The sequence below is a fragment of the Diceros bicornis genome, chromosome 19 (assembly GCF_020826845.1).
Source record: "Diceros bicornis minor isolate mBicDic1 chromosome 19, mDicBic1.mat.cur, whole genome shotgun sequence".
Taxonomy (NCBI): Eukaryota; Metazoa; Chordata; class Mammalia; order Perissodactyla; family Rhinocerotidae; genus Diceros; species Diceros bicornis.
Genome location: NC_080758.1, coordinates 37,922,627 through 38,164,987, shown reverse-complemented (window position 1 = coordinate 38,164,987; position 242,361 = coordinate 37,922,627). Strand labels below are relative to the sequence as shown.

The 242,361-nt window shown below is 40.2% G+C and overlaps 4 protein-coding genes across 10 annotated transcripts; 3 read left to right on the top strand and 1 right to left on the bottom strand.

Annotated features, from left to right (window-relative positions):
* Positions 1-14,866: 14,866 nt before the first annotated feature.
* On the bottom strand, positions 14,867-198,303 carry SLX4IP (SLX4 interacting protein). 4 transcript variants are annotated; one of them, XM_058563215.1, is made up of 10 exons: positions 197,748-198,303; positions 188,595-188,696; positions 178,436-178,491; positions 81,288-81,377; positions 77,095-77,215; positions 38,261-38,359; positions 38,040-38,117; positions 35,007-35,095; positions 17,751-17,851; positions 14,867-16,491 (listed from the first exon to the last, which is right to left on the bottom strand). In XM_058563215.1, the coding sequence occupies exons 3-10, from the start codon at positions 178,460-178,462 to the stop codon at positions 15,765-15,767; spliced, it is 1,332 nt and encodes a 443-aa protein (XP_058419198.1). In that variant the 5' UTR covers positions 178,463-178,491; positions 188,595-188,696; positions 197,748-198,303; the 3' UTR covers positions 14,867-15,764. The 4 variants fall into 4 exon arrangements, with proteins under 4 accessions (XP_058419198.1, XP_058419197.1, XP_058419199.1 ...); XM_058563214.1 differs by lacking the exon at positions 188,595-188,696; XM_058563216.1 differs by lacking the exons at positions 38,261-38,359; positions 188,595-188,696 and having other exon boundaries at positions 197,748-198,301.
* A 728-nt stretch (positions 198,304-199,031) lies between these two features.
* LOC131418672 (uncharacterized) lies at positions 199,032-209,704 on the top strand. 3 transcript variants are annotated; one of them, XM_058563211.1, is made up of 3 exons: positions 199,038-199,125; positions 206,692-206,755; positions 209,474-209,704. In XM_058563211.1, the coding sequence occupies exon 3, from the start codon at positions 209,495-209,497 to the stop codon at positions 209,684-209,686; it is 192 nt and encodes a 63-aa protein (XP_058419194.1). In that variant the 5' UTR covers positions 199,038-199,125; positions 206,692-206,755; positions 209,474-209,494; the 3' UTR covers positions 209,687-209,704. The 3 variants fall into 3 exon arrangements, with proteins under 3 accessions (XP_058419193.1, XP_058419194.1, XP_058419195.1); XM_058563210.1 differs by lacking the exon at positions 206,692-206,755 and having other exon boundaries at positions 199,032-199,125; XM_058563212.1 differs by lacking the exons at positions 199,038-199,125; positions 206,692-206,755 and adding an exon at positions 199,361-199,551.
* Positions 209,705-213,510: 3,806 nt separating this feature from the next.
* LOC131418674 (uncharacterized) lies at positions 213,511-213,689 on the top strand. The gene has a single exon (XM_058563213.1). It carries the CDS (start codon positions 213,511-213,513, stop codon positions 213,670-213,672), a length of 162 nt encoding a protein of 53 aa, XP_058419196.1. The 3' UTR covers positions 213,673-213,689.
* Positions 213,690-213,764: 75 nt separating this feature from the next.
* Positions 213,765-223,900, top strand: MKKS (MKKS centrosomal shuttling protein). 2 transcript variants are annotated; one of them, XM_058563209.1, is made up of 4 exons: positions 213,765-214,873; positions 217,873-218,048; positions 219,044-219,121; positions 223,152-223,900. In XM_058563209.1, the coding sequence occupies exons 1-4, from the start codon at positions 213,889-213,891 to the stop codon at positions 223,590-223,592; spliced, it is 1,680 nt and encodes a 559-aa protein (XP_058419192.1). In that variant the 5' UTR covers positions 213,765-213,888; the 3' UTR covers positions 223,593-223,900. The 2 variants fall into 2 exon arrangements, with proteins under 2 accessions (XP_058419192.1, XP_058419191.1); XM_058563208.1 differs by having other exon boundaries at positions 219,011-219,121.
* Positions 223,901-242,361: the final 18,461 nt, after the last annotated feature.

The window sequence follows — 242,361 nt, the reverse complement described above, 5'->3', positions numbered from 1 at the left end:
TTCTTATTACGTGTTGCCTATAAGCCAAAATTAAGGTGTTTGAAAATAGTTTAAGACAATAGGACGGGCTTCTGTGCCTGGAATACTGGTGGAATCTTTCTTTTGTACGACGTCAGATGTTTAAAACACCTTCTATAGCATCACTTTAAAACACGTTTTAAGGACTGACTGAGGCAGTTTGAGAATTAGTCTAGAACAGGTTTTTTTTTGTTTTTTTTTTTCTGCTTTAGACTTGAAAAGAAGAGACAGGCAGGTGATCTGCTACCCAGCAGTTTAAGGGAACAAGTTGAGCTATGACTTAACGTAGCCAAAATGTGAGTGGTTGAATATCATTAAAAATATCAAATTGTGTGAAGTTGGAAGCACACCAATCTTATTTTGTAAATTCTGATTTCTTTTCACCATTCGTATGTAATACTGAACCACCTGTAGATTTGATTTTTGTTGTTATCTACTGCATTTAGGGAGTATTCTAATAAGCTAGTTGAATACTTGAACCGTAAAATTTCCAGTAAGATCACTGTTTAGGTTTGCCATAGAGTACACTGCCTGCCTTAAGTTGAGGAAATCAAAATGCTCTCCCCAAATTTAAGACCAACAAGGCTTATGAAACAGAGTAATTTCGTTGGTTCACCGTTGAGACCGTGAAGATACTTTGTATTGTCCTATTAGTGTTATATGAACATAAAAATGCATCTTTGATGTGTTGTTCCTGGCAATAAATTTTGAAAAGTAATATTTATTAAATTTTTTGTATGAAAACATGGAACAGTGTGGCCTCTTCTGAGCTTATGTAGTTCTGCCCAGCTCTGCCCTGGGCCTTTGCCACCGGCTGAGTGTGTTCTGGCAGTCGGGGTGTGATGAATAGGCTGTGCTTGACGGGGCACTGGATGGGCGAAGAACTGAAAGCCTCTTCAGCCACAAAATTCATCTGAAGTTCTCCCACGGCGGGGCTGCTGTGGAGCTGGAGCTGTGAGAACCCTGTCTTGGGGGCCTTGATTCCCTTGTTATTCAACAGCAAGTGTGAATACTGCTTGAATAAACACCACTGGATTAATAGCCTGTAGTGTGGAGGTGAATTGTTTGTGAGCACTCACGGGAAATGCCCACCACACTAAAAGGGTTTTAAATAGCTTGGAATTGGTGCTGGGGGATGAAGAGGGAGACTGAATGCTTTTTTGTTTTTCCTCTGGCTACTTGGATTAATATTAATGTCTTGCTATTATCAGAGACCACACCCTCGGCTTCTGTGCACGCTTATGCCTCCAGGGTGGTTTCCTCAGCGCACAGGAAGTAGAGGAGCTGCTGGGGTTAGGGCCCATCTACTCAGCACCTTGTACCCAAGGAGTGAGGGTTCAGCTGGCCTCGCCTTGCGGCCTGGGGGTGCCAGGTGTCTGGGCTTCCATGAGGTTCTAGAGTCGGGCTGTCCCCACCTGTAAAGGGCAGGACAGTTGTGGTTCTCACTCGTGGCTGCTGGGGCCAGAGGCCAACATGGCCCTGCCCCCGCATCATGGGGTGGGGGTGGGAGCAGCTTTGCCTCCGGCATCTGCAGTGAGTGATGAGCCACGGTGGTGACGGGCATCTGGACAGCTTCCAGCAGCTGTGTGGAGTTGCCAGGAGTTCCCTGCTTCTGGTTGGGAAGCCAAAGCTTACCTCCCTTGGAGCTGTCCCCCAGTGCAGCAGCATTCAGGCCATCCACCCACCTGCAGTTTTCATGGTAAAACTCTAACTGGAACAACAAACTGAATGGAGGAAAAGCTGCCGGATGTTTTTCTTCTTTCATTCTTGGAAAACTTTTCTCTCTACCAGGCTAGGAATTGTGTTCTTCGATGGGCATCTTGTTTAAGAACAGATGGTGGGCTTTAAGTATCCCTGGCTTCTGCATGAGCAGAGGCCATCAAGGGAGTCAGAGGCCGTGACACAGTGTTTTGGCTCTCTGGGAAGGCAGCCCGAAAGACCTGGACAACGATGAGTCTGGATTCCCCTGACATCTCCCTGCCCTAGTGTAGCAATACTTTCTGTCGCTAATCTCTGCCGGTAGACAGCTGGTTTCTGCAAGGTGGGGTCAGAGGGAGGGAGGGAGAGGTGCTCTCCTGGTTCAGATCCAACAAGCCAGGACACAGTCTGGTTTAGAGTGCTGAATTCAAACACCATCCTGAAGCAATACTTTGCTCCAGTGGTTTGTAAACTTCGATACTGCAGGACCCCAGAATTCCTTGGGTAGTTGCCAAATGCTTTTGTGCCAAGAAAAAGACAAGTGTAATGAACCTCTGCGATTCTTTATTCCAGGAGAGACGTGATCTTGAGATTTCCATGTGCTGTGTTCAGGAGCCTTGAGTCGAGGACATGTGGGAGTGGGAGGCAGAGGTCAGTCCCATCTGGGCACGGCTCACAGCCAGGACCTTCAAGGGCGGCTGTCCCCTTTCTCCAGGTAGAAGGAACCGGGCAAGGAGCCCTGGCTGTCCTGGGGACAGGGAAGTGGAGAAAAGAGACTCAGTACCTTTCTCATTCCCAGTGAACATTCTGGGCCCTCTCTAAGGGGCCCCTGGAAGAGAAAGAATTTTCAATCCAGAAACTTGGCCAGCTAGAGCCTCAGCATTAGACTATACCATGAAACTCCAGGAAAGAATTAACTCGAGGCTGGTTGTTCTAGGATGGGAAGCTCTGTCCTGGGACTCGAGACTTACACAATAAGGAATTAGAACAGGAAAGAGGGGTATATCTTAATTGATTAAGAGCCCAGTGAGGGGGCCGGCCCACTGGCGTAGCGGTTAAGTGCACACGCTCTGCTTCAGTAGCCCGGGGTTCACAGGTTCGGATCCTGGGCGCACACCGACGCACCGCTTGTCAAGCCATGCTGTGGCGGCGTCCCATATAAAAATAGAGGAAGGTGGGCATGGATGTTAGCTCAGGGCCAATCTTCCTCAGCAAAAAGAGGAGGATTAGCATTGGATGTTAGCTCAGGGCTGCTCTTCCTCACAAAAAAAAAAAAAAAAAAAGCCCAGTAAGACCGGGTGATAATCAGAAGCGTAACTTTTAAGCAGGTTTCTCTTAAAGGCAGATTCCCAGGCCTGGCCCATGATTCACAAGCGGGGGCCTGGGACTCTGTATTTTCAATGAGCTTTCCCCTCCTCCCAGGCTTCTGTACAGTAAAACTTGAGAACTCTGCTAAAGTACTAAAGAACAAGCCCTACATTAATTACAATGTTTTCCTCCTTGTTAAACTGAATTAAGTAGCCTGCAAGCCAGTTTGTTGCTAAATTGCCACCTGACATCATTTTTAAGTAAAATAATTACACTGCCCCTTGAGCAAGTTGTGTAGACGTCTAAGCGCTGCATGTTTATTGGCTGATCTGAGGGGTCAGTGAGTCAAAGTTAACTTCTTTGGTGATATTTCTTAGGTAGCAAAGAGCCGAAGGAACCAGAGCGTGGGTTTCCCACGTTTTTAAACGGTATACACCTGTCTATCCAAAAGTAAGCAAGTACGCAGCTAAAAACCAGTTGCCTTTAAAGAAAAAACAAGTCCTACAGCCCCACAGAGTTGCAGCTTGGGCTGAGCAATGTTCCATCATTTCCGTTTCGGCCGCGGCTCTTTTTCTTGCCTCTACTGGGAATGAGAAACAGGAGTTCAGAGGTTCCTGGTCTGGGAAGACGCACAAGCACATGGGTTATGGGAAGCCTCCTCCTGCTAATGTGTATTTATACTTTGTAAGCTCTGATTCATCCAAGCATTGGAACAGAACTCTGCTTCCTGAGGTTCTGTTTTTAAATAGATAGTTTGCAAAAACAACAATTATTTTTCTTAACATTTTTTTTCCACCCCACAAGCTGCTAAACATCCCGCCTGGGGCTATGTCAGTCTACCACAATGCCAATGACAGCTTGGTTATCGGAGGTGGAAGGTGCCCCGAGGCAGTTCTGGAGGGTTCTGGCCCCAGAAGTCTTCAAAACAAAGTTTAGAAACCATTAGGGCAATCTTGATGTGTCACTTCAAATCCACGAGACATTTCTGGGTCTATTAAAAATAACGAATTTCCCTTTGTGAACAATGGCCTTCCAATGGTTGTTAAAAGAAAAGAGCGAGTGGGGGTGATGCTTGTGGGACTGCGGGTACCGCTGCCTGGCAGCAGAGGGGCCTGCACACCTGCATGGCACCCTCTGAGATGCTGTCAAAAGGGTGCGGCTCCCTCGCTCTGGACATAAATTCTACCTGTATTACTTGCTCTTGCATGCCGGGCACAACCTTCCTGGCTTAGAATGTGTTTCTTTCAAGTCCCAGGCAGCTTTTACAAGTCTTAAATTATGTATCATTATGCACGGGTCCGGTATTAACCTGTGATACGCAAGTCGGGAAAATTAACTTGGAGAGTAAAGGCTCTTAAATCCAATAAGAACCTCGAATTGAGGCCTGCCCGCTGCCTCCTCCACCCCATTTGATTCCCTCCCCCTGCAAGCATCCACACCAGGGCACCCAAAGGTTGAATTATCCAGAGAGCAAAAGCAGATGCCAGCAACATGAAAGTACCAGCTTTGTTTGAAAGAGAAGCTCTCCTGGCAGGGCCAGTGGGGCTCCTCCATGATCCCCGAGGGGAATACAAGTTTGCAGCTGGCTTCCTAAGGACCGCTCAGGCAACCAAATGCATTGCCCCCTCTCTGTTTTGCACCTGAAGAGTGGAAAGCTGCTTTATTTCATCCTTGCTGAGAAATGTGCAGTTGAAACGCATTCATCTTAGACTCACTGGATGTTAATGCGAATTGAAGACCTTACTGATCAAAAGACCCAACCCCCAGGACTCTCCCAGAAGGCGAAACTGAGGCCTAGAGAGGTTCGGGGACTTGTCCGAGGTCACAGAGAGAATTAGCAACAGCCAGGATCAGAACCTGAGGCTCCTGCTTCCCGGGCTGCCGTGTTTTCTGCCTTTTCTGGGAATTTGCTGCATGGCCCAACAGCAGATTTATGCTCGGATCCTGCCCTTGGCATGATTTTCAAAGGTGACGAGATGGGAGATCAGCAATTTTAAAAGGGGGACACAAAGCCTCAAGGGAGGTCACAGGAAGCTGCCGCAGAGACATTGTTGTAGATCTGAGCTGTGCCTCCTCTAGGTTTTGCCTAGAAAGTGATATCGTTATAAATCTGAGAGCAATAGGTGTTTTCCAAACCACAGGCAGATTAAGCCCCGTCCCTCTGTGGGTGGTTCCTTTGTTCTTGGGCAGCTTCAGATTTCCTTTTTAGTTTCTGCTTCACAGAATTATAAAATGAATTGCAGGAAAAGAGGTGCAGAAAGGAAACTGACAGCCTCACTACATTCTACTTCTCCCCGTGCATGCACACGCATGCACATATATGCACACGTGCATGCACACAGAACACACACGCACACTTGACAGTTTTCAGGACAGTGCTGCTCTCCATGTGTGAGATGCAGTTGGAAGGATCATGACCGGTGTCAGGTGATTGCAATTATAATCAGGCCTCATCCCACGTTCTCGAACCACTCCTGCTTCCCCTGGCAGGCTACTTCCAGGTTATCGCGGAAAAATCACCTGAGCGTTTCAAAATACTAAAGTGCAAGTAGCATGAATGTGATGAAGTTCACCACGTCCGGTATGCGGCTGGGCCAGCACAGACAGATCTGGGAGTTCCTGGAACAGCCTGTGGGCAGCTCTGCTTCCTCCACCCAACACCCCAAAGAGCCTACTCCCCTGCGCTCTCCGCACCCACTGCTGAGGGATTAGGAACGGATCCCACAAGTCATCTTTAACCTGTTTGTCGTGTCAGGGTAGGCCAGAATTACATACTATGCAAAAGTTTCCTATGCACTGAGGCACCCACGCTGAACCACTTGGAAAAACTCCATCCTAGAGACAGAAGTGTAAACGTTCCAAGTTCAGGACATTAACCATCAGATACTCTCAGGGGGCTTGCTCTGGCTTTGCAGGGACGGTTTTTGGAAGTGTTTTTGAAAGAATTCAAGGCATAAAACAGAAAGGAAGAGCACAAATGTGAAACAGCTACAGGTTTGCACAAAACTAAGGAAGAAGTGTCTGTGAGGGAAAGGAAAAGGAATGGGAAGGGATGGGGGTGGGGGGCAAGGCCTCACCACTACCTCTGGCTTTCTCCACATCCAGGGTCCCCTTACTTCTGTGTTTTCGGTGAGTTTTTAGTCCAACACTCAGCAGAAGAGGTCCTAAACATTTTTTCCAGGGCGCTCTGCCTGACATGGGCCCCACCAGTTGCCTGTTACTTTCACCTCCTCGGTGTGCAAAGCCAGGCCGTGGGCCCAGTGGTCCCAGGAATGCACTCCAGAGCCAGACTTCCTTGATTCCAATCACAGCTCTTCCTTCCTGATTCCTGGCATTGGTATTTTCTGTCTGTGCGGCGTTAGGCTCACACAAGTGTGGCCCAACAGCAGAGTTTCTGGGCTTTGGGGTTGAAAACACCTGGATTCTAGGCTCTGCCACTTACTAACTTGGGAAAGTTTCCAACATTTTTTACAAATCAGTGTCCTCATCTGCGAAATGGTAATAAATGTATGCCACTGTTAGTATTCATGAAAAGGGCTGCAGGAAGAAGAAAGAATGCTGCTCTCAGTATTTCTCTAAGCATCCTGTGAAACAATATAGAGTCCATTAAAAGATAAGGAATCCAACTGGATTCCAATGACGGTCTCCGTTCTTACCATTGAACTGGGCCCCCGTCAGAGAAGAGCTAAGGGCTGCTGGATCTCGTGGTAGACGGAATCCCAGGAAGGCCCCCAAAGATTCCTGGCCTCTGGTTATTTGATTAAACACTAATCCAACTATTGCTATAAAGGGATTCTGAAGGCCTAATTGAAGTCCCAAATCAGTTGGCTTTAAAATATGGAGATGATCCAATTGGGGCTGACCTAATCACAGGAGCTCTCAAAAGCAGAGCATTTTCTCTGGCTGGTCACAGAAGGAGAAGTCAGAGAGGTTCAAAAATGTGAAAGAGATTCAGCACAAGGGAGGCTTCTCCATTATTGAAATGAAGGGGCCACGTGGCAAGGACCTGAGAACAGCCTCTGGGAGTTGAGCGAACTCCCCCATCAACCACCAGCAGAACGAGAGGGCCCTTAGTTTCACAAGTGCAAGGAACTGAATTCTGCCAATGACCTGGGGGAGCTTGGAAGTGGATCTTTTGCTAGTTGATCCTCCCAGTGAGGATATAGCCCAGCTGACACTTGACTTCAGCCTTAGAGACCCAGAGCAGAGGACCCAGCTAAAAGGTGTCAGAAAGACACTGTGAGATAGTCAATTTGTGCTGTTTTAAGCTGTAAGTTGACCGTAACTTGTTATGCAGCAACAGCAAACTAATATAGGCCTCTTCTAAAGGGAGTCGTAGCAGGCTATGTCACGTGCAGGTGCTGTTATTTGGTTTCGACTGTACAAGTTGTCAGCTTCCCCCCATCAAGTCAGTGCCTGTTACCAGTGTAGCAGAAAGAAAAGCTCATTCAAGACAAGCATGAACTACAGGACCGCAAGATAACTTGATGCCCAATTAAATTCTACAACAGTGTGTGGTCTGAGAGTACAGATGGCTCTCTGAAGCCTCTAAATAATAACAACAGAACACAGTTCTTTCTTCTATATCTATTCCCCAAGTTTTATAAAATTAGGGCCAAATGAGGGAAGCTCAGATACCTGGCGTTGGAGGACTCCAGGACACACACTCTTGGGCCAGTTTTCTCCGCTTACGAAACGTGATGATGTTTGACTTCTGTTTTGTTTTTACGGCGAGAAAGATTAGCCCTGAGCTAGCATCCATTGCCAACCCTCCTCTTTTTCCTGAGGAAGATTTGCCCTGAGCTAACAGCTGTGCCCATCTCCCTCTATTTAATATGTGGGATACTGGCCTCAGCATGGCTTGATAAGCAGTGCGTAGGTGCGCACCCAGGATCCGAACCTGTGAACCCCGGGCCGCCGAAGCAGAACATGTGAACCTAACCATTATGCCACCAGGCCGGCCCCTTGACTCCTGTTTTCTTGATGAGGTTTTCAGTGGACTGGACATCTCAGAAATACTTTGTAATGTGCCTCCCGCCCCAGCCTTTCTTGACAAGGAAGCTCCCTCCTAGCTGTCCCCGCTGCACAGTGGCCGTCTCCTCTGGACTGAGAGGCGGCTAAATGGCAAGCCCCATTTTCTCTCCCACCATCTCCTCTTCCTCCGTTTGCCTCGTATGTTGGGCAGCTGGCCTAGGTGGACACACACAGCCAGTGGCAGAAACCTAAGGTTTCCCTCAAGTCCAGTGAGCTTTTCTACAATATTACCAGGACCTGGCATTAGACCTTACAAACATGTGCAACAACAGCCAAAATCATTTCTACAACCAGGACTCAGAACATGTGATTTGATAAACCTGTACCAAGAGATACTATCTTCAAAGGAAAGCAAGGCGAATTTGATGTAGAAAATTCACAGATGGACAGTCTGCTTGTCTTTGAGCCTACACAGAAATTTTAGGTGAGATCCAGAAGGTTCTTCCAGCTGGAGACTACTATCAGCATCAAAACAAGAGCCCCAGCAGCAGATCTCTTGCATCTCTAACACAGAGAGCTCTTCCTCCCAGAAGTGCTTTCAGATTGTCAGGGCACTATTCACTGGAGACCCATCTGCGGGTGCTTTTCTAGATGCCCCAGCCTCTCTGCCCACACAGTCTCCACTCTGCTCTAGGTGGTCACCGAGCTGAGCAGAAGGCACTGGGAAAAGGCTCACCAGGCAAGCAGTTTAAGGCGAATATACAAATCAAAGCAGGGCTGCTGTTTCACAAGCCCCAGTTCACTCTGGCATCATTACAGGAAGGTCCTTCCAGGCTCCTCCTACTGGGACACATCCCAAATGCCCAGCCCAGTCTGCCACATCAAGGCTGGAGGTCGCCCTAATTTACCATTCCACCTTCTCCCTCTGACAACAGGAATGGATGGGCTGGTATTAATTCTCCCAGGCACCCACAGTGGCTTTGGGAAAGAGCCGTCTGCATTCTTCTCACCAGCTGAGCATGTTAAGGAGGAACTGAAAAGGCCTTAAGAGCCACTGGGCCTAGAAAAGTTCCCAGTCAATCCATCACCTGCCTCCTCCAGAGAAGGGTCTGCCAGTCCATCCCACCTGCCAGTTCCAGGGGCAGGTGGAGAGAAGGATGTGAGGCAGTGAGTGGAAGAGCTGTGTCTATGTCCGTGAGTGTGAGTGTGTGTGTATGTCCAAGCGCGCGCGCGCGTGTGTGTGTCTAAGCGCAGCGACAGGACTAGTAATAGAAGAGCTGGTGAGAGAGCGTGGGAGACTGGGAACTTATTTATAAAAGCTCTTCTGCCCTAAAGCAAGTCAAACTCCCTGCTGAGGAGTTGCTTTTTCTTCCTCCCTTTTGAGTCTTGTGTGCTGATCTGACCTCTCCCCCGGCAGAGGTCAGCGCTCTGCTCACCCTGCGCACACTCAGCCTTCTGGGGCTTTGTCGCCTTAGAAGCTTGAAGAGGAGAGAATTCTTCAGCTCTAATTTCTGAGAGGAAAGCTGCAGTAAATCTCGTGAAGAAGCTGGTCTTTTTTTTAAAGGAAATATATACACGTTCTGATCTGTGGGGAACTGCGGAGAAAACAAAAGGCAAACACGAGAACCGTCTGTCACCAGAGTCCCCTCCCACAGCCTACTTCACCCCCTAAAATAAATCAGGCTGGGTAATGGATGAGGTCTGAAGAAATGTAACTCAACTTAAAATACAAGGTCAGCATCTCAGCCTAGGTAATCCTTTGGAGGATGAGAAATCCTCCTGCTTTTCCCACAGGGTTATTTCAGATGCGCTTCCTGAGCCAAACTATTTTAAAAGCGTTCATTCTTCCACTGCCCTGCCAAATGTGAACTTGAGATTCACACGCACTTTTTGAGAGCTGATTAATGATATTAATGATCATGGATCAAAGACAAGCCCCATACAATTATTTAGGTGCTTTAAAAACTCGCTTTCTGTCTAAGGGTAACGATGTCTCAGGGCCGGCGAAGATGAAGCTGTGCTCTGATGTCTCGGGTCTAAAGCAGCATTACTGACGGAGAGGGGCCTCCAGGAGAACACAAAACACATCTCTTTGTCTGATTAAAATGCACCCCTATTGACACCTTGTCACCAGAGCCTTTCCCATTCGTTTGAAAGGAGGTACACTCTGATTTGCAGAAAGCCCCTCTTCTAAAGGATACTCAACTCTTAGCAGACCTTGCCTCTCTTAACATCCAGTATTCAAACACACACACACATACCCCTACATTTTTAAACAACAGTTCTTAACTATGGGTTCTCGTGAGAATCATTATTTCAGAAGCTTTTAAAACTGCCAAATACCAGACCAAATCTGGATTCTGATTTAACTAGAAGCTACCCAGGTAATTCCAATGTGTGGCCAGTGTCAAGACCCTGCTTTTAAATGGATGGAGAAATTAACACATGGGAGTGGTATATTTACCCCAGGACTCTACAGAGCCAAGTGTGGCACTTAAAATATTAATTTTATTAGACAAATGAAGAAACTGAGGGCCCAGGACGTTAAGTGACTTGTCCTAAAACACACAAACCAATCAGTGGCAAAGCAGCAGCCTGGACCAGGGTTTGTGCTCAGCACCATGCCATCATGCAGTCTGCAGACCCCCAGCCCAGGCCCCAGGTCCAGGACAGGGCATTTTTCCTGTGAACTAGGCCATATGGCATTCCGCCATGACCCAAACACTAAGAAGAAATGAGCTTTGCTTCACCGATTGCAGTGGTCCTCAGCATTTCATGAACAGCTTTTCAAACATATTATTCCAACCTGATATTGAAATGCTTCTGAAAAATTATGTACAGGATCCAAGAGTAACTATACTTATAAGCAACCAGAGAGGCCTGGGATCCAGTCATAAAAGGCAGTGTAGAGAAAATGTGGGCCCAGGACTTGATTCAGTGCTGAATAAGGACTAGATACACTTAGAAAATGGAAATGAATCCATTTGGGAGATGTCAAGATTCTCTGGAAAGGAGTCAAGGTCACATACTTTAACCTCTCACAAGAGGAGTCTATCTTAGCTCACAATTGAGAGCAGAAATGGGAACACATCTGCATTGTAAAGACCACCCCAGAATCTTACAGCCCAATTTAATCACAACATCTCACACAGGGTTTTCCAAAGCTAAATCTTTAGGACCAATGGTTCAAAAGCAGAGCTCCTTTGATTACAGTCATGAGCTGCATAACGATGTTTCCGTCAACGATGGACCACATACTAAGATTAGTACCATATAGCCTAGGTGTGTAGTAGGCTGTACCATCTACATTTGTGTAAGTTCACTCTGTGATGTTTGCACAACGATGAAATGCCTAACTGCGTTTCTTAGAACGTATCCGTGTCGTTAAGCAATGCATGACCGTATTTTAACACAGTGTTTAAAACCTCACAATTGCTTCAAGGAGGAAAAAAGTCTCTAACAAATAGAATATAATTTTAAATAGTATGTTCAGAAAAGGGCATTTTGGATGTAGTCTTTGGGGTTAATTCACTTGTTCTGAAGAAAAGGGATATACACCAATTTAATTTTTTAAAACAATTTTACTTTTTATTCATAAAAGTTTCATTTCCACTACATACTAATTTCATTCCCTAGGCATGTACAACTATTTAAATAGTTTTAACAAAACAAATGAGAGGACAAAGCCAATGGGCAAAAGAGCTCTCCCAGTGATTACTGCAGTATTTGGCTTTCTAACTTGACTGAAGAAAGTTATCCTGGGGATCTGTCAAATCCACACCTTCAGTCACCTAATCAGATCCTTCGGGGTCAAATGTATGGTTTTATTGATTTTTGTTTAATTAAAGAATCAAGATTTTTGATAAGTAACTGTAATGGCAATTATAAGGTAACACATGGTAATATTATGGGGCACAATAAAACTTACTTGAATGTGATTAAATTCAAGCCCAGTACCAAATAGTTCTCGACAATTAAAGGCAATAATTTGATCCACTCGAGTCCCCTCTGTTAAGCTACACATTGACATATATTTGTTCTTTGTCTTGTTAAATAAATATGGAAACCAAATTAGAGGGAGTTCTGCAGATTTCTGAGAATTTAATTATATCATTAAATCGTAATACCAGCGATATATATGGTTAGACTTCTGTCCTGAGTAATTATCTGAATTAACTTCATTTTGTACTAAAGGAAGGCTTTAAACTACTTAACAGAAATCAGCTTAATTTAGATTTTTTACTTGCTCCAACGTGTTCCAATTCATTAGTGTTTCAATAACAAGTGATGAACTCTTTTGTCTTGACAAACCAAGAATGGCAATTTCCTCAAAAAGAAAAGAAGAAATGAAAATGATTTCCATATTCAAGTCATAGCATGATGAATGGAGAATCTGTGGCTCTTAGGAAAACCACTTGATACCTCAAAAGGAGGACCACTCACTTGAATTTTGTGGAAATATTACAGTGGGGCCTGTCAAGAAGAAATCGAAGGAAACTGGGAATGGCGACACTGTGACCCCCGGCCATTCTTTTGGGCACAGAGGTTTCCTGCCCTTATGCCTCTGTCCTCATCAAGCTCTTTCTGAAATCAAAGGCCACCGATATGCACAATAATTCATGCTAAAATCCAAACAGGACACCAAAAGCAAATTAACTGTGATCCTATTGTTCTCCCCAAGATACATCTTGAGATAGATATCTTGTGCAGACAGAAACTATATTCTCCATAAATCAAAATACAGAGGATTTTTATGATTCTTTTTATAAAACAAAATACATTTTCCTACTTTTTTAATATAAAATAAATGAACAAAAAAGCTGTAGTACTCACTCCTCTCTCCCCACACATTTGCTCCTTTGCATTTAACAATTTATTTGTGTATCTGGATGACAGTTAACCTCCAGCGGCAAAGAAAAGAAAAATATGTAAGAAAAATCACACAGATTTTTCTCAGACATTTGTTGTTTACAGACATTAAAAAAAAAAAAAAAAACACCAATCTATTAAAAAGTCATTTGAAAGCACATGGAGGTGACTTAGAAGCCATGACACTGAGAAAGTTAGGGAGTTGAAAGTTATAACATTAATCGAATTAGAGCTACATTTCTTCAAGCATCAGAGTTACATGGACTTGAGTATACATTTAATTTGGGTTATTAAGTAAGTGACTGAAGAACTTATTCTTTTTGACTAAGAATACTGACAGTGTCTCAGATTTGCGAATATTGAATTATTAAGAATATCAAAACACATACCCCTTCCAGCAGCAAAGAACTCTTCATTTCCCACCTAATGAGCAACAAAAAACGCTGGCAGCCATTTTCCCCTTTGTACTTCCAAATATCCAAAGCATCACACAACCACTCAAGTAACAAGAGATCCAGGGGTGTTTCAGACATGTGGAAGGAAAATGCTTAAAGCAAAATTCCTCAAACACATGCCATAGTGCGGAAGTGGAGAGCTATTCCCTCCGTTAATCCTGTTAAAATCCCATGTACACGCCGGCTGTGAGAAAGACCCTATCAATCTACAACGAAAGATGCTCTTTTCCCTCTTAGATCACAGTAATGGTTATTTCCACAAATATCCCAAACTTGAAAGCCAAGACTTTTCTTGAAAGAAAATCATTCAAAGTACAAGAATTGGCTTTAACCACCAAGTCCAGGTTAACTAATGAAATAAAAACTTCTCAATTAAAAACTTTCTCTGGTGTCTCCAGTTCAAACATCTCCTTCTAGTTCTGGGGCAGGCAGCAGCTATTGTTCTGGAATAGCTGTCTTTTTTATTCTAGACTCTTTCCAGAGAGTTTATTGTTTCTTGGCCTATCACCTGGGTTATTATTTGTGTCCTCTCTGTTTAAACTGTTCCAATAATTGTTTCTGTTTAAGAAGATTCAATGACACACTGTGGTCCTGTCTTCAGTGAAGAGCACATCTAGGATACTGGTCACTCTAAGAGAGGGGGCCATGATGGACCAGGGGAATTGATGTTCTATCACTCTCTCGGGAGGTTTCCATTCTGTGCAGTCTACCCCTACTGTATGAGCAGGATCTGCTCCACTGAGGTTAGTGTTCTGTTGGACTTCCTCTTCTCCTATAGAATCCTTTGATTGGAATCATCTACGGTCAGGAAAAAAGCTAGGAGGAAAGAGGAAAGGACAGCAGTGGGCAGGGCCATGTTCCTGGTGGGAGTGGTGAGGCTAGAACCACAGAAAGGGGACAGGTTTCCAGGCAGAGTTTGGAACATGAAAGGAATAGCATCTACATCCATGGCCAGGCATGGTGACCAAGACTGAACTTCATGACCCAAAATGGTACCATGAAATATGGTTGCCTCTTAATGACTCTTACCTCACAGTACCAGTGGGGAAAGGAGACATGGGGAAGGACAGAATGAGCTGGAAGAAACCACTAATTAGTCCTAAGCATGAACCTATCCTCTGTTTCCATCTTTTTTTATTTCATTGGGCTTTCTCTGGGTTATTTTTCTACTAACTCCAACACTTTTGGGAATATACTTGATTTTCCTTGTTACTAGGGAGGTGCTACTTCAATGGACCACCCAATGTTGAGCAGAAAAAAAGATATATTTGATGGGTGGCTTCTGAATATGGTTTTTTCCCTATTTTAGAATGAAACTAGGTTAAGAAAATCTTTAGTAGGTGTCCATCCAAAATAAGTCATTGCTATGATTCACTATGTGACATTTCAGCAGGCCCACTGGAGACATCAGTGGGTGATACTGTGAACGGAAAGCTCCTGTTTTCAAATTTAAACTGCCTGTGAAGCCTTCAATAGGAAACTGGAAATTTTGGCCACTGAGTTCCCCTTGGGTTCTGGTCCGTTCTGAACCTAACCAAAATCAGAGGTGGGGAAAAGGGCAGGAATATGCCTGAGCTACAAGCAAGAACAAGCCTCTTCTATGTCTTCCCCTGACGCTGGGCTGAATTATATGTAAATGTCCCGCAATTCTTAGGGTAAGTAACAGCTCTCTAAGTGCTGTGGCTGCCATACTTAAGAACCTGGGAACACAGTGACTCATACACTGAACCCAGGTGCTTTACAAGTTTGAGGGAGCATGATGGTGTGCATGTCCACACGTGGGCCCCAGCTGATGAGCTGGAGGCTGCCCATGGTAGCCAGGCTAGAGGAAATAAACACTAGGGAGTCTCTAATCAGTCTAGTGGTTCTCGAACTTGAGCATGTTTCGGGAATCACCCACAGCTTCTCGTTCAGTAGGCCTGGGGTGGGGCTCCAGATCTGCATTTCTAACACGTTTTCAGACAACGAAGCTGGTGCCAGGACCAGATGGTGAGACCCATTAGCCTATTCCTTCACTGCTGTGCTACTCAGGCTGAAGAGTAGGGGGATAAATTGTACCCCCAGAACTGAACAGCAGCACTGTGACACTGTCTCTATGAGGTCATCGCATGGTCTGTACAGTGATGTGCCAAGGAGGCATATGAATGGTTTCGTCATGTAGTTCTTGCAGGAATGCTGTCATCCCTGACAAGGCGGATGGCTGTTTATCACTAACATAATTTTCTGAAGACAGTTATAAAATATGACAAGAAAGTAGCAATGTTGTTAGGACAAGCATTTGGCTCCTGGAGGTGACTGCTTTGAAAGCTAACCCTAACGTGGATATATATTTTCTATTTAAAATGATCATCCTAATTCCTTTAAAATCACAGCATCTATACACACTGCTCATTTTTCACAAGTTTGGCCACTATCTCCTCAACTACAATTCTGCAATCCTCTTTAGTAAGTTAGAGGCCTCTTTCGTTTCTTTGTTTTCTTGGTTGGGCTGCCCTGAACTGTAGGTAACCTTCCAGTGCTTGTGGCTGAGCCGGTTTGCTGTGCCTGCTCTGGTTTATTTTTCATAAAATGTCTGGAGGAGAGATTTTCCAAAACATGCAACTCTTCGTTAGATGTGGGTTTTGCCAGATCTTGTTTCAGAAGTAACCCTGGATCTGACAGCTCTAAAGTTGGCAAGACCCTGACAGCTTTGCCTCTCTCCACTATTATTTCTCTTGAGACTAATCGATCACTTGCAAGAGCAACTCTCTTGTGGTGGTTGAAGTCTTCCGGAGAGCTGCAGTTCCTACGTTTCTGCTGTGTGCCGGCCCCTCGTGGACTCTGTCTTGGACCTGGTGATGCTGACTCACAGCTACAGGCAGGGCTCCTGCTTAGGAGGCCTGTCTCTGACCGCTCCCCAGGATGAGGTTTTTGCTGGCTGCTAGTGTCTTCTGGCTGGGTCTGATGAACACTTTCCAGCTTTTGAATAGGAAGACCCCAGTGGCTCTCAGCTGCCTTTATGTAATCCTTTGCTTGTCCCGTGGACTCCGACGGGGGACTGGAAGAAGCCCGACTGTCACCCCTCCTCCTTGCTATCTCTGCAATCACTGAGTCACTAGCCATTCCCACGAAGTCCCTGCTACTCCGTGATTTGCTCATGACGCTGCTTTTTGTTTCAGTTCTTTTCACACTAAAACAAAGAAAGATTTTTTGTTTTGGCATGGTTTCTTCCAAATTTCCCTTCCCACATTTCCTACACCTTAAAAAGGAGAATGTGTTGGGCCGGCCCCGTGGCTTGGCGGTTGGGTGCGTGCGCTCTGCTGCTGGCGGCCCGGGTTCGGATCCCGGGCGCGCACCAACACACCGCTTCTCTGGCCATGCTGAGGCCGCGGCCCACATACAGCAACTAGAAGAATGTGCAGCTATGACATACAACTATCTACCGGGGCTTTGGGAGAAAAAAAATAAATAAAATTATTGAAAAAAAAAAGAATGTGCTACCCTCCCTTCTCCCTATCTCCCTGGCAAATCTAGAAAAATCCCCAAGTGTATGTTTAAATGCAGACTGGATCAAGCAATAGCCTTCACATTTTCTAATACACTAGGATACACTTTGTTTATTGATCATTGGGTTATCGATGACAATTATGATGGAGTTTATATTTTAACTAAGGCTGATAGGTATTTCAGATGTTAAGGGTCAATATTATCTATATTTGATATATTGATTTTTTCCCAGAAGTAAATGCTCAAATACATCCAAAGCACAAGCTGTGTGTGTACAAGCATATTCTTGTACACACACACACACACACAAACCCCTTTTCTACAGCACACACAATAGACAATGCAAACTTCACTCTGTAAAATTTACTTTAAGGGGCAGGAGAGAAGCTGCATAGGGAGAATTTAGAGACTAGACTTTGACTTCAGCATATGTTTATAGGCTTGTGAATGGCAAGAAATTTCTTAAACCACCAAACTCAAAACACTGAAGCTGAAATATTTATTTTGGCTGAGCTTCAGTCTGGAAACAAATATATATATATTCATGTTCTTACTATTGCCATCAGGGGCACAAGGATTATCATAATTATATTAGGGTCAGAACAAGCATCTTAGGAAAGGAATGCCTTTTTTTAGATCGGTCTGTAGTCACTCCGGAAGTTGTACGAAACACACCAACAGGTGCTTTTCATCTTCAAAGCACTTGTAATTAATTACTCCTTGCAACATACCTGTGAAGCAAGGACTCGCTCCCCATTGTCCAGAAAACAAGAGAAAGAGAGTCCGGGAGGTGGAGGAGCAAGTATGACCTTAGCACAGGGTCAGGGCCCGAGGGGGTTTGTGATTAGGTTCCATGCACTCCTGCTGAATTCTAGACTTCATGGTATGTGACCATACAGACAGACAGTCAAAAATAAGAAGAAGGAGACACATCGGACCTACATTTCTTTCAGAGCGTTTCTCTTGAGCTTTGCGCTGGGAGGAAGTGGACTCTCCACACACTCAGCAAAATAATCAGACGCTCCGTGGAGAGCTCGTTCCGTCTACGTGAAGAGATAACAAGGGTTCAACCAGAAATCGACTAGCTGAGCATGAGAAAAACAGTTATACTCTGAATGCCCCGGCGAACAGATTCATTTCTGTGAAGACTAGATGAAACTGCTTAGTATTAGGCTATTTTAATTTTTTCAAATCTAGAACTTTTTGATAAATTGTCACTTCTTTTAGATTCCTTGCTCACACATCCCATACATTAATATGTGCCACAAACATACAAGACTGTAACGGAAAGGATGTTGGTTCCAAATCAACTGGGAACTCTTGGCCAATATTTGGTATCTCTGTGGCCCAAACTGTGATGAAGCGCAGAATCATGGTGCCAGGCAGCAGCGTGTCTGTGAGCTTTGATCTTCCAGAAGGACCTGGTGGTGCAGTGGTCTATACCCTGATTATCCTAAGCATTCTCTACATTTTCTCTATTTACAAAAATACAAAATATGGCCTTTGAATACTCAAGACTGCATCAAGAGTTAAGGCTTTTAATACATACTTTGAAAACTGAAGTTTGTGATTCTTGGCTACTAAAAAACTGGAAGTTTTTCTTAAACTAAGAGCATTACTATGGTTTTATATAATTCATAGATTATCTATCTATGTATCTATATGTTCCCATGGAAGCTTCATAAGGAAGTAATTATAAAATGTAAAAACCTCCCAACTTTCACCAACATTGACCGACTTCATACTTTTGGAATCATTTGCTTTTTGTTAGTAAGCAGATAATCCAGACAAGGTGTTAACTTCTCTCATTTCCTGGACACTAAGTACCCTTCTCTATCAAAGTCCATAGTAAAAAGTTGCTGCCACAAGGAACAGTTTGGGTAAATTATCAATAGGTCCTTGCTTTAGACTTACCCTGGAATTAACAAGGACACCCCAGAAAGCCTGGCTGACGGCAGCCACGTGGTGTCCCATGGGTCCACACTGTGAGCTTTGTCCAATTACTGCGCTGCACCACTGAGTACCAGCCTTTAGCTCTGGCTAACTCTGCCTGTGGTGTCACACCTGGACCAATGTCACTCAAAGTCATATTCAGTTATAACCCAAGTCAGTTTTAAGAGTTAGTGAACAGAATATTATAGGTTTTATTGGATTATATTGCGTTTTGGTGCCTCTCTGTTTTTTCCCCCGAAGACTTACTAGCTGATCAAAAAGAGCTACATTTTAAAGGTTAAATGAGAGAGAGAGAGATTGAGATTTATATGTGAAACACTTCTAAACATGCCCTGTAAGTACAGTAGATTTTCCCCTTACAACCACACCCTGTAAGTGCTGTATTTTCAGAGCTGAACAATTAACATAAGGAGCATGAGTCAGGCTTTGAACAACTCTGTGGGAACCAGAAAGCCTTTTGCTATTAGGAATGATGTAAATTCCCCAAGGCTGGAAGAAGTCCACAATGGAAGGCAGACAGGGTCATAAATAACAACAATGGATACTGCGGAGACCACATAAAGTATGATGCCGCACTAGTGACACCCTTCAAATCTCATGTTAGATTCAACCACTGCCTTTACTTATTTATTTTTAAAACTTAGTTTAAAGAGCACTATGCATTTCCTATGGGAACTTCAAGAACTTCTTTAAGAAACAGGACAATTGACTCTCGTCCCAAATTCCTCTGATAACAAACAATGGGGGAAAATGTCCTTGGATGAAGTAGGACAACAGAAAAAGTGATGGAGTGACAGAAGGAAACGTCCAGCTCAAAAGTGCAAAACCTGTGACTTCGTTTTCAAAAAAAAAAAAAAGAAGAGAAGAAATGAAAAAGGCAAGGCGGGGTCTCCCGCTTACAAATTAAAACCACATTTGGCAATTTGCTGAAGGAGGCATATTTACACTTGTATGAAGACTGGGTGGGCAGGGGGAAAAAAAGATTAGACTCCTTCTTCAGCCCTCAAACTGTCAGATCTCATTAGAAATCTCTCATTCTTACTTTTATAGGGTCAATTCACTCCCCTTTGTCGCTAAATCGCAGTCTCCGGTGCCCCCTGAACAAGTATTTCAGAGGAAGCAGCTATCACCTGGGACCAGGATTTCCCAAGGGAGTTGTCCTGATTACCAATGGCTTCTCACATCTGGCACCAAAACGCAATCTGCGGCTTATCCAGAGGCAAAACGCCAAGGTGCAGACAGCATGTGCTGAGAAGGTTTCAAGTGTCTCTCAGGCTGACCTGGACGACATGACACTACTCCTTTTTAGATTCTATGCTAAATAATGACCCTGACATCTTCTGCAAAGAATACAGACAGACCCAACATATTCAAAAAGGCTACCAGTTGGCCATCCAAAGTCCAGAGTGAGCACCCCATGGGGACTCAGGTATTTAAGAAACAGGCTAACCAAGAGGATTTCTTTGGGCCTCCATCTATGATGCTTCATAACCTGAAAGCTAGCTCTGGGTCTGGCCAAGGAATAAAATTCTGCAAATGTCATTCCTTGGTCACCTGCCCTGTCCCCCCTGCCCACCCCCCCATTTAGTTTTTTATTTTTGGTAATACTTTGAGTATTTTAGTTTTAAAACTTTCAACTGGTGAAGAGTGTCTATATACAGTTTCAGGACAAAAACAAACAGAAGTAGGACAAGGCCACTGGCCCCAGAAGTCTAATCTAGGGAAACCCTCCTCGGCAGCTTGAGCAGCCCAGGCAGGCTCCCAGAGCAAGGGGTCAGGCTTTGTCTCTTGCCCTGGGGATGCTCTGGAAACTAGTGGACGCATCCTGAGGTTGAGAACAGCCAAAGCACATGTGCCCGAGTACAGGTCCAAGGGGAAGGTTAAACAGGTTGAGTGTCTGAGTATGATGATGGAGGACATTACCCCAGTGCTGTCTGGTCTGACCCGGGAAACATTTTAAACTCTGGATAGCAAGGACTGCAAAAAGAGTAGCCACCAGAATGAGGTAGGCAACCATGACACATTTCCTGTCTCTAATCAGAGAATGGGCTGGAGTGAAATATAGTTAGAAGTACTGGTTGATGTTCAAGTTACAAAGGCAAGTTGAAGTTGTGGATAAATCAAGGCGTTCACCCCACAGTAACTTGCTGAATACGATTTTGAACAGAACACTGTTGCATTAAAGAAGGAAGGGGAGAGAAGCTGGCCTAAAAAAACACCTGCTCTTGAGTTTACAACCTCCTCAAGGAGTCTGTAAAACACAGCTGGGGCTCCCAAAGGCTAGTGGGAAGTCTGGCTGTATCAAAGGCACCAAGGGAGCTTTTCAAAAATATAGATTTCCAGCACCCACCCCTGGAAGTTCTGATTCACAAGATTTGGGGTGGGGCTAGGAGAGCTATTTTAGGTTCCCAGGTGATTCAAGAACTGCTGATATAAATGAAACAACACTCAACAGAACAGAGCAACAGATAAACCAGTGTAAACTATACACTGAGGCAGCGTTTGGCAAAGTGTGTCTGGTTATCCAGGCATCAAAATCTCCTGGGGAGCTTGTTCAAAAATGTTCTGGATTCTACCCCAGAATCTACTGCATTTGGATCTCTAGGGGGTGGGGTCAAGGCATATGCATTTAGGCAAGCTTCCCAGAAGAGTTAATGAACTTCTGCCCTAAAGAGGAATGGAATTGATAACTGAGCAGAGTCCAGCAGAATCATCTAATCAGGCAACACTGAACTCTGTATGTAGCATTGCTTGACACCCTTGTGGAAAAAGATGTGGACCCACAGAAAATGTCCCTGCTCTCATGGAGCCTCCATCTCATGGGGGAGAAAAGAAAGAAACAAACAAATAATGTGTCAAGTGGTAATGTTATAAAGAGAAATAAACCTCTAAAGGGTCATGGACGTGGTGTTTTAGATATGCCGGTCAGAGAACGCTGTGGTAGGCAAGAAGGTGAGCTTTACCCAGAGACCTGAGTGGAGGATGAGCTATGTGAGCACCTGAGGAGGCGCATTTCAGGCAGGGAGAAGCGTGAACACAGAGGTTTTGAGGACAGAGCATGTCCGGGGGAGGGGGAAGGAGCAGAGAACCAGACCAAGGGAAGGGAACAAGGGGCCAGGAAGCAGGGGAGGGGTAGGGTGTGTGTGTGTGTGTGTGTGTTGTGTGTGTGTGTGTGTGTGTGTGTGTGTGTAGGGGCCAGGAAGCAGGGGAGGGGTAGGGTGTGTGTGTGTGTGTGTGTGTGTGTGTGTGTGTGTAGGGGCCAGGAAGCAGGGGAGGGGTAGGGGTGTGTGTGTGTGTGTGTGTGTGTGTGTGTGTGTGTGTGTAGGGGCCAGGAAGCAGGGGAGGGGTAGGGGTGTGTGTGTGTGTGTGTGTGTGTGTAGGGGCCAGGAAGCAGGGGAGGGGTAGGGGTGTGTGGGTGGGTGTGTGTGTGTGTGTGTGTACTGGTGGTGGTGGCAGTAAGTCACATATGGCTTTTATTAGGATGGCACATTTTCTTCTAAGAAAGATGATGTGCTGTTAAAAGGTTCCAAGACGAAAAATGACTTGGCATTTTATTTATTTTTTAAATGAGCATCTTGCTTTCTTCTTTTTTTGAGGAAGACTGGCCCTGAGCTAACGTCTGTTGCCAATCTTCCTCCTTTTTTCCTTTTTTTTTTTCCCCTCCCCAAGGGCCCAGTAGATAGTTATATGTCATAGTCGTACACCCTTCTAGTTGCTCAATGTGGGACGCTGCCTCAGCATGGCTTGATGAGTGGTGTGCACCCAGGATCCAAACCAGTGAATCCTGGGCCGCCGAAGTGGAGCATCTGAACTTAACTGCTATGCCACCAGGCCGGCCCCTGTGACTTGGCATTTTAAAAGGATCACCTTGGGTGTAGTAGAGGGGACAAGGTGGAGGTGGAGAAACCAGTGATGAGGCTACTGCAATAGTCCACTCAGAGAGGATGGGTCTTGGAGGAGGCCAGTGATGGTGAGAAGTGCTGAGACTGGAAATATAATTTGAAGGGAGCCCCAACAGAACACGCCAACGGATTGGATATAGTTGGAGAGAGGAAGAGAAAAGTCAAGGATGACTCCAAGATTTGTGGTTTAAATAACCAGATGAAGGAAGTTAGCCCTTACCAGTATAGGAAATACTAGGGGAGGGGCAGGCTTGGGGAAGTGGAACCAAGAAATCAGTTTTACATGTGTAAACTTTAAGAGTCCTCTGGATATCTAAATGGAGATGTTGAGCAGGCAATTAAGAGACAGCTTCCAGGAAGACGGAGGTCTGGGCTGCAGACACAGAGCTGGGAAGTCCACAGAGATGGTATTTAAAGGCATCAGTCAGGATGAGCTCCACTGGGGAGTGAGTTTGGATGAGAAAAAAGAAGTTGAGAAGATGAGGAGGATTCAGAAAAGGAGGCTATGAAGGAATTGTCAGCGAGGAAAGACAAAAATCAAGATAACATGATGTCCCTGGAGGCAAGAGAAGAAAGTGCTTCATTGAAAGTGACAACCGTGTCAAATGCTGCTGAGTAGGTAGGAGTGAAAACTGACCAGTAGAAAGAAGGTGACTTGACAAAAGCTGTTTCTGGTGAAGTGCGGGGACCCACGCCTACCTGGGATGGGTTCAAGAGGGAAGTGGAGACATAGTAGAGACCAGAACTCTCCAGCAGAGATATAATGTGAGCTGTATGCGTGACTTTAAATTTTCTACAGACCCATCAAAAAAGTAAAACGAGGGGCCGGCCTGGTGGCGCAAGCGGTTAGGTGTGCGCACTCTAATGGGGCGGCCCGGGGTTCGCTGGTTCGGATTCTGGGCGCGCACCGACGCACTGCTTGTCAAGCCATGCTGTGGCAGCGTCCCATATAAAGTAGAAGAAGATGGGCACGGATGTCAGCTCAGGGCCAATCTTCCTCAACAAAAATAAGAGGATTGGCACTGGATGTTAGCTCAGGGCTGATCTTCCTCACACACACAAAAAAATATAAAAGGAAACTAGTGAAATTAAATTTCAATAACATATATTATTTAACCCAATATATACAATGTTATCATTTCAACACATAATCAACATAAAAATACTGTGATATTTTATATTTTTACACTAAGACTTTAAAATCTGGTATGTATTTTATACTTACAGTATGTCATTTCTACATTGTCATTTCTGACTCCCCACATTTCAAATGCCCAACAGCCAAATGTGGCCAGTGGCTTCAGTGTTGGCCAGCGCAGGTCCAGGCAACACTTTTGAAGAGTTCTGTTGTAAGGAGGAGCAGAGAAATGGGGTGGTAGCTGGACTGGGGGAGGTGGTTAATCGAGGGGAAGTCAGTCAATGACTCTGGAATAGGCATATTTGGAGGGATGTGATCAGCTACTGTGTGCCAAACTCCAAGTGGGGGTCAGGCAATGTTTCAGAAGGTTTGCACGTACTCACCATGTCACCCTTGAAACAGCGTGGTGAGGCAGGTAATATTTTTACTACCACATCCCAGGGACCTGATTCAACATGGACAAACAGCATGGATGGCACTGCCACTACTCACCTGACAAACTTAGCTTCTGTTGGGAAAATCTTGCTGCCAGCTCTCAAGCTCCTGGCCGCAGGCCCTGGGACATCAATATTAGTCCAGATTGGAATTGAGGGGGGCAGATTCTAGGGGGTGTGATATCAGGCTACTGGTCACCCCAAGAGCCCTGTGGGTGCACTACAATCACAGCACCCCTCAGCCACACTGCCAGCCCAGTGTGGTGCTCCTGGCACCTCTTACACCCATGATTGGAAGGGTGTGACAGGAACTATCCCACCAAGCTATTGTTTCCAGGATTATAGAATATCCTGCCTGATACGAAAGCAATAAAATGAGAAGGGAGGAAAAAAGATCCTCAATGCTATTAGGATTTGTCTCACAGTACTACTTAATATAGTAATGTGCTACTCTCAGTCTTTATCTTTTGAGAGTTGGATCTATTTTCTCATGGTTATGTACATTTCTTCTGTTTTATTCACCCCCAAATGAAAATGAGTAATAACCCAATCAGAATATTTTAAAAGTAGGTAATTCATAGTAAAATTTTAGAATACATAGTCTTGGGTCACATTCAAAACATTACTGAATCTGAATTCCTCACGATCACATCTGCTGAGAATGAGATACCCAGAGTTGATCAATCAGGGTAACACACTCCTGGGATGAGAGGTGGAGCACAGGTGACAAGGATGGAGGTCATGGTCTGCACTCGTTGGTTGCTTGTCCCAGAGCCAGTTTCTCAACCCTCTGATAGTTGGTTTCTCATCTACCTTTCAGGATTGTTTGGGAAATTCGAATGCAGCGAGGTGTAAGAAGCACACTTTGGAAATTGGAAACCGCTGAACACATTTTCTTGACATTACTGTAAAAGAAAACTTGATGCCTACACAATCCATATGGGGTTTGTAAGAGAGCAAAGGATGCCTTGCATTTGTAGAGAACTTATCTGATTAAAGCCCTTTTCCCTACATCGCATCAGAGCCTCAGTGAATATTTGGCAGGCAGGTATTGTCCCTATTTGACAGATGAGAAGAATGAGACGCAAGAGACTAAGTGTCTAAGGCCAAACATTTAGCTAGGGGCAGAACTGAGTGGAGACGGCCCAGCCCCCGTGCAGCGCTCTCTGCACTATGCCCAGCGGGTCACTCGCTATCATGGTCAGAGATGGAGTTGTAGAAAGAGCACAGGATGCTGAGTTGGAAGTCCCTGGGGCTAGACCCCTCTGGGTCACCACCTCGCTGTGAGATCTGGACAAGCCACTTACCTTCTCTGAACATCAGTTTCCTCATCTACAAAAAAGGGATGATAATAATATCTGTATAGTAGGGACTCATTCATTTCCTGGAAAAAAGACTCAGATTTTTCTTCTGTGGAATCATCTATCTAACATTCATGCATTTCAGGAGGCCTTGTCTCCAAGCCTGACTCCTGAAGTGGGCCTGTGATCCAGGCCAGGCTAATCAGAGTATGTAATTCACGAGCCTCAAAGAGATGAATGAGCTACAGGTGGCCTGGGAAGAGGCCTGCTCTCTTTTCCCACGGACCTAGAGCTGCCAGGACCAAGCATCACTTATAGGCTGAGAATGAAGCCAAACAGTGGAAGGCAGAGCCAAAAAGATGGTGAGAAACAGTCTTGAAGAAATTCCTTGTGCTTCTGATCAGCAAGCCATACCTAAAGTCTAGATTTTTCAGGCACATGAGCCAAAAACTTTCCTTTTTTGCTAAGCCATTTTGAGCTGGCCTTCCTGTCCCCTGAAAACTACAAAGTTCAAGACTGATACAATCTCTTCTCAGGTTTGTTGCACTCAACAAGTTATTGTATGTGACAGCCCTCTGCAAACAATGAAAGCCTTTTCCGAACAATAAAAGCAGAGTAAAATAATACATTATCAGCTTATTGGGGGGGGGGGCAAATAATATTAAAGTATAAAACTGGAACTACTTTCAATTCTTTGACTTTTTAATAAGGCAAAAACAAAAGTTATTCTTGAACTTGAGTGTGATACCTAATGATTTTCAGGAGCATCAGCATTCTGAAGTGTGACATGATATGAAAGGTTACTTACAGAAAAGCAGCCCAAGTAGAGCATGAAATACAACAACCACAATCTTAGACCATGGTGCAATGTGACCATGCAGAAGCCACACGTCTTAAAATGAGGAAGAGGTCTCTCTTTCCCAAATTTCACTTCTAATATTTTCTTAAATTATTTGATATTTAGTAAGTTAAGGAAGTAAACAGGGCAAAAGAGGTGGGATAGAGTAGTAAGGAACAATTAAAAGAAAGTATAGAAACATACACATGTATTGACACAAAGAAACTAAAATGAACAGGAAAGTGAGTGGTATCTTATGAATTCCACTGTGGACTGAAGTTGTTTTCTCTAAAGACAATAACAATGGAGGACATTTGTACTGAGGTACCATAGACAAGCACTTGGTATAGGGACTAGCACCAGGTAAATGAGTCCTCATGAGATGCCCACAAGGTGGACATGACCTTCCCCATTTCAGCGATGAGGAACTGGATGCCCTATGAGGCTAAATCGTCTGCCCAATTCCCACAGCGAAGGGCAAGTCTTTCGCTTCGCTCAGATTCTCTGGCCCCGAATCCTTCTTCGAGCACATTTCTCTGCCTTCCCATGAAAGGATGGGTCTCCAAAGGGAACTGGAGCACAGCCTTGCTGCCACTTAGGTTAACAGCAAATACTCCAGTTTTGTGGTTTTTTTAAAGTTTTCTTTTCTTCTGAATTGATGACTATGAAACTGTCTTGTGTAGATCTAGGGAAGTACCAATAAATAGTTACAAAGAATGTTAACCTGAAAATGAAATCAGTGAAAAAAATCAAGGAAGTTACTTCGCAGGAAGTACATATTTCACAGGGATTTTCCAGTTTACATTCACCTACCCTCGAGAACCTAAAAATAAATCCTGAACCACCTTAGGCCCCGCAGTCAAGCCTCTAGTGACATACAAGTGTGACACAACTTGGATGCTTTAAAGAATTTGTAGGTTTGGGACCAGTGCTTCTTAATGATGTGGGGGCTCACTGAACACTCTGAGAATTGAAGGAAAGCTATTTAATTTTGACCAGAAAAACATAAAAATACATACAACTTTTTTTTTAATTTCAGGGAATTCAGGAATCATAGATTAATAATGCCTAGTTTAAAAGCATAAGGTAAATATCTGTGAAAAATAGAGAGAAACTTAATGGGAATTACCCCAGGCAGAGCCAGCCCACCTTTGGGGGTCTCCTTATCAAAAACACCTTCCCCCACAGAGGGCTGTGGTTGGAAAATGCCAACACCTGCAGAAAGATGCCAGCCCTCTGTTCAGGGTGATGATCTTTTCCAATAATCTCCCACGGCTGAGCATGTGGGCCTAGATGGGATGGGAGAGGAGAGAGGCAGGTAAACATGCAGTCCAGCCATGCAAGTAGTAGAGCTGGCCAGAGGAGGGCCCACTGTGGCCCTGGTCACCAGTGGGACAGAGGCGGAAGAGCCAAATAGAAGACATCACAGATAACTGTCTTCTTTCAAAATTCTGCTCAGAGCTGGCCCTCTGCCCAGGGGTGCAGAAGGAATAGCTCTTTCCATTTCCCTTGAACACAGACAGCAAGACCATCTCTTTCCAAGACTCTGATCTCAGGATAGTAACAGCTTCTGTGGACGAGTCTGGGAACCTCACTGCATTTATGACACCGTTTCCTTGGGAAAATGAGAACCAAACTCTAAATCATCTGTTTACTAATGAACTTTCCAAACATAATCTACCCGCATGTCAAACTCTGTCTGTGCTATCACTGTGGGTGTTCTGATGTTCCTGTGTGCTTTTAGGAATTTGGGCCTGAGAAGTCTGCTATCTCTCAACTCTTATGTACCTTAGAGACGTGACTGGGTCCCTCCTCCAAAGCCCTATCTCATTGTGAGTTTACTGCAGCTACTGGAATGAAAGGCATTTTAGCTGGGTGTTCTCTACTCTTCTTGCTCCTCCTCTGGATGTTGGTTAACAGAGCTCCCACTGAAGGTCACAAGTTTACGCTCTTATTGTATCCCTTTTTCCATCACCGACTTCTGCCTAAACGGAGGTTTATCACTTAACTTTTGGTACTTCTGTTTTTACAGCTGCAAAAGGAAGCTGGGCTGGCAAGTGGAGACAAAAAATGAGGGTGCTGAGGTTCTTGGGAATATAACATATGCAGATGGATATTACCAGGTATTTTTCTCATTCCTAGCAACTTGGGTAAGATGTATAGCAATCTGCTAATCTGGTGTTAATGGCATATGGCATTTAAATTAACTCCTCTTTGGGGGAAGAATAGAAATGATAATAATAAATATTGCATAAGCACTTCAGAATTTACATTTTTATATTCATTATCTCACTTGATCCTTGGGAAAACTTGGGAAGGCTTGTATGGCAGGCATCACTTTTACTTCTGCCTAACCAAGTCAGGGGACTGATGCTCTGAGAAGCCAAATGACTTGTCCAAGGTCATCAAGTGAGTGAGGGGAGGGGCAGTGGTCAAACTCACATCTTTTAATTTCAAGTTTGATCTCTGTCCCACTTGTTCTATTCCCCATCGTGTTTTTCCTAATTCAATCTGTTATCTAAGTGGTCATCCGAGGGAGATTATAGGTCTCTGCACAAGGAAAGGTGCATTACAGGGGGAAAAGCACAAAGAAGTAGACGGCCCAGATACGTCCTACTCTAACTTATCCTATCTGACTATTCTAACTCAGATACATCCTATTCTAACTTATCTACCTATCCTATTCTAACTCAGCAAAGGGCAAGTTCCTTTGGAGGGCTGGAGGGCGGGGGCGGGGGGGCCATGAACCACCTCATTTACAAATACTGCTGGCTAATCATTTAGAATAAAGTTATTATTAGGAAAGGAGAACAAAACCTCAGGTTACTGTAACATATAAGCAAAGGATAGTTAATCTTTAAAAAAAATTATTTCACCTGAGAGAAGTTTTTTCTTATCTTCTCTATCATAGCCTAGAAAACCTATCCTAGACAGACCAAACCAACCAAGAACATCTTCATCCCCACCACTAGCACTTTCATTAGGATCATCCACCCGCCAGTCCACATAAGGGCGGGTGGGTGAGGGTGGCTGCTATAGTTCCCATCCCTATCCAAGGAAAACAGCCCATCCCTAGGGCCTGCTGAAGGTCTGACTCTAATCTGTTCCTTAAGTATTTGTTGACCACATTCTGACCCTGACCACTGGCCACAGCTACTGGAAAAAGGGAGGGCAGTCAGCCTAGGGAGGCAGCAGGCAAGATGGTGGACATCAGTGAAGTCCTGCTGCTTCAGGGGCAAAAGGAGAGTCTGGTCCCTAGAGAAGCCTCCTTGTTGTGTGTGCCCCAACAGTGAGACCCCATGAGTACAGGCAGACTGAGTATGTTTATCCCTTGAACCTAAAAGCCACAATTAGCCCAATACTGATCAATAAGCTGAATAAAAAGGACCTTACATCATAAACTAAAATAAATTTCATAAAAATACCAGAGGAAAAAATAAGTAAATATTTATCCAATTTTGAAAAATATAACACCCAAATCATCAAAGGCAGAAAATCATTATGGAAAATATAAAATAGAGGACATCAACACCTACCACGCAGCAACGTCATACAATTGAAAGGTAAATGATAAACTCACTAAAAGTTCCTTTCCTTACTATGTAAGAAGTTTTTATATAGTAAGGAGTTTGTGAAATACAAAAATACCAATAGAAAAATGGACACAAACATACAATTCACAAATGAATGGGGTCCTACTTAAAATAAATACACACTGACCTCAGTTATCAAGTATGAAGTATGGTGTACAGACTAGATTGTTAACAGAGGCTATCTTTGGGAGTTGTGGATAATTTTTACTTTCTTTGTATATATTTGGATTCTAAAATTTTTTGTACAATGAACATGTACAATTTTGGTAAGCAGTTATTAAGTGAAAAGTCAAGTTCAGATCACTGTGGGAAATGTGAAACATGGAAATGACCTCTTCCCACTCAAGGAACTTTTCCTAGTGCCACAGGAATCTCCCATTAATGGCTTCCATGTAATTTACCAATAGCATTGTTTAGGAAATACAATAAGATGAGAAGAATGGATTCTTAAAGTCTATGAAAAACCTGGAAAAATCATCCTGAAAAACCTGGAAAAATCATCCACTACTTATTTAATTTTTTGATACAAAAAAGAGTTCTTTTCTTGAATGATCTGATTTATACTTATGCAAAAGTTCCCTTATGAAAGTTAAATAATTCTTCCATCAGGGTATAGAAGTTAGTGCATAGTCAAATTGTTACGCAGTTTATTTCTTTTCTACAAATTTAAGGCCTAAAATATTTCCTTAAAATTTCTATGTGTATTTCCTAAGATAAAAGATTACTCTGAATTTTTTTATCACAATTTTTAAATCTACAAGTTCTCTTTTGTGCAAAATTATTTTACGGTTTTTATTTAGTTATCTTTTCATCTGCTTCCTCTGATAGGAATTCAGTGTGAGAAGGGATTTTTAAGATAATTTGATACCCTCCCCCTTGACTGAGAGGAGGGCTAAGGCCCACAGAGGTTCAATTACGTGCAGCCGAGGAATACGACAGCCAAGCTAAAAATAACCCAGGCTAGAGTAGTTTATTGCTTCTTTAGACTCATTTCTTTTCAGTTTTATACTCATAAACCAGAAGGAGAACTCTTTAACATTAAACAGTAGTTTGACTTAAGAGAAGTGCTTAAATATCGTCTTTTGTCAGGATGTCCCAGTAATTCTTCTACTAAGATGATGCTACAGCAGTGGCCTAGCGCTGTGTGGTTGGGGTATGCCTACAGAAGCCTGATGGTTATTTTGACAGCTTGGCCACAACTCAAATGAAGCCTGAGGCAGAGAACCAAAATGTCTTAATGTATATATTCACTTATAGGCAGCACTTGCACTGAACGTCATTTTTTTAATTTCCAAAAGGATCACAGACTTTTACAGGTTAGGTTTAAAAGTAAGAAAGTAATCTAGAATTTCGGACTTTCCTTCTGAATGGTGGAAAAGACCCAACTGAACCATTCAGGTGCAGAATGGATACATCTTCAAGAAAAAGGGAGGCTTTATCTGAATTACATTTTTTAGGTCACCAGGATTACCTTCAGTACCCTTGATCTGTCAGAGTATAAGGTTCTTGAGGGCAAGAGAACTTTCTCCTTTTTCTTTGTTTCCTCAATGCCTACCAGAGTTCCTGGCATAAAGCCAGCACTCAGCAAATTATGTTTCAACGTCATGTTAAGAACAGATGGGACGGGTCTCCAGAGACTGGGAGTGGCTGTCACCAATGCTCCATGAGAAAGTAGCTCTGTGCTGACCCTGAAACGCCCCAGATACCCACAGAGTTCTACGGTTATTTACACAACCAAGTTATTACCTTGTAAGGTAAAGTTAATACTTTGGTTATTCTTGGTTATTCACTTTAATAAAGAGATAAAAATAATAAATAATTTTGAATCTCCCAAAGGCCCCAGGGCTTTACATCTGAGGAAGAAAACAGTCTCTACATGGGGACTTGGGTTTGTAAATATGAAAGAAAATATTGTTGGAATTGAATATAACTGAGTGCAGCAAAAATTTACTTTATGCTCTTCAGATTTCTAAGAAAAAAAGGGGAGAGAAAAATAAAATAAATAAAACTAAAGGTAAAAACTCTCAGACTTCCCAGCTCCATTTCTAGCAATAGGTCAAAAACCGAGCCTTCAAGGGCTTCAAGATTTCTTATGAGAAACTGGAGTAAGAAAAATACAGTGACTCATCTCATAATAATGCCCTTTCTTCCCAAAGTACACATCACAGTTCCCACATTCCTGGCACATGGGCACTCGGCATGGAGCTATTGCAACACGGAGCATCTCCCTGCACCAACATCCCTCGGTGGACCAGAGACATGCAGACAGCGATGGGGGAACAGACACCCCTGGTGCTAGGGGGATTGGGGAGTGGCATGGCTGCACTCGTCCTGCCCCCCAGAGGCGGGCGATTACTCCCTTTGTACTGTTGATCTGGAACAGCAGTTCTTCTGTGCAGCCACCTTCAAGAAGCGGGGAGCTAAGTACAGCTAGCTAGCTCCCTTGTGTACAGGCTGAAAGAATCCCCTGGCAGAGCAGTTCCAAATAGGCACTCCCAGATTTCCCAACCAATTGTCATTTAGATACCGAGGACCCAAAAAGAAAAAAAAAAGTCGAAGGAAAGGGAATCTGCAACTTAAGGCTACAGCAGGAATAAGGCACCCGGGCTGTTGCTCAGGTACCAGCTCTCTCTCCCGTCACTTCTGTGGCAGTGGAAGAGTGAGTTCAGTAAACAGTTATACGAAAATAAGTGAAGGTCATTATCAAAGAAGCATCTCCAACATAGCTCCTCAGGAAGCCAATTTCCCAGGCCTTGCCCAGTCAGATGTTCCTTGAGAATAATTAACAAGAGAAAATGAGATGGATCCTGCCCTTCAGCGAACATCAGTGTAAACTGATAAAAGAACTCAAAGCCAAGTTCAGGAATACTCAGGAGAGCCAGACAGCATGGTCTGGGCATCTGAAGGATATATCAGGGAGAAGGAATGCCTTCTTACAGGCAGAAGACAATTCTGGGAGGGAAGGACTGTTACTTGATCCTTAAATAGCTGAGACAGGAGGGCTTTGCAGAGGTCAACCATCAGTAAGGATAAAGCGCCAAGGCACTTGTGGTGGAAGGACTGCGTCATTGGCTTGATGGACAATTTGCAGGAGAGAGGATATTTTACTCTTTGCTTGACCCGGATATTTTACTGTTTCTGGGGACAACAAGCTTGAGGAAGTGGTGAACTGCAGGCCTGTGAGGAGGGGAGGTGTCGAGGTGAGCTGGCCAAGCAGAAGGGGTGCACAGAGCCTGTGTCCAGGAATGGAGCTGTTCAGCGGCGTCAGGCTTGAGCTGACTGGTGTGCGCATGTGGCTGGGAAAGTGTGTATGTGAAGGGATGGTCAGAGGTGGGGTAAAAGGGCAGCATCTAAAGAGAGTCATTCAAAACAATGAAAGATCCTCATGATATAAATGGCATTTTCTTTATAAGCTAACTTGGTTAACTCTGATACTGTTATCACTAGCTGTCTGAACATTTTGAAGATAAGAAAACTGAACTGGCTCATGTAAAAAGGCTCAGACCAGTCAACTTTTCAGTATGAAAATTCTTAACATTTAGGAAGTCCTCCAGATTATAGGATTTATATGACAGCAGCTATAGAAAACTTACATCTGTATAAATACAGTGCCCCTAAGGAGGATAATATTTCATTCGTACTGGGATGTTTTAATTCACTCTTAATAATTTAAAATATTAATATTACATATCATATAAGATCTAATTTCTTCTGTATTCCATCTGAAAGCAACAATACTTTCTGGTACAGTTAATTGTTGCTTTCTTAAACCACAGATTCAATTTCTTCACGAGAATCAGTTAAGCTCTATTACATTATAGTTGTGTGCCAAGAGCATTACTACTTCAGGATTTATTAATTAACTAAGATAACTCAACATCCTGAAAATATTTCAAAGAATAAACTTTTAATACTTTCCACCAAATTTGCTTCATTTATTTCACTTAATGTGTATACTTAGATTTTATTGATAGATGAAGAAATACAGGTCATACTGGCTTTTCTGAAGGGCTATCCACTCTACATGAAGGCATCTACATTTCAATATGAGTTCTCTGCTCTTCACTTTTCCTGGGTCTCTATTCACTATTCCAATCTCTAAAACACTCTTCCTATGTATTTACTTAAGATGAGATAAGAAGCTGGTTTTTACACCATGTGGGCCAAATTTCAAATTTCATATGGATTAAAAAATAATAAACATAAGGGGTAATCTAATATTCCCATAAATTATTCTAGAAGCATAATAATCACATCATACTTCATGTCCAGGTTTAATGTCTACTAGATTTTTTTTTCCTCTTTGTTAAAAGTCTCAAGTCAGATGTCCAAAAATATGAAAAAAAATTTGTATGGACTTAAGTTCAGATAGATTAGACTGTGACTGCAGCAAGATACACACACACACACACACACACACACAACAAGGAGACTCTCTCACATGTATATGTTAAACTTAAAAGACAAAGCTGCAAGCTACAACATTATGAGTGAGTTTTCTGTATCTAACTGTCTGAACAGAGAACTCCAATGAAACAGAAACAGGACCTCTTGAAGCTCAAGACAGCCTGAGAAAAGAGAGAGAACATGAACCCTATCAGTTAAGAAATAACACACTGGGGAAAAGTACTGGTTCTCATGAAAATGTCAGTGATTCACCATGGAATAAAATTCAAAAGCCACTGACCCCAATGAAAGCTTCCAGTGGAAATATGTGTATTTTGCTCCATTTCATTTAAAGGCTTCGCTTTATTTCATTTAAATACTATCATAAGCACCATCATAGTTTTTGTGATATGTGCTTTCTCATTTTAAATTGATATGGAAAGATACTGCTAAGCAAACTAAATTTTCAAGGGGTCTTCAGAAAAAAAAAGATAATCAATAATATCATGCAAAATAGGTAGGACATTTTGGTCCCTTAAAACATGAATTGAGTGCTCAATAGCTAAATGACAACAGAAGACAATTCTTTTTTCTATTTTTTACAATAACTCATCATTTAAGCAGATTTGTTTATAGAATTTTTTCATACATACCAATTCTTCATTCTGATTTGCCAAAAGATCACAATTGTATGCAAGCTGACTTACACAGACAACAAATCTGTCAGGAAATACACGTAGTTCTGTACAAAATGAAGAAAATCACATTACTAAAGGCATCAAAAAACCATGAACACAGAAATGCTTGGTCCCAGATTTTTAAGTGAGAGCAATAAGCATGTATGCATAAGCTGTGTCTCTTCCGCCCTCCCCTCATTCTGGTGTTTGCCGTCAAGAGGGCGGGGCAAGCGCAAAGCTCTCAGGAAAGCCCAGAAGGCTGCAAACTGGTGCACCTGAGCCCCTGGGCCAGCGACTCACACGAAACCCCAGGCAGGACCCTTGTAGCTTTCCCTGTGTCAGTTTGCTGCTTTCTGTTCAGAACTCACATATGGGAAATGGTACCGATGTTTTTAATGAGTGTGCAGACTTACATTGGAGAAGGAAGAATCTGAGATAAAATCTGAAAATGTGACTTGTCACTGTTCTTACTGGTTAGTTTATTTATCATCTTTTTGGTCAATTGGTCCTAGAGAGGTCCCCTAAACTGAGTGCAAACTCCTAATCTGAATCAGGCCATGGAAACAGCAGTGTCATTAACCAGAAATTAATGATCAAAATATTAAGGAATGTTTATAATTTTATTTATTTATTTCTTTTTCCCCAAAGCCCCAGTAGATAGTTGTATGTCATAGTTGCACATCCTTCTAGTTGCTGTATGAGGGACGCGGCCTCAGCATGGCCAGAGAAGCGGTGCGTTGGTGCGCGCCCGGGATCCAAAACCGGGCCACCAGCAGTGGAGCGCACGCACTCAACCGCCAAGCCTCAACCGCCAAGCCACGGGGCCGGCCCAGGAATGTTTAAATATGCAATAGGAAAGATGATACAACTACATCACCTTCATAGTGACCTATTATTACAACTTCTTAAAGCAAAACCACTGACTTCCAGGTGGGGAAGGCTGAAAGAATCACAGAACTGGACTCCTCAACATTCAATGAAAGGAACAGAAAATGGTAAATGCCATCTGTATCTCTCCTTCTCTCATCTGTCTATCCATCCATCCATTCATTCACCCAGCCTTCACCCATTTCTGGAGTGATGTCTGGAGTGATGTTTAGCTGATGCTAACTAACACTGTATTTTCTGATATAATAGGGGCGGGTGGGGAGGGTCTTCTCCTCTCTTCTTTATACTTGGTTATATTGCTTGAATATTTTTATAATATACATGTATCATATTTATAACAGAAATAAAGCCATTTTTACAAAAGAGAAAATCTCCCTCTTAGATGGGAGAATTTTTTTTTTAAAGATGGATATTATGAATCAGTCCATTGCACATTTCCAACAATGAGTGACAAGGTGAGGGCACTGACTGAGGTAACAAGATGCACTTAGAAGCCAAGCGTGAAGGTGTCAATTACACAGACACACAACTTAAACACAGTTAACACCTTATACCACTTGGCTAGGTTAAACTATATCAAAAGGCTTAATGAATTGATGTTCCAGTAACAGCTCTCTCCTTACCTCTCACTGCTGTTTCCTTGGTGATCACTCTTTCCTATCCCAGTTCATACTACTCAGTACAAGCAGATTAACAGTTCCAAAAAGCAGCTCCACTTACCCTGCTCAAAAGCCTGTCGTGGCTCCTCAGTGCCCATCATGTGACATGCAAACATTCAAAGCCCTCTGTGACTGGGGCCTAGCCTGTGACTCTGGTCTTATTACCCCTACTAGTCCTCATGCAGAAACCCCATTTCAGAGAGCTTGGGTGTGTTTAAACTTTGACCCCTCATGGATGTTATACCTGGCTAGGTGACTAGGGATGAACTTTGAAAAGCCAGAAAAACAAAATTATCAAAGCAGTTAATATTTATTCACGAATTTTTAAAATATCTTATTGAGATAAGTGGTAAGTAGTCTGCTTCCTCCTTTACGGACAGGGAAACTGAGCCACAGAATTCATTATTTGCTACCCACCCCCCCCTAAAAAATACCATAACATTGAAATATAAATCGCTGGTGGATCAGAATTAGAATTCAAAGTTATCAGTTCCATCAAATAAGTCCTCTGCTTTGTCCTTCCATTTCTTCCTCTGAAAAATAAGAATGCTAGAATGGCAGCTTTTGAACATTTTGGTATAAGGTATTGTATAAACAGAAAGCAACTTCTGTACCCCTTTACTCTGCTTAGGCCATAAATGAGATTTCTATTGTTTAAATAAAGTAAAGATATAGGCAACAGCAATCTCTACCTCAAAGGGTAGCTAGGCTGCATTTTAATAGATGTGAGTTTAACTGGCTTATTTTACTAAGAGAATGGAATAAAGTGGAAGGTCCCATTAAGAGAGTAATATATTCGAGTGACACCCAAAGTTAAGAAAGTGCAGATAATTGTGAAGATTCCAAGAGCAAACCTCTGTACAGTTCATTTTTAAAGTCCCTGTTTCATATCTTATATATTAAAATTGTCCAAGGAAGTTGAGTTAGATTTTCTTTCCAATGCTCGATGAACTTGGAGAATGGTCATTAGCATCTGACTTTATTGTTCTTGGCTGGACATGTTTGACATCATCGCCTCGGTGGACATCTTGACGTGGGGAAATCCGGGGGGAAGCTGGCCACGTCACACACCTAGGAAAGGCTCTGACGGCTCTGGGCTGGGAAAGGATTTTCTCGTGCACACACTTGCTCTGTATCCCAGGGCCTTGGTGTGCACAGACAATGATGAAGTGATTCATAGTGTAACTGCCTGTCAAGTCACTCTGGAAGCTCAAAAAAAGTGCTGAGCAGAAGCACGAGAGTAAAGCGTGGCCCAGCTCACTGTTCTCAGGCAGACAGCAAACAGTGAAAATTGAAAAAAAAAAAAAAAAAATCACAAATGTTTGGAAATATTCTTAAATAGTACTTCAATTTCATGAAGGCAATGAAGCAAGTAGGAATATTCATTCCTTAATTTTCATTCCCTCTCTAGGGCAAGCTAATTGTGCAAAATACCTGATGAACCAAGACATCAGTTTCTTACCAGCATTCTCTGAGCCTCCGAAGCAGCGAAGGCGTATCCCTCTCTTGAGGAAATAGGCTGTGATTTGAAAGCCATACCCTGTAAAGTGAAAGAGGACATTATTAGATTATAAGCTTGTTTGCCACTGAATCTCACAGGCCCAGCCCAGTGCCTGCCATCCAGTATGCATTCAATAATTATTTAGCAAACAAAAGAGTAGAAGAATCAATAGTGGGCCTCACTTGAGAGGAAGGGGAGAACACTACAATCAGCTCTTCCAGGAGGCTGGGCCATAGCACCTGGGATGGTCTCTAGTCCCTGAAGTGGCTCAGTCCCTTCATCTGTAAAATGGAATAGAAGAGGAGATCTGACTAACAGGCCTGAAAATCAGGCCTCTCAGATGGGATGACTAATTCCAGCTGAGCTGGTGCATAGATCTTAGCCACCATCTGATACTCATTACTTATCAGCTCAAAAAAGAATCATTTAATACTTATTTGAAGATGTATTTTGCCTTTATAGAAATTATTGTAATTCAAGTACAGTAAAGCCTTTATATAGAATGAGATGAAAAGAAATTATATGAGCCGCTTCCAAAAGAAAAGAAAAGAAAAGAAATTCTCCAATTCACCAGACCAGCCCAAATGAAACAGACCAAGAGCACAGAGTGTTGGCAAGAATGCGGGCAAACTGGAATTCTCATACACTGCTGGCAGGAGTACAAATTGGTACAGCCACTGCTTGAGTATCTAAAGCTGAACTTAAGTATGAGTATATAGTGTTCATAATACCACTTTTCATAACAGTCCCAATCTGGAACCAATGCACATGTCCAGCAACCAAAATATTTTTATAAAAAAAAGGTGGGGGGGGTATAATCACACAGTGAAATACTACATTGCCCCTGAAAATGTAGATTGCCCTGGGATACAGAGCAAGTGTGTGCACGAGAAAATACAGGCCACATCAGAAATAAATTTCACAAACATAATGTTAAGTGAAAGAAGCCTGGTTCACAGGAGTACATTCCATCTACGAAAATGGAGACATTACCATTCATCTCATAGGGTGGCAACAGAATTTCAGGTGCTTCATAGAAAGTACCAGCATAGTTAGGCAGCCCTGGTGGTCTAGCGGTTAAGGTTTGGCGCTCTCACAACCCAGCCTGAGTCTAAGACAGACTAGGAAGAAGGACCTGGCCACCCACTTCTGAAAAAAGTGGTCAAGAAAACCCTATGAATAGCAGCGGAGCACTGTGTGATATAGCACTGGAAGGTGAGAGGATGGCACAAAACGACCAGGCAGGGCTCCACTCTGCTGTGCACAGGATCGCTAGGAGTTGGAATCAACTGGCCAGCACTAACAACAACAAACCAGCGTAGTTCCTTCCTTCCTTCCCTTCTAGCCTACCCCCTGGGTATAAACTACTCTCCTGGTGACTTTCCTGAAAAGATTACGTAAAAATGTTCCCGTTAACACAGTCAAGTACTTGGTCAAAGAATCAGAAGTGAAAGGCCCACCAAAGAGGGGTGAGGGACCCCAGCTTCTCAGACAACCTCAGAGACAGTATTTTATCCATGATATCGGAGGGGCCATGATTTACAAGAGGTGGTCTCCAGGACCATCAGACTCTCCAAAGTCCATGACTATGATTGTTTTGAAATAATTTGTATATAAAGAGCACAATTAAAGAAGTTTCCACTTTCACATTCAGTATCTTTCCAACACTCCTGTAGAAAGATTCAGAATATGAGTGACCCCAGATTTGATGTCCTGTCTACACAAGTTACAGCTCCGACAGCAAAACTGTTTTAGTCATGGGGATTGTGAAATAACAGTGACATCTATGATAGGATAATCTCCAGATTTACTGAGATGAAATATATCTTTTCCTAACACACTTGAAATGGACTGCATTTTGGTTATGTGGCTTTCTTCTGCTTAAAATGTCAAACAAAACATGCACACCATGGACATTATTCTGAGTGTTTTAAAACAAATACTTCATTCCTTAGGTCTCTGAGAGAGTGGAAGTGACTTCCACATCTGTTTATTTGTCCTACTGTGGGGGGAGGGGAATTTTAAGAGAGGAGTCCTGAACAACTTGGGATTCACAAACACACAGAAAAATTTAAAAGTGATTTTCAAAGTAATGATTTATAATGAGTTTTCAAAAGGACTGAACAAAAAACAATGCAATATCTAAGTCATTCTGCCTTTGTTGGTGGATCACACAGAACACATAGCTCTCAGTGATTAAGATTCAGATGGCATGTTCAAAATTTCAAAAATCTTTTCCCTGTACAGTATCTCCAGTAATAAAATATTATTATTAGGAAGGGGCTAAATCTGAAGTCGACTATGAAAGCTACAGCTCTGAGTTCAGGAAGCCTGGTATCTACAGATACCACTTGAGTGATAACTAAATCCTACTTGGTCAGCTAAACAACAAAGTCTCAGTATGACACCTTCCCCTATAGAACACTAAGACAGTATAACACAATTCTTACTAAGTGATTTATTACTGAAATTACTAGGAGAATTGAGTTTATTGAAACCTGTCCTGCTATATTCCCCACCCCCAGGATAGGATTATGCCAAAGGGAATTATTCCTAAATTGGTGTCTTGTTATGGTTTCAAGGGAAAACTCCGCCTAATGGCACTTATAGGAGAAATGGCAAGTTTAACATGTAAAAAAATATTTGTACCTGCTTAGTTCAAATTCCACTGGCCATAGAAAACTTTATTGTTTAAAAAGAAACTTAAAGAGATAGTAAACACAAAAGGTACTCCTGTCAGTTCTCATGGCAAACTAATTTTGATATACAGGCATACCCCAGAGATATTGTGGGTTCAGTTCCAGGCCACTGCAATAAAGCAAATACCGCAATAAAGTGAGTCACAAATTTTTCGGTTTCCTGGTGCATATAAAAGTTATGTTTACACTATACTGTAGTTTATTCAGTGTGCAATAGCATTAAATCTAAAAAAACAATGTATATACCTTAATTAAAAAAATACTTTACTGTTAAAAAATGCTAATCATCATCTGAGCCTTCAGCAAGTTGGAATCTTTTTGCTGATGGAGGGTCTTGCCTTGATGTAGATGGCTGCTGACTGATCAGGGTGGTGGTTGCTGAAGGTTGGGGTAGCTGTGCTAATTTCTTAAAATAAGACAACAATGAAGTCTGTTGCATCAATTGAGTCTTCCTTTCATGAACGATTTCTCTATAGCATATGATGTTGTTTGATAGCATTTTACCCACAGTAGAACTTCAAATTTGGAGTCAATCCTCTTAAACCCTGCTGCTGTTGTATCAAGTAAGTTTATGTAATATTCTAAATCCTTTGTTGTCATTTCAACAATCTTTACAGCATCTTTACCAGGAGTAGATTCCATCTCAAGAAACCACTTTCTTTGCTCATCCATAAGAAACAACTTCTCATCCGTTAAAGCTTATCATGAGATTGTAGCAATTCAGTCACATCTTCAGACTCTACTTTTAATTCTAGTTCTCTTGCTATTTCCACATCTGCAGTTACTTCCTTCACTAAAGTCTTGAACCCCTCAAAGTCATCCATAAGGGTTGGAATCAACTTCTTCCAAACTCCTGTTAATGTTGATATTTTTGACCTCTTCCCATGAATCACAAATATTCGTGTGTGTGTGTGTGTGTGTGTGTGTAAGATCAGCCCTGAGCTAACACCCATGCCAGTCCTCCTCTTTTTGCTGAGGAAGACCGGCCCTGAGTTAACATCTATTGCCAATCCTCCTCCTTTTTTCCCCCCCGAAAGCCCCAGTAGATAGTTGTATGTCGTAGCTGCACATCCTTTTTTTTTTTTTTTTAAAGATTTTATTTATTTATTTTTCCCCCAAAGCCCCAGTAGATAGTTGTCTGTCATAGCTGCACATCCTTCTAGTTGCTGTATGTGGGACGTGGCCTCAGCGTGGCTGGAGAAGCTGCGCGTCGGTGCGATCCCGGGATCCGAACCCCGGGCCGCCAGCAGCGGAGCGTGCGCACTTAACCGCTAAGCCACGGGGCCGTCTAGTTGCTGTATGTGGGACGCAGCCTCAGCTTGGCCAGACACGTGGTGTGTCGGAGCGCGCCAGGGATCCGAACCCGGGCCGCCAGTAGCGGAGCACATGTACTTAACCGCTAAGCCACGGGGCCGGCCCCCACAAATATTCTTAATGGCATCTAGGATGGCTTTTCAGAAGTTTTTCAATTGACTTTCCCCAGATCCAGCAGAGGAATCACTATCTATGGCAGCGATAGCCTTACAAAATGTATTTCTTAAATAATAAGACTTAAAAGTTGAAATTACTCCTTGATCCAAGGGCTGCGGAATGGATGTCACATTAGCAGGCATGATAACAACATTTATCTCATTGTACACATCCATCAGAGCTCTTGAGTGACCAGGTGTATTGTCAATGAGCAGGAATATTCTGAAAGGAATCTTTTTTCCTGAGCAGCAGGTCTCAACAGTGGGCTTAAAATATTCAGTAAACCATGTTGTAAACAGATGTGCTTTGTTGTTCCATTTATAGAGCACAGGCAGAGTAGATTTAGCATAATTCTTAAGGGCTCTAGAATTTTCAGAATAGTAAATGAGTATTTGCTTCAACTTAAAGTCACCAGCTGCATTAGCTCCCAACAGGAGAGTCGGCTTGTCCTTTGCGGGTTTAAAGCCAGGCACTGACTTCTCCTCTCTAGCTATGAAAGTCCTAGATGGCATCTTCTTCCAATATAAGACTGTTTTGTCTGCACTGAAAATCTGTTGTTTAGTGTAGCCACCTTCATTAGTTATCTTAGCTAGATCTTCTAGATAACTTGTTGCAGCTTCTACATTAGCACTTGCTGCTTCACTGTGCACTTATATTTATGGACATGGCTTCTTTCCTTAAACCTCATGAACCAACCTCTGCTAACTTCAAACTTTTCTTCTGCAGCTTCCTCTCCTCTCTCAGCCTTCAGAGAATTGAAAAGAGTTAGGACCTTGCTCTGGATTAGGTTTTGGCTTAAGGGAATGTTGTGGCTACTTTGATCTTCTACCCAGACCACTAAAACTTTCTCCATATCAGCAATAAGGCTGTTTCACTTTCTTATCATTCATGTGTTCACTGTAGTAGCAATTTTAATTTCCTTCCAGAACTTTTTCCGTTGCATTCACAACTTGGCTGTCTGGTGCAGAGGCCTAGCTTATGGCCTATCTCAGCTCCGGACATGCCTTCCTCTCTAAGCTCAATCATTTCTAGCTTTTGATTTAAAGTGAGAGACGTGGAACTCTTCCTTTCACTTGAACCCTTAGAGGACATTGTAGGGATATTAATTGACCTAATTTCAGTATTGTTGTGTCTCAGGGAATAGGAAGGGCCCGAGGAGAGGGAAAGAGACAGGGGAATGGCCAGTTTGTGGAGCAGTCAGAATATATACGATATTTATCAATTAAGTTCACCATCTTATATGGGCACGATTCGTGGTGCCCCAAAACAATCACAATGGTAACATCAAAGATCATTGATCACAGATCACCATAACAAATACAATAATAATGAAAAAGTCTGAAATATTGTGAGAATTACCAAAATGTGACATAAAGACACGAAGTGAGCAAATGCTGCTGGAAAAATGGCACCAATAGACTTGCTCAATGCAGGGTTGCCACAAACCTTCAATTGTAAAAAATGCAATATCTGCTAAGTGCAATAAAGCAAAGCACAATAAAATAAGGTATGCTTGTATAAACAAAGAAAATCACTGCTGCTGAAATACGCTGAACTGAAACGCTTAGGGAGATATATTTCATTTATCCATAGATAGCAGGCAGTGATAAAGACTACATTCTTATCTTTGCTCTTCAATGAAATTGACTGCACAGAGTTCAGCAGGCCACTGAGATTCTGTACTTATCCAGGGCTAAAGCAAAGCTCCACTATTCTCTAATGCTAAATAGCAACTTGGCAAAGAATCCAGGGGGCCCTTTGCTTTTCTGTTCTTGGGGCACCAGCTCCCAGCTTGCTACATTAGTGTTTTAAATGTACAACGGGGAGTCGGTAGGAGACTGGGGTTGGGGGGAACAAAATGGAAATCATAAAGCGAGAACCTTTTCATTTGAATACTACCTGACAATGGTATTCCAAGCCTCTGAGGCACTTGTAAATCACATTTAAGTATGCCTGTTGTCTTGCTAGCTATTGTGGTCCTCCTAAATCCGAAAAGACTGTCTTTAGACACAGGAAGAGACTAGGGTAGGAGGGAGGTCAGGAGGATGCTCTGTAGTGGAAGAATCTTTCCACCAGGAGTCTTCAGGTATGTGTATTTCTAGAAATAATTTACATTTCTGCATTGCTTAATGTCATGCGACGTCCAGTACCAGCAAGGGTCCATCTTCTCCCTTGGCCTCCAGGCAGCCCTCAAAATCTCAAGTCCCTATGCCTCTCACATTCTGTACTTTGTTTTGTTTTGTTTTGTTTTGGTAAGGAAGATTGGCCTTGAGCTAACATGTGTTGCCAATCTTCCCCTTTTTGCTGAGGAAGATTGGTCCTGAGCTAACATATCTGCCAATCTTCCTCTAGTTTGTATGAGGGTCACCGCCATAGCATGGCTTGATGAGTGGTGTAGCTCCACACCTGGCATCTGAACCCACGAACCCTGAGCTGCTGAAGTGGAGTGCGCAAACTTAACCACTACACCACCGGGCTGGCCCCTCACATTCTGTACTTTGTAAAGAGCTGCTGTGCTTCTCTCTACCTTTCTACAGACAACCTCCCAACCCCCACTGAAGCCCCAAATGATGACTTGTTACCACATTAACTTTTTTCTGGCTCACCTGGTTGTTCATCAAAAACATTAAGTCTCCAAGAAAAAAAAGGGGAAAGGGGACTCAGTAATATTTATGAGAGAAAGAAAGGGTGGTCCATGTTTTAAGGACAGATCAGAGTTCTACTACTTTATTTCATATTCTGTCTAAAATAAACTGCTCCAAGATGGCTTTGTTAGAAATTCAGAGACTTCATGAATAGAAAGGGAAAAACAACAACAACAAAAAGTTAAATGTGAGTTGAACAAATTCCATCTCAGCTTAGCAAGGCAGTAGATTAGTTTTAAGTAGTACCATGCTCCAATGACTAACACTTTTAAGGGAGTGGTCATTTATTTGAGTTGTTACATTTCATAGTCCCAAGATACTGAGAGCAAATATCCAACATGGAGTTCTTACTGTAAAACTATCCAGCTTCACTTGTTTTCCAGGGGACTCATAGCCAAGGCTACTTGAGCTTCCCCAAGGCTGCCAAGGAGTCTGTGGTACAGTGCATCACAGAGGAAAGCCCTCTCCCATGGCTATTATGAGACTGTTCACGGGGAGCCTGGGAAAATGCCTCAGAGTGTCTGCTGAGGCACTGAGCAGCCTGACAGGTGAGCACCACTTCATAGTAAGCTCTACCCACAACTGCATGGCTCTCCTCCAGCAAAGCCTTCTCCCAAACCACAAGGCAGGCTCAGGAAGACCTACTGTGTCCCACAACACTTCTCTCCCTGAGAGGTGACTATTTCGTTAGTATCATCACTCATAATCAGGGAAAATTCCAAACACTCAGAAAAGTAGAAAAATAGTGCCATGAACACCCAAAAACCCACCATATAAACTCAGTAATGGTTAATATTTTGTAATATTTCATATACGTATTTGCTAAACCATTTCAAAATAAATTATACATCATGACACTTTACTCCTAAATATGTGAGCATAGACTCCCAAACAATAAGAACATTCTCCTGTATCATCAAAATACTATGATCACAACTGAGCATGACGTTATTGTGCAAATAACCAGTCCATATTCAAATTTCTCAAATTGTCCCCAAAATGAACATCACCGACTTTCCTCCTAAATTAGGATCCAACCACAGATTATGCTTTGCATTTGGTTATTTATGTCTCTTACATCTCCTGTAATCTAGAATAATCTCCCTCTCTCTTTTCTTCATACCTCTGACCCTTAAAGACATCAGGCTAGTTTTCTTGATGAATGATCCCATTCAGGGTTAGAATATTCTTTGTTATATCTCAGTTGCCTCAATACAAATTTTCAACCTGCATGCTCTTTTAGAATGCCAGACATTTATTAATTTTGATGATTTCTTTAATTGCTGCAAGAAACTGCAGTTCAAACTAAAGCTATAATTATAATTCAAAGTCTGGAATGGAGATGACTTGAAGATTTAGTTCTAAAGATAATTTCAAAGAAATAAAATCTTAAATTTATAGATACTTAAATTTTTAGCAAGGGTAAGCAGGTGGGACAGTGGTCTCATATTTAAGAAAGGGCACTTGGTGGCAATTCGATGACTATGTGCTGACCTAGAAGGAGCTTCATACTGTGCCTGTTCAGACTTGTGACTGCTTCCAGTCTGAGGTCATGAGTCAGTTCTCATTCTCGATCTAAAGACTTGGGTGAGGTTTAATAAGCGGGTAGGAAGGAAGGGGCTGATATCTACTGAGTACTGACAATGTCTTGGGTGCTTGGGTGCTAGAGCAGGAACATTTAACACATTTAAAAGATGGAGAATATGTGTGTTTTAAAGCTATTTCATTTAGGAAAAACGAAGTTATAACTCATGACTTCTGAAACCGTGCCTATTCGGAAAGGTAGACCAGTCCTCATCAGATGGTCAAGGGTAGAGAAATCATAAGTTTGATACCGTCACTTCGAGCATAAAGGGAGGCTAGGTATGAGATAAAACCTTTGGAAAAGCCTTGATGGGGCCCTCTGAGACATGTTATAGGCCTAAGTGTGACCTTCACCACTGCTGGTGATGGGTGGAGTTGGAGAAAGGGATTGTTCTGTGGGAACCAAAAAACAAGAGTCCTGTCATAAGATTAAGAACACACACGTAGGATCTTAGTCTAAGACCACAATTGGGAAATAATTTGGGTGGGTAAGTGGAATATTTGGTCCTGGGCTAAAAATTTCACTTATTACCCAAGACATTTAGAGAATCCAAAAAGGTTCCCTTGAGATAACATTTTATGTCCTTAAATAAGGACAGTACTGGACTCTGAGTCACAGTAAAGCTATGTCTATTTGATGCCAAAACAAATGGGGCAAAATGGTTAGTTCCATGAAAAAAAACAAAAACTGTGAACAAAATAATTACTTGAGGCCAAATTTACTTAGAAAAAAACAAATTCTCTACCTGTCACCTCATTGACTTTGTATGTAATACCACTGGCCACATGTGCTATTAATTATATTATCTATGGGATCCATCAGAGATTGTTACCACTGAATGAGAAAGCTTCTCAGGGCAGACAAAAATTAGAATAAAACAAATTGATAAATTATCACTTCAGATTTCTTTCTCATACCACTTTCCCACTTTTTTGTTTATAAAAATATGCCCTTAACATTAAATATGAAAACCATGTTTAGATAATATGCAAGCACAGATGAAATGATATTCAAAATGATAGTTCCTATAATCATAACTCTGCCAGACCATGCATAATAATGGGAATGATATAATACTGTGTATTTATAAAACTCAAAGTTCTCTACAACACCCTTCATTCACCTTTAAATAACTATGCTTAAAGGAAACACAGATTTTTAATAAACCTTCTAAATGAGGTAGCTGGTTGTTTGAACTGTTGGCTGTTGAAGCAGGCCCCTCTGCAATAGCTTTCAAACTTCCTGCGCCTAAGAGGACAAACGCCAGATGCAGCATATCCTCTGTGGCCTCCCTGTCTTTCGGGGATACATTCCAGCTTGGAGATTCTATGACCATGTGCAATGAGAGAGAGTTCATGAACCACTGGACTATCCTAACAGGATCATGGAATCACAGGACAAGAAAGATCTCTGAGAAGTCATCTAGTTCACTTCCCACTTGTTAGCCAGGACCATATTTAAACCACATTATAAAAGCAATACTGAAATGCCAAATGAAAAGATGCCAACCTCTGCATGTGTAACTCAATTTTTCCTTTACCATGAGAATTGAGGTTGCAAACTCAAAACACTTAAAGGGCAAGACAGGTAACAGGAAAAGGGCTGGGTCCCGACTATGAAAAACCAGAGAAAGCACACGCCTGGCTTAAAGGGGACAGCGGCTACTCAACTCCTGCCATAAAGTGCCATTGGGAAAAACAGGGCCCCGGGTACCCGATTTTAGGCCTTTCCAGAGAAGCTGGAAATCCACATTTTTTTTGTGAAATCTCCCAAATTTTAAATTAGCAATGAATTCCAATTTTTAAAATATACTGTGAAGCCAAACAAAATATTTCTGAGGGCTGCTTCAGCTTTGCGCTGCCAGTTTACAATCTCTAAATTCCTCACACTTGAGCTGAAGTTCATTTTCTTGGGTTCCGTCTTTGACAGAGCTGAAGGAAAGCTGCCCACTACCAAATGCTTGAAGATAGTCATTTCAATCTAGTCATTTACTCTAAGCTAAATAAACCGAGGTCCTTAACCTCACTACGTACATGTTTATCTATTTTTAAATCATCTTTCTGACACTTGTAAGTCCTGACATTAAAGATACACATTAAGGGTTTGATTCAATGTGGAGGAAAATGGAAAGATCATATTTTAGAAAACATTAATTGTATGAATGTGTGGGACTTATATTTATTTATTTATTTTTGGTGAGGAAGACTGGCCCTGAGCTAACATCTGTGGCCAATCTTCTTCTTCTTCTTTTTTTTTTTTTTTTACAGCTTTCAATGACCTTTATTTTCCAGCAGAAATGACCTCTTGACAGACGTCCCCTCCAGAACTTTCCCACTGTTCCCATTAATTCTGGAGGAGAAACCTCACCCCCATTTTGGAGGCACATTCTTCAGCAAACAACAATCTTCCTCTTTTTGCTTGAGGAAGATTGTCCCTGAGCTAACATCTATGCCAATCTTCCCGTTTTGTATGTGGGACACCGCAACAGCATGGATTGATGAGCGGTGTGTAGGTCCGTGCCTGGGATCTGAACCCACAAACCCTGGGCTGCTGAAGCAAAGCCCGCAAACCTAAACACTATGCCACCAGGCTGGCCCTGAGACCTATATTTAAAAAAATCATAAAACTTACATTAATAAAAAAGAAAGGACTTGAAAAGATTGAGTAACACACCATGTTCTTGGTTGGAAGGGCTAACTGTTATAAAGATGTGAATTGTTCCCACATTTATTTATTTAAAAAACACGTACTGAGTGCCTATTATGCACCAGACAATTCCAATCAAAATCACAATGAAAATATTATTATTTTTTGTGTGTGTGAGGGGAGGAGGTAGTTTGGAAGTTGTCAAAAATAATTCTAAAATTAATCTAGAAGAATAAACAAGTAAGAATAGTAAAGGAAAAAAATTGAAAGTGAAAAATGGTATTTTCCTAATTAAAAGTAATATATACTTAACATATTTTTTTTAAAAAAACAACTAGACAGAAACAAAAAGATATAAAGAGAAAGTTACATCACCAACAATTCGACCACTCAGAGACAGTCACTTTGTCACCCTGACTTTTGACATCCTCCAGATCTTTTCTCAGGATATATAAACACACATATATTCTTATTTCTTTTTACAAAAACAGAATCACATAATAGATGCTGCTTTATAACTTGATTTTTCTTTAAAAAACTCAATGTTATGGACATTGACTTTGTGTATGGTATCAGTCAGGAATCTACTTTCTTTCTCAACTGAATAACCAATTGAATATTCAGTAGAATATCAGTAGAAGAAGGTCTCTACTGATCTGCAATGCCAGCTCTGTCATATATAATCCTCCGTTTCTGAGTTACTTTATACCATTGACTTATCAGTCAATACACATTGTGTTAATTACCTGAGCTTTATTTATAATAAATCTTAATATCCAGTAGGGCAAGTTCCTCTCCTGATCTTCAGCACTGTTTCATCTTCATCAGGACTACCTGGAGTTATTCTTGGTCCTTAATGCTTTCATACATAACTTTTAGTATTAGCTTGTGAAGTTACACGAAAAAACTCTGCTGGGAGTTTGAATAGAAAGGCCTTGAATTTATAGATCAATTTGGAGAAAACTAACATCATTATGATTAGGACAGTTCCTATGCATTTAATATGGTAAATCTCCCAATTATTTTTAAGGACTTTTTTAATGCCTTTCAATAAAGTTAAAAATTTTCCTACATAAAGTTCTCGCATACTTTATTAAGTTTATTATGAGGTACTTCCTATTTTTTATTGTTGCCATCATACATATTACCTCCTAAAAATTACATTTTCAAACTGTCTGCTGTTGCAATTGACTTCTGTATGTTGACTTGCAGCTGAAAAGCCTGTTAATTCCTCTTATTAATTCTAATAATTAGTCTGTATATTTTCTTTAGACTTTTCTACATATACAAATCATATCAGTTAGCCCCACAATGACACACTTTTTCTTTATTTCCAATTTTTTCACCTGTATTTTTTTCCCTGCCTTACGTTTTGAGCTGGAACCTCCGGTAAGTGTTGAATACTGTTCCTGGTAGGAATCACTGTCGTGGCCTTAATTATAAAAGGAACACTTTTAATGTTTCACCACTGAGGACAGTATTTGCTTGCATTTCATCTAAGTTTTCAAATTTATTAGCATGAAGTTGTTCTTAATAGTCTCTTATTATTCTTTTTAATTTCCACTGACATTTAATTATATCCTCTTTTTTATTACTAGTATTTCTACTTCTAATAATTCTCTTCACCTTTTTTTCCCTTGATCTTGATCACTTTTCGTCTTGATAATTTATTTCATAAAACTCGATTCTGGTTATTTAAAAAATCCTTTCTACTGTATATTTTGTATATAATTAATTTCTTTATATTCTTTTATTTCCCTCCTGTATTTTCCTTGGGTTTATTCATTTGTTCTTTATCTAGCTTTTAAGTTAGATGCTTAACTCATTCATTTTTAGCCTTCCTTATTTTCTAATATAAGCATTTTAAGGCTATAAATTACCCCATGTAGCCATGTTCTATAAGTTCTGGAAAGTAGTCTTTTAATTATCAGTTTTAAATATTTTCTGATTTCAACTAACATTTTCTTTTCGACCCATGTATTATGTACAAATATGCTTTTTAATTTCTAAAAGCACCTCTTTGTTATTAATTTCTAAGTTAATTTTATTGTGGTCAGAGCATGTGATCTGTTTGTACAATCATATTCTTTGAAATTTTCTGAAGCTTGCTTAACAGCCTCATGTGGTCTAGTTTCATAAATATTTTCTGTATGCTTGATAAAAATGGGCATTCTCTTGTTATTGAGTTCAGCATTCAAAATATATCCGTGGGTTCAAGCTTGGTAACTGTTTTGATCAAATCTTCTATATTCTTTTTATCTACTTGATCAATTAATTAATGAGAATGGTGGATTAAGATCTCCCTTTACGATAGTAGATTTATCAATTTCTCTTTAGTTCTGTCCATTTTGCATTCCTTTAGAAACTGAACTACGTGCAGATAGGTTTAGAATTATATGCTCAATGAATTAAACCTTTAATCAATATTCAGTAGTCTTCTCTGTCTTTAGTAATGTTCTTTGCCTTAAAGGTTTTTGATGTAATACTAATACCCCTGCTCCGGCTTGCTTTTCAGTAGTATTTGTGTAGTATAACTCTTTTCCTTCCTTTTCCTTTTGACTTTTTTGAGGTCTTATGAGGTCTCCTGAGGTTTTAGGAATATCTCTTATAAATAGTACATCAGCAAAATTTTTAACAATCTAGACTTATAATATTTGACTCTGATTATCAATAAATTTGGGTTAATATCTAGTATTTGTTATATGTTTCACTTTTTCTATGTTTTCTTTTTAAAAGCTCTTTTATTGCCATCTTTGGGGTTGATTTATTTGTTTTTCCTCCCTTCATTCCATTTTCCCTCTTCTACCCTGAAATTTATATCATCTCTTTCTATTCTTGCAGTGCTTACACTATAACTTTTAACATGCATATTTAACCTAACAAGTCCAAAGTCAGTTTGCATTTTTACTCGTCTCCAAAAAAGTCAAGACCTAAGAATGCTGTAACTCCAGTCACACGCTACATATCTGCCAGTGCTTTCCAGGATTTTAGTTTTACCTTGACTTTTATAAATCCTATAAAGTATCCATTTTTCTTGTTTAGCTGTAGCCACATGGTTATCATTTTCTTTGTTCACAACTGCCTGTCTCTCAGACATCTTTCCTGGGATTATGTCCTGCTTCCTGAAGAATATTCTTTGGAAGACTTTTAATGAAGTTTTGTGAGTAGCAAACTTTTTCAGGTGTTTATATGTCTGAAATGCCTTCATTTCACCTTCAAACTTGAAAAATAGAATACAGAATTCTAGAGTGACAATTATTTTTTCTCAGCACTTTGAAGAAATCATTCCAGTGTTTTGGCTTCCATTTTTGCTGTTAATTGATTGACTGATTTTTCAAAGGTGATCTGTCTTTCTTTTGACAGCCTTTAAGATCTCTTTTAAGTCTTTGGTGTTTTGGAGTTTACTACAATATGTCTAGAATCTTCTAAAAAATTTACCCTGCTGGGATCAGTTGGGCTTTCTTAAACCAGAGAATATATCCCTCACTGATTTTGGAAAGTTGTCAGTCTTTTTCACTTTGATTCCTGCCTCCAATGCCTTTTGCACTATTCTCCTGGAACTTTGATTTTTCTTACACCGAATCTGTTTTCTCCTCTCCTAATTTGCCAGGATCTTGCAAATCCTGACTGATACAATACTGCTACACTCCATTCCTGAAAAAAAAACAAACCCCTAATTCCCACCAGCAGTATAACACCATGTCCACTTCCCCATACTCACATCGACACTGGGCAATATCAATCTTTACTTACCTAACAGGCTAACAGTCACAGTTCATTGCATTTTTACTTCCATTTTTTTTGATTACCAGAAAGGTCAAATTTTATTTCAGATGTTTAAAATTCATTTGTATTTCTACATGCCCTTGGTTCATTTCTATTAGGGTACATAACTTTAAAAAATTTTTTTTCATTGCTTTGTAAGCATGATTTTATAATAAATGCATTAACCTTTCATCTGAAAACATTTTCTTCCCTTCTTATCATTTATATTTTAACTTTGTTTATAGTATTTTTTGTTTTACCAAAGTATTTTCCACTTTTAATTAGTCATATACATGTTTTGTTTTGTTTTGGTATTGATATAAAGCCTTTCCCTATGACAGAAGGAAAAAAATCACTTACACTATCATTTTCTTATAATATTTTTATCTTATGTTTAAATAAAAGATCACAAACTAGTGGCCTACGAAGGTGCACATGGTATTATAAAATTTTCTGAATTAGTTGCATACGTTTTAAGGATTGGGAAAGGTTACATGAAAATATGGATTTTCAGCTTCTCTTTAAAAAATCCCAATATGTGGCACATGGGCCTGCATTTCCACAATGGAAGACAGCGGCTGAAATTGGTAGAAGCTACTGCAAGCCGAGTGGGAGAAGGTGAGGATCATCAATAGCCACAGGACTGATGAGAAAGAGACACATTCAAGGGACACTTCAGAGATAGAATCAGAGACAGATTTGGTGGTCAACAATAAACACGTGCAGAGAGGGTGAATTCCAATGATGGTTTTTCTAGCTTTGTGACTAGGTGATGGTGGCTTGCTAAGGAACAGAAAGGGTGGGGAGAGTTGGTAAGATAATGAACCAAGCTTAAGACAGAAGGACCTATGAGATATCTGGGTAGCAAATGGAAATAAGGTGTGGAGTTTAGAAGAGAAGTGAGGTCTGGAGACACATACTGAGGTAACTCTGGCCAAAGGGCAGAAAGGTCCACGGTGGAGCGCGTCAAGTGAGAAATGAAAAGGACTAGGGCAGAACCAATGCTCGAAGGTCAGCAGAGAAAGAGGAGCCCCCAAGGAGCAGTCAGATGGGAAGAGGGATAATCAAGAGAGTGAAGTCTTAGAAGTCAAGGGAAGAGAGAGTTTAAAAATCAAATGCCAGAGTGCATTAGTAAAGGCAGAAACTGAACAAAATACTGAGAGTTGACAATTAAGAGGTGGCTGATAGCATTTTTGAGGTAGCTTCACAGTAGAAGAATGAATGAAGGTAAGAAAGAAGGCACAAAAAGGGAAACATCTGTTCCAGGAACTCCGCAAAGATGAGAAGCAGACAAAAGCATGGGAGCCTCAAGGGAAACTATTAAGTTAAAGGAAGGTTGTGTGTTCCTCTCATGCTACACTCCTGTTTTCGTTTCCCAGTTGTGTGCGGGCTTTCTCAATAGGCACCGCATCACCGATTTGTGGTGAGTACTTCATTGTGGCTCTGTCCTTCAGGACAGGCAGTCATTGCTCTCTCCTCTGACGCTTATGTAGTCTGTTTCTGTTCTATATTTTTTATTCAGCCTGTAACAAACATTCCTCTCAGTATTGTCACAGTCATTTGGGATTTGTATCCCATTTTACAAGGTGCTAAGTCTTCTGCCCATTTTCGATGCATTCACTCAAATCATGGATGAAAACACTAAATATTCCCAAAGTTTATCATCAGTCCTACTGTCTCGTCCAGTTATTAAATAAACCACTAGGAAGTTCAAGTAATTATCTACTAGTCTAGAGTCTTTCCAATTCCCGATCATGAGTCCACCGTCCATATCTAAATCACTTGGGGAATTTGAATCTCCAAGGGTGGGGACTTTTACAACTGTACGGATTCCTGTATCCTCAGCACCCGAGAACCTGATATAGACCTGGGGTGGGTGCCAGAGAACTGCATTCCTTTTAAAGGGCTCCAGGGGATTCTGATGCACAGTTCAGGTTTGGAAGTCACTGTTTTAAATCTTATTTTGTTGATTTACTGGTATGTTATAATGAAATTAGTAGCAAGAGTCTTGCTAGAGTAATGGTGGTACTTTACAGAATTCTTGGAAGACAAAAACAAAACGCAAGTTCTGTAAGTGAATATAAGAGAGAAATTACCCTAGTTCCTTAAACACAAACAAATAGGCCTTTAGCAAGAGTACTATAGCAACAGTGAAGAGGCATGGGGAGAAAGCTAATTTCTAAGGCACTCAAGGCCCAAACTACCAAGGCAATTTATGAGAAGCCAATGCATATTAGCTCAATTATTATCGCACCTCTGGAGGATTTCAAAGAACAGGTCACATGCCTTCTTTGTTTTGTTTTCTCTCTCTCTCACTCCCTTTAATTACCTGCTGATGTATCTTCTTACAGAAAAAAAAAAATCACCACATACTTTTCATTTTTTATCTTACACAAGTCCTTTGAGTTCACATAAAATGTACATTATTTTGATACGTAAAAATAAAGTGATAGGTAGGCACTAACTTATGATCTTAATTAAGATGCTAAATCAGATCTTACATAGACTCAGATTAAAAAAGGAACTAACTATGTATGCTATGACTCAGGTTACTACCTTGATATTCTTAATTGCCTAAACAAGGCAAAGTTTAGAATATGTAAAGGGGTCTTTTTAATTTTGTTTTGCTTACATAGTATTTACTGATACATAAATACCAAATGAACAAATTTAAAATACTGATTAATGAAAAAATCATAAAAAAAAGAAACTCCATTTTGGTTGTATACACATTATTAACATGAAATCAAGAGAGATACAACCAGATGTCATGTGCTGCCCAATGAGATGCAACAGGAAATGCACCGCATCCACCACAAAGTATTCTTGCGCAAGAAACAACAACAAGGGACCTGACCTCATCAAGCCTGTGGATCTAACTACCAGTTTACTGGAAATACAGGGGCTGGAAGAAGATGTTAACACCATCATGTAGATGCAGCCAGCCAAACCCAAAATGTGGGAAATTCCAGAGGACACTTGACCCAGTTTCTTCAACAAGTAAACAGCAAGATAAAAAATCAGGAGGGGCGTTCCCATAGGTTCAAAGAGATATTCATCTAAGGTAAAGAGAATCAACCAAATGCAATGAATGTGTGGACCAACCTTGTCTGGACCCTGATTTGAACAATCCAACTATAAAAAAATCAAAAAGATATTCAGAGAAATCTGAGGATAGCCTATATATCTGATGACAGCAAGATTTTTTTTTTCCTCAACGGCACTTCGATCATTAAAAAAAAAACCTTATCTTTTAGAGCTGTATACACTGAATCACTTGTGTGTAAAATAATATGATGTCCAGGATCTACTTTAAAATAATTGTGGGAGGAGGGCAGGAAAAAGCAAGTGGGGGTATAAATGAAATAACATTGGCCATATGTTAAAAATGTGACGCTAGGTGATGGATGTAAGTGGAAGTTCATTACATGATTCTATTGTCATACATATTTGAAATTTCTAGTAAGTTTAAAAATGAAAGTGAAGATTCTTTTGAAGAAGGCTTAATTTTTAAAAAGAAATTGTCATTTGATGAAAATATTCAAGATGATACATTTTTTTCTTTTAAATATTTGTGTTAATATCATTCTTCCAAAGTCTCAGAACGTAAGTCACGACTAAAGCTTGCTTTTCTAGGTAATTTGCCAACCTTGAAAATAACACTTTATGAGGAATGCAGAAATATTCTTTATTATGTTGTGAATTCTAACTATAACCTTTAGAATAATTTTTCTTAGTAGATAACAATTAAGAGGAAACCTAGGGCCGGCCCCGTGGCTCAGCGGTTAAGTGCGCGCGCTCCGCTACTAGCGCCCCGGGTTCGGATCTCGGGCACGCACCTATGCACCACTTCTCCCGCCATGCTCAGGCCGTATCCCACATACAGCAACTAGAAAGATGGGCAACTATGACATACAACTATCCACTGGGGCTTTGGGGAAAAAAGGAGGAGGATTGGCAATAGATGTTAGCTCAGAGCCGATCTTCCTCAGCAAAAAGAGGAGGATTAGCATGGATGTTAGCTCAGGGCTGATCTTCCTCACAAAAAAATAAATAAATAAATAAAAATAATAATAAAAAATAAAAGGAAACCTAAACAAAAATGATCTAACAGGTGATTGTAAAGCTCTCATCTTCCTTAAGCCTAAAGTGAGCACACTATTGTACTTATAACACGAACAGTAACTTCATCTTGAGATTCTTTAACTACTAGTGGCCCCAGTTGAAAATATAACTGATTATAGGTATAGGTATAGATACAGATACATACAGTTTGCAGACCAAAGCCACAGCATCAACCCGTTAAGTATGGAGTATGCACCATCCTTTAAAAATACAGCCTTGCAGTAAAAAGAGCACACCCTTCTAAAAACTGACTCTGGGGAATCTGGTAAACTGAGATAAAGGAGACCTACAGCTAAAAACAAAGAATCTGGGTAAAGAAAAAACATTTAAATACGTGGCTGAGCTCAAACGAAATGGAAATATCAAGGAAATACCAAGAACGGAGAAGGAAAGAGGAGGAAACCAATGGGCTGATGCTCTAACGGCTTATGGAGACGAGTCAGGTCAGACTATATAGGCAAGGACTAAAGCTGTAATCTGCCTGCATCCCAGTCCCCACCCACCCCCAGGAGTAGACCCTGCTCCACCATTCCACAAAAACCCCATTCTCTCGACTCGTGTGTTTTTCTTTTGCTGAACGCTGAGAATTCACCATCCCCCGAGCCTCCACAACAGCCTCTCTTAACGTTTCATTATCCCAAATCTCCCAGCTTCCTGGATATCCATCCCATAAAACCACTTTTCTTCACGTTCTTTCTCTACTACCACCTTCCAAATGCAAACCTTTTCAAGGTACCACTCAGCTCTCAGTCACTTAACTGAAGCTGAGGTTGTTCAGTCACAGTTCTCTCCTTTCTACATAGCAGCTTTCTATCTTCCTTTCTTTTATTAGAAGGTCCACATGGTATGAGGCCTTTCCACTTGGTGTTTGAAAATACTAGACAATTTGCAGTGCTTTGGGGTCCTAGAGATCCCCGTGGCGTCCTGGGGGAGGCTGTGAGTTTCAAAGCAACGCTGACCTAAGCAAGGGCATAAACGCATTGCATTCCCTTCTGCCTCACGCACTGCTCTGTCCTCCTCTCTTCTCTCCCTGGCGTTGTGCTTCTCGCTGGTTTACGATGTTTTTATCTTCATCTTTTCTCAGTGGCATATCTCTCCCACCAACTCTCCCACATTGAGGTTCTACAAGAAGCTAAATATCACTTCTTCTCAGGGTTTTCCTCAACACCAGGCCCGCCTACAATCCTGTCATCACCTCCTCCCGCTCAGCTTTGTCCTGTGGTCTACTCCGAGGGCCTGCTTTTCCCTATCCACCTGCACCCACACCCTTCCATTCTGCTGATTTCCATCATTAAAACCCCTTCCTACACATTGGAGCAAGTCTCACTTTTTCTCAGCACTCTTCTCAAAACACAGCTTTTCTACAAGAAAACTTTTCTGGGCTCAGGAAAAATAAAAGATTCCTTAGAAATGGCAGTAAGACTAATGTTGTTAAATAAGCTTGGCCTGCACATCTTTGTACGGGGATTATATGTCAGTCATATAACATAAATTAAATATCACATTAAATACCACACTGATGATGAGCTGTTACTGAGGGAGCAGGTTGGCAGCAAACTGCCGTATATTCATAGAAGTGAGGCCTTCTACTAAGTAGGGATTTTTCTTTTCTGACCCTGAAAATGATCTCACTAGAGCAGTTATAGGGACCAGTGTGAACAGGAAATTGTTACATTTTTTTTTCATTCTGTCAAAAGCTGGGTGTTCCTCTAACAGTAATAATCAAACCACAGTCATCCAACTCATGCTACTTGTGCACCTAGTACATACAAGTACTATGTGAAGTCTTGGGTGTGCCAAGAAAACCGCCCTGCTCCTGAGGGACTCAACTGAGGTCAGAGGGAAAGAGACAGGGGTGATAGGACGATGGTTACAATGTAAGTGTTACAGGAAAGACAGGCATCTAGAACTGTCTTGATGCCAAGAAAGGGTGTGTCTAATTAAACAAGGGAGAGTAACAAACTAAACTGGGAGGAGGGAGATCCCCATGGAAGGGAAACATCCAAGCAGAGTCTGGAAACATCAGGAGGATTCTGTTAGGAGGACTGAGAATGGGATGGCACTGCAGACATGTCTGTGTAAAACCACGGACAACCCCTATTGGCTCCTGGGAATCTGGCAGGGTAGATATGGTTCAGAGTTCAGAATGCAGAGAAGGATAGGGAGGGATGGGGGATGCGGCTGGAGGGATAAGCAAAGGAGGTTGGACTTTAACTCAAAGTCAACTTTAAAAACTATAGTAAGGGATTTTAATGGAACTTACTGAGACCCGTCAGCATCCCCAGTCATACCTTACAAACACTGATACTCACTGTGGTTTTTCCATTAATATGAAGACCTTGACTACAATGAGGATCACTTTTCTCTTCATTGATTTGGTTAAAATGGAATAATTAGAGTATAAATTTGTGAAAGGGTTTAATTTAATCTAAAATCCTAGAAAAAATCTTTGACGTACTTAACAGGATTTTATTAATTCATTAAAAATGGTGTTTATAACAATTTAAAATGATCTTTACACTGACTAGGTTAAAACAGACTTGATCCTGATTAGTAAAATGCCAGCTTTAACCCTGCTGGGAAGAAAATAAAACAGTTCTGTTAAAAGAATGGGAGGATGATTTAAAATTTACTACAAAGCTACTAGTACTGGCATAAGGACAGCCATGCAGAAATAGAATTGAGAGTCCAGAAATAAACCCTCACATTTACTGTCAATTGATTTCCGACAAGGGTCCCAAGACAATTAAATGGGGATAGAATGGTTTTTTCAACAAATGGTACTGGGACAACTGGATATCCACATGCAAAAAAAGGAATTTGGACCCCTATTATCTCACACCATATACAAAATTAACTCAAAATAGATCTAAGATTTAAATGTAAGAGCTAAAACTATAAAAGTCTTAGAAAAAAACATAGGTGTAAATCTTTGTAGCTTTGATTACATGATCGTTTCTTAGACATGACATGAAAAGCACAAACAACTAAAGAAAAAAAATATAGATAAATTGGACATCATCAAAATTAAAAACTTCTGTGTTTCAAAGGATACCATCAAGAAAGTGAAGATACAATCCATAGAAGAGAAGAAAAACTTTGCAAATCATATATCTGATATGGGACTTGTATCTAAAATATGTAAAGAACTTCTACAACTCAATAATAAAAAGACAACTCAATTAAAACATGGGCAAAGGATCTGAATAGCTATTTCTCCAGAGAAGATATACAAATGGCCAATAAGTACTTCAATAGATGGTAAATATCATTAGCCATCAGGGAAATGGAAATCAAAACCACAAGGAGATACCACTTCATGCCCAATAGGATGGCTGTCACCTAAATGACAGATAATAACAAGTGTGGGCAAGGATGTGGAGAAAATGGAACCCTCAGATACTTCTGGTGAGATTTAAAAACCACCTTGGAAAACAGTCTGCAAGTTCCTCAATATGTTAACCATAAAGGTACAAAATTACCCGGAAATTCCTTTCTTAGGTATACACTTATGAGAAATTAAAACATATATCCACCCAAAAACCTGTACAAATGTTCACAGCAGCATTATTCATAACAGCCAAATAGTGGAAACGACCCAAATGTCCATCAACCAAACAAAATGTGATATATCCATACAATGGAATATTATTTGGCAATAAAAAGAAATGAAGCACTATGATAAATGCTACAACATGGATGAACCTTGAAAACATTATGCTAAGTGAAAGAAGCCAGTTACAAAGAATAGCATATTGTATGATTCCATTTATATGAAATGTCCAGCATAGGCAAATCAATAGAGACAGAACATAAATGGGTGTTTGCCTAGGGCGAGGGGTGGGAAGGGTGTTGGGAGAAAATGGGGAGTAACTGCTAATGGGTACAGGGTTTCTTTACAGAGTGAGGAAAATGTTCTAAAATTAATTCTGGTGATGGTTGCACAACTTTGTGAATATATAAAAACCACTGAATTGTATACTTTAAATGAGTGAATTGTATGGTATGTGAATTATATCTCAATAAAGCTATTATTAAAAAAAAAAGAATGGGATGAAATATTCTTCAGCTAAATGGATGAGAACTGTCAGTGCTCCTCATTCTTAAATCCCTAAATCAAATAGGAATAATGATGCTTTCCTCTACTTAAAATGGGATATTATGATCGGTTGACCACGCTGGCAAACTCTAAGAGGCTACACAGAAACAACGTTCCCCATCATTTTACCAGAACAGCAAATGCATCTATAGGCATGTGATATGTGAATTTCATAATTTTCCAACAGTAGGCCTCCCAGTCCTACAGCTATCCTAATTAAATTTCACTGGTGTCTTTTGGCCCATTAGAAAACCAAATACTACTACAGGCCCCCAAAGTTTATTCAGCCTAATTTTTACTTTTCTAAAAGGCTAGAGAAAAAAGATTTAATAAGCTAGAAATAGGAAAAAAAATGTACGAGAAAGCCTCCTCATAAGAGGACTATTTATAAACCCCGTATACCTTTGTTATTAAAAAGTTAGTGTTTTACTAAAATAAGGATAAACTTACACAATGCAAAAAACTAACAGTCTTCCAGAAGTTCACATTACCTTGAAAGGAAACCCAGAAGCTGTTTTATTTTCAATATATCTTATACAGAAAGATTTGCTAAGTGTTTCAAAAATGTTTTCTATTTAAGAAAAACCTTTACAAGTCATTCTTGTAAATAATGAGAATTTCTTTTCCCCCAAGGGAATAATTTCTACTTCAGTGTTTCTAAGAATATATAGGGTTAAAACCATGTAAAATAGATTTTCTCACAGTTGGGGGAGAGCAAAACACCACACATAGGAAACCAGACAGCTTGGGGGTCAAAACACTACACTTCCAGGTCAGCCTTCTGGTTGCAATTAAGTAAAATTCCTGCAAATATTTGTAAGGAAATCATATTTTTGGTGTCTCCTTTCAGTCCTTGTAACTTTTTATTTTCTTTAGCAGTAACTTATATTTGTGGGTATACACATATCTATATTATTCATGAAAGACACACAGAAACACAAAACATACACATTTATGTGCACGTACATACCCATCTGTGATCTCAGAATTGCAATTTGATCGTGGACTCAAAGTTAAAACTAGCTTCTCTTCTAGGCATTCATTTTTTATTTTTGAGATTGTGGGGAATTAGTTTTGTTTGTGCTTAATATAGACATGGGTAATTTTCTCAAGACATTTCACAAAATACGTTAGGCAACTTTCCCATTAGGTTACATGGTTCACAATCAAATAGTTAAAATAAATTTGAATCCAGTTGGAGTTTAGGCTCTAAGTAATAACAGCACTGTGGTAGAACAACAAATATAAACGAGCTCCACAATTGAGTGTACCTGAGCAGTTATCAAATATGCCTCTATCAACTCCCTGGGAACAGCCCAGGGGCTCGCAGTGCTTCTCCAATACCCACCTCACTCAGAAATCTGCAGCGCATTCATTTAGAGACAATATAAATGTCTACTGTACCAAAGGGAGCAGATACTCCCAGCCCGGTTTATAGCAGTTATTACAGGGAGTATAAAATTGTTTTGATTATAATGTATTGAAATGATAAACTGAAAACAGTTAACACCAAAAAATATAATTTTAGATTCTCCATTTTTATTCTAAATAATTAGAATAATTAGGGTGACGTGTTAGGGAATTTGAAAATGAAAGCTCTCTGGTTTTTAATCATCATTTGGGTTGTACTCCCTCAAATTCCCAAGATATTTAGTTAGCAAATCTCAGTCCCAAAGCGTTAAACCACAGTGTTATCTTACACTAGGGCTTCTTCATCGTCCTGTGTACCCTTCAGAATCAAAGGGTTCTTACAGATCCTTAATCTGTTAGATAACTACTATCTATTCATTTTCTCTGTCAAGCTTCCTGATGGCTATTAATATTGTGATGTGAAACTAAATTACTATGAATTTAAAAATCTTGGCACTGTGATAGGAGGGCCTGGCCAAAGAAAAAGAATGTAAAGGGAACAGACAAGCTAGTAAATGCTGTAGGCACTTCCCAGACATTGGAAGGCTACTGCTATAGTGTAAGGGACATGAAACTCCTGAGAAATGAACCGTACATGCCAAGGTAAACAGTTTCCACTACACCTTGTCATCCCACACATTAAAAATTATATGCAACTCTGAGGAGAAAAGGCCACTGCTTTATGAGTAGGGGTAAAAAAAGAGCTTTCCCCATTAATATCTGTCAAACACAGGAGAGGGTGCCACTTTTTAAGATTTCATCTGGGATGTGCCAAAGGAAAGTACAGTCTTGTAGGGGTCTCACTATCTCTTTGTGCTGCTCGTCCCTCATCCCAACACATACACAGGCTATGTGGCAGCCAAACCATTCGTACAATATAAAGGCAGTCCCCCAGGGACCACATTCCCAACATGCTGGGATAAACCACAATTTTCACTGGGTGAACCAGGAGAACTAAAGGCCTTCCATCAGGTTGTCACCAAATATTGTGACAAAACAAACAGATCACCAAAAGAAAAGTTTTTCTCACCCCATTATCAATTTCAACGCAGGTGACTTTCTCTCCCATGACTTTACTCCCACTCCTAGCAGGGTAGGAGTGCCACTCAGTTCTACCAGACCACCAAACGGGATCTGTCTTTGGAATATCTAGTAATAAACCTTCAGTCTTCATAGAGCTGGTAAACAGGCAGGGCTCTCAGCCAAATGGGACAACTCCTAAAAAAAAGTCTTGCAACCACCATTTGATGACAAAGATCTTTGTAGAATCCAAGAGTCCCAGGGGATTTGGTGAAGTTGTTTTGAACTCCCCAGTTTCAAATATACAGAAATTTGGGAGCAGAAAGTCCGGATGTAAATGTGAACAAGCAGATACAAAAGTAATACTGAAGCTACATCACCATAAAAGCTCAACAGAACTGGCATTGTAACTTGAAACTAAGCAAAGGCAATACTGACTTTGTTTTATGAGGGAAAAATCATTGTCTTTCTGATGTGCAGGGTAGGAGGTTAAGGGAGAAGGGCAGGGTGGGAGAGAAAGCAGTTTACTCACAGGCCAGTAGGGTCAATCTTAGTAAGGTTTTCACTAACATTGAAAAGGTCTTCTAGGTGCTTCAAATTGAAGTTCGACAACCTCTTGGTGTGGTGAACAGAATCCTAACCTTTTTTGCAGCTTTATGCATCAAGGTTTTTTGTATTTTAATTTCTTGTAAAAATTAAAAAGTGAACAAAAGATCAGTCATTGTCAACTCTGGCAATGTCCATAACAAATGACTGTAACAAGTGGAAACATTACCCTGAAAAGTTTAGGGATTTTGTCTTCTTTCCATTTATTGCAATAAATGGTTAGTCAAGTCTCCCAAGTTTCTGAGAATGCAAAGCATCTTGCGCTGTCATTGCTGCTTTAGCACACTTTTGGTAAAAAGTATAAAACTTTAAGTTTTACAAATTGCCCATTCCTGGAAAAATAATCTTTGCTGAAACCGTGGCACATTCACCAGAGGGCTCATGGACACTTGCTTTCATTACTGCCCTTGTAAGCTTCTCATGTGCAGATGAAAGCCTAGGAAATATTCTGATTGAGTACATTATGGGAAGAAATGTAAATAATAACCAAAGCTATTTAAACACATGTGTAAAAAGAAAACACATGTTTCCCTTGCACCCTAGGACAGATCTAGGGAAATCCATTTCTATTTGTAAAGGGCTGTGAATAGAAAAAACAATGTCTAAATATTAAGAATATTTACCAGAACAGCAGATAACTGACAATGTGTTGTGCCGTTTACAAAACCACATGAGTTCCCAGTTCCCCCTTCCGTTGTCCATGTCTGACTGGGAACGTTAGAGAACTCCCTCTATCGCTGCATCTGTGCCTGCAGGACAGTTCCATTCCTACAGCTGGGGTGTAGGATGGGAGCAAATGCTACCTCCCCATGGGAATAGCTGATGCACGTCAAAAATGACCGCTGAAGTTCACGGTACTTGTCAAGTACTAACTTGACAAGTTAAGTACTAACTTAACAAGTGGTACTTGTTAGTGGTACTATGTTTTATCAGGGTTTACAGTTGTTAGACGTACAGTAATTTTCACAGTTGTTAATGTGTAAGAAAAGGATGTTAATGTGTAAGGATGGTGTTTCAGAGCAGGTTTTCACCGTCCTATCTGAAAATGACTGATGGTTTACATGGAGGAAGGGCTGGGCTCAAAGGGAAAAGTGTTTCACTTCCAAAATTTATTTTAAAAAGGAAAAGACCCTATTTTCAATGGGCTGGGAAAATAAATACAAACCAAAACAAACAGCACACATACAAATTTGCCCTCGTGGGGACGCTGGGGAGAAGGGCTCACAATCAGGCCTGTGTCTGAAGAGCAGAGAGAAAGCTTTCTTTGGCAGGTACCACGCGTCGGGTGTTGGGAAAAAGAGAAGAACATTTCTCAGACAGAGGGAAGAATAGGAAGAACTTGCTTGTTTTGGCGATTCTCGTCTTTTTCTTTTTCTCCTCTTGTTGTGTGAACACCCACTGATTTCCTAACATGGTGGTAAGGCGCCCCACCGCAGAATGCTGCGTGGGTGTCGCCAGAGAGAGAGGAAGCCTGGTAATTCAGCCCTGACAGTCGCAGAGGATGCCTGGGATGCCACAAAAGAATGAGCAGACAGCTACACGCTTTGGCCGGGGATTTAAGCTAAGATTTTAGAGGAGCATTCAGCTTAGAAGAAAAGCCAAAAAGAAAGCCACTGCAGACAGAAACCACAGTACCCAGGAAAATTTAATTTATTTTATGGCATTTTCCAAAGGACTGGGTTTCTTAGATGGTAACTGCAAAAAAAAAAAAAAGGTTGTAAGAATGGAATAAAAGGCAGTAAAAGCAAAAAAAAATTTACTGCTCCACAAACACAAAAATGTAGTGAACCCCTAATATCTAGACAACGCATTGAGGTAAGTACTTGGAGCTCGAAGATGAGCTCTGTTTTGGAGTCTATTTCTCTTTCTATCTTGTGATCAGAGAGTCGGGGATATAAAATCTAAAACAAAGATACCCACATGGAATTTTAAGCACAACGTTGCTCCTGGCTTCCACGTGGTTAATTTAAAGACAGCTTTGTTTTCATGATTAAAGAAGAATTTTATTAAAAGAGAAAACACACACGCACGCACGCACACACACACACACGCACCATTCTCCCTAACAAGGATACTGAAGCAACGAAGACAAGCCAGACAAGAGACAGCGTGTTTTCATGCCGCCTCTGACACTCACTATCTATGCAACCTTGGGCAAGTTGCTTGAACTCTGAGTCTGGTTCTTCAGAACAAGAATCAAGAATACTAGCTAGAACGGGCTGCCCCAAGGATCTGCCATGGGTATGTGGAAGACTCAGCATAGCGCTGGCACCGGCACCTAGCAGGTTGAAGTTCAGTAACAGGTAACTAGCAGGGATAGTAATGCTAAAGGCCACCGGGATGGACTGGGGCTGGAGCGAAGAAATTTGCAATCCTTAGCTGCAGAAGATTCAGAAGATACTGCAGCTAATTTTACCCTGGGGTAAGATGTGGTTTGACTTTCCGAAATCCAAAGGAGAAAAACTATTTAATAATCTGTGACTCACAGAGCACTTTCCCCTCTGCCTTTTGTTGGAGGAGCAAGAGATGTTGCAATGGAAGCACGCTGCAAAGCCTTGGCAAATAAAAGTGACTAGTGAGGGGCCAGCCTGGTGGTGTAGTGGTACAGTCTGTACACTCCGCTTTGGCAGCCCGGGGTTCGCAGGTTTGGATCCTGGGCGCAGACCTACACACCGCTCATCAAGCCACAGTGTGGCACCGTTCCACACAGAAAATAGAGGAAGACTAGGCCGGCCCCATGGCTTAGCGGTTAAGTGTGCGCGCTCCGCTACTGGCGGCCTGGGTTCGGATCCCGGGCGCGCACCGACGCACTGCTTGTCCAGCCATGCTGAGGCCGCGTCCCACATACAGCAACTAGAAGGATGTGCAGCTATGACATACAACTATCTACTGAGGCTTTGGGGAGAAAAAGGGGGGAAAAAAAAAAAAGAGGAGGAGGATTGGCAATAGATGTTACCTCAGGGCCGGTCTTCCTCAGCACAGATGTTAGCTTAGTAGCAATCTTCCTCAAGCAAAAAGAGGAAGATTGGCAACAGATGTTAGCTCAGGGCCAATCTTTCTCACCAAAAAACAAATAAACAAATAAATAAATAAATAAAGTGGCGAGTAGAAACAATAATTTGCTCCTTTATTTCTTCCAATGCTTGGCTCCTCCTGAGTGACAGATTCCACATTGGGTGCTGAAGAGGGCAAGACCCTCTCCCTCTGGGAGGCAGGGAACATGAGTGCTCCTACTGTCCAGGGTGGACGAGGCACATGGGAAGGGGAGGGGCAGTTCCCTGAGAGAAGATGCATGGAATCAGATAAGGCTCCTCAGGCAAGTGACAGGCGAGCACAGGCTTGCAGGGGTATAAGGAGCTGGCCCAGCAGAGTGGGAGAAGAGAGTTTCAGGGAGAGGAAGCAGCATGTGCAAAGGCCCTGAGGCAAGACAGCATAATGTTCTGGGGCCTGTCAGTCAGTTAGGGTACAGTAACAAGTTGATAAATGATCATGGAAGCTCTCCCAGGGTTACCTGGCCAAAGCCATCTGAGATCAATGACTCCGCTCCCTCTAGGGGAGAGTGGCTCCTCCTGAACTCAGCTTCCCACAGGTCCAGCTGCAGGGCTGCCGAAGTCTCCAGGTACTGGGCAGCTGGCTTGCCCAGCATTTTCCTGAATAGCCAGACTGCTCGGTACCCGAATCTAGAACTAAAACGTTTACTACTCCCATCTCCAGAAGATAATTTTCATGCTTGTTCAATGAAAAGGGTGATCAGTGGGAGAAGTGGGGTCCCTCTGCTGGAACACAGCCACAAGGTATATCGAGCTGTACCCCAGCCAAGCACACCTAACTACAGGATGCCAAGAGAGCAGAGGATCTGCATGTGTGCTGATCTATGTCAGAATGCCAGCCTATGCCACGTGATTGCTGCATCCTCCCCAGAATCCTCTGCACAACGGTGGGGGCCCAACATAGGGACGACACTGCTACCAGGGCTGTTTCTGAGTGAACAGACACCTTAGGGGTGTCACTCCTTAGGGAATGAGAGCTAGTTGCTGGGAGGGCTAATGACCAAGTCAGACATGGTGTCTGTAGACTACCAAAGCCCAAGAATGGGTGGGTCACCTGGTGATACAGAGGCCCAAAATTTGCAGTAACTAAAGCCCATAGCTAGGCAAGTCACTTGGTCCACTAGAGGGCCATGACTAATGGTAATCTTGGTAGGAACCCTGTCAGTGACTCAACCCACAGACATCTTTGGCTTATTGGTGAATTGATATGTCCATAACTCCAAATAAAATGGAGAACATACTTAGGCCCTACCTAAACTCTATGTTATGGGCTGAATTATCTGTCTCCAAAATCCCCACACTGAAGTCCTAACTTCCAGGACCTCAAAATGTAACTGTATTTGGACATAGGCTCTTTAAAGAGATAATTAAATTAAAATGAGGTCATTAGGGTGGGGCCTAACCCAATATGACTGGTGTCCATATAAGACAAAGAAATTAGGACAGAGACACATACAACAGGAAAACCATGTGAAGACAGAGAGAAGAAGGCCATCTGCAAGCCAAGGAGAGAGGCCTACAAGAAATCAATCCCGCCAACACCTTGATCTCAGACTCCCAGCTTCCAGAACTGTGAGAAAATAAATTTCTGTTGTTGAAGCCACCCAGTCTGTGGGATTTTTTTGTTATGGCAGTCCTAGCAAACTAATACACCGTATAGTAGAAAAAAAATCTAGGTCTGGTGACCAGGGGCCTGATTTGGGCTCCCTTGAAGGAGAGCCACAGGTTCTTATCCAGTCCCCAGGTTTGAGTCAATTCTCAGACCCATACCTCCTTGAACGGAGAGCCAGGCATCCCTCAAGTAAGGACTCTTCAATAATATTGCAAGTACATTCTATAAATCTTCCACTTGGGACCCGCAGCTGTTTACTAGGGTACCTGCACAACGAGAAAAGGAAATACCCAGGACTTTTGAGGATGATTCGACATTGGCTCTGAGACAATGCTAATTCTTGGAGTTCCTGATTGCCACTGTAACCCACCAGAGGGTGGTAAATAGAAACTTGGCTTCAATTCACCTCACAAAGGGCCCAGCATGTCTGTGAAAATCTGTAGTTGTCTTCTCAGTTGTTGAGTACATAACTGGGATAGATTTGCTCTGCAACTGATAGAATCCACACTTGGACTCCAGGTCTCATGGAGTCAGTGCCATTATGTAATGAAGGGCCAGAAAGAAGTCTCTGGAGTTCCCCCTCTCCACCAAAACCCATAAACCAAAAGCAATATTGATCCCTAGGAAATTAAAGAGACTATGCCACCATCAAAAACTTGAAAGGTCCCAGAACATTTTTTCATATAGTTTTCATGTTTAATTTGCCTCTTTGGCCTAAGTAGAAGATAAATGGGTCTTGGAGAATGACAGTGGATTAATGCAGGTTTAATTAGGCAGGGATTCTTCTGGAGGTGGTCTCTCAGCTGGAGCACTATAGCACCTAGCATCAGCAATACAGAGCTGGTAAAATGTGGTGTTTCTATCCCACTAGTAGAGAACATAGAAGCATATCCAGTGCTAAAAGTTAACGAAAACTATGGCAACCTCATAAAAACAGGCCCATTGACAGCTCAAATCCCTCAGTAATGAAGGTTTGGATCACTTTGCCAGGTAAAGAATCCTGATCAGCTGTGTTACTGGCTAAGGACAAAGAGCATATAAAATAAATATTAGAGGAGGGAAGATATAAACACTAGCTGTTTATTTCGTGTAACGGGTTACTAAAGTTAGAATGATAGCATCTTCCTATATTATCTTCCTTGCTGTATCATGTGTTATGTTCATATATTAACTAAGTTTTTTGGCTTTCTGTTTCCTTACTATTTTATTCAAGGTATGTTGGCAATAGTTAACTTTATAACTTAGCCAATAAGTTACCAAATACAGGCTGTGAATGAACTAGAGGAGGAATAAACATCACTCAGAAATCCTGGTCTTGGAACTAGGACTTGAGACTTTGAGTTATCCTTCTTGGAGGAGATGCTGAGCACATTTCCACTGTAGTTGGGAGAGTTGTATAGTTGGCACTAGCTTGTTGTTATTGTTTGGAAGTTTATGGAAGAGGAGAACGTCAGTGGATATGTGTAACTTGTGTCCACCCACCCAAAATTTTTGACCATCCTCCCTGTGTTTTGGTAACTCCCTTCATTTTATAAGTCTCACTTTTCCAAAGTAAAAGCCAAATATTTTATATCTCCTGACTCACCTGCAACTAGGGTATGGCCATGGGATCTAGTTTGGCCTTGCAGTAGGCTCAGAAGGAACAGCCCCAGGCTGTGGCACATGCTGGGCAGTCAATCTTCCGCAGGCTGGGGCAGAAGCTGATATGCGGGCCTGAGCATCGCAGGCAGCAGCTGAAATGGCACACGTACCAAAGCTGTCTCCATCTTGTGACTGAGGCTGTGCTGTCTGTGTAGCTTCAGAATGGGCCCTCCCACAGGTGGAGCCTGTGAGCTACTTAATATCTTTAATCACCTTCTTCTCTGCTGAAGAGCCAGACCCTCTGGCTAGTCTCAAGCAGAAACAAAATTAAATCAAGGATATTAGGCAAGTAAAGTTCCTGACCACAAAAGGTTTTGTGCTGGAGACTACCACATTTTTGTTTTCAAAAGGTCACTTTGGAAGGAGAGATGTGAATGAATTGGAAGGAAAATCAGGAGGCTGTGGCAGGAATTCAAGAGCTGATTAAGAAGGGCCTTGACTAAGGCAGTGACAAGGGGAAAAAGAGAAAAAACTAAGGAGAAAAAGGGCAACAAACCCAATACAAAAGTGAGAAAGGGCTGTAAATATGCAGTTCAGTCAATAAACACATAAAAACAGAAAGATAATTAAAAATCAAAGAGCATGGGATCTTCTTTTTTGAATTTTCGCCTGTCAGACTGGCAAAAATTAAAAATACTGGTAACACCCAATCTCAGTACGGCTAAGGGGGAAAACATTAATGAGGTAGAATTGACAGGAATTGACAGTGAAGTCTTTAAAAAAAGTTTCTTACAACACTCTTTTTTACTGAATCTATTGAAATAACATTTCAGGCGACCTAATAAAGATGAGGCTATTGGCAAACGGCTGTGCTATGCCATTCACTGATTAAGTTTGTGAACACTCTGTGTATTCCTTTATGTTGCATGATTAAGAAAATGGCCTCAAAGCCATTTATGCTATTTTTTATAAAGAAAACTCAGAGTATGAAAAATATTAATTTTATTGGAGTAATCAGCAAAGTTACCAGCCTTGAGACTTCAGCTCACCCAGCCTCACGTTAGATGTCTGTACCATGATGACGTACATTACTGTTACACGGATCTGGAAATGGAAAAAGGAAGAACCTCGTGCAAATGAGAGAAGATATTCAATTTACACAAAAGTATAAATGACCCACATTCATCCAAACCACCAATACAGAGACAGCAATTCTTTCTCTTCTCAGGGAACATGAGACACAGAACTGAATACTGAGGAGGAAATGGGCAAGGCCTTACAGTTAGTGGCATTGAAATTGCTTTCGAAAAAGGCATTTAAATAAGATTATGGGAATAGCTGAGAAGAGGCAGCTAGATAAGTGTCTATTGAGATGTCTTTGGCTCTGAAGAAAGAGTGAAAGCGTATATTCAGTTTCCATTTTTAATGATGCTGTTCATAAACAATATAAGATGGCAGTACATTATTGCGTGTACCCACTTCATCCCTGCAGGTGTGCACAGCCTAGAAGATGATGAACCTGGGTCATCTGTGAAAAGCAACCTTATGTAGAGATAGGTGAACAATGCTCTTACCTTTAGGAGATTAACAGTTTAGTATGAGGTTAAGCACTTATAACCAGAAGCAGAGTTATCTGTCTATGCTCTAGAGTTAAGCAGTAAGGTAATCTGGAGAAGAAAAGAGGCTCTGGAGGTGGCAAAAAATCAATCTTTACCACTAAAGGGGAGTGAGAAAGGTAGCTAAACTGATTATAAGACAATTATAACACAATGTGACAAATGTTATAAAAGTGTTAAGAGCCAGAAGAGGGGAAACTGAGTAAGACTTTGGAGAAGTAATATTTGAGTTGGGTCTTAAAAGTTAAAAAGGAGTTTTCCAGACAAAAGAGAAACCTGTAAATGTATAGGTACAGAGATATAAAGAATGTAGCTCTGCAGGAAATAGGAAAGCGAGAAGCAGGAGGAGACAAAGCAGAAAGTCACGGCAGGCCTTGACTTACTAGGAAGAGGAAAGATACAGCCATGTATGTAATTTCACCTGTACAAACAATTATTAAGTACCTACTGCAAGCCAGGAAATGTGCTCCATGCTGGAGATAGAATGGATAACAAAAGAGGCAGACTTTGTCTTCAAGTGGCTTACACATTTGCAGAGAGAGACATTAATCAAATGGTAGAAACAAAAGTTCAGGATGCTCATGGGCCTATAACAAGGGGACCTGCCGACAAGATAAGCTTCCCTGAGGAGTGGACTTTGAGCAGGGAGCTGAAGGAGGCATAGGGGAAGGGGAGGACTAGCGCTCCAACATGGGCAGAGACCCCAAGATAAGCAGAAGAATGGAGCTTTGGAAGAAAGGAATTAAGTCTGCTGTGGCTGGAGCAAGAAAGAACGAAAAAGTGGTACAGGATCAGGTTGGGGAGGCAGCTACTCCAGAGATCTTGGCCTTCATCCTGGGAGCCCTGGGGAAATCCTGAAGGGCTTTATGCAGAAGCACACAAGATCAGACCTGTGATTTTAAGGGATTATACCCACTGAAGTGTTGACAGCAGGTGGGCATCGGCCACAGCCAGCAGATGCAAGGAAGCCAGCTGGGGAGCTGCTGCGGGTGTTCAGGTGTCCAGGCGAGGCAGGAGCATGGACCCGTTGGTGGCGGCAGAGAAGGGGACTGGCTAAGGTGTGAACATCAAAAGACATTCTCAGTTAAAGGTTAACTGTTATCAGAAGCAGGAAGGACAGGGAAGATGGCACTTTCACACCAAGTTTACTTTCAAAGAGGGATACTTCGCACAGCTTTTCCCCTACAGAGTGAACACAATGCTGCATGAGCATCATCCTGCCTCCCTCTGGCAATCAGCTGCACTACTTATCTCACTACCAGGAAGCCCGGCATTCATCCTGCTAGTGGTCATTTAAGGCTCCATGAGGCAAACAGAGGCTTCTCCTTGTTTGTTCAGTTAAATAAACCAAGTAAAAGGCAAATGACAAACTGAGAAAAATCATTTGTAACATATAAAGCATTAATATCCTTAAGGGGCTCTTATGAACCAATAAAAATATGAACTTTAACCTAGAACTACTATAAAGAAATTGAAGTTTGCAAATATGTATATCATCAGGATACTCACTGGACCATTGTCTACAACAGAGAAAATATTAGATGCAACCTAAATGTTCCACCAATAAATTAGAGTATGGACGTTTAATGGAATACTATGCAGTCATTAAAAATGGTGATGTGGATCCCGAATGGTCAAAACAATCTTGAAAAATAATAACAAAGTTGGAAGACTCACACTTTCTAATTTCAAAACTTACTACAAAGCTATGGTAATCAAAATAGTGTGGTACTGGCATAAAGACAGACATATAGGGGCCAGCCTGGTGGTGCAAGCAGTTGAGCACGTGCACTCCACTTCGGTTGCCCGGGGTTCTCACAAGTTCAGATCCCCGGCACGCACTGGCGCACTGCTTGTTAGGCCATGCTGCAGAAGCGTCCCACACAAAGTGGAGGAAGATGGGCACGGATGTTAACTCAGGGCCAACCTTCCTCAGCAAAAAAAGAGGATTGGCATTGGATGTTAGCTCAGGGCTGATCTCTCTCCCAAAAACAAGAAAAAAAAAAAAAAAACAGACAGACATATAGACCAATGGAATAGAATAGACAGCCCAGAAATAAACCTAGACATTTATAGTCAAATGATTTTTGATAAAGGTGCCAAGACTATTTGATGGGGGAAAGGATAGGCTTTTCAACAAATGGTGCTAGGACAACTGGACATCCACCTGCAAAAGAACGAAGTTGGACCCCCTACCTTATAACATATAGAAAAATTAACTCAAAATGGATCAAAGACCTACATGTAAGAGTTAAATCTATAGAACTTTTAGAAGATAAAATAGGGAAAAGCTTCATGACACTGGATTCAAGCAATGACTTCTTGGCTACGACACCAAAAGCACAGGCAACAAAAGAAGAAATAGATAAATTGGCTACATCAAAATTAAAAACATTTGTGCATCAAAGGACACTATCAAAAGAATGAAAAGGCAACCTACAGAATGGAAGAAATATTTGCAAATCATACATCTGATAAGGGATTAATATCCAGAATATATAAAGAACTCCTAAAACTCAAAAACAAACAAAAAAAAAAACCCAATTAAAACATGGGCAAGAACATAAACAGACATTTCTCCAAAGAAGATATACAAATGGCCAATAAGCACATGAAAAGACGGTCAACATCACTACTCATTAGGGAAATGCAAATCGAAACCACAATGAGACACCATTTCACATCTATTAGTATAGCTATTATCAAGATAATAGAAAATACATGTTGGCAAGATTGTGGAGAAACGAGAACCCTCATGCATTGTTGGTGAGAATGTAAAATGGTGCAGTCACTATGGAAAAACAGTATGGCAGTTCCTCAAAAAAATTAAACGCAGAATTACCGTATGATCCAGCAATTCCACTTTTAGGTATATACCCAAAGAACTGAAAGCAGGAACTCAACCAGATATCTGTACACCATGTTCACAGCAGCATTATTCACAGCAGTCAAAAGGTGGAAACAATCCAACTACCGAAGTACTTCACTGACAGATGAAATATATAGAAATATTTGTATTTATTTACTTACTAGTAGTTACCTAATATATATAAGAGTAGAATAGTGGTTGCCAGGGGCTGGAGGAAGGAGTAACAAAGAATCATTGTTTAATGGGCAAAGACATTCAGTTTGGGATAATGAAAAATTTCTGGAAATGGATAGTGGTGACAGTTCACAACAATGTGAATGTACTTAACACCACTAAATTGTATATTTAAAAAGGGTTAAAATAGTAAATTTTATTTTATATATAGTTTACCACAATAAAACTAAATTTTTAAAAATGGTGATGTATTATTTTTTTTTGATGAGGAAGATTAGCTCTGAGGTAACATCTGCGCTCATCTTCCTCTATTTTGTATGTGGGACACCACCTCAGCATGGCTTGATGAGCGGTGTGGTGTGTAAGTTCGTGCCCGGGATTTGAACCTGAGAACCCCGGCCCACCGAAGTGGAGTGCATGAACTTAACCACTAAGCCACGGGACGGGTCCCTGTGATGTATGTGTTCTAAAGGACTTTTATATTATGTAAGGTGGAAAAAATAGATTACAAAATTATATGTACAGAAATATCACTTTTCTGTTTAAAAACAAACTTTTTGCTCACATGAGCCCAAGAAAGGCTTTGATTTTCATCTTGAGGCCAGAACTGTGTTCCCCATCTGTGAGAGAGGCTAGGAAATTGAGTCTTGAGCTTTCCTCACTCAGTAGGAGAGGAAAGCAGAAAAGGACTAGTTGAGGATGGGTATGGACCAAGCCACCTCCACATCAGAGATGGAGGTCTTGGAACCTTCCCTGGCCCTTTTCCTTTTGTACCAGTCAGACTGTGAGACTAGCCAGATCTGCCAGGGTACAAAAAATGCAAGCTCCTATGGCTTTTCTCAAGATTTATACTATTACTAAGTGAATAACCTGAAAGCATCATCTAAGAGAATATTGTCTTGACTGAAAATTCCATTTATTCAAGGCTTTCAGTTTGGGGAAAGTTAATGTCTGTCTACTTAACAGCTGTGACCGGGTGAACGCTTCAGATCAAGTATGCCTTTAAAGGGGGATACTTAACACAATTATTTTCCTAAAAAGATGTTGTACTGGCATAATCTAGTTCACAGCAGTGCAGCACTGTCCTCTGAGGATTAACACGAGGTTGACTGTATTTGTACCACAGAGTGCTATGAAACACTGACATGACATAAAAAAATTAAAAACACAACAACGACAGAGTGGAAAGAACAGTGGGCTGGGAGTCAGAAGAGCTAGGGCTGGGGTCAGGTTCTGCCACTTGTCACTCAAGTACTCTTTCCTTCAACATATCACTGAATCTGCATATCAGGCACTGGGCTAAGTACTGGGAGGGGGGCGAGGATGGCCCAAGAAGATGTCAGATAAACAAGATCACCTCTGTCCTCAAGAAGATGATCTTTTACTCAGGCAAGCCCCTTAATCTTGCAGATCCTCAGTTTCTTCACCTATAACTCAAAGACATTACCATGCTCAAGGGTTATTAGGAAATAGAGTAGGATATTTCAACCTCAGTGCCCTGGACGTTTTGGGCCAGATAATGCCTTGCTGTGGGGGGTGGGAGGCTGTCCTGTACACTGTAGGATATTTAGTGGCATCCCCGGCTTCTACTCACTAGATGCCAGTAAGCTCCTCGCCATCCCTCCCACCCCAGTTATAACAACCTAAACTGTCTGCAGACATTACCAAATGTCCCCAGGGACAAAATCACCCCCAGCTGAAAACCTCTGAAATAGGGTGATATATAGGAAAGCATTTAAAAGCATCAAGCCCCAAATCAAGTCAGTCTTAATGTACATACATTTGAAAGACTACTTGTCAAAAAAAAATCTTTTAAAGAATTTACAGTTTCCTTAGGAATGCTTTATTTTCTATTTTTATATATTTTGCCTACCATTAAAAGCCCTTCAGGGCTTTTTGGTTAATTTTCTTTAGAAACAAAGCATCTTCATTAGAACATATTTTTTAAATGTATCACTCTACTAACATGACAGTTAGAGTCAAACATAATTGCCATCTCTACAAAGCAGAAATTTTATCCAAAATCAAAGTACTCTGTGCCTACCTTTTAAGGACAAGGGACTGGATCTTGTGAATTCTGTATTAGACGGCCTGTGCTGTTTACGAACCTCCAAGTACTCCTTAACTCTTGAATCAATGGTTTCTTTTAACAGTAGACAGACTTCCTAAAGTAAATTTAAAAATTAGATATAATTTTCTAACTTAATGCAATGCAAAAAAAGTCAACATCGTGCACATTAAAAAGTCAAAGCTGAACATTTTGTTTGTTTTTTTATTTAGCTCTGAATGCTGAAAGGAATGCTATCTGTGCTCATGGATAACACAGCAGATTTACATTTGCTACTGAGGTCTATTCGAAACCATAATGTTGGCTCACTCTGTGATCTGAGAAATTCACTTAATTTCCCTCTGCCTCAGTTTCACATTACTAAAAGGAAGACAGAAACACTTGAATGTGAAAATTAGGGTGACGTGGTGACGAAATCAGGGAGGTAATGACTGGTTTTGTATAAACATCAATCAGTTGTATTGTGACAAACAGAAGAGAGAAGTCATATAGAACCAACACTGGCTGGCAGCAAGGCCCCAGTGAAGTGCCCACTGTGTCCAGACAGGGGACTGTGGATGAGGGAAGCAGCCGGGAGCTAGGGCATAGTCAATGGGAACCCTGACCCCAACTTAGTCAACAGGGGGCAGGCCCCCACAGTTTCAGTGGACTGCCATCATGTGGGGATACAAGACACAGCGTCATCAGATCTTCTGATTTGTTCAAGAAGAGCCAGAAACAGTGATTTTTATACAAATATTTCTCATCTTTCAAACTTGGTTCAAAAAACTTTTTTACTCTAAACACCATCATTCATTAGTTTCTGGCCTCAGGTTTACAAATCCACATACTAAAAAAGGAACAACATTGAGTAGTGGGTTGAAAAGAGAACTAGAAATCAGTAATCAGATTTTCCTCTACACTCTTGTTGATGATACCGTATATGCCCATTTGCTTTTATGAAAACTGCACTATATTCACTTATTAGTGGTGAAAATAATTTAACTTCTCATAGTTCTCTAAAGTAGATTAATATTTATTAGGCAACAGAAACACAAGGTTTTAATTCAATGTCAATATACCATACCACTAGCAAATTTATGGAGCAGTCTATTGTTTTATGTATCAGTGTTATGTATAAAAAGAAAAACAAAACTTGAAAAGTCAAACCATGCTAAAGTGCGTCCATTTTAGCCACACTACCAAAAAAATGTAACCTAATGTACGGAAAGGAAAAAATTGCACACAAATCTAAATTTCCTAACTGAGATTAAGAAGTGATGCGTAAGGATTGCTAATTCTGGTTCAATTCCTCTGCAGAAGGCTCAGAGTTGCTGAGGTCACCTCAAACCTGTTTCACTGGTTTCTTGCAATGCCATCTCAGGTTGATCTCTTAGAATCTTCATAAATTAAAGTGAGAACAAAGTTTTAAGCTGCTTAGAAGGGCAATGAGAGCCAAACTTCTCTTTTGTTGAAAATATATGTACTCCTCAAACAGTATAGAAAACCCTAGATTTAATTCACAAATGTGAGTTTCTAGATAAACTACAAACTCTGGTCTCCTCTCTCCTGCTCTCATTTTGCAGCCCAAAGATGCAGTGCCTTGTGGAATATAGGGATATCCATTTACAGCTGAGTATTTTGGCATTGTTCACACAACAGAAAGGCAGCCTTGCCTCATACTGTTGTTTTAACAATTAAAGAATTTTGCTTCACATGCAGGGTTCAACTATGACTGAGCTAGAAAATATGTGAAAGACATACATGGAAACAAGGATTGTTAAAATTTGGCCACAAATGCCCTATATGGCTAGAACTAAAAATAGTAGGACAAAAATAAAGCAAAGAACCATACACATAAACTTTCTCCCAATAGTTACGGGGTTTTCCTTCGATGAGTCAGGTTTGACAAATGGAAGGTGGATCATGTGCAATGTGGTCAAGATACCCTAGTAACTGACCACAGCACACTGAGCACAGCACTCTCTTCAGAACCCAAGCACTGCGAGAAAAGACAAATTCCCAGCTACACTGAAGGGGCAGACGAGAAGACCAAGTTAAAATCAATGAGCGAGAGAGAGACATACGGCATCTCTAGGCGAACACGGGCTCATGTTTGCTTCCTCAAGTTTACAAATGGAACAGTCTGAGTTTGACTGTTTGGGTACAAAGACTACTAGTCCTGGAGTCGAAACAAACATATGTTTAATACATGTAATTAGTTCATTTTTCTGAAAAGGAACTGGATATTCTTAAGACTTGCACTATATAAAGTTACTATTAAGATGCAATCAAATCAATTGCTCATGAAGTCCCAACCACGAGATGATCTAATGATAAAAAAAGATGAAAGCATCGAGACACTGAACATAGGCTAAAGTCACATCCTTTCCTCAATTAGCTTTTCTCTTTTCTCACACACATACACACACAAATTATCCCAGAGCAATTGTAATGTCCGTGAACATATTTTAAAGGGACAACTTAAAGTAGAAGCAGCAAACCATCTACTTTGCTCTGAGAGGAAAGCTTGGCTTGCTGGCCCAACCTGCCCTCTTGCAGCTGCCACGGCAGCAGAGCTCTGCAGGTCTGATCGTGCACGGAGCATCTTTGCTAAGTCATGCCCTGCTGCCCGGACATAGGTACTAGGTGGAGCAGCACAGCTGCGTGTGGCACCCTGGAAAAATCTAGCCTCACGCTTTGGTTAGGAGGTGATTCACATACTCATAGCTTTATTTTAAAGCCTTCTACATCAACTGACTCTTGGCAAAACTGACTAAATATCGTTGAGAAACATCTAAGGCTGAGGTGGTAAAGCTGGGAGAGAATGGAGGAAAATTTGGGCCTGGAACAGTGGATTCCAGAATGCTGTTAATGTAAGTCAAGTCAGAAGCCTTTTGGGTGAGGTTCCCCTCAGGTGAATATTAGTCACTTTGAGGAAATAAATGAACTGTTTTCAATCATGGGGACATGTGTTGGTAAGCCAAAGCTTGGAATATATGGAGGTGAGTTGTAGCAGGAGATGCTGGCCTACTAAACATGAAGTCCCAAAGAGACACCCCATGGTCATTAACCTGGAAGAAAAATCCCATCATATCAAATCTTGTGCCTTCCTTCTCCCAGCTTTGGGCCACCAAGTATCCTTTGCAAAATTATGACAGCAAAGTCCCGATAATTTCATTACCTTGTGACTGAAAATGTATTACTTATAAATTCTCTTTTGGGGAGATGTATTTTTTTTTTTTCAGTCATTTTCAAAAGCTGATCGAAAACAGTTATTACAGAAAACATTCTTTAGGTTTTTTTTGCCACTATCATTAGTTTCTTCTTCATATACTACCTTTTAATAAAGCTTACTTTTATTTCTAGCTCTGAAAAGCTATTGTGACAAATGAGTATCATGGAGGACACCAAGTGCTATAATATTTTAAAAGTTACGTAAAAGCTGCTGCCTCGCTCTCCTTGTTCTTTAGTACAGGGACCTGGAGAAGGAAGCAAAGCACGTGCGAGAGCTGAGTGGGCCTTCTGGCCCTCTGCCACACAAGCACTTGGGTGGGATCATGGCAATGAGAGCCAGGAGTGACTCAGACAGCCTCTGGTCAAACCCCCTCACTTGCAGAGGAGGAGACTGAGGCCCAGGGAGGTCAAACAGCATGCTCCCAGCCACAGGACAATTCACTTTACTGACTGACTGTGGTGAGAGAAGAAACATAGCCAAACATCTCTGCACTTCTTGTCAAAGTCTCATGCTAATAAAAGGATGGTACAAGATAAAAGTGGAGAAGATGAGGATTTCAGACAGGTGTGAAGATGAGCCTTGTGTTAACCACCACACCTGCTCCAGGTGCTCAGTCTGTCCTTCACAACCGGTCAGGTTAAAATATCTGCTTACCCAATAGTCACCTTAATGTTTTCTTTTTTAATATAGAGAATCTCTTCCCCCAAAACAAAGAAGGAGGAAATTTCTAGTTTAAATAACAGAGTAGTATATGAAATATAGGGATGTGTCAGTTTCTAAAGGAAAAAAAAAAGCAGATGTACGTCTGTCATTGGGAATATGACAATTGTTTTTCAAGGGTTAAATATCACTCAATACTTTTTGCTCACTAATGAAAATGAAAGCTGGAAGGCATTAATATTTCTTCTAGCAGTAGCTACTTGCATTTAAATAGTGAAAAGTTTTGTGGTACCTCTTTCTTCTGTTCAGAAAACCAGCTGGTATCTTTGTTTGAACCTTGCGGCAATATGTGAAGATCCACCAGGACAGCAAAATCCCCACACTGAAAGACATTAATGGCAGAGTTGAGCTCACATCCAACAAACAATGGGACAAAATCTCACAAATTCCTATGTGGTTGCTCATGATGAAATGGCAGCAAAGTTCACGACTGGACAGAAATGTTAATATGGGACAGGGCTACAAGTCAGAACCTACTACTTTTTGCAAGTTTAATATTTATGGTACAATGCTAAGGAGAAATACAATTTTTATCAAGATAGAAAAGACAAAATACCTATCTCTGGGCCACACCTTGAAGAGAGCTGCCCAGGCATCCAGTGGCAGTTAGAAGACTATCAAACATTGAAAGAAGTTAAATAGGTCAGAACCAGGCAGACTCCAGAAAAGAAAGATTCCATGGACAGCCAGGGGAACTCTTTCTTCTAGGTAGGAAAGAACAGTAAGCTACTGCATTTTTAGACAGGAAAAAGGACTGACAGATGCTGAATGACAGTTATCAAAACTAAATAAGTTTCATTAAAATACGCTGTGAAACTGCACAAAGCTTGCTTCCTTTCACTGTTGAATAGGGTAGCCAACAGCTGTATGTGGCTACTGAGCATCTGATATGTGGCTATTGTGACTGAGAAGATGAATTTTAAATTTTATTTAATTTTAATTTAATTTACACAGCCACATGTAGCTAGCAGCTCTGCGGCACAGCTTAGATTCTGTAAAAAGTGGTAGCCTTTTAAATTCTTACACCTTAAGAGTAAAGTAATTTCTGAGAATTTCAAGATAACTGTGGATGAACTAACTTATAAAAGGAATAGAAGATCAAGATTGCAGGTTGGGGTGGTCTCAGAGGCTCACAGGGTCAGTTTATGGCCCACGGGGAGAACTCACTTTTATACCTCTTTGGCTGAACAGCTTTTTTTTTTTTTTTTTAAATTCTGTGTTATAATTCAATGGTGAAAGGAAAGTATTTTCAACAAACTGTGTGAGAACACCAGATATAAATATGGAAAGAAAATGAAACTTAAAACCTACCTGACACCATATGTTAAAATTAATTTGAAATGGATCATAGACCTAACCAGAAAAGCCAAAACTATCTTCGCGATCTTAGGGCAGGAAAATATTTCTTAGACGGTAGCCAGAAAGCACTAAACATAGAAGAAAAAACTATTGAAGTGGACTTTGTCAAAATTTATAACTTTTGCTCATCAAAAGACACCATTAATAAAATGAATACATATGCCACAGACTGGGAGAAAATATTCATATACCTGACATATACAGATATCTGACATAAAGAACTAGTATTCAAAATATGTAAAGAACTCCTACAAATCAGTATTAAAAAAAATCCAAGCTTGAACAGATACTTCACAATTAAGATAAACAAATGGCTAACAAGCATGTGAAAAAAAAGTGCCAGGTGAATGCAAATTAAAACCACCAAAAGATCCAACTACATACTTACCAGAATGACTAAAATTAAAAAGACTGACACACCAAATGTTGGTAAGGGTGTGGAGCAACCCAAACTCTTACACACTGCTGGTGGAAATGTAAAATGATTCAACCACTTTGGCAAATGGTTTGTTAGTTTCCTATAGTTAAACAGACATTTATTTACAGCGTGAGCCAGCAATTCCAACTCAGGTATTTACTGGGAGAGATAAAACATATGTGCACACAAAGACTTGTACGCAAATGTTCATGGAAGGTTTATTCACAATAGCCGAAACAGAAGACAACCCAAAACTCTATCAACGGAATAAACAAATTGTGGCATATTCATACAATGGAATGCTCCTCACCCAACTACTGATAAGCTCAATATGGACTAATCTCAAAAACATTACACTGAGTAAAAGAAGCCAGGCTAAAACATTACATACTATATGATTCCATTTATATAAAGTTTGAGAACAGCAAAACTAAATCTCTGGTCAAAGCAATCAGAACAGCGATTTCCTGGGGAGGCACTGACTGAAAACAGGCACAAAAGAACTGTGTGTGGTGATGGGAGTGTTCTATATCCTGATGGGGTCCATCCCTAAGATCAGTTCATTTCACTGTATATAAATTACACATCAGTAATAAACAATTTTTTAAATACTGTGTAAATACATTCATATTCATTGACAGTTATTTAAAATGTAAGTATTATGTCCCTGAAAATATGTGGATATTTTGGGGGAGAACGAAGTGCAGTTCACTGGGTAATAAATCGAGAAGGATGATGAGACATGGTCTCCCCTGATGTCACACAGTGCAGTGTGCCTCACTGAACTGCAGTTTAGTGTTCTGCAACCAGCATTTTATTTTAATGAAAGAGAATCGAAGAGAATATTGAACGAGATAAAAAATACCAATGTGTCACATGGTAAGGTCAAGTATTGTTTGGTGAAACTTATGTATGACTGTACTGAGTTATGATGAAGAGCCTATTTCTTACTGTGGGTTGTGGTCAAAACTGTCTGAAAATCGTACTCAAGTATACTGTTTTTTAAGTTTTTTCACAACTGTTGATTATAGATTTAACCTTTAAGGAATATGCTGCCACCAGGTGGAGGTAGTATGCCACAACTACAGGATCTTAGCCAGAGGTTATTAACCTTTTGTGTGCCATAGACCTGTTTGGCCAGCTGTGAAGCTGATGAAACAGGCTCAGAATAATGTTTTTAAATGCATGAAACACAATCCATAGGATCAAAAAGAAAACCAATTTTATTTAAGGTTATGCAAATTAAAAAAAAAACAAATTTGTGATATAGGAATATATGTACTTGTTTATTAAGGCATTGGCTCTTGTTACACAGTGGGGGATCTAATAGTGATCTAATAGATCACATAGTGGTGATCTAATAACTACTATAAATCCAAAGTAGTGATAAGCATAAATGACATTTTCAGATATGTGCCACAACTATAACATGAAAAGAGCTATGACTTCTAATGGTGACAAATATTGCTAATACAATTATATTTTGAATACTTCATTCATAACAAAAACTAAATTTATTAGAACATGGTCAAAAGAAAGATGTACTTTTTTGTCCCATCCAAGTCCACCGACCCTCTAAGTTCTATCATGGGTCCATTGAGGCTCCACGGATCATAGAATGAGAGCCCCTCCACGGCAGCGGGATATGCCTCACTCACATTTTACTGGGTTTCCTGCAGGTTACTCTACCATGACTCCTCAAACCAAGTTCTCCAACACTCCTTCTTCGTTACCAAAAATCATTTTTAAAATAGTAAAAAAAAAAAAAAAAAGTGGTGCTTGAACAATTTGCACTGATACTATGTAATAGTAATTTACAAAGAATTAAACAGCAAGGTCCAATTTGGTATTTTCTCATCATTTCCTAACTTTGATCACAAATAATCTAGTATAAGTTTGATTATAAACAGATTGATTAGAATGTTTCTTTTTTTAATAAATCATGGAATTGCACTCTGATGCTCACTCAACCTTTCCCGGGATTTCTGCCAGACTCCACCCCCTGGCACGCATGCAGTCTCCTCCCCCCAGCAGCCAGCAGTTCCGAGATCTCCAGCAAGAGCTCTCTCCAACTCCCACACTAATCATAGGTATTTTGCCTTTCTAAAGTTCCCTGGTCGCAGAGCTTTGCTGCTTTTCTCCCATGAGTAAACAGAAGTAAAAAAAAAAAAAAAAAAAAAAGCCTCTTACTGCTGCCAGCAACACAGCCTCCACTTCTCCTCCTGCTTAATTAGGAGGAGGTTACTTCCACTTTGGCAGATAAACTCTCCAGCTCTCTGCTGAGAGGAGCAGCACACTAACCATCATTTCCTTCTCAGGCCAGAGCTACTCATTTTACACAGGCCAAGTTACCTCTTTACCAGCCCAAAGGCTACTAGAAAAAGCTTCACATCCCATGCCCTGGGTTGTGAGTCAGCAGCCAGGGTCTGGTCCAGCTTCCAGCCCTTTCCACCCAGAGGTTTTGGCCAAAAACCTGGGAGTCAACCCTAACCCCTCCCCTTCCCTAACCCTCCACAATCAGTCAGCATGTCTTGTTGATTTTACTTCTTACAGAGCTAAACACACCCTCCTCTCTTGTTCTGCAGCTCACATCATCTCCCACCTGGAATATGAGGGCTACTTCTCTTGTGTCCCAGGTGAACTCTCGAGGCCCCTGCCTGAGCAATCTCTAACACACAAATGGGAGCAGTGCACTCCTGCTGTGGCTCCAAACATGACACACCAGCCTCTGATGGAGCCCTGCTCTCCCACTGTCTCCCCCTGCTCTTGGGAACCTGCTGTTTTTGCCCTCGGCTTCCAATGCACCTCAATGTTCCTGTGCATCCTCAAATCCTAGCAGGAGCGTGGACATCTCTGGAGCTTTTCTGAACAGTCTGTCACTCCCACTTGTGGATCGGGCACATGATTCACCTGCTTATTTACTTCCGCATCAATGGCTGGTCCACGCAGGGGCCTCCCCTACTAGATTGTTAGCTCCTTGGTGGAGACAGGGTCTACATCTCAGTGGACTCCGCCCCCAGGGATTAGCACAGTACCAGCTCACAGTAAGTGCTTAGTATTTAACGAAAGGAAGAAAGGAATGAACGAACAAACGACAGGACAAATGAGTTCTGAGTTTTGGGCAAACCACAGCCTTACCTGCAACCTAAGGGCTCTGAGCACATTCTGGGGACAAGGCCATTCTGATTCAGCCCGGGACACTGATGCATCATAGAACAGCTTCCTCCCTCCTTATTCTGGAGTGGTGACAACTATATCATCACCAACAACAACCAGTCATTTCCCTTATTTTGAGAAAAGGGAATACAAAGATCCTAGGATTACCTCACCCTAAACTCACTGCCAACCAAGCATGTTGGTGATTTTTCCTCTTTCCTAAGAGTTCCAAAGCCACAACTTAACTTGAACTGGTACCAAATCTTCAGGGTAAGTGTAAAATAAAGGAGAAAATGCTAATATTTCTCACATGTGTAGATATCTCAAACAGAAGCAGGTTCAGAGCTCTGAGATATGTGGAAGGTTTCCCACATTCTCTCACTCACTCATTCAGTCATTAATTCAACACCTGCTGAGTTTAATAGGGGCACTGGGCCAGAGAGAGGGAGGGGTAGCCACAGAGCGCTATAGTAAGTGACCACAGTGCACACCCAAAGACTAGAGGTAGCAGAGTGACAACTCTGCCTGAGGGAAGCCAGGGAAGAGGGCGTGATGTCTCAGCTAAGTCCTGAGGAGTAGGGCAAGCGGTGGAGAGAGAAAAACAAACAGCACCCACACAGGGAAAAAGTCCTTAATAGCTCGCCGTGCTCTGGAGGCAGAAAAGAATCTGATAATGCAGAAACAGGGCAATGTCGGCAGATGAGGCCAACAGGGCAGGAGGGTTCAGACCACGGAGGAGCTCAGGACAGGCCAAAGGGGCCGAGGAGACCTGCAGACTGGAGAGCTCTCTCAGGTTGGAGTGTGGAGCATGGGCTGGTGGGGGAAATCACCAGGGCCATGGAGACATGTTTAAAGCCACCACAAGAACCCAAATAAGAGACAACAGAAGGTGATGGGTGAAGAGGAGGGGGCAGATTAGAGAGATACTCAAAAGACAGAATCAAGAGGATGTGGTTGGGTATGGGAGGAGTTCAGCAAAGATGATGCTCTAAGCATGTGAGTAGTTTCAGCCATGCCCATGGGACTATTCACAGGCAGCTCATCCATATGGGTCTGCTGCGGTTGTTATTGGCATTTTACACCCACCTGGTATTAAGGATTTAAGGCAGCTTGGATTAACAAGGCAAAAGATTAAAAATGGAAGAAGTAAGTAAGACAAACAAAGGTAAAAACCTAAAATGAAGCCAACGATTTAGGTCTGTACAGAATTCCCACCAGAGTCCTAAGTCTCTGCAGCATTCAGCTCTGAGTTTGCTAGTTGCCAATGTAAAAAAAAAAAAAAAAAAGGCGAGAGTCCATAAGAATGAATCCGTGCTGAGGGTGACTCAATCATTCCTGACACTAAATCTACAAACACATTTCTCCTGAAGACCTTCATGAAAAAGCACGGCAATTATCTTCCTGGAGTATCAACTTTACTAAAAAGCTTTAAGAAAAATATTAAATATTTTCATATCAAAACAAACTGCATATGTTACAGCATGAAATTAAAAATCATATGGTTTTTAAAGAAAAAGCACAGTTTAAAACATTTAGTACCATTTACAGAGCATCTATGTTCTAGGCATTGTGCTAAGCCTAACCTACGGTATTCAATTTAATCATTGCCACTAGTCTGTGAAGCAGCACAACTATTACATTTTACAGATAAGGGAGTGGAATCAGAGAAGGTAAGGACTAGTCCAACATTACACAGGCAGTAAATGACAGACCCAGGAATCAAATACAAATCCATTAGACTCCAAAGCCCACTGCCATGCATATACTTTGAAGAAATATCCTCCCTGTGGAACGCCACTCGGGACTCACTTTCAGACCCCATGTGGGGGCACATTTAAGGCTGCCTAGCCTGGGACCCACTCCACTATACTTGGGAAGTGACCTCCTATTCCCTCTGGGCTGAGTAATGGCAGCCGTGTTTGCCCCACTGGCACTGGGTGACTGAACCAAGGATTCTGAACAGGGTTACTCAGCCCCCTCCCCTGGGGACCTTGACTCCCGAGTTCAGATACTGACGCTGCCACGGTGTGGTACCCTGGTGGAACAAGTGTGCTGTGCAGTGGCGAAAGCCCCACCACAGAGACTGGGGAGGGGTGGTTAGGAAGAAGGAAGGGGAGAAAGAGAAGGAAAAGAATGCAGCTGAGGACCAAGGCAATAAATCACGCTGAAGGGGGGGTGCGGGGTGGGGGCAGGAAGAGAGGTCTCCTGACATTAACAATCCTATCCAGAGTTAAAGCTGAAGAAAAGTCAATGCAAATATTTTGTCAATTTAACCCCCTTGGCCTGTTCCTCATTAAAATACTTGCCCAAGAAATACAAGCTTGGCGCTTGCATTCAAGAGAAGAAACCAGCATACCTTTAGGAGGCATATACAATAGGCCAGAAGACGGTTAGGTCAGAGGACAGGACAATAAAGAGTCATTCTATTGGAATACACTATATCCTTAATCTAATTGCAAAAACTCACTCAGGGTGAACAAGTTGGCAATAGCAACAGTTCAGATTCACTGAGCACTTATGGTGTGCCAGATACTGCGTCAAGCCCTTTCAGTACATTATTGCATTTAATTCTCATGACAACCCAGAGGGGCATGAACGATTACCACTCAGTGTTCTGGAAATATTGAGAAACTTAAGAGCTCTCTTTCTCTTTTAGAAGATCCCTGGTGATCATGGCTGGGTTTTGTTTGGTGTGGTGCCCTGCCAACCTGGCAATACTTGCCAGGCCAGGTACAAGGAACATTCTATAATCTTAGTAACACAATTAGACACAGCCTGAATTTGAGATCACAGCACACGGAGAAGGCCTGGAGTAAGCTCTTTGATGACAAATGGGAGAAAAGCCTAGCACAGGAAGTCTAAGGTCACGAATTTCTTCTGACGACACCCCAGTTTAGGAGTATGCCACCTCCCTTCTCTGCATGTCAGTTTCCCTCCATGTAAAACGAGTGGACACAACTAGATCTCCTTCAAGATGCCTTCCACCTTCCACTTTACGATCCCATCTCCTGGTTGTGTTTTGGTTTGCAACCATTTGCTTGGATTCTATTTGCACACACAATGTTTGCCCTCCTGTAAAGGTTACGAAAGAGCCACATTGAGTCTGGCACCTTGTACTGTCCTCCATCAGTTCACTATGGACAACTCAAGCACAGTAGTAAAATCCACCATTGTTTTGGAATAGAGATCAGGGAAGCACATTTCCTGCTGTGCTGACGTTTGTGGGCATGATGTAGTCTTGGCAACCAATGACAGAAAATGCCAGTCACATGGCTAGAAATCCTGGTATAAGCCAAGGGAAATGGAGACGCTCAGTGGAGTTGGCTGAGGCAATAATCTTAGCAACCAACGAGCTCTTCCCCAAAGCATTCTCTGACACCTTCAGGCAGTATTAAGCTCTTCTCTGCTGCCACAGCACTTTATTCATATTCTGCTGTGGAACTCATGACGGGCTATAAACACACGGCTACATACATCCATCTCCCATGGGCTGCCTGTGTGGGGGAGAGGCCTTCTCTTACCTTTGGGTTGTTAATGCCTAGTACTGGGCCTGGCACATAGATGGCAGTGAAGAGTGTTCGTTAAATGAATGAAAAAATATATCAGTGATGAAAATTACTTACGTGTCTGCCTTGTTCTCTCTCCAGGAGGGATTACCACCCTCTCACCTGCACCCTGTCCTCAGATTAAGAAACACCACAGAATCAAGCTCATGGTTTGCAATTAAGGTTGTCTCATGTATGCAGAGAATACTGTCGCCCCAGAAAAAGAGTAGCGATGCCTACTGCTCCATGCCAAATGGTTATTTTCCCATCTTCCAATCAGGTGGAACAAGCTGCAAAACCGTGGTTGACGATGTGATTTCAGACCCCTTAGAGGCAACATGTGTGGGGCTTCCTTGGTTGCAAATGAATCACTAGTCCTTTGAGCTCAAGTTTTACTGGCTGAAAGGGATGCAGGGGAGGGTGTGACTTGTTTGAAGTGAAAAGCAATCAGGAGGGGAGGGAGTTTCTCTCTCCTGTTTGGTGTCTGTTGTGGACTTCTGACTACAGGTCAGGGATACACACCTTTCCAGTCACTTGTTTGTTTTCCTTAACAGATTTATTACTATGGCTGGGAAACGATTCTACATGGTTAAGGAGCAAATCACAAAGGAATGAGAAAGAAAACACAAAAGCAGAGCTAATGGGTTTGATGACAAGTCCTAAAAGGAGGAAAAAATAGAGTAAAAGGCTGATGTTCTTCAGCAAATTGTCTCTGGTCTCCTACTAAGAAAGAGTTTTGGGAGTTTTTTGCCTAGAGTGCTCACACAGTGGTTCATAGTCTTCCTAGATAAGATTTGGGCAGGGGAGCAAAGTGCGGCTGGGAAGAAAAGAAAGCAAAGGCCAACCAGAGTGGTAATATGAAGTGCTGCTTAAATTTCACACATGCCACTGGAACCTTTAGGTAGTATTCGAGGCTGAGTCACAGACTTGAAAGCCCATCACTGCATGAACAGTGCTCCTGGTTAGGAAGAGACCCTCAGTCCTTTCCTTTGAAAGATAAGAACTGACAATTTCTTTAGACACTTTCGCTAATGATTTTCAAGAAATTATTCTTTCAAATGTAACCTGAGGCTGGTATTTCTCAGGAGACTAGCCTGTGGCATGTACGGAGCATGTGCAGCAATGAGCACAGCAACTTGGGGGAAGGACAGACCTGACTTCAAACCCCTGCCCTGCGCCTCAATGCTACCAGACTCCGGTCCTGTAGCACTGTAAGTTCCTGCAATGTAAAATGGGGACAATAATGAAAAACACCTTATGAAGTTGTTTTGAGGATTAAATGAGAGAATGCAGGCACAAGCCTTCAGCACAGTGACAGCCATTACAAAGAGCTCAAGAAAGAAACATGGGCTGGTTGTTTTTTTTTTTTTTTTCCTCCAAAGGTAGAATTTGCCTCAAATTCCAAGGCATTTTAAATGAACTCTGAATTGTCAGTTCCATAAGATTTACAAATAGATAGGGCACAGGTTTCCACCTATTCCTACTAAGAGCTAATAAATGTCTCATAATTCTTTTGCATGGTTTTACTCTGGCCACACACTGCTTCTTAGAAAAAGAACAGATGGCTTGTAATCACAGCAGATTACAAGGTAAAAATATGAACTCCCCTCTCACATATTTCTGTAACAGAGAACATGAAATGAAAAGAAAACCTGAGGCAAATTATTATGTACTTGTCTATAGGGAACTTGTCTTGAGAGGGTCTTAAGCAGCTAGAAAGATAAGCAACATTCAGAGTTAGCAACAGGTAGGCCGGTCAGGAGTGTGTTCGGGACCAATTATGGCCAACCACTTAGTAATGTGAAAACAGAATTTGGTAAACAACAGGGACGTTATTCCCCGCAAGTTCTGCTCACAATTTTATCTAGCATGTGTTATCAAGAAGCTTTGGATTGTAGGTTTGAATTTAAACTTTCTAAAAATTAATGTTAGAAAATATTCTCTTATATTTCTGAAGAATTCTGACACTCTTCAATGTCAAGAAAAACGAAAGAAAAGCAGTGCAGCTTATGAGTTAAAGAAATCATAAATGAATCAGAATGAAAAAAAAAAAGGAAAACCCTGTAAATATTCCCCTAGTGATCAATGCCTAGAAATTGTGGATTGTTCTAAAGGGTGGTCAGTCTTGAAGGGAGATTTCTTGAAAGAGGAAGGGAGATAAAAGATAGGCGGCATAATTTTCCTACCGACTTGGGAGGGGACACCAAAGAGTCTGATGAATACTTTGGGGAATATGGATGACTTAGAGGAATTCTGTTTTTCGGTTAAACGTAAAATAATTTAAGGAATCCCCCACATAGTATTTTTTTTCTCTGGAATCTTCTCGTCTACTTTCAAATATAACAAAGGACTTGCCAGATAAAGCTGTGACACTATCCAACCCAGCTGTCATTTGATTTTTTTCTGGAGTATTAATATTGTGTAAGTACTGTGGATAAAGGGGGCTACATTTGCTCTTCTAAACTGGGTAAGGGTAGTGTTTTCCAAACCAACTTTGAGGCCAAAGATAAGGCCACGTGTAACCTTCAGAGGAAGGCAAACAGAATCCAAGTATATGGCTGCAGACCAAAACACAGCCAGAGTGAGGACTTCCCAAGGCCTGTTGCACATGAAAAATTCCCACTTCTGCAAGGCTCAGGGTTACCAGAGCCTCAGAGAGGCCCGACCAAGTCAAGTGCCAGCCTCATCTCTGCTCCTGGCCATGCTTATCCTCCCGGTTCTGCCAGTTCAGGAAAGTTCTCTGTGTGCACAACCTCAAGGATATTTACCCAGTAGAGCCTAGAGCCTCGGCTCTCAAAGCACCAGCAGCATCAGCATCTCCAGGAGCTTGTTTGCTATGCAAATTCAGACCTACTCACTCAGAAATCTTAGAGGTGGGGCCCAGTATCCCATATTTTAACAAGCCCCCAGGGTGATTCCAGTGCATGCTCAAGTTTAAGAACCACTGCTATAGGCCACTATGTCTCCTTGAGGACTATTCGTGGCATTCTCAGTACAATACAGGAACGTTTTTGGAGGTTACAACAGAAAGGAAGAAAAAAATACACAATTAGGTTTCACCATGTAACACAATGGAAGGTGACAGCTCACCAGAATTGGATATATTACAATGCTGAAACTCACAAGTAAAGAACATCACAATTTTATCACAATTATAAGAAAATAATTCCCTTAGAGTTGTAAGAAACTCAAATTATAATTTTCCTTAAAAAGAAAAAAAAAACTCTCGAGAGGTGAATGTGATATGCAGCAAGGGTTGAGAACCACAGATATAATAATGCCTCCCTGAGCATCTTAAAAACTCACCTCTGGATTAGGATGATAAAGATGGTGATGGGAATCCAAAGGGAAAAAGAGATCTATCTGCCAGATTGAGAAAGAGCCTTAGGAAGAAACGGAAAGGAAAGGCCAGAAATGGAAAGGAAGGAGGTTGTAAGCCCAAAACAGACACGGAGGTTACACAACTGCACGTTAAGTCCCTTAACCAAGTTCACATCACTGGGCTCAAGGGAACCCATCCCAGGGCACGAAGAGGATGGGCACTGTCCACGGCTCAGCCACTGGGGTAATGAGGAGCACTGGAGTTGCAAAGAGATCCTAGAGAGGGGCAAATGACATTGCACTTTGCAAAAAGGAGAGAAAGATAGATTTTGCAACTATAAAACTTAATGCCCAACAGATTATTAGAGAGGATCCAGAAGAAAACCCAAATTATGAAAAACTAACCTTATTCTCTTCTTTGACAAGGTTTCTAGACAAGTGGAATGTGGTTGACAAAGCAGATATGAACCTCAGCCAGGAATCGGGCAAAGTTTCCCATGACATCCTTTTGTCCGATCCCCTCATCAAAACAGGTTTTGTCAAGGTTACCAATGACCTTCGTGTATCCAAATGCAATGGTCCTCATGTTACTTGATCTCTTAGTGCCATCTAACAAAGTGGTTCTTTCACTTGCGCCTTGAAATCCTCACTTCTGAGACACCATGCTTTCCTGTTTCTCCTCCCTCCTCACTGGCTGCTCTTTCTCAGTCCCCTCTGCTAGCTCATCCCCATAGCACCATGTCTAAACTGACCAGGGCTCAGTCCTTAGACCTCTCCTGTGTCCACCTACACTCTCATCAGTCTCAAGGTTTCAGATACCGGGCAGTTCACATGCAGATGACACCTAACATTTCTGCTCCAGCCCAGACCTCCCCTCAGCTCCAGATGCACATATCCAATTGCCTACTCTACATCTCCACTTCTATGTCAAATAGGCATGCACAGCTTAACAAGTCCAAAACCAAACCACTAATGTTTTACCCTCAAACCTGCTCCCACTAGGTATAGGTAAGCTGGCTTGGTAAACGGCAACTCCATTTTTCCAGTTGTTCAGGTCTAAAGCCTTGGAGTCATCTTTGATGCCTCTCCTTCTCTCATAGTCTACATCTAATCTATTAGCAAAACCCTAACAGTTCTACCCCCAAAAGGGCCTGGCTGGCACACAGTAGGAGCTCAATAAATATTAAGTGAATGAATCTATGAATGAAAAATGACTTCTGGTGAATAAAAAACAGAAAAATAGGAGTAGATGAAATGATGATTAGATGGATTCATAACTAGTTCAATAGCCATAACCACAGGAGCCATGAACGGTTCAACAACGACATGGAGGGAGACAGTGAAGAGCTTTTTCCTTGACCCTGGCCTTGGTCCACATTCTTAGCAGTGACATAGATGAAGATATAGTGGACATGCCCACAAAACAGGCGGGTGATGTTGCACAGGAGGGGATAATGAATATCTGGGGTAGGAAAACTGATCTGGCAAAAAACAAAAAACTGGATCTCTGTGACTTAGAGACACTTAAAATCAGGTTATGAGGATCAGTTGAAGAAAGTAGTTAGATCAATCTAACTAGATGGAATTTAACAAGGATATATGTTAAGGGCCAAAAAACTAACAGCCTGAGCACTGAGGTACTCAGTTGAGAGTAAGCTCTGTGAATGGACAGCGTAACGCTGTGGCCATCGATGATGGTAATTTCATTTTAGGCTATCTTAACAGTAGCGGCCAGAGTAAGCATTATGATGGCTACGCTTGATGCATTTAGTGTTTAGTCTCAATATGCAAATTGAGATAAACTGTCATGTAGTAGAATTTCAAGAGTGACCAGAATAGGAGCAACACAAAATCCTATTGTGAGGATCCGTTGAAGAAATCAGAATGATTTACCTAAAAAAGAAGAAAACAACCAAGATGAAATAATATTAACAGGATTTTTAAATGTGGAAGAACAATCCTCTTTAGTTCTGTAGGGTCTTAAGGGATAGAGAACCAGGTGAGAGCAGAGAAACCACAAGGAGACAGGTACTGGCTCCACATAAGGAAGACCTTCTGACCAGCAGGCTTTCTAACTGGGAAATCATCTGCTGTGGGAGGTGGTGTGCTCACACTCAACCCAGGAGATCAAACTGTATTGACATAAAACACGTGAAAATGGATACCTGCATAAATATCACATTGTTATCACAGGACACTGGTTTAGTTGTGAGGAGTGATGAAATCCACAGAGGAAAGGATCTGCTACTGATTTGCTTCATTTTATCCATTAGCCGTTTCAACCACCCAATGCACCACTGGTTACTGGTTTTTGTTTTTTTAGTGTACCCCTAAAGATGTGGGCTTACTGACCTCAAGAATCAGAGAACTTGTCTTCTAAGAGACACTGTAACAAAGAAAGCACGGGCTTTAGAATCAGGCAGATGTGTGTCCAAACACTGGCTGCACCGTTTTCTGGCCATATGGCCTGGGGCAAGTTTCTCAGCTTCTCTGAGTCTCAATCCCCTTGTTTATAAAATAGGGTAATGATGCCTGCTCTCACAGAGATGTTGTTAGGATTAAATTCAAAGAGAAAAAATATAGTACAGTAGTGGTTAACAAATAGTAATTAATAAATTGGGAGTAGTTAACAAATAATGAGCTTGTTCTCACTTCCAGAATCCCAACTACGAGGGTGACAAAACTGACCAGCTCTGTCCAATAACTTTCTCTGGTGACGGAAATGTTCTACATCGGCACTGTCCAATACCTTAGGCACAAGCCACATGTGGTTACTGAGTACCTGAAATAAGGCTAGTTCATGCTAATAAATTTAAATTGGTTTATTAGCATTTACTAATTAATTTAAATAGGTACATGTAGGGCCGGCCCCGTGGCTTAGCGGTTAAGTGCGCGAGCTCCGCTGCTGGCGGCCCGGGTTCGGATCCCAGGCACGCACCGACGCAACGTTTCTCTGGCCATGCTGAGGCCTCAGCATACAGCAACTAGGCCCCACATACAGCAACTAGAAGGATGTGCAACTATGACATACAACTATCTACTGGGGCTTTGGGGGAAAAATAAATAAATAAATAAAATTATTTAAAAAAAACAAAAATAAAAAATAAATAGCTACATGTAGTTAGTGGCTACCATATTGGACAGCATAGATACTTCCCTAAAGTGACTCCTGGTTCAGAAATCCTGGTTCTACTATTTTAGAGAGAGACTAAAACCAAAAGAGCAAACAACATCGGGAACCCGGTAATAGGAAGTGCCCAGTGATGCAAGGGGATTCCCATCCCAAAGGGAATTCCAGAAGGCTCCTCAGCACTGCATGTGAGGGAATGATAGGGACTAACCTTGGGAAATTTCTATGAACTTTACAAAGGACGGTGCTGATCCAATAGAACTGTTTTATTTAAAGGTGTTTCCCTTGTAAATAGAAAATGAAGCAATAAAAACTGTTATTGTCAATTAGAAGATTAAGAAGTTTTAAGTTTCCCTTCACCTTTCACCCCTTTCATCATGACCCTACTTTATCAAATCAGAAAACAAAATTGAAGGCAAATTCTTAAAATTATTATTACAGCCACTGTAATCGTTCCTAGTCCTTTGGCTTTCACTGAGAATGAACCTTAAAGTTGGTGCTGAATTTCCCTTCCTACTCTGCTTAGCTTCTGACAGCTCAGGAAACAATCCTGTAACTACTTTCATCACTGCTTCATCAAGTTTCTACAAAATGAGCAAGAGTTCAAAGCGAATTTTCAACCAATTCATGCCTAAGGCAGGAAACTGAAATACCAAACGAGATAGAAGAATGTTAGCCAAAAACAGGCGAGGTCTGCTGGTGAGAGCCTGAGATTTTCTTCCCCTGACCCATTTTTAGAGAACTACAAAGAGGAATAAAGGGAGGTAGTTAATTGGTCACAGGACTTGTTTAGAGCCACCTCTACTTTCCTTTTCTAATTGACTGCTGGGAATAACATCCTCTTCAAGGACTGCTCAAAGGGGAAACGTGCTGGGACAGGAGACCACTGATGAAATGGCTTCAGAAGCTGAAGATCATTAATTAAGAATATTGAGAGCGAAGTTGAAAGCTTAGCTGAAACGAGTGGGAGGGACAACCGGGTATCAGCTGTTAGCTACACATTAGCAATTAAACCTTAAGAAGGCTCTCAGTGGAAAGTTACAGCTCCCAGGCATTCCTCCTTGGATAAGCGAAGAGTCTCCTGAGACGACTGAACTCTGAAGACTGTATCATTGCCTCTGGAGTAATATTTCCAACATCCACTATTATATACCCTTGATTCTCAGGATTCAGGGTCCTCCAAGCACAACTACCCAATGCCTGAAATAGTGTTTCTCAAACTTGAGCATGCATCAGATTCACCAGGAGGGCATGTTACAAACACAGACTGCAAAGGCTCATCTGAGTGACTTGCAGTGGGGCTGGGAATTGGCATTTCTAATAGATTCCCAGGTGATGCTGATGCTGCTGGTCTGGAGACCACACTTTGAGAATCACTGGCCTAGAAATAGGGGTTTGCAACCCTCACGGCACATTAGAATCACCTGGGGAATTTTTAAAGCCTAGGTCCAAACTCTACCCCAGACCAGCTAAATCAGACTCTCTCAGGATGGGGCCTGGACATCAGTATATTTTAAAAGCTCCCTACCTGATTGTAATATGGTGGCTGGGTTGAGAACCACTGCAGAAAAGATCTCCTTCAAACTGTTTAAATTTAGAGACCACATATATTCTTACAAATTAGAGATAGGGAGGCAGATCCTGGCATCTGCTTGATTCCACCTACCCTTGGTGGTGATATTTCACTGGTCTTTTTTTTTTCACAAACTAAAATACAGTGATCCTCCCTGTACCAGCAAACCACACATTCTCTTTCTCTCTCCAAGAATTCTCTGAAGATTTACTAATTAGAGCAACTGAAGATCTATGAACACTGATAAATTTGCTAATCCCTTGAAAACATAGTGGGTAACAAGTGATAAATTTTGAAATGAGAACCCTACAACTAGATGAGCAGCAGGTAACGATTTTTAAAACATTCAAAATCACTGAACATTTTTCTTCCTTCAATCTCTTTTCTATTCTCCTCGAATTCCTTTTCCTTCTTTCCAAATCAGAGTCTACTTTTCCTCGTCTCTACACATCTATCGTTTGCCTGCTAGATCTAGTCTTCTCTCATCATCTCTGCCTTAATATGACAAGTATGAAGTTTATAGTTAGTTATTCCTATGAAATAAAGTTTTATGATGCCTGTTCCTAATTTAACAAACAGGGGAACTAAATATTTTTCTTGGTGAGAAAAAAGAGGCTAAATTAAATTATTTTTGGTATGTACCTCCTGATTAACTCTGCCTTAGCCCTCAACAGGAAACCTATTCCCCACCCTGAATTCCTCAAATTAAGGAATCCTCAGGCTAAAATACACCCTGTGCCATACATCAGCACCTATTGAAGTGTGACAGTACAGTTTACCTCCAAGTAATTAGCCTAAGAAGAAGGAATCTATCATTCATAATCTAGAACTGTGGTGCTTCTGAGGCAAAATTACCCTCACCTCCCCTACTCCCACCCCCACCTCCAGTATGCCATGTCTGGAAACATTTAGGGTTGTCACAAGCAGCATCTAGTGAGAGAGTCCAAGAAAGCTGCTAAACATCCTACAATGCACAGGATAGCCCACAACAAAGAATCATCTGGTCCATACTGTCATTAGTGCCCAAGTAGAGAAACCCTGCTCTAGAAATTGCTACATGAAATCAGACTTTCTCAGGCATTGGACAATTCACAGGGATCTAAGGCCAGCCAGGAGGAGGAAGAGAAAGAGGGGCAAATGGTCCAGAGTCAAAGTAGTACTAGAAAATGCCCAGCCAGAAGAGAGCTGGGGCTGCTGCTCATCTTCCCAGCTGCCCAGAACAACACAGAAAGGGTCCTCTTAGCATAGACCTTGCCAGACGTTATCAATGAGGGCTTTTTTATGGGGTTAAAGGTTTAATTTGGTAACAGAAACAATTCCATTCCATGATTCATCACCTGGCCAACTGACAGACTACTTCCACTCCATAAAGCATTCTTGTATCACTGTTAACTTTTAACAAAGGCCAAACCAATGAATGAATGAATGAAAAAACAAATGCAGGAATTCTGAACAGATAACATGTTAGAAATACTCTACTTTTGTAAATCTTTTGTAAAAATTTTATATCATCACTTTTGTAAAAATCTAAATGATAGTCTGCCCTTTCTCTCGAAGAGACAGTTACCTAACCATTTTTATTTGGGGCAATTTGCATAGGGGTCTTTGCATAGGGGTAGATGGGGTAAGACTTAAGGAGTGTTTTCATGCATCATTAATAATGTGATCATGACTATTAGATGTATGTCTTGTGACTATTAAATTCCTAGAAAAATTACACTGATCACCAGAACTGTAAATATCAAATTGATATCAAATATCAAATTGATCCAGCTTAGAAAGATCAACTTATGTGTTTAAATCCTTAATAACCAAAACAAGTATGGTAGCTAGCTTTTATTTGTGACACTCTTCAGGTTTTAAATGCCAAATAGCTACTTACTAGGTCATTTAAAAAATCTAAATTTTAAATGGGATTATAGTAAGGAAGTGCTTAAATGCCTCACAAAATAGTATTTCCATTCTAGGTATTCACTACAGGGTTCCTTTAAACAGCAAAGCCCCCTTAGCTCACCTGAGTGCTTGCCTTCTTCCCAGCTGGGGAGGGAAAGAGAAGTTGCCAAACGAAGATGCATCAGAAAAGAATAAGCACCAGTAGGACAACAGAAACTGTCCTTTAGTTATGGCATAAACTGTCACCGTGACCCCATATTCTCACTGCCCCTTCTCAATGTAGTTATTTTAATATACTCTTAAGTTTTACCATGTAACATAAACTCATCTCTAAATTACAAATTGTGTAAATGTCACCAAGAAATGCTAAAATGCCCCTATTGAATGTGAATTGTTTATCCCAGGCCTATAATGTTCTGTGCCCTAATGCTTCAGAGATATTAGATACTAAAATTTTATTAAAACCATATTCCTTGCATTTGCTGCCATTATCGATGATGTAAATTCACATATGTGTTAGCTAATGAAGCAGTCAGACAGGGTTTCATAGGCAGAAAAAAGAGAAAATCTTTTTTGCCAAATAAAAAGTGGCCCAACTGTAGAAAATGATATGGATTTCTAAGGTAGTCCCCACAAGCCAAAACTGTAAATAAGTTAGACCTTCACATGGTTCCATGGTCTGAGTATACATTACAGCATTTTAAACCAAATATTCATTTCATTATAGGAATTCATGCCAGCTGGCAAAGCCTAGTTGACCAAAAGTGAAAAACGAGCTTGAGTTTTCCTTCCTTGTAAAACTTAGCACATTTGTAGCATTGGTCCCTTACCAGAAGATGGCAATGGTGGCCCGGCTGGCATTACTCAAAGCCGTGGCGTTACCTGCAGTCAAGGTGATACCTGCCAAGGGAGTCAGACCTCAGCAAACAGCCTGCAGAACTGCTGGCTCCCAAGTATCACACATGCAAAGACACAAGTCTCTCTGCCTTTCCTTTTTCTGCGATAAAGTAACAGGCAGCTGCAAGACCAAACCATTCCAATATTTCCAATTGATGAGGTAGAAGTATTGCTCATTGCAACCCAACCAACACATTTTAAAGGAACCATCTCTCCCTGATCATGTCACCTATAAAACTCCTCACATTCCAAAAACTAGATGGTGCTTTAAAGATCTGTGAATGGAGAATTATTTCATAAATAGTACATATAAGAAGTCTGCCAATTATAGATAATGCAGAGTCATTCTAAACTCAGCTTCAGGTTTACTTGTAGTAACCTGGCTTTTCTGACCCCTTTGTTGGAGTCTCAATTCTGCTTTCTTTCTCCTGCAAGAGTGTTTCCAAGTTCATGTTCCCAAACAGTGCTTTTCCAGCTCAGGGTCTTCGAGCTTTTCTAAACAAAGCATTCTCCAACCTCCTCTCCCTGACAAACAACTCGCTCTGCTGTGTAGGTTTACTCAATATTTGCTTTTTAAACACATTTATCTCTAATGAAGGAAAGGATCTGTTTCCAGTTAATAAAATTTCAGGCATAAGCAAGTAGTGAATGGGTGGGAGGGACTGGGAGTAGTTTTAACAGGGGTGGGGCATGAAAGTGCATGCGATACTGGTGCAGTTATTCTCTCCTAGTTTGGAAATTCACAAGCCAAAGGATGGAACCTCTTAAACTCATACCTTGACTTCTCAACCTGTCCAAAACTACACATTCTCCCCAGACCTGCTTCTTCTCCTTGCTCCGGCTTGGCCAGCAGCACCAAGACCTGTCCAGTTCTGAGACCTCAACACTTCCCTTTCCTCCATAGCCACACACAACCCATCACCATGTCCTGTGTTCTGTCCTCCTCGCCATCCCACCTTCAGTCCAAGCCACCACCTTCTCCTGCAGGCCCTTGATTGCAACAGTCTCCCATGGTCTCCTACGTCAACTCACCTTCGATCTGCTACCTGCCTATTGCCAGAGTGAGCAAGTCCTTCCCACCTCCCCCCATCCACTCAAGCTGAAAATCTCACAAGGGGCCTTCCACAGCTCTCAGAAAAAAGACTAAATTCCTTCTGGTGGTCTGTAAGGGGCTGACCATATATCCCAGTTTGCCTGTCTCATTTTATGCCCTACAGTCAGAATTATTAATAGCACCTCTTTTTACTCTAAAAATTGTCCTGATTTTCATAATTCACAGGGTCTCTTTAGCTACAAGCCTCTGTGAGGTCTGGCCCCTGCCAGCTTCTCCAGCCCCACGTCAATCCACCGTTCCCTGCACTCTCTGCACTCCAGCCCTGCTGGCCTTTGTTCATTCACTCCATTTTAATATATTAAGGGTATATCAGATACCAGCCCTGTGCCAGGAGCTGAACACAGAGCAGAGAACAAAACAGACAGGACCTTGGCTCTGCCTGAAGGCATGCCCCACCTCTGCTGGCACCCACCTCCCCCTGGGCTCATACCAGGGCTTCCTTCAGCCTAGGCTCAATGCCTTTTGCTCATGGAAACCTTCTGAGGGCTCCAGACCAGGGGTCCCATCCTTTACCTTGCCGGCAGCACCAGGTGCCTCTCTCTGATAATGGTTCAAGATGGCAATTTTTCCTTCTTCTGTATGATTGACCTGACTGCTAGTTTCTTCCAAGAGATGACGAAGTCTGCACCTATTTTTGGCAGGGAGTAGATGCCCACTCCCCAACTCTGGGCCAGCTCTCCTTCTCGGGTCCCAGTGCAGCTCTGATGGTGCCTAGAGTCTTATAAATCCCCTCGTGACCTCGGCTTCTGCTGCTGCTCACCCCACTCCCCAGGCTCAAACCTGGTTCGAGGGGTCTGGGAGGGAGCAGAAGTCCCCCACCCCCACCATCGTCACCCCTCCTCAGCTCAGACATGACTCTGTGCTCTGCACAGAATCCAACTCCCAGCAAAGGGCTGGAGGAAGGTCTACCTGCAAACTGTAGCCAAAGAAAAAAGAGAAGGCAAGGTGAAAACCAGACAAAATAAAATTAAAGGCGAAAATCATTAAAAGAAACTGAGAGATGTTTCATATAAAAGGATCAAACCATCCAGAAGACACGAGTCACAAAGCTTCATGCACTGAACAACCTTCTTCTCCCCACCAGAGTGACCTATCTCAAACTTCTCTCCATTTCAAAGTAGATTTCTGCTTTATTTGCACAAATACAAGGCTCTTCTGAGCAGTTTTCCCAAGGTTTTGAAATATTGAAGTTTCCCCTTTTTGACAGAAAAACGTTGCTTGTGGCTTATAAAAGTCCATTTTTTTCTTCAGCTTCTACCCATTTTGGATTAAACTCTCAGAGTCCAAACTTCAGCTTGGGTAGACCCACTCAATTTGTGGGGATGTAGGGTATGAAGCCCTATTCAAGACACTGGTTATTTTCACCATAATATGACACCAAGGTGGGTGGGGTAAGGTGGGGACTGAAGACCCGTTGTGTTTTATGAAATAACCACACTGACAACACCCCATAGTATGTGCTACATCATGTCCCAGCCACGAGAGTAAGCCAGCAGGTGAGGACACCACAGTCACACCCTTGATGAGGGGACTCCTTCCCTCCCTCGAGTCACCTTCCCAGACAGAGGACCCTCAGATGCACCCGCCTAGTGAGGATGCTAATGGCAATCCTTTGATTAATATTTTTGTCAAACTAAATATAGATAAAAGTTCTAATATATTTTTACACAGCACGGTGGATCATTTAACTGCTCCCCCACTCCCACCTTGGCACGTGCACACATAATTTTGGTGACCACTGCAGTCAATCAAAGAAACGTCTGGATGACTCAGAGGAGGCCAGGAGTTAAGTAAAGGCAAATGCAAACCAAACAACGTCACAAACTGTTAAATGACAGCCATGAGAATTAAATGAGACAAAGGAGGGTACTGATAATGACAGAGGATAAAAGCTATAAAGAAGTTAACACCATCCTGAGAATCCAATGTAAAAGATAGCATACAGACAGAAAAAACTATAAAACCTGCTCCTCTAAAATGCCACTTTTGTTTCTATCTCAATGCCTTTGCACCTGCTGTTCCCTCTGCTAGAAATCATTTCTGCCAGATCCCTGGAGAGGTGCCTCCCTCTTTTTACTCGGAGTTCAACTTGAATGCTCCTTCCTCGGAGAAGCTCTCTGACCATCCTATTGGAACTGGAACCACCTCCAGTCACTGGCCATCAAATTACCATTTTTTATTTTCTTCATTACACTCCTTATTACCTAAAATTACCTTGTTTCTTTCCTTGTGCAGTGCCTGTCTTCCCCTGACTAAAATGTCACCTCTATGAAACAGGGAACTTGTTGGTCTCATTCAAAATTGTGTCCCCACAGCTGAGAACCATTCCTGGTACATGGGAAGCAAGTGATAAATATTTATTGAATAAATAAATGCATAAAAACAACAGGAGAAACACAAGAGTCATAGAAGACTAAACCCACTTCTTTCAGCCCACGTCAGATCAAGGAGCCAAAATAAATAAGACCATGAGAAGATATAATACACAACATTGATCTGCGAAATTTCTATCAAACTCTATACAATGAAAGCACAGAATATATCATCTACCGTCTTCTCATCCATTCAGGAAACAGTCTCTGTATCTGTTAGTCTAAACTTCCAATTTCCCAAATGAATCTGAACTTCCCTGAACAGGCAGAGCAAGCAAACGGTGGAAGTGAGGGTCTGACCCCACAGCAAGATATAGCAGCCAGAGGCAGGGGGTCTGATCCCAGAAAAAGAATCAACACCACCAGCTGGGTGTCCGCCCAACATGTGTCTGGTAAGCCCCTCATGTCACATTGCTCAGTGGTCTCCATGTGCAGTCTAGACAGGGAGATATGATATAACCTAGTTAGCCAGCAATAAACCTAAATATGTGTTTAAAGCTGAAGACTCTACAAATATATGCTCCTTAAGCCACTGATGCACTCACTGTAAGAAACATCTCATCATGTATCTAATATGATAAACTGTGTTCATCAGGGCTCTGCCATTTTACTTTTATGTAGAATCCAGCTGCAGCATTGGTTCTTTTGAAAAATATTAGTAATTGTTCTTTATTTTCTACCTTAGAGTCACTTTAGGAACTAAACCTCCCCCTTTAAAAAATTTGTTTCACTACCAAAATTAACTATTTTCTCTTTATAATCAAACAGTTTTTGAAGCAAGATGGAAAAAGGCTTACAGCCTCTATAACAAACCCTTATGCTCATGCCATAAATAATTTATAGCAAGATGGTCGCTTCTCAGCAGCAGGCTCAAATTCCCATTTTAATCAAAACTGATTTTGAAATCTACTTCTCAGTTTACATGTGGTCAGGGAGCTCCTCACCATGTGAGCTCTCAGACTCCTTCATGGAAATGGGCACTCTTCCCAAACTCCTGTAACTCCGGGACTTTACGAACCACTGGTAATCATTTTCTTCTACCCTCTGATGCTCTTAACTTCATCAAAGGTTAATATTATGGTGGCAGCTTCAGGGGGAAATCAAGAGCTCAAAGCCACAAAACACCAATGGTACTATGTTCACTGATATTTCCAAATGTGGAAAGAGACCTCACAAATCTTTGAGAAAGCTCAAAGATTCACAGAATCATCTAAACACACAAACTCATACCAGAAACATAAAGAATAATCAATAAACGGAAGTACCAACCAGTGTAGTACTGTGCTTCAAAGCTCCAAAGCCGTACCTCCAAGACTACTTTGCCTTACTCTGGGGCAGGTAACATAGGAAAGTCTTTCTATGCTGTTTTTGTTTCAAAAACAGTCTTTATTCATCCTCCTGCAAAGCTTTTTAACATTTTTTTTTGTCTTCACAAAGTGGTTTCCCTTAAATCAAATATTAAGTAGAGTGTCATAACTGGCTCACCAGTATGGATTCCCAAAACTTGTGATAAGCACCATCTTCTATGACTGGGTACTGGCCAGGCAGTGGGAATTGCAACAGAGAGAACTAGAATCTTCACACTGCCAACTCTTGCTGGTCGACTTCCCAACTCCTGTTCCATAGGTAGAAGCTCTGTAGACTGCACATGGTCTTGGACTTCTCCATTAGTGGAGAAATGGAACAACTGCCAAAATGAGTCTCTTCTGAGGGCAGAGACTCAAAAGGCTTCCCGAGCTCATGAAATTCTCCTGGCATTGAGAATATTGTTAATTTTGGCTTAAGTTAGTTTACATCCAGGTGGACTAGAAGTGGAAAGAACATTTTACACAAAAGCAATTATGGGAAAGGGTCCTTGAATTTTCAATGATTTTCATGTTTCTCCTTTCTCAGCGATATGGAATTCTAACACAACTCGGATTTAAAAAAAAAAGAATGTGAGTGATCAGGATCACTTTTCAACAGCAAGCCATTTATTGTATCTTCTACCGTAAGGCTGAAGGACAAAACATAAGATTGAATTATGAATATTAAATATGTCTTATCAGCATGAGAGGAAAATTACATCCACTTATTCCTCCTAAGACTGGACTTTCTATTTTTTGGTGAGGAAGATTGGCCCCTGAGCTAACATCTGTGCCAATCTTCCTCTATTTTGTATATGGAACACCGCCACAGCGTGGCTTGATAAGCGGTGTGTAGGTCCGCACCTGGGATCCAAACCCGTGAATCTGGGCTGCCAAAGCGGAGCGTGCAAACTTAACCACTATGCCACCGGGCCAGCCCAAGACTGGACCTTTAATAAAGTCAAAGCAGTGAAAAAAATCTGAATCTACTTTTTGTTAGACACCATCCTGAACTTACTATTACCAAGCAAACAGACTCAGAAATCCATCTAAACACATCACTGATGTATTACCACGTGATATTACCTTGCACAGCTCAAAATGAAATAATAAATAGCACCATGTTTGTAAGTCACATACATAAAGGAAAGCTCCAGGAGTCTCTAATGGCCTCAACTTTAAGCTGGGTTACATTTAGTCACATAGTCTGAGGGTGTCTGAGATGTTTACATCTATGTTTAGAAGGAAAATCCCACACTGCAAAAACATCTAACACGACCAAACACATCCAGCCCAGGGCAACATGACCAGTGGGGTGAATACTGGCCAGCCACTCCAGTCTGACGTGGGTCTTCATGTGGATTCAAGGGTTTTCTCTTCTGGGTCTTCAGACTGGGGCTGACAAATCTAGGCCCTCCTCCCTTGTCCTAGTACATAAGAAGACAGGTCCAGGGCTCACTCCAAAGACCTAGTCTGGAACAATAATACACATTCCCAGGAGTTTTAGAAAAAGAAAAACATACAAATATAGCAAGGCCAATGAAGCTTAAGTCCACAAGCCCCTTAACTCTCCCAGGTAACCTAAGTAAAATTATTTTCTGCGTCATAAATGTTATTTGACGCTTTTATAATTATCCATGAGCATCAGATGAAGGAGAGGAAAAAGGGAGGCAGCAGAATGAGTGACATGGAAGGGACAAATCCTACCTGAATGATTCAATTTCACCATGAAAATTAATTACATTTGAAAAATGACGATGTTTATCAAACTAATGTCATGTTCCCATGAAGGGCCCAGTTCTTGTAATAGGCACAAAGCCTTTTTAAAATCGCTTTGATGCTCTTTTGTTTTGATATAGTTTCAAACTTCAGAAAAGTTGTGAGAATAGTATGAAGTCAGAGAACTTCTTAATAATACATTTTGAATTATCTTCTAAGAACTTAAAACTATTTTTTAATTAGCTTCAGAAGTTAAAAATGAAATCAATTCTACTCTTACCTGATAAATGGTTACACAATACCCATAATGATCAATTACTTGGGGAAGGTAGAACCACCAGGTCTGTCAACATGTTTTTTTTAATTGGAACATATATGACAGAGAAGGACATTTGTGACCCGCTCCCAGGAGTGCAAACATAAGGCAGGCTGGCGGTTATGTGCACTTACTGAGGCACCAGCTATCCCTCCACCCTTTTCCTCCTCAAATGAAAATGCAGGATGGAATGCAAATGAAAGGGGGTAATTATATTAATGGATAACCTTAAATGTGTGTCAATTTTTTTTTTACCCCCAGTAAAGAAATCACTGACAAACACAGGCCCTTAATTCATGATAACTAGTCTAAAACACACTGCACTATAAAGAAATCTTGGATTAGAACCTCTAACAGAGGTGTTAATTTTGGATCTTTAAGTTACTCGTCCTTATTACCTGAGTGCAAGAGAGCCTTATAAGAACACGGTAAAGAAATAGTTTTGAGTGCAATCAAGTACCTCAAAACAAATGAATGCAAGACAGCATTTCCAAAGGCTGAAGAGTACCTTCCATTTGCTTTGCACCTTATAAAAACATCTTCGCTGGGAATAGAATAGAGTAAATTTTTAGGGCAAGAAGTAAAGGAGCTCATATTGAATAAACTGAGAGGATTCCATAGAGAATTCAATGCCTGGCTTTAGCAAAGTGTTTGTATTTGTATCACAAAGCCACTTTGCACACTAAAAGTCTGCTCAAAACACCTTTTGTTGGTAAAGCATGAAACTAGTCCCCTGACTAGACCCCTCTGCACCTTCCACATATGTCTAACATACACTTGCCAGAGTTTCTTTGTATTTCTAACTGCTTATTTCTATGGTTATTAAAAAATGTATTCAAATAATAGATTAGGATCCTCATGGGAAAACTGGCCTTTCTGGCAACACTGAGGGCTCTTGAGGAGCAGGATTTTGTCTGTGTTGGCTTTTATAAAGCCAGCACCTAGCACAGGGCCTGGTTCAGGGTATGTTTATCTGTTAAGTGAATGAAGGAACCAGCAAAATACTGATTGACATGTGTTCACCATGACCAGAGAAGAACGTATCTTTTGATTATTGGCAGAGACCACACATCTCAAAGGGCACCTTGCTTTAGAGGCTATAGTGGGTTGAATGGTGGCCCCCATTGTGCATGTCCTAATTGCTGGAACCTGTGGAAGTTACCCTATTTGAAAAAAGCGTCTTTGCAGATGTTATTAAGTTAAGGATTTTGAGATGAAGAGATCATCCTGGATTATTCAGATGAGACCTAATCCAATAATAATTGTCCTTATAAAAGATACACAGATGAGAATGCGATGTAAACACAAAGTAGAAGGATGTGGCCACAAGACAAGGAAGCCAGCACCCACCAGAAAGTGGTAGAGGCAAAGAACAGATTCCCCCCAGAGCCTCCAGAGGGAGCACGGCCCTGCCAACTTCAGACTTGATTTCAGACTTCTGGCTTCCAGAACTGGGAGAGAATAAACTTCTGTTGTTTTAAGTCATCTAGTTTGTAATAATTTGTTACAGCAGCCAAGGAAGCTAATACAGAGGCCTACTAAAAACATCTCAGAAGATCAAAAATAATTTGATGGAAACTTGAACAGCGATCTTGAAGATATATTTTAAACAGTCAGCATTTGTTAGTTTGCTTACCATTTCTAAAGTTACCTGCTACGCTGAAATTGTCTTCTTTGAGGAAACACTATTAATTATATTTGTTAATTGAATTATACCCTAGCTCATTTCAAAAGGATCAAGGCAGTTGACAAACTCAAACCCAACAAACTGCCATATACCTGCTTGAAAACTGTTATTTCATGCTTTGCTAAACTGAAGTAGAAATAATATTCTTTCTCAACTATAATTTTATCACCTGAATAGACATCTAGTTTGATGACCAGACCTCTACCAGGTAGAAATTAGACAAGAGCCCTCTAGTCTGAGGAAATAGCATGAACAAATGCATAGGTGTGAAAGTACACGGTGATGCTGAACATGTGGGAGGGTACGCAGGGAAGAGGAGGCTCTAAACATAGGCAAGAACAAACAGGACCAGCCAGTGGGCCCAGCAAGGAATAGGGGAAAGGACTTCAGTGAACAGTGAGACCCTTTGGATACTCAGCTCCAGAAATGCTGGCAGCGAGGCATTTATCACAAGACCCCAGGTCCTTACCCCCTACATCCACATTCCTTTCTCAGGAACTTACTAAAAGTGTGTACCACCAAACAAAAGAAAAAAACCAAGGGCGGGCCCTGTGGCTTGGTGGTTAAGTGCGCGCGCTGCGATGCTGGTGGCCCGGGTTAGGATCCCGGGTGCGCATCGAGGCACCACTTCTCCGTTCATCCTGAGGCCGAGTCCCACATACAGCAACTAGAAGGATGTGCAGCTACGACATACAACTATCCACTGGGGCTTTGGGGGGAAAAAATAAAATAAATAAAATCTTTAAAAAAAAAAAAAAGAAAAAAACCAAGAAAGTGGAAAGAGTAATGTAGGAAAGAGAGGATCTAACATAAGAGAGGTGTAAAGATAAATTGAGGATGATGCCTGCACACTGAGTCTCAAATGCAGCCAGTCCAGAAAGCAGTAGGATGGCATCTCCTGGAAGAGACAAAGAAATGGATCAATGCATCACCTGATAGAGTTGACTTTGGGAAAATACTCTTTGGGAGAACTTTATAGTTCATTTGGATAATCTTGGAGGAAAACAGTGATAGAAACAAAGAAAACTATAACAAACAAGCAAACAAAGAAGCAACTCTCAATTCCAGGAAAAACATACCAATAAGAAAATATTCATGGTATACAGTTTGGCACAGCAGTGAAAATACTTGTATATTTATAATAATATAAACACTAAAGACAGATGTAACTAAACATTGATACAACTATGGAAGACACAAAGAAGGGAAGTTTCTGTGTGGGTAGGTGGGAAGTGAGAGGTATAGGAGTGCTAATTCCCACCTATAGAAGTGAGTAGATAATGTTTAAGTCTGGCAAATCAAGAAATTACAACATAAACAGCTAAAAAGAAGTATCTTCTGGGGTATGGGATTTTGAGATGGGGAGAAGTAGGGGGCAGGGGCCTGCACTTTTCATTAAACTCCTTGTAGTACTGCTATTTGATATTTGAAACTACATACATAGTAAAATGATAAAAAATATCAACTATAAAGAAACCACATTTGAAAGAAAAGAAAAAAGGCAGCCTGGACAAGACTATAAAGATTTTCTTTCTTTTTATTTTCAATAATGTGCTAAGGATTTTTTATCATACAGGATAAACACACACACACACACACACACATACACACACACACACACACAAATAACAAAGGTCACTCTGGCTCCAAAGGGGAGACTGGGTGCAGAAGGGAGAAACTGAAGGCATGAAACCAGTTAAGTGGCCACTACAGAACCTGGCAACAGAAGGTGATGGCCTGTCTCCCCCAAGACAATGGTGACAGAAAAGAAGAGGGGAGAAGGGAGAAATATCCAAGAAATAAGCAAGTGTGACAGGGCAGGAGATTCAATTTCTGGATACACTGAGCTTCAGATGTTTGTTGGAGAGCCTTCATCTGAGAATTTAGGCTAGATGTCCTTATTTGAGGTCATCAGTGTACAGGTAATGACAGAAGCGGAAAGTAAGACACTTAGGGACAGTACACAAAGTAAGAGAAGATGAGCGTTTGGGGCAAAATGTTACCTAATTCCCACTAGAATCTTAAAATATGGGCAAGCACAAATCTTTATCCCCATTTTTGAAAGCTGTAAACTGAGGCTCTGAAAAGATAATATCAAATTGCAAGTACTTGGCGGATCCCAGTTCTACTTCGTGACACTGTGTTTTGTTGTCTCCTGAACATACATACATATCTTCTTGCCTAATACTTCTGTAGTTCCACTACCATACCACACCCCCACAGGCCAAATAAAACTTGAAAGCAACTCACAAAAATATTAATTATTTTAAACATCAAAGACATTTTTATGTGTATAGTAACTGAATTTCCAATTAAATCTCTTCCCTATCACTATTTTCTCATCACCACTGAGTGGGCCGCTGGGAGCCCTGTGTGTTTCTGACTTCATTCCCAGGCGTGGCCACAGCTGATGGAACCATCGTTTCATGCTTCTCAGCAATATGAACTAGGGCAAGACAGGTAGTCAAGGGTGTCTCCCCCACGGTCACAACTGTAACATGTAAACCTGGGAACTGCTGGGGCTGCGTCAGAGTCTGAAAAGAACCAAGCTGATGCCTAGAGAGGAGCAGACATGAGAAACAGCAGACATGAGAAACACTGCAGAAGGTTCCCCCGTCCTGGAGCTCTATGAGCCATTCCTGTAACTATGTAATAGACGCCAAATGGATACAGTCGGGCCACTTTATCGGCCCTGAGGCCCGTAGCTTTCGTCTCTCACACAGCCCTGGGCCTAGCGCACATCTACCGCCGCCAAGCTTTTCTGCTTTCTCTACATCTTCCACCCCCGAGTCTTGGGGCCATGGGCCCAGCTAGCCGTGCAGGCTCTATGTGAGACCAGCCAGCCCAGCCCTCCCAAGACCATGTCAGCCAGGAACAAAAACGAACCACCAAACATCACTGCCTCCTCCTACAGATTCATTTTTTAAAAAATACTTCACCTACTGTTCACATCTTTAAAAAAAAAAATGATTTAGGGCCGGCCCCATGGCTTAGCGGTTAAGTGCGCGCACTCCGTTACTGGCGGCCCGGGTTTAGATCCCGGGTGCGCACCAACGCACCGCTTCTCCGGCCATGCTGAGGTCGCGTCCCACATACAGCAACTAGAAGGATGGGCAACTATGACATACAACTATGCACTGGGGCTTTGGGGGAAAAAAAAAAGGAGGAGGATTGGCAATAGATGTTAGCTCAGAACCGGTCTTCCTCAGCAAAAAGAGGAGGATTAGCACAGATGTTAGCTCAGGGCTGATCTTCCTCACAAAAAAAAAAAAAAATGGATTTAATAGACTCAAATAACAATTCAGTTGTAGCTAAACGATAATGTGAGTTTTTGTTTATATAATGAGATAACAAAAAGATTTCTTAATCTGCTCATGATTTTAAAGCTTAACATGAGCTTCTCACATAATACATCCTCCAGCAGACAGCTCCAATGTATCATCTCCTGCAATTAATTCTTAATTCACTCAGCAAGGCAGCACTGGGTGCTGGGTACTGGGGAGGACAATGGGAATAAGCCGTTGTGGTCTCTGTCTTCTCTGGTGCTTAGAGTCTCATTTTAGAAACAGTTATTAGAGGTTCATGTAACATTTATAAAGGCGAATGGGCTATTACTTTACTTATCCTTTAATTAATTAATTAATCTCTTTCCATATAATCATATCTCTACAGATACAGAGAAATAACCACAAAAGCATTTGACTACGTCCACACCCAGACGTCAGTTGAAAGAGGGAGGAAAAAAGACAAATTTGGCCAATGTAACAATCATGAAAACCAGTTAAATGTGATTTGAATGAATTCAACTCTTCTTCCTCCCTGCAAACTGGCTTAAGTACAAATTCATCATTAGAAACAAATTTAATATAAACTTCTACCCAGAGGAGAAAGCTATCAACCAATTCCCTCTCTCAGTGACCATCACAGTATCTCGTGGCAGAGTGTCCCTTCCAGGTGGATCTGAGCTTGAGATCCGTCTGGCCAGGGAGGCAGTGACTGCCACCTTCTCCAAATGCTTGTACCCATGGATCCATCCGGTGCCAAGAGGTCTGATGCAGAAGAAAAATTAGACTTCTGTTTGCACTAGGGATTCAGACACACACACAGGCACATCTAGCAAGAACGGGGAAGGACAGTGGGCTGGAGACTTAGAGGCTAACTGGCAAGGAGACACTACAGGGGGCTCAGGGAGAGCTTAGGGCAGAAGGGAAGGGGGTTGCACCCCCAGTCTAGTGGCTGTGACCTGCCATCCTATCAGACTCTGTATTCATAAAAGGCCTAAATAAGCCTGTGGTGGGACCCCTTCCCCATCAATGGGGCACAGCATGAACCAGGAGAGATGCTCCCTTCATGATTTTGCATCTGAGTAGTTGTAGCATGGGTGGATTACGCATCAAGAGCATCAGTGGCTGGGAAGAAAAACAAGGATGGCGCTTTGTGGGGAAAACGACCAGTAGCAGCCACCTGGGCTGATATGTGAGCACATGTGAGACAACCCCACTCCCACCCCTGGACACCCAGATCTGGGTGGACCAAGGACATTTTAATGGGATAAGGCATGTGCGTGAGGACCAACGGGTCAGCAAAATCCAGGTTTTAGTTTCATACACTGTCATTGGTACCCACAGGCCCAGGAGGCCAGGAGCCTTGTATCTACCTCCATCCTTCATACCTCCCTCTGCTCCCTGTTGAGCAGCCTGGTGGGAGATAGGGGTGGGGAGGAAGGAGGACAGGCTCCCACCAACAGGACACCTCCACTCTATGGGGGGGCACAGAGAAGAGGTTTGAAAAACACTGACTGGTATCACTGAGCTTGTGAGGGGAAGGTTTAATAAACCTTTACAAAAAGATCTAAGATCCCAAGAAAAAGGCAACACTAAGGGAGAATTAATAACCCCCTCATATTAACTGTACACAACTTACATTTTCTATTGACAACAGAAGATCAAAACAGACATTTTAAAGTTTTGTCTTACTAACAATTATCTCTAATGCTTGCATGTCACAACACATCTAATCAAACTCCTATTCCGAGTCTCTGCACTGTGGAGCCCACCTCTCCCCAGCCTCCAGCTGCCACTCAGTCTATCTCAGTGATCTCTATCCCTTGCCACAGTGGCTTCTTCCTGTTCCATAACTGTGGTTAATGAAAGTTCTAATTAATTCCACTTACTGTGCAAGGACTTGATCAGCCCCCACAATGAAGTTGTCCCTTCTTTTTTTGTTTTTTGTGAGGAAGATCAGCACTGAGCTAACATCTGATGCCAATCCTCCTCTTTTTGCTGAGGAAGATTGGCCCTGAGCTAATATCCGTGCCCATGTTCCTCTACTTTATATGGGACGCCACCATAGCATGGCTCTACAAGCGGTGTGTCAGTGCACGCCCGGGATCCCAACCGGCGAACCCCAGGCCGCTGCAGCGGAGCGTGCACACTTAGCCGCTTGCGCTACTGGGCCAGCCCCGAAGCTGTCCCTTCTTGACGTCAGAGATGGTAAAGCCGGGTAGGTTCTGGTTCCACCTCCACCCTGTATTCATTCAAAAAATCTTAACCTCAATCTCTACCTTTGGACAATCTGAAGGGGCTGATCCTGATCATGGCTAACACCACTTCCATATTTTTTGTTCCAAGAAGTGGTCAGACTTAAAGATAGTACCCCAAAATACACATTCATTATGTTTTTATTTCAACATGTTATGCAAAACTCTCTGTTTTAAGAGTCTTGACATCCCCTAATAATAGATTTTCTGGTTAACTAAGACAGTGTTACAACAATAAGACATAAGGAGAGAGGGAGAAGGAGCGAGAGATATATCAGAAGATTTTTAAAAATATCACTGATATACTGATTTATATATGTATATACATATACTTTCTACTTGTTGAATACAAATAGTTTTAGTGATAGAAATGCCATTTATAATGACAATCATTATGGTGTGCTTTTTGTTTTTTTGTTTTTTTGGTGAGGAAGATTAGCCCTGAGCTAACATCCATTGCCAATCCTGCTCTTTTTGCTCAGGAAGATTGGCCCCCCGCTAACATCTGTGCCCATCTTCCTCTACATTATATGTGGGACGCCTGCCACAGCATGGCTTGATAAGCAGTGCGTAGGTCCACACCAGGGTCCGAACCTACAAACCCTGGGGCGCCGGAGCAGTGTGTGCCAACTTAACCACTATGCCACTGGGCCTGCCCCAATGGTGTGTTTTTAAAAGCAGATAAAGGGGATTAAATTAAGTCCAGATCCCTATTCTATTCTCAAAGGATATAAGGTAATAATTCTTTTTTTTTTGCTTTGCTGAGGAAGATTAGCCCTAAGCTAACATCTGTGTCCATCCTCCTCTATTTTGTACGTGGGACGCCGCCACAGCATGGCTCGACGAGCAGTGCGTAGGTCCGGACCTGGGATCCAAACCTACAAACCCTGGGCCACCAAAGCGGAGTGTGCAAACTTAACCACTATGCCACTGGGCCGGCCCCAAAGGTAATATTCTTTTATTTGGAACTGTGATAAATTGATTATTCTACATAAAATTATTTTCCAGATAATTAAATCTTACTCCTTTAAACATTCTGTGTTCATAAAGAGCACCAGGCACAATACCTCGCACAAAGGAGCTATAATAAATATCTCAGGAAGGAAGGAAGGAGGGAGGGATGGAGGCCAGCCACTGAGGAGCACCATAATGAAGTGATACCTCTGTGATCCTGACTCATACAGGACTTTCTGTAATTAACATTAAATGATGTATACTTCAGGCCTTTACTAATTATGTATGGATTTAAAAAATAATTTTCCCATCTGTCCCTCAGCTAACTGGCAATTCTCACTGCTCACAGTGTGCTTGTTTCTAACATTCCCTCTGCTCTTAATTTAAAAATTTTTCAACTTATTATCTGTTGTGCCCTAGAAAGCCAAATAATCAAGCACTTGAGAATTGTATGTAAAAGAGAAGCTGATTTCAATGAAGACAGATGTGGTGAGGAAAGTGTTTGAGCTTTAGTGGCCATATTTGGGGATGTAGCACCACTTCTGGTCTTTTCCTGTTAACTTCTTGGTTCCTAGAGTTATGGTCCTGATGAATAAGACTGCCAATCTGGGTAAGCGAGCCGTTCTTGACTTAAGATTTTTAATTGATTTTAATTCATTTTCAGTAGCCATGAGCAGAAAAAGAAAATATAAATTAGCTCTAGGATATTAATAAGGAACTTCATTAATCTGAGGATCAGGTTCCTTATTGTACATAAAGGATCTCTGACAGAAACATTCATGCTGAGCCAGGAAGTATGGCATCAAGACAAAGGAGATGCGAAGGGAACTCTTCAAAGAAGAGCAACAGGAAGTCTCTGGAAGACAGCAATCCTGGAGAGCAACCAGCCTGGAATGAAAGCAGTAAGAGAGTAATCCAGGAGGTCATCGGTGACTCCCAGAACCAAAAAGACAGAAAGACAAAGGGAAAAAATGGAATAGAAAGATCATCTGTCGGGTCTGTTCATGTGGAGAATCGGACTGGCAGGCACCTTAAAGAGCTGCTGGAGGGCGAGGGATAGATCAGCCAGACTGCTGTTCAGAAAGCAAGCAAATAAAAACAAAAGGGGGTGGGGGGGGCAGGAATTAACTCAGAGGAAAACAAAAATGATACAGACAAAAGAAATATAATCAGAGTATACTACTTGGCTCAGCAGTAAAGACTGTCATACTAACAGAATATTGTCATAATGAAAAACAATATGGATTTACATAAAAACGCATCAAAATTAAATATGAGTTGTATCACAATACTCAAGAAAATGCCATATAAGCATGCCATTTAGAAATATGGAGGTGAAAAACAGAAGAAACAGCTAAAAGACTTTAGAGTGATCATTTTTAGGGAGTAGGAATGGAGGGCAGAGGGGGGCGGGACAGGGCACTATTGTTTTTCTTTCAAAGTCTATAATGTGATGCCAAGACAATTAAATGGGGGAAAGAATTTAAAAAGGAAAGAAAAGAAAACACATGTTCATACAGATGGTGTTGGTACAACTGGATATCCACATGCAAAAGAATGAAGTTGGACCCATTCCTGAAACCATATACAAAAATTAACTCAAAATGGATCCTAGACCCAAATGTAAGAGCTGACACTATGAAATTCTTAGAAGAAAACAGAGGAATAAACCTCCATGACCTTGGTTAGGCAATGATTCTTACATATGATACCAAAAGCGTAAGTGACAAAGAAAAAATAGATAAATTAGACTTTATCAAAACTAAAAACTTTTGTGCTTCAAAGCACACCATCAAGAAAATCAGGAGATAATCCTCAGAATGGGAGATAATATTTGCCAATCATGTACCTGATCAGAATACATAAGGAATTCTTACAACTTAACAATAAAAAGACAAGTAACTCAATTTAAAAATGGGCAGATCTCAGAAGACATTTCTCCAAAGACGATAAACAAGTGGCCAATAAGCACATGAAAAGATGCTAAACATCATTAGCCATTAAGGAAATGCAAATTCAAACCACAGTGAGATACCACTTCATACCACTGGGATGGCTATAATCCAGAAAACAGTAATTAGTGTTGACAAGGATGTGGAAAAAGTTGGAACCCTCCTACACTGCTGGTAGAAATGTGAAATGGTACACCATTTTGGAAAACAGTTTGGCTGTTCCTCAAAAAGTTAAACATACAGTTACCATATGACCTCGCAATTCCACTCCTAGGTATATACCCAAGAGAAGTGAAAACATACAAGTGTACACAAAAACTTTTTAATGTATGTTTATAGTGGCATTATTCATAATAGCCAAAAAGTAAAAGTCCAGTGTCCATTAACTCATGAATGGATAAACAAAAGGTGGTATATCTATACAATGGAATATTATTCAACCATAAAAAAGAAATGAGATATTGATATATGCTACAACATGCATGAACCTGAAAACAGTTTGCTAAGCAAAAGAAGCTAGTCACAAAAGACCACATATTGTACAGTTCTATTTATATGAAATGTCCAAAATAGGCAAATTTATAAAGAAACTAGATTGATGGCTGCCTAGGGCCAGGAGTAGGGGCAGAGGTAGGGGGAAGAATGAGGAGTGACTGCTAATGGGTACGAGGTTTCTTTTGGGGGTGATGAAAATGCTCTAAAATCACATTGTGGTAATGGTTGCACAATTCCGTGAATATACTAAAAACCACTGAATTATATACTTTTCATGGGAGAATTTTATAGTATGTGAATTATATCTCAATAAAGCTGTTTTTAAAAGTCTATACAGCAGTGGTTATTACACAGATGTAAACATTTGTCAAAATTCATCCACTGTACATTTAGATGAGTACATTTGATTGTAAGTAAATTATACCTCAATAAAATGAACTTTCACAAAAAGTTTCATTTAATAAAATGCAATAATTTTATTATAGTAAATTTAGACAAATGTTACTTTCAGAACACCAAGCAGGAAAGAATATCAAATTCATTACTACCTTTCCACGGCCAGCATTAATCATCTGTATTAGGCAGACACCCTCTGCCTTCATTAGAAAGTCCTCTAACGCTGGTCAGAGAATGGCCATCTGTCAGAGTGACAAGACTCAATTTCCAGCAGGAAAGTAACAATGTCAGTTTAATTAATGTTTTCCTAAAGTTACCAAGTATGCCTTCCTGGCAGAACTTCTGCTTTTCTAAAGAGAATTATCAATTATTAAAGTACTATTTATTCTCAGCTTGCTTTTGGGAGAAATACAATTTCACCTTAAAAACATAAAATTTTCATTCTGGAAGGAGCTTGGATATCAAATCCCTTATTTTACAGATGTGGAAATTGACTGAGGCCTAGAAAAGTTAACAGATTTGCTCAAGATCATACTGATGGTAAACTGAAACGGCTGCCACCAGATTCCTTGTCGATGAGCACCTGCACAGGTCACTCATCACACCCCCAGGGACATTGGTGGCCCCCTGGTGAGCATGTATCGAGGGCTTCCTAAATGCCAGGCACCCCACTAGCACATGAAATGCTCTCCTCACTTATTTCTCATATCGACTCTGTGAAGCAGGGACTGTTACTCACTCCAACCTCCCCAATGTACTGAGGAGAAATCAGATGCCAAACAGTTTATAAGCAGCCTATAGTCAAGGAGCTAGTAAGAATGGAGCCAGGAGTCCCACTCGGTCTGTCTGTCTCCAGAACCTAAACTTCTAGCCAACAAGATATGCCCACTCCTGGGCCGGCCCCGTGGCTTAGAGGTTAAGTGCGTGCGCTCCACTACTGGCGGCCCGGGTTCGGATCCCGGGCGCGCAGCGATGCACCACTTCTCTGGCCATGCTGAGGCCGCGTCCCACATATAGCAACTAGAAGGATGTGCAACTATGACATACAACTATCTACTGGGGCTTTGGGGAAAAAAAAGGAGGAGGATTGGCAATAGATGTTAGCTCAGAGCCGGTCTTCCTCAGCAAAAAGAGGAGGATTAGCACGGATGTTAGCTCAGGGCTGATCTTCCTCACAAAAATAAATAAATAAAAATAAATAAATAAATAAATAAAAATTTAAAAAAAGAATCTGAGATGATAAAAAAAAAAAAAGATATGCCTCACTTCCCCAAAGCAAACACTTTACATATTTCTTTTGATAAATGCTAGCATTTACATTTCCAATATATGGGAAGATACTTACTGACACATCATTTCTGTTAGAACACCCTGTTTATCCCTACCTCACATAAAGTTCTCACCTACGTCTATCTTTTTGTCTTAAATCTAGTGCCTCCTCTCCTCCTCTCTCTGATTTTTCCCTTGTCAACCCAGACTTAGGGGCAGGGCAGTACCTCTGGCCTTTGGCACTGACCACCTGAGAGCGGATGTTAGAGAAGCACAGTCTTTTTTGTGTGGTATATAGAAACAAAGAATCGTAAGAGACGATGGCATGGAGTTGAGAGAAAAGACTGGTTTAAACAATTTCATAAATTCTTACAAATGCTTTCTCAAATGTGATGCTAATTTGACTTTTAAATTTAAAAATTTAATTCTAAAGTTTTTTTTAAACTCTAAAAATTTTAAAGAGTTTAAATTTAAAATTTAAACTTTAAAATTTAAAGTGATGAGAATGGACATACATAGTTCCACCCATGCTCATTCTCAGCTATTATTTTACTAAACACATTAGTCCATCAGGTTTTAAGTTGCATGTTGACCTAAAAGATAATCTTGACCTCAAAATAAATCTATTAAATATTGTATAGATTGAAGGGAAAGAAAAGGAGACCTCTCTGAGAAGCAACACCATATTTGGTCTTAGGAATCCACTGGGATGTAAAACACAGACAAAATTATGGGCCACTTTAGAACAAAGCTCTAACTGCCCAGACATTTTTCACTCTGTTAAAGGGAAAAACAAATAAAAGCCAATGGAGACAACCTAAGCCACTTTGGGATTTTCTTTGCTAATGCCAGCAAATTCCTTCTAAAAAACAAGGCAGCGTACTTATTACTTAATGTTTGTCTCACGGCTGTCTTCAGTGGGACGAGCTTGTGAGTTTCTCCTTGTTAGAGGCATCTTGATGGAGAAGGGCCATTAAGCAAGAATCTGACTTGTTATAAAACATCCCAGAACTGACACATGCAAACAAACATACATCTCAGAAGGCATAATGTTCATTCCTGAAGGCTGCCAATGCGCAGGAATTTCTCTTCTGGAACAGCCCTTAGTGTCAGTTTATAAGCCTTGCAGTCATGCCTCAGCTTTGCTCAATAACTCCGTTATGTATCTACCATAGTCAATACCCTGTTATTTTTGCTGAATTGAAAAACTAAATCTCCCTTCAAAGATTAAAAACTCGCAGCGTCTACATTGTGCATGCGTGTGTGTGCGCGCACGCACCTAACCAAGGCAAAGAAGGCACTGCTAGGCCAGGTACAATGGTGCAGATAAAAATAGCCTCAAGAAGCAAGAGAGAGATCTCAGGTGACAAGATAGCAAAATTAGATATAAAGACCTTATTGCTCTTAAAATATCAGCTTTAAAGAACGAACTTTGATATTAATATAACTTTGACATATAATTGATATTCTGATACCAACCATATAATCAGACCTAAAATGATAATAATATATGCGAATAGCTGACATTTTCAACTAAACAACAACAAAGTTTCCAAATTAAAAAAATACCCTTCAAGTATAGTACTTAGGGGCTAGTGAAGTGTTGAGCTGTGCTTATGTCATGAATTTTATTCAGAAGACATCATTTCCTTCCAAATACTTAAGAAATATCAGTTTCCTAAGTCCTTAATTATGCACTTTATAATTGTAAGTGTTTTCACTAGATTTCATTTGGAGTAAGGAGCCAAGATTATTTTAAATAAGCCAAAACAAAGTAAAACTGGTAATTACATTATTGGACTTTGTCCTTGTTTTAATCAGTCCTTTCTGAGCTTCTGAAAACAACTGCATCATTTCAAATGCACACCTGTTTCACCAGAGAACAATTTCTTAAAAAATGCTTCAACTTAGAAATAAATGTGAATTCAATTTAATATATATCAACCTTTGATTTTTTTTTTTCCTTCCAAAGGTGGTGTATTTTTAAAAATATTTCAAGAGGGGCCAAATTCAAACAGTCTACACTCCCAATCAAAGAGCAAGTTCTTGGGGCCAGAGAGACCTGTGTTCGATGCTGGTCTTGCTGCCAACTCCACTCATAACCTGACACGTGGCAGATGTGCCATCGCAGGGGGACACTTTCCCCCAACCTGAAAAGTATTAAACTGCAAAGAAATGCACAAAGCTCTAGGTTAATATTCAGTTTATTTCTATTGTCTCTTTTTACATAAAAATTACTTTAAGAATATGCTATTTATTCTAGGCTTATAAACTTACAATCCCTCAAAGCTGCTTCTAAGAATTTCTCTGAATTCGACGAAAGTTAACTTGACAGTGAAGAAATGCATTTTTACCACATTAAGATTCCCATGTGGCCCATTAAAAGTGTTCGAGATTATTAGTACAGTTATTAAATGTTTAATGCATTATACAGAGGGTGATCTTTCCGTGCTATGAGAACTTTAACTTTGGTATGCTCCAACCAGAATGCTCAAAACATGAAAGCTAACTGTTTGCAGATTTTTGCACTTGGTGCCCTAACATCAGTTAAAATGTGGAATACAAGAGAGAAGAACTTAGCCAAGAGCTTAACAGAACAGAGAAAGAAGTTGGGACAGGAGTCAGGCAAACAGGAAACATCCTCTCATTTGTCCTGAAGCCAAAATGGACTTAGACAATTGCCCTGGGGCCACACTGAAAGTCTGGGAAAATACACCAACTACAATACACCTCGAAGAATATATGTTAAAAAGCCGGGGCCAGGAAGCATACCCACTGGTTCTCCACTCTCCCCAGCCACCCCTGGGAAGAGTTTTGCAACCAAACCTACAGGCATCCTTCTTAGCACTTTTCTCTGAGTGAGTAGTTTCCAAAAGCTTCAAATGACTGTCCTCATTGTGGTTAGGGTCACTGCTTTGGAAAGTGTACAAAAAAATACCACCCAGAAATAATAAGAGTTGATGGGAATTATTTTTAAAGATTTCCTTTTGGCACAGGTTTATCTAAAGAAGGCAACTCCCTTTGAAAATTATATACAACTTGGTGTTCTCTTTAAATCACTGAGCTAGAAATATTGGGGTCTAACCTATAAGAGTCCAGAGACTAGTGTGGGCCACTCTCTCTGCACTGTCTCAGCTAGAAGCTACAGGTGTCCCAGGAAAATGCACAACTTAATTCCCAGACAGATGCGTGCTGACCACTGACTTTTTTACTCTGCTGCAGAGGGGCAATGACCAGAGAGAAGCAAAGCCAGGACTCCCCTGTCCTTCTCACCCTTCAGCCAGACAAAGCCCTCAGCAGGCAAGAGGCAGCTCTAATGCAAAAAGTAGCCCCCAACCCCTCCTCAAGCCCTCTATCCCTCAAAGTCCAAGGATGCCCTTGGCCCATCTGGCATCTTCTGGCCTCAAGTCCCTCCAGGGCCCTGAGGCTTCTTCCAACCAGAAGGCCTAAGGATCCTGCAGTTCCTTTACTCCCACTGAAAGGTCCCACCTAAGACTCACTGACCCCCATGATGTTTATACCTAAGATAGATAAGCGGGGAGGAGATATCTCCCACCTCTTCTACCTCGGGGAAGAGCATGGTTCCACCTCCTCCCAATCTTGTCCTGCTTGCATTTGACTGATTTATTAGATTTAATTATTCACACTTCATGAGCCTCAGAGCTTGGGTTCTGGGGTCAGACAGTCCAGGTCTGAATCCAAATCCCACCACTAGCTCTGTGACCCTGGGTAAATTTCCTAACCTCTGTGCTTCAGTTTCCTCATCAGCAAAATAGGGATAATAATCATACTTAACTCATGGGATTACTGTATATTTCCCGAGACAGTCAATACGAAGCCCCTGGCACAGTTCGCACACACAGGCAGGACTGCAAAAAGGTGAGCTATGGATACTCCTCTAGGAGGTCTCTGTATCTATCCCTCCCCTTCTCCCTCCCTCCTGACGCTCCCTTCCACTGCCAGGACCTCTTCCTGGACTGGAAAAGGATAGGAACCTAGGGAAAGGTCACCTGATGCACAAAGGTCCTGACTGTTGTAACACAAAATAATTCATTGAAGGACAGAAACCAGAGTGTCTATTTCAACTTAATCTCATTAATAACCTTAAAGTGACATAATACTAGGGTGATAATATATTAATTTATTGATCGAGACACTTCTGAAACTGAAAGGTGGTGCCGTTAATAATTATGCCAAAATGACTAGGATGGTCCTCAACTTAATACTCACTTGTAAACACTTTCTCACCATCAAGAAAAACCTCATTAAATACAAACTACGAGCCAGGGGCCAAACCCACCTGCTGCTTGTTTTTGTAAATAACGTTTTTTTAACTAGAACACGACCATTCTTATTTGTTTACATATTGTCTGTTTTCATCAACAAGGGCAGAGTTAGACTGATGCAACAGAGACTGTATGGTTCACAAAGCCTAAGATATTTAGTATCTATCTCTTCACAGAAAGTCTGCCAACCCATTCTAGGCTCAAGTAATTCAGAGACACGGCCTTCTAACCCGCAGTCTACCATCTGTGTGCTAATTTCTGACAAGAATAAAATAGCAAATTACTTCTCTTATGATATGTTTGGTTTTTTTTTGGGGGGTGAGGAAGATTGTCCCTGAGCTAACATCTGTGCCAGTCTTCCTCTACTTTGTATGTGGGATGGCGCCACAGCACAGGTTGATGAGCGGTGTGTAGGTCTGCGTCTGGGATTCAAATCGGCAAACCTCGGGCCGCCAAAGCGGAGTGCACGAACTTAACCACTACACCACAAGGCCGGCCCCCTACTTCTCTTATGATAAGCATGAATTTTTATTATGTAACAATGCCACATTTAAAATGAAACTAAAATTTATCAAAATACAGCTTCCACGTGGGCACCAAATTTTCAGAGGATTCTGTCAAACTAGAAAGGATCCAAAGTAGGAATGCCTAGGTGTCACATCTAGGACATTATTATACGTGGAATGATCAAAGGAACTCAACTATTTAATATAGAAGGAGAATAAAAGAGCTGGAGTTGAGGACAGGACTGTGGTCTTGGCACACAGGAAGGGCTGTCACCTGAAGAGCGCAAGCCAGCACGACGCAGTGACTCAGTGCTCTGCTCTTGAGTGTGGCCACATAACTGAGGTTCCTACCTTCTCCGAGCCTCCTCTGTGAAACTGGGGGAGTAACAGCACCTTCCTCACAGGCAGGTGGTGAGCATAAAATGAGATGGAAAGTGCCCAGCTGCTGCTGCTGCTCTTATAGGTCACCTGTATTATTGTTGTTATCGTTGAAGAGCTAGTAGACATAGTCTGTTGACAATTAAAACTAGGGGTAGGTTTCAGATAGGCAGATTTCAGCTCAACCTAAGGAAACATCTTATTATCTTCCTGCCCACTTAGTACGTCAAATGAACAGACATTCTCATAAAGCAGAGTTCAAAATACCTGACACAGGGGGGCCGGCCCCGTGGCCTAGTGGTTAAGTTCGGCACACTCTGCTTCGGTGGCCCAGGTTCGCGGGTTCAGATCCTGGGTGCAGACCTACACCACTCGCCAGCCATGCTGTGGCAGCAACCCACATACAAGGAAGATTGGCATAGATGTTAGCTCAGGGCTAATCTTCCTCAGCAAAAAAATAAATAAATAAAAATAAATCCCTGACACTGCTCCCAGAGGCAGCATGACACCATGGCAGGGCGGAGGCAGAGGGGACTGCAGAAGAGTGATAATTTGTACTGAATGACTTCAATGTTTTTTCCTCTGCAACTATGTTTAAGAAACTTTCATGTGTGCCCCAAAGATGAGTATGTACCATCTTACTGATAGGGAAATATGACACACCAGAGATTATAATTTATTTATTTATTCAATTTTTTCCCCCAAAGCCCCAGTAGATAGTTGTATGTCATAGCTGCACATCCTTCTAGTTGCTCACACCAGAGATTAAACAGATCTTGGCAGTTTGTGAGGACAGTGTATTGCAAACTTTACGTTTTAAAGGACCATTAGCAACTCAAAACAGTAAGAAAACAAGTTGGCTCTGTTTCTCCGGAAAGGTGAATGCAAGACCACGGCACCAACGAATGCCACGATGCTGACGGGTTAACCCAGGAAGTGGCCCAGTTCCAAACATGGACCCAGTGGTTTTGGCTGGCAGGATCCTGCAGAGGTGCACTGTGCCCAATTCCTGCTGGGTCCACCGATAATTTGCGGGGCGCCAGAGGCTGGGTCCAGGCTCCCTCTCGCTGCAGCCTGCCTTATCTTTAGTGGAACTGGACAAGCTCCGACTCCCTGATCAAGGCAGTGGGAAGACAGTCGACTGTATAACAGGCCTGCAGCCCCAGCGCCTGTTACCCAGGACGAAAGGTAAGTGTGGCCACAAGGAGTATAGACTCATGCACGCCTTAGCACCCTAAGGAATTATTCGAGTTATTGATTCATGATCTGAACACAAATCAAGAGTCTAAAAAAAAAATGGAGGAGCAGGAGGAAGAGGAGAAAGCATGAGCTAGCTATGGAAAATCACAGTTGAAACACCGAGAATAAGGTCACTGGAGGTGGATAAATGGATAAACATAAGCGTACTATTCGAACACACACGGCCCATGTTCTCTTCTTGGATTATTAATATGAAATGTCTTTTCACAGGTTATTAAATCTTCAGTGCCATCCACCTCAAGACCTCTCCCCCAGGTCAGACACGGCACTGGAATGCATAACAACTGCTACTCCTTTGCGAGGTACTTTACAGTTTATAAAGCACAACTCCATACACTAAATAGTGTGATGGGTAGTTCTACTCCCACTCCTGCAGATGAAGAAACAGGCTAAAAAAGACGAGTGTCTTGGCCAATGTCCCATAGCTAAAGAAGACCACTGCCTGCCAACCCAGTGCCCTTTTCATCAGTCACTCAGCTTTCAGAGTTAGAATCCTCAGACAGGGCTGGAGGAGAACAAAGTGGAGAGACAGGGAAGGAGGAGTGCTAGGCCCTTTCTCAGACCCTGTTTTCTCACACAGTCTTCATGCCAACCCTGCTGGGCGTGTGTGACTTTCCTCAGAGTGAAAAGTGAACCCTGAGGGGTCAAGTCCAAGAGCACACCAGGACCGGCTGACAGCACTAACTGGAGGCTGTTTCCCCCACCCCAAGGCTGCCTGGAAAGCAGATGTGGAGACATCAAGGCAGGAGAAACACTGGAGGCAGCCCTGCGCCAGGATGAGGTGTTCACTAGCTTCAGGGAACCGGGTGCCAGAGCCAAGGCAGCAGCAGCAGCAGAAGACATGGTGAGAACGGACTGGGGGCCGAGGAGTCGTGAGGCAGAAGGAAAGGGGGTGGCGGTGGGGGTGGGAGGAGAGTGAAGGGATGAGATGGTCAGGAGGACCTGGCACCGTGTCTCTTAGCGGGTGACCTCTAAAGCATACGTATCCACCACAGCAGGCAGAGGCAAAGCTCTAGAAATCCAACCTGAAAGCTGTCATGGGAAATATGCCCATCAGTGGTTTGCAGTTCAGTTTTTGATTTGATGGAAAGAGGAACAAGTTCAACCCTAATGAAGCAAAAGCAACTTAGCTTCTGGAGCAGCACTGCCTCCTCTCCCCCTCCATGGCCACCCACTCACCTGCCCATGCTCTCACTTGCCAACTGGTAGAGCTGTCCTGATTCTTCCCCTTGTGTTTCTCAGAAGTTTCTAGAAAGTTGGCAAGAAGCGAAGACCAGGGTTTGAATCTCTGTTGGAGCTTTGTGGAGCCCAGTTCCATGTCTGCCTTCCCAGCCAGGCCACATAGGCAGTGAGGCCAGCAGGATGGGGCTACTACGAAACATGCAGCTCCCCTACCATCTCCCTGACAAGCACCCTGGCAACAGATGGCCACCTCGCCACAATACTCGGCCAGGGGCTCTCTCCTGACTTCCCAGGAGTGTGAGCTGCCTGAAGGTGCTGTAGGAGTAGATGAATGATCTGGGCTTTGACCTATGCAGACCTGGGTATGAATTCCAACTCTACCAAGCGCTAGCTGGGTCTCAGTTGCCTTATTTGTAAAATGGGGATCATGATTCTTATCTCAAAAGGTTGCAGTAAAGATTCAATGAGATTGCATCTGCTAGAATCTGCTACTTTCTGTCTGGTATATAGTAGCTAGTGAAGAATCATCAGCTCTCTGTATTTTCTCCCTCTTCACCCAATAATGGGCGGTAGGCTGGCCTGGAATGAGGTGGGGCACACAAAGTAACAACCCTCTCCTTCCCCTGCTTCTCCACGCCATTCACTCCCGTTTTCCTTCCCTCTCAGGCTTCATTTCAGAGCCTGAAAAATGAACACACAAGGGCAAAGATTACACTACAAGGCCTCAAAGGCTTGTGCAGGCACACCAATAGCAACGGCATTTATTTATTAGGCATACAGAGTGGAATCAGGGGCTTATACAATGATTGGGTTCTAAATTCACCAAGAAATGACTGTAATAAAAATGACTCCTGAGGGGGCCTGCCCGGTGGCGTAGTAGTGAAGTGTACACGCTCCGCTGCGGCACCCCGGGTTCAGATCCCGGGTGCCAACTGACACACCACTTGTCAAGCCATGCTGTGGCGGCGTCCCATATAAAGTGGAGGAAGATGGGCACGAATGTTAGCCCGGGGCCAGTCTTCCTCAGCAAAAAGAGGAGGATTGGCAACAGATGTTAGCTCAGGGCTAATCTTCCTGCCTCCTCCCACAAAAAAAATTATTGCTGAAAATATCTTAAACATAAAAAATAAAACACAGTTTAGTACTGTCTGTGTACATATCAATCCAATGTGGCCAGTTTATTTTTCTTCCAGTGTTGGAACAAATCACTGTTTCTTTGGTTAAGAACCAGATGATACAGTCCCTTGCATTTAGGGGCCACATTGTACAAAAAGTCCACCCTGTATATCTGTTCAGTGGCATCACATGGCGAGGTGCCTGCCATTAATGGGGGCCCTGCGGCTTCACACTATCGTGTCCGGGGAAGTTTACATATGGTTTCTCACACTGTCTCCCTAACCAGAGTTGCTTCTGCCCTAAACATTGCCCCCACATATCCTGCGACCCCATCACTACCACCTTTATAATCACTCTCTCTACCTCCTTTCCCTTTCTCCATCTTGACCATAAGGCAGTAACGGCTCCGAAATAAGACTGGGGGTCATATCATGACTCCAGCATTAATTATCTGTGACCTTGGGGAAATTACCTATCATATTAGACCTTGAATTTCTCCAACAGCAAGTTCAAAATACTTACCTCAAAGGATTTAAGGATAAAACACTGACAGCAGCATCACACACATTACAGACAGTGATACCCAGGACACGGATGGCACACAGTCTCTTTCCCTTTATAATTAGGAAGAGCGACCAGTTAACGTTTAGGCCATTTTCTTCTTTTGAAAAAGAAATGTTAAAATTTCTTTTAATTTTACTTTTTAATAATTTAAAATGAATATTTTTTAATCTAAAAAATAATACATGGGAATTCTAGAAATTTTGTAAAGTACAGAAAAGAAGTAATAAAAAAGAAAGTCCTCCTCAAAAAAAGTTAGTCTCATTTTGGATTATTTCTTCTCCAGTCTTCTTTCCTCTTTAAACTTTTTATATAGTTAAGGTCACACTCTATACAAATTTTATACTGTTTTTCTTACTTTGTAATTCTGCCTGCTTGACTTAATATCATAAGATTAGGCTCAAAAATGACCAGTGACTTTGTCAATTCCCTTGTTATTAACAACTCTGTACACATAATTATAACGGCTGCATAATATTCAATTATATAGCTATTTCAAAATTAATTCATCAGCCCAATACTGGACCAGCCATCTCCAATTTTTCACTATTATAAATAATGCTGCAATGAACATCTTTCTGGATAAACCTTTGTCCACACAGTGAATAAGTTCCAAACCACTTTTTTTTTTTTTTTGGTGAAGAAGATTAGCCCTGAGCTAACATCTGTTGCCAATCCTCTTCTTTTTGCTGAGGAAGATTGGCCCTGGGCTAACATCTGTGCCTATCTTCTTCTACTTTATATGTGGGATGCCTGCCACAACATGGCTTGATAAGCGGTGCATAGATCCTCACCCAGGATCCAAACCTGTGAACCCCAGGCTGCCGAAGTGGAGCAGACGAACTTAACCACTGTGCCACCTGGCTGGCCCCGAAACCACTTTTTTTAACCAGTACAAAACCTGGTCTGCACTGAGGTGATATCCCACCAAGCTTGGGAAATGAGGCACAGAAGAGAAAACACCTACTTTACACTGTTGCCAAGGCTGTACCACTTACCAGCCACTGTGTTCAGATATATGACAACAAACAGTAGAGCACTTTTGACCACGGTGGCCAGACAGTTCCACCTGCTCAGTCAGTAACTACTGACTTGGTGATCTCTGTCAAACCATTTTCCATTTGGGGCTTTTGTTTCTTCAGCTGTAAAACTTGGAGCTGGAGTAAGATTATCTCAATGTTCCCCACCACCTTTATAAACGAATGACTGGTTTTAGAAAAAAGAACAAGCTTTATAGACTCAGCAGTGACTTTCCTCAATAATTTTACAGTCGGATTTCTCTAATGCTGAATTACAACTTGAGGCCAACCATCGAGGCAGTTACAGAGAGGCTCCTGGTCAGACACTGCAGGAAGAATCTCAGGAAAGGGGAAGTGAAGCTCTGACTCAGTGTGGAAGGGGGAAAATGACCCCATTGAGGAGAACAAGTAGAGAATGCTTACAGAGCCTCACTCGGCAGCAGCACTGTAGTCTCGGCTATCTGGAAGAGACCACATGTCCAAAAGTGTTTGCTGCCCAGTATCCAGATATGAGGCTGGGAAGTCTAACCCGAAGTTAGGCCCTGAGGCCCAATGAAAACTCTCAGTGGAGAAACACTCACCTGAGTCTTCTTTGTCTCTACCCAGAATTTATTTAATTTGATTACCTGCTTTCCCAGGCCAAAGCAGTCAGACACGCAGGAAAGTCAGGAGTGAGCAGTGGGACTGAAGCAGAGTTAGAGGCAGGCTGACTGACAACAGCACGAAGAAAGGACTGGTAGCTGATGGAGAAGGAGGTCTGCAAAAGTTAGCAGAAGAGTTTTAGCAAAGCAGTCTGGAGATATTTAGGAGCAAGCTGTTGGGCCCCTGGGACCATTAATGGATACAGCTGCTGGGGTTCAAAAGAATGATGATGATTAATTCACACCGAAGATTAACAGACTTCATTTAAGAAGACAGGGAAATCTAAATCTACAAGATATTTTAGGATAATTTCCATCAAAAGTGTTTCAAATAAAAAAGGGATAAGCTTTAGTTATCTGGAAGAGTTACCCATGTTGAGCATCTAATCTGCAGAAGATATCAGGAGCCAGGACAAACTGACTCGAGACAAAACGAGTTAAAGGAACACCAGTGAAAAGGGACAGTTCTTCAGGGCTGGGCAGTGCTGGGCTCTGCCCATATTGGCATCATGCCTAGGTGCTGGCTAAGCAGGGCTGATACTCCCTGAGAGGGTCTGTGTGCACAGACACTCCTGCTGACTCCAGCCAGGGGAGTGTTGGGCCACAATGCCTGCCACACCGCCTCTTAGAAAACGTTGGCTTGGCTCTCTACCTTCCTCTTCCCCCAGATGCAAAACTGAAACAGGGTCTGCTAACAAATTATTAGGCCAACTCAGGAATTGGCTGCCTCTAGGGTGGGGAAAGCAACTGAGGATGGTAATTGAAAAGAACTTTCATATACATATATATACAGTCATTCATCTCCTAACAATGGGGATACTTTCCGAGAACTGTGTCGTTAGGTGATTTTGTTGTTATGTGAACCCCACAGAGTGTACTTACACAAACCTAGATGGTATAGCCTACTACACACCTAGGCTGTATGGTACTGCTTTTATGGGACCACTGTTGTATACGCAAAATGTTATTATGTGGAACATGACTGTAAACACACACACACAATAATTTTACAAAGCCTGGAAGCAAATATGCCAAAACTTTAAGTGCTGTGAATTCTAGATGGCTGATATATAAGTGCTGTTCTATTATTCTTGGGATTTTGTGTGTGAGGGTGTGTTTTCCAAACATCTCAAAAAGTAAAAGATAATAGGCTTCTGTCCCCCAGGAGATATGTCACTAAATCGTTTGTCCACGTGTCCACCCATTCAAAGACCTCCTGCTTGTTGTGTCTACTATCTGTCAGGTACAGGCCAAGGAGCTAGGATGCAGGGGTGAAGGAAGCAGATCCAGTCCCAGCCCTCACAAAGCTTTCAGTCCTTAAGTGTCATTTATGCCGCATTCTTCTGCCATTCTCTGAAATTTTAGACATTTTTTCATTCTACATCTCCTTCTACCTAGAGTAAAACCCAAACTCCTTGCCCTGGACCACAGGCCCTTACCTGAATTGTCTTCTCCCTCCTCTCCCTCTCCTCTCACCCCATCTCACCATCTCCCCCTTTTAAAGGGCAGCACAGTGGCCTCTATCCTCTTCTATCATAGGCCCTTCATCCTTGCTGTTCCCATGCCTGGAACACTCTTGCCTAACTCTTCACATGACAGGCTCTTCAAATCCCTTAGATTTTAATTCAAATCTCACGACCTCATTGAAAGGGCTTCCGTGACATCCTATGTCTAAAACAGCAACCCCTGTCACTCTGTCACGCCTCCCGACACGCTTTGATACTTATATCCTTAGTATGCGTTGACGTCCCCTACTTTCCTCCCCTTGCTCACTCCACGCCAGCCACACTTGCTTCCTTGCTATTCTCAAACACACTGGTCTCCCACAGGCCTAGGACATTCTGCCCCCGGACACCGCTGAGCTAACTCCCTCACCTCTTCAAGCCTTCTCAGTGAGGCTCTCCTAGATCCCTGATTTAAAACTGCCACCTGTCTGCTCCCCGTCTCACCCATCCTGATACTTTTACCTGGTTCTACTTTTCTTGTTGGATGGGACTCACCACCTACCAACACACTATATAATTTACGTATTTATTTTCGTTACTGCTTATTGGCTGTCTCCTGAACTAGAATGTAAGACCCTTAAGAGAAAAGATTTTTGTTTGTTTTGTTCACTCACGCATCCTAAGGGTCTCAACCATGCCCTCAGTAAACATCCGATGTTGAACAAACCCACTTTGGAGCAGTCACAAATAATGTCTGTCTTGTTTACCTGATTTCTTATTTACTGTTTCCCCTGAGAGAGCCAGAGCAAGCCCCTTGAGGCAACAGCCTGTTGGTCTTGTTAGTCTGCATGTCCAGCATGTAGAAAAGAATTTGACACATTTGAGGTGTTCAGTAAATATTTGAAACAAAAGAAGACACTGTCAGGCTGAGCCCAAATTGAGTTTTTCTATAAAAGGACTTCATGGGAATTTAGCTACCCATTTTCCTCTGATTCCTTAAAAGAATCTTAGCCAGCAGAAAAGGAATCATTATTTTAACTAGCATAATCATGATACAAAAATAATTATTTCCCTTATTCCGTATCCCAAGTTTGGAAGTCAACTTCAGACTGGAATTGCTGCCCAAATCCCAGGAGTAAACAAACCAGCTTTGCATTTTATATGTTACCATGAGGCTCTCCAGGTTTGCTCTTTTCAGCCAAAGAAATGTTGACACAGTTGCACACCAAGTTTCAACATGCTGATCATGTTAAAATAGTGCACAAGAAACATTTTTCCACTTTATAAAAAGCCAGACTGTTTACGTGCTTAAGTGGCCAGAGACTTTGCTATCTGTGTGTGGTCCTGAAGTTTCAATATCATCATAACCATGAATACAAAGTAGAGCAGCATGCAACAAACTAGTTGATGTAATTCCACCACCAAATTGGGAATCAAGATGTTACTCATAAATGGGCAGGTTAAAGGGTGGGGGGGGGGGACCTAAAAACCTAATTTTAATATATTTTTGAAGAAAAAGAATAATTTGATATATCTGGGTTATATTTCCACATATATAATATAGAAAAACATACATATTAAAGAGAGAGAAAGGACAGAAATAGCTCACAAGGTCTTTGGCCTACAGATTTCTAGTCAAAATCACATACGAATATGCAGAGCACAGTGTTAACTACAAGCCCAAAGTCAAGGGTAGAAAGATCTATGAAAGGATTCCCAAGCATGGACCTTCACATGAGCATCTGAGAGATGAGAAGCGTTACTTAGGCTTGGCCCACTCGCTTAACCCAGGCCTTGTGCAACCTCCCAGGCACCAGAGGAGGGGCCCCAAGTTCACAGCCCGGCCAAACAAGAAGACATGCCCTATCTCCTTTGTCTTTCCCATTTTCCAAGTAGCACTGGCTTTGGTCTACGATAATTTAGTCTTTCTCAAGCTAGAAATAGAATTTAAGCAGGAACTCCACCCTGTCCAGACAAGATATAAGTGAAAAAAGACCTCACAGAAAGAAAAATTATCTACATCTGACTAAGTGAAGACATGCACACATTCCCAGAGTCTCGGGTTTAAATGCTCAAGACAGTTTCTGGATTCTGGGCTGTTTGCATTTATCGTTCCTCTAAGTCCCTAAATGCTTCAGGTTAGTGAAGACTGCCGGTTCTCACATTTTTAATAGCTCTCCACTTGAAGAAAGTTCTCAGTACACTGTGTCTAAACAAAAAAAATAAATCACTTAATGTAAGCAAGTTCGTGTTGCAACACGAAATGCCATTTCCCATTTGATTGCCAAGTGCACAAACTGTTATTCTCAGTTGACTGAATAAGTGAAAGAAGGGTGCTTTATTACAATTCTTTTTCCTGGCATTATTTTTTTTCCTTCTACAGTTTCTTTTACAGAGTCTTCTACAGCTATAGGTTAGAATAGTTTTCCTGTTGCTATGACAATGGTGTAAATAAGTCAACTTTAAAATTCACTTTGGGGGTATGGAGCTGCCACATTTCCGGCTACCTAAGCCCTGCTGGGTGTGTGTTGCATACTCTTCCCTGCAGACAGTGGATCACGGCCATTTCACTGGCCTCCCTCCATTGTGGCCACCATGTTTCTGGCCAAGAAAATCCCACAAGCCTCTCAGAGGCCCCGCTCTAACTGCTGGGACTCCTACATACAGATCCAGGAATGGTCTCCTGTGCTGTAAGGAGAGGAATGTACACTTGTCCAAATGCAGAACCGTGATTAAAGGGGCATGCAAATACGTGCCTCTTCAACTCCGCCAAGCATCCGTGGTGCTTCCCACTTGCTACACAACAATGCCACAGAGTAAGGATTAAAATAAGGAGCCCATGGACACCTCTGGAGCAGCAGGATACAGGGTCTGGGAGAGCCCTTGAGAAGGGGCTCTTTACATGCAAGAGGCTATAACCTGCCACTGCTTCCACTGTTCTGTTGCAGCCTTCCAGATCTACCTCACTGGAGGTTCAGGAGCTCCCACAAGGGACCAGCCTACACCTGCAGGAAGGTGGCTCTTCCTGTATTTTCAGGGAATTGTCCATTCACAGTTAATCTGTCCATTATCCCAGGGCTCCTGGACCTCAGAGAAAGAAAGAAGGTACACATGACTCACTTAACTTAATCACACTGCAAGGTCTGAAGATGAAAGACCCCAGTTCTGGGATAAAGCCAAACAAGAAAGACAAAACTATCTAGGGAATCTTGAGGCTGTCAAGGAGAGGTCAACTCTGCTCTTTATCCTTACAAAATTTCTAGGCTTTCACCCTGGTTGCTGCTTCGTCCTCATAAAGAGCGTTGTGAGTTGAAATGTGTCCCCCCAAAAGATATGTTTAAGTCTTAACTCCCATTACCTGTGAATATGACTTTATTTGGAAATAGGGTCTTTGCAAATGTAATCAAGTTAAGATGAGGTTAGTAGGGTGCATCCTTAATCCAATGACTGGTGTCCTTATAAGAAAAGGAGAAGACAGCTATGTCATGACTGAGGCAAAGATTAGAGTGATGTATCTACAAGTCAAGGCACGCCAAGGATTGCCAGCAAACACCAGAAATTAGAAGAGGCAAAGAACGACTCTCTCCTAGAGCCTCCAGAGAGAAAACACAGCCCTGACAACACCTTGATTTTAGACTTTTTAGCCCTCAGAACCCTGGGAGAACAAATTGTTGTTTTAAGCTACCAAGTTTGTAGGACTTGGTTACAGCAGCCCTAGGAAACTAATACAAACAGCAATTTCTGTCTTGGACTGAAAAAAGAAATCATGACATCTGTGAATGAAGCTGCCCTTCAGATGAAAGCAAAGCTCCTTGTAAAAGCATAGAGCGTACACATCAGGTCCTCCTATGGCATGGTGGCAGCAGGTTGGCCTAAAGAGCAGTTTTACAGAAAACAGCACTTGTGGCTACTTCTCAGTGGCTTCTTCTTGGCTCAGCAGCTGGCCAAGTCTGGCTCCACACTTTCTGGTTGTTTGAGTGGTCCACCCAACCCAGCCCCGCGTCTAGGCCACCTATACTTAAAAACCGCCCACCAGTCACCTGCTAGCTGTTAAGGAGACTCAGTAGCTACTTAACCCCTGTGAGCTCTGGAGGCCAGCAGGCCTAGAGACCTAGGAGCTCCCAAGAGGGCTACAACATATACAGCCTTGGGTCTCACCTAAACCTTGGCACACAGCAGAGTCCCATTTACACCCAGAGGGAACCCTGCTAATGTAAGGGGATGTGGGGGGACAGATAGCACAGTGGGCCATAATGGTGGTGGCCGACAGTTGTATCAAGGCTGGAGGGGTGTCTGTCTAAGGCAGCCCAAGGCACTGTAACTAGGAGAACCAGACTCACGGTCATCAATGTCAAGGTCAAATCTCAAGAAGGAGAGTACAAACCATCAAGTCTGAAGAGCTAGATGCACATTTTAAAGGACTACTAGCACATACTGACAAATTCACCAAATATTTACTGAGGACCTACTATGTACCAGGCACTATTTTAGGCATTAAGGATACAGCAGTGAATAAATCAGGTAAAAATCCCTACCTGCATTAAATTTTCATGGTAATGGAAACAGATAAAAAAAAAGTAAAATACACAGCATTAGACAACAATTTGAGCAGTGGAGAAGGATAAAGCAAAGAGGACAGAAAATGCTGGGGATGGGGTGGTTATCAGATTAAATGGGGGTGTCAAGAAATGCCTCAAGGAGAAGGTGATAACCAAGGAGAAGGAGTACGCTCTGTGGCTAACTGGAAGAAGAGCATTCTAGAGAGCAGGGGCAGCAAAAGCAAAGGCCATGAGATGGGGCCAGAGCCTTCGAAGAATAACAAGAAGGCCCGTGAGGTTGAAGCCAGTGGACCTGTGGGCATGCCTGCACATGTGCGCAGAGAACAGTCAGATCATGGAGGGCTCACATGAGGACATGGGCTTTGACCCTGTGGGAGTGACACGATTTGACAAGCATTTAAAAAGATCACTCTGGCTGCCACATGGAGGGCAGGCCAAATGCGGGCGAGGGCACAGGCAGGGAGACCAGGCAGGAGGCTTCTGCAGTAGCTGCCACACCTTTGCTAGTGCTGAGGATGATAAATCATGGCCAGTGTGGTGCAGTTTGTTAACCCCCTACTGAATATTTACCCTAAAGAAAAAATAAACTGCTATCTTGGCTCCACCCAATGAAAAAATCTGCCCATTCTTTGCTTAGTGAAACTACATGCAAGTTGAAGATCACATCTACATTTATTTAAGGAGAAACAGTCTACTCTATTCATCAGAATTCTGTAAGCACTGTACCCATTTCATTTTTTATACAGGCAGTCAAAACAATCAAAAGCATTACATTTTCTAAAAGGTCTTATAACAAAACATTATTAATTTTTTTATAAGTTGTCTGTGTCTCAGAAGAAAATGAGAAGAAATTAATACATTAAGACATAAATTTTTCTTGATGGTGACAATTCTTTTTTTTTGGTGAGGAAGATTGGCCCTGAGCTAACATCTGTTGCCAATTTTCCTCTCTTTGCTTGAGCAAGATTGTCCCTGAGCTAACATCTGTGCCAATTCTCCTCTATTTTGTATGTGGGTCACCGCCACAGCCTGGCTTGATGAGTGGTATAGGTCTACACCTGGGATCTGAACCCAAAGTGGAGCGTGCTGAACTTAACCACTACGCCAGATGGTGACAATTCTCATATCACCACCAGACCTTGTTAACTCTGTTTGCCTGCGTAAATGGAAGCAAGTATACCTGCCATCTGGCACAACTGCTATCTCTTTGTGGCCATACAATAAGTGTTGGGCTCTTTGACAGAAGGTCTTTGGCAGTCCTGCCCACCAGCCTCAAGAACCAAGTGGCAATAGTAGAGAGCAGGTAACACAAGGATCCTTCCATGGAGAGAGAAGTACTTATCTTTAGCAGTTATGCGCCTGAAGGAAGGATATCTGCCGTGGTAGATAAGCGATTCATCTCTAGGACCTCAGAGAGGGTCTACCATGGGTGCTCTTTGGCAACTGCAGTCAGCCAGCAACTCTTCAGTGAAGGTGAACTCAATTTATGGATGAGGACAGCACCTTTTTAAGCTTGCAGTCCTTCTACTTACTAGCATCTTTTTTGAGAGGATAGACCATGGGGGAGGGGAGAATAAATAATATTCAGATTTAAACTGAATGAGTGTATGGTGGAAATTCTTCTATACTAAGAGCACTTGTTCTGGAGTTAGACAACTTGGGATGACAAGGGGGCTGTCTCAGTGTATTAGGGTTCTTCAGAGACACAGAGCCAATAGGATGTCTCACAGAGAGAGAGAGAGAGAGGGAGAGAGAGTGCTTTATTTTAGGAAATTGGCTCACATGATCGCAGAGGCTGGCAAGTCTGAAATATGCAGGGCAAGCCAGCAGTCTGGAGACCCTGGGAAGAGTTCATTTGGCAAGCTTGAGTCTGAAGGCAGTGTGGAGGTAGAATTCCTTCTTCCTTGGGGGATCTCAGTCTTTTCTCTTAAGGCCTTCAACTGACTGGATGCAGCCCACCCACATTATAGAGGGTAATCTGCTTTACTCAAAGACTATGGATTTATACATTAATCTCATTTAAAAAATACTTCACAGCAACATCTAGTCTGGTGTTTGCCCAGAAACCGGTATTATGGCCTAGCCAAGTTGACACATAAAATTAACCATCATACTCATTTTCCTCATCTGAAAAACAGGTATAAAGTCACAAGATGGCTGTGGTTGTGGTTCTTAAGGAGATACTCCATGTAAAATGCTTATTAGCTCACTGGCAGATGCATATGAAAGGGCTCATATATATACATGCTAGCCACCATTATCATTGTCACTGCCACCACCACCACTAGTGTTTCTGCTCTACAGGAATTGCAATAGTCTCACCCATTTTAGCCACCATCAATGCAAGTACATACGGCTAAACTAGTATTTCATAGGAGAACTTTCATGATTTATTTTTAGGTATAATTCATGTAAATAAAACCGCCAACTGATCTCTTCAAACATCCTCAGGCCAGTGGAGAAGGAAGCCCAGGCCAAATGAACTCATGAAAAGACTGACAGGTTTGGTTCTAGAGCACTCTGCTGCACTATGCCCCTGTAGACGTGGCCTTAATCTGTGCTTACATCACTCATTCTGCATGTGATTCCTGGGTTTGGAAGCATCTTTACCAAGAACATCACCCCATAAAACAAAGTGGGCTACAAAACAGAATCCCAAAATGAGTATCTGGGACATGGGAGGAAAAAAGGATGTAATGGAAGATGCTTTAGAAAAATCCCTTTTTCCACACATGAAAAAACCACATGTAGAATCTTGACACAATGGATCTTAAATGCAAGGCCCTCTCTTCTATCCCCAGAGCTCAGACAATAATATCTAATAAAGGGGCAGGATTTTTAAATAATCTTCTGGTCTCCTGACAAAGGGGTGTGTGTTCCTTAAATTAATCATCTAAGAATTATACAATAATCATGTTTTAACCACAGCTGTTCTTTTTACATCTTTGACATATGTCATTTCCTTGAATTCAGTTCTTGAGTTTATTTGTATCTTTGATAGCACTCATCATCACAGTTAGCTATATTTACTCTTTTAGATCCAGTTAAATCAAGTTATAGTTTATCATGGAAGTGTACTATTTAATTATCTTACATCATTTTGATTTTTAAAGATTTTTTTAAAGTCTTTAATATCTTTTATCTCAGATCAAATAAATTCTAATGCTACCTTTGTTCTTGTGTATAATCACACTTTCTAGCATTTTCAGGGACACCAGAAAACTTTTCTTGTCCATAGATAACACTTTAATATGTTTGAATATTTTCTGTGTCAGTAATACAAGTGAGAAGATGAAGTGCATTAATGAACTTTCACAGAAATTATCATATATACAATAGAAACTGTTTTCCAAACAGTAATCCATTAGTGGGTCCTGAAATCAGATTACTAGCTTACAATTGATATTTTGCTTTACTGAGAATAATGAATAGTCTAGAATTGAATAAAGCAAAGTATATTACATGTTAAAAAACATTTTTAAAACATTACAAAAGCTAAATATTGTTTTGTGACACTTTTGTTTCAGTTATATGTATGAATTCATGTGTGCATGCATGTTGTGTATGTACGCTTTTGAGTACTTGAAATCACATAAAATAAATTTCTTGCTATGGGTAGAATCAAAATTTGAAGAGGGACAAGTGTCTCTCATTTAATTAAAGAGAGTAAATCTCCAAAGTCCAAGTCACATATGATATAAAGAATCAATGTATTAGACCCACATTGTCACTAAAAAAATTAATAAGACCATTAAACATAAAATAAAATTTGTTCGTGCATATATTTAAGATAATAATTATTATAAAGATACAAATTAAGGAGTGAAAATGTCTTAACATCTAAAATATATATTTCATTTTTATCTGTAATAATCCTCAATGAGAACTTATTGTCCAATTGCTTTAAGTTCTTCTTCTTACGTGGAAGAAAAGAGGCCAATAAGAATTGTCATCGTTACAATCTATGGTTATAGATTATAACTGTTACAATCACTGTTGTAATCTATACAAGAGTAGAATGACATGACCTCAAAATAAATTTGTCTAAAGCAGTAAATTTAAAAACTTAGATGACTTTTTAAAAGATTTTTAATATGGACATTCAAAAATGTAAATCCTAAGAATAAGGGACAATAGACTCAATCACAGCAGGGTGCAAGGTCCTACTGTGACTTCTGCAAAAAAAAAAAAAAAAATGCTACAAATTCCAAAGAACCTCCCATCAAGACTGCACAGTAAGTTCTCATTTTGTAGCATCCTTGTGGAAATGATCAATTTTTTAAAACCATCCACAAACTATCACAATGATAGATAAAGCCAAGTTCAAAACTCAGATAACCATTTCATGAGCCAGAAATGGATGTGAAATACGTGAGGGTCAGTATAGAAGCCATGGACCTGCTGTAGGAGCAGTGGGACATTTCACTCCTGCAGAGTAATGGGAGAGAGAACCTCTGAGGCTGGAATGGGTGGGTTGGGCAGGGACTACTCAGAAGCAAACTGCTAAGAGATGACCAAGGGCACTAGCACGTTAGGATGCTGCTATCATAGGAAGGCAGGAGAACACAAACACAGCCTTGGCAGCTAACTGAGCTGCCCACTGGCTCACTCAATAGATTAACAACATCTATTTCACTGCAGGACAGATGATCTGAAATTATATTGCCTATTTCATCAAATCTAAGATGCCATCAATTATAATGCATAATATTATTTTACATATCACTCAGAAAAAAATATTGCCAACTAAACCATGACTCTTCGTGAATTATATAGACGCATCCCAATCTGAAAGATTTCAAAACACGAAAAAAATGTAAGGTTTGGAATTAATGAAAGATACTCTATAATTTGGTTCTAGACCTCATGCTGGAGGAGTTGAAAGGAGAGAGAGATGATTCTCACTGAGAAGAGGCAACTTTTTAAAAAATGCAAGATTAGGGGTAAGGGTTTCCTAGAAAAGGCAACAAAGGAAAATTAAACAAGGAAGAGGAGGAAGAGAGAAAGGGGGAGAAGGAGGAAAAGGGAAGGGAGAGGGAGAGGAGGCGGAGGAGAAGGAAAAAAAAAAAAAGAAGCCATCACTACCACCTACCCAAAATGAGTCTACAAACCCAAATCCCAATATGTGAAGAATTCTAATGTTAAGAAAGGTAAGCAATAATTGGGGCCGCCCCAGTGGTGCAGGCGGTTAAGTGCACACGCCCTGCTGTGGCGGCCCGGGATTCGCTGGTTCAGATCCTGGGCGCGTACCGACGAGCCGCTTGTCAAGCCATGCTGTGGCGGCGTCCCATATAAAGTAGAGGAAGATGGGCATGGATGTTGGCCCAGGGCCAGTCTTCCTCAGCAAAAAGAAGAGGATTGCCAGATGTTAGCTCAGGGCCGATCTTCCTCACAAAAAAAAAAAAAGAAGAAGAAGAAAGGTAAGCAACAAAATCAATAGAAAAAATAATTTTCTGGAAAAGTCTAGTAGACTTAGAAATAAATATGTTTGAGAGATTTAAAGAGATAAATGAAAGCAGTTTTCATTACAAATATTAAGTAATACAGTAAGAGACAAAAAAATAAACCAATATAAAAAATACCAAAAGAACAAATCAGAAATCTTGAAAATATTTTGAAAAATCTTTAGACAGCATAAAGTCTAGACTGAAGTGAATTGACAAAAAAAAAATTAGTAAGCTGGTAGATAGTACTGGGCAAATTCCCCAGAACCCAGCAGAGAGAAAAAGAAACAGAGACATACATATGAGAGAATACATATGTCACGGAAGATAAACTGAAAGGCTGGAGTAAGGGCTGCAGGAAAGGAAAGTGGAGGGAACAGTGGAAAAACAATATTTGAAGAGAGTATAGTGAAGGATGTTCCAAAATTGAGGAAATGATTCTTCAGATGAAAATACCTTTGGGTACAAAACAAAAGATAAATCCACACGTGGATGCACTGTAGTGAAACCACAAAATAGCAGAAATTTTTTAAAAGTTGTGAAGCTTAAAAGTTATCATCAAGTCATATAGAAGATTTCTCATCAGCAGGCAATAAAATAGTACCTTAAAAATGCTCAGGGAAAATCATTGTTGACCTAAAATTTTATACCCATGCAAACTACCACCCAAGACCCAATGCAAAGAAAAGACATTTCTGACATCAAACAACTAAAACAATGTAACACCCATAGACCCCTACAATCTCTCACTAAAAGGACTTTTAAAGAATGTCCATCAACTGGAGGAAAGGCTTGGGATACATGAAACAATAATCAGTCCAGAGACTGATTTTTAAAAAAGAAACACACATATACACACATATACACATCAACTTAACTTCTGATTGAAAAAAATTCAATAACCAATTAATTTTGTATTAAGAAAAGATTGTGGAAGTTGCTCAATGTTTAAACAAAATGTACTAAGTTGTGGTCAAATATGCAGAAAGGATAGAAATACTGAATAACTGCAGAGTTTGTTAGAAATTTTTAAAATGAAATATGTACGGTAGACATTGTAGATGGTCTGACCTCAAACCCCATTCTCGATTTCCCGCAAGCCTGCTTCCAGTTATGGGAGGCTCAGGGCACAGTTCTGGCCAACAAGATGGAAGTACCTTGGGTGGTACACTCAGAAAAGCCTTTGTTTTTCTGACAAAAAAAAGGGACTCCTCAGTAGGCACACCTTTCTTTGTCCATTTGCCCTTTCCCAATTTCTTCCTGCCTGGTAAACGAATGTGATGCCTGGAAGTACCGCAGCCAGCTTGCAACTATGAAGCAGCAAGAATGAGGAAAAGCCCATGAGTTATGGACGATGGACCAGAAAGCTGGAATGAGCCTGGGTCCCTGATGGTAGGCTCACCTCCAAATTTTGTGCTGTGCAAGAAAAATACCCCTAATTAGTTTGTGCCTCTCTAATTGGTTTTCTGCTACTTGTAGTTGGATATAGTAAAAAGAATTAAGAATAAGCTCTACAAGAATACAATTACTATATATGTAATTCCAAACCAGACGAGGGACTTCAAGAGGGAAGGAAACATAAAAAATTTTGATTAATTCAGCAGAAGGCAGGAAAGGGGAAGATATAAAGAAAAAATTAGTAAGCAAAAACATACTGTAGTTGAAGTAAGTCCTAATATATCAATATTTGCAATAAATATAACCAATGCATAGGTGCAGATTATTACACTGGGCAAACAAAACAAAACAAACAAACAATTTGCTTGTTTGCTGCTATTTGCTGCTTATTAAAGAGAAGATGCAGGGACGGCCCCGTGGTGTACTAGTTAAGTTTGGCGGGCTCCGAGGGTTCAGATCCAGGGCACGGACCTACACCACTTGTCAGCCATGCTGAGGTGGTGACCCACATACAAAATAGAGGAAGACTGGCACAGATGTTAGCTCAGGGCTAATCTTCCTCAAGGAAAAAAAAAAGAGGAAGATTGGCAACAGATGTTAACTCAGGGCAAATCCTCCTTACCAAAAAAAAAAAAAGAGAGAGAGAGAAGATGCAAAGAAAGAGCTGGAAAAGCAAATGTGTTGCAAATTTTAACCAAAATAAAAACTGGTGAAGAAATATTAATACCAAACAAAGTATTATCTTACAGACAAAACATTAATATGACTAAAGATAAATACCTGATAATAAAAATAGAGAAATACATGAAGATACTAGAACAATCATGAACTTATTTGTACCCAGCAGCATAGCTTCAAAAGACATAAAGCCAAAACTGACAAAATTATAAGAAGAAAATGACAACTCTATAACCACAGTGAGAGATATTATTGGAGCTGAGGAATCAGGCAGAATATTTGAGCAATAAAATTAATAAGCTTGCTGATATTTAAATAGAATATCCTGCATTTAATAAATGCAGAATGCTAATTCTTACCAATTACACATGGAACATTTACAAAAACTGACCAAGTGCCAGGTCAGAAAGGAAGTCTCAACAAATTTCCAACAATTGCTGACATACAGACCACATCCTCTAACCACAATGTAGGCAGTTAAATTAGAAAGTGACTATATAAATGTTCTTAAAAAGTATTTCTTTGAGACATTTAAGATTCAATCCTAAATAAATCAGGAATTAAAGAGGAAGTAACAATGAAAATCACAAAATATTTAGAAATTAACAATGATCAAAGTACTACCTATCAAAACGTATAACATGCCGTTAAAGTCGTATTTAGATATAATTTTACAGCCTTTTATGTATTTTCTAAAATACAAGAAGGAACTAAAATATATTCAATTTACAACAGAGGAACCTAAAGAAAGAGGAAGAGACAGGAGGGAGGATGGGGTAGAAGAAAATGAGACCAACAAAGGAAAAAAGTAGAAAGTAAACAGAAAATAAAAAAATAGCAAATATTAACATGACCAAGTTAAGCAGGCAAACCTCTAGCACAAATATATAATATCGGATAAAAAGGATGATATAACCTTAAATACAGTAGGGTTTTTTAAAAAATAAAAAGTGAAAACCATAATTCGATTCTATGTCTATATTTGAAAACATGGAATAAATGGCTATTGTCCTAGAAAAATACTGATTACTAAAACAGACTCAAAATAAATATTAAAAGTAAAAATCAATAAGTGATAAAGAAAAGGAACCAATAATCAAAAATCTGTATTCTCATCCTCCACTCTAAAGACCCAGGCCCAGACAGTTTCAAAAAAGAGTTTTAACAAGTCTTCAAGAAACAGAGAATCTCAATCTTATGCAAACTATTAACGAATATTATAAAAGAGATGAGCTACTCAACTAATTTAGCGAGATTAGTAACACAGTCCCCTTCCCCACAAAAAATTAAAGATAAAGCTCATTTATTAATAGTTTCAATAATCCTAAATTATAATATTGGCAAATCAAAGCAGTTTATTCCAGGAATAATAATATCAACAAAATCAGAATATCTACTAATATAATATACCAAATCAAAAGACTAAAGGAAAAAAACATCATCAGTTCAATAAATGCTTTTGAAAATCTTCAATAAAATTCAACTAATTCACGAGACAGCATAGTCGCAAACCAGACCAAAAGGAAACTTTTCTGATCTGAAAAGCAATATCTAAGCCTAAAGCAAACGTTCTTAATAGTGAGACTTTAAAATTCTTTCCATTAAAGTCAAGCACGAGACAAGCAGACACTACACATCTTCTATTCATCATTATACTAGAGGTCCTACCCAATGCATCAATTCAAGAAACAGAAAATGGATATATAAGAATTGAATGAGACAAAACTCACCTTATTTGTAGATGATGAGAGCTTACATAAAAAAATCAAAAGAATCTCAGAGAAATTAAGAGTTCAGTAAGGTTGGTGGCTTCAACATCAATCTATAAAAATGAATAATTCTCCTAAACCCTGTGACAATCTATTACAAAACATAAGATCCCGGGGCCAGCCTGCTGGCGCAAGCAGTTAAGTGCGCACGCTTCGCTGTGGCAGCCCGGGGTTAGCCGGTTCGGATTCCGGGCGCGCACTGACGCACCACTTGTCATGCTGTGGCGGCGTCCCACATGAAGTGGAGGAAGATGGGCATGGATGTTAGCCCAGGGCCAGTCTTCCTCAAGAAAAAAAAAAAAGAGGAGGACTGGCAGATGTTAGCTCAGGACCGATCCTGCTCACAAAAAAAAATAAATAAAAACATAAGATCCCATTTACAGTAGCAACAACAACAAAAGGCCTAGAAATAAAACTAACAAAAGATCTTGCTTGAGGCCTATATGGACTTTGTTCAAAGATAAGACTCAGAATTATAAAGATTACAATGCTCTCCAATTGATCTACAAACTCGTGTTACTTGAATCAAAATCCTAAAGTGTTAGGGAATATCAGAGGTCCCAGAGTAGACAAGACAATTTTGAAAATGAATAAAAAGACAGAAGGCTTTGTTCTGCTAAAGATTTATTTTTTTTTAAAGATTTTATTTATTTATTTTTCCCCCCAAAGCCCCAGTAGATAGTTATATGTCATAGCTGCACAACTTTCTAGTTGCTGTACGTGGGACGCGGACTCAGCATGGCCAGAGAAGCGGTGCGTGGGTGCGTGCCCGGTATCCGAACCGGAGCTGCCAGCAGCGGAGCGCACGCACTTAACCACTACGCCACGGGCCGGCCCAAGACTAAAGATTTATAATGTTATATAGTAATCAAAACAGTTGGCATCGAAGATGGTCAAAAAGTACAAACTCCCAGTTATACAATAGAAAAGTGCTGGGGATGTAATGTACAGCATGGTGACTCTTGTTAATAATACTGTATTGTATATATGAAGCTTGCTAAGAGTAAATCTTAAAAGTTCTTATCACAGGAAAAAAATTTTATAACTATGGTGATGGATGTTAACTGGACTTATGTTGATTATTTTGCAATATATATATCAAATCATTATGTTGTACATCTGAAACTAATATAATGTTATATGTCAATTATATTTCAATCAAGAAAACAGTTGGCACTGACATAGGAAGAGAAAAAGATGATAATATGTAGGTCAAAAATACATCTGTGTATATCTGGAATCATAATATATGAAAGAAGAACATCACAGATCAGTGGGAAAAGAATAAATTGTTCTGGGACAACTGCTTATCTATTTGGAATTAACTAGAAGTAGATACCTTCCTGACGTCATACACAAAACTAAATATCGGGTGGACTAAAGACCTAAACATGAAAACCAAAACTCTAAAATTTTTGAAGAATATATAGGATACATTTTGGTTGGAAAGATAGATATCTTAAACTTGACCTAAAAAGCACAAACCATAAAAGACTGATATATCTGACTATATTAGAATTTAAAACTTCTGTTCAACAAAAAGACAACAAAGTAAAAAGACAAGTCAGATTAGTATTTGTAACACATACAAATGACGAAAGGTCAGTATATAGGATAAAGGTTATATCAAAAGATAAATACAAACAACCCTGAAGAAAAATGAGTATAGGACGTGAATTGGCAATCTACAGAAAAAATAAAAACAGACTGTAAGATATCATTTCACATCCATGAGATTGGTAAAAGTAAAATTTCTGGCAATCCAAGAATTTCCAAGGATGTAAAGAAGACGAAATCCTCCTACACTGCTGGTGGGAGGGGAAGGTGGCTCTTCGGTGTGGAGAGCAATTCAGTATCCGGTGAAGGATGAGCTTCCTTTGCAGTCCAGCAATTCCATTCCGAGGCACATCTCCTAGAGCAACCAGCACCAGGTACAGCCCCCTCCCCCAAACACAAAAGAATGCTTGTTGCAAACTGTTGGGAATAGCACCAAACTAGGAAAAACTTAAATGTTCAACAGAAAGGGATAAATAAATGGCATATAGTTATGAAAGAGAAAACTACATAGCAGATCCACCACTAAGAGCTACATGTGCCAATGTGGCTGTATCACCAACATAACAATGAGAGGTAAAAGCAAACTGCATGATACCATGCACAGCAGGATGCCATTTATATTAAGTTCAAAAACACGCAAATCAATACTACATGTTGTTTATGGACACATCCGCTTGTAGAAAAGGCATGAAAACGTAGAGAAATAATAAATACCAATTTAGGAAAACAGTTGTTTCTGAAAGAAAGTTAGACCCAAGAACATTACAGCCATCCAAGTTGCTGATCCAGAACACATATGACACATAGGCTTATGTCAAAAAGGAAAAAACAAAAACCCTCAGGGAAGATGGTATCCGGGAGCCCTCCTTGAAGATTCTTCTGCAAGAATAACCAGCCCACTAAGAGGTAAACAGAGAAGGTGTGGTAGAGGTGAAGGGAGTAGTGTTAAGCGTGAAACCGATTTACACCAAGAACTAAGACCAAACAATGTCATAAATATGCTTATAGGTGATAAACATCAACAATCCTAGCTGTATAAAATAATAATATAAAACATAGGGAAGTTGAGGCAGAAACAGGAGAAAATGTAAAAGTATTAATTCTTTCATTTTCTTAAGAAGTTGACTGATACTGGCTCTTTGGCAAAATGTTATGAAATGTTCAAATTGGAGAATGAGTAAAAAGGTGTTCGTTATGGCATTATCCATTTTATTAAATATTTCAAATACAAATAAGCTGTTTTTAAGAATCAATTAAATCTATAAATGACTAAAGCAAGACAATAATCAAGTGCCAAAGTTTATAACGATTTGCTTTTTTAAAAAGTGGAGCCAACTGACAGCAATGTGACAAAACCATTCTCTAGTGAGCGAGAAAGAGACTTTCCCTAGTACAGGACAGTCCCACTGTACTATCCTGAATGGGAAAGAAAGGGGTGGAATTACAAGTAGCTTGCTTGGAATTCTGCATAACCTTGGATACACCCCTGTGAGCATGTGAGGCATGTGAAAGCCATCTGTGTTGTAGCAGAAAACAAGTTGAGAGCCACTGAATCAGAGCATTCAAATCAAATAATGAATGCAAAGTGGACTCTCACCATGAGAAGCTGTGTTTACAGGGACAGAAAATTGACAGAGACACTTTAAACTAAATAACCAAACAATAATAAAAAAAAATCGTAGTCACTATTTGGCCAATAATTTTAAACTGCAGACCCAAAAAATCTTTTCAACTTCTATCAACTAACAGCAATACGGATGGGCTGGGTTTCAGGTCCTTCCATTTGTTCTGCATCCTTAGGAAAAGGCACAAAGGAAGAAACAAAATGCCAAAACACCAGGTCTTTCAAAAAAAGGCACTGGAATTAAAGAGTTGGTAAAATTCACAAAACAAGTAACCAGTCCTAACAAAGTGATGTCAGAAGAATCTATGAGACTGTGAATTCTAATCTAAAAGGGGCAGATAATTTTTAATCCACATTTGACACCAGAAGAAGAAAATACTACAAGAAACTACACAGACAAATTAACTAAACATCTCCTTTATTACCACTGCTCTGCTTAAACTAGTGCAGGGGCCTAGAACCATCACGAAGAAAGATCTAGGCACAGATCCAAAAATGGAATATTGTCATTATGATATCTTATTCAGGAACTACATGAAATAATAAATAATAATAAATAACTGATGCACAGAATTATACAAAGAAAGTTTTAATCTTAAAAAAAAAAAGATTTTCACTACTTTAAATACTAAAAATATCTCCTTTCAAAACACAATGTTTTTAGGTTCACATGATAGATTTTTGTGTGTGTGTGTGTGTGTGTGAGGAATATCAGCCGTGTGCTAACATCTGCCAATCCTCCTCTTTTTTTTTTTTTTTTTTTGCTGAGGAAGACTGGCCCTGGGCTAACATCCACGCCCATCCTCCTCCACTTTATATGGGACGCCACCACAGCATGGCTTGCCAAGCGGTGCATCGGTGCGCGTCCGGGATCCGAACCAGCGAACCTCAGGCCGCTGCAGCGTAGCAGGTGCGCACTTAACCACTTGCGCTACCGGGCCGGCCCTGATAGATGGTTTTTAAGGCCTCTCACAGTGATACTATTTTTCCAAGGTGTGTCATTCTTTATAATCCATACAGGTGATTCATCGGAGACTCTTCAGAATAGATATTAACACTAAGGACATTTTCAGGCTCTTCCCTGAATTTTAACCTATGAAAGATAAACGGGTAAAGTAGAATTAAGTGAAGAAGAAAATTTAAATCAGACTGGATTTCCGAGATGAGACATCATGCATGAAAACACGGCATGTGTTAAAACATGTGCTTTAGAAGATAGAACAGAAATTCTTGATGAACTAGATAAGCTTCATTAAACGTGAATAAAATCATTACCTTTAATTTGGCAGAATATGGTAAAACTGTCCTCAAGTTAACCATTTCTCTTTCTCTTTCATTAAGGAGTACAAAGAAAATAGACAGAGCCATTAAAGCCCCTCCAGCCAGACCCCATCAGGGCTACTCTCATTCCCTTTTTAAATTCTCTCTCTAGGTCTAACTGACCCCTTGGTCTTTTTGTTCTAAGAGATTGAGGAGAGGGAATATTCTAGTAGAGGAAGAAGATATAAAAGGGTTCAGAGGAAAAGACGAAGGACATGAGAGAGCCTCAGACAGGAGGGCAAGTGGTATCAAACATTTATCTTGTTTTAAAAGATTTCTTTTCTGTACTTTGAATCAAATATACAACGATTTTTTTTTTGGAAGATAATTTTATATTACTTATCTTTTCTTAAAAGGTTTGAGGCATATTTTAAAAAATTATCCACTGTAATATAGGAACTAAGGGAAAAGAAAGAGAAAAAAAAATCTACAAAGAAGGTCCAAAGGTAGCATTACTTCAAACATTTCTTGCAGGTTTCAGCTGCTGATTTTCTAAGGAAAGATATTGGTGAAGAGGGGGGTGACTGTTTTCTCTCTGTATTGCTCTAGCACAGCAGCAAATATAGCTACATGCTTTTAAATGATATGTTAACTTTGGTTATATATTATATACAGACTAGACATGCTGTCATTTGTTTAGTGTGTCAACTTGGAAGTGACAGCCTTGCCCAATATTTGGCATAAAGGAAGTATCACCAATGACTCCTGAATGAAAAGAACAAAATTGGGAACTGAAAAAAACATGTATTCTTTGCGTATTTTAGCTATATTAGGAAATATAACAACAATGACAGTGCTGGAAATTGAGTGCACTTCTGGACGTATTAATCATCGAATGTCAGAGCAGGATGGTCCTGACATCACCTACTCCAAGACCGTTATTTTACAAATGAGGAAGCAGAAGTCCAGGAGGCTTGAGAGGCTCACTCAAGGTTTTGTCGCTTTTGGGGGATCAGGACTATATTCATTTCCTGGGGCTGCCGTAGCAAAGTACCAAAAACTGGATGGCTTAAAATAACAGAAATTTATTGTTTCACAGTTCTTGAGGCTAGAAGTCTGAAATGGAAGTGTCACAGGGGGGGTTCCTTCTGAGGGCCGTGAGGGAGAATCTGTTTCACGCCTCCCTCCTTGCTTCCGGTAGCCTCAGGTATTCCTTGACTTGTAGATGGCCTTCTTTCAATGTCTTCACATAGCCTTCCCTCCGTGTGTGTCTACACCCAAACTTCCCCTTTTTATGAGGACACCAGTCATATTGAATGAGAGCCCACCCTAATAACATCATTTTAACTTGATTACCTCTTTACAGATCCTATTTCCAAATAAGGTCACATTGTGAGGTACTGGGGCTTAAACCTTCAACATATCTCCTTGGGAGGACACAATTCAACCCACAACAAGGACTATGAGAGAACTCTGCTCAGGACCTGAGCGGAACCCTCCCAATTTCACACCGGCAGCTTTTCTTATTCACAAAATTCTCTCTGCTACCGGCACATAGTGCATATTGTGGGGCCCACAGATGACAGGCCCTACTTACAAAGTTCGATATGACTTCTTTCACCCACAATAAGTTGATATTTGCAAAAGCCAAGGAAACGTTCAAAAATCAGCAAATGGAAAACATTACTCCATTTGCTCACTAAATGTTCACCAATGTATTTTAACTTCCTCCCTCACAAAAATGCCTGAAATATTTCTGTGGTAGGCTGGGCCTCATCTCTAAAATGTCTACTCTTCAGAGAAGAGTATGTGGAAACATGACTGCAGAAGAAGGACAAATTAAATCTACTCCTCCATTCTGTCCACGACCATCCCTCTCACACATCTTAGCCTGCCTAGAAAAGGAGACATGTATGGAATTTCCTTTCGTGAGAAGAAACCTCAAGGGTCTTGGATTTCCAACAGGCCTCAGTTTCTTTCTGCCACCCAAGTTACAAAGCAAGTGCCTGGGCTGCTCGAGCTGGGCCAGAGGCAACGAGGCCCAGGCCTGTCCTTCAGCTTGGCGCTTCCTCCTGGCAGTGGCAACTCGTAGCAGCCTCTGTTGGAACCATTCAATCATCACTCACCCTGCTGCCTAAGTATTCTTAAGTCTGAAGATAACTGTCATATTGTCTCACTATTTTCCATTATAAATTAATGACATCTGTAATACTGAGTCATAAAAAAAGTCTATCCAGGGGCCGGCCCGGTGGCGCAAGCGATTAAGTGCGCGCGCTCCGCTGCAGCGCCGGGGTTCGCTGGTTCGGATCCTGGGCGTGCACCGAGGCACTGCTTGGTAAGCCATGCTGTGGCAGCGTCCCATATAAAGTGGAGGAAGATAGGCACCGATGTTAGCCCAGGGCCTGTTAGCCCAGGGCCGTCTTCCTCAGCAAAAAAAGAGGAGGATTGGCGGATGTTAGCTCAGGGCTGATCTCCTCACAAAAAAAAAAAAAAAAAAAAAGTCTATCCAAAGAACTGTATTAAAAATTACATGGAACTGATTTCCCTAAGTGGCCTCTTGACAAACACATGCCCGCCCTTTTCCATTAAGGCCTTTAGAATCCTGATGTACAGCTGGCCTTGGAAAATTGGGAATTATGTTTTACTACACAAGATCTAACAAGTTATTACAGTTCCAAAAAATGTCTGCGTAAATAAGAGCTGAGCAGGATTAGACAGGATGCCGGGTTTTTTTGTTATTGTTGTTGTGTTTTTAACCCTCAAAGAGCTACTGCCTTAAGGAATAAATAGTTTTCTACAGTACAGGACAGAAAGTCCAGAGCCGGAGGGACATGGGGGCCGCTCTAATCCAAACCTCTGTTTACTGAGGAGGACACTAAGGCTCACACTGAAGTAGATCAAAATCAATGATCAAGGGAACTAAATCAACACTTAATTATACCCTTCATGTGATAATTCAAAAGAAACAACGCAGAGATTTGAATGTAGAGATTCAGGCATTACTTTGTTCCAACAGGAGGAATTTTTTTCAGACTAGAATCCTTGCAAAGGACATTTTTACACATTCCAAGAAATGCCAGGTCGAACGTTTAACATAACTAACTTGATTCTAAGCAATATTTAAAGGATTATTAATTATCTTAGAGTTTAACATTTTATAAACAGTGACATTGAGCTGCCCTGCTTAATATTCTCTGCCTGATCATTTATCCCAGGAAAGATGTAACAATACCGAGTTATTTTATAAGAAAGAATTGCCAATCCTACCAACATTCTATCAGCAAATTCATCCAAACCTATGACTGAAATGCTCCTGTCCATATACATCAGCCCCCTAAGCTGCATTTCTCCTCTGTGTATAGCGATTAAAGTTTTTACCAGGATGTTGTGAGGATTAAAAGAAAACATATAGGAAAGGACAGCTCACATCTCTCTCAGTTCCTGGCCCCCAAGCAGACAGCAGCTCCTCCTTGTCCTCTCAACCTCAGCAGCATTTTATCGCCACCTCTCTAATCATCTAACCACCCTGTGCCTGGTATCTCTTCATCTCCAAATTCCCACATAGCACTCAGTATCCTGCATACAACACATGCTCAATGAATTTCTGCCTGAATGTTTCAAATAAAACATTTTTGTTTTTATTTCCAAGACTGTGTTAGAATCCCTATCTGGTAAAAAAAAAAAAAAAAAAAAAGAGTTGATAATTATTTTGCTTAAGGCTCCAGAAAAGAACAACCAAATATACAAACCTTCTTAAATATACGAGCATCTTGCACATAAGAGATGCAAAAACAGCCAAATTATCCACATGCTCAATCAGTAAGTTTAACAGTGAGTTTGTAAATTTTAATTTAATCATTTCCTCACTCAAGAACCCGCTGAGACCCTAATGCTCAATGAAACAAGGCCAATCTCTTCTTTTGGGCTTTAAAGCCCCCGGGGCAGTCTGCAGCCACTCTTTCCATCCAACTCGATTTCCCAGTTCTTCCCTCCGCTTTAGTCAGTCTTGTCTCTTCAAGGTCCCCCACACGTGCCATCTTCATTTCTACCTTGGAGCCTATGCATACAGCATCCCCAAGTATATTCTCTGTTCTTAGTCAGGGATTCAGGTGCACTCACTTGAGTACCACTAACTCCACGGGCTTTTCTGAGCAGTGCTAGCCACCACCCTCTTCCTCCTCAGGCACTATGTGGACAATGTGAACACTTGGGATTTATATGGGGCCTTGTGTTATTAGCTATCTTTTTCATATGTGCATGGCTTAGTCTCCTAACTAGAATATACTTTTTTTGTGGATAAGGACTACATCTTACTTATTCTTTCCTTCACTTATGCATTAAATATTTATGAAACACTTGTAATATACAAATGATCAGAGATATAAAAAGGAATTCATAAGATACAGCCCTTTTCTTAAGGACCTCATAATTTCAGTATGAACCACAGTGTCTTATATCGAAGTCTTTAGACATCTGTTTACTGGAAGACTGACTGATGGGAAGCTTACCAAATTTCTTTTTGTATCTTCTTAATTGATCACAGAGTAATGAGCCCCCAATAAATACTTAGACAAGTGAATGAAGCTCCTGCGAAAAGAAGTGGAAGTTATTTTTCAATTCCTTCAGCCACACTATATCTTTGTAATCTAAAGACCATCAAGATTTGACTCTACTAGCTCTATATTTTACTATTAGAATGAAATAAATAAAAGGCTATCTCATCATAGAATTGTTTTAGGAAAGCATTACTTTAAATATTTTTCCTTTTTGCTACTAGCTTTTTTTTTTAAACAATTGGGAAGCAATTAAAATCTAATTTGCATTTTTACAACATTTAGGTAGGACTTTTTCATTTATATATCATCCAATCAATACTATAGAACCTTCTTGATAACCGTGTTGTTTGCTAATTAAGCTAAACAGAAAAAACTAATTCATTCCATACTAATTATAAAACTATCTTTCTAGTGTCATTTACCATGGTACTGTTGAGTCATCACTATCCTGAAAATTATCATTAATACCTTTGATTCTGGAAAAAAGCACACTAAGCAGATACGCTTTTTACACAGCTTTATTAAAATTTAATTTGCATATAATAAAATTCACCTGTTTTAAATTACCAGTTTGATGAGTTTTAGTAAATTTATACAGTTGTACAACTGTCACCATAATTTACTTTTAGAGTACTTCCATCACCCCAAAAAGTTCCCTCAGCCCATTTGCCCACTCCAGCAAAGATGCTTTTCTTTCCTTCTATGAAGTACGGGAAATGGCCTTCTGGAAGGCAGAGTTAACAAAAGGACATCCCCATGGATGAGGATCCGGCTCTGCTCCACCCCTCCCCAACCAGGAGTGAACTCTGACACAGAACCTCTAACACAACCTCAAAAGAGGGTAAGATCCAGGTAATCTGGTGTTTAACCTCCTTACCTCAACTGAGCTTTCTTCCTCCAGGGACCATCCTTCACAGCTACATAAAAGTAGACTAGCCAAAATACCCAGTCCTCAAACTGTAGCTTGAAGGGAAATCAAACTGGCCTCAGATATGGAGGGAAGAATATAAAAAAAGTCACTCACACTATATCAAAGCAATTAAAAGTGTCAACGGAGCCACATAAGACCAAGATTGAAATAAATACCACGGCTTTAATTGCATTTCTATCAAAAGCACAATATAAAAAAGAGTACACATGCAAAATGCACATGCCCAACCTAAAAGGAAATATAATGTGAGAAACAGGAGTACCTGATTGCTTTAGCTAACAGCAACTTAGTGCTAAGGGGAAAACTCATTAACCCAAAAGCCCAAAGACAGATAATGAAACAGAATAAAAGGAAAAAGGGGGTGGTAGGTAGCATCTAACACGGCTCCCAATGATCTTTGCCTCTTGGTTTTCACACTCTTGTATAATCCCCCCACCCCCTTGAGTATGGGCTGAGTTTAATGATTTCCTTCTAGCCAATAGAATATGGCAGAGGTGATGATGCGGTGTCACTTTGAGGTTAGGTTACAAAAAGACTGTGGCTTCCATCTTGGGTACCTTCTCTTGCTCTCTCTGAGGAAAGCCAGCTGTCATGTTGTGAGTTGCCTTACGAAGAGGCCCACATGTTGAGAAACTGATGTCTTGAGCTAACAGCTAGTGAGCACCTGAGACCTCCTGCTAATATCACTTGAGTGAGCTTGGAAGCAGATCCTCCCCTAATCGAGCCTTGATAAGACATCTGCCCCAGCTGACATCTTGACTGAAGCCTTGTGAGAGATCCCGAGCAAGAGGCACCCAGCTAAGCTATGCATGTATTCCTGATCCACAGAAATTATGAGTCAGTAAACGTTTGTTGTTTTAAGCTGCTAAATTTTGGGGTAATAAGGTGAACAGAAACAGATAACTAACATAGAGAAAATAAGGAAACAAATTGAGAATCAAAATGAATATCATTATGGAATTAATAAATAGTAAAAATAAGACAAACAAGAAATTGAAAACCCTAAAATTGATTTAACTATCAGTGAAAAGGTTCAGATAAAAGAGGGCTAGCCCAGTAGCATAGTGATTAAGTCCGTGCACTCTGCTTTGGCGGCCTGGGTTCCCAGGTTCGGATTCTAGGCGTAGACCTACACCACTCATCAAGCCATACTATGGCAGTGACCCACATACAAAATAGAGGAAGGCACGGACGTTAGCTCAGGGACAATCTTCCTCCTCCTCAAAAAAAAAAAAAAAGGTTTAGATAATCATGGTGGTATGGATAATCACTTTTCAGATTCAAAAATAAATGAAACAAGGAAATTAAAATAATTAGAGAAAAGCAATAAATACAGAAGGAAAACAAAAATAATTTAATAGGAGGACATATCCCTGAAGTAGACAACTTAAGAAATGGAACAGGCAACGGATCTCAAGACATGAGATGATAGAAGAATCCCTCTGGAGTGAAGAATGAACAGAATTTGCAGACCAAAAGCAAGTGTTTCTGAAAAAAAAAATGATGCAACAATACTCCACACTGAGAGATATTTATAAAATCTTTCAGGTATCCAAGAACAAAATATATAATGGGGCAGATACTGGGCTGGCTTTACACTTCTCCAGAAAAATATTCAATGTCAGAAGATACTGGTGAAGATTTTGTTACAAAATTTTGAGGGAAAGAAAGTATAAGCCAAGGTATCATTCACATTTAAGACAAAGAAGAGACATTCTCAAACATGAAAGAATTTAGGAAATGCAACACCTATAACCTCTTCTTGAAAAGCAGTGCTATCCAAAAGAACTTTCTGCGATACCTGCACTATCCCACTAGTGGCTGGCTACTGAGCTCTTGAAATGTGCCTAGTGTGAATGAAGAACTAAATCTTTAATTTTATGTAAAAGTAAGTTTAAAATTATATAGCCACACATGGCTAGTGGCTACCATACTGAATAGCACAGGATAAGAAAATGTGAATATTATAAAACTGGAACACACAAAAATAACAACAAAAATTGGGAGGTGAGAAGACAGGAGAGAGGACAAAGGATGAGATGCTGTTCTCTCTTTCACAGCAAGAGGTCAATCAATACTGCCTAAGACTGAAATTTAAGTTTTAAGAAATGAGTTCAAGCTCTTATTTATTTTATAAGCTATTTTAATCTTAGAGGAATCTTTTAGGAAATAACATCTACATGAGGAAAAGAAATTTGAGGTTCAACAATTCCTTACATTTCAATTCAGCTTCCTTTTCTACTATTAAAGTAAAATTATATTTTATGTTTTTAATTAAATTAACAGCTATAATATCCAATATTTAACAAAAGTGTTTCTACCTTTTGCTGTAATCATTCTATCTGTACATATATAGTCATGCTTCACTTAACGATGGGGATACATTCTGAGAAAGGCATTGTTAAGAAATTTCGTCATTGTGCGAACATCACAGAGCATACTTACACAAACAGGGATGGTATAGCCTACTACATGCGGCTATGTGGTACTAATCTTATGGGACCACCATCATATATGCAGTCTGTCGTTGACCAAAACGTCATTATGCAGAGCATGACTGTAATATAACCACAGTATCTATATGGAATGATGTTCACCTAATGCTAACAAGAGTTGTTTCCATAAGAGATTTGGAGTGATTTTTTTCACCACCTTTGAATTTTTCATAGTGAAAATGGGTCATTTTTTTAATAAAACAAGTCTGTTTGCCTGCTTTTAAATAAGAGCCTAGAAGCTAATACTGCAAGATGTTAACAGTAATAGGAATGTGGAGTTTGAGTGGTGTGAATACGGAAAATTTTCTTCTTTATGCATTTCAGAATTTTTTTTTTAATTTTCCAAAGGGAAAAAAGAAGTATACAAAGAGTCTAGAAGTTATACGATATTGATTTTTATTTTTCATCCACACTAGCTGACCACCCAGACTGTCTTCGATTCTCTTAGGAGGCAGGTACATCACCTGGGAAGTAGCCATAGTCACTGCTGGCCTCTAAGTGGAGCTCAGTGTTCCTACCTACTTCTCAAGTTCTCCCTAACTTCTTCCCCAAGACCAGGTCAAGATCTGGGCAGAGGCCTTAGTCGGGGAAAGACTGGACAGCCTATCCCTGGAATTCTAGCTCTTGGGTGGTTTTCTCTTGCTTCTGACTACGTACGTAACACTCCTTTTTCTCTAGGACTGACCCCTTCCTTCTCTCACTTTCCCTCTTTGCATACTCTCTCACCCCACCCCACTAGATAAGCCAAAGGAGCTCAAGAATCTCTCCCTCGAGAGGAGCACCTACCCCCACAAGAGCTTGGCCAAGGTGGCCTGGTTCATTAAAGTTCTACAAAGGAGAACGGCCCAGAACTGACCTTTGACCATCACAGTCTTCAGTGCATCTTTTTCCCTAAAGGACTTTTTTGAGGGAGAGGGGCAATACAGAACAAGAAATCGGGGGCTCCAGGGTCCTCTCTTTAATAATTACACCTGCCCTGCCTACTTCCCAAGATAACATGTTTTAATATAGCTATTAAAAGTTAGTAATATAGTTAATAAAACTTTAAAAATTATAAATCACTACCGCCCCAAACAAGGGCGATTCTAAACCAATCTCTTTATAAGACTGTAGCTAGCAGTTTCAACCTTCTTCATCAAAGCATACGACTTTCAGTAAGAGATCCCAGTCTTGAAACTTGCCTTTACCATTCTCTACCTCTGACCTGAGCAAAGTATTCAACCTCACCAGCACTTACATCTGTGACGCATCAACAGTAAGGTGTAGTGCTGTGAGAATGAAATAGGATAATGTGTGGAAAAACAGCCAGTTCAGTAGGTAGTCAGTAAATGTTAGTTCTCTTCTTTTGCTGTCTCAAAAGCTTTTAAAAAAAGAGAGAGCTTGTAAGAAGGAACACCTTAACACACTTGAACTTCACATCTTAAGCAGCTGAAATGAAATACCTGAAGAGGATAAGAGGGAGCCTGCATAATCTCAAATTTAGTCTGCTTCCCAGCTGGTACCTTTAATTTGATTACTTATAGGTAAGGCTTATTTATAGTAAATGCTTACTAATTGCCAAGCATTGGGTTAGACACTTTTTATGTAACAACCCTATGAAGGTTGACACTTATTATCTCCATGTTAGAGAGAAGGAATCAAGATCACACAGTAGGAAAAGTGGTGGGGTCTGACTATTGTGCAATACCCCAACAAGAATTCCCTTCAAAGTAAAATTGAAAATCTAAGGAATACTGGTATCTTCAGAACATAGGTTACCAAAACCAACAGTTTTAGCAGCTGCTTTTGTCATGGGAAAACCCACATTAGTGCTCTAATAAGATCTCTCATTATACTTCTAATAATATTTCTTAGAATTTAAACTGAAAGCTGAAGAAGAGAGCTAAGGCTCTTTTGGTTTTGCGAAGAATTACTAACAGTGCTGAAATTTGGAAATTCAGCTTAAACATAAGTGTTAGTGTCACATGGTACCACTCATTTTTTTTAAACTGCCTTCAGTATGAATATTACTTAATTTAAAATTATCCACAATGTTGAAGATGGGTGATGGGTACATCAGTGTTCATTATACAACTTCCCTTTAATAATTTTAAAATTTTCCATAAAAAGTTTTTTTAAAGTCCATACACACACACATCCCTCCCATGCTGTGAAAGGCAGATTCATGTAAATTTTACAAAAGACACCCTTCTCTGGATAATTTTAACTTTTCCTAAAAATAAACAGCCTAGTTCACCAACCCAGTGAGGGGGCAGCAGCTCAGGAATGCTCTGTCATGGCAGATGGAGAATCAGTCATTGCGGGAAGTGAAACAGACTCAAGCTGCATCGGAACTGATGCGTGCGGCACCATCTGATTCCATCACGCCATCTTTGAAAAAGTAAGCATTTTAACAGCTGTTTTTGCACAGACTTTGCACAGTGGCTAGCAGCACTACTTGGTGACAATTAAAATACTAAAGCTACAGTGCAGCTTCTGTTGTCTCACACACTGGAGGAAGTACAAATGGAATGCTGAGTCAAAAGCAAATATGCAGACTCATAGCTGACTAGGGACTCTGAAGGCATTCGGGGCTTCAGAATTTAATGCCAGATTCCTGCTACTGAAGGCTGGGTCCTCTCCTGACTCAGAATGTCATCTATATATATTCAGAAATTTTAGTAGAACAACATTCTCTCTGATACTTTTCTTGATTGTCACAATATTACGGTTTAATTACCATAACTTACACACACTGAGGGATGTGAACAACCTTCAAGTGCCTCAACACGCGTAACAACAATAAAGCAAGTTGCAAGTAAAGCAGCAATTATGATTGTCCTCATCCCCAGTAACCAAGAGAACCTTCTCAAGGGTCAGATTATTTCCCCTACCTCTTAGATGCCCCTGAGGCCTCTCTACAAATTTTAAGTACTCATTACGATGTTCTGTAAGAAGGCTTGTCTATGGGATTGTCAAGGAAAAACTGTATAGTAAAGTCTCTAAACTGTAAAGTACTGCATATACCTTTTGGGGTAATCTGTGCCCCTTTTCCCAAGGTGGGCATGGGCACGGACAGCTATGTATGCACTAAGTGACACTGCCCCCGTGCCACAGTCATTGGAACAAAGGTGGACACCTACTCAAACTCACCTCCAGAATTTTGTTTACTGGAGCAGACAGCACAGCAGTCTTCCAAAATACGTCACTCGGGAGGTGAGAAGCCATCATGATCTACAACATGCATAAGGGGGCAGAGAGAGGCCAGCAGAAGGAGAGTAACAAGGAAAACACAGAGACCAGGGCCCCACTTCTCAAAGAGAGGCCCACAGTGGAGGTGCCCATGGCAGCTCCCGAAGCTGTCCTTCACAAAACTCGATGCCGAGGTACTCTGAGACATTCCTTCTCCCTTATCATAAAGTACCCTTTTTCAGTTCCGGTAGTTTACACAGGTTTGTCTCTTCCTCCAAAGAGCTTTATCTAGCACCAGCCCAATATAGTTCTTACGTCTCTAAATAAGGCATCAAGTTCTCTTGGGCAACTTTTCAGATCCTCACCTTCTGCTCCACAGGGATTCCCATCTCATCTGTGAAGAAGCTGGACTACATAAGCATTTTTCAATGTCTTTTATGCTCCCCCTGACCCCAGTTAAATTCTGTGCAGAACCTCAATACATCAAACCAGTGGCAGCTGAGCCACTGGGCTGCAGCAGGGACAGGGATCTAGCTGGGCCCTCCATGGGAACCAGGCACTTCCAGGGAACACTACTGAAAACCCTGAATGCACTGCTCTCTGGGCCCCCTGGCTCTGCCTGGGTATCTCATTCTCCAAGGGAAGAGCAGTATTACATGAGCCACTCCACACTTTGGCCCAAAGAAGGCGAGAGATAAGAGGATGAGGACCAAGACCCACGCCAAGACCAGGAGGCGCAGACAAGACAAACCATCAAGCACTAGCCATGGCCTGAACCCAGGGTTCCCTCGGGGAAAGCCAATGCTTCCAGCCCTGGAAGGAGGTGCCAGAGGGAGGCTGAGGTGAGTTATGGTTGACAGCTCAGCAGTCAGACAGTGACATCCCAGAGAGTACCCATGCCTCTGAATCAGCAGGCCCCAGAGAGGAATAAACTGCTTTGCACTTCGGGATTTGGCTTAAACATAGTGGTAACGGAGAGAAAAGAGGAAGTGAACAAGGCAACAGGCTGAGAGGCTCCGGGCTCCTACCCAGGCCCCCACAGCCCAGTTGGCCTTCCTTTTGGGGTTAACCATGATCCTTATGTGACCACAAGTGAAAAAAAAAGAAAAAGAAAAAACTCCACAGAAACTTTTGTTTAAGGACATCGATATCTAAAATGAAGAAAGAAAGGGGGTCTAGAAAGAGAATGGCTTTTAAAAGCGAACTTTCGAGTTCAGACATTGCCTAGGGACTCATTAAATGGCACTGATGACTCTCGCAAACATGAAGGCTTTGAACATATATGCATAACTATGTTATATAATCTCTCAATATTGCTTTAGACTGAAGAATATCTTCTTCGAAATTACGGGCTTTTCTAAGAAGCACCTTCAGACTTTGCTTAAACAAGTCTCCATTTAACTTGACAACATGCAATATGGTTAGACCAACAGACCATCCACACAATTTTTAAAAAGACTAATAAGAACTTTGGTAGCTTTAAGAAGAATTTCAAAATAAGCTGCTTGATAAAACATCACGGAAGAAAAAAACTAATCACAATGATTAATGTTACGATGCTAATGAGTATTACTGATAATGCCTAATGTTTATTAAAATGGTTACCTGTGCTAAGCACTCTATATGCATCATTTCATTTTACCCTCACGATAACCCTATGATAAAACACTGCAATTAGTGCAGGAGATGCTAATGCTGCTGGTCCAGAGAACATACTTTGAGAAGCAGTGCTTTAGAGACTATAGGTCTTTCTTTTCCCTTACTCCCCTTTGTCTCTGAGCTTTTGGACCCATTTAGCATGGTAGCAGAAGTGCATACCCCATCACGCTATCAGTCCTGGTCCACAGGCTAGGTACCACTATAGGCCAAAACAGCGAGACTGAATGCCAGCTGCCCCACACGGCTTTTTCTTCTTTCCAGAGAAAAGATACTACAAATGCCAAATAAGTCAGCTGCTCACAGACCAAAATGCATTTTCAAACTAGTTATTTTTTTATTTTTTGTGAGGAAGACTAGCCCTGATCTCACATCTGTTGCCAATCCTCCTCTTTTTGCTGAGGAAGACTGGCCCTGGGCTAACATCCGCGCCCATCTTCCTCTACTTTATACGGGACGCCGCCACAGCATGGCCTGACAAGTGGTGTGTCGGTGCACACCCGGGATCTGAACCTGCAAACCCCGGGCCGCCATAGCAGAGCGGGCGCACTTAACTGCTGCCACTGGGACGGCCCCTCAAACTAGTTATTTTTAAGTATGCTTTCTAAATAGCAACAATGTTCTAGGGATAATTTATAACACCAAAACAGGTAAACAAACTGAACAGTTTTGTTGGAACTCCTGGTCTAAGAAAAATATCCTAGTATCTCAAAACATGATTAAATACCTGAGCATCTTTGTATTAGAATTAAACAAAATGAACTGCAATTAATGTCTTCAACTACTGTTGGCTTTGAAAAGGCCCTAACAGGTAACAAGGAAGGGAAAAGTGAAGGGTGCTAACACTTTCTGAGTGATGACTCTGCACTAAGACGGACAATTATCCCAGAAGGCAGTTAATATTAACACTATTTAATTAACCCTATTTGACATATGGGTGGCCAGCTCTGGTGGTCTAGTGGTTAAGATTCAGTGCTCTCACCACCACGACCCAGGTTTGTTTCCTCATAACCACACCAACTGTTTGTTGGTTGTCATACTGTGGCAGCTGTGTGTTGCTGTGATGCTGAAAGCTATGCCCCCGGTATTTTAGATACCAGCAGGGTCATCCATGGTAGACAGGTTTCAGTGGAGCTTCCAGGCTAAAACAGACTAGGAAGAAGGATCTGGCCACTTACTTTGGAAAAAATTAACCATGAAAACCCTATGAATAGCAGCAAAGGCTTGTACGATATAGTGCCAAAAGGTGAGAGGATGGCACAAAAAGACCAAGCAGAGCTCTGCTCTGCTGTACACAGGGGTGCTAGGCGTTGGAATCTACTTGATGGCACTAACAACAATAACAGATGGGTACAAGAGCTCACAAAGACAAGCCACTTCCCAAAGTGCAGGACAATGTTAAGACCCTGATTCAATCCCAGGCCTTTCTGCCTCCAAAGCCCAAATTCTTTCCACTATATCATGCAAAAATGTTCCTCAAATAAAAATTTATAGAATTATAAAAATGTAGGACTAGATAGGCCCTTAGAGACTCCTTAATTCAACACTTCATTTAATAGATAAGGAAACTATGGTAAACAATCTCCAAAGATGGCCACCAACAATTCCTCCCCTCCCTTGTATATGCACTCTCCTCCTCCCATCAAGAGGTGGAGTCTATTTCCTCTCCTCTTGACATTGTGATTTGCTGACCAATAGAATTTGGTGGGAGAAAAAGTTTGCTATTCCAGATGCAGCCCTTAGGAAGCCTAGCAGCTCCACTGTCATGTTCTCTGGGGAAGCCAGGTGCCATGCTGTAAAGGAGCTCAAGCTAGACTACAGAATGGCAAGACACTCTGTGAAGAGAGAGAAGCATCACAGAGGAGAACCGAACATGTAAGTGAAGCCTTCTTGAGCTTTCCAGCCCAGTCAGCATCTGAATGCATCCAAGCAAGTGACCCCAGCCAATGCCATATAAAGCAGAAAAACTACCCCACTGAATTCTCTGACAATGGAGTTAAGAAAAGTTGGGAGCTGGCTGGCTATACAGCTATAGATAACTAAAACAAAAGAGGTTAACTGAACTTCCATAGACAGGAATCAATAACAAGAACTAAAATCTAAGCCATCTGACATCTAGTACTGGCAACCTGCCACTGTAGCCCACCATGTAAACTGACACACAAATAGGGCACCCAATAGACTGACTGACCTATGGCTTTGCCACAACATCCCATTCAGAAAGAGAGCAAAACAAAATTACTGTACTCATTTGTTCACGACTCAGCTATGCAGAGTCCTCCAGCATCTCTGTGTTCCACTAACCTACTGCTACTTAAATTCTGACACGGTAATTTCTCATTGCAAATCCCCTTAGGACAGGGACAGGCGATCATCAGCCTTGTCTGTGTCTCTAGTGCCTAACCCAGAGCCTTGTATGCCAGGGATAAATGAAGATTTTCTAAGTGATACCTCACATATGAAAAGAATTAGACTAGTCCTCACTCCAAAGAAGTATGAGATCAGGAACAAATAAGACACCTAGGCCAAGTCCTTCTAAAACTATACAGAATATCACTGTCAAATAATTACCAAGGGACATGACCTCAGTAAATGTTATTTTCCAACACTTTCACAGCATTATATCTTTTATTATTAATTTGATACCCACAAGATACCCTGTCAAACAGATAGTGCTATTATGCCTTTCTCATAGTTGAAGAAAGGATCCTTACAGAGGTAATACAATTCACCCAAAGTCCTCCACATTTCACAAGTGGAAACCACAATGTGAAATCAGGAGATCTGATTTAAAGTCTGATGCTAATTTCATCTTTAGAATCCTTTCCTCAAAAATCTGATGAGGTAAATTTCAAGAAGTATGATAAAAGAACCTAGAGCAACATGGATAGAATATAGAGAATCACAGAGACTTAGAACTAGACATGAACTCAATATTGATCCATAATATATAGTGAATTTTTCAGGTAATGAGAAGTGGGATGCTAAGACCTGGCACATGTCTTGCCACAATCTATGTGACACTACACCTTTGTGGAACAAACAGCATAACATTCTTTCTTACCTCAGACCACACTTGCAAAATATAGCATGTGCCTGAGTGAGTATGCAGGGTCACTATTAAAAATTCATTACTTGATGTTTCTAGTAGTCTTAAAATCAGAATGTTATTGTCACATGCTACTCACAAGCAACAAAGAAATATATAGACTGGCCCAGTTTCCTATATTACTTAATCATGGGTATTCCAAGAGTTTACTACCAGAGAAGCATTTAAAGGACAATAAGTGAACACTATGAATCTTTACATTATTTGGCTAATGACTGTACTGCTGCACACACAGGCCATTTCAGTGCAATGTCATTTCCATGGAATTCCCAGGGATTGTAACATACAAGCACACTCTCTGAGTCCCCATCCCACCTCTCGATTCCTCAACCATGCATACCCAAAACTAATAGTAATAATAACAATAAGGAAAGGTGAGTAGAAAGAGCAGTTAACTGTAGTAACACCATGACATCGTCCCAGTACCAATCGAACCCCTCCAGCCTTTACTGCTAAGACCTGGGCTGGGCTGGGGTCTCAAAGCTTTCCAAAGGGAATCCTCAACTCTCAGCCCAATGCTTCTGGTTCCTGAATTTGGGAAGGAAGCATGCCAGAGGCAGTCTTATGTCACTCTGGGAATGCTTTCTCTGAGGCCACCTTGGCTAGTCCAGGTTGTTGTGACTGTTTTCTACTGCTGGAGTTAATGGTGTTGTCTCCTGGTGAGGAGAACTATAAGACAGAGCAATCCAAACGTCCAGAGGCATAATAGGCTATGGATGAGAGCGTGCACACAACTCCCAGCACACAAACACAGGCATTGAGGATGTCATGATTTAGGAACAAGCCCGCGATTTTGAAAGCACTTTAGTTGCTGTGCTTCCTTGGATCACAATGTCGCAGACACTTACTTTACAAAACACGGAACAACGATGCCCTCTACAGCCCTCAGAGAGAATCCAAGGAACTTAGTGAGTTCTTGTATCTGTGAGAGACGCTGAGTCTACTTTTCCACTAAAAATCCTTTTATACACTAGAATAAGTTAATAACATATAAAGCACATGCTTTGTACCTATGTTGGAAAATATTTAAGTACCAACGTCTAACACTAAGGTGTTAATTAAAAGAAAATATAATAATGTCCAAATAATTAACATCATTATACTGAAATAATACTTTCCTGAAGGACATACAGAAGCAAACTCTACATATTGTCATCTGGCTATTCACAGAGGCTGTTTTCAAAGGAATTCATTAAAATATTTTCAAAGTAGAATTGTGGACTCCTAAAAGGAGAAATAGAGTGAGATGAAATTTTTTTAAGAAAAGAAGTATAACCACAAACTGAAGATTACAACATTCCCTGTCTGGAACTGAAAAAAGACCAGTAAGAAATAACTCTAAGCTCAAGTGACTTCCCTGTTCTCCATGAGCCACGAGGAAAGAAACTTCTCATCTTTTAATAAAGAAAGTGAGGGGTACTGGGCACCTCAGAAATGCCCCGGATTCCTCAAGGCCTGTGCAGATACAAAAGAAGCAGAGCACAGGTCCATTCTTCTCAGGGAATGTGGCTGGGAAGAGTGTGTTGTAAAAGCATGGGTATATATACATATAAACAATTGGAGAATATATTTAACACACAACAACAGAAGCTGCACATGGCAGTCATAAAAACAAAGTGAGAGAGTAATCGATGTGGGAAAAGTCTAGATCATGTGTCAAAGAAAAAGTGAGTCATTGCTCAAGCCTGGAAAAAGCTGATGGGCACAGACTAAGGAAGAAAAGGTGGGAGAGAACAGGAGAGAAAACCACAGGCCAGATCACTGCAGGAAAGGCAAATTCATCAGTTTTGTAGGAATAGGTGGGCCACGTTCCCAAGTTCCAAGATGAAAACATGAGTCAAAGATAAAGAGGAAAAGAAGAATAATTATCAGAGTGCCTTAAATCTAGCTGGAGAGTTTAGATTAGATCTGATTAAACAAAAGGAATTACTCTGATCACTTAAGCAAGGAAGTAACACGATGAAAACTGTGTTAAGAAAACATTATCCTGGCACTTGTCTAGTTGAGCCAGAATAGCAGGACAAGAAAGGCACTGAGATCATCCAGAGATTAATGCAGAAACACAAACAAGGATAATAAAGGCTGACTGTGTAAGAAAAGAAGAGAGAAGCAGCAAGTCCAAGATACTGTGCAGAGGGTGGATGCATTAAATAGGTGATTATGAATAGAGGACAAGGAGACATCATAATTTGGCAAGCCCAGGATGTGTGATGGCAGCACCAGGGACATCCAAAGCAAAAGCCAGTTTAGAAGAAAACTATGACAAACTGAAGTCTTAGTTTGAGGTTTTAGGGATCAATTTAGGTAGAGACTTCATGGAGGCAGGTGGAAAGTTGAAACTGAAAAGAGGATGAGAAGCCAGGGCTGTGTTTAAACACTGTCTAATCATCCAAAAAAAGAATAGATGAGCTTACACACATGGGAAAGGACTGGGAAAATAAAGCTCGGAAAACTGGGTGTCTGGCCAGAGAGACAGAAAGAACACTTGGAAAAGGAAGTTTCATTTCAAGTCCAACAAGAACTTTGTTTCAAAGTCATCAACACTCAGAGCAAACGTCCTATAGAGTGAGAAGGTATCTAGAAGCTTTAAGCCTGAGGCAAAATTAATTGAGTGACCGTTGGTCAACTCTTACGAATTTTATTTTGATTCCATCAAGTCCTCAGCACACATTTAGCTGAACAGTTTCCAGCGTGGGCAATGATAGACCAGATAACATGCAATGGGGAGAAAACAGCAGCCGACTTTAGTCTGAGCACGTCCTCCACCACTAAGCAAACTCTGAGCCTACATGTCTTTAAAACTTAAGCTTACCCAAGAAAGAGACAGAATTTAGAAGAAACTGGAAGATGAAGAATTTAAGTACCGAGAGAAGAAATACAGAGGTATTTCTTTCACTTTGAAAGGTTTCACAAAGACAAATGCCTTTGTAAAAACATTCTCAGGGATAAAGGTTGCACACTCCTCATTCAAATTTATTTCTGGTAAAGAATGTAACCATTTAAAACTTTTGTGATTTATTCTGTTAGGATACTTCAGTTTGTTTTTTGTTTTTTTTTTTTTTTGTGAGGAAGATCAGCCCTGAGCTAACATCCATGCTAACCCTCCTCTTTTTGCTGAGGGAGACTGGCCCTGAGCTAACATTTATTGCCAATCCTCCTCCTTTTTGGTTTTCCCCAAAGCCCCAGTAGAGAGTTGTATGTCATAGTTGCACATCCTTCTAGTTGCTGTATGTGGGACGCGGCCTCAGCATGGCCGGGGAAGTGGTGTGTCGGTGCGCGCCAAGGATCCGAACCCGGGCCGCTAGCAGCGGAGCACGCACACTTAACCGCTAAGCCACGGGGCCGGCCCAGGACACTTCAGTTTTATTTTCTTAAAATTTAATAGAAAGTCATTACCTAGAATTCAACTGATATGAAAATATTTGCATAGATCTTTTTTTCAATGTAATACACAAAATCAATGTATCCACAGTCAACCCTGTATCGTATATACAACAACAGTGGTCTCGTAAGATTAGTACCATATAGCCTAGGTGTGTAGTAGACTATACCATCTAGGTTTGTGTTAAGTACACTCTGTGATATTCACACATGCCGAAATCACCTAACAACACATTTCTCAGAACATATCACAGTTGTGAAGCAAAGCACGGCTGTGTTTTCAAATGGGCACTGATGACAAAGTCCATTCCACATTCCCTTTAGGTAACTGAAAAACCTGGAACACAGAATTTAAGTTATTCACTGAGGCAAACCAGCAAGACAAAAGCCCATTTGCTATTCAATTTTCTCTCTTTCTCTGAAAGTTCAAAGCGTTGCTCTTCACTTTTATTTTTACTATAGAGGGGAAATTACTGTCAATTCTTGGGCATATTTCTCTTTTTGTGGTTGTTCTAAGGAATGCAGAGACTAAGGTTAACTGAAATTCAGAGCAGAACATAAAACTGTAATTGCTACAAAGGAGTGGAAAGAAAAACATACATAATAAAGATGCCTGGAGATTAAAACAAAAGTAAAATCTCTCCTCACTAACATTAATAAAATCTTAAGCTTATTATTTTAGACTTAGAAAATGACTCAGTCTTCCTACCCCAAAAGTCCAGGTCCCCCACCTCCCTAGAATAAAAAGAGGACAACTATCAACAGCAAAAGTAAAAGGTTTAAGTCTCCTGGAGTGGGTAGGAAGGAGGAGGAGGGCGTCATTACACACTCCCTGTGGAAGAAGACAAAGCCAGATCCACATTCCAGGGAAATCTGGCTGGTCCGAGTTTTTCCTTAAATACAGATTGGCCTGTCACTAAGCCAGGCTCTGTAATCTTCCCAGGCTGCCATCGCTAGGGAAGCCAGGAATCCCTTCTAATTAATCAAGCCCTCCCAACAAGAACTTTCCCACTCACAACAAAGTGGGCTGTGGGGAGTGGAAGCAGCAGAGCAGGCTTTGTAGCCAAAAGAATTCTCGACTTTGGTGTAATACCTAACTAATCCAAAAAAACAGATGCAGGAAGCAGAGGAAATGATCTACAGAGACAGACAATGAGGTAGGCACCTCTCATGGTTCTGCTTCGCTGGAACCCAAGTTGAAAATTTAAAATCCTAAGACATAATTATCATTGGGAGTGAGACCTAGCAACATTACAGTTTAAAACAAAACAACAACAACAAAAAAACACCTCTAAAGCAGGAGATGGACCCATAAACTTTTCAGAGGTAGACACTATGCATACTGATTTGACACTTTTAAAAATAATTTATCATTCATAAAAATTTTTTTACTAAAGCTTTGTGTTTTAATGGATAAAAGTCCATGATTAATATATTATATATCCAATGTCTATTTCTTGCTTACACTTGCAAAGGAAACGGCCTTACCTTGACCTTGCTAATTTACTCTGCCCTTGCAGCCAGCTTAACCCAAGGAAACTTCATTGAAAGCTTACTCGGACAAGGTGCAAGAAGGTAGGAGTACAGAAGGATGAACCGATTTAGACCTGTGCTGATCAATTCAGCTGCTACTAGCCACCTGTGCCTACTGAGCACTTGAAAAGCGGCCCGTAGAAATTGAGATGTGCTTTAAGAGATATACTTACTTACCTAAATCAGCTTATCTATATATATATTTGGCATATATATAAATATTTCAGACTTTGCAGGCAATAAGGTCTTTGTCGCAACTATTCAATTCTGCCATTGTAGCATAAAAGCAGCTAGAGATGATACGTAAACAAATGGGAGTGGCTGTGTTCCAATAAAACTTTATTTACAAAAGCAAGCAGCTAGTCTGAGGGGTGTAATTTGCTGACCCCTCGCACCTAAAGAACTTATAATTTTGAAAGTTCTAAAATACTGGGGTGGGTGCAGAGCTAGAATTAAGATCACTAAGGAGCCTTGGGGAGACATACGTCTGCTGCCACCACTACTTTCAACAGAGAAAGGAGTCACTGAAGTACAGGACATATCTCCCTGCCACAAGCTGGAAGGGCCCAGAAGTCAAGAGACCCTGAAAGCTGTGGTTCCAAGGACTCTCATCTCGTCCACTGCTGTCATTTCCTGTAATTCTGGCCTAGGAAGCAGTTATAACCAAGAGTTCAAGAACAGGGCCACAGCAGTTTTAAAAAAAAAGCCCTCTTATGTGCAGGAAGGTCAAAAGACCTTTCTTCATTTGAAGAACAACAAGCTGTTTGCTTTGCATGGATAATTAATACCATTCCGGGGAAAGTCTCAGAATAAACAACTGAGATACAAGTGGCAAAGGAGTGTTCATCTGATTTTCTGTTACTTTGGAAACCATGCTCTATCCAAGTATTTTTCAACCTAGTTAGTCGCAAGTAAATGCATCTATATGAAAATCTGCCTAAGTTAATTCCCTTTAAATTTTATTTATTCATTTAATTTTTTATCATGGAAATGCATATACATGATTAAAATGACATATCAAAAACTGGCCTCTTCTGCCCCATCCTGCCACCACCCCCACCCCAACTCTCACCCACCAGGAGAAACCACACTGAAAACTATCTGATCTGGTATTTACCATCACATTCCTAATACTATGTTTGTACTACAATTTCTTATTATTCCAGTTTTACATACTTTTTACTGTAAATGAGGACAATGCTTACAACCCATCCTCCTGCATGTCTCCTTCCCCAGCCCTCCAAAATTTGGAGCTCAAAATATACGAAACGTACCCTTTGTTCAAAGCTGAGCCATGTAGTATACTATGCTTACCTTCCTACCTCGTCCAATCTTTTGTTTGCCTAGAGTTAAGAGCTGCATCATTTTTCTTTTGTTTAGTTTCCTGTATTCCTATTAGTAAATCATTCATACTCTCTCTGACAATCTAAAAAACTCTTCTGAATACATTTAAATACATGAGGTATTTTATTCACTTTTTTTTGGAGATATCTTTCGTGGAACCCCTGCCCTGTTCCAATCCAACTGGCTGTTTTCTAGGCAGGATACTTAGCTGATCATCACGGGATTTGCTTAGGCCCTCATTTGTTGGATTGCCTAGTTCCTGGATCCCATATCTCACTCTTTCTTTGTTTACTCCCTCATTTTGGAAAACCACATTCTTCCTAAAATAGGGTACATTCGAAGGAAATTTTTTTAGACTTTGCATCTCTGAAAATGTCTCTATTCTACCTTACCATGTGATTGAAAGTTGGGCTGTGAAGGAAGTTCTGAGTCAGAAACCATTATCCTTAGAATATTGAGAGAATTGTTCCACTACCCCAGCCATTGCTGTTGAGAAGGCTGTTCTGAGTCTGATCCTCTCTATGTGATCTGTTTTTCTTTCAGGATCTTCTCTGTATTCCCAGTGTTCTGAAATTTTAGGATGACGTGCCTCGGTACAACACTTTTTCATTGACTTTTTCAGGTACCCACTCAGCAACTTTCAAATAAGAACTCTGTGTCCTTCATTTCTAGTAAATTTTATTGTATTATTTCTTCCATAATTTTCTTCTCCACCATTTTCTTTGTTTTCTTTTCTAGAACTCCAATTTTTCATATCAAGACTGAACCTCTAATTTTCTCGCTATTTCTCCCCATTTTTTATCTATAACTTTTTGTTCTACCTTCTGGGTAGTATTCCTTAACTTTCTTCCTGTACCTCACTAAATTCTCATTTCTATTATATTTTTAATTTTCAAGGGTTCTTTCCCAGTCTCAAGAATTTCTCTTTTTTATAAAATACTGATCTTGTTATATGGTTATAATATCTTCCTTTATTGCTCTGAGGATATTAATTATAATGTTTTAAAAGTCTTCTTTTGCTCCCTAGAATCTCTCTGACCCTCCAAGTTTGTTCATTTTTTTCTCTCTTTCTCTGTTCTCTGGTTCTCTGTTTCTCAAGTTTTCCTTAAATCTCTGGTAACACTCTTTTGTCCATTCATAATTAAGAAAAGACAATGAAATGCTGATTGGAAACTCTGTGTACATTATTGTACATTACCGGGACTTACTGACTGCTGGAGTGTGGAAATCCATTGGGGACTCAGATATCTGGTTGGGGGATCCACATATAGGCCCTGCTAATATCAGACAAGTGGACTTGAGGTTATAAAGTATGACTGGAGATAAAAAGAGGCATTTCATAATGATTAAAGAGTCAATTCAACAGAAAGAGCAATCATAAATTTGTACATATCTATTAACATAGGCTCAAGATACACAAAGCAAATATCAACAAAAAGACAAAATACAAATCTAAAATCATAGTTGGAGGCTTTAATGTACCTCTCTCAACTGACAGAACAAGTGAACAAAAATATTAGTAAATACATAGCAGATTTTTACAACACAATTAACAAACCTGACCTAAGTGACATATACCATTCAATGCACGTGACAATCACCACATATTTCAAGTGTTTATGGAACATTTACCAAAATAGAGGAATTATGCTAAACACCAATAACAAAATGATTATTAGAAAATTCCCGGGGCCAGCCCAGTGGCGCAAGCAGTTAAGTGCACGTGCTCTGCTGCGGCGGCCCGGGGTTCACCGGTTCGGATCCTGGGCGCGTACCGACGCACCACTTGGCAAGCCATGCTGTGGCAGTGTCCCATATAAAGTGGAGGAAGATGGGCACGGATGTTAGCCCAGGGCCAGTCTTCCTCAGCGAAAAAAAAGAGGAGGATTGGCAGATGTTAGCACAGTGCTGATCTTTCTCACAGAAAAAAAAAAAAAAGAAAAGAAAGAAAATTCCCAAATACTTAGAAACTACAATATACATTTAAATAACCCATGATCAAAAATGAAATCACAATGAAAAGTTAGAAAATATTTTTATTTGAAAAACAAAATCCGTCCTTTAACTGCATCTCTTTCAAAACAAGAGGGATACAATTAAGGTAGAGACAGAAATTTATAGCTTTAAGTGCATATATTAGAAAAAAAAGAAGGGCTCAAAATCTTCCAAAAGCTTCCACCTTAAGAAGTTCCTTTGGGAACGCAAATCACACCTATTAGAATGGCTATTATCAAAAGACAACAGATAAACAAATGCTGGTGTGGATGTGGAGAAAAGGGAACCCCGATTGGTGCACAGTAGGTGGGAATATAAATTGGTGCAGCCACTATGGAAAACAGTATGTAGGTTTCTCAAAAACCTAAAAATAGAGCTACTATATGATCCAGCAATCCTGCTTCTTGGTATATACACAAACGAGGTGAAATCACTATCTTGAAGAGATATCTGCACCCTCATGTTCATTGCAGCATTATTCACAATAGCCAAGATACAGAAACAACCTAAGTGTCCATCAACAGCTAATGGATGAAAAAAAGGTATATATACACAGCAGAATATTATTCAACCATAAAAAAAGAAGGAAATCCCGCCATTTGCCACAACACAGCTAGATTTTGAAGGCATTACGCTAAGTGAAATAAGTCAGAGAAAGACAAATACTGTCTGATCTCACATACATATGGACTCTAAAAACATGAAACTCATAGAAACAGAGGGTAGAATGGTGGTTGCCAGGTGCTGAGCAGTGGGGGAAATGGGGAGATGTTGATCGAAGGGTACAAACTTCCAGTTATAAGATGAATAAGTTCTGGGGACCTAACTTACAGCATGGTGACTATAGTTAACAATATTGTGTTGTACACTTAAAAGTTGCTATGAGAGTACAGCTTTAATGTTCTCACCATAACAACAAAGTGGTAATTATGTGAGGTGAAGGATGTGTTAACTAACCTTATTTGGTAAACATTTTGCTATATATACATTTATCAAATCATCACATTGTACACTTTAAACTTACACAATGTTATATGTCAATTATATCTCAATAAAGCTAGGAAAAAAAGCAATCACCCCTTTGGAAGGTTCAAGCCTGGCAGTCAGAATATCTGGGAGCCAGGATAGCTGAGAGCTGGTATCCTAATATCCAAAAGAGGTAGAAGTGAAAAGGGAGTTGGGAACGAACTCATTTCAGTTAAGCCCAGGGTTGTGAAGAACTTCAACTTTCAGTTCTTTGTACCATGCTTGACACATAAATAAGTACTCAATTTATAGATATCTTCACATAATACTCTCTGGTTCATATGGGTAAGTTTGTCCATAATTTCTTAGAGCAGGAACTATTCAATAGAGCTTTTTCCTTCATTCTTTTGAGAAACTGCAGCCTTCATGAAAATGCAACTAGAAAAATTCTCTGCTTGCTGACCAAGGGAAGCAACATGAAAGCTTGCCATCCATCCAGGACCTTGGGGGGAGAGAATAGCAGAAAAATACTGGAAAATACTAAAAATACCAACTTTGTGCCAGACTAAATACAGATTAAATACAGATGAGAAGATTTTAATGAACTGGAAGAGGTCTGATAAAAAGCACTCTGAATGCAACATAGAGACATGAAGAGGAGAGATACAGGAAAAGGCAAATGGCTGAGCAGCACTCACACAAGCCTGCTGCAGCAGCGTCCATCAGAGAAGGCGCATGGTGACAGCATCAGTAGCAGATGAGCAAGTGCCATGACACTCTAGGGCAGTGCACAGCAATCTGGCAGGGCAGGATGTCAGATGTTCAGAATGGGATCCCAATGCTTGGGTTGTGGGGCTTTTAAGCTGCATGATTACAGAAGCACTAGCCTCTTGCCTGTGTGATCAGAGGCAGGGATACAATCACAACATGAGGGGTAGAATCTTCCATATAGTGTAGCAGAACCCTGTCTCTAGCCCTAACCTGTGAGCTTGATACTCATGGCTGGCGTAATTTCCCTGCCTAACATGATCTGGGAGCTAGGTTCCAAGCCTTGCTGGTGTGGCTGCGAGATGAGGCAATATGGTAGCAGAATTTGCTACATCAGTATGTATGGCTTGGAAATCAATAGATTCGTCTCTGGCATAATTAGGGGCCTGGGATCCAAGCTTTGCAGTGACCAAGACTGTCTGCCCTGTAGGGCCATAGCCAGTTTTGGCAAAGCCTTGCAAGAGGCCCAGTCCTTTTCTAACCAGACAGCCTGTAGGGGCTCAGTCTTGGACAAGTTAATATCACCCCTCCAGCACATAAGAAACTATTACATGAGACTATCCAACAAATTCCATTAAGAGTTCCAGACAGAGAGAATAAAGAAGAGCAGTACCTGAAGAAAAAATGGTCAAGATTTTCGAAAAGTGATGAAGAACCTGAATCTTTCAAAGGAAGCTGTACCTCGCACCCCAAGCAAAATAAATAACAACAAGTCTATAGCTCAAGATTTCATAGTGAAACTTGAAATCAAAGACAAAAATAAAATCTTAAGAGCAACTAGAGGGAAAATTGGATAACCAAGAAAAGAACTGCAGTGAGGCTGACAGCAGAATTCTGTAGTCACCAGTCTCCTCAGATGTACCCCACAATTCTCCCCTTCCCTGTGAGCACAGGCTGCTTCTCACATCAAGAGCTGCAGCTTCCTTTGGACTGGTCTTTTGAGTGCTCTGACCCATAGAATGCAGTGGAAGTGGCATCTGAGACTTCTGAGCCTAACCCTTCAAAGAACTGGCAAATTATACTTCTTTCTTCTTGCAACTCTTGCTCTGGGACACCATCCCTCAAAACTCAGCCTCCATGCTAGGAGAAGTCCAGGCCACACAGAGTAGCCAGGTAAACAAGACCTGAAGGGTAACAATTAATAGCCCCAGGGAAGATCCCAAACACAGCCAGTATCAACTGACAGAAATATGTGAGAATGGCATCTTTGATGTTCCAGCTGAACTGAGTCCCCAGATGATTGTAGCCCCTGCCATCATCAAAAGGAGAAACTACCCAACTCATACCAGGGAATCTACAGAATCATGAGAGAGAATGAAATGGCTTGTGTTTTAAGCCACTAAGTTTTAAGGTGGTTTTTAAACATCAATCGATAACTAAAACATTTCTCAGTTGCAATAACAGATTCCAGAAGACAATGGAAAAATACAGTGCGGAGGAAAAATAATGCTCAACCTAGAATTCTAAAACCAACTAAATAAATTTCTAGAGTAAGACAAAAATACATTTTTAGACAGACAAATAGTGAAAGTTCACCACTTAAGATCTCTCACAAAAAGAAATACTACAGAACACAGGAACGCAAGAAATAATTGTAATCAATGAAATTTATAAATATCTTATAAATCTAAATAAGCACTGACTTGGCAAAAATAAGATATAACAATATTAAACAGTATCTGATCTGGTTAACTACTGTAATTTGTCTATTTTGGTGTTTTGAATTTGTACTTTATATAACACTAGCACAGAGAAAATGTCCTAAAGAACAGCCAACATATATGAAGACATCTCCGAAACCTTATACTCACTATTTATCAATTCTTCCCCCTCCTTCCCCACCACCTCTCACACGTGATCCTCCCATCCCTCCACACCTGAGAAAGTCTCAGTCCCAGCTATCAAGGGATAGAGAAGAGACACTTAACGAGAGGAAAACAAAAGAGGGCAGCCAGGCAAGAGAAGTCTCTCTCAGTATTCACCCAAGTGTAGCATTTGCTGCCCGCTTCTTTACTTTTATCTGCTTTGTCACAATCAAAAATCATGTCATGGATATGCGATGTGAACGATAATTTTTAACATTAAAAATGACCAAGTTATGACCAAAGGGCATCTTACAAAAGACTTTAAACAAGAAACTCCCATAACCATATGAACTATTAATTTTCTCCCCATTGCACTGTTAACATGCAAATTTTCAATCGCCTACTTAGTTTTCAATAGAGTCCCAAATTTAAAGGGTAGAAGCAAAGTTCAGAGCTTCAATTTTCAATGAACACAGAACTCAGTTATATTGGAAAGTGATTAACCATTTTAAAGAAGGCCATTAAGCATTACTTACTTTGATAGCAAACTTCTTTGATGCCATGGCTTATTGATTCCAGAGTAATTACAGACCTTTAATAGAAGAAAAAAAAAAGTCATGAGCAGGTATATCAAAATCTCTTTCTATTTGGATATTATATAGGAGAAAGGTTGGATGAATAATCAAATATCAATAGGTATTTGTGAGATGAATGTTCACTTATAATTGGTCTTAAAAAGAAATTATATTGAATTAATAATTTAAAAACTGCCCACTAAAAAAAGCACAGGCCCAGATATATTCTACCAAATGTTTAAAGAAGAATTAATACCAACACTTCACAAACTCTTTAAAAAAAATAGAAGCATAAGAAAATCTTCTCAAATCATTCTAAGAGGACAGCATTAGCCTGATTCCAATACCAAACAGAGATATCACAAGAAAGGAAAACTACACACCAATATCTCTTATAAATAAAGATACAAAAATCCTCAAGAAAATATTACAAACCAAATCAAGCAACATACAAAAAGGATTATACACCACGGCCAAGTTGGATTTATCCTAGGAATATAAGGTTGGTTTAACATCTGAAAAGTAATCAATATAATATACTATATTCATAGAATTAAAAAAAATGATCATCTCAAATTTAAAAAATTAACAAAACCCAACACTCTTTTAAAAAAAAAAAAAATATCCAACATACTACAAATAGAAGAAAACATCCTCAACCTGATAAAGAACATCTATGAAAAACCAACAGCTAAAATCATACTTAATGGTGAAAGACTGAATGCCTTCTCCCCTAAGATGAGGAAAAGACAGTGATGTCTGCTCTTGCCACTTCTACTCAATATTATATTAGAGGTTCTAGCAGGGAAATTAGGCAAGAAAAAGAAATAAAAGGCATCCAGATTGAGAAGGAAGAGGTAAAACTATCTCTATTCACAAATGACATGTTCTTATATGTAGAAAGTCCTAAAAAATAAAAAAATAAAAAAAACGAGTAGAATTAATAAACAAGTTTGGCAAGGTTGTAAGGTATAAAATCAATATTTAAAAATGAACTATATTTCTGTATACCAGCAAAGAATAATGCTAAAACAAAATTAAAAAAACAATTGCATTTACAATAGCATCAAAAGGAATACTTAACAAAAAAATTTAACAAAAGAATGACTTTTATAGCAAAACCACAAAACATCATTGAAAAGAAATTAATGACTTAAGTAAAGGGACTGACCTCACATATTCATGGATTGGAAGACTTAATATTGTTAAGATGGCAATACTCCCCAAATTGATCTACAGATTCAACATAATCTCTATCAAAATCCCAGCTAACTTCGTCATAGAAATTGACAAGCTTATCCTAAAACTCATATAAAAATGCAAGGGATCTGGAGTAGCAAAAACAATCTTGAGAAAGAAGAACACAGTTGGAGGACTCGTATTTCTCCATTTGAAAACCTACTGCAAAGCTACAGCAATCAAACAGTATGGTACTAGCATAACAACAGATACATGATCAATGGAATAAAATTGAGAGTCCAGAAACAGACCTTTACATTTATGGTCAATTGATTTTTAGCAAACATGCCATGACAATTTAATGAGGAAATAGTCTTTTCAACAACTGGTGCTGGGATAACTGGATATCCACATGCAAAAGAATAAGGTTGGAACCCTATATCACACTATATACAAAAACTAACTCAAAATGGATCAAAGACCTAAATGTAACAGCTAACACTATAAAACTCTTAAAAGAAAACATAGGCATAAATTTTTGTGACCTTGCATTAGGCAATACTTTCTTAGATATGATACCAAAGGCACAAGTGACGAAGAAGAAATTGGTAAATCATATTTCATCAAAATTAAAAACTTCTGTTTCAAGTGACACTATTAAGAAAGTGAAAAGAAAACTCACAGAATGGGAGAAAATATCTGTAAATCATACATCTGATAAAGGACTCAGTTCCAGAATACATAAAGACCTCTCACAACTCAACAATAAAAAGAGAAATAACCCAACTTAAAAATGGATAAAGGATTTGAACAGACATTTCTCCAGAGAAGATATACAAATGGACATTGAGCACATGAAGAGATGCTCAACATCATTAGCCACCAAGGAAATACAAATCCAAACCACAATGATATACCACTTTACACCCACTAGGATGGCTAAAATCAAAAAGACAAACAATAAGTGTTGACAAAGATTTAGATAAAGTAGAACCGCATACGTGCCTGGGAGGAACGTAAAATGTTGCAGCCACTTTGGAAAACAGTTTGGCAACTCTTCAACAACTTAAATGTAGAGCTGCCATATGATCCAGCATTCCCACTCCTAGGTATGTACTCAAGAAAAATAAAAACATGTCCACACAAAAATTCATACAGGAATGTTCATATCAGCATTATTTATAATAGCCCCAAAATGGAAAGAACCCAAATGTCTGTCAACTGATGAATAGATAAACAAAATGTGGTATATACATACAGTGGAATACTATTTGGCAAGAAAAAGGAATCAAGTACTAATACTCCTCTTTATTGTGCTCAGCCAGGCAACTGCCCTCTCCTACTCGTGCAGAAGCCTGGAGAATTATTTTCTGGAGAGGTAAGGCAGAGGATCTCTGGTCTGGAAAACAGGTAAAGCATAAGGTAGGGGGCACTCTACCAAAAAAAGAGAAATTAAGGGAATATTTTAAAAATGACTCATATCTTCCCTAGCCCACATACACCTTGTGATGGTTAATTTTATGTGTCGACTTGTCAGCGCTAAGGGATGCCCAGAAAACTAGTAAACCATTATTTCTGGGTGTGTCTGTGAGGGTGTTTCCAGAAGAGATCAGCATTTGAATTGGTGAACTCAGTAAAGCAGATGGCCCTTCCCAACGTGGGTGGGCATCATTCAATGCACTGAGGGCCCAAATAGAACAAAAAGGTGCAGGAAGGGTGAATTCACAATCTCTCTGTTTTGAGTTGGGACATCCATCTTCTTCTGCCCTCAGACATCAGCCCCTGATTCTCAGGCCTTCGGACTTGGACTGAATTACACCACTGGCTTTCCTGATTCTCCAGCTTGTAGATAGCGGTTTATGGGACTTATCAGCCTCCATAATCACATGAGCCAACTCCTATAATAAATATATATAGACGGTCCCCAACTTAGGATGACTCGACGTATAATTTTTCGACTTTACAATGCTGAGAAAGCAACACTCATTCAGTAGAAATCATACTTCAAATTTTGAATTTTGATCTTTTCCCAGGCTAGGGATATGCCATACAATGCTCTCTCCTGATGCTGGGCAGTGGCAGTGAGCCGTAGCTCCCAGTCAGCCACGTGATGGCGAGGGTAAACAACCGATACACTTACAATCATTCTGTACAGACAACCATTCTTTCACTTTCAGTACAGTACTCAATAAATTATATGAGATATTCAACACTGTATTATAAAACAGGCTTTGTGTTATATGATTTTGCCCAACTGTAGGCTAATGTAAGTATTCTGAGCACGTTTAAGGTAGGTTAGGCTAAGCTATGATGTTCGGTAGGTCAGGTGTATTAAACCCATTTTCGACTTACAACGTTTTCCAATTACTGTGGGTTTATCGGGACATAAGGCCATCGTAAACAGAGGAAGATCTGCATCTATACACATATATGTGTGTGTGTGTGTGTGTATAGTTCCTATTGGTTCTGTTTCTCCGGAGAAACCTGACTAATACACCCCTCTACCCTGCCTAGCCTCTCCAAATGAAACCTCCCTATTCAAGGACTGGACTAACATAAAAGGCGGCATCTAAAAGGACTGACACCAAAGGTTCCCCAAGGAAACAGCCTAGACAGATGGCTCTAAAGTGAAGCCCACGTCAATAAGCCCCACATCTGTATGCAGAACTAACTTCCATCTTTTTAAGGTCCCATTCTCAAATACAAGCAAACAACCAGGAATCACCTGTCATCTAAGAAGACTCTATCATGAAAGAAAACAAAACAAACAGAAAAAAACTACTTGGCTGAATCCGAGACCATGCAGGGAGAAGAAAACATTTTTTTAAGACACTATAATTAATATAGGGAGATAGGAGATATTGCATCCATAAAGCAATAAATAACTAAAAATATAAGGAACTTTTGGAAAACAACAAATTAAAACTATGATAGCTGAAATAAAAAAACTTAATAGAAGGACTGGAATCAAGTTCAGTAAGACATTCAGAAACTTCAGCAAAAATAAAAAAGATGAAAAATAAGAAAGAATAAATTAAAAATTAAAAGACCAGGGCCGGCCCCGTGGCTTAGCGGTTAAGTGCGCGCGCTCTGATGCTGGTGGCCCGGGGTTCGGATCCCAGGCGCACACCGACGCACCACTTCTCTGGCCATGCTGAGGCTGAGTCCCACGTACAGCAACTAGAAGGACGTGCAGCTATGACGTACAACTATCTACCGGGGCTTTGGGGGGAAAATAAATAAATAAATAAAATCTTTAAAAAAAAAAAAAAAAAAAAAAAAATAGCTCTGAAAAAAAAAATTAAAAGACCAGTATAGGAGGTCCAACACATGAAAATTAGGATGGAAACAGACTCATATTAAGGTATATATCACAGCAAAATATCAAGCATTAGTGACAAAAAAAAATCTTAAAAAAATGTTGGGGGGGGTCCAAGGTGGGGTGGGTAAGAGAATATTTGGCTGCAAATTGCCCAAAGCAACTCTGGAGACTAAAAAGCAATGGAGAAATATCTTCAAAATTCTGAAGAAAATTGTTTCCAACCTCTAATTGCATTTAAACATGAAGGGCAAAAAAACATTTTTAGACATGTAAGGTCTTAAAAAATTTTAAGTCTTATGCCTCCTTTCTCAGGAAGCTACCTACTAAAGATGTGTTCCACCAAAATGAGGAAATTAACCAAGAAAGAGGAAGATACAGGAAACAGGAAGATCGAGATAGGCGCAAGGCAGAGGAAATCCCAGGATCTGGTGAAAGTAGATCTTGCATGAGACCGTAGGCTAAACCAGGAGAGGACCACCAGTGCAGGCTACAGCAGGTGGCAAGGCTCCTGGAGATGCATCTTCAGAAGTGTCTGGATGCATGCAGATGAATTTTAGACAACTGGTGAAGGATATGAGATTGAATTAGGACAGGTGCATGGAAAGCTAAGCAACTGAATAATATCAAGGCAATTATTAATTCCAAGATAAATAAAAATTGTGCAGAAAATCAAAAGAGTATTTCACACACAGCTCAGTTACGACTAGCATTTATAGTCATGATAACAAACATTAAATCTTGACCTAAACAATATTATGTTTACAACCATATTACGAGGATGAGGAATGTGTGTGTATGTGCGCATTATGTAGTAGGGGTACAGGGTTAAATCAAGCAAAAGGTCCTTTTAATATTAATGGAATGTTTCAGAAGCAAAGCCTAAAACCAATAAAAAATAACCACTACCACCACCACAACAGTAACAATAATAAAGCAGAAATACAGCAAGTAATTTAGTGATACAAATCCAATTCTTAAGTGCTAAACTCTGCTCCAACCTGCAGACTGAGTTGAAGAGAGCTGTTATGGAGGAAGGGATGGGGCGGAAAGGATGCCACAACTCACAAGCCTTGCACATGCAACTACCTGCCTGTTTCAATCACGCGCACAGATACTTTCAGAGCAGCAGTGTACAACAGAAAATAGCATGCAAGCCATAGATGTGATTTTAAACTTTCTAGTAGCTGCATTTAATAAAAAGGTAAACAGAAACAAGTGAAATTAATTTTAATAATATTTTTTATTTAACCCAATAAATCCAACACATTATCATTTCAGCATGTAATCAATATAAAAACATATACATTGTTGGCGTTTTAACTAAGTCTTTGAAATCAAGTATGTATTTCATATTTCCAGCACATCTCAATTTGGACTGGCCACATGTCAAGTGCTTGACACTTGTGGTTAGTGGCTACCATATGGATAGCACAGTTTGAGAGTATTTGGTTTTATTATAAGAAAAGCACTTATTTCTGTGTCCCAGATTCCTAATTTATAAGGATTAGGGATAGTAATACCTAATTTAAAATTATTGAAAGAACTAAGAAAATGACATATGAAAACCCCCAATATAATCTTTTATAAACAGTAGGCCCTCAATGAGTGCTAACAATTACTATTACATAGCCAATGAAGATTCTTTAAAATCTGATGAATTTAATGATTTTTTAAAAAATATGATAACCTTTGATTCTAATTTTTTTTTTTTTGGTGAGTAAGATTGGCCCTGAGATAACATCTGTTGCCAATCCTTTTTTGCTCAAGCAAGATTGTCTCTAAACTAACATCTGTGCCAATCTTCCTCTACTTTATATACGGGATGCTGCCACAGCATGGCCTGATGAGCAGTGCATAGGTCCCCATCCAGGATCTGGACTCGAACCCCAGGCCACCAAAGCGGAGCACACAAACTTAACTACCATGCCACTGGGCCAGCCTCCTTTTGATTCTCATTTTTTTAATGGATAAAACATCTTTACCCAAACCCTAAATCATTTTCATTATTCATTTCTATTCTGGGAATAACGTAATGCACATGATTTAGAAAAATTTTTCATGATTTTCATTTTAGCAAGCCCATTTAGACATAGGTACAAATGGAAAAAATAAGTTCCTAGAAAATCAGGAACATGTGTTTGAAAACAACATTTATAAAGGTTGTCCTGAAAACTTCAGATTGTTCTTTAAAATTATATTATTTGAGCCTGATAAACATAAAATCGAAACCCTTAAATATATTAAACCTAGCTTGAATAACTTCTGCTAAGAATTTAGGGAGTCCCTCACTGGGGGTCCTGCAAGGGTACTCAAGTGGTTCAGCTGATAGGGAAAGGAGGGAGAGAGTTTTGCCAGCAAGTACCCACTCAAAGCTGAAGCATGTGTGATCTAATCATTTTTAATTATACACTGGTTTTCCCATAAGTCCTCCTTTCCTGAAGGACAGGGGACCACACGGAAAGCTATGGCAAAGCTTTCAGATCCTATCTGCCATTAGATAGATTATGAGCCATATTACAGTGAGGTTATATCTTCAACTCACAATAAATTTCAACTCACAGTAGATTCTTTCTTAAAGTACTCATTTTTTAATTTCCTTTTACTTTTATCAGTAAAGCAAGAGCAGCTGCATTTACTTTTTAAGGACTGGATTCTTCAAAAAGTATCATCAAAGCCCAGTCTCAAAAATATGATCTGTAGGAATCTAGGACTGAAAAGCATGTATTTTTATATAAAATCATATGGTCTGCTAATGTGAAATAGACTGCATGGGAAAAAGGAACTGTATAATGCATTTTACATATTTTTAATTCATTTTTTAATTTCATGTGGCATTCTGCCTCTCAATGTATATAACTTTTTCATTTGTTTCCAATGTCTGGAGACTCAACAAGTCACAGTTTTAGGGCTAAAAGAGACCTTACAGACCCAGCCCTGCCATCTATTCCTCCAAGGAGAACTTGAGGGACCAGGCCAGGGTCTCACAGCTGAGGGCCAAGGGCAAGAGAAGAGTCTTGTCAGCTCACTGAGGGGAAACCAGCAGCATCTGTCACCTGCAGAACTGCCAAGGTCAACCGCTAACTGGGCTGTCAAAGTAGGTGAATCTTCCCTGCCTCTCTCCCTCCCTCCCTCCGCCTCCTGCCATGGCACAAGTTCCCAACACAGAGTATAACTTCAAATAAAGCTACGTGAGTAGTGGTTCTCTCCTGCTAATCAAAGAAAGAGAGAGAGGAAGAGACAGAGACACAAAGGAAGACAAGAAGGAACTCTATAGCTAAGGAAAATATAGTTTGAATCAATTTAATTTACCATTATGCTATGTGACATGGTATACTTCATAAACAAAAACTAAAGTCTACCAAGATAAAGCCCATAATGTATCTGGATGGCCAGCTGCATAGACCTTGAGCCTGCATATTTGCTAGTCATTTTAGATAAATACAGCATATTTCCTTTGCTTCATTACAGCATTAGGCACAGGTGCTAGAAATGAACTAAATGGTGAACTGAAACCTGAAATGAACTGAACCAATCTGCTAATTCCCAAATATGGTAAAAGTACACTTACCCATCTGGGAAGGAGCAGGTTCGCAAAGGTGAACAGCCCTCAGAGCACTCCTTAACACTAGAGGGTGCTCAAGAAATGTCTGTTGGATGAAGGAATATTCCAGATAGCAGAAGCTGAGTCATTTATGCATATAAACATTTTACTTTTTGCTTTTAGGGAAATTTTCCAAAAAATATATTGAATCTTTACCAACTTTCAGAAAAAATACCATATATTGAATATTTCTTTGATATTCCAGATGAAAATTATCACCGTCATCACACTGGGCAATATATATATTACCAGACCTCTGAGGTGCTGGTCCCTACAGAGCTGCTTGACAGTGGAGCCAGCAAGGTTTCTGCCTGCTCTCCTAGGCTTTCCACGAGCTGTCAGAGTGCCTGTCTCCCAAGGCTCCCTGTCCCCTCTCGGTTCTCCCACTTAATCAGATGAGCCCGGAAACCTAAGAGACCAAATTTACCAGGTTAATGGGACATTTTCCAAGCCTCTCTTACAAGGATTTGCATGGACTTCAGTGGGAAGGCTTTGAGCCCTCTGGCTTAGGTAATAAAATGGCCCTTACCTTCACTTCAGAATTAAGGTTTCCATAATGATGAAATCGTTGAGCCTCAGCATTTAATTCTTTCTGCCTCAATAGAATGAAGCTGTTAGAAAGGCTGACCTTTAAGGTTTCTTCCATTTCTAACTTCTGTGATCCAAAATCCAACAGCAATTCAGGGAATAAATAAAACCAGTATACAAACTCTTCCAGAGAAGAAAATAAGAGGGAAACCTCCCCACAACTCACTTTATGGAGCCCCGATAGCAAAACCAGACAAGGGCATCAGTATAAGAAAGTAAAATCACAGCCAATTCTACACATGAATATTGAGGCAAGAATCCTAAACAAAAAGAAGCAATCTGAACCTAGCAACATATAAAATATACACTAGAACCAAGTGAGGTTTAGCTGAGGAGTGCAAAGTTGGTTTAAAACTAGAAAAATTACCATACTTAAAAACTGAAGTAGAAATAAAGCACAAGATCATTTTAATAGAGATAGAAAAAATAAAGAGAAACATTAAAAATCTGAGAATAGAACGAAATTTCTTAATCTGAAAAAAGCATCCAAAAACAAATATGCTTAATGATGAACTGTAAACGCAATTTCTTTGAAACAGGTAGAAAACGTAGATTAATTAAAATATCATTTAAACCAGTATCCCACAAATATAAAATATCTAGGAGTAAATTTAATAAGATATGTGCAAGACCTCCTCAAATTGATCTTTGAAATTAATACAATTCTAACCACAAACTTGAACAGGGACTCTGAGGAAGAGCAAAAAGGACTAAGATCCTAAGGGAGGAGAGAAGAAAAAACAAAGGAGGGGGTTTATCTTACCAGACCTAGCAAAACTACTACAACGCTACAGTAAATAGAATAACGTACTGGTAAAGGGGTAACAAACAGGCTGAAGGGACAGACTACACAGACCAGAAACAAACCCATGCATTTATGGAAATGGATGATAGAAGCAGCACTGCAGGTCAGGGAGAAATGAAGAGACTATTCATTCAATAAACGGTGGTCAAACAACAGCTTATCCATTTGGAAAAAATGAAATTGGACCACTATTTCACATATTTTCACATAAAAATCAATTATAGATGGGCTAAAAACTCAAATGTGGAAAATCAGAATCTTTTAGAAAATATTTTCATGAAATCAGAGTAAGGAAGGAGTTTTTTAACTAGACACAAAAAGTACGAACTATGAAGAAAAAGAATGGTGGGTTTGGCCATATTAAAATTAAAACTTCTCTACAGACTGGAAGAAAATATTTGCAATCCACACATCCAACAAAGGACTTACAAACTAGAACATATAAAGAACGCTCAAAACTCAATAGTACAAACAATCCAGTCAGAAAATGGGCAGAAGACATGAACAGGTATCTCACCAAAGAGGACATACAGATGGTAAATAAGCATATGAAAAGATATTCGACATCAGTAGCCATTAGGGAAATGCAAAAGAAATACCCAATGAAATATCACCACATACTTACCAGAATGGCAAATAAAAAATAGCGATAACATCACATGTTAGTGTGGATGCAGAGAAAACGGATCTCTCATACAATGCTGGTGGGACAGTAAAAGTGGTCACTCTGGAAAAGAGATTGGCAGTTTCTTATGAAACTAAACATGCACTTATCATATGACCCAAAAACTGCACTCCTGGGAATTTATCCCAGAGAAATGAAGACCTAGGCTCACATAAAAACTGTACACACATGTTCATAGCAACTTTATTCACAATAGCCCCAAACTGGAAACAACCCAGATGTCCTTCAATGGGTGAATGGTTAAACAGACTGTAGTATATCTATACTATGGGATATTACTCAGCAATAACAAGGTGAACTACTGATACAGGCAACAACTTGGATAGATCTCAAGGGAATTATATTCAGTGAAAAAAAGACAATCTGCAAAGGTTATATAACGTATGATTCATTTATATAACTTCCTTGAAATAACACAATTATAGAAGTGAAGAACAGATTCGTGGTTGCCAGGGGTTAGGGATGGGGGAGAGTATGTGACTATAAAGAGGTAGCAGGTGGGAGCCTATGCCAATGGAGTTTTACACAAATAAAAACAGGTGATAAAACTGCACAGAACTAAATGAAGACATGTAAAACCGGTTAAATCTAATAAGCTCTGTGGATTGTACCAATGTCAATTTTTTGATTTTAATATCTGCACCATACTTATGCAAGATGTTACCACTGGAAGAAACTAAGTGATGGGTACAAGGGATTCCTTGTACATTTTTGCCAGCTTCCTGTGATTCTATAATTATTTCAAAATAAAAACGTTAAAAAAATTAAAACTTCAGTTCATCAAAACACACTATAAGGGTGGGGGTAGAGTCACAAACTGGGAGAAGATATTTGCAAGACATATAACCAACGAAGGATGAGCATCCAAAATCAAACAATTCAATGGGAAAATGGGCAAAGGAGGTGCCCAGAGCAAGGAGCCCGTCTCCCAGCCAAGTCTCCATAGGTCTGGTGACAAAGTGGTGGAGGAGGAGGCAGGAGAGTTTCCTGATCCCTTCTATTATTTATGTCTTGACAACCACTTGCCACATCCAATCACCACTCTCTTTCCTCCTCTGGGGAGAGGGGGAGCATGTCTCTCACTATCCTTCTATAAAACATGAGAAGCATGAAATCTAAATACAGAAAGACCATTTACCAGGGAATCTGGGGAGCGGACACACTCTGCTCTCTTCTCTTACTGCAGGCACACAGCCTGTCATCTGGGACAGAACAGACGACAGTCACAGACAGTCCCATCTGCCACCCACAAGAAGGAAAAATTATTAGTTGGTGATGCCAGGAGATTCCAAACCCCAAAGACTTGGTTATCCTGAAGGTCCCCTCCAACCATAGCCTCTTAAAAGCACCTCCTGTCTCCATCCTTGCACTTCATCTCAAAAACCATCAGCAGAGGTACCTGAGCAGGAGTTCCCTATCAAAACCCTTCACTGGGGTCTCCCACAGCATCACAGGCCCTCTGTCAGCACTGTCCACACCTCCTCATGGCTCAGGCAACTTCACAGCGTCCACGCCTCCACACAGCCAACTCCAGCATGTGTCCTCGAACACGCAGCTCCAGCTCCCTCCGCCTTCACTCACGCATGCAGCACTACAGGATGTCCTCTCTCCTCCAAAGCAAGTTATCCTCTGAACCCAACTCAGATGCCACCTGTTACTTGGACCCTCTAGCAATCTCCAGGGTGAACCGCTCCCTTCTCTGGGCCATCCCTGCCCCTTACACCACCTCTACACTCACACTTAGCTCACCGAATTACAGGTAACTCTGGTCCTCAGTCTCTCTCCTCTGCCTGACTACTGTATAAGCATCCTGAGGACAGGGTCCATTCTTATCCTCTTTGATACCTGGTACATGGCACAGGTATGCATCAAAAGTTTGCTAACTTGAGTCTGTTGCTGTTACTAAATCAGTGGCTACAGACTGTGTTAACTTATTATTTCTTTAGATTTATACCTATTTATCTAATGCATCTTTACTATCCCCAAATCCCAAATTCCACATTAAGCCTTCTTAAAAGGAGGTCAAAGCACTCTACACCTATTTCAATACATAAATAACAGTTAAGTTACATGTATCATGCAGCCAAAGTTGAGAGAGTTGTAATGCACATAAACGTAAACAGAAAACCAAAGTGTTTCGTATTGAAAATAATGGGCAACAGATCAGAAGTTTGGTTGAAGTTTAGGCCATAAATGTAAGCTTTTTAGTACCTAATTTTTTTTGTCTTTAAATTCTAATTTAAATTCAAACATTCATTTGAGTGGAAAAGATATTATTAGCCTCTATATTGATTAAATTTTAAATCTCAGAACATCCTGAGGTTTTTCTAGACTTGTTTTACTGATTATTAAGAAGTAAATGTGCACACACACACAAAAAGCAAATATGCATCTTAAAAAATTACTTTCCTAGGCCCTTAAGGTTGCTTTCAGGAAGAAGCAGCAAGCTCAGGGCCTGGAGTTTAAAGCATAAATGTTCAAAGCCTTGCTATCAGAGCTGCCAGTTGAAGTTCTCAATTCAGTGGAATTTTTATTCTATTGCCTGTTTTTAAGAAATTCAGGACAATCTCCAAAAGGATCAATTTTCCAAATATCTGAAAGCATATAATTTACATCAGCACACTGAGAAGTTAAAGTATATTGTAAGTCTTACAAATAACATCTCGTCCTCTATTCTGCATTCTTGAGCCCACTTTCTCTGGCCTAAAAACAGGCATTCTTTCACAAAGAGGAGACATGCACAGGGTATGACCCCACCAAAACTATGTGTGCATGTGTGTCTTTAGTGGAGAGGGAGAGATCCCAAAATCCTTAAGAAAATTAATTTGGGGAAGGAATGGAAGAGATTAAACAATATCACATGATTGTCCTGTCATTTAAATACAAAGCAGAGATAAACTCTAATAAAGAAAGTCACTGACCTTCTAGATTATTCTGTGGGAAAATCTGAGGCACTCTGAAATTCACATTTGTCATCCTTTTAGTGCTGCTGGCCTGTGTCACAAGCCAAAGCAACTACTCCAGATTAAATAGACCACAAATTAACTTTAGGCTTCTAATCTCCAGATTTCAAATTTTATCAAGAAAATTATTAATACTTCCTTCTATCATTTTAAAAAACTTCCTATTATACTTCCTTCTATCATTTTAAAAAACTTTCATTAGCTATGAGAGCAGAAACTGAAAACAACAAAGGCCCTAGTATTTCTGACTGAGCAACTATAATTCAAGAATGAGAAATCATTTCATTCCCTACTTCTCCTACCCCACAATCTAATTTTATCACCAAACAAAAAAAACAAACAAAAAACAGTATCAAGAAAGGAATCACAAACTTTAACAAAATACCAAGGAAAAATGACAAATGAGCAAAGGTCTGGCTGGTGACAAAGTTAGATAAAGTTTGAGAAGGCAACTTCAGTAGAAACAAGAATCAGCTTTTCCTATTATTCAGACGGTAATTTTGAGTGCCAAAGTCTGGCTTGTAAGAAAAGAAAAAAAAAAACAAACAGGGAAGCTCCAACAATGGAAGAATGACAACGCAAGTGACAAAAAAATTAGGATCTTTTTTGTCTTTAAATGTAGGTCAAATACTGAAATCCTCTACCAAGATTAACTCCACAGAACAGTCCTACCTTTTAGTCACGCTACACCCTTAACCCAGGCAGCTGGCCCATGATCTGGGGCTCTCCTTCCTGCTGTGCCCACAGAAAATCCCCGCCCAGCCTGGCATGTGATGCTTCACTAACAGACAACTACTCATGTTTATTTAATACTCAGTCAGAAACAGACAAAGGCACTGACCCGTGAAGCAGTCGTGTGCTCAGGTTCTGGTAAAACAGACACACGTTCAAATCCCGCCTCTTCATGTGACCTCAGACAGGCTGTACAACTCCTCTAAGTCTCGTATTTTCTTATCTATGAAATGGGATAATATCATCTGTCTTGAGGGTCCTGTGAGGATTACATGAGGTCAGATAGGTAACACTTGGCCCAGTGCCTGAGACACAGTGGGTGCTCAGTCTTTTAACCATAAACATGGAGGGCACAAGCAGACAGCACATAATCTACTTGGTACCTCAAGCCTCACTCAAATAACAAATGCTTCCCAATCACCTTCACCATAGAAAAAAACTTCTGATAAATTAATCATTAACGTAATTGTCTTAAAATCTAATCCTTTCAATGTAAAAACTTTAGAGATGGAGAACAGATCATTGGTTGTTAAGGGTGGAGGGGTGGGGGAGTCCCTACAGGGGGTAGCAGGAGGGAATTGAGGCAGGGAGTGATGGAACTCTTCAGCATCCTGATTGAGATGGGGGTTACACATCGCAACGCATTGGTCAAAACCCATGAAAATGTACACCAAAAAGAGTGAATTTTACCATATGTAAATTTAAAATAATTTTTTAAATTGCAAAACAAAAAATCCAATCTTTTCTGACTAGGGAATAAATCAAAATTGTGACATACATGAACTTTTAAATGTCTAAGATATTTTAACAGCAATATTCTATATATTATCCTATAATTAACATAAGTCAAATCCAATTTTAGTTACCAGCTCTGATTTACTCAAGCACAAAATGTCAATACCATAATAACCATGAGGCACTGCTTTTCTATAATAGAAACAAAAAGACTTGAAATGCACTTACATCAACACAAAATATGAGTGGTACTTCCCATTTATGGAAAAAGGGAGTTTTATGACATTTTAGGCTTGGCTTTATAGATCTCTATTTTTCTGCCCAATGAGGTTTCTTAATGTGCATGAATTATTGTTCTCAATCTCTAAAAAGTAATATATATATACATACATAAGGCAGACTTTAAAGATTTAATACACCTTAAAATGATTAGGCATGTACACGTTGAGAGATCCAACACAGATGGCCAACAGGTACACGAAAAGGTGCTCAACATCACTAATCATCAGGGAAATGCAAATCAAAACCACAATGAGATATCACCTTACACCTGTCAGAATGGCTATTATCAAAACAACAAGGTAACAAATGCTGGCGAGGATGTGGAGAAAAGGGAACCCTTGTGCACAGTTGGTGGGTATGTAAATCGGTGCAGTCACCATGGACAACAGTATGAAGGTTCCTCAAATTAAATTAAATTAAACCTAAATTTAATTAAAAAATTAAAAATAGAACTAACATATGATCCAGCAATTCCACTTCTGGGTATTTATCTGAAGAAAACAAAAACACAAACTCTAAAAGATATCTGCATCCTCATGATCAGTGCAGCATTATTCACCACAGCCAAGACACGGAAACAAGCTAAGCGTCCAACAATGGCTGAATGGATAAAAAAAAATCTGGTGTATACACACACACACACACACACACACACACACACACACACAATTGAATACTATTCAGCCACAAAAAAGAAGGAAATCCTGCCATTTGCGACAACATGGATGGACCCTGAGGGCATTATGCTAAGTGAAATAAATCAGGCAGAGAAAGACAAGTATTGTATGATCTCTTATATGTGGAATCTAAAACCAAACCAAACCAAACCAAAAAAAAAGCTAATAGATACAGAGAGCACATTGGTTTTGCCAGAGGCAAAAGGGTGGGGGGGGGGGACAAAATGGGTGAAGGGGGCAAAAGGTACAAACTTTCAGTTATAAAACAAATAAGTCCTGGGGATGTACTGTACCGCATGGTGACTATAGTTAATAATACTGTATTATATATTTGAAAGTTGTTGAGTAAATCTTAAAAGTTCTTATCACAACAAAAATAAGTTTGTAACTACATGTGGTGATGAATATTAACTAGAATATATCAAATCAGTGTGCTTTACACCTGAAACTAATATAATATTATGTCAATTACATCTCAATGAAAAAAAGAGATCCAATCCACCGAAAAGTCAATGCGTGCATTGTGCATTTTTAAAAAGCTATAAGATGTTTCACTCAGAAAACATTAATTCATAAACTACACACTGGCAAAGATAAAGTCCCAATACAAACACATTTTCCCACTGTCACCTCGTAGGTTCACTGTATATAGAAGGCTTGGCCACCAAATAGGTTTTTTTTTTCCAAAGCTGGAGAAGAACAAAGCAATGTGAAAATGAGCACTGTGCAAATAAAAACAATCCAAATACCCTTCAACTGGTGAACACGTAAACAAATTACAGTATATCTACGCAATGGAATACTACTCAGCAATTAAAAAGGAATGAACTCTTGATACTTGCAACAACAAAGATGGCTGCCAATTATGATGAATGAAAGAAGCCAGACACTACCCTCCTGCTCTCAAAAAAAGGATGTACTGTAAGATTCCATTTCAATAAATCCTAGGAAATGCAAACTTATCTAGAGTGACAGAAAACAGATCAGTCATTGCCTGGAAGAGAGTGGCGGGAGGAATTACAAAAGGGCAGGAGTAAACTTTTGGCGGTGACGGACATGTTCATTATCTTGATTGTGGTGGTGGTTTCACTGGTTTACACATGTAAAATACACCAAATTGTATACTTTAAATATGTGCACTTTACTATATGACAATTGTACTTCTACAAAGCTGTTTAAAAAGACTATTTTTCTTAAAAAATACATCTTTCTGGCCTGGTATATTGTATTCTGAATACCCTCTTTCCCAAACAGGTATTGTCCTGAAAAGTCATGGAAATGTAATACCTTTTACCTTAGTGATTCGCATGCGTGGACAAACCTTAATAACCCAACGATTTAAATATAATAACAAACACCAATAGTTAATTAATATTGACATGGCTGTAACCATGTGCCAGGCATTGTTTTAAGCACTTTTCTTATATTAACTTATCAAACCTTCACATCAACCCTATTTTACAGATGAGGAAACTGAGGCATAGAAGAGTTAAGTAATCTGCTCAAAGTCACAGAGCTGGTGAGTGGAGGTGCTAGATTTGAACCCAGGGAGTCTGGCTCTAGAGTTCATGTCCTCACCCACTATGCTCTACTGGCATACACAAGATAAGATACAGTACAGTCATGCATCACTTGACAACAGGGATACGTTCTGAGAAATGCATTCTCAGGCGATTTCATCGTGCGAACATCACAGAGTGTACTTACACAAACCTAGATGGTCTAGCCTACTACACACTTACGCTATATGGTACTAATCTTATGGGACCGCCATCGTATATGCAGTCTGTCTCCCCTCACATTCAATGAATATAAGTATTCACTACATTTTGCAACATTCACATGAGGCTAAATAAAAAATAACAGGACCCTCACTCTTCTTTTCCCAATTAATAGATGGAGAAAGGAGACAGAAAGGCTGGACAACTTGCTTAGAACACAAAACAAAGAAATGGCAAGTTGATCCATTACTGAGAACCTGGTTCACCACGTTCCCAGTCCAATTCTCTTCGTTGCCTGCAAATTCCTAATTATTTTAAGTAAAACCGTAAGAGTGAAAAAAATCTAACATCCAGAAACGTGGAAAATGTAAAAGTTGTTTGCTGTTTCTCCAATACCTCACCGGTTCCTTAATTCCATCCACAGGGTCTCAACCTCTGCTGATACTGGTCTGGAGTCTTTTTTTATTTTTATTTTTTTGTGAGGAAGATCTGCCCTGAGCTAACATCTGTTGCCAATCTTCCCCTTTTGCTGAGGAAGACTGGCCCTGGGCCAACATTCGTGCCATCTTCCTCCACTCTACATGGGACACCACCACAGCATGGCCTGACAAGCGATGCGTTGGTCCACGCCTAGGATCCGAACCAGCGAACCTCAGCAGCGAAAGCAGAATGCCCGAACTTAATCCCTACACCACCAGGCCAGCCCCTGGAGTCTTTTTTTAAAAGCTCCCCAAGTGATTTTCATGAGCAGCTAGGGTTGAGAACTCCTGAGATAAATAAGATTAGGTTTCTTATTAAAGGAAGACACAGAAGAAAACAAAGTGCCACAAAAAGCTTTCGTAAACCATGGCCCAAGGTTCTCCAGGTCAATATTGAACTGTTGAACACAAGCAGGATTTTGAATAAATTAAAAGTAAAAATATGCACACAGGATATGAGATGTTGTTGTAAAAGATAACAACATACTGGATTGACAAATTCTCTTCAACTTTTTAGAATGCTAAACTGGCATCTTGACATCAAGTCATTGCACTAAAAGCACAGAAAAACGTGTAATATGTCCACTGCACTTAAAACATGGAAGAAACTGAAAACATATTGTGAATCTGTTAAAGAAGCACATGTTGAAAAGAGACCATCTTTATCTTTAGTCCATGCCCTGAATTCGTGCTCCTTGAACTTTAGGGTGCGCTTCTTGGAGAAGATTCTGATTCAGTGGGTCTTGGGATGGGGCCTGAGATTCTGCAGTTCTAACAAGCTCCCAGGTGATGCTGATGCTGCTGGTTCATGGACCACACTTTGAGCAGCAACGCCCTAAGAACTCAATATTGGCTGTAAAATCAGCCAATTGGCCTACAAATATGGTTATGTCTAGATCCAAGAAATGAAAGTCAGTACATTGATTCCTAGTCCAGGGAATAAAAGGGGGACAGAAGGAGCAAGAGAATACCTGTTTGTATATTCTAGCAGTGCTAAGAACCATGGAAAACTGTTACTTGCCCCAACCTCACAGCTGTCAAGGAGACAGACACCACAGAGGTTTTTTGTTTATGGCCTTGCACACATTAGGTACTCAATAAATGCAGTGAAAGAAATAAATGAATGGGAAATACATACACCACAACCAATATACTTATGTCACATCCCAAAAATGTCTGGGAAGGGTACTATATTTGTACATACGGGTGCGCGTGGCCACAGTTTGATACAAATAGGTGAACCATCCATTGTACTCCATTTTGTCCTAAAAAAAAGAATTTTCCAGACCAATACTTCCACTTTAAAGCCCAGGCTTTCCGCACTCTTAATTAACTACTTTTTAGCTCTTTAAAAACAATGAAGAGAGGTGGAAGTACAGGGAGAAGGATTCAGAAAAGGCTCAAAAATCAAAGAAGAAAAAAACCACACGGGGAGAAGAGAGGGCAAAACCGTTCAGTTCAAGCGAAGGAACATCTTAGGTTGTCAGGAGCTCCATGTTCTTACCTACGATGGTAGCGGGGTTTGGGTTCGGGCTTTTATTGGTTTTGCTACTGTCCAGGGTCACTGATGGAGCAGCACCTGGCTGTGGGAACTCAAGACTACAGAGACAGCAGGCTCTCAACACAACCTTCAGAAGCTTTCCAGATTCGCGCTTAGGCTCTCTTCCTCCTTCCCAGCGTCTCCCGCGCACTGGGAAACGCGGCAGCCGCCCAAACACAAGATGATCTGGGCAGCCTCTCTGTCGGCTTGAAGCCCCAACCAGGACTTAAGATGGCGGCCAAATACCGCGAGGAGCCTGGAAACCGCGACGAATCTGCCCAAAAGAAAAATGGCCTCCGCTCAGGATCTCGCGGCTTTCAAGAAGGGCCCAAAACAAAAATGGCGGCAAAGGATGCCTATTTAGAGGCTGCGAGCGCAGTGAATATGATTGGCAGGTGACGAATCACGGTTACCCACAAAACTAGACAGCGGAGGTGATCGAGAGAAAGAAAAATAAAACGCAGCATTTCTGCGGTATGGAGTGCTTCTTGACACCAGAAAATTACTAGCACAAGGATGGGAAAATTATTCCGAATCTTCAATGGGGAAGATTATAGGAGACAGGTTGGAAAATAAAGGTGGTTTTCACAATGCCAGATAAAATTTAAAATAGCCATAGTTTCCTCCATAATTCTCTTGAATGGTACAGGAGAATAAAAGTTTTGTCTTCGAACTAAAAGGCAGGATGAGGAGATAGCGAGGACGCTATCTAATTGGTGAAGGGCACGGACATAGAAAATTTCCAACCTCCCCATAAGCCCCAAAGGAAACCTGAAACCCAAAGCTGCTTGAATGCAACTCGCTCGCACTGCGCATGTCCGCTTTCCAACCCGATCCGGAGAAATGGTGGCCGTCGACTCCTTTTCTCCTTGTTTTCGCGGCAGTCGTAAAAAGGCGGGGAATTGGCGCTGGACGACAGAATAAGGCGCTTTGTGTTTAGTCAAATCAGGGAGGCCTGAGAGCCGCCGAGAACCGTTGATCGCTTTTTCATTCTTTCACTGAGTGCCTCTTAAGCGCGCGCCCTAAGGAAGGTACTGTGCCCTAACACGGCCATTTGATAGGTTATTTACATTTTTCAGTTTCAACAAGTGAATGAAATTAACGCTGAATAAGCCCCGACCCCTGTTCTTTCCGGCCACTGCCACTACTTTCTTGGCTGAGAACTTCCCTAAAACCCGGAGGAGCGGAATCCGAGCGGGGCCGCGCCAATCGCAGAGCTGCGCATGCTCCGTCTCCAGGCTCGGGCGCGGGTTGCCGGGACTGGCGGCGCCGGCTGCGGGAGGCTCGGCCTGAGGGGCCTGCTGGCGGCGCGGCCTAGGGAGGCGCAGCGGCAGGTGGGCAGGTGAGAGCGCTGGAATCTCAGGCGGAAAAGCGGCTTTCTTCCCAGCCCAAGAGACGGGAGGGGCGCTTGTAGGTGCCTCCTCCCCACTCAGAAAGGTCACTGGTGTCCTCACTGAAGGATATTTGGGGGCGGGGACAAGGAGGAGGCCTGCTCTTTGGAAAGCTAAAGATCTACCTTTGAAGTAGCCAGAGGCAGGAAGTGCTTGCTGAAGTGGATGTGGATGGCGAGGAGGTGATCCAGTGTTGTGGGTAGAGTTCCAGGTGTAGAGCATCCTCACTGTCCCATCTGCACGGCCACACCGTGGGGTAGGTGGAGGTGTTCCAGGGAAGGCCCCGATGGCACCTGCGCTGCCACCTGCTAGCCGGAAGCTGTGACTCGTCGCTCACTCCTTCGCTGGGAGAGGGCACTGTATGCTGGACCTGGGAGGTGAGGACCACACGCTGACGTGGAACTGGACGTCAGAACTGCTGTACAGCGTGGTGGTGCCACCTGTGTGAAAGCAAAAGTGGGACTCACTGGGCTTATGACGTTATGGGGATGGAAGTCATGTTGAGATGGAGGAGACCTCCCGAGGTCGTGTTCATCTTCCTCCCGCATGGGACCATGCCCATATCCTCTTGCTGTTTCAGAGGCTTTCAATACTGGCAGTTTTATTCATTTCATTCATCAACATCGCCAGTTTATCTATTAACATATATATTATGTTAATCTATCTGTATATATATATAGTATATATATGTCCTACCCACAAATCTCCTCCTGTGCTGAGTTAGCAGATACAACAATGACCAAGACAAGCATGGTCCCTAACCACATGGAGCTTATATTCTAGTGATGGGAGAAGAAACAATAAACAAGCACACTAATAAATGAAGAAGATGTTTCCAGATTGTCCTAAGTTGGCTTCCCTGGGAAGCCGACTCAGGAGGAGGTTTGTAGGCAGGACATTTATTAGGGAGAACTTTTTGGCTCTTCTCAAGGAAGAAAGGAAGCAGGATTGGGTGGATATAAAAAGGTGAGCTGCAGTGCAGTCCCAAGGAAGGCTTCCACCAGTCCCAGGAACTCTGGTGCTGGGTTGGCCCTTCAGAGTTGTCCCACGTTGGAGGGAAGGGCCAGGCCCTTATATCCCTGCATTGATCAGTCATTGGATGCCCATTGCCCTGGAAAGAGGGCATAACTTAAACTCTCTTCAGCCAGTCAATCCTGGAAAAGGACTGACAGATGAGAGCTGTCTCAGCACTCCCAGGAGTTGGGGAAATAAGTCTCATTCTTAAGTGGGATTAAGGTGCACATCACAGCATTCACCACAAAGGTAGGGCTTTGAAGGTAATAGTGAGATACCCTAGAGAATAATGGGGGTGGTAGAGGGAAAAACTAGATTGAGTGCTCAGAGAAGGGCTCTCTGAGTAGGTGACGTCTGAACTAAGAGACGAGAATAAGCCACCCTATGAAGGACAAAAGGAGCAAGACTCTCTGCCTCCTGCTGTGCACTGAGAATATACCAGAGAAAGGAACAAATGACTGCTGCTTTCTGTTACAGTGGGTGCAGTTACCAGTTTTTACAGATATTGATTCCCTGCTGTAACTAAAGATGAAGTAAGTAAAAATGGATTGAGACTAATTCAGAGGTAGAGGAGAAAATGAAAAGTACAATTTTGAAAAATTAGTCAAATTGGTAAAGACTTTTAATCTCTACAGTATTTTTTTTTGCTACTATAGAGCATTTAATCATCTTTTATTAGGATTATGCCTTTCTCTTCTCCAGCCTGTGTTCTCTTTGAGGACAGGAACCATGACTTATCCATCTTGGTAGTCACACCCACCCCCAGCCTAATGTCTTGCTAGCACCTAATAGACACTGAGTAAACATTTGAGTAAAATTAATCTCACATATTTCAAGTAAAAATTGATAAGTCCTAAATGATGTAAACACTAAATATAACTGTATTTGGATCTGTCTTTACAATATTCCCCAGTTTTATGAGTTACAACCAAATATTAGTTGAAATATTAGATAATAATATACAATTGCTTTGGTCAAACAGGAATCTCAAGAGGAGCCTGTTTCTATGTGTGATTTGTTTTAAAGATAATGTACTTCAGTAATAATAGCTGCCGTGTGTTGAGCACTTCCCACATACCTAGACACTACTAAGCAATAAATACGTAAATATATATGTAGCAATTTTCATAGTGTAACCCCATATTGCAGATTATGAAATTGAGGCAGGAAAGAAGAAGTAATTTGCCCAAGATGATAACTAATTTGTGGTGGACATTAGAATTTGATTCCCTTCATTACTTAAGGCCTTTGGTCTTAAGTAACCAACATTTCTGAAAATGCAGACTAAGTTTCATCACAGTAGGACTCATATTTAATCACTTGGCAACTTCATTAACTTATCAGAGAAGCAAATACGAAATTATTCATTCTCTCTTTACCGTTTTGCTCTGTCCTTGAGTTTTCCTGTTTCCTCACGATTAGCTTTCCTGGCTCTCACTTTAGAAGCTTGACTGTTATCTTTCCTATAACATCCTGAATCTGATTGCAGATCCACCCCCCTCTAATCAAAATAGCCCCGAGACCTCAGAACCCCTTTCCTGAGGATGTGGGTCTTTTTATTCACATCTAGACTAACTGAACCTGCCCAGAGAAGGGGCCTCCTTGATGGGGACCACTTCCCTTAGTCTAGGCAGTCATTCCAGTCCTCCCTTGTTCTTACTACACTCCAGGTTGACTTCAGTAATGTTTTTTCTTTTTGAAATAATCAAAATAATAATAATAGCTAACAATAATAAGGCCAGACTAAGTGCCAGGTGTTGTGCTAACGACACAACGACTTTGTGATATGGAAGTCATTACTTTCATTTTATGGATGATGGAATTGAGACATAGTGAGGTTAAGTGACTCATCCAAGGTCACACAGCCAATTGTGTGTGAAGTGGTAAGGTGGAAGTTGGCCAGCCCTGGTGGTCTAGTGGTTAAGATTTGGCACTTTCACTGCTGCAGCCTGGATTTGTTTCCCCATCAGGGAACCACACTGCCCATCTGTCAGTTGTCATACTGTGGCATGTGGGTGTTGCTGTGATATATGCCATAGATATTTCAAATACCAGCAGGGTCACCCGTGGTGGACAGGTTTCAGTGGACCTTCCAGACTAGACAGACAAGAACGAAGGACCTGGCCACCCACTTCCGAAAAAATTGGCCAGGAAAGCCCTATGAATAGCAATGGCGCATTGTCTGATACGGTGCCGGAAGATGAAAGAATGGTGCAAAAAGACCGGGCAGGTTTCCGTTCTGCTGTACACAGGGTTGCTAAGAGTCCATGGTACTAACAACAAAAGGTGGAGATTGAAAGCCCAGGCAGTAGGATTCCACAGTTTATCCCCTTAATCACTACACAACAATGCAGTCTTACTAAAATGATTTGCTGTGCTTTACCTTCTGAAAACTGGTAGGCAGGAACTCGATCCTGGTGGATCTAGTGGGCTTTTTATGCTGTACTAAGCAATTTAGATTTCACCTTTTAGTCAAAAACATCACTAAAAGCTTCTAAGCGATCCAGAAGCACGACCAGATTTGGTGTGTTTTTTTTGTTTGTTTTTTTGGAAGATGGCTGTGTTAAGAGTGTGGAGAATGGATTAGTGGAGAGTAAACTGGAACAGTGGTTCTCAAACTTTAGCTTCAGAATTACCTGGAGAATTCGTTAAAACACAGATTACCGGACCCCCACCCTAGCATTTGATTCAGTAGGTCAGGGGCAGCCTAAGAATTTGCATTTCTAATAAATTCCCAGGTGATGCTTATGCTACTGGTGAGGGCACCACACTTTGAGAACTACTGGGCTAGAAGCAAGGAGATCATGTGAAGTAACAACGGTTGGGACTGAGGCTGTGGGGAGAGGTTATATAAAAGAAATGTCATGTCAAATGGCAGGACTGGGTGATGGACTTGAGGAGGAGTATAAGGAAAAAGGCAGAGTCCACTATATCCACATTTCTGAATTGAATGGCTTGGTAGATAATGCTTTTTTAAATCGAAACCGGTAATATAGGTGGACAGCAGTTTGGGAAGGAAAGAGGATTCATTTTTATATGAGATGCGTTTAGACTGTTTGTGGGGACACTTAGATAAAGGTGAACAGTAGCGGTTGGATATGTGAGTCTAAGCGGGAGATGAAGATGCAGGAGTCATTAGTGGATGTCCTAATAGTAGAAGCTTACGAGGTGAATGAGACCGCCCAGGAAACAAGAAACAGGGAGAAGACGACCCAGGACAGGGTGAATAGGTGGATGGAAACTAAGGGGCCATTAAAGGAGACTGAAAAGGAAGAGACTAGAGTCTCAAGTACTTAAAGAGTTTCAAGAACACATCAAAATGCTTCAGAGAGATCAAGTAAAGGGAGAGATTGGTGATCGGTATAGTCAGAGCAGTTTCCATGGAGAGTGGAACGAAAGCAGATTACTTGGGTTTGGAGATGGAAGTAGGAAGTGACTTTAGATAAAGATGCATTATTTGAAAGGAATCAGATTGTGTAGTAGCTGGAAGGGAAGCTGGTAAAGGGCGGTTGCTTTAGGGAATTTGTTTTTGGTTCCTTTCAATGGAGAAAAATGGTCAGGTTATGCAGAGGAGGAAGACCCATTACAAATGGGAGGCGGGAGACAGAAGAGGGGATAGTGGAGCTAGAACCCTGAGGACACAGTAGGAAGTGGGACTGACCGGAACTTAGGTAACAGGAGTACCTGTTCTTCCTGAGACAGCCAGGAAGGAGGTTAAGATGAAAGCTGAGATGGATGGGTTTTTACATGTGGGGACAGGAAGTTGACGGTGCTAATACCCAGTAGCCATAATTTCCTCTGGCCCGTAGGTTATCTGCCCTAAAGTGGAAAGTAAATAGAAATCTCAAAAATGATGAAGATAGAAATTGGCCCTATGGGGGCCAGGGCACATAAAGTCACTGCTGTAGCACTGAGGGGCCCAATCAGCTGCACATTTAATCTGGAACAATCTGGCTATCTGCATGATACCCACTTTCCTTCCCCCCACCAACCCCAGCATCAAATGGCAGCCAGGTGTAAAAACAGGAGATGGGAAAAAAAGGAGATAGAGTGCCGGGCCAGTGGCGGAGCAGTTCAATTCACACGTTCCACTTCGGTGGCCTGGGGTTCGCTGGTTGGGATCCTGGGTGCACACCTACGAACCGCTCATCAAGCCATGCTGAGGCACTGTGCCACACAGAGCAACTAGAAGGATGTTCAGCTATGATGTACAACTATCTACTGGGGCTTTGGGGAGAAAAAAGGAGGATGATTGGCAACAGATGTTAGCTCAGGACCAGTTTTCCTCAAAGAAAAAAAGGAAATGAAAGGATTCTCAGATAAGTCTATAAACTTTATAAACTCAGTAACAATACTACAGCCTTTCTGAGAACCCACAGCCTGCCAGTAAGCTGATTTTCTCTTCCTCATTAGTCAGTAATCATTCACTCACTGTTCAAGTTTGGGACTGCCGACATTTAGTAAAGCTCCCATATACAACTTGTGATACTTTCTGTATATTACTTATTTTTACTTATAAATCATTGAATTCACAGTAGTGAGAGGGGACAGTAGAGACCATAAAATACTTACATGTAACTGTGTTGACCTTCACTGTACCCTGAAGACTCCCGACCTACTCCTGACCAGGCTGTGCTGGCAGCAGCCCAGCTGAGTGTAGGTCAAGCTGACCTTGAATGGTGCGGTGGGAGTGGTGGTAGGATTCTGCTATATGGAAACTTGAGGACTCAGGGAGGATCCATTCAGTTCATCAAGAGTTGACAGTAATGTTTTCGGCGTGTGTGTTTTTACAAGACTGGAAAAGTTCAGCAAAACTGTATTGTTTTAGGTAATGCAGTTAGAAAAAAAGAAGGAAAACTATTGTTCTTTTTAGCATGCCAATCAGTTAAATAGGCCTGAAGATAATATGCAGTCCTTTCTAATATGTACACAAAAAATGCCAATATTAAAACTGCTATATTAAAATTTTAGGATAAAAAGAACTATTTGTAGTGTCAATGATTGGAATTCAAGAATGAAAAATTCACCAATACCTAAGGCCAACATTGTTACTGTAAAAGAAAAGGCATACAATTCCAATAAAATTCATCTAATGTCAGAATCACAAGAGCTAGGTTAGTTAATTGTTTAACATTCTGCCTAATGTTCTCTTCATGATTAACTTGCATTTGGTGAAAGTTTTTAAAAACTGCTATTTTTTCAAATGCTTTAAGCAGAACATGCAATGAAGACATAAAAAAGAATCTACCTTACACTGTGTGCAAAAGACCAGCAGATGGCGCCCCGCAAGCCCAGGAGGCAAAATAAGAACATTTTACAGACTATTTCCTGCATCCAGGTTGTTGTAGGCCTAATTTAGTAGTGGCCAATAGCAAAACTTGGTGGTTTTAATGGACATGATGCTACATGGAAAGAGTAATCTGATAGCTAGAGCCAGGCTGTTTAGGATTTTCTGGGAAAATTTGTCCTTCGCCTTACTGTCCAGTTCTGTCACCAAGAAGCCTTCATTCAGCTTGGACTGTAACAAGTTGCAGTGAGCCCGTCAGGCTTTAGTGGCAGAAGTTGAAGAGATGGTGATCTCTGTAATACAAATGGAGGGGAGGGAAAGTTGCTGTCCTAGACACAGCAATGCCTTAAATTTAAGGAGTATTTGTGGTCTGAAGCATACTTCTCAGTATTTTCCTTTCTTGGCCTTTCTGTTTATACATACACAAAAAGATGATGATGTTTTAATGAGGTAGAGATATAGCAAGCTTCTCACTATTCATTCTACACAAAGAACTAAGCTCAAGAAAACTGAACTAAAGTTAACCCAGCTAATCTCAACCATTGGAAGGTCACAGATGTGGGTTTGGAGGATATAGACTCTTCTGCCCTCTTGTCATTTTGGACAAAGTGGCACAAGACCGCTATTAACCTCTTACATACCTGACATGAGAATCAGAAGAACATGCCAGGTGAAGTGCGCCAGGATAGTTGACCTCATTGACCCTCACGTGTGTGTATCACGCACTCAGAGTGTACTCATCCCCATCATCATGCGCTGGAAATTCTGATTGACTCTATTGCCAAAGCTTGGATGCTAATTCTTGACTTTTGAAAATTGCTTAATAGAATACCAGCGAAGACTTTTAGGATTCAAAATCTAAGTTGAGTGCCACAATTAACTGACAGTAATCTTGGAATCAATCGTTTACTATTTCCTCATTTATAAAGCAGTCTCATAAAATTGCTATGAAAATAAAACAAGATAAAAAATATGAAACCTTTTGAATAATGCAAGGTATATATTTTTGAAAGAAGAGTATAAGAAAGCATGGTCTGTGTTAAGATTGCCTCTAAACATTTTCTAAACTTAACAAAATGCGTTTCAATGAATAAAACCATAAATATCTACTTTCTATTTTGCGTAACCTAAAATTTGCTAATCTCATTTCATTTCTCATGGTTTCCCCCATCTTTTTAAAAAGTCCCATACCTTCTGTTTTTGTTTGTTTGTTTAGGAGTGTGTTTAAAGAAGATTCAGGAAAGATAAGAAAAGGGCAGTGGCAGGTGCACTAAAGGAGGGTAAGGAGGAAAAATCATCCCCCTGTCATTTCTGTTGCTGCTTTGCTTCAGCAAACTTGAAAAGCTCAATGAATGAACAACAAGCACTAACTTATTTTAGCGACCAGCCTATTACTGCTCATCAAATCTGATCATTTTGAGCACATTCTTGTTTTGTTTCAGATGCAGGAATCTCTGGTGTCCATAAAAATAGTTCCATACCACTTGGAATGATTTGCCAAGTGTTTTGAGGAAAGGACCAGCTCAAGATACACTGTATTTAGCTTAATTTTCTGTTCCTAAATTGAATCTCCCAGTCTCTCTGCTGCCTGGCACCATGAACCTTTGTAAAAATCAAGGTTTTAAAAACGTTCTTGTAAGTTCATTTGAAAAATGAGTTAATTGTTAAGAAATCTGGTAAATCATTATATTATCCTGGGAAGCAGCATAGAGAGGCTCTGAGCATAGACTCTGGAGTATTTACAAGAATACTTATTGCCGTAGCATATTTAGCAGTAAAGCATTGAAAAAAATCTCAAGTTTCCATCAATCAGCAATCTGTCAAATTAGGATATCTCCGTGCAATCACACGCTGTACAACTATTAAAAATGATAATGAAGATTTATATTCTGGGAGGGAGAAAAGATTACAAAACAGCCTGTAGATTATGATCACATTTTTGTTAAAGCCAAAAAGATTACAGGTGTTTTTAGCTTTCTTTTCCTTATTTCTTTTCCTTATTTCTATAATTTTCTAACTTGAAAAAGTAAGCCTGTATTATATTTATTAGAAAAGGACAGTGATACTAATTTTCCCTTTGAAAAAAATCCGACAGAAGAATTGAGAAGAAAAAAAGAGTTAAATCAAAATTGTATCCCCAAAATATATTTGATTGTATTTAAAAGCTCCACAAGAAGATATGAACAAAATAAGGAACACATTACCTCACTAACTGCTACTGCAGATAGCAAATTTCAAACCTTTGTTGTCTTTTTCTTAAAACTAGCAACGAGCCTTATTTGGTAAAGTCTAAGGGGTCTGGCCTGGGAAGTTGTTTATTCAAGCAGTAGAATACGTGTAGTGTGCTAGAAAGCTTGCTTGGTGGAGACGGACTGTTAGATATATGGTGTGGTGTGGTACTCATTGTTTTTATGTGGATTAAATGTGAAGACTCGAAAAGTACTTTGTAAAGAAAAAAGCCCTACCATCCTGATCCTAATCATTTTCCAAGCCTCTCAAAGGACAACAGAATAATCATCAGGAAATAGTTACCTGCTTTCTCACCCCCATTAGCCACATCAATATGTGAGATATGGAGAATCTGAATAAACGGGGGCATGTAGGTGTTGAGTAAGCATTAAAGCAATTAAACATTAAATCAGTCCACATCATTTACTAACCAGGAAGTGCTATTTCTGGGCCTCGGTGATATTTGGCAAATAATGAATTTTCAGCCGAAATAGATACAGATTCTCAGGCTTAACCTAAACCTAGAAAAAGATGCATGGATCCTTAAGTTATCCTAATAGATAAGGATAATAGACTGTTAAATACAATATGAATAAAATTGAGTGCCTTCTTTGTCCAAAGATTCATTAAGTATAGGGAGCTAACTGGATGCTAATCTGAGACTCTTCTCAAAGAGGTTCACAGTACATCACATTACATACTGTGATCTACATGGCATTCATATAAAATTACTGTAATGTAAGAGATTTCATGATACTAAAACTCATATAGATGCAATTGAACCTAATTCTTAGGATGTCCTGTAGATGATGGAGCAGTCTTTGTTGTCCTGTGCTCAGAAAGGAACTTGGAAAGTAGGTCCATTCATATCATCACAAGTCTATAAGCTAATCACTAAAGACTAATGAGTGTCCCTTAAATTAAAAAAAAATGAGTCTTTAGAGATTGTCCAAACTCAAGTTCTCAAACCCAACACATCATCAGAAGCAGACTTCTTGGGCCCCACTCCACACTTTCCAAATCAAAGACAGACAGAGGAAAAAAATCTATTTTCAATATTGACTAGCTTTGTAACTCCAGGCAAGTTACTAGCCCCAATTTCTTCACGTCAACCAGGTTGACGGTAACCCCCCTAGGGTGGAGTTATTAGTGATAAGGGTAAACACTCTAAAATGCAGTGGTTCAGCACATACATGTGGAAATGGCATTAATTCATCCTAATTCATAGAGTCCAAGCCAAATTCTTTTGCTACAATTGAAATCCACGCATGACTGTCTCAGTCTCAGTTGGAATGCTATCACTTACATCCTGTCAGAGTGCAGAATCTAAATTCTTATTGCATATTTAAGGATTACCATTTAATTCTTCTTTTAAAATTATGACTAAATGTAATTTTTTAAAAAAATCTAACTTCATTGTGGTTCAGAGAAAGTATAATTAGTTATATGAAGAAAATGATATCCATGTATGAGTGTTTCCAACGATCCATACAGCTTTCCCTGCAGCTAATGTTGCTTCTTTATAATTGTTAACTAATAAAAGTTTGTATTGCTTTGTAAGTTTCCCAAGCCTGACTTCAAAGCTAACCCTTTGAACCTACAACATATCTATTTTTGTTAATTAACATTGCAATATATTGTAATTAAAAATGTTTAACAGTAAGCTTTTATGAGAGTGTAATATTCTACCTGTGGTGGTTTATAGATGTGATCTGAGGGAGGATTTTTTGTTTTTGTTCTTTCTCTTTTAACTGTTGACCTTTTCTTAGGTGCACTGATGCTGAAGAACTATGAGCTTTCAGAACTTCTGGAGAGACTACAAAGTTCTGGTTGTTATGGTACCTTTAGTTGGGCTCATACATTTGGGGTGGCACAGAATCAAAAACAGCCCTGTTTTCCAAATACCTAATAAGGACAAGGTTCCAGAGCCAGATAATCTGGCACTTGCAAGTTCTCAGAAGAGCCACATCCAAGAGAAATAGAAGGCTTGCAATCTTCAGGTAAGTTCGATTTAATCTGGTCAACCAAATGATATGTTCCAGCAATGGGAAATGTGATTTTTTTTTTTTTTTTTTTTTTTTTTTGGTGAGGAAGAATAGCCCTGAGCTAACATCCATGCTAATCCTCCTCTTTTTGCTGAGGAAGACCAGCTCTGAGCTAACATCTATTGCCAATCCTCCTCCTTTTTTTTCCCCAAAGCCCCAGTAGATAGTTGTATGTCATAGTTGCACATCCTTCTAGTTGCTGTATGTGGGATGCGGCATCAGCATGGCCAGAGAAGCGATGCATCGGTGCGCGCCCAGGATCCGAACCCAGGCCGCCAGTAGCGGAGCGCGTGCACTTAACCGCTAAGCCCCGGGGCTGGCCTGGGAAATGTGATTTTTAAAAAAGTGTACAGCTCTGGCAAGAAAAAGCCTCAAGTGGTAAGTTACCTGTTGTTTTGTGTGTGTGTGTGTGTGTGTGTGTGTGTGTGTGAGGAAGATTAGCCCCAAGCTAACATCCATTGCCAATCCTCCTCTTTTTGCTGAGGAAGACCGGCCATGGGCTAACATCCATGCCCATCTTCCTCGACTTGATATGTGGGATGCTGCCACAGCATGGCTTGATAAGTGGTGTGTAGGTCCACGCCCAGAATCCAAACCTGTTAACCCTGGGCTGCTGAAGCAGAACAGGTGAACTTAACCACTACGCCACTGGGCCAGCCCCTGGTTACCTGTTGTTTTTATTATGACCCACTGGTAAAATATTTTTCTATTAGAAAAGTTGCTTCTAGAAAAGTTTGTTGCACAGAGACCTGTGACACTTGGCTGACAGGGTCATTTGGATAACAAGAGAAAGGGCAATCTGGCCATTCTTGTCCTGTCCTTTTTTCTAGCATTGTCTCTGGGATTATGAATGTGTCCAAAGGAGCCCTTGTCTCCTTACCATAAATTCATTCCAGAGCATACCAATCTGTAATTTGCAAAAGGTTCTTTTCTTTATCATTTCTGTTCTGTTTTTTCCAAGACAAATAAACTAATTGTATTCATCCCTTAGTGTCTAATAGTTTAGCTTCAAAATAATTTGTTGCTTTTGAGAGTTACTGAAATAAGAGGATGTAGTTATATAATTCAGTTCTGTGGTCTCTTATCTATAATTCCAAAATTCAAAAAGTTTTAAAATCCAAACGGTTTTGCCACAACTCCTTTGGTACAAAACTTGATCTTAACTGACATGAGGCAGTTTGCAGTCTTTAGTCCACTTAATATGAATATTTAGATTCACTGCAGAAATATTTTTGTGTTTAATTATGAATGTTATGGTTATATTAATTATGGGTGTTAAATACTATATTACTATATTATCTTGATTATGGGTGTTATTCACTCCATTTTATTTCTAAAATCCAAGAAATTCTGAATTATGAAACTTGTCTGGCCCCAGATAGAAAAGTATGGCCCTATAATTGTGGAGCGTTTTCTATTCTAATATACCTTTTTGACCTTCAGTTGAATAATAATGTGCTTTAAATTTGGCATAAAGTAGGTCAATTTGGGGTTCTACTCTTTATGGAAGGAGGACCTCAGTAAGGTTTTCCTCATTTTTAAGAGGTCTCTGATTTTGACTTGTGATAAAACTATGATAACATGATTACTTTTTGGCCAAAAAATTCCCCAGCTTATCTTGTATATTTCTGGCCTCAGACCTGCTAGAATCAGCCATTTCTCCAAAGAACCCCAATTCCTTTTAAGAGAAAATTTTACCTGTTTGTATTTCTTTAACTCATTTTTTATAGTTTATCTCTGAATTTAGGCTGCAGTCATGTATGTTTTACTATTATTTTAATTAAGTTATCCATTGCTGCAACAAGCCCATCTGCCAGGCCTGTGCATCCAGGAATAGTCAGGGCCATTCATGTGATGGTAACTTTTGGAATTATGGGTCATATTGTTAGAAAGGAAGAGTCTTAATAGAGCTGAACGGACACTTCCAAACCTATTCCAAAAGCCAGCCTGGTATTTCATTCCATTTCATTTCTTTCAATTGTACCTTATTTTGTCTGGATCTAGACCTATGATCACAAGTTGGCAAATGTCAGCATCTTAAAATGATTTGGAAATCATCAACACTTTCAATGATTTCTTGCCTTCTTGTTTTATAGAGATATTAGCCAGAAGATGTGGTTACTGGTCTCACTACCACAAGACCGTTAGAGGTGCCAACTTGGCATTCTACTTTTGAAAAGTTGCATGTCACTATTATGTATTGAAAATTTTTTTTAACTAGAGAAATCATTTTATTGATCACCGTTTCTATTGTGATTTGTGGTGTGTGTGTGTTGTGATGTGCAAATTAACGTATGGAAGTCACTTCACTAAGGTTTCATTTAAATGTGTGTCACAGATTTTGCTGAGTCTAAAATAACCATTGAAATACTATTTAAGTACTTTAGCTGTTCCTGGCATAAGATGAACAGAGACTTTTTTCCTCCTCATGCTATAAAAAAAGATGACTATAGCTTTATCATTGCAGGGAGAAAGCTGGCTATCATTGCCTTCACTTTATTTGGGTCCAGTTGCCATGGTTACAGCCCTTTAAATTGGGAGGAGTGGTAGCCAAAATAACACTTTGTATTATATTCTCTCATTCTCTTTACCTCTTTTTTGCACATCTTCAAATCACTTTTTTGGTCTGTATCATACTGTGTCACGGTCTACTCTAAGAAGTACTATAGTCTGGGTAATTCGGTTATTTTTATTTATGCTAAACACCATCCAAGTGGTTAGCACAGTTAGCATATTCCTGAAAATAACTAATAATTGGCTGAAACTTCACCTTCAAAGCACCAAGCCTCAACAGATAAGGTCCATGACCTGAGATTTTTATTCTTTCCGCACATTATTAAAGTATCCGAATTTTATGCCTCAAGGCACGCCATTTACAACCTTGTTAAGGAAACTAGTACAAGTGCTGGTATATTGGTATATGAACATTTATGGTATTTAAACTCTTTGAGATCAAATTGCAAATCAGATCCTGTTTTTCTCTTTGTCATCCAGCACATTCCCTGGTTTTTATATTTATTGTCATTAACCAAAGTTTTGGGGAGGATTAGTTGTAGGACATCAAAACTGAAAATGGTTGATTGATAGGGTAAAACTACAGAAAATTAGCTCTGACTTTAGCCAAATATTTAAAACATGGTTTATTCTTTGGTACAATGTGTTGTGCAGACTTAAACAGCTACGTATAGACTATACTTCAGAGAGTGTCTGCAGTTGGAATACTAACAGTTATCTTGTTCTCATAATTATTTACAAACAGTATTTGATGTAAATGTACTTTTTTCAGACCTAAGGTTTCCAAGCAAACCAAAGTTATAGAAAAAAACATAACATTAGATCTTGATGTAAGAGAATAAAAACATTTGAGGCTTTTTTTAAGACTCAGAGACCCAAATTCTATGAGTTTTATAATGTAGCGTTTCTCTTTTAGAAGCATATCATATTCAAATAACTACTGTATGCTTTCTACCTGTGTTGTTGTGCATTCCAAAATCATTAAAATATCAGCACTTTTTCTTGTAGGAATTCATTGAAGAATAAAGGAATGAATGATTAGTCTAACTAAGTGGATTTACGTTTCTCATTTTGTGGAGGAGTATGCCAGTTGGTAGTTCCTTTTTCTAAAGAAGGAGCAGAGGATTAAAATTAATTATTAAATTGTAATCTATAAAATGTTTTGGAATTATTTCTCTAAAATATTTTATTTTTATTTCTTCTAGAAAGAAGCAGCTTTGAATCTGAGCTTGATATTGAAAGAAGAGATGAAAAACATCAGTTGGATTAGAAAGAACTGGCTTCTTGTCGCTGGGGTTTCTTTCATAGGTGTCCATCTGGGAACATACTTTATACAGAGGGCTGCAAAACAATCTGTGAAATATCAGTCTGGAGGAAACAACGTATTGTTGAATAATGAAGTAAAATAAATGTTTGGAATTACTAATATGTCATTAAATCATTACATGCTGATTAGCTTCGTAAACACGGAGCTATTTAATTTTATAGCCACGATGCTGCATATTCAGACTTTCATTCCTGAAGAATAATTTTTTTTTAATGTGAAAACCCATGACAATACAATAAATAGAAAACCATGGTTAACAAAATAAAAACTGTCTTCACAAATTACCACCTGAAGTAAGATGTCTCGTTTCGAAGCTAAAAAGCCATCATTGTGTAAAAGCGAACCACTGACAAGTGAGCGAGTTAGGGCCACACTTTCCGTCTTGAAAGGAATCGTAACGTCGTGCTATGGCCCTTTGGGTCGGCTGAAGCAGCTGCACAACGGCCTTGGAGGCTCTGTGTGCACAACCTCACAGTCGTCGGCCCTGCTCGCTAACCTCTCAGTCACCCATCCCATTTTAAAGATCCTGACAACTTCCATGCAGAATCACGTGTCGTGCTTCAGTGACTGTGGCTTATTCACAGCCATTCTTTGCTGCAACCTGATTGAAAATGCTCAGAGAATAGGTTTGACACCCAGCACTGTCATTAAATTAAATAAGCACCTTTTGAGGCTCTGCATCAGTTACCTCAAGTCTGAAGCCTGTGGTTGTCGAATTCCAGTTGACTTTAGTAGTACCCAGATCCTCCTTTGTTTGGTGCGAAGTATACTAACCAGTAAACCTGCCTCTATGCTCACCAGAAAGGAAATAGACCATATCAGTACTTTGATTCTGAGAGCCTTTTTGCTTACAATTCCAGAAAACACTGAAGACCACATCATTTTAGGAGAGAGTATAATTGTACCTTTAAAAGGTCAAAGAGTTATAGATTCTACTGTGTTACCTGGAATACTTATTGAAATGTCAGAAGTCCAACTGATGAAGGGATTACCTGTCAAAAAATCAGACTCCCTCAAGGTGGCACTCTTTTGTGCATCTTTATCTGGAGACCTTTCTGATACTGGAGAAGGAACTGTGGTGGTCAGTTATGGGGTTTCTCTTGAAAATGCAGTCCTGGACCAGTTGCTTAACCTAGGAAGGCAGCTAGTGAGTGATCATGTAGATCTTGTTATGTGCCAAAAAGTTATACACCCATCTTTGAAACAGTTTCTCAGTATGCATCGTGTTATTGCCATAGACAGAGTTGGAGTGGCTCTCATGGAACCCTTGAGTAAAGTGACAGGTAAAAAGCATTCTGAGCTCTTGCTCCTTATGGTTAATAAATCACTTTTTTTTGAGCAGAGATATTCTTGGTACGTGTCACTGTTAACATCTTGAAAAATTTTAGAAGCCGCCAGCCTCGCAGCATGTGTATCATTTCTGGTAGCAAAGGTTGTTTCTGAAAAAGATCCTATGTTGTTCGCTTATTAAAAATTGAATGATTATAGCTATTTTTATTAATTTTCAGCCCCAAAATGTATTGCAAGTTTATCATAATCTAAAACTGTTAACCCCCAAATATTTTAGATTATTGAGAAGTCTAACATCCTCATAATCATATAAAGTCTTTGACACTTTAAACAAAATTCTTCTACTTGAGGTTTTTTCAAATTTCTTAAATCACGTTATATTCAGAAGGTAATTTAACTCAAGCAAAAACTGTACTTCTGCCTAAGTAGTGGTTTCTAAGTAGTAGGGGTGTGTGTGTGTTTTCTAGCTTTAAGTATCCCGAATATTTCCAGCTGAGCTCCTTAAGAACTGGGATTATCTTTTATTTTGAGCACTTACAACAGGCCTGGTCCACAGTAGGTGTTCTTAAATGCTTGTTGAATTGACAATAATGTATTTAGTAACATACAGAATTAGAATAGGCAAGAAATTCACTGTATTTCACAAACTCAGCAAGTTAAAAGCAGAAATGAAGTTGATAATCACCTGTTAGAGCCAAGGAAAAATGACAAACTGAAGAGTTCCTGATTTGAGTCATTCCTCAGTATCCCTTTAACTGCTTTCACAACCTATCAGACAATCATTTCATTCTGATTGATTGCAATTTTTAAGTTATTAGACTTATGCCATTGTTAAAGTTGACTATTTTTAGTCTTATTATCAGTCATCAAAAAGGAGTAGTATGTATGCCAGTGCTGAATACCCAATATCTCCGGGTTATTGTTCTATCTCTGTAAGACTGTCAAGTGATTGTCAAAGTGGAAATTATTAAGAAGTAAAGGACATAGTTCTTTGGAACTTATTGTTGATATTGTGGGTCAGACCTATATCCTTAAACATTTACTGGCTTTGCATGAATCGGGTGATTTCCAGTTGTGAATATTGAGTATTACAGATTATTTAGTCAGTTTTTAAAATATGAAGGCTGTTTCCATAGAAACAATATTATAAGTGGGCACTGGGTTTCCACACCAGCCCACAATTGTTATTTATCCCATATGTAACTAGAACATGGTATTAATAGCCAGTTTTAGTCCTGGATCTTGGCAGCAGAGACCTTTTGAGACAAAAGGGAAGGGGAAAAAATATATACCAGGCCCATGTCTCAAGTAAACTAAGAATAAGTGAGGTATGCTTTGGGCCTAAGCCATCTTCCCTGGTGTATCTAGGTTAACATTACCTTCTTTCTCTCCCTTCAAACAAAATTACTCCTCTTTGTTGATGACCTAGGTTAAGTAATGGAGTTATTGTGCATGGGTGACTGGTGTGTGTGATGCTTGTCATGGCTTACAAAAGCATTTTTAGCGTTTGGTTTGATTTATTTGTGGAGTAGATGTTATCTCCATTTTACTCTCCTATGGGGAAGCCCACCCAGAAAAATTAAATGACATGACTTGACTTGCTCCACGTCCAGTGGCTGATAAGCAGTAAAGCTGGATCCTCTCACTACAGATTCTGTTGTTTCCACCACATGAAATTATACAAGATGTAGGCTTTTTTTTTTCTCAAGTTTTAGATCACTCAAATATTCCTCATTCTTTGAGACTTTAGAAGTAATGAAGAAACGACATTCAAAGAAGTGAAATTGTTCGTGATTATTTTCTGGGTTCTTACAAATTTTTTGAGCTGAAAGTGTTTTTAGGTATTATTGTTTTAACTCCATTAGTTTGAAAGAGGAAACTGGCCCAAAAGGGTGCATTGCTCAGAGTTACAGTTTTCATCTTCAGACTTGAAATGCAAACCAGTGCAGCCACTATGGGAAACAGTATGGAGATTCCTCAAAAAATTAAAAAGAGAAATACCTTATGATCCAGCTATCCCACTACTGGGAATCTATCCAAAGAACCTGAAATCAACAATCCAAAGAGGCTTATGCACCCCTATGTTCATTGCAGCATTATTCACTATAGCCAAGAAATGGAAGCAACCTAAGTGTCCCTCAACTGATGATTGGATAAAGAAGATGTGATATATATACACAACGGAGTATTACTGGGCCATAAACAAAGACAAAATATTGTTGTTTCCTGTAGAAGTTTGGCATAGTTTCTTTTCTTATATAACTTTACTACATTTAGAAATTTTGGAAACATTCAAGTCATCCTAACTTCTCATTTATTCATATTTTTATTAATTTGTGCTTTGTAAAATTTTACTGTTTTATCTGTGCAGGAGGGAGGGCAAAATACTTATATACAAGAATAACGAGATAATGTCACATACTTTATTTTGGCATAATTTAGGTAGCTATTTACATACAAACTGTTGTTAGGCAAAAAAAAAAATTTATACGTTCACTAAATAGAACCCCAAAGGAATTCAACTACACAGCTATTTGCATAGCTTAATTTGTGTGTTTTAAGGTAAAAATAATAATGCCTTTAAAGAAAAATAGCCTGTCCCCTCATTTCACCGTAATTCGACGTTAGTGGGGCTCTTAATTTTGGGTCTCTGATCCCTGAATGGCTTCCAGGGTTCCTAGACTTCCTGGAAACATATGCAAAATAGTGTGTGATTTTTTCTAGAGAGTACAAAATAGTTTCTACCAGATGTTCAAAGTCTGTAAACCAAAGAAACCTCTGCTTTATTTGCATATCATTTTAATAGCAGAATGCTACTTATTTCATAGGTTTAAGAAGATGCTTCTTGTTATTTCTTAACCTCGATTTCATATTTTAAATGATATGCTTGTGGGACTTTTATATGGACTAGGAATAAATATTATAATTTTAAATAATTATATGCTCCATCTTTACTCATACATTTTCTGTTTTCTAAACTTTTAAAAAATAGGATCACAGCCTGTTGGTTCTCTGGGCTCAATCTCCCCTAGTAGTTATGGAAGTGTGAAGGATTTGTGCACTGCAAAATTTGGCTTCAAACATTTTTTTCATCTTATTCCTAATGAAGCAACTGTCTGCAGTCTGCTTCTCTGCAACAGAAATGACACTGCCTGGGATGAGCTGAAGGTAGGTAATGAACTTTGAATTCCAATCTAGGGGCTGAGGCAGGGATTAAATAGTCCCTTGGACAGGTACTATAATTATTTTCATGTCAGTGAGCTATGTTTTTTTTTTCTTCATAACTTCCCTAAGTGGTATAGAAAGCAAAAACAACAAAAATATGAGAATTAAAGTCACAAGTAAACTGACCTAATTGCGTGTGACATTACATTAGCCTTGGCATGTGTTGCCATTTATTATTTCTAGCATTTGCAAGCAATCTAAAGGTCCTTGACATGAACTTTTCTTAAGAAATTAACTTGAATTGTATACTCTTTGATGTGAATGTGAATGTAAATAATTCACTAAGTGAATAATTCACTTAGAAAATGAGTTCCCTAGTCATACCCATCATCCACCTCTTAACAGAACTTGTTCTCTACCAGCAATAACACATGCAACTTTTATATAAGGGAAGTGATAATCTATGGTATTGGTCACAAGCTTGAAGATTCATGTATGCTCAAGGATGTATCCTTGGTGAATATTGAAGGTCTCTGTGTTTTTATTACTGCTGGGTTGTAGCTATATTATCATCTCCATAGCAACTTAAAATAAACTCTTAGCATTTATACAATTAATTTATTTAGACTGAAATAATTTTTGTAGTAGAAGTACTAGCAAACCTTGCTGACCCAGTTTTTGAGGCTATGCATTTGTGAATCTCAATTTGAAGAGCTAAGTGTATATGAAAAAAGATATTAATCTGGTTCCTGAAAACACACATCTGGCTAAAATATTTTTCTTAATCTCTAATCTTTATTATTCCAAAATGTATTCATCACATTACAACCTTGGCAATACAGGTTTTGTTCTTTTGCAATTAAAATCAGGCTCTTTGAAACCACTAAGTTACCTTGAGAACATGGTTATGTTTCTTTGTGTATCTGATGTCAATGTCCACTTCTGATGATTTGGGGTTTTTTTAGCTCACGTGTCAAACAGCACTGCATGTTTTGCAGTTAACACTCAAGGAACCGTGCGTTTTGTTGGGAGGAGGCTGTACAGAAACTCACTTGGCAGCATACATCAGACACAAGGTAGGTTAGATAGTCCTACTCAGACTATCTCAGTTCTCAGCAATATTCATTTTATGAGATGATAAGCCAAATGATAATACCCTAGAGCCTTCAATGCTTAATTTCTCAGTAGTCTAAATCAGGTATTATATTTGAAAACACTTGAGGAAAATAACATTTGCAAATATGAGGTAATATCTTTATCACAATGATTATTATTAATCCAACCTTTTAGCAAACGATCACATTCTTTGAATATTGTCTAAATAGACTGCATGTTGAAATGAGCTTTCTGTTAATGGGAGTTGTCATATGAGAGATCTCTACTGCTGTGTACAATAATAATTGATATTCACAATGACAGTGTTGAGATTCTACAAAATACTTCAGTACCTCCTGAATCATCAAGAAAAGAATTAATTTCATTTATTAAAGCATTCCAAGTGTTAGATTCTATTATAATTTTTAAATTGGTATTCATTTTATGATATATATTAATTCTATCAAATAGAATTTTTTTATTAATCTAGGAAACTCCATTTCCTGACAATAGTCAGATAAATTTAGTGCATCATAGTTCTGATTAATTACTTCATAAATACTGTCCTACTTTATTTGAAAATGGACACACAAAGGTATGTGTTTTCCAAATATTTGCAGTTGATTCTTTGGTTAGTTAGGAGTGTTATCAAGAGACTCTGCAGGGCTTCCAGTGGATGCCAGGAACTGGAGAGAGTATAAATGTTTTTTGTAGACATGCCCCACCCTGCTTCCCCACATAATTTAAAATCTATTTGATGATAAGCCCATTCATGAAAAGTTATCAGAATATATGTTATGAAAAACAAAATCAGTGCCAGTCTATTGATGTTAAATGGACGATAATCTGCAAATGGGATTGAGTAAAGAAGAAAAAGTTTTTTGGAAGAGGAAGGTGTCTTGAGTAGGATTTTGAAGAAAAATATAGCAGTGAAAATATGGGAAAAGAATATGCAGTAGAGATTATCTCATTTGGTTCAGACCTCCTGGGCAAAAAAATAGTGGTCACTGTTTTTAAGTAAACTTAAGTTTTTAATTTTAGGATATGGGTTTTTAACTGTCATTCAGTTATTAGTTTGCTAATATGTTACTTTTTCTTTTACCATGAAATTTCTTAACCTGTTTTATCTTGAAGTCTGCTTTGTCTGGTATGAGTATGGCAACACCTGCTTTCTTTTGTTTGCCATTAGCTTAGAGTATTGTCTTCCATCCCTTCACTCTGAGCCTGTGCTTGTCTTTAGAGCTGAGATGTGTTTCCTGGAGGCAGCATATTGTTGGGTCTTGCTTTTTAATCCATCCTGCCACTCTGTATCTTTTGATTGGAGAGTTCAATCCATTTACATTTAGGGTAGTTATTGATATATTAGGGCTTAATGTTGCTGTTTTGTCACTTATTTTCTGGTTCTTTTGCGTTTCCTTTGTTTCTTGTCCCATTTGTTTCGGACTGCCAGTTCAGTTTGGTTGTTCTGTCTTATGACTCTTCTAGTTTTCTCTTTGTTTATCATATGTGATTTTGTTTTGATTATTTGTTTAGTGGTTACCTTGAGGTTTGTGTAAAAAATCTTGTGTATGAGATAGTCCATTATCTGATGGCCTATTTCCTTATACTAAGTCAATTCAATCACTCGCCTCTTCCCCTTCTAAGTCTTTCTTGTTATACCTTATTCTATCTTGTGTTGTGGCTGTGTGTTTACAGTGATGAGGTTAAATTTATTTTTGGTGAATTCCTTCCTTTGATCTTTGATTTTGGTATTTAAGTGGTTGCTAACCTATTCCGGTAAAGATCTCCCATTTTTCTGAGTTTGTCTACCTATTTTTCTCCTTGCTCCAAGCTTTGTATTCCCTTTCTCTTCTTTTTTTCAGGCCTGAGGGCCTTGAGTGTTTCTTGTAGTGGGGGTCTCGTGGCCATGAACTCCCTTAGCTTTTGTTTATCTGGGAGAGTTACTATTTCTCCATCATATTTGAAGGATATTTTTGCTGGATAGAGTATTCTTGGCTGAAAGTTTTTGTCTTTCAGTATTTTGAATATACCATTCCAATCTCTCCTAGCCTGTAAAGTTTCTGTTGAGAAATCCGCTGAAAGCCTGATGGGAGTTCCTTTGTACATTATTTTTTGTTTTTGTCTAGCTGCCTTTAATATTGTTTCTTTGTCCTTGAGTCTGGCTAGCCTTACCACTACATGTTGTGGAGTGGGCCTTTGCCTGTTGATGTATTTATGTGATCTGTTGGCTTCGCTTACTGGTATTTCCTGCTCCTTCCCCAGATTTGGGAAATTCTCAGCTATTATTTCCTTGAATAGGCTCTCTGTTCCTCTTTCCCTCTCTTCTCCCTCAGGAATACCTATAATTCTTATGTTACATTTCCTAATAGAGTCAGATATTTCTTGGGGTCTTTCTTCATTTCTTTTTAGTCTTAGTTCTCTCTCCTCTTCCATCTGGAGCATATCTGTATTTTCCTATCCTCTAAAGTGCTAGTTCTTTCCTCCATATTGTCAGCTCTGTTCTTTAAAGATTCCAGATTCTCCTTTATCTCCTCCATTGTGTTCTTCATCTCCATCACCACTGATTGGTTTTTCTTTATGATTTCAATCTCTTTTGTGAAGAAACTCCTAATGTCATTGAATTGTTTGTCTGTGTTGTCTTGTATTTCGTTGAGTGTTTTTATGATAACTATTTTGAAATCTCTGTCACTTAGGTTATGGATTTCTGTGTCTTCAGGGTTGGTTTCTGGGTGCTTGTCATTTTCCTTCTGGTCTGGTGATTTCATGTATCTTTGCATTGTGGTTCCTGTATTGGCTTTGTTTTCCTCATCCTGGAAATCTCTGGTTGCAATTTCCACCCCCCACCACTGTGTGGGGGTAAGGGGCTGTGTAACCTGAGCCCCCTGCATTCTGCCGCGGTTTTTCGCTGCCATCCGCGGGTCACTTGGTCTGGTCTGGTCGGCTGAGCTGCAGGGTCCGGTTTGCCGGGGGTGGGGGGGGTGCTCTCTCTTTTGCCCGCTGAGTCCCTGGTGTGGGGGGCTTCTCATTTGCCCCTCATTATCTACTCTCTGGGGTGCTCAGATGTTGATGGTACCCTGTAGCAGTTCTGAGTCCTCTGTGTGGGAGTTTCCCACTGGCCGAGAGACCCTGAAGAGCTACGGTTTCCCGGCAGAGGGCCACCCCTCCCCCCTCTCTGGGAGCCGCTGACCGGGATCGCTGATCTGATGGGGAGGGAGAGGAGTTCTCCTTACCTCTCCTCACTTCCTCCAGGGGCCCAGCACGTTCCACTCTCAGATGTGCAGCAGTGTGGATCTTTCTGATCTTGCTTTTCACTGTCTAGGATTCCGTTGTTGGTCTGTGACTGTTCCTTTTGTTGTATCTCATTGGGGGAAGAGTTTACGGGAAAGCTCAATCCACCATGACGCTGACGTCACTCCTCACCATGAAATTTCTAGGATAAACTTTTTAGAATGGTGGAACCAAAAAACCATCTAAAGTCATATTACCTTTTCATTAATTTAAATAGAACAATATTTATTTTTAAAACATTGATGTGAAAACTACATGTCCCTAAATCATTTTTTTCTTAATAATATGTGTGTTCTCATTTTAAAGAAATCTCAAATATTTTGCCAAGTATAAATAAGTACTTCATTTGGGACATCAGTCTTGAGTAACTTCCTATTGTGTGTATAAAAACCTGTAGTACATGCACCATGCCTTGTCCTTTATATATTAAGGAGGCACCACTGGGCAGTCATTCAGAATAAGTTGTTGATGGGGTTTAGTCTGATTCATTCATTCTGATAACATGACTGGTAGCATACATTTTTACTATAACCAGCCAGGTTAAGGTATTATAGCCTGCCAGCTCACCCACACATGTCCATTAGCATTGTGCCAAACCCCTAAGTAAATGAAAGTAAGTGGTGTCTTTATGAATAAGGGTTTGATCAAATATTCTATTTTTCAGATACATATTTATAATATTAATTGCTCTGCCTGTGTTTTCAATGGTTTTATTGCTTTTAGACTTGTAATGAGCCAGAAAGCATTCTTAAGGATGAAGGATGTAATCAAACAGAACTTCACCTAATTACTGAAGCGTTTTGCAGTGCACTAGAATCTCTCGCTGCCTCTTTAGAACATGATGGAGGTGAAATTCTCACTGACATGAAGTATGGACACTTTTGGTCACTTCAGGCAGATTCTCCCTCTATTGTCAACTGGCCAGATTTGCTTTCAAGATGTGGCTGTGGCCTATACAACAGCCAGGAAGAGCTCAGCTGGTCTTTCCTGAGGAGTACTTGTCATCCTTTTGCGCCACAAACCTTCCTTCCACATGAAGCTGCAGGCTCAGCCAACTACCTGACCTTGGACTGTTTTACTGCTAAGCTTAATGGCCTACAGGTGGCTGTGGAGACAGCCAATTTGATTTTGGATCTTTCGTATGTCATTGAAGATAAAAACTGATATAAGAGAATAGCATGTTTATATTACAAAAAAAAACTAGTCAGGTGTCAATTAAGAAAAATATTGAATGTACTTGTTCTCTCCCAAAGGCCTGTTCTGCATATCTGGAAAGATGATTCATAAAATTATAGATTTACTTAAGAAAAAAAGGTATAATTCTTGACTAGAAGTACCATAGAATAATGAAAATCTGAAGCATTATTAAAGATATTGTAGTTATCTTAGGGATTCCACTTTATATTGTTCTGAGTTTTTGTTGTTATTTTGATATCATCCTAAGAATATACAGAAATAAAAAAAATTTCCTAATCTATGCTCTAGTTTGCATATACTTATAGATATTTTTTAGTTTGTAGTAATTACATACGTTTAAAGTGTGAAATTAGATTCCAGAGTATCACAAAGCATCCAGTACATATTGCTAAATCAAAAGAAGCATTCCAACTGCACATTTAGTAAAATTTAAGTGTTCTTTATCTGAGACTATATCATTCAGTGGTTAGATAACTGCTGTAGAACCTGGTCTACCTGCAGTTGCTAGTTTGTATCACAGTTCTTCATTTTTGTTATTTTGAGAATGTGTGATTAGGAAAAAAATAGATTTATATAGTAACTAAGCAGCATAGAGAAAAGAAGTGGAAAAGTTATTTCTCTAGTTCAATCAATAGTGCAAAAAATAAACTAGAAAAGCTCTCATATTCGAAGTAGAGACACTGATGTTTCACCAAGGAAAGTAATTTGAATTTTATGCAAATACAAGGTATATTGATAAATTGAAGAAGAAATACAGAATGCAGCTAGAGGAATAAGTATGGAGCTGTAACAGATGTTATATTAAACTTTAGGAAAACATTTAGAAAATTTGGGGAAAATTAAACAACCCAAGAGTCAGTGATCAGATCTATAGACATGGTAGAGGGAGACAGAATTTTTAGGCAATTTCCTCTAGTACTCTTGTAATCCAAAAAAATTTTTACCCTGAGCCGAAGAAAAAATTGCAGTACAAACTCAAAGCGATGCAATATATATTGAAAAATCTACTACACCTCAAGCTTCATAAAACATTTCTCAAAAATTTTACTTATTTTATTATTAGAGTTGAATTAGAGGAGCAGTGTGGTAGGCAGCCTGTAAGTGACGCCCCCCCCCCCCCCGCCGTGGTTTTCAGGCCCTTGCATAATCCCCTCCCCTTGAGTGTGGGCTGGGGGTAGAGATGCCTTCAACTCTCCTATTTCCCCCCTCTGTGAACAAGAATGTCTTAATGCGGTTATCCTATGTCTGATCCATCATTGTATGTTGGCAGATAACTTGTCTTCTTAGCTTCATGAGTCTACAGATGTAGAGGAACTGTACTTAAGGAATTACACCTAAGGAGCCTCGCCCACCCTGACCTGGTTTCTGTGATGCGATTCCGGAATAGGAGCTGAGGTTGTAATACAATGAGACTTTTGAGGATCTGGGGAGGGTGAATATATTTTGCATGTGGTGGGCAGCCTCTAAAATGGCTCCCAATGATCCCACCTCCTGGTAGTCCACCTTTTGGGTGTGGGTGGAACTTCGTGACTAGCTTTTTGGTGAGTAGAATCCAGCAGAAGTGATGGGATATCCCTTCCGATATTAAGTTGTAAAAAGATGGGCTTGTCTCTTGATCTCTCACTCGCTCACTCTGTTGGAGTTCAGCTGGCAGGTGGGGAACTGCCCTGTGGAGAGGCCCGCATAGCAACAGACTGAGGGAGGCTTCCAGGCAACAGCTCCCAAGGAACTAAATCCTACCAACCACCACAAGAGTGAATTTGGAAGCAGATCCTCCCTAGCGGAGCCCCAATGGTAGCCTCTCATTGCACCGGCATGAGAGCACTGAGGCAGAGGACCTAGCTAAGCCACTCCCAGAGTGATTCCTGACCCACTAAATCTGTGAGATAATAAATTCTGTTTTAAAGCAAGGTTTGGGTGTAATTTATTATGCAGCAATAGACATCTAATAAAGGCAGGAGTAAGAGCTTATTTATAATTACATACTGAAATCTTGGTCACACAAGTGGAAAAAAGCATTCTTGATGCCATGCCTTTGTATTTTCCCTATCACTCCAGACATAAAGGCAGTGTTCTTCATCACACACGAGGTTTCTACATTCACTTAAGACCGTGGGTCACATAGGAATGTGGGAGTTGTCCTGGGTCTCCTTGGCCCTCTACTGCATTTCCAGTTGCTCGAAGAATGGGTGCCATGGCGAACCTCTCCAACTGACCTTGTTCGTCAAGAGTCTCCACTTCTCATGGTAGCCATTTTTAGCTCTGTCATTTTGAGCTTTGCCGTAAAATTCAATTACATTCCTTGGTGAAACATCAGTGCTCCCATTTGAGTATGTCATAAATTTGTGGAAATATTTTTATAAATTTGTGTTTCCTGAAGTTGTGTACAATCTTTACTAGAAAATACTGTAAATAAAAAAAAAAAAAAAACACTTCCTTAACAATTCAAGAGAATCATCATTCAAACTCAGATGGTAAAATATGAGATGAAAATTCTTGCTGAAAATAATTTCAGAAGAGCTCATTTTGACAGAAATAAATGACAAGGAAAAACAGCAACTAAGTTAATCCTCAGGCACTGTTTTGTGACTTAAAGTAAGATTGAGGTCTGAATATTGCATTATGTTGCTCTTCGGGAGACAGAACAGGAAACCCTGATTGCTACAAAAAGAAAAGGGAAAATGAGCAGAAGAGAAGGAAGTCAGTGACAGCTGCTCGGTACTTTTGTGGGACTCAAGATGTGAAGCATTAAAGGTTATTGAGCCATGGGAGTCCAAGAGGATTAGCATCTTATCAGTCAAAAGAGGGTAGGATCTTGGGAGCAAGGAAAATATTGGAGAACTAACACAAATTAAAAGAGTCTTTTAAGTCAAAATACTTATTTGGTCTTACAAATACCCCAATTCCTTAATTCTTACATTTGTACTAAATTAGAGAATCTTTATAAGTTAGACATTTTAAATCAACCATTAAAGTGAAGCATTTTCCATAGGGTATTTAAATTACATACTATTATATCTTTTATTATGATAAGTATCCTTGAACTCATTTAGTTTGTATAATCAAAGCCATTTAGGCATTCACATAATAGAAAATAAAATTTAAGTACTCCTATAAGATCCATCAAATTCTGTATTCTTACATTGTTGAGCAGTTCTTTGGATAACTTTAAAATAAAACTATTGTTTGCAGTCACGTAAATTATGCAGGTTATTATTTGAGAGTATCATGTACAAAAATCACTTTCATAATACAGGTCCTGTCAAAACATCCAATGCGTTAGGTTATTCCTTTCTGATAATCTTTGGGGAATAGTCAAGGAGACTAAACATCTCTTACAGGGCTCTATTTCAGCTGTCTAAATAAATCTATCTCTTCATCTGAAGAAAAAGGCAAGTTTGAACATCTGATATCTTTATAATTTTTTTTCATAAATGTTTCCACTTAGTAACTATGGTATCCCATAATCCTTGGAAATTTTTGCCACTCACCTAAACATTTGAATTTAGATGTATCTAAACCCAATGTTAGCCTGTATCTTTGGATTATAAGTAGATTTATGTACTTCTTTATTGAGAATATAGTAATAATCATAAAAGAGAATGCAGTCCCTGAAAACTAATCCTATATGTAGATCAAGCCTTTTGTTGGAGAAATAATTCATAGATTAAATGCACTAAAAGCAATGGAATACCATTACCTGTAATAAATTGGCCTTAGAGAGAAATCAAGCAACTTGACAATCTCCTGTTAAGAATTCACACTGAGGCGTCACACTTATAAATATTTATAAGAAACATCCTATTTTAGCCCTATAGTTTTTGTTCAAAGTATTGTGATTTCTTTCTTTTTTTTTGTTGTTGAGGAATATTTGCTCTGAGCTAACATCTGTTGCCAATTTGCCTCTGTTTCATATGTGAGCCACTGCCACAGCATGGCTAATGATAGATGAGTGGTGTGTAGGTCCACACCCGGGAACCAAACCCGAGCCGCTGAAGCGAAGAGTGCCAAACTTAACCACTAGGCCACCAGGGCTGACCCAGTGATTTCATTTTGAGAAGTATTAATTGACCTCTTTTTGTTTGCCAGATGCTATAGTCAGTGGTATTAGAGGTTAAAAAAAAATGTTGTTCACAATCCCTGACCCCAAAGAGCTAGATGTAGCCAGTGAGATGTATTTTTTAATACCATTTTTCTTTTTTAAAAAGTAATTTCCTAAAATAATTATAAGCATTATGTTGTAATAGAAAACTTGGAAAATATGAATCAGACACACACACACAAACACACAAACGGAAAATAAAGTCAAATGTAATTCTACTACCCAGAAATAACCACTGTTTACATTTTATATGCATCTTTTCTGTTTTTCTGTATATACTTTTCCAAAAATGTAACCATACAGTATGTTGTTTTATAATCTGTTCCTTTTACCTAATATGTCATGAACGTCACAAACATGTACAATCATTACACACTCTACTACTACATCATTTTTAATAACTGAAATGAAATTTCAGTTGTAGAGATTATACCATAATTTAGTCAATTGAACTTTTATTAGCATGCCTTTAGGCTGTTTCCAATTTTGTATCAATATAAACAACAACACAATGAACAGCTTGTATATAGCCTTTTACTAGATCCCTGATTATTTCCTCAGGATGAATAAATAGAATTGAGATTTCTGGCTCTAAGTGTATTTGAAATGGATAGGCTATTAATATATATTGTCTAATTGTCTTCCAGGAATGTTGCATCAATATGCTCTGACCACAGTGTGTGAAAGTGCTCATTTTCACGAACTTTGGCCAACACTGGTTATTATCTTTGCCAATTTAATAGCTAAAGTAGACTCCTTTTTACAATTTGCATTTTTCTTTTTATAATTTGCATTTTTTAAGTTATTAATAAGGTAGATACTTTTTTATATATTATTGGCCATGTCTTCTTTCGTTAGTCAAATGCTTGTTAACAGGTCTTCTAAGTTTTCTATCAGTTCATCTTTCTAATATGCATTTATATTTTTATATTTACTTTCTCATTTGCATTATTAAAGGTATGTACATATTAGAGAGGTAAATTTTTAAAGCAAATGCATAGCCTCTTTTCACGGTCTCAGTTTTTTAACCAGCTGTGCATGCCCAAGCTAAACATGGTACTTTCTTAATGGTACAGTTTTGTACATATCTATTGCTTTGCACTCATAGGCAGCAGCAAAACACCTATGTTGTGTGATGAATTTAAAATAGTAGACAAACTATTGCCCTGACTTTTTACTACCATCTAATTCTTTAATAAAGCGTCTGGGGAATGGGATGGTATATTAGTTTGCTAGGGCTGCTTTAACAAATTACCGCAAATTTGGTGGCTTAAAACAACAGCCAGCCCCAGTTCTGGAGGCTAGAAGTCCGAAATCAAGGTCTTGTCAGGGCTACACTGCCTACTGAGGCTCTAGGGGGCAATCGTTCCTCGCTTCTTGCAGTTTCTAGTGGCTATCAGTATTCCTTGACTTTCCTTGGCTTGTAGACACATCACTCCAATCTTTGCCTCTATCTTTACATGGCCTTCCCCGCTGTGTCTCTGTGTCTCAAACCTCCCTCTCAGTTCTCTTATAAGGACACCAGTCATTGGATTTAGGGCCCACCCTAAATCCAGAATGATCTCCTCCCAAGATCTTTAATTACATCTGCAAAGACCCTATTTCCAAATAAGATTACATTCACAGGGACAGGGCATAGGACTTAGACATGTCTTTTCTGGGGACACCATTCAACTCACTACAGATGGTAAAAAACTGCCAAATGTAAATCGTCCTTCCCCGGGGCTACAGCTACACAGAGTAAAGTACGCCCAGCTTGGACGGAAGGCACCAATGCCAGGCTTTACCACCAAACACTTCAAACAATGTCTCTATTTATTGTTCTTTAATTATAATCAAAGCTCAATCTTTTTTTCCTTAAATCCGCTTACACCTGACCCGTCTTCTCTACTCCTCTTCTTTACCTTTGTCATCGTCACTCTTACTTTCCTGCCCCAGGTATAAGATATAAACTACCAATTGAGTGTTGTTCCATACTTTCTCTGTGCTCATAATTTATATACAAACATATATAGAGAATTTTTTTACATTGCTTTTGTAAAAAAAAAAAAAAGATCATTTTATATAACTTTGCTTTTTTCAGAAATGTTTCCAAGTCACCTGAAACAGGGTTAATTCATTCTTTGCGTAGTCATACAATATACTTTTACAAATTGTGATGGAGGATGTTGGTGTCCCCTTTATCAGCCTGGTGCAATCATCCCCAAATGCCGTGAATGTATTGGCTGCTGATGGCTTACAGCTAACCCCTTCTCTGGAGAACTGCTCTAAGTCCAAACAGAAGCCATCTTGCCAGGGAGATTATTATGCCTGTCCCTGTCCTGTGTGTGTATGTGTGTAGGAGGTGGGCAGCAAGGCAGCCCACAGCCAATGACTTTGTACAAATATCCTTACCTACTTATGTTTTCATTTATAAGTGTTAGATGCTAATGATTCTAATGAGTAATGAGTTAGGTCAAAAAATATCTGTACCCGTTTAATAAATATTGCCTAATTGCTTTCCAAAAGGCTGTAATGGTTCACATTCCCACCAGCAATCCATGAGAGTACCATTTCCCACCATCTGTTCACCTAATGGCTCTGCCAGTAAAAGGTATTAGGTTTCTTTTTTGTTTTTCCAAATTGTTGTCACCTGGTTATTTTATTTTAAAGTTTCGGATTACTAGTGAATTTGAGCATTTAAAAATTACACTACAACTCTCAATTTCTCAACCGGCATGTAAGTAGCTTAGAAGTCCCCACTTCGTCCTAAAAAGTAAAAAGCTGAACAAACTGAAAATTCAACAACTTTTCTTAGATCTGTAAAAGGTGGTTCTGATCACCAAATTCCAATGTGTGTGTGTTGTGGGCCGGGGGCGGTGGGGTGGGTGGGTGTTCCCCACACCAACAAGCAATTCTCTGGACACTAGCAGGGCATCCAATAATATAACTCAATTCTAATACTATTTACCTGGAAAAAGCATCAGATTCCACAGGTTAAGGGTTCAATCCTAGAAGACTGCCCCCCACCCCTTCCGACACTTATCGAAAGCCCAGGATATTACCTGTGTTTCTGACCAACCGCCTATAGATCGGAGGTTCCAACAACCCCCTCCTTGGGTTCGATTAATTTGCTAAAGCCGCTCACAGAACTCAGAGAAACATTTTACTCACTAGATCACTGGTTTATTAGAAAAGGGTATAACTTAGGAACAGCCAGATGGAAGAGATGCATAGGGCAAGGTATGAGGAAAGGGCACAGAGGTTCCACACCCTCTTCAGGCGCACCACTGTCCCCAAATCTCTCCAGGTGTTCACCAACCCAGAAGCTCTCTGAACTCTTTCCTTTTGGGTTTTTATGGAGGCTCATTACATAGTTAGGATTGATTAAATCATTGGCCACTTGTGATTGATTCAACCTCCAGCCCCTTTCTTCTCCCCAGAAGTCAGGGGGTGGGACTGAAAGTCCCAACCATGTATTCATGGTTGGTTCCCATGGCAACCAGCTCCCATCCTTAGGTGCAGTCCAAAAATCATCTCATTAAGGTAATGAAAGACACCTTAGCTCTAATCACTTAGGAAATTCCAAAGGTTTTAGGAGCTCTGTGACAGAAACTAGGACAAAGACCAAATATATATTTCTTATTATATATCACGATACCACAATCCGCCAGGGAAATGAGGTCACAGGGCAAACAGCTACCCCCAAAACTAAAGAGACAGATAAGTGAATACAGAGAATCATAACTTATCTGAGCAGAAACCCACAGGCAGAAACCACCACGGGAACTAGTGCCTGGGTAGGAAAACCCAAACTGTTATTGACAAATGGCTGGAGGGTCAGTGCAGACAAGTCTGAGAATTAAAAACTCCAGGGGGACCAAGTCACAGAAGAGTCCCCACACTTTTGTGAGTTTTACCTCCCCTTGCCCCCCAGCAGCTTTACTAGGTACTTACAGTGAATATCGAAGAAAAATCCCAGAGTGTTTTACTTTTCTTAACAAGGCCTGTCCTCAGGAGAAACTATTTTACCAAAACCTATTGTACGAAACCTGCTGGGATTTTATCAGAGCCTAACCTACCCGGGAGAAGGGAAATACACAACTCCAGCCCCCTCCAGCCATCTTGTCCCACCTAAGAGGGGAGAAAAACCTGAAAAGTACTGGTGAAGTTCACAGTCCAGGAGCACAAGCTCACCAAGACTGAGACCTAATCATAGGACTGGAGAATACTTCCCTTCTCCCCACAACTTACCACTGCATTACTAAAGACCTATTTACCACAGTGCTTTTTGTCCAGTACATCATGTCTGCCTTTCAACAAAAATAACAAGGCATACTAAAAGACAAAAACACAGTTTGAAGAGATGGAACAAGCATCAGAACTCAAGTCAGATATAACAGGAATGTTAGAATTATCAGACTAGGAATTTTAAAAAATAAGTGATTAGTATGCTAAGGGCTTTAATGGAAAAAGTAGACAACATGCAATAACAGATGGATTATGTAAGCAAAGAGATGGAAATTTTAAGAATCAAAAAGAAATGCTAGAGATCAAAATCACTGTTACAGAAATGAAGAATACCTTTAACAGACTCATTGATGGACTAGGCACAGCTGAGGAGAGAATCTCTGAACTTGAGGACATGATAATAGAAACTTCCAAAACTGAAAACAAAAAAGTAAAAAGACTAAAAAAAAAAAGAACAGACTATCCAAGAACTATGGGACAACTACAAAGGTGAAAAATACACTTAATGGGAATACCAAAGGGAAAAGAGAGAAAGGAACAGAAGAAAATATTTGAAGAAATAAAAACTGAGAATTTCTGCCAAATTAATGTCAGACACCAAACTATAGATTCAGGAAGCTCAGAGAGCACCAAGCAGGATACATGATGAAAAAATTCACACCTAGGCATACCATATTCAAACTTCAGAAAATCAAAGATAAAGTCTTGAAAGCACCTGGGTGTGCGGAGTGGGGAAACACCTCATCTATAGAGGAACAAAGATAAGAATTACATCCGACTTCTCAGAAACCATGCAAGTAAGGAATGGAGCAAAATATTTAAAATATTGAGAGAAAAATCCCACAAACCTAGAAGTCTGAACCTTGTGAAATTATCCTTCAAAAGTGAAGGACTCACACACAGAAAAAATGGATCTAGACACAGACCTTACATCCTTCACAAAAATTGACTCAAAATGGAACATAGACCTAAATATAAAACACAAAACTATAAAACTCCTACAAAATAACATAAGAAAAAGCCTAGATGACCTTGGGGTATGGTGATGACTTTTTAGATACAACACCAAAGGCACCATCCATGAAAGAAATAATTGATAAGCTGTAATATCCCTTGGTATCTACCAAAATGAATTGAAAACTCATGTCCACGCAAAACTTCCACACCATGTTTTTAGCAGCTTTATTCATAATTGCCCAAACTTGGAAGCATCTAAGATGTCCTTCAGGAAGTGAGTGGATAAATATACTGAGGTACATTCAGACAATGGAATATTATTCAGCACTAAGAAGAAATGAGCTATCGAGCCATGAAAAGACATAGAGGAAACTTAAGTGCATATTACTAAGTGAAAGAAGCCAATCTGAAAAGGCTACATACTGTAGGATTCCAACTATATGACATTCTGGAAAAGGCAAAACTATGGAGACAGTAAAAAAGATGAATGGTTGCCAGGGATTGGGGGGAAGGAGGGATGAATAGACAGAGCACAGAGGATTTTTAGGGCAGTGAAACTACTCTGTACAATACTATGATGGTGGATATATGTCAAAATCCATAGAATGTACAACACCAACAGTGAACCCTAATTAAACTATGGACTTCGGGTGATAATGATATGTCAATGTCAGTTCATCACTTGTAACAAATGTACCACTCTGGTGGGAGATGTTGATAACGGGAGAGGTTGTGCATGTATTCAGCTCCATTTTGTTGTAAACCTAAAACTGCTCTAAAAAATAGAATTTATTAATTAAAAAATATACAGTTAGCTATCTGGAATTGCTCTTCTTTGAATTATCTGTATTTATTGATTTGTAAGAGTACTTTGTTTATTATAGATGTTATTATAAATATTAACCCTTTATCTGTCCTCTGTAGTGCAAATATTTTTTGCAAATTGTTTTCTATTGCTTTCATTTATTGAATTTTACCATGTTAAAGTCTTTAATTTTTTCTCTAGTCAAATATATCTACGTTTTCTAGCTTCTGGGTTTCTTGTCTTGGTTAAAAACCCTTGATCTTCTAAATATTCTTCTAAGAATTTTACCTTGTACATTTAAGTTTTAATCCATCTGTAATTTATTTTTATATATGATATAAGGTAGAAGGCCAACTTAATTTTCTTCTAGGTGGAGAACCAGTTTTGCCAATATCATTTATTAAGGAAACCATTCTTTTCCCAATGAATTAAAATACCACCTTTGTCATATATTAAATTCTCATCTATGTGGAGATCTATTTCTAGGCTATCATTTACCTTCCATTGATTTATTTGCTTGTTCTTAAAACAATACTACTACATCTATTGATTATAATATCTTCATAAAATTTTTAGTATGTGGCAAAGGAAGTCCCTACTTCACTATTTTTCTCTTTAATACATCCTTTGGGCTATTTTTAAGTTTTATTCTCCATATGAATTTATAGATAATTTTATGCAATTATAAAATGAATTATAATTGGAACTGAATTTAGGTTTATATATTAATTTGTGGAAAAATTAACATTTGGGAACTATTAAGTGTTTCCACCCAAGAACGTGGTAGTCATTCCATTCATTCAGATCTTTTTTCATTATCTTTATTAAGATTTTTAAAGTTCTTCGTTATAGACCTTGAACCTTTTTATAATAATTTTTTTTTTTTTTTTTTTGGTGAGGAAGATCAGCTCTGAGTTAACATCCACACCAATCCTCCTCTTTTTTGCTGAGGAAGACTGGCCCTGGGCTAACATCTGTGCGCATCTTCCTCCACTTTATAGGGGACCCCGCGAAAGCATGGCCTGACAAGTGGTGCATCAGTGCGCACCCGGGATCTGAACCCGGGCCGCCAGCAGTGGAGCGTGTGCACTTACTGCTATGCCCCGGGGGCTGGCCCTATAATAATTTTTAAGTATCTCATTGCTGTGTTGCTATTTTGAATAGAAATATTTTCCATTGCTAAATGCCCAATACTACATTTCTATATTTTTGGAAGACCATGAATACTGTTCACTACTAATATATCATAGATACTTTTAAGATCTATGAGTTTGGGCAGGCCCCATGGCTTAGCGGTTAAGTGCGCGTGCTCTGCTGCTGGCAGCCCGAGTTGGGATCCCAGGCGCGCACCGACGCACTGCTTCTCCGGCCATGCTGAGGCTGCATCCCACATACAGCAACTAGAAGGACGTGCAGCTATGACATACAACTATCTACTGGGGCTTTGGGGGAAAAAAATAAATAAATAAATAAAATTAAGATCTATGAGTTTTATTTTTAACATTTACCTTTTCTAAAATTGGAATGTGTCTTAACATCAAAGTGTACATTATTTGGGTGTCCTTTACGCCACACAAAAAATTTATTATTAAGTTGATGATGCGTTTTACAGACTTTTACAGATTTGAGGAAATAAGTACATCTGTGCAATCTATATAGATGGAAGGAGGCATGGTATAGGCATTTGAGAATTCTGGTGCTTTGAAGACAGAGAGACTTTGGTTTAAAAACTTGAATAAACTCTTAACTTTGTGAGATTTTTAACCTCGTGTGATTGTTGTGAAGAGTAAATGCCATAATGAATGAAGAGCTCTTAGCACAGAACCTTGCATATAATCAGCACTCAATAAATGGGAGCTAGGCAAAATCTTCTAGTAGATTCCAACAGGCTGACAATCCCACATTATTTTAGAAGTTCAAAAAGAAAGAGAACGTTTTAAGAATTTAATTGGGATAAGGCAAAACTACAAATTTATAAAGTTGGGTGGAGTGGTTACTAGGATATTCAACCATTTGCTTAATTTTGAGGTCGTCTTGTAGGCTTAGAAACTTATTTGGGTATAATCGTATAATTCTCTTAGGTTATGTTACGGACTACACACAATGAGAATATTTACTAAATCTCCCTGACAGTCTTGGTTTACTAGAAACATAGTTTAATGTGCCAGATTTTACTTTTTATCAGTGCATCAGATACATCTATGAGTCTTGAGTAGGTGATTTTGTTGCAAAGGAATCTAATATTCCTTGAATTTAAGAAAAATGGATTGAATTTTTGTCAACAAATTATTAACATTTGTTATCAATGGTGCTTAAAACATTATCAGAACTACTATTTTGCATCTCTTTACTCTTATTTATGTGATTTTTTGGCTATAAGAAATGAATAAATATATGTGAAATAAGTTTGGATCTATTTTATGATTAAATAAATGGCTTGAAAATTCTTAAGTTACTCATCAAAATTAAAGGATTTTTTAGAACTAAAACAGAAATTTCTATCAGTTTCTCAAGAGAAATTATCAGCCATTCTTATTTATTTTACTTATGAGTTTATTATGCATGAACATTTTATTAAATTAGGCTACTCTTACTTGATGATGAAGTATAATGGAAAATTTTATCTTTATATTTATAGCATGTGAAACCAAGGTCTTTAAAATGCAGATGAATTCAAGTTCTTGTTTAAACACTCTTTTTTGCTTTCTATTGGGCATTATAAAAAATATATTCATCATTGTCTACTGTAAATTAAATCTTGATCTGCATGGATGAATCTCTCTTCTCATATTTGAATCCTTTCTGGTTTTATTTTCATTGTAATGAATCATTGATGTAAATATTGGGACTCTGCTGTGGAAATAATTTCAAAATATGAAATTAAATATAAAGCATTTGCATTTGATTTTATGACCCATGATTCCTACTTTCTTAGAACCAGACTAAATTTCTCCTCACTCGTTCAATCAAGACTTATTGATTGCTGACCACGTCAAGTCACTGGGTGCATATTTTTCCCATCTAGCTTCATTCTTCTGTTCATTTATTCATTGCTTAATACCATAGCTAGGGATACCAGAGCAAGTATAAAAAGACATTGGCCCTTTCTGATTGAGCTTAAAGTCACATCCACATAAGGGTAAATTTAATCTGAGCTATGAAGGAGAGATATATTGTTTCTATAAGAGAAGATAATGGGAATCAGGAGGATCTTACCTAAGGAAAAAATGATTGAGATGAGATCTTCTGGATGATTAAAGTTAATTAGGGTAAGGAAGAAATGAAATGATTCCAGGCAGAAAGAATAGCGTAAACAAAGGCCCTGTGGCGGGAGGGCACATAACATATTTGAAGAACTGAAAGAAGATCGCTGTGGTCAAAGCTTAGACAGTGAGGACAAATGCCATAGAAGACCATTCTGAAGACATAGGTGGGGGCCAGGACACACTTTATAAGCCATGATGAAGAGTTTGAAATTAATCCTAAAAGCAATGAAAATCAAGTGGAGGTAGGAGGACAGCAGAGGGTGAAGTAGTGAGTTTGGGGGAGAAAACTAGTTAGGAAGCTCTTCACTAGAATAGGGAAGAAATTATGGCAGATGGTGGTGGCAGTATAGATGAGAGACATGGATGGATTCAAAAAATATTCAGCAGATACACTCAATAGGATTTGTGATGATTTAGATGGTCGCAAATGGACAGCTGGATGGTTAGAGATAACTCTTTGCTTTTAGTATACTCATCTTGATGACTAGTAGAGGACAGGATTTGCAAGAGGGATAGTAGTTTTGTTTTGAACACAATGAGTTTAAATTGCTTTCTTGCTCATCAAGTAAGGAGATTAAGAAGGCAGTTAGACGCACAGGTCTGGAGCTCAGAGGATGAGTCTGGGGTAGAAATATAAATATGTGAGTCATTTGCATATAGGTAGTTATTGAAGCTGTTCATTCACTGATTATTCAATCACCACACATTTATCACACTCCTACTATGTGCTGGTCACTGTTCTAGGTTCTGGGGATTCAGATAAATTTTAGAATCAGCTTGACAAGTTCCATGAAAATCTTTTGGGATTTTAATTGGGATTTCATTATTTGGACATAATTGACACTTGTGTAATATTTAGGCTACTCCTTCTGAAAAATAGTATATCTCTGCATTTACTCGGGTTTTATTTAGTTTAATACTTTTATAGTTTCTTGTTTGTTTCATTATATACCTTGCACATTTCTTTTGTTGTGTTTATTCCTACGTGTTTTATAAATTTTTTTGTTACTGTGAATGGAATCTTCATGTCACATTTCTCAGTTGATTATTCCTGACCTCCAGAAAGAGCGCTGGTTTTTGTATGTTGAACTCATTCAATTTCCTTACTGAACTCCATTACTAGTTCTAATAAGTTAGTCGACTCTCTTGGCCTTTGGAGATATACAGTGGTATGACCAGCAAGTAATAATAATAACAGTTTTGTCCCTTCTTTTCCTTTTCTGACCTCATTGCATTGGCTAGTACTGCAATTTGAATAGTAAGAGGGATAGTTAGAACTTCTTTTCTTTTCTTTTGTGATGTTCCAAGTTTTACAAATTTATACTCTTTCCACCTTGATAAGAAATATCTCTTTTGGGATATAGAACCGAGGAATGTATATCATTCAATAATATCCCCAAATGTTTGAATTTACATAGAGAGTGAGTAATATTTAAAATAATTTAACTTATAGGCTTTATCATCATTATTATAAAATTTCAAAACTTTAAGTTTTACTGTTTAAATGGATTTCCCAAAACTATTGATATAACATGGACCTGGAAATTCCAAACAAGAAAGATTATTTTGGTTTTCCTGTCTGAGATCTACATCCTAAAATATATCAAGCGAGCTTAGAAAATAGCAGGCATAACCAAGTCAAATTGGAGTGTATGTCTGAAAGGCTACAAAAACGCCAGTCTTGCACAGTTAATGATGACCCTGTAGCATGGGTTGCAAATAGCATTTGCTTCCTGTTAATAACAGCTTGCCATCTAAATAGAATAAGGTAAAGTTAAAGAGCACTACTCTTAAAATAAATATTGCTTTTATTTCCAGTGAAGTGGAAACCACTGCCTTTGTCTTTTGTATTTCCAATTGCTGCAAAAATAAATCTGCCTAAAGGTACATCAAACAGCCATTGTACAGGTCTGAATTCAGGATGTAGTCAACCAGGCTGATCAATAAAGAGCATACGTATCATTATTAATCTGCAAAACATTTGGTGAACTTAAGATTGTCAGGCCTGTCTGCCAAATTGCATAATTTTTATGGATGTTTAATGTCAAAATGAATGAAACTATGATGATTTGGCATGCCCACCCTATAGATAAGAATAAATTATTTATTTCTAGAAAAATACACTTTGTAAAGAGGAAAACATTTAGACTAAATGTCACCCACATTTTCAGTTAAAATATATATTGACTTTCAAATTACAAAATGATTGAGACTATTCTCTGACCTCAACTAAACCACAGAGCAAGTGACTTTCATTCTGTTCAATTATCTTCTCCTGTTACCAAGAATTTTACAAGACCTATGTAACACTGCACAACCCCATGTCACTTCACACATTTTAAACATATATAAATGATTGAAAAATTTTAATATGTCAATTAAATAGTTATGTAGAGATTTATTCCTGACTGCAAAGAAAAAGTACTTAAGAAATAATCATGATTTTTTCTGAGTAATGAAATTATGGATGGCTCTATCATTCAACTTTTCTATATTTTTAAGATTATTTATAGTGAGCATATATTATTTTCATAATAAAAGAAAACTAATATTTTTTAGAAGTTGATTTAAGGTGATAGGAAATATGTTTACTAGAGTAAAGCTTCCCAAGGGTAGAAATTTTGCATATGTTACTGAACTAAAAACAAATCTTGTGCTCACGTCTTGTACTCCTCCTGTGGTTTCCTCCCTCCACCTGCCCCAATCCCCTTGGGGTAAAACTTGACCACCAGGAAACAGGAACAGGAGGGAACAAGCAGAGTAACTCCCCGAGTGGAATCTTGACCAAGTATTTCCACAGTGGTTGTACCACGTTATGCCACAACCAGCAAGGAGTGCCTGCCCCGGTCTCCCACATCTTTGCCGGCATTTGGTCTGGTTGGCTGCAGCGATTATCAGACCGTGCTGTCTCCCTGGGCTTGTTCCTCTCTGTCTGTACCACCACCTGTGCCCCACACACACCCATACACGCTCCTCACCCCTATAGTGTGGGGACTAGGCCCATTACATGAACGCTGAAGCAAAGACCATTGCATTCATTTCCTTCATTCAGAAATCTTTTAGTACCTACTGTGTGCTAGACATGGGGGACAGATGGTAAAGGGGTAAACAAGATAGTGACAGCCCTCAAAAAGCCACCAGTCAGGGTGGGGCAGGAGATGCAGGCACTTAAATACCTGGTACAGTCCCCGGGGATAAGTGCTTTGGTGAAGATGTGGGGTTTGTGTGGATTTAAGCTGCCAGGAGAAAGGAAATGAAGTCATAACTGAGTCTGTCTGGGAACAGAAGGCAGTCAAGGCAGGGTCACCCAGGAAATGCCATTTGGGCTGAGCCTTGGAGGTGAGCAGATAATTGTCCTGCCAACTTCAGACAAAATGTGCAGAGAGAGGGTGTTCATGGTACCTCCATCACATTGGGTGCATATTTCTCAGTACCTAGGAGTTCTAAACTAACACAATAGCTACACAGAGTTGAGTGGGGATGGGGAAAGGAAGAAAATGGAAAAGTATGTGAAAAAATGACAGTGGAAAAGAAGACAAATAGGGAAAAGCCCCAAGAAAAAGAAAGAGAGAGAAGCATTTATTTTTATTACTTTCCCTGGTCATAAAATCCAAAGACATAATCCAGAGTTGCAACTCTTTACATCTCTTTAAACTGGCCTCAAAGTAGTAGGTAGAAGAATCAAGTAGCCAGCCTGATCACCAATCTGGTACTGTCTAAAGCAGTGGTTCTCAGACTTTGGCTGACATATGAATCACCTGGAGAACTTGTTACAGGTTCCCTGGGCCCCACTCCCAAAGATGCTGATACAGAAGGTCTGGGGTAGGGCCTGAGATTCTGCATTTCTCCTGCTGGCCACAAGCCACACTTTGAGGAATAAATGTATAAAGAAACAACTGGAAAAATATGGAAATCAGGTCTGCACACTAACATCTCCTAATACTGGGAATCTTTCCTAAAAGCTTAAGCTCATAGAACAGTGCTGTAGTTAAGATCATAGATTTGATGTTAAACAAATTGATTGCAATCCCAGTTCTTCCATTTCCTAGTTAGTGACATTGGACAAATTATGTAATTTCTCTGTGCCACAGTTTTCTTGACTGTAAAATGGGAATAATAATAGCTACCTCACGAAGTGCTTTGAGGATTGAAATAAGGTACATAGTGTGCCTAGCCCAGTGTCTAACACAGTAAACGCTCAATAAATATTTGCTGATAGAGCCACTTATTAATGGGATGCAATATAATTCCATTTCATTGTGGATTTCTGGTAGGGATATAAAATTTAACAGAAATATTGGTTTCTCACTTCTACAAAGAAACTACATTTGAATAACAGTACATGCGAATCCAAATAGAAATATAGTTCCAAAGCCAACTTGTTACATTTTGGTGTTATATCCTATTTCTTCAACAAATAATGGCAGGGGAAAAAGATAGAGGGGGCAGGGAGCCTACTGATTAAAAGAGACTTAAGAGATACAGTAATCATATGCAATGTATGGACCCTGATTGGATCCTAACCAAAAAAACTAACCAAAAAAAAAAAATAACCCACAAGACAATGAGGAAAATTATAGTACTGAATCACTATCTGATGATATAAAAGACATTTTTTTCAATTTTAGTGATGATAATGGTTCCATGGTCTTTATCTAAGTCTGTATCTAAAAGGTGTGTGCCTGTATGTGTCTACTGAAGTCTTTACAGATGAAATATGATAGCTGGAATTTGCTTTAAAATTCCTCTGAAACAAGATCAGCCATATATTGATAAATGTTGAAACTCTGTGATGAGTACATGAGAGTTCATTATAATAGTATATATTCAGTATATAGTATACTATATCCTCTATGTGTGCATACATATGAAAAGTGTAAAATATTTTACTATCACAAGAGAGCAGTAACAATTCATATATCCTAACAATTCAATATTAGAAAAGTGTTTTTTCTTTAAAATTATTGAATGCCATGTTAATTCTCTCACATTTCTGATAATATCTTTGACATGAAAATATTTATAGAGCATACATTTAAATTTCCGCCTCTAAGCACTGTTACAATTTATGAAGTTCAAAAGAACATTTCTGGTCACGTTGGCCCAATGCAGGCGGAAATAAACATTGAAAAATAGAGTCATGATTGGGAAATCCTCAAAAAGTCTTGAAATGATTGAGCTCCCAAGTGAACAGAATGTAATTTTATTTTGCACCTATTGAATGGAGAATTGAAATATGAAAGGGGATTTTAGAAAAAGCTCACTTCAACATCTGAACTCTGAAATGTCATAACAATAATTATTCATTTTATCAAAGGATTTACTTCAGCCTTCCTTTAGATAGCTGCTTCCACTTGAGCACTTAAAATAAATGAC

Excerpts from the sequence above, each read along its gene's own strand:
- SLX4IP (XM_058563215.1), bottom strand. The coding sequence starts at position 178,462 with ATGGCATCAAAGAAGTTTGCTATCAAA. Across the intron at positions 35,096-38,039 it reads CGGAGGCTCAGAGAATGCTG|AACTACGTGTATTTCCTGAC; the intron begins GTAAGAAACTGA and ends CATTTTGTACAG. Across the intron at positions 17,852-35,006 it reads CAAATCAGAATGAAGAATTG|ACGGAACGAGCTCTCCACGG; the intron begins GTATGTATGAAA and ends CTCTTCACGTAG.
- LOC131418672 (XM_058563210.1), top strand. The coding sequence starts at position 209,495 with ATGAGCTTTCAGAACTTCTGGAGAGACTACAAAGTTCTGGTTGTTATG.
- MKKS (XM_058563208.1), top strand. The coding sequence starts at position 213,889 with ATGTCTCGTTTCGAAGCTAAAAAGCCATCATTGTGTAAAAGCGAACCA. Across the intron at positions 214,874-217,872 it reads ACCCTTGAGTAAAGTGACAG|GATCACAGCCTGTTGGTTCT; the intron begins GTAAAAAGCATT and ends TTTAAAAAATAG. Across the intron at positions 218,049-219,010 it reads CTGCCTGGGATGAGCTGAAG|CTCACGTGTCAAACAGCACT; the intron begins GTAGGTAATGAA and ends GGGTTTTTTTAG.
- LOC131418674 (XM_058563213.1), top strand. The coding sequence starts at position 213,511 with ATGAAAAACATCAGTTGGATTAGAAAGAACTGGCTTCTTGTCGCTGGG.